The sequence below is a fragment of the Myxocyprinus asiaticus genome, chromosome 16 (genome assembly GCF_019703515.2).
Source record: "Myxocyprinus asiaticus isolate MX2 ecotype Aquarium Trade chromosome 16, UBuf_Myxa_2, whole genome shotgun sequence".
In the NCBI taxonomy this organism is placed as follows: Eukaryota; Metazoa; Chordata; class Actinopteri; order Cypriniformes; family Catostomidae; genus Myxocyprinus; species Myxocyprinus asiaticus.
Window position 1 is genome coordinate 24072545 of NC_059359.1, and position 288358 is coordinate 24360902.

The window sequence follows — 288358 nt, forward strand, 5'->3', positions numbered from 1 at the left end:
AGTGAAAAAGGAGTTACATTTTGATATGTTCTCACCCAAAACCAACTGAATCACTTTAGAAGACATTGATTAAACCACTGGGGTCATATGGATTATCTTTATGCTGACTATATTTGTTTTTTGAGCTTTTGGAGTTCTGGTCACCATTCACTTACACATGGACCTACAAAGCTGAGATATTCTTCTAAAAATGCTTGTTTTTGTTCAGCAGAAGAAAAAAAGTCACACATCTGGGATGGCATGAGGGTGAATAAATGATAAAAAATGTTCATTTTTGGGTGAACTATCCCTTTAATTCTCACAATCTACATTTTATGTTTCTGCACTGGGTTAGTAATTTTCCAATACTCTTGAGGCAAATCACAGTGACAGTGATTAGAGATGGTCTAGTAATAGATTTATAATAGCTTGGCTTTATAATTGCTGTCTGTGTGTTTCGTAAGTTAATTTCAGTTAGGCTGCAAAAAACACTATTTAGGCTGTGTTGCCCCTCCCTTGTGCCCAGTTTAAGCCCTGCTTGTTGCTAGAGTTTCTGATTAAGAAATGTTATACTGCATTCCTTACTGGATGTCTCAAATGCCGAGTGAGCAGTCTGGGTTTTCAGTAAGCTTTCATTACTTTTGACCATTGCTGTTAATCATTGTCCTCCCCAGCCCCCCCCCCCCAGCAACAGTTAAAGTTCTTCATGTCTGTGCTTGTAAAGTGGTTGAGCTGCTCCTTCAGCCATTTTTGTGCTCGCTCCTTAAGTTGTATTCTTAGGCTGAAGTGTGTAGGCCTGTGCTATTTTTAGCTTAATGCTTGAAATACTGGCTCGGATTGATATGGAAAAACATTTAGCTTTTTGAGAGATTTGGTTGTTTCTTACTGTGGTCAGCTCTGTTTAAGAACTTAATGGAGTTATTTATCATACATATACTCAATGCATACTCACTCAAATGTTATGGCATAGTATGCTTTAGTGTACATTTTATCAAATAAGAGAGTAAGAGAGAGCTTGGACGATTACAAAAAATAGCTCTGTAATTATATGATTTATTGCATTTGTGACACATTACATTCCAATAGAAAAATAATTTCATGAAATGCTTCTCATACAACCATTATTACAGATTTTGTGACTCAGCTCATTTGTCATGCAATTGGTTGGGCCTTGCAAGAACACAATATGTCGTATGTTCAGGTCAAATTGTCTATTAATCGTGTTATTTTTCAAAATGTGTAAACTATTTATTCCTAGAGCATCTTGTAAGCCTTACAAAGACTTCCACTTATTGTCCAATGACTTAGATACAGGATATAACAGTTTTTGTCTTTCATTTCTTTCTGTACACAGTAAATCAAGTGTTAAAAGGTATGTCATCCATAGAAGCATTTGTGTTCGTATGCATGCACTCAAATAGCACATGACTCTGAGAAAATTTGTCTTAATGAGACATATGTAGACCCTGTCCTTGTTACCTTGGCAACCCAGGGTTTAGCATAATCTTACCACATTTCCAGAGAAAGTATAGTGGGACTTTCCAGTCTGTAGAGTGTACAGCAGATCTCTCAAAAGGGCATTGGACTGGACACTTTCCAGAAGTAAAGTCCCTTTTAAGACAAGTTCAGTTCAATTGTTGGCCATATTGGCAATGCAGGCGGGGCAGCAGTTTCCAGTGATCCAAATACACCTACCGACCGAACGACCGTTTTAACAGAAAAAATGGAATTCAATTTATATTCCCAGTTATTCTTATATGAGTGGTCCTTTTCCTCCTCATAATGTGCCATAAGTTAGACCTTGAAACAGTTCTATAATTGTCTTCACAGGGTTCATGCTAGAAAATGAATAATTAAACATTAACAAATCATTAAAATAATATTTTGGGGTTTATACAAGTTAAACTCAATCAAAAAGCATTTGTGGCATAATGTTGGTTATTACAATTAATTTGGCCACAAAGTTGTAAAACTGGAAATAACTTTACACAGAAAAGGTAAGTAAGCAATTTAATCACACTAAAATCGTTACACACATATTGGTTACGTCATGTGGCTGCACTTTTGAAACAGTGGACATTTTTACGTTTATTGATTGGCCCCATTCACTTACATAGTAAGTGTCTCACTGTAACCTAGATATTTTTATTTTTTATTTTTTTTTGTTGAGAAAAATTATTTTCATATCATAATTCCACAAATGCTGTTGATGGAGCTTAACTTGCATTGAACCTGGAATATTCCTTTAATGCTAAATAATCCAAAACAGTTATTTAATTTAGTAATAACTTCAGGGTTCAGCGTTCAGGATAAACAAATAATACTGTGAAACCACTTCTCTGTTCTTCTGTTGAACTCTGGAAATTCTGGGGGAATTCCAAACTACTCCAATTTATGATCTCTGTTCCCTTAGTCCCTTCAGAGTAACTATAAAGGGGTGTCCCCTTAGCAGGGAATGTGGCATAAGAACGACCACTTTGAATTGACCTCTCTCTTTCTCCTTTTTCCTGTTTCGTCACCCTAACCTGAGGCTCACCATGGTTATTTTATTGAACAACACTGATGTAATATTCTTTATTAATGCCAATGGTAAACATCTGTCTCACAAATGTAAACAAACAAGAAAACAATTGGATCTCTTTACGTTATGCATGAACACTGTAACCCTAGAAAAATGTGTTTATATTTTGTGGACTATTTAGGATGGTTTGAGTTAAAACTGTTTAATGAGCTTGTTATGTGACATGTATATAAGTATCACAACTGTAAAAATCTGTGTTTAGTCTATCCTACAGTATATCATGTCCTCTTTTATATGCTTGTGTCCACCAAGGCCATAACCATGTCTTGAACATTGGGGGGGGGGGGACCAAACCATTTTGGGGGTGGGGGTCACGAATGTTAAGGTAAAAAATATAATCATCCTCTTTGGTCCTTTAAAATAGTAAAGGCTCTGGATGCAATAATTTTCTGAATAAAGGCTTTAAATGCGTTAAAGTCCCAATTTGTTTTGTTTTAACACAGTACAAGACTACCACTGTGTCTGCATTAGTAGCAATTTGCCTGTTTTTGTCATCATTTCTTTCTTTTTTGTGCTGTAACAAAGAAAAGACTAATATAATTTGAATTTCCTTTCTTTACTGATGTATCTGTAAAATGACATGACTGTTCCAGCTGGCTAGCAAAAAGAAAATACACAAAATGATTTACTATCCTCAAGTTGTCCCTCGTTGTGTTTTTTCCCCAGTAGAATCTTAGCACAATCTTTTCTTCAAGAAATGGAATGCTGCTCTTTTCCATACAAAAACAGTTCATATTGACCACTACTGTCAAGGTCCAAATGGGAATTTTTTTATTTATTAATATACCATAAAAGTAATCCATACAACACAAAGCTGTTGTGTGGCCCCAGAAACCATGGAATATAGTGCACGAGTCATATGGACTATTGTTATGATGTCTTTATACTGAACCTTTAATAGTGTTTTATAGTTTTTGTCCTCTTTGAATCTTGACAGCTCCTGCTCAATATAAACTGTTATTCTATGGAATAGAGCTGCTTAAAATATCTATTTTTATGTTCCAAGAAAAAGTAACAGCATATGGGTTTTAAACAGCATAAGGGTGAGTAAATGTGTGAGTAAAAGTACATTTTCCATTTTTAGGTGAACTACGCCTTTAACTGGTGGCTCATCCTCAAAATAAAATGGTTTCTTTTAAAAGTAGACTCTTAGGAGATGCTGTACAAAATTCAGAATTAATTAAAGACATAAATTATTTAGAAAATCTTAAATTTATTTTAAATTATTACCTATTAATATTTGCATTAATAATATATGACACTGTCCTTGCCACAACCTAAAAACTCAATGGAAGTCACAAGTTTTACCATGTTCTAGATCTAATCTGAGGGTGATAACGATCTACTTTGTGTTTAATAGATCATTTTCTTAGACAATGTCAAGTGACTTTTCTAAAAAGCTACTTCAAAAACCTGCCAGATAACCACATTAATTAAATTCCTTTACAGTATACACACATTCACTCTTTGTCTTAAGCCTGATATGCTGAAAACTGCTCCTTTAATGTTTCCACATTCAAAATTATGAATGACATATGAATCACACTGTACGTGACACATTTTTTATTCAAAATGGCGAATTTCACCAAATGGTGAATAGTTTGCACCATTGGAAATTACTGTCAGTCTGTACAACATTTCAATAATAAAATACTTTGGCAAATATTGCATGTTTAGTTATATACTGACATCTTACGTGACACTAAAACTCTTAACCTGAACTGCTGACACTGAAGCGTGCGTGCTATGAGGCACTGGATGCTGCCCTTCCGGCCATTCTGTCAGCCGGTGGTCCACCCCACCTCCTGCGAACCTGGGGGAGAGACGAGGGGAGGCGTGGGGAGAGGGAAAGGGTGAGCGGAGACACACAGAGGGAGGAGAGAGAGAGGAGAACTTGCTCGCAGGCTCCCAGACACGCTGTCGCCCAGTCCTCAACTGCTCCTCCGCCCACTGGCGGATGCCAGCTCGCTCCTCCCCTGGTGGACGGCAGCGAGTCCTCCGGCCCCTGGCGGACAGAACTGCTCCTCCCCTTCTCGGCAGATGGCCGCATTTCCTCCGGCTCTCAGCGGCTGACAGCGACACCTCCATCCCCAGGCAGACGGCCGCGGCTGCTCCCCTGGCAAATGGCAGTGGTGAGGACTCTGTGACAATGCATCCTTCCTCCCTCCCGGGTTTCGGCACCAATGTAACTGTTCAAGGCTGGGTAAGGAGGAGGCGGGAACCAGCTGAACAGTAAACATAAAGTTTTAATGTGAAACTTAACATAAAGTGCAGCGCGGCCATGTGCGTCTCTGTCCCTCTAACCGGTGCCCCCGGCCACCCCTTACCTCGCTGTCCTGCTGATCAGCGGATTCAGCGCCGGCCGTGCTCCATCACGGCCCGGCCACACCCTCCTCCTCGTCACACTCTGGTAAACCAGAAGAGGCAGGTGGGAGGGCGCGTGAGGTTGAATCGCCCCTTAGAACGAGGGTGATTCACGAGCGAAGTGTCTTGAGACTCATGCCCTCACAGTGAGGACAGTCTGTCTCCATGAGAGCTGTCTCTGCGTGGGCGCAGCCCAGACAGTAAACACAGCTCTCATGCTGATCTGACGGCGGGATGTGCCTCTCGCACAAGGAGCACCTACGGAACGACATCTTTAGAAAGACGCGAACACGTAAGTGACTCTTTTAGATATATAAATAAATATATATTTATATTTACATCACACAATATACATCCAATTGCTTTGTAAGGATACACAAACCCTGCCAAAGCGCTGCGGGAAATCAGGATGCTGAGGCCCGTTATCCAGCAAAGCATCAAGCGGCAAGGCGGTGTGATGTACGCCGGAGCACTGCTGGGGAGTGGAAATTCTACCTGCGAAGGTTCCGCCCGCTGACTCGTGTATATCAACAGGAAGGTAGAGGACTTCTAGACAAGAGATGATCACTGTCTTGAAGGAAGAAAATCTGAGAAAATGGTGTTTGTGCACCTGTTTTTATAGCGGAAAGTTTCGCACCAAAACAGGCTGGTTCAACACCATAGCCAATATTAGAATATTGGCATTATTGTAGAGAGGTTTCAACTAGGTTGTGTAAGAAGGCACTCCCCATATGTGTTAATAAACGCAATGTCGGGGGCCTGGGTAGCTCAGTGGTAAAATACGCTGGCTACCACCCCTGGAATTCGCTAGTTCGCTAGTTCGAATCCCAGGGCGTGCTGAGTGACACCAGCCAGGTCTCCTAAGCAACCAAATTGGCCCAGTTGCTAGGGTGGGTAGAGTCACGTGGGGTAACCTCCTCGTGGTCGCTATAATGTGGTTTGTTCTCGGTGGGGCGCATGGTGAATTGAGCGTGGTTGCCGCGGTGGATGGCGTGAAGCCTCCACACGTGCTATGTCTCCGTGGCAACGCGCTCAACAAGCCACATGATAAGATGCGCAGGTTGACTGTCTTAGACACAGAGGCAACTGGGATTCGTCCTCCACCACCTGGACTGAGGCGAATCACTACGCCACCACGAGGACTTAGAGCGCATTGGGAATTGGGCATTCCAAATTGGGAGAAAAAGGGGAAAAATCCCAAAAATAAATAAATAAATAAATGCAATGTCAAGTGTACTGAGTCATAAGGTAACTTTATTTTCTGCACAGAGTCACTGCTGTTTCTCTCAGTGTATATTGGTTATGGCCCTGGTGTCCACTTCCAAGTCCATATCTCAGCACATGCTCTGGTCTCCTGTTCCCCTTTGTACATGTCTAGACATGTTGGGACATGTCTCACTATCTCTGAAAAGTTTGAGGAAAGTTCTGCAGGGTGGTCAGTGTGCAGAGTGAACAGGTGTTATGTACTTTATATAGCATACACAAAAACTAATTATGGAATTGCGCAACATTACTTTTCTCCAGTGGTTTGGAAATGTGATTGGGAGACTGTGAGATGAAAACAGACCTGATGGAAGATGATTGTGAGTACTTTTCTGTCATACATGGATCATTATCGCAGAGAGTAATTAGTAGATAAACACTGGTGACTTTAAGATGAATTTGTGAATGTGTGCCTCCTTGTGGGGGACCTAACTGGTTACCAACATTTTCATGATTCATGTTGTGTTTTAGATGCTGGTCCCCAGTTTGAGATGCTGGTGTTCCCACCAGGCTTTTTAACTAGCTTAACCAGCAATACTTCTTTGGTCTGCCAGCTTCACCAGATAGACCATACTAGTCAACAGCTTCATCAGCTTTGGTGTACAGTATGGCTTTGGTGGTCCACCAGCTAGACCAGCACTTAATAGCACAAACCAGCTTGGACCAGCATAGAAATTCATAGTGGTCTATGCTGTTTTTATTATTATTATTATTATTATTATTATTTACAGCAGTTACGTCTAATCTGAGTTTTATGCAGAGATAAACAAGAAGAAGGGTAAAAAACAGAAACAGAAACTAAGACTGGGAGCCAAGACAGAAATCTACATAGCTCTTTTATCTCATCTCCAATGATTGGTAAAGGCAATACCTCGATAAACAGTAACATAGCAACCCTCCCATGAATTTCATGCTATTAAGAGGAATGGAGAATTCAAAGACTGTCCCTCTGCAAGACTTTGTTCAGTTTAGATATTGAGTCATTCAGACTAAAAACAGAACAATACAGGTATTTTCAGACTTTTTAATGTCTCTGACAGCCATTAAAATAACTATCTACATTTTTGCCTTAAAGTTCTTATATATTAATAATACATTTTGGTATATTTATGCTTAAAACTAGAATTTTAAACAAAAACAAAATTTTTTTTTTAAAAGTTTGACTTAAAAAAAGCAAAAAACAATTGAAGTGAATGGGGCCAATCCTTAAATGTTAAAATACTCACTGTTTCAAAAGTATAGCCACAAGACATAACAATATGTGTGTTAACATGATTTTAATTTGATACAATCGCTAACTAACCTTTTCTGTGTAAAGTTAAAGCCAATTTTACAACTTTGTTGCTATGACGAAGTAATGTAATCAAACCCTAAAACGTCTGTAAAAATGACAATTTAAACAACTTTACAGCTTAAATAATACAGGAGTTTTAACAGAAGAATTAATGTAAGTGCTTTTATATAATTATTAGCTTCACATTTCTGCCTTTAAACCCTCCAAAATTTGGCCCCATTCACCTTCATTATAAATGCCTCACTGTAACCTCGATTTTTGCTTTTTTAAAGAAAAGGACGGATGAATCTAAATTCATTTTAGTGGTAATCAACATTATGCCACAAATGCTGTCAATTGAGCTTAACTTGTATTGAACCTGGAATATTCCTTTAAAAATTAAGTCAGTTCCATTTGTGGGTGAATGATATATGCTATGAGAAGTCTGCTTTGGTTAGTGCTGGAGCATTTTGATAGTCTGCTAAATTTTCCTAAAGGGACCAGAGGAGCTCTTTCCTTTCATAGAGTATATGGTAGCTTACTATCTGTCTGTGGCTTGGCAAACACACCCAGTGCAGTGCAGGGATCTGCTCAGAGAGAGCAAACCTGGCCAGGCTTATATTAGAGATTGCATATTGCTGAAGGGCTTTTCATGTTCCCAGCATTTCTCTCCTTTTGTTGACAGCACATGTTTTGAACACAGGGTGTTTTCAGATCTTCTCAAGGTTGTGCACGTAGATAACATTTTTGCATGTGAGTGTGTGCGTGATGGGGAGAGTGACTTGTCTATTTGTAAGTAGTTTGTGAGTTACAAATACTTGGCATTCTAAATCTAGAAGAATGTGGGTATTTGTTTGTGTGTGTTTGTTTTAGATCAAAGAGTTAAATAGAATAGAATATAATTTTTTTGCCATATGGCCCGGTGGAAATTGTTGTAGGCACAGCTATACAACAAACATATGTAAAATGATTCAAAATACAATATACACTATACAATACAGTTCAATATTGCATGTAATACTGATGTTCTTATATAACTAGTAGGGGCTTGTTGTTTTGGTGCAGGGGAGATCATTTCAGGGCAGGCTCGTACAGTCCCATGCAAAGTGTCTACTCTCACATCACATGCAATGGTGGTGAGGCAGACATGGCCAAATTACTTTTTCATTCAAATTAATTAGTCCTCGAAAAAGAGTGAGATGTATAGCAGCTCTGCTCCCTCAAGAGAATTTCATGCTCTGTTGGTGTGTGTTTGTGTTTCTTATGAGTGTGCCGTAGTGTATGTACTGTATTTGAGGTAGTGCTTGTATTGTGGCTACATGTTTCTTCTAGTGTGCTTGGTTCCTTACTCAGAATTTTCCCTCCCTCCCACCCTCCCTCTCTGTGTGTGCGTAGTCTGGGCGCCCTGCCAAGTGGAGTGTGTTTTTTTGAATGAATACCTGATGAAGCTGCTGAGGCTTACTGGGGGAGGAGGAGCCATGTTCTCTAGAGCACTGTGTGTGTGTGTGTGTGTTATTGTGCGTGTGTAAAGAGAGAGAGAGAGAGAGAGAAAGCTGGCAGTCTGTTTGCCTTTCATAACATACGCTGTAGCTCTCACACGTAGGGCTAGTGAAACAGCGCAGACGAGGGGACTTCCTTTACCCTCGGCCCTACGAGCAATTGTTGAAGGAAGTGGAGAAGAGTAAAGGCAGGGGGAACACTGTTCATGGAAGAAAATATAAATCACAGGATTGCGTGTGTGACCCGATAGCAGAGCTAAACCTGGACAAAGGACAGCCTGCCAGTGAGATACTCATAGTGCAGAGAGAGAGAGAGAGAGAGAGAGAGAGAGAGAGAGAGAGAGAGAGAGAGACAGAGAGAGAGTTGTTAAAGGCTCCCCTATAAAGCAAGGTAAGATTCCTCACAAAGATATCCAAGCATTACACCCATAAGAGGAAATGTTTGCTCACATATACATACTGTACTATTCTCATCTAAGGGGTGAATTAAATAATATGTGCATGTATTTCAATAAGTATTCTATTATTGTAGCTATATAGCTAATAACAGTCATTATGCATTGCAGAAATTATGAACATTATGCTTTGCAAATAGTTGCATGCCGTGTGCAATTCTGTGCAGTTCAGTGTCACTCGGTATATTGTGTTTGCTCTTAGGGAGGGAGAGAGAGAGAGAGAGAGAGAGAGAGAGAGAGAGAGCAGGTTTTAGTGGTTGTAAAGGCAGCAACAGCTCTGTTTGGATTAATGTCTAGCTTAGGACACCCTACACTGCCTCTTAAAGGGACAGACACCCACAGAAAAGATTGTTAAGTGCAGAGGGGAGCTGCTTACGGGCACTGTATATACATAAGTAAAAATGAAATTAGCATGTTTTTTTAAGGAAAGAATTTAATATGAGCATTTAATTTCAGAGCGGTTATGTTGGTATCCATATGTAATAATCATCGCTTTCCTCTGGTTCAGTCATCTTTGAGATGACATCATTGAAAAAGGTGTAACAACACCCTGCTAGAATTATGTTCCTGAGTATTTTGCATTGATAAACAGTGCATATAAGTAGCTTTGTGTTGTCAAATTGTTTGTGTGACAGCTGAATTTGCAAAACAGGATTATTTACATTAAGAAGTCTTTGTCTAGCCAGACATCTTACATCAACATTTCTTTTCTTTGTGTATTGGGTTTGTATTTATTGGTATGAATATGTTGCGTATTGATGGCATTTGAACTGCAGTGGGCCTGCCAAGTACAAGGTCTACTGTTAAAAAACTAGAAGGATACTGCATGTTGTTTATCTTTCTGGCCCTTTGGCTAGTGTGTGTGTGTACATGTTTATGCTACATTGTGGGGACCAAATGTCCCCACAAGGATAGTAAAACCTGAGATCACCAACATTGTGGCGCCCAGCCAGCGGTCCCCATGAGGGAAATGGCTTAGTAAACATACTAAACAAAGTTTTTTTTTTTTAAATGTAAAAATGCAAAAAGGTTTCTGTGAGGGTTAGGTTTAGGGGATAGAAATTATCGTTAGATCTGTATAAAATCCATAAAATGCATGGAAGTCTATGGAGAGTCCCCACAATGATATAAGAACAAGTTTGAGTGTGTGTGTGTGTGTGTGTGTGTGTGTGTGTGTGTATGTGTGTGTGTGTGTGTGTGTGTGTGTGTGTGTGGGGGGGGGGGGGGGGGGTTAAGTGGTTTACGAGGACTTTTTTTTAGGTTACAAACTGGTAATTACAAGGTTATTATGCTATAAATGTGGTTTATGAGGACATTTCTAGTGTCCCCATAATTCAAATAGCTTAAATAACATACTAAACGATGTTTTATTGAAAATGTAAAAATGCAGAACGTTTTTTGTGAGGGTTAGGTTTCGGGGAAGGGTTAGGGGATAGAATCTATCGTTCGTACAGTATAAAATTCATTATATCAATGGAGAGTCCTCATAATGATAGCTGCACCAACATGTGTGTTTGTGTGTGTGTGTGTGTGTGTTTAGAGGTGGTGGTGGGGGTGTTCTTACAATAGAAAGTAGTTGACATGGACAATACAACATTATAGCACTAGATAGGCCATTAACAGAAAGAAAACAAAATTGAAGCATTGCTGTTGTATCTGTATTGCCTTGCAGGGTTAGTTCGAGTTAGCTCTTTTGAATTGCTTGTGTATTTCAGTAATGCTCCTGGAAATAGACAGGCAAATACGAAACCCATTAAGAGATGCACATGCACATACACACACAAATCATGGGGACTTTCCATTGGCTACTAGATGTTGACTGATATATCGGGTTTACCGATTAATTGTGCCGATAGTTGCTTTATGGAAATGGAAGCATAAGCGATAGTTCTTTCAGATAGACTCGTAGTAAGCATTGCGTAATTTATCAGATTTATATGGGTAGTCTGTTTGCACTGACACATCGTAAAGCAATGCCACAAATTCACATGGGCAGTCTGTTCACACAGACACATCGCAAAGCAATGCCATCATTTTACATTGGTAGTCTGTTCACACAGACATATTACAAAGCGATGCCATGAATTTACATGGGCAGTCTGTTGGCACAGACACATCACAAAACAATCCATCATTCACATGGAAAGCAATGCTTTCCTTCTCAATGGTAATCTGTTTGCACAGACATATAGTTTACGCTTTCATACATTGCCCTTGTCAAGAATAGTCTGTCCACACAAACACGTAGCTCATACTTTTGCCCCTTTAAGGGCAGTCAGTTTGCACCGTCACATCGCCCATGCATTGCTCCACTTTCGCAGGGGTAGTCAGTGTGCACTGTCATATCATTAGGCATTGCCCCTTTTTTGCAGTTGTCATCAATTGACAGTCTCATTATTCACTTCCTTTTTTAAAGTTATTGTATGTTTTTAGCTAATAATTTTCCAGGAATCATAATCATGGGGAATTTTACAAAAGATAGTCTACCCTTCTACAAGGCATGGCACAATTACATGCACATTTTTCAAGGGTATCATGTATGCTTACATTGTATGCATTTGTCAGATGCTTTTTTCTAAAGCGACTTACAGTGCATTCAAGGTATACACTGTATCAGTTTGTGTGTTCTCTGGGAATTGAACCTATGATCTTGGCATTGCTAGCCCCATGCTCTACTAATTGGGCTACAGGAACTCAAGTCAAAGCTCTGCTAAAATTTTTTACTTTGCCTTCTGAAGACCGTTGTTTGTTGTTCTGAGTTGAGTTCATTGGTTTTACTCTTCTTTTGGGGGCATACATTTTATAAAAGTTTCTAATTTCATTTTGGGGTAAGCTCCTCTCCCCTGCCATTATGGTCCTCCGGCATTAATTCTTATATTCTCAGAGTCTTTCTGGTAGAAATGTTAGGTTAAGCAACCCAATTCATTCAATATATATGCTACAAAAAGCTTAATTTGGTGAATATTTACATATAAACTAGAGCATTGTAACAGAGCCAAGACTCTGTCACCATCACTGTTTAAGGACTAATTTGCGATTATTAATGCAAAATGTTGTAAAAAGAACACATATGACAATTGACATGCAATCACTGATGATATACTATTGATGAATGATGATCTACTGTTGATTAATTACTGCTAGTACAATATTTATTAGCCCAAATGACAATGTTTACTTTGTAGTGATTCTATTGTAATTCAATGTAGTTGATTGTAAGAGTGGATGTTTTGTTTCCCTTGTGTGCTTGTGTGAGCTGGAGGCACAGACATTTCAAAATAAGAGTCCCTGGCGGATTGCGGGCTTGTTTATAATTAAAAGTCCTGTGTTATGCACTAGGCTAAATCTTTATTTTTTTTTCTGGTTATTATTATGATTTTGGTTGCACAACAAACACGCATCTGGGATTTTCTCATTTTTTACTCTTTCTGCCCCTATGTCTGTGCCTGTCACAGTAAGGAAAGACTAACTCTATGTGTCATCAGGCATGGACGAAATCCGCTCAAAGCTGCTCACAGCGCTAGAGAGCTACCAATTTGCAGTGTGTTTGTAAAGCAAGTGTGTATTTTTAGGGGTTCAATCCCGAAGAACTGAAACCCTATTGTATTTGTCAGGATTTTTATTATTAGGGGCCAAGCACTGAAGGTATGTAGGCACCTATTGTTTCTGTTAGTGTTCTTTTTAGGGGTCAAGCCCTGAAAGGGCGAAGACCCCTGTTGTGTTTGTTAGTGTTATTATTATTATTATTATTCTGCCATGGAAATCTATGGCAGCCCATAGAACCGTTCATGGGAAAGATATTACATTTTGCACACAGATAGAGGACAGTCTAATTTGGAGTGTCTAGCTCAAACCCTCTAGCGCCACCAACAGTTCAAAGTTTCACTCATGTTTATGCTAATAACTTTTGAACCGTAAGTCTTAGAGACAAAACTCTTTTTTCCTCTGATTCCTGTGCTCATGCCGAATCGAAAGCATACCTCACATGATTTCAGTTTCTGCCCGAATAGATTTTCATTTTGAATTTTCAGAAAAACCTACTTTTTCGAACTTGTCCTAGGCCATATGTCCGATTTGCACGAAAATTGGCATGCATCATCTGGAGACACTCAGATCAAATGTTATTAAAATAATTTTTAAAGACCAAACTGTTTTTAAGTGGCACTTCAACAAATTCAACGAAGAACACGCCAAATTCAATTTGAGGCTGTATCTCCACAACACTTTGACAGATTGTGACGAAACTTGGTATGTGTCATAGCCATCATGCCCTAAGGTGACCTGCAGCATTTCAGCGTAGTGCCCCTACGGGTCAGAAGATATAAAAAACTGCTAATTTTTGCTTATAACTTCTGAACGGTTTGTCCTAAAATCACAAAACTGGACTCTTTAGATTCTGTGGGGCATACTGTGTCGAATGATACCAATTTTGCCTATATCGGCCATTTTGAATTTTGATGTAAAATGCTGTATTTTACGAATGTATTGGCATATTGTTTCGAAACTTGGTATGTGTCATCAACACAATGCCCTGATGGTGCTCAACAAGTTCAGGACAATGCCGCCTTGTGGTCAAAAAAATATAACGAAATATATAAAAATGCTAATAACATTTGATCATTTTAGCCTATAGCTATGACACTGGTCTTGATAGATTCCTTGGGCCAGCCGAGTTCAACGATACCACATTTGTCATGGTCGGCCAAACTTCCTGTCGGCCATTATTCATTTAATTGAAAGCCTACTTTTTCTATCTCTTCGACAGTGATAATCAAATTTTCACCAAATTTTGCTCAGATCATCTTCAGACCATGCTAATCAAAAGTTTTTGTGAGATTACAGTCTAAACTGAATGTAACAACACCAAAAAACATGTACCACCAAATAATACCAAAAAACACTTCTTTCTTGTTGTCATTTTCACTCATTCCACTAAATTTACTCAAATTCAAAAAATTACTCTATAGCATCACCAATTCACTCTTACTCACAAACTTGCTTGTTGATTCCATCTGATAAATCGTTCAACTGAATGAATGGAATCACTCAGGGCTGTTTTAAAGAGCACCTATTATGGTTTTTAAACGTGCCTAATTTTGTTTTAAAGGTCTCATACAAAAGATTTACATGCATCCAAGGTCAAAAAACACTTTAATTTGTTCATAATTTAAATTGCAGCATTACCTTTTTTTCCAAGTGTCAACAACGACTCGTGTAATGATCCGTTCTAAAGGATTCATTCTAAACTCCTCCTTTCAGAGAGCCTACTCTGCTCTGATTGGTCAGATGTCCCAGTCTGTTGTGATTGGTCTACTGCTTAGTGTAGTGTTTGAGGGCAGGTCAAAGCTGTTCGCGAGCAGCCAATGAAGACCAGAGGCAGGTTTTTTGTTACCAAATTACGTAGGTTAGTACAGGAAGTAAGTCTGGAATTACTAACGACTCGTTTCAGGTGTTCAGAATCGGTTCTTTCTTTTGGGAGTCAAAATGGGGTATTTGTCATGCACTTTGATTTTTGAAACTTGCAGACTTTTTTACATTCACAAACAGCTATATAACACACTACATGAAAGGTAATATTTGAAAAACCATAATAGGTGCTCTTTAACCAAAAGCATTGTTAGCCCAGGTTGCTCGTAAAGACCATTGGTGCCTATGGAACCTATGATCAACTTTCACTAACGATGCTTTTGGGAAACACAGCCCAGAACAGTTAATCAACATCTCTCAGTCATCTCTGATTTCAAAATAACAAATGTATAACAAATTTAAAAGTTTTAATAAAAAGTATTTTAAGCTTTACTTTTTTGATGTACATTGTTTGTTGTTGGTAGATTTTCACTTTATGGAAAATATAAAAACTTTACATTTTCCACATTTTCTCTCAGGGGGGTACCCCTGAACCCACATAATGTATCTTTCTTTAGTCACAAGGCCTGCTATTCCCCTTAGGTATCTAAAAATACCTTCAAAACAAGCTTCAAAACAAGCAGTTGATTTTATCTTTTAATATTCATATCAAAGTGCACTCAGTTGGTGAACTTAATGAAATATTGTAATCTTTTGGTAGAATATTCCCCAAACCCCACTACTTTGGCTTTGTCTCTGGGGCCCCAATGTCATAATCCTTGCCTAATTGTGAAGAGACTGTTTTGACTTATGATTTTTTTTCTTTTACAAAGTACTATTGCTGCCAACTTGTACATTTATAATAACTATTTCATAAAATTGATTAAGCATTCCTTATGTCATTTCATAGCTACAGTCAGGGTTGAGGAGTAACGGAATACATGTAACGGGATTACGTATTTAAAATACAAAATATAAGTAACTGTATTCCACTACAGTTACAATTTAAATCATTGGTAATTAGAATACAGTTACATTCAAAACGTATTTTGGTTACTGAAGAGATTACTTTGCATTATATTGTCATTTGTTTCATTTAATATTTAGTCCTTTCAGATGGAAAACATTTATACATATAAATGATGCGATCCAAAGTGCATTCGAACAGCGGTGAAACACTTTCTTATGATGTGTTACATTCATACGAGCAGACAGAGAAGTAAGTTTGAAGTAAGTTTGGAGCAGAAGAAATAGAAATAAACCTTGTGTAAATTGTCAGCTTTACGCTAAGCTAAAATGCTATTTCTAGCCAATTTACATGCACATATTCCCAGGCACGATCATATTTTTTTCAAGAAAATTCACGTTGGATCATAATTTCTTTTTTTGTAGTAAGACCTTTCATATTAGGGCAAAAATCATATTCTTGATAATAATTTTTGTATTGTTTTCCTGTAAAAATATCTAAAAATCATTAAAACAAGATCAATTTGATTTATCTTGTTTTAGAAACAACACAGCATAAGATATTTAGGTTTATCAGAGAATGTATTTTTAACATGTGTTTTGTCTTACTGTACTGGCAGAGTTTTTATAGTCAAAACAAGTGAAAAAAATCTACCAGTGCAGACGAAGTAATCCAAAGTATTTAGAATACGTTACTGACTTTGAGTAATCTAACGGAATATGTTACAAATTGCATTTTACAGCATGTATTCTGTAATCTGTAGTGGAATACATTTCAAAAGTAACCCTCCCAACCCTGGCTACAGTATACTGACTACTGACACCATGTAAGATATTGTCCAGACCTTTGCTGGGAAGGAAATGTAGAGACCGGACCTCTTGGAACTTTAATTGAATACCCCTGGTTTATATCAATTAAAGTTAATATTTATTGCACCAATAGATTAAATATCGTGTGCATGCTAAAAGATCCATGTTTAAATAGAGCAGGGTCATAGAATAACAAACAATATTTTAGTAGTGTGTATAGGCAGTTATGTACATGGGCTGTAGTATTCGGAGGCACCTCTGCTGGTAATGCACATTCACGAGAACTATTTTGCACATTGCATTTTCATGCAGGACTCTTTGCGGAACACACTGCAAGAGTACATTTTTTTTTATTTTTTCGGGTTTGTCATTGGCTAAATGCTGTTCATGGTTGAATTGTTTTATGGAGAAATAATGGGTGTACAAAAGCAACATTACACACTCAACGGATTTCCCATTTATCATCAAAGGTGTTTCTTGTCTTCTCAAGTTTATTATTTGTTTTAGATCTGCATACGAAAAGGTTCATTAGTGTTTGACAAAGAAGCACTTGGTGCAGATGTAACCTGACACCAGTACTCGCTCGTAATGCAAAGCTTAATAAACAGACCCTATCTGATCATATCCAATTTTTTTGTCGCACCTGTTTTCACTTAAGACATATTTGACTGTGTTTACAGACTTTTAACAAAGTGTGTGTTCTCGCGCTGGTAAAAACAAAAGCAGAGATTTTTTATCTACTTATTATAAACCTCCCTGTAATAATTAACTTTAATTTATTGCTGCTTGTTATTTTTATTCATGCAGACCAATCTATCATAAATATCATATTAAAATAAATTAAAAATAAACAAATAATTCCACCTCCTACTAGGAAAAGTGCAATGGCACACCACATGGTGTTAGACTTCCAACTTGGAAATTCCTACAAATTATTGCACTCCACTTTTGCCTAGATGCAGAGGTCTGTCGTCACACAAACATTCTAAAACCAGAAAGATGCACAAACTTGGTACTACACCTTGACTTTTGTTAAAAATATCACTCTGTGAAGCCAAGGTTCTGCATTACATGATGATAACACTTGTTTAACAAACATTTGCAAAGACACGTGTTCTAATCATGCTACATTATGCTCTTTCTATAAGTACCTGTAACGCAAATGCGAGCATTGCAGCATCATTTATAATATGGTTGCTCTGACATATCTCTAATAACAGTCTAACACCTGCTAGGCTAACAGGTTTGTTCCAATTTTGTTTTCTTATAATGTTATGACCATCATGCAATGAAATGCCATTATGATCAAACATCAAATATATCAAGTAGAAATATCCCACATCCAAGTTTCATGTAACACAACATAATGACTAGACTTTCATTCTGATAATAGTAACATCATGGCAACCAAAAAAATACAAGTCCTGCATTCATCTCCAAAACATCACATTCTGTGACAATACCAATCTGTTATCATAACATACAGGGAACTTTGTACAACAGAACTCGTCTATTGTTAACCAGTTGTAAATTTTTGCCTTTCATGATTATTCGTATGCATTTTTAGGCCCTTAGCAGCTTGAACCCCGATAGTTGCTGCTAGCAGCTATATTTTATTATTGCTTTCAGTACACAAGCAATAATCTCATCTAATAAATGCGCAATTACAGTTGGAAAGATGCCAGCTTCGTTACTCCACACTGCTGTCAATCCCACAATCCCCCTGGCGAGCTTGACCCTCGACTCCCATAGGAATGAATTGAAAATACCCGCTCATCTCCGCTCCCCACACGCCAGTGGACACGTATGGTAAGAAAATGTTTGAACATTCAATAAATCGATTTTAAAAACTATCAGCCGATTAAATGGTTTTTGGCCTTTCCACCACCTTAGTTATCGGTATCTGCAAAATCCACTATCGGTCAACCTCTTATGACGACTACTGTTTTTATGACTGAGCTAATGATAATTTTATCCCCTACTCTAAACTTAGTCCTCACAGAAACCTTTTTGCATTTTCTAAATGCAAAATTCTGCTCATACTTATAGACATTTTCCTTCTTTACCAGCAAATACTCAGAACCAGCAAGCTTATGTATTTTTTCCAAACAATATTGCCCATCTACTGTACATTGTCAGTGCTTTCTATTTAGTTTTAGGACATAATATTGTTTCACACTATTATAAACACATTTTTGTCATGGATCCCTCTGAGAGCATAAAATGATACAGGTGAATGCAGTATTGTGTATATGTACAAACATACAGTAATGGTGCTTCTGTTATGATGTATGCATTAAACACTGTGTAACACTGTGATCTATGCACTATAATTCTATTGTTCTTCGATACGTGAGCACTCTGCACCAAATCACATGTATATACATGGTTATCAGTCCAAGGGATATGCTAATGGTGTACGTATGTGTATTGTGCTCTGTGTACAATAGACTGAAGCCTTTAATGGCTGTGTGTGGTGTAAGCTGTAACAGAAGAAAGTAGGACAGTGATTGGTGCAGATCTACTGTGGTGAAGGGATTTCTCCCTCTCTTTCTTACTCCCTCCCTCCCTTGCTCTCTCTTGCTCTCTCTCTCTTTCTTCTCCAGTGTAACACTCTAACTCAATAACCATGCTCGCTGCAGGCAGAGCTCAATTGTGGGTCAGGAGAGCCAGTGTTCTCTCTCTCTCTCTCTCTCTCTCTCTCTCTCTCTCTCTCTCACTCCTTTGTCTTTTTCCTTTCTCACTCCATGTATTCAAACACACATATCACCATTATGCATGGTTTTTTGTTGCATGATCATATTGATGCAGTTTTAGATTTTTTTTGCTCTCTTAACTGATAATTAGTGGTTTACACTGCATATACATAAAAGATATAAAGGAGGTCTTAGTGTTCAGAGACATTACCATATGTAGTAAAAAGTTCCCTCCATTTTGTCTGCTACACAAACCACATTTAGTATGCCACAAAATATGCTACTTCTAGGCACACATTATGGCTAGAGCATAGATAGAGAGTTAAAAGGCAAAAGTCAGTGCATAAAAAGGCTTTGGTCTTTAAGAGAGGAATATAATATGTGCTTTCAAATGTTAATTTTGTGTTTTTTATTTGTCTGATGAAGGTAAGCACCAATAACAGTCAGTGAGATGATTCCACATGAAGCTCATGGATCCATTGATGACAACAGGCCTGACAATGGACGAGACTAAGTTAAAAAAAGGTAGCAAAGTTGTAGGACAATAAATATATTAAGAACGGAATTCCACTTTGCACTTTGAAACATACTGATCAAGCTTTGCGGGTAAAATACGGGAAAAGCTCCAAGACCATGAAGTCTAACCAGGAGCGCAGTAATGAGTGCCTTCCGCCCAAGAAGCGGGAGATCTTAGCCCTGGAAGAGAAGCAGGTGCTCGTGTCAGCTGCTGCCAGTGAGAGCCAGAGTGGAAAGAATTTGGCTTGGTTAGCCAGCGTTGCTACCATGGCTAGCATGGCCCATATCCCCAACAATGCAGGTCTATCACAGAGTAACAGCACCGAGCCTGACAGCCCCCCACAATCAAATAAGGCTCTTACTGTGGTGACGGAATATCCTCCAGCGACAACATCTGGTGGCTTTTCATTCTCTTCCAATAGCTCAACATACAGAGGAGTCTTCTCTGGGCCTACCGTGCTAACAGCAAATTCTACTGTTCTCTCCACAAGCCTTCCTCAAACCATAGGCTCTGTCCAGTATACACAACTTCCTCCCAATCTCCAGCTCATAGGCCCCTATACAAGTTATATCTCTTCTCAGATCGTGCCATCCACAAACAGTCCAACACAGCCAAGGAAGACAGCACAAGAGGTCTTGGCCACCTATGCTGGCATCTCCCAAGCTTCCAGCATTGATTCACAGAATCAGCATGTGATTTCTTCTGTACCAAATGTATCCCACAGTCAATGCATCCAGGTAGAGAGGGCTCCTCTGGGTTTGACAGTTTGCTCAGCTACTGCTGCTCAGTTGCCCCTTCAAATCCATCCACACTCAGCTGTCCTTGCTCCTCATGGCCTGGCTCTGACCCCCTCACCAATGGTGCTACATTACACTGATGGCTTCATTGCAAGACAGCTGGACTCCCATACCAGAGAGTTGCAGAATGGTGCATTAGGAGAGGTTACAGTGGCCAAACACAGTACTACTATGGCGAAAGGTGTCTCCAGCCAAACAGAGGGTGACCAGAACCACAAGCCAATTCAGAGCCTTAGTCTCCAGACCCAAGCTCAGGTTCTGTTCCCTGCCGACTATGCCACTCATGACAGAGCAGGGTTGCAGACATCACTGATGTTGGTTTCCAGTAGCCACCTTGCAGCAAACAGTAACCCAGAGCTCCAAAACATCTTGGGTAAGGACCACTCATCTTTGAACCTTGCTGAGAGAGGAGGGATCTGCCTAGGAAAGCCAATGTCCAGAGTTTCCGCACGTACTTCCTCAGACAGCCAAGTGTCTCCAGCCTCCACACTTTCCCACACACTCCTGCAGGCTCCTCACAACACTCCCCAACAGGAGCTCTCCACCAGCCTTTACTCTGCCACACAGCTCCCAATTATTGGCTACATCACCAGTGCCCCTAGTGGGCCCCAGCAAGCAATGGCTGGTTACCAGAGCAACCTGCCACAGCACCTGGTGATTTCAGGCAGCCCCTCGCTGCTCATTCCAGTGAGTGCAACTAACATCAATCCATCTACTGCTGAGCCAGAGGCCACCTGCTGTTCTGTCATACCCAGTGCAGCCAATCCATCAGCAGCTCTGCCTCAAACCTTCATCAATACAATCCCACTTGCAGCTACAGCTTCAGTGTTACAGAATGGCAAAGAAATAACAGGATCTGATGGAGTTCATGCCCCCTGTGCCATGCAAAGTCCATCCCAAGTACAGCTGCCTGTTCTGTCAGCCAGTGTAGTGGGATCTCCTGTCCCTCTAACTCCTCCAAAATCCACAAGCCCTCACAGCTCACCATCATCACCATCAGCAAGCCTACCACCGTTCTTCATGAAGGGCTCCATTATCCAATTGGCAGATGGCGAGCTGAAGCGTGTGGAAGATCTGCGGACAGAGGACTTTGTGCAGAGTGCAGAGGTGAGCGGAGAGCTGAAGCTTGACTCCAGCACTGTAGAGCGCATAGAGTGCAGCCACTCACCCAATGCTGTCATTATTCAGTTCTCAGTCGGAGAGAACAAAGCACAGGTGAGACAGTTTCTTTTGAATTAAGCTTTTATAGTTACCTTGGCTGTGTCCAAAAGCTGAAAAATGCTGCCTTGGGAGGCTGTATTCAGAGAAAGGAAGGCATCAAAGCACATCAAAATAAAATACTTAAATATTCTTGCAATATCCTGTCTACTGAGGTGCCTTCACCTGGTCTGTTTTTGAAGGCAGAATAAATGTGTCCTTCACTGCCTATGATATTGCACAATCTTGTGTGTGTAGATCGGCAGTTGGTTGAAAAAACAAAAATGCCATCTGAAGGAGTGGTTGAAAGAAGTGAATTTGTATATAAATGTCCAATTTTACCACTTTTCTTTCAACTTATGATTTCTACAGAGCACTAAACATTATAGTTGCAAAATTTTTGTTTGGTTATCTCTAAAGCTCACTCAAATTTGTTTTATATCAGACATGACATTAAGGTGCCTTTGCTGCCTTTAAAGTCATTCACTGACTGGGTAGTGAGGCAGCAACACCGCTGCCTCAGCTTTTGGACGCAGCCTATGTTTCATTTTTTCAAACTCAACCCAAGCAGTAACCTTTAGTACCATTGAATTAATCTTTGAAACTGAAATATTATTCATGTTTTTTATTTTATTTTTATTTATTTTTATTTTAGGTATGTGTAGAGGTACTGGTGGAATACCCTTTCTTCGTGTTTGGTCAAGGTTGGTCATCTTGCTGTCCTGACCGCACCACCCAGTTGCTAGCGCTCTCCTGTGCCAAGCTCTCTGTGGGTGATGTTTGTATCTCTCTCACACTTAAAAGCCTGAAAAATAGCACTCAAAAGAAAGATTACTTTTCAGACTCTGTTTTGAAACACAACAACCCTCATTTGAAAGGAGTCAAAAGAAATGGGCCTACTGAGGAAAGACCAGCCCAAATGGAGGATTTCAAAAGGGGGCGTAAAATTACTACTGGAGAGGAGAACAGTGTTGCAGGAACACTGGTTGAGACTCTCAACCCTGGAAACATTTTGATCCTATCGGAGAATGGGAGCGTAAACCCTCAAAAAACATACATTTCTGGTGCTGAGAGAGCTGTTAGCCGCAAGAGAAGATGGTCTGCTCCAGAGAGAGGGGAAACGGGGAGGTCACAGGAGGACCCTCAGATTTTACCCAAATTTTCCTTCCTCCCATATCAGCTGAAGGTCAGCATTGAGGGCCACTCCAGTACAGGTTGCTGAGGGCCATTTGAACTCCATAGAGCAGTGATGGGGGAGTGCTCTTGCAAAAGTATACATGTCTAACCAAGAAATACATTAATTAGCCTTACTCAATTTATCCAGACTTTGAAAGATTAAATAAACTTGTGTTTTTTTGGTGTCCAAGAAAATGCTTTTGCTTTTATCACAGAGACTCTAAACAAAACATTCCCCATCACTGCCATGGACCCAGTCTCAAAGATGGAGAAGGAAGACGTTATTTACTCTTTGAGGCTTTGTTGCTTTCCTTTGACATTAATATCCAGGTTACTGTAATGTTGGATAATTTTACACAAGAATGTGTGTGATCATTTGAGTTGTTGTATCATATGTAATTAATGTTTAACTAACTTTCTTTTTTTAATCAGCTGGACATGACAATATATATTTGTATATAGTTTTGCAAGTATTTTCAGTTCAGTTTTTTTTTCTCAGCCTGTTATGCATTAAGTGTCTAATTTAGTCTCCTGTTATGCACTGAATTCATTCATAATCAGGGCCTTGATTAGGGCTTTTACAAGGATTGATGGAAAAAGGTTAACAATGAGATATGCATCAGTATGAGTGTGTGGTTGCACGATTATCATGACAGAATCCTCCTTCCACTTGTTACTGCCCCAGTAAGCCCTTTTTTATTCAATGTTGTCTGAGAGTGACAGGCTTTGAGTGACTTCTTTGAATCAGATCTAGGTCAAGTATTGCATCAAGATACAACATTGAATGTTGAATGATTTATCTTTATGTTTTAATTCAGTTGCCGATAGTCTTCTATATATGCAATACTGAGCTTTCACATACCTCATATGTGCATTTAACAAATATCCCAATCAAATGGCCTGATCGGATCTATGATATTAGCTTTGAGTGAGAAAGCATTAGAGAAATCTTATGGTCAAAACTGTCTATGTGTTGACAAGTCTCCATTCAAGTCTAAATAAAAATATAAGCACTTTAAAGAAAGGTTAAGGGAAGTCGAATGAATGGATGGAAACATTCCCACCTTTGTTTTGTTACCACAGCAGCAGACAGTGCTGTTAGTCATTTTGTGCATTACTAACCATTTTAGGTATAAGGCACTTTTCATTTTCTATTTTTCAATAATGATGTCTTCTTTAAACCATTTTAAGTATTTTGGGCCTGCCTTAGTCCAGCTGCAATAATTAACTCTCTCTAAAAGACACAATAATCAACGTACATCAGCAACTAAATATTGGTAGCATCCCTGATTCTTTTTAAAACAAGCCACCCTTCACTGGTTTGTCCTATTCAGATGTTTGTAGAATTTTATTTACAGATAATGAAGTTCATATAAAACTTCCCCACATATCAGAATTTAATTAGGTCTAGCTAAAATCAGTGGGTCAAAGGAGGATACTGGGCCAGTTGCTGGAGAGATATGGAAATAGAGACCTGTTGTGCCTCTGATGTGTCCTGAAACATGGAGTGTAACCCAAGTTTGCTCAAGTCTTTTTCTGCAATAGACCATTGTCAGAGTAGGCCATATTAAACTGACACAAATGAAAAATAGGCTATGAAGGATGTTGTTGATTTTTCTGCTATTGAAAATAATTTGATTAATATATCTTTCAAATAAATAAATAAACAAATAAACAAATAAATCCCTTTTGGCAAAAAGCTGGAAAAACTCCATTGTGAAAATTAAACGTTACTGTACTGTACCCTCAATCCCTTACAGCCTTATTTTCACTTGTATCAAATGAAATATGGCATCTATCTTCCCTGACTAATGTCTATCAGCTCACTGTGGGTCACTTTAAAAAAAAATAAAAAATATACAGGTGCATCTCAATAAATTAGAATGTCGTGGAAAAGTTAATTTATTTCAGTAATTCAACTCAAATTGTGAAACTCGTGTATTAAATATATTCAGTGCACACAGACTGACGTAGTTTAAGTCTTTGGTTCTTTTAATTGTGATGATTTTGGCTCACATTTAACAAAAACCCACCAATTCACTATCTCAAAAAATTAGAATACATCATAAAACCAATAAAAAAACATTTTTAGTGAATTGTTGGCCTTCTGGAAAGTATGTTCATTTACTGTATATGTACTCAATACTTGGTAGGGGCTCCTTTTGCTTTAATTACTGCCTCAATTCGGTGTGGCATGGAGGTGATCAGTTTGTGGCACTGCTGAGGTGGTATGGAAGCCCAGGTTTCTTTGACAGTGGCCTTCAGCTCATCTGCATTTTTTGGTCTCTTGTTTCTCATTTTCCTCTTGACAATACCCCATAGATTCTCTATGGGGTTCAGGTCTGGTGAGTTTGCTGGCCAGTCAAGCACACCAACACCATGGTCATTTAACCAACTTTTGGTGCTTTTGGCAGTGTGGGCAGGTGCCAAATCCTGCTGGAAAATGAAATCAGCATCTTTAAAAAGCTGGTCAGCAGAAGGAAGCATGAAGTGCTCCAAAATTTCTTGGTAAACGGGTGCAGTGACTTTGCTTTTCAAAAAACACAATGGACCAACACCAGCAGATGACATTGCACCCCAAATCATCACAGACTGTGGAAACTTAACACTGGACTTCAAGCAACTTGGGCTATGAGCTTCTCCACCCTTCCTCCAGACTCTAGGACCTTGGTTTCCAAATGAAATACAAAACTTGCTCTCATCTGAAAAGAGGACTTTGGACCACTGGGCAACAGTCCAGTTCTTCTTCTCCTTAGCCCAGGTAAGACGCCTCTGACGTTGTCTGTGGTTCAGGAGTGGCTTAACAAGAGGAATACGACAACTGTAGCCAAATTCCTTGACACGTCTGTGTGTGGTGGCTCTTGATGCCTTGACCCCAGCCTCAGTCCATTCCTTGTGAAGTTCACCCAAATTCTTGAATCGATTTTGCTTGACAATCATAAGGCTGCGGTTCTCTTGGTTGGTTGTGCATCTTTTTCTTCCACACTTTTTCCTTCCACTCAACTTTCTGTTAACATGCTTGGATACAGCACTCTGTGAACAGCCAGCTTCTTTGGCAATGAATGTTTGTGGCTTACCCTCCTTGTGAAGGGTGTCAATGATTGTCTTCTGGACAACTGTCAGATCAGCAGTCTTCCCCATGATTGTGTAGCCTAGTGAACCAAACTGAGAGACCATTTTGAAGGCTCAGGAAACCTTTGCAGGTGTTTTGAGTTGATTAGCTCATTGGCATGTCACCATATTCTAATTTTTTGAGATAGTGAATTGGTGGGTTTTTGTTCAATGTGAGCCAAAATCATCACAATTAAAAGAACCAAAGACTTAAACTACTTCAGTCTGTGTGCATTGAATTTATTTAATACACGAGTTTCACAATTTGAGTTGAATTACTGAAATAAATGAACTTTTCCACGACATTCTAATTTATTGAGATGCACCTGTATATATATATATATATATATATATATATATATATATATATATATATATTTACTTTTTCAATATTAAGCAGTATGCTGCTCATAGCCTGAAAATGGACTCTTCTACAAAGGCATTGTACTGAACTGCACAGTTAAGATTCTGTGAATAAAAAGAAGAACAAAAACAAATCTGAAAACTCAAAATGCTGAATGTTGAATAACTATCCTAAGATTTTAGTATTACTTTATCTCTTTTGTGTTCCTTTATTTTACCTGTGCTGGTCATCTTAAACAAATTCAAAGGAATGAATTTACTACATTGCTATTATAGATAAGGTAATATGACATACTTATTTTAAATCATGAATATTTATGTTCCATAAATAAAAGCCCTATGGGATTGTCTTCAGATATTTTTTGTGGGGAAAGTGTTACAAAATATCTTATAAACAACTTCACTGACTGTTTGCTTGTATGAAATATTCTTTGAATATAAGATTTTTGCTATTTGCACAAGTAGAAATATTAAAGTAGTTTAAATCCGAGTGTATGTATGGAGTCTTGTAGTAAACACTTCATATCGCCAGCTCTGTGGTTCACCTAAGCTTTATAGTACATTTTGATAGGTGTGGTCATGAGTTTGAATTTTCAGTTTGTTGACTTCAGAAAGGCATTGTTGTGTGTCTAGGGTTATATTCAGATGGAATCACAATAGACCTCATATTGTAGAATTAATGCTTGATTGCACATTCAGTCCTATTTGGACTGATTTATGCACTTTCTAAGAGTGGACAATGCAAGAGAAAATAAAACGGTTGGTTAGTGGTTGATTAGTAGCCATGCAGAGCTACAACATTGTAATGGTGATATTGGGAAGGCAGTAGGCTCAGTGCTATGACAATAGACTAGAAATCATAATGAAAGTGTCTGTTTTTGGATTGTTCTTTACATCATACGTATCATTTGTTCTCTCTCTTTTCTCTCTTTTCTCCTGTGTAGCTATGTACATTTAAACCTCAGTGTATTTGTGAACTGTGTGGAGAACTTCATTGAATATAGTCAGGTTTCAGCACTGGTGGTAATTTTCCTTCATCCAATGTGTGGTTTTCATTTTCAACCTGACAACAGAAATTTATTATCATTTCTATCAAATAAAAAAACATTTGTTAAAAGGATAGTGTACCCATAAATGAAAATGTTCACCCTCATGTTGTTCCAAAACTGTGTGACTTTCTCAGGCAGAATGTCTCCAAGGAAGATAATAAGTCTGGAACGACTTGAAATTGAGAAAATGATGAAAGAATTTTCATTTAGGTAAACTATCCACTTTAGAAGAAGGCTGTCAATCACTTGATTATATAGCATTATAAAGCATTATAGCATTAGTCAAACTGTATTCTCAGGTTGAGAAACTGGATGAATGACTGTTTCTGTTCCTGTATTACCTTTCACAAAAACATTCAAGTAACAAAAAAATAAAAAAATAAAAATAAATAAGCTAAATTTCATTTTGGCTGCAGTGTGAGTAGTAACTGGTTGACTATTGCTCCCTCTACAGACAATCACTAAACATGCACCCAATGTATAAGAAGGCTAACTTATAACTAACAGCATGATGACATGTTGTGAATGTAGCTCTTGTGCTTGCTATTGAAAATGTGTTAATATGGAGAAAACAACATTCCGTTGTATGTACAAGGCTGGGCGTCAACAATATATCATATATCCAAAGACAGTCAGAATTTACTGTATGCATCAATGCCTCAATGGTCCATAGACAGGAATCGCTCTAGCAATAGCACAAGGTCTCATTAAGGGTTGGGAGACCAAACTTGACGTCTAGACCCATGCAGAACACACACAATCACTGAACTCATTATTTTAAAATATTGCCGTAAAGGAAGTTCTGGGGTAGATCTTTTACCTCCTGTTAAACCTCAATCGCCAGAGTGACACTTACTTAAAAAAAAAAAAAAATAATAAATAAAAAATAGCACATAACTGATTTCTCATTTTCTTATATATTCAACGTAAATGACTATATTTGTGTGATTTGTTGTACCTGTGACATTTTTCTCATTCTTTGACAAGCTCTTTGTCTACAAACCAACACAAAGCAATTAAGACAGAAATCAACCTCAACTTTTCTAACTGTGGCGTGTTTATGTGAACAGAGCATCCAAGACTGTTCAGTGAAGTCAGTGATCATTTCTTTTGTGGTGCTTGCAATTTGTTTTTGTTTTGTTGTTTTTTTTTTGTTTTTTGTAGTGTTTTGATTTTTATGAAATGAAAAGGAATCAGACTTTTTGAAAATATGCCCTGTTTAATTACTTCCTGTATAGTACAAATCTATTGTATCTGTATAATCACTCTAATAAAATACTGTGCCAATTTTAGTTGCCTCTTTTATTTGATGAACTGGGTTTTCATTTGGGATGACACATGGCAATACTGGAATAACTTCATAAGTAATTGTTTTAACTTTAAAAGGCATAATGAACCCCAAACAGGGACTAAAACAAAATGTTTTCCATTTTGTTTAATTCCAAACAGAAACGTAATTTTTTAGTTCCACTTCTGACGTTCTACGACCTCCATTCCAAATGGTAACCAGCGAGAATGAAATAAAAGAATGGTTAATTACATTCTTTTTAAAATGACAGTACTCTGCGCTAAGGGTATGGGAAATACCAGTTGCAATGTTGTCAGATCATGTAAGAGAAACAAGCTCAAAATAAGGGATTTGCCTCTTTTTCCCATGTGGGGGAATTATTAGCATAGATATCATAAAAAGCATATGTAACACTTCTCAGTGGAAAGGAGGAGGCGAGAAGCAGATTTCCTGGTTCAGGTAAGTGTTTTTATTTTCTTCTCTGCAGCACATACACACTCTCAGGGCTTTTACGTTGTTCAATAACTCAGTCTAAAAAAAATCCACAAACTAGTTCACAAAATAAACTCTCAACTTTGTAATAATAACTCTTGGCTTCACAATCCGTGCCCAGGCTCTCTCTCTCGTCTACCTGCGGTGTGGCTCTATTTATGCCACTCTCCCCGTGCTCACTGAAATTAGAGACAGGTGTTAGACATAATTTTACTCAGGTGTAAGCGCCCTTACCGCTTTCTCTCTTTCCGGAGAGATGCTTGACCACACCCCCGCTGCCACATATCCCCACCGCCCGACTCAGGCCGGGGCAGCATCCGGCCTGCCTACCACTCCCCCCCATTCCTGGAAAGGAAGTTGGCGACAGCCATCTGCGCCCCCGGTCTGTGGACCACTTTGAACTTAAACGGCTGAAGAGCCAGGTACCAACGGGTGATCCGGGCATTGGTATCTTTCATGCGGTGGAGCCACTGGAGTGGGGCGTGATCGGAACAGAGGGTGAAGGCCCGCCCCAACAGGTAGTATCGGAGAGTGAGGACTGCCCACTTGAAGGCGAGACACTCCTTTTCCACGGTGCTGTACTTAGTTTCCCTCAACGAGAGCTTACGGCTAATGTACAGCACCGGGCGCTCCTCCCCCTCCAACACCTGCGAGAGTACGGCCCCCAGCCCTCTGTCTGAAGCATCTGTCTGTAAAACAAAAGGGAGAGAGAAGTCAGGTGAATGTAAAAGTGGCCCCCCACAAAATGCAGCTTTAACTTGTGTGAACGCCCGCTGACACTGCTCCATCCACTGGACCGGGTCTGGAGCTCCCTTTTTATTGAGATCAGTCAGTGGATTGGTGACGTCCGAATAATTAGGTACGAACTTTCTATAATAGCCAGCCAGCCCCAGGAACTGTCTCACCCCCTTTTTGGTCTTGGGTCTCGGGCAGGTCGCAATCGCCGCTGTCTTGTCAATTTGGGGACGCACCTGCCCGTGGCCCAAGTGGAACCCCAGATACCATACCTCCACCCGCCCAATCGCGCACTTCTTTGGGTTCGCTCTGAGTCCCGCTCGGCGCAGCGATCTCAGAACCGCCCTCAGATGATGCATGTGCCGCTGCCAATCATTGCTATAAATGATGATGTCATCTAAATAGGCAGCGGTGTAAGCTGAATGCGGTCTGAGGATTTGGTTCATGAGACGCTGAAATGTAGCCGGGGCTCCAAACAAACCGAACGGAAGTGTCACAAACTGGTGTAATCCAAACGGTGTGGAGAAGGCGGTTTTCTCATGGGAAATTGGTGTCAAGGGGATCTGCCAATAACCCTTCTTCAAATCCAGTGTCGAATAAAATCGAGCAGTGCCCAACCGATCGAGCAACTCATCAATGCGAGGCATTGGATATGCACCAAATTTAGACACCGCGTTGACTCTCCTATAATCCACACAGAATCGCACAGATCTGTCGCTCTTAGGCACTAGAACAACTGGGCTGGACCAATCGCTGTGGGATTCTTCTATTACCCCCATATCGAGCATTGCATCCAATTCTTCCCGAACGATTTTCTTCTTGTGTTCGGGTATTCGATAGGGGCGGCTACGTACCACGACCCCCGGCTCGGTCTCGATGTGGTGGTGGATGAGGTTTGTACGTCCCGGTAGAGGGGAGAAAACATCTGTAAACTCCTGTTGCAACCTAGCAACCTCCGCGAGTTGACTCGGTGAGAGGTGGTCTCCGCAAGTGACCGGGGTGAACTGTTTATGTTTTGAACTCACCTCCGGTCTGAGCTCCGCCTTCTCGGGAACTACCATAGCCAATGTCACGGGAACCGCCTGCCTCCACAATTTCAGGAGATTGAGGTGGTATATTTGACGTGCGCCCCCTCTATCAGTTCGTTTAACCTCATAATCGATATCTCCCACTCGTCATGTGACCTCAAAGGGTCCTTGCCACTTGACGAGTAATTTAGAGCTCGATGTGGGAAGCAATACAAGCACTTTATCTCCCGGTGCAAATTCCCTTAGCTGAGTTCCCCTGTCATACAGTCGGCGCTGTCGTTCTTGAGCTTGGAGCAAATTCTCCTGTGTTAGCTGTCCCAAAGTGTGGAGTTTTGCTCTAAGATCAAGAACGTATTTAATTTCATTTTTGCTGTTTGAAGGTCCCTCCTCCCAGGCCTCTCGCAATACATCAAGCACGCCGCGTGGGCGTCGCCCATACAGCAGCTCGAATGGGGAGAAGCCAGTGGAGGCTTGCGGGACCTCTCGTACTGCAAATAACAGGGGGTCGAGCCATTTATCCCAATTTCTAGCATCGTTGTGCACGAACTTATGAATCATGTTTTTGAGGGTTTTATTAAATCGTTCCACCAGGCCATCCGTTTGAGGATGGTATACGCTGGTGCGAATCGATTTAATATTTAACAACTCGTACAGTTCACGTAGTGTCCGTGACATAAACGTTGTGCCCTGATCGGTGAGGATTTCTTTCGGAATCCCTACCCGGGAGATTATTTTGAAGAGTGCCTCCGCAACACTGCGTGCTGAGATGTTGCGAAGAGGCACTGCTTCCGGATATCGCGTTGCATAGTCCACCAGGACCAATACAAAGCGATGTCCGCGTGCTGACCGTTCTAATGGCCTGACGAGGTCCATTCCAATTCTCTCAAAGGGGACCTCGATCAAAGGGAGAGGGCGCAATGGCGCTTTTGGGGTGGCCGGTGGGTTAACCAGTTGGTATTCGCGGCATGCCGCACACCACCTGTGGACATCGCTGCCAATGCCCGGCCAATAGAAACGGGCTATTAGACGGTTCAGTGTTTTCCTTTCTCTTAAGTGACCCACCATGGGATTACAATGAGCCGCCTGGAATACCATTTCCCGACGGCTCCTTGGAATCAAAATTTGGGTTGTATCCTCTTTAGTTTGAGTGTCCTGTGTCACTCTATACAACCGCTCATTTATAATCGCAAAATAGGGGTATGAAAGGGCGATGTCCGGCTGGACTCGTTGACCATCGATGACTCTCACTTGGTCGAAGGCGTGTTTGAGGGTTTCATCTCGCGACTTCTCCAAAGGGAAATTCCCCTCAGGGAATTCCCTGAGAAGGGGACGGGCTGCAGCCTCTCCCCCTCTCTTGTCATTATGACGTGGAGCTGTCGAGGATGGCCCCGGCTCCGCCTCCCCTGCCAGAGCATCGCACATTACACATCTCCCTAACTTAACAGGACCCATCCGCGCAAATTCCCTTTAATAAAACTCTAAAATCAGGCCAATCGGTCCCCAAAATCAGCGGATGGGTGAGGCGGGAACTAACCGCGGCCTCCACTCTATGCTTTTTCCCCCAGAATTTAATCGTCAGGGTCACCACCAGATACTTGTGAATATCCCCATGCACACATTTCACCCTCACCGTTTTAGTGGTGCCCAATGCCTCGGGTTGAACCAAGCATTGGTGGATAGTGGTTTGATTACACCCGGTGTCCACCAACGCTTGGTGAGTACCCCCCTTGACACTTACCGGTATCCGGTACGCTCCGGCCCGTTCGGGGGCAGCCTGCAGGAGGTCAGAGACCCGCACCACTGTTCCCAGCTCCATCAGAGGGCGCCGATCCCGGAAGTGGTCTGGGTCCCCGCACCTCCAGCAGGCTGGCCCAGGTGTTACGCCCGCACTTGCGTCGGCGGGCACCCCACCTGAGGGGGAGAGCGGCGGGGCATCGGGATAGGGGAAGGTGTCGGCTTCCACACCTGGGGAACTGGTCTCAGTGGCTGAAGTCCTCCTCGTCTGCGTGGGGCAGGAATGGGACCTGGAGAGAGAGCAGAACAAGAGGAGAGAGGGAAGGGAAATGAGACAGGGGGAAGAGAGAGAGAGTGGGAGGGCTCTTCCGCCCTTGGGATCACCGCCATGTGGTCCTCCGCAAGCCGGATGGCCTCCTCCAGCGACGTCGGGCAGTGGCACTGGACCCACTCCGCCGTCCCTTTTGGCAGTTGATGTATTAATTGCTCCAGTACCACCTGGTCAATGATCTCGTCGACGCCGCGGTCCCCCGCTAGCAACCATCTTCGGCAGGCGTCGCGGAGCCGTTGGGCGAAGGCAAACGGGCGGTCAGAGCTCTCCAGCTTCAGGCTCCGGAAGAGTTGACGACTTTCTTCCGGACTTCGACCAACCCATTGCAGGATGGCTTTCCTTAAGTCTCCGTAAGCCAGGAGGCTCGTCGCTGGTAGTTGTTGAGCCATGAGTTGGGCTTCCCCGGACAGTAGCGGTATGAGTCGGGCCACCCACTGGCCGAGCGGCCAGCCCCAGATCTCGGCGGTGCGCTCGAAGAGATCCAGGAACGCCTCTGGGTCGTCCACCGCCCCCATCTTTTGCAACGCAGGCGGGGGTAACGGCGTGTGGGTGTCCGGGGTCCCGGATTGCCTGTCGGTGCTCTGCTTGAGCGCACATGAGCTCCACAAACCGGCGGTCTTGATCTTACTGGAGCTCAAGCAGGGATTGCTGGTGGCTCCGATGCAAGCCAGCGAGGGCTTGGAGGATCTCAGTCAACTGGGAGGACTCTACGGGGCGACTTCCGTCCATCTTCAAACCTTTTCCCGGGTTTCGGCACCAGTGTAACACTTCTCAGTGGAAAGGAGGAGGCAAGAAGCAGATTTCCTGGTTCAGGTAAACGTTTTTATTTTCCTCTCTGCAGCACATACACACTCTCAGGGCTTTTACGTTGTTCAATAACTCCAACAATAACTTCAATAAAATCCACAAACTAGTTCACAATATAAACTCTCAACTTTGTAATAATAACTCTTGGCTTCACAATCCGTGCCCAGGCTCTCTCTCTCGTCTACCTGCGGTGTGGCTCTATTTATGCCGCTCTCCCCGTGCTCACTGAAATTAGAGACAGGTGTTAGACATAATTTAACTCAGGTGTAAGCGCCCTTACCACTTCCTCTCTCTCCGGAGAGATGCTTGACCACGCACCCGCTGCCACAGCATAGTATTCAGTAGCATTTATAAAATAAATTCTTCTCAGTTAATGTTTTCTTAAGATTAAATATATTCCCAAAAATATAAAATAGAAGGGAGCAAACACTCATTGCTCTTCACTCTTTAGCTCTAATAAGCCATGTAAAAACTGAACATTGTCACAAAGAAAGGCCTAAATAAAAAAATAACAAAAATATAGCCGCAAGCGGCAATCATCATCACCGGATATATTTAAACTTAAGAAAACATTAAGTGAGAAGAATTTTATATATATATATATATATATATATATATATATATATATATATATATATATATATATATACAAGCACATGTGAAGAAATAAACAATATAATCAGAATTGACAGAGATGATCCAGTGGATGCCAAATAATACAAATTGACAGAATAGATCCTCCCTAACCTAAATTTGCTGAAAATTGTGTACCAGAATTTTGAAGCTGTAAAACGCACATAAAGGAATCATAAAATGAATCCATATGACTCCATTGGTTGAATCCATATCTTTTGTAGCAAAATCATTCAAGAGTTTTGGCCCAAAATGTGATTTTTTTTTTATTTTTCCCCTTTTTCTCCCAATTTGGAATGCCCAATTCCCAATGTGCTCTAAGTCCTCGTGGTCACGTAGTGATTCGCCTCAGTCCAGGTGGCGGAGGATGAATCCCAGTTGCCTCCGCATCTGAGACCGTCAACCCACGCATCTTATCACGTGGTTTGCTGAGCGCGTTGCCACGGAGACATAGCGCGTGTGGAGGCTTCATGCCATCCACCGTGGCAACCACGCTCAACTCACCATGCCCCCCACCGAGAATGAACCACATTATAGCGACCACGAGGAGGTTACCCCATGTGACTCTACCCTCCCTAGCATCTGGGCCAATTTGGTTGCTTAGGAGACCTGACTGGAGTCACTCTGGGATTCGAACAAGCGAACTCCAGGGGTGGTAGCCAGCGTATTTTACCACTGAGCTACCCAGGCCCCCTCAAAATGTGATTTTTGTTTGTTTTATTTGTTTTGTCTGAGTCAAATGAACAAAACTGGAAGTCTCTACTATGTTCTGGTGCAGAGATATATGTTTTGTTACTTGGTTGCTAGGGTAAACCCATCTGGTTGCTAGGCAGTTACCAAGGTGATACTCAAAAGGCTCCTTGCTACCCTGAGTCAAATGAATGAAACCGGAAGTCGCTATGATGTTCTGGTGCAGAGATATGAGATTTGTTACTTGGTTGCTAGGGTAACCCCATCTGGTTGCTAGGCAGTTACCAAGGTTATGCTCAAAAAGGCACCATGCTACCCTGAGTCAAATGAACAAAGCCGGAAGTCTCAACGATGTTCTGGTGCAGAGATATGTGATTTGTAACTAGGTTGCTAGGGTAACCCCATTTGGTTGCTAGGAAGTTACTAAGATGATACTCAAAAGGCTTCTTGCTACCCTAAGTCCAATGAATGAAAACGGAAGTCTCTACATTGTTCTGGTAGAGATCTGTGATTTGTTACTTGGTTGCTAGGTTAACCCCATCTGGTTGCTATGCAGTTACCAATGTGATACTCAAAAGGCTCCTTGCTACCCTGAGTCAAATGAATGAAACCGAAAGTCTCTATGATGTTCTGGTGCAGAGATATGTGATTTGTTACTTGGTTGCTGAGGTAACCCCAGTTGGTTGCTAGGCAGTTACCAAGGTGATAATCAAAAGGCTCCTTGCTACCATGAGTCAAATTAACAAAACCAGATGGCTCTACGATGTGCTGGTGCAGAGATATGTGATTTATTACTTGGTTGCTAGGGTAACCCCTTCTGGTTGCTAGTCAGTCACCAAGGTGATACTCAAAAAGCTCCTTGTTACCCTGAGTCAAATGAATGAAAGCGTAATTCTCTCTGATGTTCTGGTGCAGAGATATGTGATTTTATACATGGTTGCTAGGGTAACCCCATCTGTTGCTAGGAAATTACCAGGGTAATGCACAAAAGGCTCCTTGCTATCCTGAGTCAAATGAACAAAACCGGAAGTCGCAACAATTTTCTGGTGCAGAGATATGTGATTTGTTGCTTGGTTGCTGAGGTAACCCCAGTTGGTTGCTAGGCAGTTACCAAGGTGATAATCAAAAGGCTCCTTGCTACCATGAGTCAAATTAACAAAACCAGATGGCTCTACGATGTGCTGGTGCAGAGATATGTGATTTATTACTTGGTTGCTAGGGTAACCCCTTCTGGTTGCTAGTCAGTCACCAAGGTGATACTCAAAAAGCTCCTTGTTACCCTGAGTCAAATGAATGAAAGCGTAATTCTCTCTGATGTTCTGGTGCAGAGATATGTGATTTTATACATGGTTGCTAGGGTAACCCCATCTGTTGCTAGGAAATTACCAGGGTAATGCACAAAAGGCTCCTTGCTATCCTGAGTCAAATGAACAAAACCGGAAGTCGCAACAATTTTCTGGTGCAGAGATATGTGATTTGTTGCTTGGTTGCTAGGAAGTTACTAAGATGATACTCAAAAGGCTTCTTGCTGCCCTGAGTCCAATGAACGAAAACAGAAGTCTCTACATTGTTCTGGTAGAGATATGTGATTTGTTACTTGTTTGTTAGGGTAACTCCATCTGGTTGCTATGCAGTTACCAAGGTGATACTCAAAAGGCTCCTTGCTACCCTGAGACAAATTAATGAAACCGGAAGTCGCAACGATGTTCTGTTGCAGAGATATGTGATTTGTTACTTGGTTGCTAGGGTAACCCCATATGGTTGCTAAGCAGTTACCAATGTGATACTCAATAGGCTCCTTGCTACCCTGAGTCAAATGAATGGAACCGAAAGTCTCTCCGATGTTCTGGTGCAGAGATATGTGATTTGTTACATGGTTGCTAGGGTAACCCCATCTGGTTGCTAGGCAGTTACCAGGGTAATATGCAAAAGGCTCCTTGCTATCATGAGTCAAATGAACGAAACCGGAAGACTCTACGTTGTTCTGGTGCAGAGATATGTGATTTGATATATGGTTGCTAGGGTAACCCTATCTGGTTGCTAGATAGTTACCAAGGTAATACTCAAAAGGCTCCTTGCTACCCTGAGTCAAATTAACAAAACTGGATGTCTCTATGATGTTCTGGTGCAGAGATATGTGATTTATTACCTGGTTGCTAGGGTAACCAATTCTGGTTGCTAGTCAGTCACCAAGGTGATACTCAAAAGGCTCCTTGCTACCCTGAGTCAAATGAATGAAACCGGAAGTCTCTCCGATGTTCTGGTGCAGAGATATGTGATTTGTTACATGGTTGCTAGGGTAACCCCATCTGTTGCTAGGCAGTTACCAGGGTAAAGCGCAAAAGGCTCCTTGCTATCCTGAGTCCAATGAACGAAAACGGAAGTCTCTACATTGTTCTGATAGAGATATGTGATTTGTTACTTGGTTGCTAGGGTAACCCCATCTGGTTGCTATGCAGTTATCAATGTGAAACTCAAAAGGCTCCTTGCTACCCTGAGACAAATGAACAAAACCGAAAGTCTCTCTGATGTTCTGGTGCAGAGATATGTGATTTGTTTCTTGGTTGCTGAAGTAACCCCATTTGGTTGCTAGGCAGTTACCAAGGTGATAATCAAAAGGCTCTTTGCTACCCTGAGTCAAATTAACAAAATCGGATGTCTCTAGGATGTTCTGGTGCAGAGATATGTGATTTATTACCTGGTTGCTAGGGTAACCAATTCTGGTTGCTAGTCAGTCACCAAGGTGATACTCAAAAGACTCCTTGCTACCCTGAGTCAAATGAATGAAACCGGAAGTCTCTCCAATGTTCTGGTGCAGAGATATGTGATTTGTTACATGGTTGTTAGGGTAACCCCATCTGGTTGCTAGGCAGTTGCCAGAGTAATACACAAAAGGTTCCTTGCTATCCTGAGTCAAACAAACGAAACCTGAAGACTCTACGTTGTTCTGGTGCAGAGATATGTGATTTGTTACATGGTTGCTAGGGTAACCCTATCTGGTTGCTAGATAGTTACCAAGGTAATACTCAAAAGGCTCCTTGCTACAGTGCATCCGGAAAGTATTCACAGCGCTTCACTTTTTCCACATTTTGTTATTTTACAGCCTTATTCCAAAATGGATTAAATTCATTATTTTCCTCAAAATTCTACCAACAATACCCTATAATGACAATGTGAAAGAAGTTTGTTTGAAATCTTTGCAAATTTATAAAAAATTAAAAAAATAAATAAATAAATAAAATCACATGTACATAAGTATTCACAGCCTTTGCACTCAAAATTGAGCTCAGGTGCATCCTGTTTCCACTGATCATCCTTGAGATGTTTCTACAATTGTTTCTGATTGGAGTTCACCTGTGGTAAATTCAGTTGATTTTACATGATTTGGAAAGGCACACACCTGTCTATATAAGGTCCCACAGTTAAAAGTGCATGTCAGAGCACAAACCAAGCCATGAAGTCCAAGGAATTGTCTGTAGACCTCCGAGACAGGATTGTATCGAGGCCCAGATCTGGGGAAGGGTACAGAAAAATGTCTGCAGCATTGAAGGTCCCAATGAGCACAGTGGCCTCCATCATCCGTAAATGGAAGAAGTTTGGAACCACCAGGACTCTTCATAGAGCTGGCCGCCCGGCCAAACTGAGTGATCGGGGGAGAAGGGCCTTAGTCAGGGAGGTGATCAAGAACCCGATGGTCACTCTGACAGAGCTCCAGCATTTCTCTGTGGAGAGAGGAGAAACTTCCAGAAGAACAACCATCTCTGCAGCACTCCACCAATCAGGCCTGTATGGTAGAGTGGCCAGACGGAAGCCACTCCTCAGTAAAAGGCACATGACAGCCTGCCTGGAGTTTGACAAAAGGCACCTGAAGGACTCTCAGACCATGAGAAACAAAATTCTCTGGTCTGATGAAACAAAGATTGAACTCATTGGCCTGAATGGCAAGCGTCATGCCTGGAGGAAACCAGGCACCGCTGATCACCTGGCCAATACCATCCCTACAGTGAAGCATGGTGGTGGCAGCATCATGCTATGGGGATGTTTTTCAGCGGCAGGAACTGGGAGACTAGTCAGGATAGAGGGAAAGATTTACATTTACATTTATGAAAGATGAATGCAGCAATGTACAGAGACATCCTTGATGAAAACCTGCTCCAGAGCACTCTGGACCTCAGACTGGGGCGAAGGTTCATCTTCCAACAGGACAATGACCCTAAGCACACAGCCAAGATAACAAAGAAGTGGCTAAGGGACAACTCTGTGAATGTCCTTGAGTGGCCCAGCCAGAGCCCAGACTTGAACCCGATTGAACATCTCTGGAGAGATTTGAAAATGGCTGTGCCCTGATGCTCCCCATCCAATCTGATGGAGCTTGAGAGGTCCTGCAAAGAAGAATGGGAGAAACTGCCCAAAAATAGTTGTGCCAAGCTTGTAGCATCATACTCAAAAAGACTTGAGGCTCTAATTGGTGCCAAAGGTGCTTCAACAAAGTATTGAGCAAAGGCTGTGAATACTTACACTATATTGCCAAAAGTATTCGCTCACCCATCCAAATAATTGAATTCAGGTGTTCTAATCACTTCCATGGCCACAGGTGTATAAAATGAAGCACCTAGGCATGCAGACTGCTTCTACAAACATTTGTGAAAGAATGGGCCACTCTCAGGAGCTCAGTGAATTCCAGCGTGGTACTGTGATAGGATGCCACCTGTGCAACAAGTCCAGTCGTGAAATTTCCTCGCTACTAAATATTCCACAGTCAACTGTCAGTGGTATTATAACAAAGTGGAAGCGATTGGGAATGACAGCAACTCAGCCACGAAGTTGTAGGCCACGTAAAATGACAGAGCGGGGTCAGCGGATGCTGAGGCGCATAGTGCGCAGAGGTCGCCAACTTTCTGCAGAGTCAATCGCTACAGACCTCCAAAGTTCATGTGGCCTTCAGATTAGCTCAAGAACAGTGCGTAAAGAGCTTCATGGAATGGGTTTCCATGGCCGAGCAGCTGCATCCAAGCCATACATCACCAAGTGCAGTGCAAAGTGTCGGATGCAGTGGTGTAAAGCACGCCGCCACTGGACTCTAGAGCAGTGGAGACGCGTTCTCTGGAGTGACGAATCACGCTTCTCCACCTGGCAATCTGATGGACGAGTCTGGGTTTGGCGGTTGCCAGGAGAACGGTACTTGTCTGACTGCATTGTGCCAACTGTGAAGTTTGGTGGAGGGGGGATTATGGTGTGGGGTTGTTTTTCAGGAGCTGGGCTTGGCCCCTTAGTTCCAGTGAAAGGAACTCTGAATGCTTCAGCATACCAAGAGATTTTGGACAATTCCATGCTCCCAACTTTGTGGGAACAGTTTGGGGATGGCCCCTTCATGTTCCAACATGACTGCACACCAGTGCACAAAGCAAGGTCCACAAAAACATGGATGAGCGAGTTTGGTGTGGAAGAACTTGACTGGCCTGCACAGAGTCCTGACCTCAACCCGATAGAGCACCTTTGGGATAAATTTGAGCGAAGACTGTGAGCCAGGCCTTCTCATCCAACATCAGTGTCTAACCTCACAAATGCGCTTCTGGAAGAATGGTCAAAAATTCCCATAAACACACTCCTAAACCTTGTGGAAAGCCTTCCCATAATAGTTGAAGCTGTTATAGCTGCAAAGGGTGGGCCGACGTCATATTAAACCCTATGGATTAAGAATGGGATGTCACTTAAGTTCATATGCGTCTAAAGGCAGGTGAGCGAATACTTTTGGCAATATAGTGTATGTACATGTGATTTTTTTTTTCGTTTTTTTTTTTTATAAATTTGCAAATATTTCAAACAAACTACTTTCATGTTGTCATCATGGGGTTTTGTTTGTAGAATTTTGAGGAAAATAATTAATTTAATCCATTTTGGAATAAGGCTGTAACATAACAAAATGTGGAAAAAGTGAAGCGCTGTGAATACTTTCCAGATGCACTGTACTCAGAGTCAAATGAACAAAGCAGGAAGTCTCTATGATGTTCTGGTGTAGAGATATGCGATTTGTTTCTTGGTTGCTGAGGTAACCCCTTCTGGTTGCTAGTCAGTCACCAGGGTGATACTCAAAAGGCTCCTTGCTACCCTGAGTCAAATGAACAAAACCAGAAGGCTCTACGACATTCTGATCCTGAGATCCCCATCTAAGCATTTTGAATGGAAGTCAATGGGGTTTTGTTGCTAGGGTGCTCTAAATGGTTGCTAGGGCATGGCTAAGTAGTTATCATGATAATACTTGAAGAATGATTGCTCATCCAATTTAAACAAGCCAATAGTCATTTCTCTAGGACATTCTGATCCAGAGATATCACTCTCAGCCATTTTGAAAGGAAGTCAATGGGCTTTGGTTGCTAGGGTGCACTAAATGGTTGCTAGGGTGTGGCTAAGTAGTTTCTATGATGATACCTGAAGTCTGATTGCTCACCCAAGTAAAACAAGCCAACTGTCATTTCTCTAGGACATTCTGATCCAAAGATATCACTCTCAGCCATTTTGAATGGAAGTCAATGGGTTTTGGTTGCTAGGGTGCTCTAAATGGTTGCTAGGGCATGGATAAGTAGTTTCCATGATGATACCTGAAGTCTGATTGCTCACCCAAGTAAAACAAGCCAACTGTCATTTCTCTAGGATATTCTGATCCAAAGATATCACACTCAGCCATTTTGAATGGAAGTCAATGGGGCTGGTTGCAAGGGTACTCTAAATGGTTGCTAGGGCGTGGCTAAGTAGTTTCTCAAGTGGATACAAGAAGACTGATTGCTCACCCAAGTGAAACAAGCCAACTATCATGTCTGTAGTCAATTCTGATCCAAAGATATCCCTCTCAGCCATTTTTAATGGAAGTCAATAGGGCTGGTTGCTAGGGTGCTCTAAATGGTTGCTAGGGCATGGCTAACCAGTGTCTAGAGAGATTCTTATTGGTGGATTACTAAACTGACTCAAAAGATCCAATCCCCAAGTGTCTACAAAATTCTGTTCTGAAAATATCCTTCTTAGCCATTTTGAATGGAAGTCTATGGGAGTGGTTGCTAGGGTGCCGTAAATGGTTGCTAGGGCATGGCTACGCCATTTCCAAGATGATACTTAAAGACTGATTGGAAGCCCGAGTGAAATGAGCCTGCCCCTATGTCTCTACGACATTCTGTTTGGGAGATATGATCCCACAAATTTCATTGTCTTGTCATAGTAGGAAAAAAACTATTGTTTTCATGGGCAAGAGCCTTGCCATAGTATGCCTATGGGCCATTTCTGGGCTGGTTTTAAGGCAGCATTTTACAGTTTTCAGACGCAGCCATATAGAAATGACACGAGACAAAAACGGGGATAATGGAAAAATAAACACATAATATAATTCCAGACATATGTAAACATACCCTAAAACAATGTGACAGTTAATCATGTCTGGCAACTTGACAAATATGTTTTCAATATTTTTAGGATATGTAAAAATTAAGGTGACATTTGATTATCTATAATCATTTTGGAAATCACAGATTTATTTGCAAACTAATAGTATAAAAGTCAGAAGACATTGTCAGTGTACCACGTTTCTTCAAATAAATGTATATGTATTCATACACTCATGAAAGCCTTCGACTTAAAAGGATTTCTTATCCTGTGGCTCCCTCTGGTGGAAAAAACATAGTATTACAGCTTTCATTGGTCAGTTAAAATGGCTGATTATTTAAAATTTGCTGTTTTCCATATTTACACAGTTTTGTGAAGTTTGGTATTTGTGCACACAAGATACAGGAATATTAGTCATAATGGGCCACACTAGTCAAATATATCGGATTGTATCTTCTAGACGATTTAATGGATCAAAAATATTTTGATAACTTTTTGCCTGCATGGTCTAGCGCTGACCTGGGCCAAGTTTGGTGAAGATCTGATTAACGCCCTAGGAGGAGTTTGGAAAAGTAGGGTTTTCAGTAAATTAGAATGGCAGAAACATTTTATAAAATGAAATAAAACTGAGATATACATTTTGTAGGACTTGACGCAAGGATTTAGAGTTAAAAAGCATTTTGATTTTAATGTGCTCGGATGCTGAGTAATTAGCAAAAACGTAAATGTTTTTGTTATAGCACCACCTTGTGGCCGATTCTCACAAAACTTGGTACACAGCCTCATTTTGACACTGTGTATGAATATCTCAAGTTTCGTAATGGCCAGCCATTCAGATTTGATGTTATTAGCTGCTGAAATTTGATTGGCTGCTGGCGGCCATGTTTGTTGATTTTTCCAAATAATATTTGAGTAATATGTTAGCCTTTGGGCCATAGAAGATGCATACCAATTTTCAACATGATTAATCATACAGCTGTCAAGTTATGAAAGTTTGTTCAGTTGTAGCGCCCCCTATAGGCGGAATTTGACATGACTTGGCGTGCAGCCTCAGAATGTTGTCTATGTGTAGCAAGTTTCGCTACATTTGGACTTTTAGTTTGGTAGATATAGGTCAATTTCGATTACATGGACAACGCCTGACCAGTTCGTTGGCTTATATCTTCGTAACGCTTTGACGAAATAAAATTATTTTGTCAGGAGGTTCCATAGATGATGCATACCAAATTTCATTCGAATCGGACATACGGCCTTGGAGGAGTTCGAAAAAGTTAATTTTCCCGAAAATTCAAAATGGCAGAATTTTGCTCCAAAAAGCTCACTTAGTCAGCATCAAAGTAATCCACACGACTCTCGCCGATCAAGTAATGTCTTCTGAAGAGAATCGATACGTTTGAGTGAAAAACTAATCGCTAATTAAAATTTTATTAACTTAAAAAAAATCACTTCCTGTAAACACTGAATGCCTCACCACAATGAATTTACCACAGAGGACCATACTTCATGCGAGAGTTACGTCAATTCAAACAGCAACAGAGAGCTGGTGGAAGCGCAGATTTAAAGTTAATAAAGTTTTAATTAGCGTTTAGTTTTCACACAAATGTATCAATTCACTTCAGAAGACATTATTTAATCCACTGGAGTCGTGTGGATTACTTTGATGCTGCCTAAATATGCTTTTTGGACCATCAAAAATTGGTGTCCATTCACTTGCATTGGATGAAGCTAAAAACCTGTGATACTTTCCTAAAAATCTTAAATCCTGTTCTGATGAAGAAGAAGGTCATATACTGTACATATTGGATGGCCTGAGGGTAAATTATCAGCACATTTTCATTTTTGGATGAACAATTCCTTTGAAATCACCATCAGGGTGATTAGTGTTCACTTTAATCAAATTTCTTCAGTTATGAGGTTGACTTAACTTCTGGAAGTTTGAAGTACCTGTTACCTACACCACTTTTTAAAGGTGTGCTCAGTAATTTCTTCTTCAATAAAAAAGTTTAGCTCCTAAAGACATGAATTGCAATTTTATAATATATGTAGGAAATCATGACCACTCAAATTAAAATGAAGATTCCAGTCATATCAGTAACCTTATAAAGCTGTTTTATTCTACATGGAGAGGGTCCGCACATGGGGGCTGCTATGTTAGCATCACATGACCAGCTGAATACTACTCGCTTAATCTCCGTAACCATCCTGTTATTTGACACTTTCACTCATTGATTAAAATAATCATGGCTGACTGTGGACACTACATTTCTATAAAGGCATCTGAAACTGAAAAACGATTAAATGATGCTGCATCCAAGCCACTAGGTATCAGTGTAAGTCCAAAATGACACAAAGACAAAAGTTATTGAGTGCACCTTTAAGTTGGACTACCTATTTGGTCTCTTGGTGGGACTGACACTTGCCCTTATGTAGAAATGAAGGTCTGCTTAATAAAGAATATGTTTAAATATGTTTTCAAGAATATTATGGACAGCTGTACTTACAAATGCAGGTTTATTGAACTTAATAATCATTGATGTTTTTGAGTTCACTGAACTTTTTGAATTGAGTTCATGGAACTTTCAATCCAACTTGAATTGTAAAGTTGGTACAACTAATTTGCCTGAAGTTGAGTTAAAAAAAAAAAAAAAAAATGCTTTGCAGCTGGTTCACTTACTTTTTTAAGTTAACTCAACTTTTTATTTTTTGTTTTTTGGTCTTTGTCTTTGGTTTCATGTAAAAATTATCGGAATAAAATTAACTGGTTATTAACCAGTTACAATCATTTATAAATAATATTTTCACTCTGAAACAAATGAAAGGGACTTAGTTCCTGTTTTCGGTATTATTCTGCAAAAAATGTCGTTTGTTTTTGGTTTTCGTTTTCGTTCCATGAACCATTTTTAGTCCTTGCCCAACATTACTCACCATCATGTTGTTCATTTTTTGGGGTGCACTAAAAATCTATACATTAATAGATAATATTTTACTTACCAAATAGAGTATTTAGATTAGATTTTAAAAGGTAGTGTTGTTGTTTACTGATAGTGAATTAGATTTTAACAAGTTATTAAATTAGATTTTAATAAGAACAGAAAGACACAAGGATATACTGTAGTTAGTAATTGTTGAGATAGATTGGGAGTGCCTGTTAGCTGCGATATTTGAACAAGGTGCACTTCTACCATTCATATATTGTAGGCTTATATACAGCATACAGCCCAAAGTTCATCTTGCTCAATTTAACCCATCTCATCCACAGGAATTTTCATGTCAAGCTATACACTGAGGCCTCAGGCACCACACTACTTTTGAGAATGTGTGTTCAATGATTATGTAACAGAGGGCTGGCTGGGGTTTTATGTAAGGCATCGTGTCTGTCAGAAGGTTAATGTCTCGGGAGAGTTCTTATCTACTGTATATGTGCTCACAGCACTTCTATCAGTGTGACATGGGCAGTAGTTTTATTGAGAGTTATTCCCCTTCAGTCAAATGCTGAGTAATCTAACAATGAGTCCTCTGTCAATCTTTTTGGATCCTTTCTCACACCAAGTACATGATTTCCCAAGTACGGGATTTAAAAATGTGTCATCAGAATGTTATTGTCTCAGGAGGGTTCCTATCAGGGTCAAGTACAACCTTGTCTGTGTGGTATTGAATAATTCAAGGCATATGCATCCATATGTGACCTTAAAATCATATTAAAGCAAATGGAAAATTATATTTAAGTATCCATAGTCTGTAAAGAAATATTGCACTGTCAGGAATGAGATATCAACTTGTGTCTCCTAACTTATCTGTCAAGTCTGTCTAACAATGTGAAGAGATTTTATTAGGTATAACCTTTACCATCAAGGCGTCAGACACTGTATAGTTATCTACACATATCAGTACAGTTATATGTACAGTGCCAGTACAGTTGTACTGTACGTGCAAAACGTGATTTTCAATATTACTTTCAACAGACGTCTGTACTGTACTGTAGGGTTTATATAGTGTTCTAGAGACATGTTTAAGACCGCTTGCTTCATACCAATATTGCATGAAGCTCATGTAGTGTTATGTCATGTTAAGGTTTGCTTGTTCAACCATCTACAAATAATTTGTTAATTATCACTTTAATTAAAAATATAGTACAGCTAAATCTGGTTGGATCCTGAGGAAAAAAAGGTGTGTGTGTGTATAGTGTTAGTTTGTATGAATTAGAGTGCATTTAAAAGATCCACACCATGGATTAAATGGAAAGATCCACCCCAGAATTAATTCCACAGAACAAACAGCCTGTGTAGATAAACAAAGCTTTACAAAGACCATCTTCAGAACAAGAAATAATGCCAGGTTTTAAAATGTGTGTATAAACTCTTTATTTTATACCAAAAACAAAACTTAAATGCGTGTCAGTATAGAAGAGGATACATTTATTTGTGTTAGTTGGCCCTTTTGTTATTGGAATTCTTGGAATTTACCTAATGTTTGTAAGGTAAAAATGCATATACACGCTTAGATAAATCCCTTTTAAAAATTCTTCTTGGTGTGCAGTGTTAACCATACTTGTGCAGAATGACCACATAATGCATCCTAATACAATCAGGACAACGTATAAATGTTTGCTAGAACTTACAGTTGAAGTCAGAAGTTTACATGCACCTTAGCCAAATACATTTAAACTCAGTTTTTCACAATTCCTGACATTTAATCATAGAAAACATTCCCTGTCTTAGGTCAGTTAGGATCACTACTTTATTTTAAGAATGTGAAATGTCAGAATAATAGTAGAGAGAATGATTTATTTCAGCTTTTATTTCTTTCATCACATTCCCAGTGAGTCAGAAGTTTACATACAGTTTGTTAGTATTTGGTAGCATTGCCTTTAAATTGTTTAACTTGGGTCAAACGTTTTGGGTAGCCTTCCACAAGTTTCTCACAATAAGTTGCTGGAATTTTGGCCCATTCCTCCAGACAGAACTGGTGTAACGGAGTCAGGTTAGTAGGCCTCCTTGCTCGCACATGCTTTTTCAGTTCTGCACACAAATTTTCTATCAGATTGAGGTCAGGGCTTTGTGATGGTCACTCCAATACCTTGACTTTGTTGTCCTTAAGCCATTTTGCCACAACTTTGGAGGTATGCTTGGGGTCATTGTCCATTTGGAAGACCCATTTGTGACAGAGCTTTAACTTCCTGGCTGATGTTTTGAGATATTGCTTCAATACATACACATCATTTTCCTTCCTCATGATGCCATCTATTTTGTGAATTGCACCAGTCCCTCCTGCAGCAAAGCACCCATACTTCACGGTTGGGATGGTGTTCTTCAGCTTGAAAGCCTCGCCCTTTTTCCTCCAAACATAACGATGGTTATTATGGCCAAACAGTTCCGTTGTTGTTTCATCAGACCAGAGGACATTTCTCCAAAAAGTAAGATCTTACACATTATGTAATTATGATATTTTGTAGCTCAGTATTACAGTATTAAATAGCATTAAAGCATCATATAATACATTTTGTGTACCCTGCAAATATTTGCCTCTTTGCATTGTATTCTAACACCATACACTCTCTATTAGGGCTTTGCTGGCATACTGTTTTTTTCCCTGCAGTTTTAAATATTTATTTACTTCTGTAAAGTTTGATTAGCCTTTGAATAAACAAGAAACATAAATAAAAATATATTGTCTATACTTCTGTAGTTTGGAGAATATTGCAGCACTGACAGTTCAGTTGTTATTTCTCAAGGTACTTACGGATAGCCTTACTGTAAAATCACATCATTCCCTTTTATTGCACCTTTTTACCATACAATGAAAGTGAATGGGGACTAAGGCTGTCAGTCCCTGACATTTTCCTTTGTGCTTCATGGAAGAACAACATGTGGGTGATTAAATGACAAAATTGTCATTTTTGTGTGAATTACTATCTCTTTATGCTGACTCCATAGAACCACAGAATATTTTATTATAACAATTTTTAATTACTTTCTAAGGAGTATGTGGCTAGTAGTGTACCAGTCCATGTGCGGTGTGAAGATACTATCCATCCTACATCTGGCAAATCTTTTCTTTATTGCCACAGTCCTTGGAGATGGTAGTCCCTCTGGGCATATTGTAGGGGAGAGTTTTTGCCTCTGCCAGGCCAAGTAGACTGGCACAGGTGGGTAAATAAACAAGCTGAACACGGTCCACCTCTGAGCGGCAAACTGGGCAACACTGTAAAAAAATAAATAAAAAATTGTTAACGAACATTACATACCTTTTTGTGTGAATGGCCCTCTTAAATTAATATTACGGTTCAATACAAGTTAAGCTCAATCAACAGAATTTGTGGCATAATGTTGATTACCACAAACATTTATTTTGACTTGTCCCTCCTTTTCTTTAAAAAAGCAAAAATTGCGGTTACAGTGAGGCATTTACAACGGAAGTGAATGTGGCAATCCGTAAAGGTAAAAATACTTACCGTTTCAAAAATATAGCCACAAGACGACAAGACGTAAACAATATGTGTGTTAACATGATTTTAGTGTGATAAAATCGCATAATGTGATAAAATCTTTTCTGTGTAAAGTTATAGACAATTTTACAACTTCGTTGCCATGATGATGTAATATCAACAAACCAAAAAATTACAATTTAAACAACTTTACAGCTCAAATAATACATGAGTTTTAACAGAAGAATTAATGTAAGTGCTTTTATATAATTATTAGCTTCACGTTTCTGCCTTTAAACCCTCCAAAAATTGGTCCCATTCACCTCCATCATAAATGCCTCATTGTAACCTCATTTTTTGCTTTTTTAAAGAAAAGGAGGGACAAGTCGAAATAATTTTTTGTGGTAATAAACATTATGCCACAAACGCTGCTGATTGAGCTTAACTTGTATTGGACCGGAATATTCCTTTAACGTACATATATCTTATCTTCTATCTTTCATCTTTTTTGTTCACTGAAGATAAATAGGCAATTAGGCAATATGCCAATTTCAACTGTACAGTCATGCACCATTGAACTGATAGAAGACTTTGATTATATCATAGCAATTCAAAAGGTCATAGGACTGTTGCGTATGGAGAATTTCTTCAGCCTGAACAGACACTAATGGATGACATTACATGTAGGGAAATATGTTAGGAGGGTAACTAAAGGTTACATAAACCTTTTCCTGTATGTTCTCTTAATTATTATCTTCACTGGTAATTTAGTACAGATGACAATTTCTAAGCATGACAAATCACACTTTCATTTCAAGGAGACACAATTTCTGTTTGTATCTGTTAAACTTTTTTTAATTGTTTATTATTACTACTGCTACATTGTCAATAATTCTAAACAGCACTGATCTTGTTGTAATGTTACAATAGTCACCTGAAGTTGGCTGGCACAGTTATAGCAGCAGAACATGTGGCCACAAGGACAGAAGGCAGCATTGATCTGTTCTTCACAGCAAAGAATGCAGGTCAGGGCCTCTTGTAGACTTTGGAGCTTCTCCTTCAGAATGTGAGTTTCTCTGCAGCTCATGCACGTCCTCTCCTCCCTCGCAACTTTCACATGCCTCAGCGGAGAGGACGAGGGACTGCAGCTGTCTCTTGGGGCCCCACATTTAGGTACAGTCATCCCTGCTTTGAAAAGGGCACGCCGGGCACGGTCATACACTTCTTTGGACGTCCGCTGGATATCGAACATGTAACGTTTACCAAGGTCAATGCTCTCGTTAAGGAAGAGGGAGGCCAGGTGACCCTTAAAGTCCCGACTGTATTGCATCTTCACTGTGCTCATAACAGTGTCACACCTGAAGAGTTAAAATTATAATTGTGTTAATAAAACTTAGGCTCATTCATGAACCAGGCATTTTCAAATGTTTACGTAAAAGTACTTACACTTTAAAAAGTTGATACTTGCAGTTGTTACCATAAAGGAATAGTTCACTGAAAAATGAACATTTTCTAATCATTTATTCATCCTCATATCATCCCAGATGTGTATGACTTTCGATCTTCTGAAGAACACTAACAAAGATTTTTAGAAGAACATTTCAGCTCTGTAGGTCCATACAATGCAAGTAAATGGTAGCCCAAACTTTGAAGGTCCAAAACGGACATAAATACAGCAAAAAAGAACTCAATCTGACTTCAGTGGTTAAATCCATGTCTTTAGAAGTGATATGATAGGTGTGGGTGAGAAACAGATCAATATTTAAGTCCTTTTTTACTACTTTTTTTGTTTTTGGCGATTTGTATTCTTTGTGCATATCGCCACCTACTGGGCAGGGAGGAGAATTTATTGTAAAAAAAAAAGAAAAAAAAAAGGACTTAAATATTGATCTGTTTCTCACCCTCATCTATAATATCGCTTCTGAAGATATAGATTTAACCACTGGACTCTTATGGATTACTTTTATGCTGCTTTTATGTGCTTTTTGGAGCTTCAAAGTTCTGGCCACCACTCACTTGCATTATATGGACTTACAAAGCTGAGATATTCTTCTAAAAATATATTTTTTTGTGTTCAGCAGAAGAAAGAAAGTCATAGACATCTGGGATGGCATGAGGGTGAGTAAATGATGAGACAATTTTCATTTTTGGGTGAACTATCCCTTTAACATGATTTCTGTTGGTGTTACCCAATGTGGTCAGGTTGATTCAGTCATATTAAATAATACTTTTTGGCCTGAATAAAACCAGGTAATTTAGATGTTACCACATTAAGCATTTTTATACATAAACAGTTATGCACAGGGGAACATTTTTCTGATTATTATTATTTTTCATTAAAACCTTTGTATTATTCATGGAATCTTCTGCTCAATAAGAACACAGCCTATATGAATACATACTAATGTAGTACTTTGGCATTATGAATATGCTGCACTACAAAGGAGATGTGCAGACCTTTACTTTTAATGGTTTTAAATTGAATGTTGGTCAAGGCCAGACACTGTACTATTTTTAACACCCTTTAACCCAGACAGAAAAACATGCTTACCAAAAAATTGTGCATCATGTGGTAAAATTTACATTCAATGATTTAATTAAAGGAATATTCCAGGTTCAATACAAGTTAAGCTCAATCAACAGCATTTGTAACATAATATTGATTACCACAGAAATTAATTTCGACTTGTCCCTCCTTTTCATTAAAAAAGCAAAAATCTAGTTTACAGTGAGGCACTTACAATGGAAGTGAATGGGGCCAATCATTAAACATTAAAATTCTCACTGTTTTAAAAGTATATCCACAAGACATAAAAAACATGCATGTTAACATGATTTTAGTGTGATAACATCACTTGCTAAACTTTTCTGCGTAAAGTTATATCCAAATTTACAACTTTGTTACTATGACGACATAACTCGGTGAACCCTAAAACGATTGTAAAAATAGTTTTAAATAATTTTGCAGCTCAAATAATACATTAGTTTTAACAGAATTAATGTAAGTGCTTTTGTAAAATTATAAGCTTCACATTTCTGCCTCTAAACCCTCCAAAAGTTGCCATCATTCACTTCCATTGTAACATCGATTTTTTGAAGAAAAGAAGGGACGAGTCAAAATAATTATTTTGTTGAAATCAACATTATGCCACAAATGCAGTCGATTGAGCTTAACTTGTATTGAACCCCAAATATTCCTTTAATATCAAAAATATGATTTAACATCACTGAATCAAGCTGAATTCATTAGGTTACACAAACAAAAATCATTTTAAGGGTTAGATCAGGTAGAAATAGGTCACCACTTTTTACAGTGCAATTAAGGCTTACAGAATTCATAACTACATTCATTTCCCTCTTATATTCTATCTGTCATATTTTGTGTTCCCTAAAGATAATTATGCAATTAGGCAATGTGTCAAAAACAATCATGCACCACTGGACTGATGTAAGACTTTGATGTTGTCAGAGGGTGAAATTCGAAAGGTCGTAGGACTGAAGATGATTTTTAGTTCAAAACTACAGTAACCTCTATAGCTGAATGTTAGCCAAAGCTTAAATTGTCTAAATCACTTTTGACATCTCTTTCCCTTTACAATTTAGAACTGTAGCAATATTCACCTGTAAAAGGCATGGATCTCTGTGATAGCACGATACAGTCCATTGGCAGCACTGGGGCTGATGAACTTAAAGAGGAGCACCACACTGTCCCCACTGTCCTTTGTGATGCTCACATATACATTCTTTCCAGATTGAGTGGCCATTTGAATGACTGGATATATGATTCTGAAATAAATCATGTAATAGTATTGAAACATGCATTTCATAATGAGCCTATGAGATATCTTATCATTGTTTTCATGTCTAAACCTTTCAAGAGGAGTGAAATCTGTTTTGCTGACAAAGAGGCCCTCTGGTCCGACCCCTAGGAGCAGCTCCTGTCCCTCAGAGTCACGGGCAGAGTGCCAATCTACACCATAGTTGTTGAGGGAGGAAACTAGCTGCAGGGCTTGATATTCCGCTGAAGATTGACTGACACCCTCCAACTCTTTATGCCTCCAACAAATACTAAAAAAACAAGACAGCTGTTCCAGGAAAGTTTCACAAAGCAAACACTCAAATAAAATAAAATGTATTGTATTGTCAGTAGGAATTTTTTGGTCAGAATTTCCATGTTTAAAACTATTTGTATAGTTTGCCATAGGCGTTATTTACGGGTGGTACATGTCCCTACCACTTTTTGCCTTTGCCAATTTTGTCCCCAACCCTTTTTGAAATAGCTATCATCAGGTAAGTGTCTAAAGCAGAAGAAACATCTCCAGTTCTTGAGCAGGAGTTTCCATTTCATTCGTGTGTGTTATAAGCTGCAATACAGCATTGGAGAGTTTGTTATTTCAAATTTTATGATGAGTGCTCACTGCAGCTGTTATCAGTGGCGTTGAGTGACAGCAGACGGCGATCTTCTCTCGTGCATCCAGACACGTGCTACTTGCACCACACCTCCATTCCAGTTATATCGCAAAGCAAATGGCAAATATATGTATGTATGTAGCTGATGATATATCATATATACAATAGATATATATACATATATATATATTAGGGAGAATTAAATCCCTGAACTCCTTGTACTGGATGCAAAGACTTTACCATAAGACCATTTAGTCATTCTAGCTAAAGATTTAGCTGATCCATTTATTTATCCACTGACTAACAAACCCCAGTACTGACAGTTTTATATGTATGGATCAAGTTATCAAATTAATTATGTAAAATATTTATTGGAGCACTTGAATTGATCATCAAGGACAAAACATTAAAAGATCATTTGACTTTATCTGCACCTAATTAATATTCATGTGTTTCATCACTTCATGATGGACACCCTGTCACGGTCCTGTCACTCTGTCAGTCTGGGTTTTTGTGCGACAGGAGCATGGCATCATCGTCCCATGTCTGTCTTTGTGTGAGCGCACATTTTCGGTTGATTTTCCTGCCGTGCGCTCTTCGGTCTGTCTTGGTGTCTTGTGCTGAGGTTCGGTCACTTCGGTCTAAGGTGTTGGGTGTGTGTGTGGCCGAACTCTTGCACAGGTGTCCTGTCTTATTTTGTCACCTGTTGCGTGCATCGCGAGGTGAACGCTCAGGCTTTGTTTAGCGTGAGAGTGCGTGGCATCGTTTTGTTTGGCATTGCTAAGCATTCTCTCGTATGTTCTGTCGGTTGGCGTGAGCGTATATTGCCTTTATTGTCTTGGTGATGTGCGCTCATGCCATTGGGGTGTTTTGTTGTCTGGTGAGTGCACGTGGCTTTGTTTTGTTTCTTTATCGCCGCGTGTCATACCTCCTTGTTTGCCCATTATTAGTTTATCCATTTCACCTGCCCTGTTTGTTAACCTGTTGATTTGTCTCCCTATTTTAGTCTCGTTGTGTGTGCTGTCCAGTGCCAATTCGTCTTGTATGTTCCAGTCGGTCTGTTGGTCGGTTCCAGTTTGTTCATGTTTATGTACATTGCCTGATTCCTGTTTCGGTCTGGTTGGTCCTGTTCCCCATTTCCTCTGCCCCAGCCTGGATTACCTTTTTCCCCTATGGGTAGTTTATGTTTGTGTTTATGTTTGTTTTTTCCCCTTGTGTGAGTTTATGTTGGATTTCTTCTTTATTTTGTGTATAAATAAATTCACTTTTTCAACTCTTCGCTTGGGTCCTGAACCTCTGTCATTCTCTGCATCGTGACACCCCCCCCCCCCCCCCCCCACAAAAAATTTGTCCCCACCATTTTTTAAAACAAAGCGCTGCCCATGTCATTTGTTGATCCTTTCTACCGCATTCAGAGAGAAAAATTGTAATCATGTTATTTTTGCTGAAAATTTACAAAAAACTCCCAGTGTTCTTACTTGTTAATAGTTTCATGGCTGGGTTCTTGACCTTGATAGATCTGGGAGTAGCAGTACTTGGCCATGTTATGGTTGTAATCTCCAAACTCTGCCTGAGCCAATAACGCACAGAGCTCTATAGCCTTCTCTGTGTCCAATCGCAAACTTCCTTTGAAAAGCTCCTTCTTCAAATGCAATAGAAACAAATGTCTGCAGAGAAACAGAAAATACAAGGAAAAGTTGTTAACAGACACGGGTCCATATTTAGCAACTAAATATTAAAGTCAATCCAATAAGAAACAAGAAGCATATTGTTGCCTCTTTTATACCATCCAAATATTTTCATTACTTAACACGCTGACCATGGTCTAATATTGTTAATTTCCTTGACAAAGAGTTAAAATAGCCTACATCCAGTGTATTTTTTCCCTAAATTGTTTCTTTATGACAAATGGATGATGTATACATATAGCATGTACACACAAAATGACCTGATAGAAAAAATTCAGAAAAATACACCAAAAGGAATTAACTTGGCTTCAACCCTAAACACTTGGGCATACTGAAACTAAACGGAAATGTGCTGAATCATCAGTTCAAGCTTAGTTCCCTATGACTTGGTGTTCTGGTATATGTGGGTTCCTGTAGCTCAGCTGGTATGGCATGGTGCTAGCAATGCTAAGATGATGGGTTCAATTCCCAGGAAACACACAAACTGATAAAATGTATACCCTGAATGCACTATACATCACTTTAGATAAAAGCATCTGCCAAATGCATAAATGTAAACATAATCGGTACTCCACTATTCTGGACAGAGGGCACCCATGAAAAGGCATTTTTAGGCCTGCTACTAATGCCCTCATGACCCTGGTGCTACTGAGAGGATTATTTTAGAAATTTCAATATATAATCATTACAATATTATATTGTAACAATAATATTATAATAGATCTGCTGTATAATAATAATAATAATAATAATAATGATTTAATGTAACTACAAAATTTACAATAGTTATAAAACTGTAATTACAACATTTTTAAAGAAAGGCAAAAGTAATTAAGATGTCAATCAATGACAATAACTATAGAGTACATATATACTGTACATATATTTACTTTATATAAACTGTATATATAAAGTATATACAAAAAAGTCTGCTTGAAGCCAGTTTTACTCAGTAACCTAAACCCAGTGAACTTCAGTAACATGAGTATACTTGTGACTTCTGGCACATATTTCTATACTTCTACATACAGTTAATCACTTGTACAAGTAATACAAGAAAGAAACAGTATGATAAATTAATACACTATAAAATAATGTTGATGACAAACTAATGTACAATGATCTGTGTTGCATTACTACAAAATAAAATAACCAATATGATAAAAGCCATTAAGTGTTTTAACATAAAGTCCACAGTCTCCACAATGATAATCCATCTGTTGGCACAATACAATTTGAATGTAAACTATAGAAAGAATAACAAAGGCTGTCCCAGAGGGATCTGGATTTTGCCGACCATTGTATAAGATTATGTAAGAGGCAGAATCATATTACAAAGCAGTTCAACTCAGAATATGGTATACTGGCATTTCCTAACCACCACCACCCTCCAAACCAACAGCACTCTTCAGGCATGACCAAACACTTCCATTAGTCCTCTAGTTTTGAACACACTGTACTTCCATTGTATGAGCATCTTACGAAGGTGCTACTCTTCTGTAACTTTAAACATTTACAGTGTACCAAGTGTGCAGATAATCCATATGGCATGTGAGCATTCAGAAACACACATGTCCCTAAAATTTCCCAGAGAAAGTATTTTACCTCAGTACACTACGATACAGAAAACACTCCACTTTGTGTGCCACTTTCAAGAACAAACATGTAGCACAGTTAACTCCTTGCTAGAGAGTCAGAAGAGTGACATTATATGCAAGATGCATGAAGAAGTTGGTCAAAGGTGAAAAAATAAAACAAATCAGCACTGCTGAGGCACTATGAATCACTCTGTCACTTGACTTTAAGCAGCTGCTTCCTGTTTGTGCCAATAAAAACAACTACTTAAAATACAGAACTATTATCCTTGTGCCTCATGTCCTCCAGAGTGAACAAATATTTGAAGCCTCAATGATTCTGCATACACATAACATATCATATTACAAGAAATGTGTCTAATGGGGGGAAAAAGTTTCCAATAGCATATTCACTGAAGTGGAGGTTTACCTTGTCTGCTCTTGCAGAATGAGATGAGGCTCAACAAAGAACTTCACTCGCAGCCTCAGTCTGCAGGGGGACACGCTGTCTACTTGTTGAGAGATCCTGTTTCTGAGATTCAGCCATAAAACCTCTCCCTTAGTACCAGTGAACTGGAGTCCAAAATAATCCACCTCTATGATCCCCATCTTCCAGCATACCTAATAATAATAATAATAATAATAAATACTTTTATTTGATATTTTTGGATGTATAATGTGTGCTCTGGTCTCATCCATGCTGGGACTTGTGCTCTGTCCAACCCTCCCCATTCGAAAGACAAGATGTGTTACATAAGAGTTCAAGTGGAAGTGTGGTATGAGAGAACAGAACCCCTTTTTCAGAGCAAATTTGGTGGTATATAAGTATTTATAAATAAAAAAAGAAAGTTAGGCTATATACAGTAGCTACGTTCTTTCACTGTTACACGTCTGCTTGCTCTTCTTGCAGCTATTTCCAATTCTCGTTCATCCTTTTTTAACAAGAGATGAACATTCATTCAGCCAAACTTTTGCTGACAAAAGTAATTTGGCAAGATAGTCATGGTGATCTGTGCTGTATTATGATGATGCTGTATAAATGCAGTAATAATAATAATAATAATAATAATAATAATTTAAAAAAAAAGTAAAAAAGTAAAAAAATAAAAATAATAATAAAATAAAAAAAGGCTAGGGCTATTTGCACTAAGTGCAAAAATCGGAAACCAAAAGTCTTATATTCTCATTGCTCACCTTATTGAGAATGTCCTCTCCGTTTGCTTTTAGGTCCACCTCAACTTCCACAACCACGGAGTCCGGACGAGTTATGTGGCACAGCATGATAAATGCAGGTTATTGTTTCACACGCTGTCCAGGAAAAAGGAGAGATGGACGTGTAGCTCACTGTAACTCCTCTGGCTAAAACACCATTAGAAAAACTAGTGAGTGGAGGTTTATGAAGCCCTAACTCAAAGATCCGCCTCTCCGAAAGAGATTCCGATTCGCCAACGAATTGTTCTTTCGAACCGGTTATTTTTAATGATTCAGTCGAACCGATTCGCAAAGCGTTTGTGAAGCACTCGACTTCACGAACTTTGTTATGAGTGATGTGAATGACATGGAATCATAAACAATCAAACATTTGACGCAATCTGTGTAAAATAGCGATCGTGAAATCTCGTGCGGTTTTTATAATAAAATAAAGTGTTTAATTTTGTAATAATTTTTAAAAAAGGTTATAATATTTTAGAAATATGAAATTCTTACCATTATTAGCGACTGTAAAATATATGATAGTTCAACCAAAAATACCTCGAATCTGGGCAAAGAATCGAGAAAATTGTTCTTAAAAATAAAATAAATGAAAAAATAAATGTAAAATATTGAAATATTGATAATTGAAAAATAGAAGTCAAATCTCGTGCGTGGACTTCTGGGGTACTGAGCATTGATCACCTAACGAATCGGCTAATTTGTTTTTGACCAGGTTCATCGAATGAACCTGGTCAAACGAATCGTCTGAACGAACCGATTCGCTATGAATCGAACTTCCCTGTACTCAGTTACAGTAAAACAACCCCCAGACAATCACTTTCACTCTCAGTTTAAGTGAAAATTATCTTTGTATGGAAAATTTGAAGAATATAGTCCACATTGATGAGAAATTATTAGAAAACATCAGCTTTGGGGGGAATTTTTTCCATTTCGAATGAATCATTATTTTTGAATCACCATGAGAAGAAACTTTGCTTGTTGTAATTACTGAGTTGTCTACCTTCATTTTTGTACATTATAGTGTTTTGGGACATCTTAGGATGTAAGGTCATGGAGAAAATCAGGCAAAAATGCAAGGTGATTATCAGGGGACATATGTAGCAATGTGTTAAAACTGTCCCAGTCTCATAAGAAACATGGTTGCCAATGCTCCTTCTAAAGTTTTGTTAGCTTTTATTCAGTCAGAAAGCTTAGATAAGTAAGCAAAACAAATGAATTCATTAAGCAAAACTTAATGAATTAGACAGACAGACAGACAGACAGACAGACAGACAGACAGACAGATAGATAGATAGATAGATAGATAGATAGATAGATAGATAGATAGATAGATAGATAGATAGATAGATAGATAGAATTATGCAGTGTAAATGATTTTGTAAAGTAGATTATGTCCGAAAATATGACTGTAAAATAACATTTTGGTTGGTTTGCATGTGCGTTCATGTCACAGGGTACCTCGTTAGAAATGATATATGCAAGCATTAAAACTATTTTAAAACAATCACAGTATAAAATGGGTCTGTATATTTAACTTAAGTTAGGCATAATGCCTTGTTTAGCACATTACAACTGTCCCGGGGTAGTGTTACAACTGTAGGCTTCCTGGTATGGGGACAGTTGAAACAAAAGCACTCCTTGTCTTCAAACACTAATTGTAGAAATTAGGAACAAATTATGCAGTTTTTGGAATGTATTTTGTTAATTGACAGATAAAGGTATCTCGCGTGAAAAAATGGCATGTTTATTCTGCTCTGTATTTGTGCAATAGCTACAGCAAAAAGTGTTACAACTTTCTAGTTTAACTAATACGTGAAGGAATAACATAAGCTAATAGTTTAACCGGTTTGATTGTGAGCTAATTAGAGAAAACATAACAGATAAATGTTTAATTGAACCATTTATATCTTCGGTTTAATAATATGATATGGGACATAATTTGAAACTTTTTCTTTGTCATATTTACATAGTTGGGACAATATGAATTATATAGCGATTGCATGAGATTGTAAAAGTACTTTCAGCCAATAGAATCGCTTCGTGATCCAACAGGGCGTTGCTAGGAATGGGCGTGTCATGTAGTCGGTGTTCCTTGTAGACAGATGCACTTGCATTGTCAGCCTACAACGGGATATCGGGACATTGTCTACTTATTAATGATGACTGAAGCCCCCGTTAAAGACTATAAGCACACTGAGATCTAGCTAAATGTTATCCGTCAAGCCTATGTTAGGGGAATAAAGCAGCTTAAAGACATGTTTGAGAATTTCAGAGAGAGACTGCAAACGGTGCAGCAGGATTTCACATCAGGGTATGTATTTCTTGTCTGGCTGCTTTCGTGCTCTCTAGCGTCTTAATAAGGTGTTTAGGTGCCAAAATAAAATGGCCTTTAGAGCCTGAGCGCGTCAAGTACTACACAATGTTGACACAACTTTTGCTCTAGCTTCCTCACGTGTCTACGATTTAGCGAGTAGCCTAGATGTGGATGCTAGCTAATTAGCCGGCTAATCATAATTTTTAAAACAACGTGTGTAATTTGTTTTGGCTTTAGTTGTTTACAAATTAAAAACTGTTGCGCATAAGTGGAAAGAAAATGTATTTAATTTTGTGCATTTTTAAGAGGAAGAAAACATGCTGTCAAGTTAGCCGAATGCTAACAAGTCTATGCTGAAATTGTACTAATAACTTCTAGCTGACTGTCATGTGATGGGCGAGACAGGACATTTCTGCCCTTCTGTTACACTATTTTTACAAGTAGAACTTTCTCCTTTTTAACATTAAGGGAATCATAAAAGGTGATACTGGACGCAGTTATTTTACCATAACAGTAACTAAAAAAACAAAAACATATAAGAGTAACTAAATCCATCAGATTCAGAATGAATTTTATTGCCAAGTGTTCTCACGTACACAAGGATTTTTTTTTTTTTTTTTTTTTTTTTTTGTGATAGGAGAAACAAGTGCACACAGAACATTACAGTGAGATACAGAATATAAAACAAGGTAAGCATATAAAGAGACACAAAAAAGGACATATAACATAGAATGCGTATGTACATGTGCAAGTGGTTATATATGTGCAAGGTAGGGGTATGGACAATTATTGAATTAAATATGAGTGAATTTACATACGTACATTACATATTTATACATTATTGCACTATGGGAGTCCTGAAGGCAGTTTAATTCTTCATATGGTAAATAGCCTGAGGGTAAAAACTGTTCTTGTGCCTGGATGTCATGGCGCGCAGTGCTCTGTAGTGCCGGCCAGAGGGCAACAGTTCAAAAAGGGATTGGGCAGGGTGTGTGAGGTTCAGAGTGATTCTACCTGCACGTTTCCTCACTCTGGAGATGTACAGGTCTTAGAGGGTGGGCAGGGGTGCACCAGTAATCCTCTCAGCAGTCCTGACTGTCCGTTGTAGTTTTCTTCTATCTGATTTGGTGGCTGAACCAAACCAGACAGTTATTGATGTACACAGGACAGACTCAGTGATGGCTGAGTAGAACTGAGTCAGCAGCTCCAGTGGGAGGATGAATATCCTCAGCTGGCGAATCCATGGATGTGTATCAAAACCTACTGTGAGCTACCTAACTAGACAGCATTGTAGGCGGTAGTGCATCATTCAAAATTCTGTCAATGTAGACAACCTACTATTGCTCACATTCAATGAGGAGCTAATTACATAGAGCTGAACATCTAAAGAGGCACCACCAGGGGACTAAACTCAATACAAATATTGTACGCTTATGTTACAAAGCATATTGCTTGGATTGTTGTGCTTAACTTATATTCAACCATTTCAGAATCAAGACCTTGAGTGACAAATCCAAGGAGGCTAAAGTAAAGAAGAAACAGAGGTAGTGGATGAAAGAGAGTTATTACTTATTGATTTCAAAAGCAGTATACAGGTGCATATCAATAAATTAGAATGTCGTGGAAAAGTTCATTTATTTCAGTAATTCAACTCAAATTGTGAAACTCATGTATTAAATAAATTCAGTGCACACAGACTGAAGTAGTTTAAGTCTCAAAAAATTAGAATATGGTGACATGCCAATCAGCTAATCAACTCAAAACACCTGCAAAGATTTCCTGAGCCTTCAAAATGGTCTCTCAGTTTGGTTCACTAGGCTACACAGTCATGGGGAAGACTGCTGATCTGACAGTTGTCCAGAAGACAATCATTGACACCCTTCACAAGGAGGGTAAGCCACAAACATTCATTGCCAAAGAAGCTGGCTGTTCACAGAGTGCTGTATCCAAGCATGTTAACAGAAAGTTGAGTGGAAGGAAAAAGTGTTGAAGAAAAAGATGCACAACCAACCGAGAGAACCGCAGCCTTATGAGGATTGTCAAGCAAAATCGATTCAAGAATTTGGGTGAACTTCACAAAGAATGGACTGAGGCTGGGGTCAAGGCATCAAGAGCCACCACACACAGACGTGTCAAGGAATTTGGCTACAGTTGTCGTATTCCTCTTGTTAAGCCACTCCTGAACCACAGACAACGTCAGAGGCGTCTTACCTGGGCTAAGGAGAAGAAGAACTGGACTGTTGCCCAGTGGTCCAAAGTCCTCTTTTCAGATGAGAGCAAGTTTTGTATTTCATTTGGAAACCAAGGTCCTAGAGTCTGGAGGAAGGGTGGAGAAGCTCATAGCCCAAGTTGCTTGAAGTCCAGTGTTGTTTCCACAGTCTGTGATGATTTGGGGTGCAATGTCATCTGCTGGTGTTGGTCCATTGTGTTTTTTGAAAAGCAAAGTCACTGCACCCGTTTACCAAGAAATTTTGGAGCACTTCATGCTTCCTTCTGCTGACCAGCTTTTTAAAGATGCTGATTTCATTTTCCAGCAGGATTTGGCACCTGCCCACACTGCCAAAAGCACCAAAAGTTGGTTAAATGACCATGGTGTTGGTGTGCTTGACTGGCCAGCAAACTCACCAGACCTGAACCCCATAGAGAATCTATGGGGTATTGTCAAGAGGAAAATGAGAAACAAGAGACCAAAAAATGCAGATGAGCTGAAGGCCACTGTCAAAGAAACCTGGGCTTCCATACCACCTCAGCAGTGCCACAAACTGATCACCTCCATGCCACACCGAATTGAGGCAGTAATTAAAGCAAAAGGAGCCCCTACCAAGTATTGAGTACATATACAGTAAATGAACATACTTTCCAGAAGGCCAACAATTCACTAAAAATGTTTTTTTTATTGGTCTTATGATGTATTCTAATTTTTTGAGATAGTGAATTGGTGGGTTTTTGTTAAATGTGAGCCAAAATCATCACAATTAAAAGAACCAAAGACTTAAACTACTTCAGTCTGTGTGCATTGAATTTATTTAATACACGAGTTTCACAATTTGAGTTGAATTACTGAAATAAATGAACTTTTCCACAACATTCTAATTTATTGAGATGCACCTGTAATATATCAGCGTTTTGTTAATGTGATGTGTTTCTCCTAGAAGAGATGAGCACCTTCCCCAATATTCTGCTGGAGTGGAGCTACTCAGTCGGTATGTTACTTTCCTTTGATAAACAGCAATATCTAACTTGTCACATCTGTGCATCCATAAGCATACATCTAACAAATTGCCCAAAAAATGTCAATGAGTGAATGGCATCCATTTTTCTAGTTTAATTTGGAAATGTTGGTGAAAGTGTTCATAACTGGATTTTGAGACATACCATATGTGCTATTCTTCTCAAGGTATGAAGACACTTGGGTGGCTCTTCACAAACGATCCAAAGAGTGTGCCAAGGCTGGGGAAGTAAGTTCACACTAAAGATCTAACTCAACATAGTGGAGCGGTTGTGTTGCTGTAGTTGTGGTAACTAGGCTTTATGGTTGTCTCTCTGTCAGACTTTGGATGGGGAGGTAGTGATGCTGTGTGCACATTGGGAGAAGAGACGAGGAGCAGTGCTGGAGCTACAGGAACAACTGCAGCAGATCCCTGCTTTCCTCTCAGACCTGGAGACTGTCACCTCACGTATAGGCAAGATATTCACAAACAGCCATCACACATCAGTATCTTAAAGGGGCTCTGTAACCCCTCTGTTTTTGGATATTTTTGCTCCCTGAATAAATGAATTATGACTGACTGCAGATGACGCATTTCTACAGTGGCATTTGGTAACCGAAATTTTTTTGTTTTTGCGTGATGCTATTTCCATGCAACCAGGTGTCAGTATAATTTCAAAAAGATAACCATATTAACTAGCACACTTTTTTTCTCTCATAGTTACATTTAATATTTATTATTCTATAAATTAAAAGGTTTAATTACTTTAAAAAGTATTTATATTACAGTGAAATCCTTAAAGCTGCAACTACAGAACTTTGGGCTCTCTAGCGACTGTGGTTAAACATAAAATTTCAACGTGCGGAGGGACATTTTACGTGAGTTGTGTTTTGGCACTGATCTTTGCACGGATGAATGTCATGGTTTGAGGTTACCTGCTTTGACTGTGATAACTCTGAGGTATTCAACTGCAGAGCCAGAGTCATGACGTGCTATTTTCATGTAGATATTATGTTATTCAATTAAACACTCAATAATGGATTTTTGTTAATTGTAACCAAAGAAATCTTACATAGTGCAGCTTTAAGGGATTTGCTGAGGTATATAAAAAAACATAGCCCTTTTTAATGTTTGTACATCTCATGGCCTAGCCTACATTGAGCTTTACTGTAACAGTAGAGATGTAAGATCACCTTGACTGACTTTGCAGAGCATCTGTCTGAGCATAATGTTTCACGCTCTGTGTGTTACTGTGATACATGGAGCTTTTGAAAGTGTCTCCTGTAGAGCTCCATCTGCTGATGTCAGTTTCTGTTGTTCATGCCATCCTGTTGCACCTATAGGCTCTCTTATTAAAAAAACTGTTTTGTGTAGACTGCCTGTACAAAAGCCAATTAGCTTAGAGTCTAGTGGTTGGTCTAATCCTTCATAAGCTCTTTTGACATTGGGAATCATCTCTAGTCGTTCATAAATTCTTTTTTGTAATGTTATGTTAAGATTTTTTATTTATTTATTTATATTTATCTAGGGCAAAATACATTTTCTGGGAAATATACATATAGTTATACAGGTGTGCCTTATATAGTACATTTGTCATCTGATAATCAAGATATGTGCTTCGAACAATTTATATGACCTGCTAAACCTTACATTACAGCAACAGATTCTCAGGTTATGAATTAATTTTTCAGTGTAGGTTTGTTTAACTGAAGAGTAGTTACTGCAGTTTTGTCTAAGGAATTGCAAGCAATTTGAAGTCAAGCTTACAAGCTTAAAAAAAGATTAAGCAATCAATACCGTACAGAACTATTCATTTGTCTTCTCTTTGTTTTTATGGTTTTGTGTTCCTCTGAAGTCTTAATTAAATTTGTGATAATCAGTGACATAAGGTGTCTCTTTACAGCTTTAATAGATTTTTGTGTCTGAATGCATTTAGGCCTCTGAAATCACCAGCTTGACATGAAATTGTTATGTCTTACACCAAAGAAAGTTCTGCTGTTTCCTAATGTATGCAGTGCAGTTATGTAAGTTTAAACAGAGATCAATAAAGCACATCACATTCCCTGTGATAGTATAATATAGAGCTTGGAATTAATTTTCTATTTAAGGCATTTTTTTAGTTTTGCCACTTGGTGGTGTAATGTAGCTATGTCAAGTTCTGCCTCTCCATTTCAGAATCAGAATCAGCTTTATTGCCAAGTATGCTACACATACAAGGAATTTGTCTTGGTGACAGAAGCTTCCAGTGCACAAACAATACAACAACAAGACAGAGATAATAATAATAATAATTAAAAAAAAAAAGAATACAAATAAAAAGTGAATAGAAAATATAAGTATATATAGAAATACACAATAAGACAAAAAAATAAAATAAAAAATAAATAAATATATATATATATATATATATATATATACATACACACACACACACACACACACACACACACGTATGTACAAATACAAATCTGTAATATACAGTTGCAAGGGAATGTATGGCAGAAGAGGTAGGGTATGTTGGATAAATATAAATAGACTAAGCTGTGTATTGCACATAATTATTGCTCAATGGGGCAGTTTTAACTGTTCATGAGATGGATAGCCTGAGGGAAAAAACTGTTCCTGTGCCTGACGGTTCTGGTGCTCTGTAGCGCTATCCAGAAGGCAACAGTTCAAAAAGGTAGTGGGCAGGGTGAGTGGGGTCCAAAGTGGTTTTTCCAGCCCTTTTCCTCACTCTGGAAGTGTATCGTTCTTGAGGGGAGGGGGCAACTAATAATCCTCTCAGCAGTCTGAACTGTCCTTTGTAGTCTTCTGATGTCCGATTTCGCAGCTGAACCAAACCATACAGTTATTGAAGTGCAGAGGACAGAACTATATCATCAGCGCCTGTGGCATGAACTTCCTCAGCTGGTGAAGGAAGTACAACCTCTGCTGGGCCTTTTTCACAATGGAGTCAATGTGGGTCTCCCACTTCAGGTCCTGTGAGATGGTAGTGCCCAGGAACCTGAATGACTCCACTGCTGCCACAGTGCTGTTTAGAAAGGTGAGCGGGGTCAATGTTGGGGTTTTCCTCCTAGAGTCCACTATCATCTCCACTGTTTTGAGCGTGTTTAGCTCCAGGTTGTTTTGACTGCACCAGTGATCCAGCCGTTCAGCCTCCTTTCTGTATACAGACTCATAGTCTTCTTGGATGAGGCCGATGACAGTAGTGTCATCTGCAAACTTCAGGAGCTTGACAGAGGGGTCATTGGCGGTGCAATCATTCATATACAGGGAGAAGAGTAGTGGGGAGAACACACTTCACTGGGGGGCACCAGTGCTGATCGTACATGTGCTGGAAATGAATTTCTCCTGTCACATTAGCTGCTGCCTGTCTGTCAAAAAGCTGGTTATCCACTGACAGATAGACGTGGGAACAGAGAGTTGGTGTAATTTAGTCTGGAGTATAGCTGGGATGATGGTGTTGAAAACCGAACTGAAGTCCACAAAAAGGATCCTTGCATATATCCCTGGTCTGTCCAGATGTTGCAGGATATGATGCAATCCCATGTTGACTACATCATCCACAGACCTGTTTGCTCGATTTAGCAAATTGAAGGGGATCTAGAAAGGGTCCAGTGATGTCCTTCAGGTGGGCTAAAACCAGTCTCTCAAATGACTTCATGACCACAGACGTCAGAGTGACAGGTCTGTAGTCCTTAAGTCCTGTGATTTGGGGTTTCTTTGGGACAGGAATGATGTTGCAGCGTTTGAAGCAGCATTGAACTTCACACTGCTCCAGTGATCTATTGAAGATCTGTGTGAAGATGGGGGCCAGCTGGTCAGCACAGGATTTTAGACAAGTGGGTGAAACACCATCTGGGCCCTGTGCTTTCCTTGTCTCTTGTTTCCAGAAGACATGGCACACCTCCTCTTCACAGATCTTAAGTGCAGGTTGAGTAGCAGGAGGGGGGATGCAGGAGGTGTTGATGTTTGTGTGAAGTGAAGGTCAGAGCGGGTGTGAAACTGGGCTTTTCAAATCTATAGTAAAACACATTCAAGTTGTCAGTCAGTTGTTGGTTACCTACGGTGTTGGGGGATGGTGTCTTGAAGTTAGTAAAGTCTTTCAGGCCTGTCCACGCTGATGCAGGGTCATTAGCTGAAACTGTACTTGCAACGACACCAAACAATTTGCCTACATGTCAACTTTCATTCACTTTTTAGCCATTTGTGCCCATTTTTATAGTTTTATGTTATTGCATGTGAAGCTGAAATGTATGGAAATGGCAAAATTGTACCATGTTCTATATCAGCACAGTGGATCTCATTAGTCAGCAGTGAATGGATCTAATTTTCTGTGATGGATATCTTCATAGGATACTTCCTCAACCATAGTAAACACTTAATAAATCTCTAAAGTTTTTTATGTGTTCTATGTATCTAAACAGCTCATCTGGAGGCTGATTTTGAGGAAATGGAGAGTCGTCTGATGTATCTGGACGATTTGTGTGCTCAATGTGAACATCAACGCTTCAAACACTTTCAGATACTTCAGCTGGAAAGCTACAAGAAGAAAAAAAGGTAAGAAGAAAAACTCTTTATTCACTTTTGAACAAAATTCCAGTCAGTTTGATGTGCCTGTTAACCTTTTTTTGTAAAATATTATGATCTCAGTTATTTATGTTTCAAGTTAGAAGAAGCTAGAACAAATACAAGCACACTTTATTCTTTTCAAATTAATGCAGCATGAGTGTTTTTTTTCTGGCTGTCATCTGTTGCTTCTTCTTTTATCCCATTGGCTGACTTATTCTGCCCTACAAATCCATAATGCAGTAACTGCACTAACACTTAGACTGAGAAAATTTAGAAAGTTTGAGAAAAGAAAACTGAAAAAAGTTTTTTGATTGTCCAGCCAAATGTGGATTATAAAATAGTCTTGCTCCGTTTTCTCTCTGAATTAGAGCATAGTTGAGTCAAACCTGTCTGTCACAGGACAAATCCTAGTCTAAAGGCGCGGTCACATTTTTCTTCGCATGGTGAAATTCTGCTGGCGAATTGCAGTCATCTCAATGGGAAACCACACAATTGTTACTTTCACGCGATGGACTTCCAGTGGTGAAGAATTTCCGGTTGCGTATTTCACGTGCAGTTCAAGTTTGGTGAACTTTGACAGGTGAATTTGCCGCGTTGACCAGAAGGAAGTTGCTTGGTTTGGCAGTCACCACTGTTTGGGCGGTGCTTCATACACAGCTACAGTGAATATTCACAATGGACAAGGATGTAATTTTAACTTAACTCTCCCAGAGTATAAAGTGCAGCATTAAAAAGAGGCTGCTTGGCAATTAGTTATTTGCTGGTTTTAAATGCGGCCAACGTTTGCCCACGCCTTCTTTGCCCGCGGAATTTCACCTTGCAAATGTGACCGCGCCTTTAGCTTAGGGGTGGGCGATATACATGATAAACCGGTAGAAATTTGACAACCGGTATACATTTTGTATTGTTGTCTCTATCACAGTTACGCAAAATCGGCACCGTGTGGCAAGAAATGTGCACAGAATTTGGAGCGGCTGCTGGTTCCTCAAATCCCTTTAAACGAGATGATGAGGACATCCAATCTCAATGACATATATCCACTGAAGCAAATTCAATAACATTCATCTTGCATTCTAAATATGCTTCTCATCATTCGTAGCTTTGTCTCACATGATTGTCGCGTGCTTCCCATTTGTGCTCCAGAGACAGGAGAGAGCAGAGCGTGATTACTCGCACTACTCAATCTGGTTTCTCTCGATATCGTAGCACATACAACATAACTTACGTGACCCATTTGAATTCTACTGAGTTTTTTTTTTTTTTTTAACCTTAAAGTGCTATGGAGGAAGTCAAACAACTCAAATAAAATAAACTATATCGTGATATATTGTTATCATGATATACAGTTTCTCATATCATAATATATACGTTTTTGGTCATATCGTGGGCCCCTAGTTAGGTCGTAACTCTGTTTTGACATAATGTGTAGTTACTGCATTTTGCCTATGAAGGGCAATATAGCCCACACTACTATATCCCAGAATCCCTTTGTGTGAGGGCCCTGTAGAAAAGATACAATGAGATTTAGATGCTAATATTTACAAGGGCATCAATGCATGGGCATCAATCCATCAAAGACCAGAATCATGACATTCCTTGAGCATTTGCTCTTTCAGAGGGAAGGGTGCTGAAGGCATTCATTGATTAGAACACACACTGTTTACTGCATTTCATGGAATTTGATCAGCTAATTATCACAATAACTGTAGAACATGAAGGATCCATCGATCAAGGGTTTCCCCATAGCTAATCACTACATTGTATCCTGCAATAAAAATAGTGTCTTGCTGCTAGACAATTATGTATATATTGCTGCCCTTTTAAATTAATGATTTAACAAAATAAGTGAAAAGAATATAGCGTATCATATTGACATGGACATAATTTTTTGCATTCAGGCAATGTTAAGCAGATAATAGAACAGCATTATTTAATAAAGGTGAAATAAGCAATACAACACCTGCATTATAGATGGCTCAGCTAGGTGAACAGTTTGTTTTGCAGATTTGCATAGAAGTGGTGAATGCCCCCACACAGAAAACACTGGAATGTACTGTACTGTATGAAACGCCTAAGCAACAAAAAGGCTAATGCAAAGCTTGTATGTGTTAAATAGTCATCTGTGACTCTTTGGATGCTTCTGTTTGAGCCTGCAGCTAAATGAGAAAGCTCTAGCCTCTTAATCTCAGGAGTCTGTGCCTGTTTTAAATGGGTCTGATTTAATGTGACATCTGCTGAATTCTTGTGCTATTTAGTTGGCTGTAAAAATGTAAAGCTGACATAACTGTCCTTTATTTGTTTTTAGGAAAGAACTTGAGTCTTTGAAAGGTAAGAATAATCAACTTTTTTAAGTCTCAAAGTGCTCCATTGCTAACACAGTCTCCCTCTGCACTTACCTATCATATTTAATCCAACATAAAAGGGATAGTTCAGCAAAAAATATAAATTCAGTCATCATTTACTCATGGTGTTCCAAACCCATATGACTTCCTTTCCTCTACAAACACAAAAAGAGATGTTTATTTTCATTATATGGTAAAAAGATGCAATGAAAGTGAATGGTAACTGTGTTACATCCAATGACGTATTGTTGTAAATTCACTGCCCATTAAACAACACCCATACCGTGTCAACCCCTTGAAAAGAGAAATAATGAAAAGCGAGGTAGATTACCATTTAGTTCTTGTGTATATATTTTATTTTATCATTTCTTTATTTACCTCATGAACCTCATTTATTGCTCAACAATGAGAAGAACTGTGTTGTAATTACCCAGCCGACACTAATTTACCTCAGGGAAGCCAAAACTGCTTTAGTGAGTGGAATCTGTTGTCTTTATTTGGCCTCATGATGGCATTAATTCCACACTGACCTCTAAGGGATGCTGCCTGCTCCATCTGTTCATGTCTGCTGTCAGTGAAAATAACGTTCACTTTCATTATCATGGCTCCTTAATGTATCAGTTAGAGATGTTTGTGTTACACTGACAAGCAAGAGATCAGTAGTCGGTCATTGCATGACATGACGGAATGTATCCTGTCTCTCTGTGCTGTCTTTTAAAGCCATTGTACTAAACAGAAATTGCCTTTAGGCGACTGCGCATCATTGTTCACATTTACATGCCCTTTATCTTGAGAAAATTCAGGTCATCTGAGGCTTGCAGTTATTATACTGTACCTGCAGTAAATGTTCTAAGATTTGATTATAATTGATGAAAAATTAAATGTTTGTTTTTGCAGCTGTGAGAAATCAGGACTTAATGTTTTAATTGTGATATGAGAAGGGGTTTTTATTTGTTTTGCATCGTGTAGTCGTCATTGCAGAAGTGGTTTAGACTGTTTATAACACTTCTCTTTGCATCTGGGTGGTGTTGCTTGAGCTTGCTTTTGTGTAGGCAGTGTGTTTCAAGACTTCACACCTCACTCTTGATTTGTATTTATTTATTTATAATTATTTGAGAGATTTTTAGTTTTAAATACATTTATTAGTTTATTTTTTAAATACATTATTATTTTATATTTTAAAATTATTTGTATTTATTGCAAATATTAATTTGTTTTGATATTTATTTATTTATCTGTATGTGGGAAAGGGAGCTGTGATGGGTTTTTGATCTGTTAAAGTGCTGTGTATTAAAATGCAGCTTTATTGTCCATAAAAGACTTTTAGATTTATCCTTGACTGGAGTTTTGGAGCGACTGTGATGTTTGTTCACATTGCAGTATTGTTAGGATTAACTAATGACTAGTCACACTAATATTCATGTAATATGAAGAATGAGATAATCTGATAATCAGTGAAGGCACGTATTTCACATGAAACTTGGAATCCAGCAGATCCACTACTTGTCCCATTCTTTTAACAGACCCTCACCCCCTATATCAGGCATGTGAATGGTACATTCCCTGTTTGCATCTCTTCACTCCAACTGCATCTGTAGCTCTGTGTCCCTGAGCAGGCAATGTCTCAGCATTGCTGTCCTTAGATGAGTTGCTTGTAGAAAAAAAAAGGCAGCAGAATATACAATGTTAGTTTAAGCCGTTCTTCATACTTTAACTGCAGTCTCTGGCTTATCAGCTCTGCTTTTCTGCCCATCTTCATTCTTCAAGGAGAAACACAAAATGTCCACGTCGGGAACTCTGGACAGCAACGTGAGAGATTCCTGTGGGTTTTTCCAGGCACTCTGTTTTTGTTTCAGTCTTCTCTTTTGATAGTTTTAAGGTTCATGTGCTGTGGCAATGTTGTATCGAAGTGTCGAACAGAAGTCTGGTGGTATTTCAGGGAATGAATTGGTGGTTTGCAGTCATCTTTGGGCTTGGCACATTTTAGGAATAGAATTTCAGCACAGGTTGCCTACTGTGGCTCTTGTATCTAAGACTTAAGCTGTTATACTGTTGGAAATGATGCAAAAATTAGCTTGATTTACAGTCACCATAATGTATCCCTATGCTTGAAAGAATTATACTTTTTGGGTGCATCAGATAACCTAATGTCACTATAATGGTGTTCGCACAGGACACGTTCTTTTGTTTAAAAAAGCTAGATGGAGCACAACAGAATGGAACAAAATGCATGTGTCGCGAAGCGTTTTTAAAAGTTGAACTGTTGCTGCTCATAATGCGAAATGCTGAAAAACCAAAGGTGCAATGATCAAAGACGTCAGTCTAGCGCATATTTACATAGAAAAACATTTTAAAACAATGCATGTCTTTACCAAAGACCTTGCTGTCACAACATACTTCTATCTCTAATGTATAGTGAGTTGACAGTTATTAATTTTAAGCAAAACAAAAGCGTTTTAAAGGATCAGGGTGATTATTCAATTCATGCTATGTGTGGAGTGCATCACTGCAGCATGGAATGGTCATAAAGAGCCATAGTGGTATATGGTTAACTTTATGCCCTCATCTTCTTATTTGCTTGACCTATGTGCTAGAGGTATTTAATTCTGCCCTATAATCTGGAGTGTTTAAATTGATGGGATAGTTGTAGACCTGCAACCTCTTGGTGGCTCAGGCATTACAACATCTCATAAAGTAGCCTAGTTATCTCAGAGATTCAGCTTTAATTTAAGAGAAATTACATCATCAGTGGTATGAGAAAAATGAGGAATATAAGTTCATAATTATAATTTTGTACATGTCTGTGGACAGTGTGTTGTGTGCATGGCTACAGTTTCAAAAAGGGACTTCAAACAAAATGGGAACATTTTGAGGTGGTTGTGTTGATTGGTCCAGAAGTGACTGCTGAAACTGCAGACTTGCTGTGCAAGTTGTGGCAGTGATGTTCACAAATGTCATCGGAACCCTTAAAGAGTTCGCCCAAAAATTAAAATGCTGTCATCATTTACTGAATGGTGACCACAAATGATATTTTTATGGTGTTTTTTTTTTTTTTTGAGCGTGACAGTCCCTGGTCCCGATCTGTGTTCATTATATGGAAAAGAACGGCATGAACATTATTTAAAACATTCTACTTTATGTACCAAGGAAGACAGAATGTCATACAGGTAGCAATGATATGAAGGTGGGTTAATGATGCCTGAATATAAGTATTGTTTTGTTTCTAAAAATAATCAGTCGTTTGGGTTCAGAAGAACTTTTATTTGTCGACTGGAGTTGTGTGGATTATTTTGATGCACCCTAAATATGCATTTTGGACTGTCAAAAAGTGGAGTACATTCACTTGCATTGTTTAGAGGAGGCGGCCTGAAATGAAATCCTAAAAGTCTTAAATTCTGTTTTGATGAAGAAAGAAATTGAGGGTGAGTAAATTATAAGCACATTTTCATTTTTGGGTGAACTATTCCTTTAAGAAGTTCATGCATATAAAGACTTTTATCACCACATACAATGAGTTTTTAATTGATATTTGTGAAGGCCCCCTATTTTACTGAAAATGACAAAGGTTGGGCATCCTTAACCATGCACCTGAACCATCTACTATGTGTTGAAGTGCCATTCAGTCAGGGGAGATAATGTTTCTGCATTCCTTTCCATCTCTTTTTTTTTTTTTCTTCTTGCTGTTGAGATGGATACTGGTGCTCTGTTCTGTGCTGTGACGCTGTGTGGAGGCCATTCAGTTCATTAGAATGAGTCATTAACCTGTCTGGCCCACAGGCACAACATGCATTACCATCCACTGCCTGATACTCCACTGATTAGCTTTAAAACGCCCGTCTTCACAGCAGGCTCTTATCAGTACACTAATATTTCTATTTCTGCTCAGATGATCAAAACTGAATGTTTATGTAAATTAACATCAGTTTAATGTGAACTGATTTTGAAATTGCTTGGTGTAGGTTTCTGCACTCCATTATATGGTTGACAGGTGTATGGATTCTTTGCATTTTTTATGTTGTGATTTAGCGGCAGGGGTTAAATTGTGGTTTTGTAGGTGTGGAAACTCTAAGATCAGATGGTGATCCTGGTACCCTAAATATTATGACCCCCCCACCAATCCACAAAGAAGGATGCAGCATAATTACCTATGTTGAAACACTTTTTTTTTTTTTTGGTAGAACCACAAACATATATTTGCTAGAAAACAAATTAATAGAATACAATAAAAAAAATAAACAGGAAATTATATATTAATGTGTAATATTGTTGTCTTCACATGTATAAACATATAGCAATGAATTGTCTCCTTTACCAGTGTACTAGAGGGAAAGAGATTGGACCCTTTTCCACATTTCACAGTGGGGTAAACTTCTATTGCAGTGAATGGGATACCACAGCAAATATTATTTTTGCGTTCTCATTTGCTCCAACAGCAAAAGAAAACAATCTACTACTGTATATTCCAGGGGTTTTTAAACTGGGGTCTTCCCTGGATGCCACAAGGTGGTGCTAGGGGAACCGTGGAAAATGTAGATAAAAAAAAAAAAAAAAAAAAGTTTGTAATTGTAAAAAAGCAAAAAAACTGTATTTACCGAATTTGACATTATTGCCATTTTCAGTTTCATCAAATATTTCTTCAAGTTTATACATTCATCATAACTCAATTATTGGTTAGAAAAAAGATACGCTGTAAATATAGGACAAAGTAGCCTAAATATTTTCCACATAATTAGGGAGGCTTTAGAACTTACATTTAGCATATTATGATAGAACATTACAATTTCATAATGAATTATTATGATCAACATGCTTGACTTTTTCTGATTATATTTTTCTTGCTTATGTGATTATAAGCAGATCATTTATAGAGATGCTTGTAGCTGGTGGTTTTAATTTGGTCAATAATTGGCAGATAAATCGGTGCATCCCTACAGATAATTACATAGTATAGTACATAGACAAAATTACATAGTGACCTATCTATATTTTAAGACGGGGTCCTTCGCAAGGTGATTGTCATATTTGGTGGTCCTTGGCATCAAAAAATTTGAAAACCCCTGGTATATTCCAAAAAAAGTAAAAATAGAGAGAGATGGATTATGGTAGTAAGAAGAGGAAATGGTTCTATATATGTTGCCCCTTAATGTTCTTAATGTGTTTTCCTCCCTTCTGATGATCATGTGTGGAGAATGTGACAAGTGTGATCAGAGAGCCTGAGGCTCAGGTCGTGCTGTCATCTATCATTAGCTGTCACAGACACGCAAAAGAAGATGTGTCAAAAAGCAATGTCTGTCCATCCAGATTTAGTTCTTCTATGCTGTGTCTGTGACACATGCAGATGGAAGCTTCACATCGAACACATGGATTCTGGCTGAAATGCAGCTGATAGTAAATGCCATTTATTTCTTAGGCAGGAATAGTCTCACACTTCATGACAATTAGTTTAATTATTTTAAACAGGTACAATAGAATGAACCTGCTCTTTCATGTCATACACCACTTAAAATGAGCAAAGCTGATTGAGATCATCCATCAAACAAGGTTGTCATCTAAAATTAAAACTTAATGTCTATGGAAGGCTATGTGTTGGCAAGAATTCATGTTTTGTGTTATGCAAGAACATACTAGATATTTGCTTTTTGAAATAATGAACATTTTGCCTTTCCTAATAGTAGGCCAAGTTTAATGGGTAGTTGACAAGACATTTCAAGGAGTTTCCTGTGGTGTGACGACATACTTCTACATGTAAAACTATTTTAAACAATATTCTTCACGTTTTTGTATGATTCTTATGCATGCAGTTTATACAGCCTCATATCTGAGAGACTGGATGGCATATGTGCACTTTTAAAAATGAATTTGTCATACCGCAGGTCTATGTACAGTAGGTGAAATGCAAAAGGGTGATCAAAATTGTTTACAAAATAAAGGAAATGGTGATCAGTCAAGGCACCTAAAATATACATACTTTTCCTTACCAATACAAATATTGTTTCCCGTACCAATATTATAGTGTTAAGTAGAGGGTTGAAATGTTTTTATTTTATTCTGAATGTAGGCAATATTGTTTCAATATGTTTTTTTTTTTTTTTAAGGGAAGTGAGTGCACTGTAAAAAGAAGTGATTATACCATTACTAAACTAATGTCATGAAAATGCATGCATACATACTCAGTTCATGAGCTTGCATCAACTACATTTACACGTCCCCCTTTTCCCAGGCTAATTTTGTGCAGAAATGGGCAACAGTGTTTTCTAAGCAGTTTTGTAGTGCGTATGCCTGCATTCAGTACAGCACTTTTATTTAACATTGCTTAACTACATGTCTATTTAACAAGACTTTGTGACAGAACTGTGGTTAAAAGCGCATCCTAATAACAGAGTACGACTCTCACTGCTCACTCAGTTTTTTCAATGGACTTCTTGTATTCACACTATACACAGGAGGATGACCGTAGACAAAGTCTGCTGTATATTGCAAAAGAGGAAGTTTGATATTCTTTGTTTTATTTTGAAAGTGCATGCCTGCATATAATCATTGAAGGTGATTGGTTGCGTGACCATGTCTTATAAAAGACCTATTTTGAAAGGGGAGATTTAGAGGAAATAAACGCAAGTTTTTGGTTTGACTTATCAAACTGTCAGTGGAAGTTGTATTATTTAGAATGTCAAAACAGAACTTCTTTGACAGGGTGTTTGTGCCACACCTATTTAAACATACATCGCACACACAAATGCACTGACATTCTGAAAGCACAGACAGACTTCCTGCTGTTCTAGAGAAGAGGATACACTTCCTGTGAGAGAGAAAGAATTTCATTGCACAGCTTATAACACTCAGAATGAGCATCCACACAAACACTCTTGTTCAGCCTAGCCATAAGGAGCATTACATTTTCTTTCAAAATTACTAGAAGAACAAGCTACTGCACATCACATTCTGTGGTAAGAAAAGAAGTTTGTGAAGATCTTGATGTTTGAAAACTGAAGCAGTTTAAAATCTTTTCAAATCTTGAAGTTGCTGTATTTACATGTAAAATTAAATACAGCATGCAGATAGTCTTAGGAAATGCACATGTACGATCAGGCAAATATTAGGGTTATATCCTGTCTCTCTTGTGTCAGAGAGAGACATGCAGAATGCAGAACAATGATTGTGGGAATAGTTTGGTCAGACTAAGTCATTATATTGTACAATGCCAAAGCGATACCACTAATTGGTCTTCATTTAAGAAGCTTTGTTTGGGAATTTAGAGAGTTTGTGTGGTGTGATTTGACAAATTAACTCCAAAGATTTTGTTAATCCTTTCCAGTTTTTGTGTCTCTCTCTCTCTCTCTCTCTCTCTCTCTCTCTCATGTCTCTCTGTAGCAGAGCTCGGTGCAGAACATGCCCAGAAAGTGTTGGAGATGGAGCATGCACAGCAGGTCAAGCTAAAGGAGAGGCAGAAATACTTTGAGGAAGCATTTCAGCAAGACATGGAGCAGTACCTCTCTACAGGATACCTCCAGATCACTGATAGGAGAGGTCAGTTTCTTATTTTACACAGACCGCTTCTTCAAGTACATTTAATGAAACTGACTCTTTTTTTATTATTATTTATTTATTTTTATATTTACTCCATTTCTGTCATATCTTTTGTAGTGTCGTATGTAAAATTTAGTCAATGCCATTAATAGTCATAAAACAGATTTAGGGGTCAAAATGTGCTGTTCTCTTTTGTGTAAGTAACAACATTTTAGTGACGTTCTGAAAATAACAAAGAATAATTTGAATCCAAGCCTGTATGGAATGCTGTGTCCTTCCCTTAATTAATATTTAAAAGTGTTAATACTGTGTTAAATGGGAGGTTAAAGAGTTAATGCAGGGATGTTGATGGTAAACTTGTCCTCTTCTCTTTCCTTAATGCTGCACTTTGTGTGAGGTATGCTTTCATTTTGTATCTCCCTTTCTTTGGGGCTTCCACTCTGTTTTAACCTGCTCTGTTTATGTGTCAATCAATTATTTGTACTATATTATAGGGCTGGGTATTGATACAGATTTCCCAATTCATTTCGATTCCAATTCCCAAGTTCTATTCGATTCAGATCATGATTTGATTCGATATCGATTCATATGGGTACATTTCTGTTACACTGTCCATTTTGCTTACATATAGAATAAATTCTCTCAGCTAATGCTCTTAATTATAAAGGAACCTTCTCTGCAACCCTTCTAGGTACAAATCGAAAATATAAATTTTACAAATTATATTTTAGCATTAGCTTTTCATCAAATGGTCACATTTTAGCTTTTGAATTTTTTTTAAATTCAGTCTATTCCATCAATTATGACTTAAAATTGCATATATTATGTTGCATATATATTTTTTTGATACATGTTTATTGTTTACTTAATTTGTATTAATTTGTACTATTTACAAGTATTTACATTGATATGTGCTTAATCAGTACTGCGCCTTTAAGACTAGCGGCATCAGCCAGTAAGCACATATAACGAGAGAAGGCATGCGTAATTTCTTTAGCGCATGCATGTGTTATTAGATTTAAATGTTTCTTTTTTTGTTGTTTTTAATCAACTGACTGTTAAGAACAGAAAGGGTTTAAAGGATTAGTTCACCCAAAAATGAAAATCCTCTCATGATTTACTTACCTTTTAGCCATCCCAGATGTGTATGACTTCCCTCCTTCAGCAGAACTGAAGTGAAGTTTTTTATAAGCACATTTCAGCTTTTTTTATCCATACAATACAAGATAATGGGTTCCATGAGACTGCTGGCTGCTTGATGGTTCAGAAGGCATATTTTGGCAGCATAAAATTAATCCACACGACTCCAGTCGGTCAGTGTCTTCTGAAGCAAATCAATAGGTTTGTGTAGAAAAATAAATCGATAATTACAACTTTATTAACTTAAAAAAAATTGCTTTCTGCCAGCAGTCGATGCATCAGTGACATAAGCACAATGGCGCGTTCACGAGAGAAGTCGGAAGCAAGGGCTTTGTGTACAACAGGAACGAACATCAAGCGAGAGTTAGGTCATTTCAAACAGCGAATCCAGCGGTGGGCGGAAGCAACGATTTAAAGTTAAAAACGTTTCAATTATTGATTTGTTTCTTACATTAATTTATCGACTGGAGTCATGTGGATTACTTTTATGGTGCCTAAATATGCCTTTTGGATTGTCAAACAGCCAACAGTCTTCTGGCAACCTTTATTTTGAATTGTATGGATAAAAAGAGCTGAAATGTGCGTATAAAAATCTTCTTTTCAGTTCTGCTGAAGAAGGAAATTCATACGCATCTGGGATGGCTTAAAAGTGAGTCAATCATGAGAGAATTTTCATTTTTGGATGAACTATTCCTTTTAAGAGAAACATTATTCAGTGACATATATGGATCCATGGATCTCGTCTTTGGACACACAGAACGAGTTAAACAAACTTTTACTCTCAACACGCAAGATAATGGGTTCCATGAGACTGCTGGCTGCTTGATGGTTCAGAAGGCATATTTTCAGAAGGCATATTTTGGCATATTTTGGCTCTGTGCTAATAACTTCTCAACAATACTACTCAATCACTGGTGAGTGAACTCTGAACATTTTCCAGCCAGTGGCTAATCATAGACATTTTTAGTCGCATAGCGTGATATTTGGTTGTACATCCAAGTGATTTACTTGCATAATAGAGGGTTGCCACATAGAGTGAAAAATCGATATGGGGATTTAAGAATTGGTATCAGGATCATTACAACACAGATCGTGATGCATCGGAAAATCTATATTTTTACCCTGCCCTTCTATATTATGAAATCTGCATGTTTTATATCTAGAATACTCTATATTCCTGTACTAGACCTACTGTTCTGTAGGTTTTAAAAGTGAATCAAGGTGTAGTAGTACTAGTATAACCTCCTATCAGTCAAATTGGTGTTGGTCATAAGAAAAGAGTGTTGTGAAAGGAGTAATTGCAATTTTTTGTTTTTTTTGTGGGGCAGATCCAATAGGCAGTTTGTCCTCAATGGAGGTGAATGTTGATCTGCTGGAACAAATGGATCTTACAGATGTGTCTGACCATGAGGCACTTGATGTCTTCCTCAGCTCGATTGGTGAAGAGAACCGTGCTCCATCTCCTGACACAGGTTGGATTTTTATATAATATATATATTTATTTGAGATAACAGCGATTATTGTGCACTTCAAATCACCATCATGCGCCATCAGCAGAGCCTCACGCCAAACTCCCGCAAAAATAAAAAGGAACAAATATAAACTTAGATAGTGAATGCAAAGCGCTCCGGTTTCACTATAATTTAATCTTGTAATGGCAAATGTTCCTTTGCTTCATGAGAAATAAGGGCTTGTGGGTTCAATCAAAGAGCATTAAAATGACGTGTGAATGTGAAGAAATATTTTAATTTTGCATAATATAATATATACACAATTTATATTTTATCTTTAAGGAAAAAAATATAATATAAAATATGAGTTCCAAAAACAATAAATGTAAAATTTACCAAAACTAATGTTGACCAAAAAGGGAGACATATTTTAAGTATTTACAAATATTTAAGTATTTGATACATTATTGTACATGTTATAAGATTTTAAAGACTTAAAAGGAAATCATATAGCTTTTTTGCTTACAATACATGTACAAAAGTCTACCGATTTTGTCTAGACCTACACTACCGTTCAAAAGTATAGGGTCACTTACTCATTTTTCACTTCTCACTATTTTATTTATTTTTTTTTTCACATTTTAGAATAATAGTAAAGTCATCAAAACTATGGAATAACATAAATGGAACTATGGGAATTATGTTGTGACTAAACAAAATCCACAATAAATCAAAACTGTGTTATATTTTAGCATCTTCAAAGTAGTCACCCTTTACCTAGAATTTTCAGAAATGTACTCTTGACATTTTCTCAACCAACTTCTTGAGGTATCACCCTGGGATGCTTTTTAAACAGTATTGAAGGAGTTCCCATCTATGTTGGGCACTTATTGGCTGCTTTTCTTTATTATTTGGTCCAAGTCATCAATTAAAAAAAAAAAAAAAAAAATTTAATAAAATTTAATTTTGTAATTAAATATATTAATATGTTGGCACAATTATATTTTTGTCTACAAAACTAATTTCAAACATTTAAGCATACACCTTCAGATCAAAAGATTTTTAAATGTGTAGAAGCTGAGCAGAATAGAATCTTACTGTGTCTTTCATAGCATGTAACAATTCAGGGTCATTACTGCACTTGCTGGGCTAATTAATATTCTGAAATAGATGGCGTGACACATTTTAACCTTGTTCTGTCTGTTCAACAGGTGGCCCAGCTCTGGAAACTGGCACATCCCCATCAGAGAACAGTCTGAAAGTGCCCACTCAGACAGAGCTACGGCACACTGCCTCCTCAATCTCCTCCTGCACTGATACTATCAGCGGTGTGACTGAGGGTCCGGATGATGAAGAGGATGCCAGCGAGGAAAGCTGCAGTGGAGAATCCCCATTGGTTCAGTCAGATGAGGAGGAGGTACATGCTGACACAGCCCTCATGGGTCTCCCGGAAACAGAAGAGCCGCTCAAGAGCTCTGACGACAGCGACACACAGGCCCCCTAGTGGCCATGGAGGGGAAGTGTGCTCAGTTCAAGCTGGTTTTCCAAGATGAAACGTGTTTTTACATCAGATAGTGATAGAGAGTGTTGGTGTAACAAGTGAGGCTGAAGAGCAACGAGAAACTGAACATTTCTTCATGGCTTAGTGTGGCACTGTTTGTCCTCAGCCTAGAGAGCAGCTCTTCAGACTAAAAGCACTGTGATTTTTGTTTCATTCTTTCCCATAAAAATCTATACAATTTATGATACAGTTCTTCGTATGATATGCAAAACCTGCTGCTTTAGAATTATATCGAAAATAATAAACATTTTACAGTGTTCCTGCTAATATCACTGATATACTGTACGTTGCATGAATTTGTAATGCGAAGCTCATTTTTTCATATTATATAATTGAGCCTACTTAAAGAATGCACTGAAATAAAATATACCTTGAAATAAGATGAACCTCATGGACAGTATCAGCGAAGGACTAATATTTAACATCATACTCTAGTGATCTAGAAAGATTTAATCTTGGTATATAAATAGCTGTCAACATTTGGACCATCTGTGATTTCAGAATTTACAGGCTCCATATACAGCAAGCTGTTGCTCTCTTACCTCAGGGAAAAAAATACCCAGTTAGTACTATGATAACAGTAATAGAAAGGTTCTTTTAACGTCTGACTGCATGATTTTTGATGACCAAGCGTGTTGTTTAAATGGACAAAAATCAAAGCGTATTCAAATAATTTGACAAAGAAAACCATGTTTACCTTATTTGAAAATTTTGCTTTTGATGCCAAGCCGTTAAGAACGCCGGTAAATGTATTTACATGCAAAGAAAAATTGTGGTAATGGGCAAAATTCTACAAGTGTTAATCAGTTTTTGCCTTAAAGGGTTAATTCACCCAAAAAAAGATACTTCTCTCATTATTTACTCACCCTCATGCCTTCTCAGATGTGTATGACTTTCAGTCTTCTGCTGAACACAAAAAAAGATTTTTAGAAGAATATCTCAGCTCTTTAGGTCCATACAATGCAAGTGAAAGGTAATCAGGCCTTTGAAGCACCAAAAAGCAGATAATGTCAGCATAAACACAATCCATATGACTCCAGTGGTTTAATCAATGTCTTCAGAAGTGATCCAGTTGGTTTTGGGTGAGGACAGACCAAAATATAACTCCTTTTTCACTCTACAGCATGACAGCAGTCTCCTTGGCAATCACGATTTCAAGCTCGATTACACTTCCTATAGTGGCATTTAGCGCTCTGCACATGTGTCAAGCACTAGGAAGTGTAATCGAGCTTGAAATCATGATCGTGCCTAGAGACTGCAATGGCAAGGTGTACCGTGAAAAAGGAATTCTATTTTGGTCTGTTCTCACACAAAACCAACTGATGGATTAAACCTCTGGAGTCGTATGGATTTGGATTATTTTATGCTGCCTTTATGTGCTTTTTGGAGTTCTGTTCACCATTCACTTGCATTGTATGAACCTACAGAGCTGAAATATTCTTCTAAAAATTTCTGTTTGTGTTCTGCATAAGAAAGAAAGTCATACACATCTGGAAGGCATGAGGGTGAGTAAATAATGAGAGAATTCTCAATTTTGAGTGAAATATCACTTTAACCGTTATGACCTTACCCCAATAAAGGAAAACCATTTAAGATGTTTAGCTAAGTGTCCACACACATCATCTTGTTAAACATAATTGCTGCAAGAAAAACATCAGGCCAATAAATTTTTGGTAGGATTGACAAGTGATATATTTATTCAAACAAAAAATATAAAAACCTGATAAGTAAAAAAAAAAAAAATTAACAAAAAACTACAAGTAACCTTAAGAGATCTCCACTGGATTGGAGGACTGCGTAACAGTTCATATAAATAAACAGTACAAGGAGCTGGAGGTTTACTTTAATAAAATAAGGGTGAAAGGGATAATAATAATAATAATTTAAGGCCATAAAAAGTATACAACCACATTTTTGGAAACACTTTTCATTTTTTAAACCTTAAATACAAGTCAGTCATTTGGAAAGGGGCAACTACCATTTTTGATTACAGGACTTTGATACAGTCAGTGCAATGGGTAGCTAGGCCTACTACAATAGTTTACTTTTGGGTAAAAGACTTTTGAATAAAAAATTAAAGCTAAAAAACTAGGGATCACCACTATGACATACGTCTTCAGTGATTTTAAGCAGCACTTATTTTTCGTATGTTTTTGTAGCAACCCTGTTAACATCTAATTTATATTAATGAAGAAACCAATGCAGATGTAAGGCTTTTTCTTCATCTTGGCTTTCTCATCCAAATTCCTATAGACTGGAACTCAAAGGCTCAATTCTTTAGATTTACTGGCATAGAAACATAATTGGGGCTAATGGACATATTAGTATTTTGCTATAATACTCTATGTAAACAAAAGAATATTTAAAGATTTGATTCTTAATAGCGAAAAGGTGGGAGAAATTTTAGGACACATGGTTAAACAGTTACAAACGTAAAACCAGTGGGGCAAACGTTTATGGGATAAAAGGGAAAGTGCATCTTTAAAATGGAAATAATAACTTTAAATATTGCCCTAAGCATCAAACGTCCAATAACTCTTTGAACTCCACAAAGGTTTTAGTAAAAGGCCTCAAAATGTGCTTTTAAAAATTGGGGACTTCCATGTATACTCATCCTCAAGGCCTTTAGATTATCAAGGAAATCTGTGAATCTGAATTCAAGGGTCTTCATATGTCATTTAAAACTGATCTGATTAATATTTGTAGCTGGACAAGTGGAATGCCAGTAACTGCATGTACTATACACATACTGTTTGACTTGAGAGGGCTATAATCGTTCTGTCTTGTTCCTGACATCATAATAAACGAACAGTTCACTCAAAAGTCAAAGTTCTGTCATTATTTACTCACCCTCATGTTGTTCCTAACCCGTATGACTATCTTTCCTGAAACACAAAAGGAAATGTTAGGCAGAATGTTAGCCTCAGTCACCTTTCACTTTCATTACATCTTTTTGTCAATACAATAAAAGTGAATAGTGAGGCTAACATTCTACCTAACATCTCCTTTTGTGTTTAAACGGAGGAAAGAAAGTCTTGCGGGAATGGAAAAACACGAGGATGAGTAAATGATGACAAAATGTTCATTTTTGGGTGAACTATTCCTTTAAGATTTAATAAAAATGAGCCCAAGAGACAAACAGGAAGTGTGATGGAGAAGTGTCACTACAGCACCAGTTAAACACAAATGATAGGAATAGTATAGGATATATTTATATCTATGTATACGCATATCTATACTCAATTTAATGCTAAAACAACCCGAAAATACTCATCTAAAACCAATCTCAGGACTAGTGCAAAAGATTCCGTGCTTGTCGGACAAGGCCCAACATTCTCACTTATGTCAGGTGCCCCAAACAGTTGTTTTTTGTGAAACGTGATGTAACATTTGACTTCCATACATTCAATATATTGTACTAACCAGCCAGTATCTACGCAAATCTGTAATACAAAAGTGCAATATAACAGCTTGTTGTATTGAGACTATACACTAGGTACAAAGATTATTTAAGAGTGTTTGTACACAAGTATTAGGAACACCTGATATAAAGGAGACACTATGGCCTTATATATGTGATGCTGGGTGAGGAGGAATGTTGCTGACGGTCTGGTTAGGTGCGGCTGCTGCTCTTTGAGGTGGAGCAGGAGAGGGGGACCTGGGCGGGGCTCTTGTTTCTGGGACTTCGTTTTGCTGGTGGTGTCTTGCTAGGGTTGGCAACTTTCTGCTTCTCTCTACCCTTCTCCAATGCTTTGCCAGACACACGATTTACCAGACTGTTGATTTGCTCCTGTGCAAAATATGGTTGAATAACTTGTAATTACACATTCAAGTTTTACCCCTAAGCTAAAGGCAAAGAGATGTCTGGAATAGTTAACTCTGTTCAAAATATTATAATGTCTACCATGCTACTAATTTCTGTAGTATGTATACTGTGTGCAGTATGCACATTTTTAGACATATTTACAAAACATTAGATCAAAAACACGAAATGCAAAAAAATGCAATTTTTATTTTTGATATTATAACAGACTACTTGCACTGAGCTTCATGATGTCTTTCCCCTTCAAAATAATGCGGCTCACTAAATTCTGTTTGTGTGTTTACAATGTGCCGTATTTTCCTAGTTCTCGAAACTCCACTTAATTAGTGTTTGGAAGAAAATGTTTAAGTCCAGACATTTTCAGAGACAACTGACAGCCCTTAAAATTTGAAATAATCTGCCTTCCCATGAATAAATCTCTGCATTTAGGCAAAGTCCCTTTCAAGGCAAGTCAATCCACTCAGCAGTCATCTTTGGAATGCTCCCGAGCAGCTATTTTCTACAAATTGCTTGAAAAAACAGCTTCTATCTACTTGAGTGAGGAAAGACTGAAATCTCCAAAACGCTTGGTCAAGATTATGATCATGGGCGGACTGGGAAGAGAAATCAGCCCTGGATTTTACATAGAAACTGGCCCAAAAGTTGTTGGCTTAGATCACGCAAAAAACGCTATTTCTCAGGCTGGTCCATCTAATATGCGTGTGTGTTCTCGAGTGTACTGTCAGGTGATGTCTGTATCTAAAAAGTGATTGGCTCTTTTACATATAAGATGGGATTTCCTTTCTACATCCACCATATTGGCTGTTCCAATTTCTCCCATTCATTTACAATATAAGTGCTCCATCTCAGGCTAAATAGTCTTTGATGTAGGTGTGCTGAACGTTGTTACCGGAAACGCTTGAGCCGCACTAAGTAGAACACGGAAGCAGTTGTGAAAGTAGCCCACTGGACAGCACATGCTGTGACAACAATGCAGCATTCTACAGTTTGAAACGTTTATAGTTGCATTATATTTGGTACTGTTTGACACACTACTTTAAAACTAAAAAAGTAGACAGTGTACAGTATATACTGTTCAGTTTATATTAAACAGTACTCTAGTATTCTATGACAAACATAGTAAAACACTTGCTGTAGTGTTAACAGGGAACTACCTCAGAGTAACGAAACATCATCTTGAGGCCACGAGGGGACCTGCGTTTCTGGATGTATCGAAGAGCACATTCCAGGCAGAAAACCACATTATCACTCTCGTGAACAACCTGTTGAAGACAAATAGAATAGCATTGAAGTGTTCTAATATGGCATGTTATATACTTATACCAGCCTGGGCAATTTCCAAAATTCAAGACAAACTATTCTGTATTGGAAACTTATAAACACATAAACACATATATATAACCGGTTAAGAGTATTGTCATAGATTTACCATGGAGAGGTAACACAGATGCTGACACACTTGGCAGCGCCTGTCGGCTGTGTCTTCTGTAAATCTTAAACGTTGCTGCTTCTTCTTGTCTGCATGAGACTCGCAGTTCGTTCCATAGCGTGCAGACAGACGGAGCCCAGCCTCGAAAAGACCCCTGCGCTGGCTAATCTCTGCATTCCTGTAAGGTTGTAACAGGAATTTTATCCAAGATTTATTGACTCTTTCTGACTTTTAGCCTCAACCAACATGTAATTCCCTTAAATATAGCCTAGTTTCAGCCTCAAACTGTATACCCACAGCTCATTCACTGACCATCTGATGCATATTGCACACACAAATGTCAATTGCTGGCTGAAATCAGTAGTTCCAATCTGACTGGCTGACTTTAGTCAAACTCCGGGAGTAAGGACAGGTTTTTTAATCAGTTCACCTTGAAACAAGATAGTGTTTAGAATGTACCTGGTTGATACAATAGCCGTTTTTACACACAATTATGACACTAGTACCTACACTATAATCAGTTCATCATTTGGAATCTACATAGTTTAATGTTGTGGTCATCAAAGCCTAACTTGACGAGACGGTCAGATAGTATTTGTGCACCTTTTTGTTTCTGGTCGACGTTTTCAAACTCACACTGCATTTTTTCTTCTCTATAAATACTCAGCAGAGCTGGCACAGCAGCATCTTTCCATCTATCCATGTTGATTTGAAAAACCTACAATAACAACTCAACAAAAGTTTTAGCGAAGCTTACAAACCGGCCTTTTAAAAATGGCCTGTATCGGCTGTCTGATGGCTGATGACACATTTTTGTTGACTTTGCAAGAAAAGTACTGCCCCTCTGAAGCAGGTACAAAAAAGGTACCTGGTTTGGTTCAGGTTTTAATTCCATGTGAAACTAGTTCATGTGGTGGAAAAACAATGTGAACCTGAAATAGTTCCAGGAACTAGGAAAGGTTTCTGCAGTGGAAAAACACCTAATGAGCACTTTTGAGGTAGAACTAATCACTGGATTTGCCAAAGCTTTCCAGGTTAGTGGCCTCAAAAGATATTGAGGTGTTCATTTGAGAAACTTAGTAACTAGATATCCAAAAACAGAATTGAACTGAATACATTTTTCAATGCCTATTTATTATTTTGTTTTCATCTATGTCAGATAACACTAACAGACTTAAAAAAAAAAAAAAAAAAAAAAACACACACATATTGGTTGGCCGTTTTACTTGTCAATCAGATGGTCTCTTCCTGTCTAAGTGGGCATTTCTTAGCCAAAATAAATGGCAAAGAGGACCAAAAAGCAGGAAAGAGGTTTTGCAGAGGTTTTTGGCTATTAAAGCTCAGGCAGTGAAACCAATGTGGCAGAACGGCCCACCCCTCCCTCTCGTCATCGTCGTCACACCTCTGAGGGCCCTCCTTTCGCCAGGCTCACAACGTGAGTGGGCAGGAGAGAGGAGAGGTCAACATAATAAGCTTCATTTGGGAAGCGGATGATGAGGCACACCTGAGGTGAATAGAGTCTCATCACCGCTGCCATTAAAATGTAGAGCACACCTCTCCTCTCTGAGCCAGCTTCTATCTAATTTTGTGCACACACTGGCATCCTTGCAGGTCCAGTAGCAGAGCAGGAAGAGTACCTGCTGAATTACATGCGTCGCCGGACCCCCGGCACGAATTAGATGTGAAGTCGGGGGATTGGAGCACACGTCACCGCTGACTGGCATGGATGCCAGGCCCCCTTTCTCCTCACACACTGCAACCCAAGGAAAGCATAGCCGCCACAGAAGCCGCCGCCCCTCGCACCCCGTAACCAATGAGGGAAGCACGTGCAACCACCAAACCCCACCCACACCCTGGACCATCACTTGAGCTCTTCCCGACCAACACAACGCCCCGTCTCACCACAAATATGCCAGATACCCCTTTCTTTTGGACACTAATCCCCTTGGACACTTTATTTTCCCCTTTTCTATTATTATGATTTCAAATAAACCGAGGCCTGACGCCACACCCACTGTGTCTGTTTCTTGCTCACCCCGCCACAAGGGTTGTGGAGATTGAGGGTGTTGTTGGTTGTGGCAGCTCAAACCGCCCCTCCGTCTCGTCATCGTCACCATGCCTCTGAGGGCTGACCTTCAGCCAGGCTCACAACGGGAGTGGGCAGGAGAGAGGAGAGGTGCAATTTTATAAGCCTCGTTTGGGCAGAGGATGATGAGGCGCACCTGATGGGAAATATGGCCTCATCATCACGTATTAAAACGTATGCCATTAAAACGTAGAGTGCGCCTTGTGTGCACTCACTGGCATCCTTGCAGGTCTAGGAGCAGAGCGGGATGTGTACCGGCCGAGTTAGGTATGTCGCTGGACCCCCGGCGCAAATTAGATAAGATGCTGGAGGAGGGCTGCATGTCACCACCGGACCCCGCCCACATCCTGAACCATCCCTTGGGCATTCCCCGACCTACACAACACCCCCGTCTCACCGTGAGACTCCAGATCCCCATTTCTTTTGTACATAAACCCCCTTTGACATCATATGAACCCTTTTCTTTTATTATGATTTAGAAAAAAAAGCCTTTCCGGCCTGACGCGACACCGACTGTGTCTGTCTCTTGCTCATCCCACCACACCTACCTGAGATCTTTAATGAGAGTGGAGATTGCTTTCAGAAGATGTTTGTTTTCCCGCTCAGATGTGGCAATGTGGTAGATCAGTTTCTCTGTGGAGAAGGGCTCCTCTATACGACGCCGTTTAAGATCCTGCAAAGCAAATACGATACACAAGTGCGAAAGCCATACTCCCTCCGAAAATAAGAAAAACCCCACTTACAAACAAGCCGAGCCAAAACCAAGCCAAGTTCCAGCTGACTTTGTCCGTCCGTGCATCGAGTCTCTCACCTTAGCTGCCTCGTAGCCCAGTTTCATCCACTGGGGGTTGGCGAAGTGCACTGTCTCTGAGACACTGTAGCCACAACACACCTTAGACACAAAGGTCCCTGGAAAACATACCATGAACTGACCACTCTGTTGCACTGTCCGATACACTTTCACTCCCTTTCGACGGAGCACCTCTGGAGAAATCTGTGTCATGAAAGAGAGAAAGAGTAAAATGCTGAGTAAGTTCAACTCAAAACACATTTACATAAGACAAAATTTTACATTTGTAAATACTATCACTGTCAGAGATGCGACAACAGATGCAAAGTGGATACAAGTAATTTCACAGAATTTAACCTCTTTGGTGCCGGATTATGCAAGATTCAAGACTCAGAATGATGGAGCAGGTCACACATACAAAATATATAAATGTGTGTTCCATGGAAGAAAGTCATACAGGTTTGGAACGACATGAGGGTTGGTCAGTGACAAAATGTAAACCTTTTGAGTGACCTATTCCTTTAATTCAGTGAATTTAATCAGAAACATTATACCTTAATGGTGCAGAAGTACAACAGATCCAATGGTCCTCTCTTACCATAATGTTCCTCTCAAGCATTTCCAGCCCTGGAGTTCCATTAGCCTGTAGCAGTGTGTGTACTATTTTGTCAAGTTTTGATTTCTCTTCAGCTGGAATACAGTACCTTAAGGAAAGGACACATTTGCAGAAATATGAGATGCAATACCATTTTGCTCTTTTGACTTTACCTTAGTTTGATGAATTTGTACCAGATATGATGTATATAATAGCAAATGTCTTCTATAAATATGAACACTTTACACTCTTACCAAATGCAATCAGCACCCGTGTGTAGGTAATCTATATACGGAAGGCTGTTCTGGTCCCGACACCAGCATGAGGTAGAAAAGACCATGCCTATGTTCAGCCAGGGGATGGTCACTCCTTTAAACAAACACAAAAAGATGGTCAGAATTGAACAAGCAGATAAAAATATATGCACAGTATTGAAAGATCTAGAAGCATGTACTGTATACATGAGTTTTAGTTTTTTCAGCATATCTTACCTGGCACAGCACCAAGATGACGTAAGATGGATCCTGAGTTATTGGAAAGGACAGTAAGATTCCATCCATGCCTTGAGAACAAGACCAAAACAATTAGAGAAATATAAACAGTATTTTTTATGCATAAAACAAGGTTGAATAAAACCAGGGCTAAACTTAACCACAGAATAGAGGTATATATCTTTTTGTTCATATCTTACTTTGAAAATGGCTCAGATTTGCCCACAGGAAATCCACTTCCATGAGTCTTTGTGTCAACCCTCCCACAATGCACAGCAACATGGCATTCCTTTTCCTCGACCAATCTCCAGTATTCCTTCTGTTGTAACATTTAAACAGGGAACATGACAGTGAAGCGGAAAGATAGTTGAAATGAAGACAAGTAAACATCTCTGATTCCTGCTCATCAAAGAAATCTTTATGAAGACAGCTTGTTATGGGAACACACAAAATGTACCTCAATTTCAGCAGTGTCTGGCTCTTTGCTGAAACACATGTTCATGGTATTCCTGGCTGCCCTGTAGAATGTTGTTAAAGAAAATGATTTCCCCTGTAAAAGACATGGAAAACAAGCAGTTAGATGAAAATAAGTGAAACATAACCCTTCTAAAAACTGTCAAAAACACTGAATGTCTGCACAAAAGATGATGAAACAACAGGCTGTATTGACAACGTTTGGTTTGGTTTGGATTGGCATGTTTGGTTGAGTGTTGTTTGTATTTTAACTTTTTTTTAGGTTGTTTGCTTATGTTTAATGTTTATTTATTTAGTTGTTTATTTAATTATGTAAGTTAGTAATGATGCCAAGGAAAAAAGAAGGCAAAAAACAAATTAATTGAAAATGATGGTCTTTAATATTGATGTGGGACATGGACATAAACTGAGCAACTATTAATAGTTTAAATAATTAACTCCTTGTCGGGATCTATTAAGCTATTCAAAACATAAAACAAATGCAATTCACACAAAACAATTACTGAAGAAAACTTCTACAATGATGAACATGCTTTCATTTTCTGAGCTCAGTTATATTTATATTTTATTCTGGGGCTTAAAGTAAGTAGTGTCCAAAAAAAAAAAAAAAGTGTGACTGTCCAAGACAGTAAAAAAAAACCAAAAAGGCTCATTAAAAGCTGAAATTCTTGAAAACAGAAACATTGGTATAAGTTGTTTGGAATAATCTTTTATTTTACTCTTAGCTGTCAGTAAAGGGTTAAACTTGTCATGTGACAAAACAACATGGCACCGACCACAGCAGAGTTTTACTTTGGGAGAACTGCCAACAAAACTACATCTGGTAAGAAACCTTATTAAGTTTTACATTGAAACCTGTTTGAGTCAAAAGATTAGTGTCTATAGTTTCATCCGATACGCCACTTGTAAAATCTGAGTATACAGTGTACTTTAGCGCATTTTTTCCTTAAGATCCTATATTTACTGTGGATTATCACATTCAGCATCAATGGGTTCATCCAAAAGCTGAAAAATGATGTTTTTTTAGAGGCTTTCTATGGAGTTAGGATGAACATAAGGTGCATTTTGAACTGTTCTGAGACCAGTGCAGACAGACAGCACACTGGAGGATAAGTCATTCACTAAATATGGAGCAAGGGAGCATCTTTTACCTGCATTCAATTCAAACTTCCATTCAAAAGTTTAGTTTCAGGCTGCAGATGAGGACAACTCAACATGTTTGGCAGACATGGGACAATGTAGAGTATATAGATTCAGAATTTATAATGTAACATTTAATTTTAACATGTTCGGCAGTTATTGGATGATGTTGGTCATTACTTTGAATCAGAATTATTTATGCTAATTTCTGAAATAATGTCTGTAACTTCTCAAAAACATGAATAACCAACACTCCTGGAAACATAATAAACAATTTAATTAAAAAAAATCAGACTTTCTACAGCTTGGTATTATTTCAAATTTCACAACTTAGTCCCGTTGACCACATATGTGGACAAACATTTTTAGGAAAACTACTTCCTCTAGAATGTTTTTTTTTTTTGCATGTTTATTAGGTGCTACTAGTTACAAATCAAAAAGGGAAATGGAAAATACACACAGCAGTCACACTCGGGTCTCTTAAACTAGATTTTTAAGACACTTCTCGTTTTTATCATCTCATTTTATCATATGCAGTATGTATTAACTAATTAATTTAGACATCCTGTAGTACGCCTTCTTAGGGCAAGTTATAAGAAAAAAAAACCAAAATAATTAGTCATCAAAAAATGTGAAAATATTACCCTGTATATGCACTTGTGTTGTTCACTGAGTACTCCCTCTTCCACTCCCCTCTTCTCTAGTCGTCTCTGCCGACTGCTCTTCTCTGTGGGGTCCAGCTCTCGCAGGTGCTCACGTGCTCCGCTCCTGTGTAACGCTCCATTCACCAACCCATTTTTGGGTTCGCAGCGTGGAAGCAGCAGAGCGGCATGCTGGGATATGTCTCCCTGGCCCTCTAGGGGCCCACTTCTTTTCTCCAGGGTCTCCTTTTCCGCCAGCACTTCCTTCTCCAACTGAGCCCTCTGGGCTGGTGATAAGGAGTCATATGAAAGCAGGTACTGACAGTACGCCTCCTGGAGCTTGGCCAGGCGATCTTGAGCAGAGCGTGGGATGCCCAACAGATCAGCAAGACGGCCCCATGTTTTTAAGTCCGTTACCTGCTGCATGCCCCCCATTTCATTTAGAAGCTGGAAGAATCGGGCCAAGTCTAACTCACACCCTCCTAAAAGGAAGCATAAAGACACAATGAGAAGGGAGAGACATGGCAAACATGCCTAAAACATGGAAAATTGTAGAGATCATGTTAAATAACATACATACTAAATACCAAAGTGCAGATGTAAAACTGATATATTTTGAGAGACCTATTCATTTGCTGAAAGGTTTTTATTTTAAAATGGGTCTGTACAAAGTTGTTGTGCTTAAATATGTTTTACAACATTTTTATTGAGTTTTTCCATTTATTAATTTTATTATGAGATGTTTTAACAGGATGAATCATTTAACAGGACTATTATTTAAGACATTACAGGGAAATGTTCTGTAAAGCTGCTTTGAAACAATGTGCACTGTTTCAAAGCAAACTGCTAACCAAATAAAAATGACTACTGCTCTTAGTTATATAATAATTTGAAGTAGACTGACAATGTTTTGTGTATGTGTACAGCACTACAAGTCCAAAGTAAATATCCCTTCGGGGACAAAAACTGTATATTTCAATCCAATTTCAATTCAAGCAGGTAAACAATGACTTTTTTTTATTAATTCAAAAGACATTTAAATGCTGTTTCTTCAATTTTGCTCCACTTTTGTTCCTAAACGTGTGTGCACATACTCCATTAGTCACAGGCATATGACCCATTCAAAGGGCTCATATTACTGCCAGCCTGGTCTTTGCAGGACACAACATGGTCACTGTTTGAGTGGCACATAGAAACTAGAGAAGAATTTGAGGTTGGCAAGAAGGAAGCAATGCTGTCTGGCATCGATTAGATGATTCACAGTCACTCAGAGAGTACTGGCTCTGTGACTGCTCAGATGCACTGTGTGATCTCGTCAAAGGGAGCTATCCTCCCTAACACTAGCTGGGTGATCGATCCAAATTGGACAGGTGAGCCACTGATTGACAAACAGATGTGTGCACTTAAAGGAGTTGTTCACCCAAAAATCATCCAAATCATTATTTACCAATAATCTTAACCTCCACTGAAGCTTGAGTTTAGCCCAAGGTCTCATCCAGAATTAAAGAATGGCGTTACACCAATGCCGTTTTGGCATCAATGATGTTGACATGCCATTTTTGAATCTGGAAGTGGACTAGACGCATTCTGCAGCAGAGATGAAGATTATCAGTGAATAATGACTGAAATTTCGGTCTGTTTTTCACACAAATCTATCGTATGGCTTCAGAAGACTTGGAAAGAACATTTTTTTTTTTGTCCTCTTGGAGCTTGACACATTTGGTCACTGTTAACTGTTGTTGTATGGCAAGAGCTATAAATATTCTTCCAATAATAATCTACTTTAATGTTCTAAAGAAAACAAATATCTACAAAGAGGTTTGAAATAACACAAAAGTAAATAATGACAGAATTTTCCTAACACATTAATCTGATATACCCCAACTGAGGACACTGTAGTCTGGACTTGACAATTTAATGTAATGTAATATGGGTCAATATGATTGTGAATAAAAATACAAGGCCCTCTTTAACATGCATGTCATGAAAATAATGTTATGCATCTGACTAATTGTTAAATATAGTGGTCGCACAAAGCATTTGGACACTAAATATTGCATAAGATAAAATATTTAGCAAAAAAAAAAAAAAGTTTGTTAGGTTTTAAACTATAAATAATGCACATACTTTTCAAAATTAAGATAAAAGGTTTTGTGACACTTTCTGTTGGTCAAATATTAGTGGAACGTGTCCATAGTTAATGAGATAAACTACACTTGTGGTTACTCTGCAACAGTGTCAGGAATTAACTTTTTACATTAAGGGGCAATATTTGCCCCCTAGGTTCGATTTTCAGGGGCATTTTTTACATTCATGAGAGTATATTTTGTTCTAACCAATTTAAACAAACTGTATCTCATCCTAATGTGAAATACTTTTATAATTTTAAACAATTTAATCGATTCATTAATAAACATTTATAAGACTGAGAATTTATTACCTCTTACCCTATGAATTAAATCAACATTAATTCATATGTTGATTAAGAACAATATCAGATGTCACAAATAAACAAGAGCATTTAATTGTCCCCACATTTTGAAATTTAAGGGCATTTTTGCCCTAACCCCTCTAAATTTCTGACCCTGCTCTACCCGTATGTGAACTTGAGAGGAACTCACTTACATCCACTAAAAATAACCTTGACACCAGTTGGTTAAAAGTCATTGCAAAAATGGCTCAAAAAGTGCAGCTAATTCTGAGAAAACGGCTAACACAATTTGCTTGCAGATGCCACTTGGTTTGACATTTTTTATATAATGCAATGAAAAACATAAACTTTTCAGTGTGGGTGTCCAAATGCTTTTTGGGGCCACTGTATGCCCACAAAACACTGTTTTGAATCTCATGCAATACCGTCCATACCTATGAGTGGAGGCTCCTCCATATTAATGCCTTGTGTCCTCAGGTGTTTTCTGATACAGGCCAGTTGCTGCACATTCGGGCCCCAGCGCCTGCCCAGCTTGTGCACATGCTGCACATACGAGACGAAGCGCATCTCCTCTTTAAGCTTACACTCGGGACGCCAGCCCGCTGGCGGAACAACACGGTACAACCCACATGGTTCTGCTTGCCCCCGCACAAACTCCATATAAGCCAGAGGGTCATGGAACTCTTGTGTGCTAGGATAGAAACCCGGAACCTCTGTTACCTCCGTTACCTCAGCGACCGTGCCGCGCTTGCCTCGCTCTTTGTCCGCAGCAACTTTAGGCTCAGCTGGTTTGAGGGGCTTGGTCACATCAGAAGGACTGACTAGTTTTCGAGCATTGTTTGTTTTGGGAGAAACAGATAATTTGGGGGAGTTGGCTGGTTTTAAAATGTCTTGTGTTGAGGTAGTGGGGCTGTTCTTGGATTGAACGGTTGCTTTACAGTGCATCTGTTTGGTGAACATAAGCTTCCCTGCAGAAGCACGTTTGGGTCTTTGTGATCCCGACACTTGCGACTTCACCTTTTTACCATGGCTACGGGGCGCTGGCGTCTCCTGAGCTGCTTTCCTACTGCGGGTCTCCAAGGGAACGACTTGCACTTTGACCCTTTTGACCTCAACCTCTGCTCTAACCTCAGCCATCTCCAATTGTCTTTTCGACTGTCTCAGTCCGTTTCGTCTGGGAGGGAATGTGTCTGTCCCACACAGTCGCCCAGCAGTTGCTGGTGATATTACATGTTTTTGCATCTTGGCATAGCTGGTCTGAGCTTTACCTGAGTTGGAGTGTTGAGGATGTGTGTGCGTGTGGTGCGAGCTGTGTTGGCGTGTGTGTGTGCTCAGGCTGAGCTTGGCCTCTTTGAGCAGTCTGGCTTTGGTGTAAGTCACGTGGCCCTTGGGGTACTTCACAGCTTTGGTCAGGGGAGTGCGGAGATCTCTCGTTTTCCTGCAATTGACAGCAGAGGCTCCCGATGTTCCATTTATTTTGGAGGGCTGGGGGACAACGAAAAGAACAGAATTAGTAATTCTGTCATTTTAAAATGAATTGTGTAATTGTTTTCATAAAAATACTTTTTCATATCCCAGCTTAATATGCAGAAAACACTAGAAGTTAGCCATTTGTAGGTTGATTTCACCAAAAAGTTCTATAAAAAATATTGCTCTGTATGTTTGAGCATCCCAGATAGCCCAACATCCCCACAGCAACATTGGCTCAACCAACAGCATGAGTTTGGGGCGGGACAATATGTTTAACCGGCCAATGGGCGGGAGGAGTGTTCAGAAAACTAGTTTGAAAACAATAATTATTTTGGGGATTTTGTTTGGTGATGCTAGTGGTGCAGAAATATACTTTATCTTTAATTTACTTTTACAAATATATGTTATATTAACAATATACATGTTATATTGTGAATTAACTTCCTCAATTTTAAACCAAAGCCAATCACAAATGACAATGATCTCTAATTGTTCACTCTAAAAGAGTGTACTCTCCACTAGGGGGCTCAGTGGAGCCCTCATTTCATTCTTTTGAGAGTGAACGCACGTGACCTGGGCCATGTACCATGATTGTTCCATCTGCGTGCGGTGGGGGATGGGAGAAGATTAATTTGTCCAAAACCAAAGTTCTTGACAGAAACCACCACAGATATATAAATGGTCCACCACATAAAGACACAGTTCATGTTTACAGAAATTGGACAGAATCTCAGATATGTGGTACTCCCACACTCCACTGGTTTTGACTCTGTGTGGACTGAGGGGGGGGAGTTGGTTGGGTGGAGGAGATATGACATCATGTGTTGCTATAGGCCTGCTGCAGGATGGTAGGGAAGGGAAAACCAAATGCTATGCTGCTTTGCAACAGGAAGCTTTGGCAGGAGGGGAGGAAATTTTGGTAAGCACAAAAAAAAGGTTTTGTAATAGTCTCTATGCTCTCACAAATCTGGACAGGCTGAATGAATAAGTAAATCACTGATTCCAGCTGGGTGTACAATGTACTGGGGGTTTCAGGATAATTAAAGAGATAGTTCACCCAAAAATGAAAAATCTGTCATCATTTACTAATGCTGTTCAAAACCTGTATGACTTTGCTGCCTTGCGTCTCCTTTTGTGTTTCACAGAGGAAAGATTCACATAATTTTGTGTCAATACAATAAAAGTAAATGGTGACTCTCTTTTATATTGGCTCAGCTAAGGAGAGGTTTTGATCTGTTCATCCGTTTAAGTAGCAGAGAACAAGAATATAATGTAGTAATAGGTAATAGGTAATGGTCTGTTTAATGTATGGCACAATGTATTTCTTGAAGGCAAAACATTTATTCTGGTTATGTAGAGAGTATCAGAATATATTTCTGGTGTATAAGACTAGAAACATATAACAAAGCCATAATACATTCTAAACGTTAGCACAATTATCAGAAATTGTATGTTATAAAATATGGTATTTTTAAATGGCTTAGTAGATCTAAAAATAAATAGAATTAGTTAACAATAATACCATCTTACAGAACAAACGTAACCACTGTTACATAATTTTTATGTCTAATATTTAAAAGAATAACAAAAATAAGTGGGCACCTTCCATCTTCCATACATTACCAAATTATTCCAAGTTTAAAACATTAAATAAAAAGTTAACAAATAAATAAATCAAATGTAATATAAAGCCAGCCATACCTGTTGTTTTTGTTCCTGTACAGATCTGCTGGGTCGTAAATTGTGTGTACCGGAAGTTCTAGCTGATACTACCGAGTTTTTCTCCTTCCCCTGGACTCCCTCTTTCCCTCTGGCCTTTAAACCGTTTTCCGGTTCATCAGCAGCTCGCACGTGCCCGTTAAACACTGGAGGAAGAGAGTACATAGCACAGAACTAATAGTAGGTACTCCTTTATCAAAAAGCACATGCTATTTTTTGTTTTGAGTATGTACAAGTATGCATACTTGAAGGGATAGAAAACCCAAAAATGAACATTTGCCATAATTTACTCAACCTCATGTTGTGCCAGACCTCAATACCCTAGGCATTCTTTTCCATATAATGAAAGCTAAGTAAATAAGGACTGGGGCTGCCTGGCTCCAAAAGAGACAAAAAGCACCATAAAACCATCGTAAAAGTAATCCTTATGACTTGTGTGCTTTTAACATAACATTGCATTATTTTTTTTATCAAAAGAAGTGCTTTTATTCAAAATCCTGTGGTTATAAAAAATACAAAGTGCTCCACAACAGAACATCACAGATGTAAAATATTGCTTTGTTGTTATTATTATTATTTAATTAAACATTACAATACAATAAACATTTAAGTAAACGCTACATTACTATACAGTAATAATATATTGTATTATTTTTGCCATTTCACACGTCCATTTAAATTAAACTTTGAAGAGGTGTTTTTAGTGTATGAGCGGCTGGCTACACACATTAATTTTGAAGGGCGCAGCCCATGCAGATTATATATTTATCCAATTAAATTGCAGCATTTTGTGGTTTAATAATCACACTAGGACTGTGCATTCAAATATTACGTTTCATTCCAAATATGTCTTGACATTCCATGTTTTATAGCTTATGCCATTTTAATGACTGGATTTAGTCATTCCGTCCATGTTTTTCGCATCGCAGAAATCATACGGCCTACATGTGGTAACGTGGTAATGCACTGTAAAATTCCAGGTTTTCCAGGACGTGTGGGAACCCTGGTGTAAGGAACAGGCTGAATTTTAAGTAATTATTCACTGAAAATCTTGCTTGACAGCCGTGGTCACTGTTTACTTTGATTGTATGGAAGAGAGCAGCCTGCACATTCTGCTATAAATAACTTTGTATTACACAAAGGGGGGAAAAAAGTCATATAGGTTTGGAAAGACAACAGGGGTTTTGAGTGAACTATTCCCTTAACTAATATTTTCAAAATTAAAGAAAATAACGAAATGGAACACATTATGAATGGTAAAAACTGCAAAGAGCTAATTCAATTAGCATCAAACAATTCTCAGAAATTACCACATTTATTTATTTATTTACATGTTTTTGTGTCTGTATTATAGGGTGTTCAGTTAAGGTGCATAGTGCCTCAGTTCTATGCACTGAAGTGATTTAACCAGATTGTTTCCCCACCTAGGTGAATTGAACCAGGTGATTTAGTGCTATAGTGGGAAAAAAAAAAAAAAAAAATCACCCTGGGCCTTGATGTTTGCTGCTGAATGATCCTGCTGTCCCTGACTGCTCTGCTTTCCACTTTCTGTGCAATTGACTTGTAAATTGCTCCTGTAAATGAAGACTGCCAAACAGCTAACAGAGTCTGTATAGAAGCCTTGTCTAACACACTAGAGTTTATGGGTTTTTTAAAACTCAAATATTGTAACAGCAGAGCTGCTTATAGCTCTCAAACCAGCATAAATAAATCACACATAAAACACTGCAACTCTGTAACACAAATTGCTGAATGCTAAAAACCACTAAAAGGACCTAAATCTAAAAGATTAAAGATTAAGCTCTTGTTTTGACTGTACGATCAATATAATATTGCATGAATATTTACGGAGACCACATAGAGCCACCCACATTGCAGCCGGACAAAAGAAGGTACAAAGTTTTTGAAGTTTTAAGCCTCCATGAATTAAACAGATGGTGCATTCAACAGAGAATCCAGTGTTTGCAGTAAAATACTAAACAAGTATTGAAGTTCTCTTTTGGTCACTCTTCTAAATAAAAGCTACACTATGTTGCTTCTAAAGGGACCAACTTATCATACAAACTGTTTGGAGCTCGGCCAACGGTGCACATAAAAGTGTCATATTTAGCTTGTGTGCTTGTACGATATATAAGGAGAAGTGGTTCTGGTTTCGTTATAAAGTATGGATGCTCAACATGACTCCCAATTTCAATAGGCTTAACACAGAGTTTCCTTTCAGCTTGCAATCCCATGTACAGACACGCCAGACCAGCTGGCCACGCAGGGTTCTCTGCAGACACCCAATTCAGAACAGCAGCACAACTTGAGAGGGGGCATTTTAAATGCTAAAAAACTGCTTCAAGAATATTTTCTTCAAGAATTGCTTATTTCTATAAAACACAAAAGGTGATTTTTTTTTTAAGAGTATTCTATCAACTCTTATAATGAAAGTGAATGAGGACTGGAGCCGTCAAGTTCCAAAATAATTTTTTTTTTTTAAAAACACCAGTATGTGAGTATTGTTAAAGTGGTTCATACAACTTGTGCACTATACATCAAGTGTTCTGAAGTCATACGATGTCTTTGTGTAAGGAACACTCGCAAATGTAAGTCATTCATTATATGTAAAAGAGTGGCCAGGATGTTCTTCTCTAAAAATTCATCTTTTGTGTTCCATGGATGAAAGAATGACGATGACAGAACTGTAAATTTTGGGTGAACTATTCTGCCCTACAAAGGCAAGACACAGTTATTATGCCAACACTCAAACTATGAAAAATGGCTTCAAAGTTTTCTGGTTGTCTAGCCAAATGTGGATTATAAAATAGCCACACTCTGTTTTCTCTAAATCTGATTATAGTTTAGCCAAACCCATACAAATTAGATAACCAATTAATCGGCCATTGATTTTAAACCTCGTGCAACCCCGTGAGCACATACGTGGATGTTGTATTTTAGCTTTGCTATATGCAATGCATAATTTTAATTCATTTAAACTGACTGATCTCAGTTCAGGAGACTCTGTGCTGTCAGTAAAGAATTAAACTTTTGACATATCGAGTCATGTGACAAAACAACATGGCGCTGATCACAGCTGAGACCAGTGCAGACAGACAGCACACTAGAGGTTAAGTCATTCACTAAATAGGGAGCATCCTATAGCTCTCTATACAGCTAAGTGCATTCACTAAAATCTGCAAAAAGCTGCAGATAATGTTTGGACCACTCAACATGTTTGGCAGACATGGGACAATGTTAATCAGTACATAGATTCAGAATTTATAATGTATAATTTTATTTGAACATGTTTGGCAGTTATTGGATGATGCTGGCCATTACTTTGAATCAGAATCAATTATGCTAATTTTGGATGTAATGTCTGTAATATCTCAAAAACATGAATAACCAACACTCCTGGAAACAAAATAAACTTGATAAAAAAAGACTTTCTATAGCTTGATATTATTTAAAATTTCACAACTTAGTCCCACTGTCCACAAATGTTGCCATCAATTTTTAGGAAAACTTTTTTGTTTTTGGCATATTTATTATGTGCTACTAGCTACAAATAAAAAAGGAAATGTAAAATGCACACATTTATCAATTTATAGAATGTTAAAATCTTTCCTTACTATGACAGGCACAGACACAGAGGCAGCTTATTGTTCAACCAAAATCCCAATACAAACCAGAAAAAATTACGTTTGAGGAATAAGGAATAAGGTTTATTATTATTCACAAGCCGACGGAGCACATTTCTATGTACTCACATTTTTCTTTGTATGCCCTTGCCTTCAATTTAGAACACTTGATTTATTTAAGCAAAATAACAAAATAAGCGTTGAAGTGAGGATAGAAACATGGATGATATTGTCAATGATGAAAGATTTAGATACAGCAAATACCCACAAGGTGATCAGTGGTTGTTTTTATTTCACTTCTAGAGGCTGCTGTTATACTGCAGAACCAAGCCATTTAAATGGTAGAAGCCTACAGAGGAACACGGAGGAAATAAAAAAAACTTGGCAACTATTGGCATACATTTTTGCCGATAACCAGTTAATCAGTTAAAATCATATATCGGTCTACATCTAGTACAAATTTGAGTCTATAAGAGACCCAATTTCAGTTCTAACTCAATTTTGACAAAATGCACAGTTACTGTGTTTTGCTTTTGCAAGGCAGTATTCCTTTAAACATTTGAGATTGAAAATCTAAATTAAAATATTCCAGATTTCCAGCTATATTTTCAGCACGCCCAGTGTATTCTAGGTGTCCAGTTGGACTTTGAAACCTCAGCGTGGTGAAGGGTATATGGTGGTAGTATATCCAGAGCCCCTCAGACATGCATGGAGGATGTGGAGCAGTATTAGATGACTGCAGTGTCAGATTACACTGCAGATTTTGCTGAGTGGGCAACAGGGTCCGGTTTCAAACTCAGAGACACAGAAAGAAATAGGTCAAGAACTCGGAAGACAGAGGATGGAGTGCTGTTTACCACAGTAACAAATCAAATCTGTGTCCTGTTTTTATCTGTTAGCTAAATTTAGGATGAGCGAAACAATTATCCATGCATTTTAATAAAGCATACCTCAAAGGGATAGTTCACCAAAAAAGACAATTCTGTCATCATTTACCCTCATGTTGTTCCTTCGTTACTCTCTGCTGGTTTTTCATGACAGAAAAAGCATGAAGCGCAGCCATATCAATTTTAAACGCTTTTTTAAAGCAATCAAACTATAGCTAAGACTTACACTATATTGCCAAAAGTATTCGCTCATCTGCCTTTAGACGCATATGAATTTAAGTGACATCCCATTCTTAATCCATAGGGTTTAATATGACGTCGGCCCACCCTTTGCAGCTATAACAGCTTCAACTCTTCTGGGAAGGCTTTCCACAAGGTTTAGGAGTGTGTTTATGGGAATTTTTGACCATTCTTCCAGAAGCGCATTTGTGAGGTCAGACACTGATGTTGGACGAGAAGGCCTGGCTCGCAGTCTTCGCTCTAATTCATCCCAAAGGTGCTCTATCGGGTTGAGGTCAGGACTCTGTGCAGGCCAGTCAAGTTCTTCCACACCAAACTCGCTCATCCATGTCTTTCCATGTCTTTTTCTTCACTGGTGCGCAGTCATGTTGGAACAGGAAGGGGCATCCCCAAACTGTTCCCACAAAGTTGGGAGCATGGAATTGTCCAAAATCTCTTGGTATGCTGAAGCATTCAGAGTTCCTTTCACTGGAACTAAGGGGCCAAGCCCAGCTCCTGAAAAACAACCCCACACCATAATCCCCCCTCCACCAAACTTCACAGTTGGCACAATGCAGTCAGACAAGTACCGTTCTCCTGGCAACCGCCAAACCCAGACTCGTCCATCAGATTGCCAGATGGAGAAGCGTGATTCGTCACTCCAGAGAACGCGTCTCCACTGCTCTAGAGTCCAGTGGCGGCGTGCTTTACACCACTGCATCCGACACTTTGCATTGCACTTGGTGATGTATGGCTTGGATGCAGCTGCTCGGCCATGGAAACCCATTCCATGAAGCTCTCTATGCACTGTTCTTGAGCTAATCTGAAGGCCACATGAACTTTGGAGGTCTGTAGTGATTGACTCTGCAGAAAGTTGGCGACCTCTGTGCACTATGCGCCTCAGCATCCGCTGACCCCGCTCTGTCATTTTACGTGGCCTACCACTTCGTGGCTGAGTTGCTGTCATTCCCAATCGCTTCCACTTTGTTATAATACCACTGACAGTTGACTGGAATATTTAGTAGCGAGGAAATTTCACGACTGGACTTGTTGCACAGGTGGTATCCTATCACAGTACCACGCTGGAATTCACTGAGCTCCTGAGAGCGGCCCATTCTTTCACAAATGTTTGTAGAAGCAGTCTGCATGCCTAGGTGCTTCATTTTATACACCTGTGGCCATGGAAGTGATTGGAACACCTGAATTCAATTATTTGGATGGGTGAGCGAATACTTTTGGCAATATAGCATATTATCGGACAAAAGTGCCCTACTGTAACTCCATCGGGACATGGCTTGTAAAATCGGGACTGTCCTGGATTTATCTGGACACCCTATTCATGTATGACTTTCTTCTGTGGAACACAAAAGTAGTTTAGCAGAATGTTTGAGCTGTTCTCTTATATACAAAGAAAATGGATGGGGACCAGGGGCCATCAAGCTCCAAAACAAATCAAAATACATAAGCACCATAGAAGCATCATTTGAGTAGTCCACATGAATTGTGTATTATATTTAAGTTTTCTGAAGCCATATAATAGTTTTGTGTGAAGAAGAAACTGAAATTTAAAATCATTATTCACAGAAAATTTCCTTAAATATCTTGCTTGACAGCTATGGTCACCATTAACTTTTGTTGTATCTTAAGAGCAGCTATTCAGCTATAAATATCTAATTTTGTGTTTCATGGAAGACAGTTGTACAGGTTTCGAAAGACATAGTTTGAGTAAATGATGTGATGTGCATAGTGATCTATTTCTTTAATACAGTTCTGATAATTATGTGTTCTTTAATGATACTCTTATTAGATGTTTCATAACATTTATAAGAAATACCCTGTATATTGCATATTGTGACACTATTTTAAATGATTATCTGTGTGCCGCAGATCTTAACTTTTGCCCTTATGTTGTGTCTTTGCTTTCAGGAATTCACACATGTGTGTAGACAGATGTGCATACCTTGTGTTATATGGATGGCATACAGCAAATGTAGGCAATCTGACAAAGTGCTGTGTATAGACACGGCTCATTAACTGTATGGTGTGGAGAGAGGCAGGACCATAACTCACCTCGTTGGGGTCCTTAAATGGGAACCAAATGTCCGCCCTGTGTGCTACTGGCAGTGCAAAAATACACTGAAATCTATACAGACTACACAGTTAAATGGATTGTAAATCGCTATTTTGAGTAAAAAGGATTACAAAAGACAAAGTAAAATAAAGTTTATGAGAGTAAGTGTGTATGTGGTTACACATAGACTTTAACTGTTAAATGGATGATGTCACTAAGTGACTGTTAAAGGGATAGTTCACCCAAAAGTGAACATTCTGACATCATTTACTTACCCTTGTGCTGTCCCAAACCCTTATGAATTTCTTTCTTCCATTGAAACACAAAAGGAAATGTTAGGAAGTATGCTAGCCTCATTCACCATTCACTTTCATTGCATCTTACTTCCGTACAATGAAAGTAAATGGTGACTGAGGCTGTAACATCTCCTTTTGTGTTACATGGAGGAAAGCAAGTCATATGGGTTTGGAACAGCACGAGGGGCAGGTAAATGATGACAGAATTATCATTTTTGAGTGAACTCTCTTTAATATCATGTGCGTGACTGTTTCAGAGGTGCAGGTACCATGACCGTTGGCAGTGCATTTGTTGAGTGCTTTGCTCTTGCGTGGAGTAGACTGTAAGGAAGTAGGGGAACTGCAAGCAATGTCTTCTTCGTCTTCCTCATCCTCTTCATAATCTACATCTTCATCATCTTTAGCACTACCAAAGTATGTCATGTTGCTGGGCAATGCAGCAGAGCCTGAGCCAACAAGAAAAGAGAAGGCAAAATGAGGGAGGATCATGCACAGAGAGAAAGAGTGAGAGAGAAATAGAGAGCAGAAGAGAGAATAGAGCAGGACAATATGGATTTTTTCTACTTGTCCTGTCAACATTTTAACTGGCCCAACCACAAAAAATAATCAACTTTATTTTTAGAGACATAATTGTATATATGCCAGAAAGAATATATTTCTTGCTAATATATTAGGCTAATATACAATATATTTTAAGTACTGGTAGACATTAAGTTCCTTTAAAAATAATGTTACAATAATAATGTTCACAATAATTTAGGTGTTTAACCAATAATAAGCATTAATTGCTGAAAAACTTTTTTTTTATGATTTTTCCAAAAAAGTTTTACTGATGCTCCCCAACTACCACAAATCTTTCGCACGATATCGACACATATATGGTGACATATTTAAATCAGCAGAATTCACAACAACAATGTTCACTGCATCATAGAAAAAAAAAAAAAAGTTAAGTTTGCTAACATAAAGACTAGAGATGCACCAATGTATAGGCAAAACATTGGTATAGCCGATAATTAGGCCTGATTATTTCCTGACAAAAGGGGGCAGAAAAATGCTCCTATTGTGTGTGAAAGAAAATGTGTAGAATTACTTTGAATTAGGTAACAATGACAGCTGAGTTGCAATTTTTAAGCTTTGCCCTGCTAGAATTTCACAAGTTGGAACTACCCAACACAATTAATTTTACCATTCACCTTACAGCTTAACAAAACATGGAATATGATTAGTTAGTTAAAGCTACTTTAGCTAAAAAGGGACAAGCTTCACCATTCAGAATTCAGTTAAAGTCAGTTAAGAATATTTAAAAAATTAAGAAATCTAACCAATTTAATGTGAGCCTAACAAGAGGCTATTAAGAATTCAGTTAATTTAAGAATGTTAATGTGGGTTACTAATGTGCTTTTTGTTTAAGCATTTTGTTTATATCTGAGAGACATTACTCTGCAACATGGAAGATATTTAGAAAAATAGAGAATAAAGTAGGGCCGCACAAATTAATCGCAATAAAATCGCGACATGAGCGTGTGCAAGCTGCAATGTTATTAAATTTTTACTCCAAATTCTGTTAAGTTTAATTCGCCATTCTAAATGGTTCACATCTTTTGTACACTGACAATATCTCGCCAATCATAATTAGTGTTGGGTATGTTTTCAGTGTTCTGGTTTTTCTCTTCCGATCCGATATCTGAAATCACAGTATCGGCCGATACCGATCCCAAGCCGATACCATTGTTTTTTTATTCAGTTTAGAATATCTATACCTCACTGAGTGATGCTAATTATATGTTTATATTATATTATTATTATTATTATTGACTTTTAGAATTTTGAATACAACAGTAATATATTTCAATCGTGCACCTTTACCTTTAAAACCCTCGTGCTTTTATTTTGACATTCTGAACTCTCCAGGAAGTCCTGTATGTGTCTGCTTGTAGGCATGTTCACAGGAGTTTAATTGGCTTCTTATTCAAATTCTGGTAAAAAAGCACCTCCAGTGCCGTTCTAAATGCATATTATAAGTGAACCGATCTATTGAGCATCTACATCCGAGATGTTGTTCGTGAGTAGGGCTCAAATATTGCGCACAGCGTGAAGGCTAAAAATAGCCGCGAGAGTGTTTGTAAACAGAGCAGTGCCATTCAATAACGCCCTGGTGCTGCACGTGCATATTATATATTTACTTATAAAACACAGCCTTTTGTGATTCACACAGCTATTGCACGTCTTCAAGTGGCTTTGAATAAAATGCACGAGTCATATGAACTGCTTTATTGGCGTTTTTATGGTTCTTTTATGTCATTTTTGGAGCTTGACAGGAACGAACATGACTAACACACAGTATCGGATTTGGATCGGGCTCGTCAGACCAATTCCTGATCCATCTAAAAACGTCAGTATCGGAGCCGATATCAATCCAGGTACCGGATCGGTGCATCCCTACTAATTACTTAATTGAAAAAATAATCACATTACTAATTATTTTACTTGTAAGTTACTTTCTAAAACACTAAATATTGTCCATTTTCTCCTTGTTCATTGTTGCACACCCTTCAGCTGTCACAGAAACGCAAACAGACGTACATATCAACATATCAGTTCACATTTGAATTGTATTACACATAAATAATTTTTTTTTTTTAAATATTTGTAACCCAAGTAATGTACTTAAAAATAATTACTTTCATTGAAAATTAGTAACTGTAATCTGATTACAAGAATTTAAAATGTAATTAAATGACTTTTTGTCCTTGAAAGTAATTAGATTACAGTAAATAATTACTTTGTAATCAAATTATACTCAACACTGATCTTAATGCAGTGCTCAAAAAAGATAACAGTAAGAAAACAGAATACAAATCGGGAAGGTGAATAAAGAAGAAAAACAAAAAGGCACAAAGCAATAACCGACTCTTATAATTCATACAAAGACACTTAAATAAATTTTTGAAAGTAAAATGTGTGAATAAGGAAAAACATTTGCTAAAATCGTAATTAAAATCGTAAAACCTATCTTTTTGTACATATTGCACAGCCCTAGAATAAAGTTATTAAAATGTATTTCAAAGCTGTTATTATCAACGATTTGAAACAATGTAGCATTGAAAAGTACAACCACCAAATCTGTATAGGCAAATGTTCTAAATTGTGTCACTGCATCCTAATAAAAACACCATGATGAGCGAACGTAAAATAGAGTGGCAACGCAGCACTGGCCCGATAGACAATTGGTCCCATCAACAGGCCCAAAACTCTCAAAAACTGTCCAACTGTATTGATGAGCCCTGCAGATACAGTAGTAATGGCCGGCAGATGAGACAGAAACAGACCTCTACATGCCTCAGTCTTCCCCATATCTCTCTTTGATAAAATCCTGATTGCCCTTAATCTGTCAAATGTGAGAAGTTTCTCACAGTCTTTCCCTGGGGCAAGAGGGCCCAATAGTGTAATTAGTAACTAATAGTAACTTCCTAAAATTCTACAGCAAGTATCCACTGCGTCAAGATACTGATGCTCAAATTGGTGCAAGTGAGCATTTGTATTCCTGTGCAAAGCTCCATATCCTGTTTAACAACACTGTCCCAGGCAGCACTGCGTGAGAGAGAGAGCAGTTAATTGTTGATATGGCAGAGTGGCCGAATCCAGCGCTTATCAAGCCTGCTACTGATCCTCACTGAAGGGTCCTGTGCACACAATGGAGTTCCTGTCCACAAGCTTTATTCCACAGTGCCTCAGTAGTCATTTATTTGCACCAGAGTCACTGGGTCCTTGGTGCTTGCATGTGTTGTAGCATGTGATTGTGTGCATGTGCGAGAGAGACTGCGTGTGTGTGTGAGCACATGGGGAGGGGGGTGGTATGGAATGAGGCCACCTAGTGAGAGAGGAATGGAGAGAGGAGAGGTTGTCCGGCTGCTTTTCAACCAATCCGCTTCCCCTAAACTATTTTGTTAATCTGAAAAGACCACAATAACCAATAGAGTGTTAAATTAATACTGCTACCTGGTCACATTCATTTGGAATCAATATAAATGATCTAAGTGAAACCTAATTAGAGGCTGATTATGGATGAAGAGCTATAATTTCCAGGTGAAAGGAAAGCTGGGCTGAAAGGTGAAAGAAAGGATCTCTGGGCCACCAATTTACTTGGAACGGCTCTTTAAGCCAGTCCTCTATCATCAATGGCTTTAATGAGTGCTCCTGGGGGCTTTGAGTTACTGGCTATCGTTCCCAGCTCAAGAGGTAACTGAATGATTCTTCGATGCGCTCTGATAATACCTAGGTCTTATGGGGGTTTAGAAGAGCCAATTCAAATACGAATATTAATGAACGTGCAGTGATTTTTTTGCATAATACTACACTACACAGTAATACTGATGATGATCTGATATGATGAAACGGTAACACTTTATAATGAGGTTGTACATGTTAACACTTGTGTTCTAATGAAGTAATAATGAACAATACTTTTACAGCATTTATTAATATGCTATTAAGAATGTTAATTTCTTCTGTAAGAATACATTAGAAACATTTTACAATAAGGTTGTATTTGTGAACATTAGTTAATGAAGTGGGTGTTATGAACTCACAATGAAAGACATATTTACAGTATTTATTAATCTTAGTTAATTTTAATTTCTAGATATACTAATACATTTTTAACATTAAAAGCTGTATTTGTTAACATTAATGCATTATGAACATAAAATAAACAATAGTATATTTAGAAATGAACATGAACCAAGATTAATAAATACTGTAAAAGTATTGTTCACTATTAGTTCATTATACCTACTGCATTAACTAATGTTCAAAAATACAACCATATTGTAAAGTGTAACTGTACATTTTTAAAAGATGTATATTTTAACATTAGTTAATGTGTTACGAACTAACATGAACTAACAGTGAACAATATTATATTTATAAACTAACATTAACCAAGATTAATAAAACATTATTGTTCCGTATAAGTCCACGATATACATACAACCTTATTGTATTGTTTTTCAACTCTAATTTTCACCAATTAACTTTCATTATGCACAATGTAGCAGAAAGGCTTCTGTGTTTCCATTCTCTGAATAAAGTATCTTAATATGTTTTGAAGGAGTAGCAACATTATGACACCTGACATCCTATAATTGAAATCTTTCCTTAAGAATTTGCTTGAGGGTCTATGAGTTTAAAAGCCAAATCTGTTTTTATGTCTGTCCCTTGTGGGCTGATGGTGAATGAGTGAGTGATTCAGAGTGTGAGAGAGAGAGAGGAGGGATTTCAGTCCTTTTACTTGGTTGACAGCCAAGACTTCCACTTTAATCAGGTGCAAGTGAGTGAGTATATTGACATGTTGAGTGTATAGAATACACCTGATTTGGATGCCATGATTTAACATACGCATTTATGAGAGACAACTGAGAGAGACATATTATGGATTGTGTCTTTCAAGGGATAGTTCACCCAAAAATGAAAATTCTCTCATCATTTACTCACTCTCATGCCTTCCCAGATGTGTTTGACTTTCTTTCTTCTGCTGAACACAAACAAAGATTTTTAGAAGAATTTCATTTTTGGGTGAACCATAAATATACCTGAATAGGGATGTGTAGAACGACATATTTTCTAAATCAACTAGTCGTTGGGTTGTCTAAATGACAAGTTGAGTAACTGGTCTTAAGGAAGCTCTGTATAATTATGCTGATTTCGGGTTCACCTTAACGTGCATTCTTGCGTTATCAAGACAGGAACAAACCTCAGTACACAAGGGGTCGATAGAGTTACCTTCAAAAGTATATGTCATTAAACTAGATGTTTTATTATTCAGGTAAGTTGCTAAAAATATATTAAATTTAACTTACTTGCTCAACAATATTCTCTTCAAACTGTTGCTACACATTAACAGTAGTTTGGCTTGAAAGATAAAACTCACATAGAAGCGGACAGTTAACACACTAATCGCACTACAGCCCTCCTTTTCGCAACATTGAGAATGCAACAAATACTTGCGTTGTGTTATGAATTGCGGTCTGACACTTTCTGAACTGCAACAATGCATAAAATAGAGCTTACGTAGCTAGAAGCATCTGCGTTTATGTACTTGTGTAGAGTATGTTTCTTTAAGACATGTTCAAATGGGATGATTTTAAAGCCACAACTTCTCAGAGAGGGTTTTACAGTGCAAACTATCTTACAGCTAAAGCACAGCATGCTAATTAAAGTACTAAAAAATATTAAAACCTCACTAATCGACAAGTTGATTTTTGGACATCTAGTCAGCCACCATGACCTATGCCTACACCTGACCTTAAACTAACAAAGCAGTATTTATATTATCAACAGATTCATGAACACTATAAAATAGGATTTTGAAGACAACATTGCCATCTGAGTTATGGCTGATGACATACATTAAATCAGTCATGACTTATGTAACACCAAGAGCTCTGGTTATATTTTAGAATCCATCAACTGATCCACAATGCAGCTCTCAGTACCAACCCAATATTAAAGAGAGATTCACATGATGATGGGGACGAATGAGACTGGGGAAAAATGTTCTCATTTACATTCTTTATGTCTGAAAATCCATTAGCCCATTCTGCCCTCAGCCAAGAGTCCATGGCAAATCTAATCAGTCTGTTTCCTGTCTTTACACAGCCATGTGTGTGCCAGAAAAAAGAGGGAGAGAATAAGAGAAAGTTAAAGGGATAGTCCACCCAAAAATTTAAATTTCCAGTGCGGTCCTTTATGAGTTTCTTTCATTGGAATACAAAAGGAGAAAAAATGTTAGGGACTGACAACCTCAGTCACTATTCACTTTCATTGCATCTTTTTTTCCATTCAATGAAAGTGAATGGTGACTGAGGCTGCATCCCAAACATTCTGCCTAAAATCTCCCTTTGTTTCTTTCTACGGAAGAAAGTCATACGGGTATGGAATGGCATGAGGGTGAATAAATGACAACAGAATTTATTTTTATTTTTTTTATTTTTATTTTTTCTCGAGTGAACTGTTCCTTTAACAATTTTGCAAAGGAGCTTGTGAAGTGCAAGGGTATGGGCAAGAGGGAATAAGAGAGAATATGAAGTTAACTCAATTTCTGTCCACTAAGTTTGTTCAGCTTTAGACTGCAAGTGAAAGATGAGAAGAAAAATATGATGAGGGACTGCAGCATAAGGTCGGCACATCACTTATAGCTGTCATCCATCTAGATTGTAGTAATATTATCAGTGGTGCTGATCTCTCTCTCTCTCTCCCAACTTATACTACACATACATATGAAACCCAATTAAGACTAAACTGGCTTGAAATGTGCCGTTTGCTCGACAGATGTTCAGATAAACACATCAGCGTGCTCTGTGGTACCTGGAATGTTTTAGATTTGCGGATCTTCCTGTCTTTCAGGAGAAAACAACAAGCAATCTGCATCCATATGGCAGACTCCTGTATGAATAGGAGTTTATATTGTAGAGCTGTTCAGCCTGTAGTCTAATTCCGGAAGAGAATTAGTATTTTCAACACTAATATTTGCAATACTGACTAGCTGACTGTAAACTATCCCTTACATATTACCTCCATTGATAATGTACTAACAATAATAAGGGTAACAATTGGCAATAAGTTGAAAATATACTGACTGACAAATAATCTTCAGAGGTAAGACATATCTTTAACACCAGTGTGATCAGAAGAGCCACAAAAACAAGATATGGTCAGCGAAGGCCTTGTGTTTGTGAGGGCAAATATACATTAGTGTGTCTGAAAAGGAAAGAGAGGCAGAGAAAAATTGACTTAAAGAAAGAGAGAATGATTGGGGTTTAGAATAAGCACAGATTTGGGGTTTCTAGGTAAAGACTGAGGTTTAAGCAGAGTGCCATGGGACAGACTTTAACTCTGATGTACACTGGGAAATCATCCAAGACACAAATACTGTAAATAACGGCAGCACACATGAGAGAGTCACACAAACGTTTGCCAATAATAACTGAGACTCCCAGATGAGAGTTGAATGTGTGCTGAATGTGAGTCAGTATACATTTTAAAAGTCGAGTGAGTGAGAAAGATTGAGAACACAAAGAAGACGAAGAGGGAGAGAGATTGAGTGGACTCACCTCTAAGACAGAGAAAGGTGAGGAAGTCTTCAGTTTTGGGTTTGCGTTTAGTGAGATGGTTGAGCAGGGCGGGAGGGCTCGGGGGCATGGCCTCCAGCACTTTCAGCGGGGTGGCATTGGGAGAACAGGGATGAGACTGAGCAAACTTCCTCTGAGCTTGCAGCCTTGGCCTGGTGAGAGAAAGTTAACAAGATTGAACAAATCATAAACTCTTAATACTGTTTAAAAGGCTGAATCCTGTGAATGGCCAACATTACTTCATGAAGCACACTGTGCTATTTATGAATGACAATAAAGTTTGACTGATGACCGATATGTACCAGGGGCTGAATTCACAAAACATTGTAAAGAAAATAATTATTCTTAACTACAATTTTGTTCGAAGATTTCTTTGCTTTTCTAAAAGGTGTACTTTAAAGGAATAGTTAACTTAAAAATGAAAATTCTGTCATCATTTACCCTTGTGTCTTTTTTAAAACACATATGACTTTTTTACGTCTAAGAAACACAATAGCAGTTATTTACAGTAGAATGTCCAAATGTGTCTTTTCCATACAATGAAAGTGAATGGTGACCACAAGCAAGTTTTTTAGTGAATACAGACCACGTTTACATGCACTTAAGAAAATTGTTTATTCCAGGGGTTTTGCATTAAGCTTCATTTCTGAAACGTCATGTAAACAAGAACGCTAATTTCCTTACCCTGCTTAAGGGATTAAGAGAAAGCGGTTTAACACACCTGGATTTCTCCCAGAGAACACGGCATAATGTGGCCATGTAAACACATAATCAGCGTTCTAACAGGTTTTTGAGAAGTGCACATGTGCGTGAACAGACCGGATAACAAACGTCATAGGATAAAGCCCAACAACAATTAAACATTTCTGAGAGTACAGTGGGAAAAGCACATACTGCCATGGTTCCGTCACTCTGTCAGTCTGGGTTTTTGTCGCCTGTTGCGTGCATCGCGTGGCATTTGCCTTGCGATGTAGTTTTGTTTAGTGTGAGAGTGCGTGGCATCGCTTTGTTTGGTGTTGCTACGCATTCTCTCGTCTTGTTTGCCTGTTGGCATGGGTGTATATTGCCTTATTGTCTTGGCGTTGTGCGCTCATGCAATTCGGGTGTTTTGTTGTCTTGTGATAGCATGTGACTTTGTTTTGTTTCTGTATCGCTGCATGTCTCTCTGTCTTACGTCATACCCCCCCTTGTTTTCCCATTATTAATTTATTAGTCACACCTGCCCTGTCTTGTTAACCTCTTAATTTCTCTTCCTATTTTAGTCTCCTCATGTTTGCTGTCCAGTGCCAGTTCGTCTTGTTTCCAGTCTTGTGATCTAATCGGTCCTGTATGTGTTTTTGGTCATTCCTTGTTGGTCCTGTTTCCCAACCTTGTTCCTGTTCGGTCCAGTTGGTCCTGTGCCTGTTTACCTTCTTCCCCAGCCCGGATTACTTCCTGTGTCGTTTTTCCCCGACAGGGCTGTTTATGTTTGATTTTCCTCCTTATGGGAGTTTTGGTTTGATTTTTGCCCTTTTTGTTTGTATTCATTTATTTTAACTCTGCATTTGGGTCCTGAGCCTCTACATTCCTGACACATACACTATAAACGATACCCATTTTTACACACCAATGTAAAATATCGACTGTCACTCACGTCTGCATTTATGCGCTCATACATTGGGGGATGCCTAAAGTTTTAAGAAGAGGTAAACCCCACTACTGAAGCGCAATTCCAATGCAGGTCATGATAGAAAGAAACAAACACTGAAACAACTCTGGAATATCTGGAAATAAAAGGAAGCAACGAGAAATAAAATAGCTTAGTCTTCCTCGGATCCCATGTTTGTTATTTACACAAGCGTCATGGGGAATTTATGTTGCTGTGGAGAAAGCTGCTTACTGACCGAGCCGCATGTAAACGGGAGTAAAGAGTACGGCGCTTATACAGAGCATGTAAACTGGAACGCTGCTTTCTCACAATATGCCGCTTTCGTGCAATAAGCCGCTTTCTGGTGTCCATGTAAACGTAGTCAATGACTTCAGCAATGATCATTAGCAGGTTCCTCACACAAAGATATTATGTGGTATCAAAAGATTTGGAAAATAACATACAAGTCATACTGGCTACTTTTATGATGGTTTTGAGGTACTTTGTTTTCCTTTTTGGAGCTTGACAGCCCCTGGTCCCCATCCATTTCCACTGTATGGAATAAAGAAGCTTGGACATTCTGCAAAACAATTTCTTTGTTGTTCCACAGAATAAGTTCACAGGAGTTTGGAACGACATGAGGGTGAGTAAATGATGGGTGACTATCTAGAGCTACAGTACTTACTGTTTTGTTTTTTGTTATCTTTCGTTTGATTGGTCATGTTTTCTTTATAGAGACCAAAAACCAGTTCACAAACCAGATATTCAAAAACCATAATAATAGTGATACAGTAAGGCACATAGACCATCAGTGAGAAAATCGATGTACTGTAATCTTATGGATGAACTGCGGGGGGAAGCAGTTTGGCCTGACAAATAAAAGCTCAGCAAAAAGTCTGACAGCGTGAGTAATTTTTCACTCTTTTCCCTGTTGAAAAGACCAGCATACTTGGTCACCAGCATAAGTTTTGGATGTTGGTCCCCAGCATGGGATGGAGGTCTCCACCAACTAGCTTAACCAGCAAGACTTCCTTGGTCGACCAGTTTCACCAGTCAAGTTTTGCTAGTAAACAGGCTATACTAGTCTGGTCCACCAGCTAGACCAACACTAAACCAACGTTACATTGTTAGTCTTTTCGGCAGGGTTCTATAGTAATTTATCAATAAATTTTATAGAGAGGGGTATAGAACTATTAATTATAACATCTCATTTAAAAGGATAGTGCAATCAAAAATAAATTCACCCTCAAACAAAGATTTTTAGAAGAATATCTCAGCTCTGTTGGTCCTTTCAATGCAAGTGAACGGTGATCAGGTTTTTCAATCTTCAAAAAAGAAGATAAAGTCATCATAAAAGTAATCCATAAGACTCCAGTGTTTAATCCATGTCTTCTGAAGTATAACTCCTTTTTCACTGTCCATCTTGCCATTGCAGTCATCAATCATGATTTCATGCTCGATTACACTTCCTACTGCTTGGCATGCGCAGAGCGCTAGATGCCACTATAGGAAGTGTAATTGAGCTTGAAATCATGATTGCCAAGGAGACTGCTGTCATGATGCAGAGTGAAAAAGGAGTTATATTTTGGTCTGTCCTCACCCAAAACCAACCGGATCGCTTCAGAAGACATTGATTAAACCACTGGAGTCGTATGGATTACTTTTATGCTGACATAATCTGCTTTTTGGAGCTTTAAATGCCTGATCACCATTCACCTGTATTGTATGGACCTACAGAGCTGAGATATTCTTCTAAAAACCTTTGTTTGTGTTCTGCAGAAGAAAGAAAGTCATACACATCTTAGATGGAATGAGGGTGAGTAAATGATGAGAGAATTTTCATTATTGGGTGAACTAACCCTTTTAGTGATGCCTTGACCCCGATGCCTTGACCTGTTGTCAAACCTGTTATTTTCTTGATTTTTAAAGTACATGCCATATACAACCAGCACATTTTCTAAGCACTCATTCAGGATGACAAATTAACACCATATACTGAGCTAGAAATCTTAAATATCTAAGAAAAAGTTAGTAGCCTCACCTCTTCCTGACAGGCCCCTCTATCGAGTACTCATGGCTGCAGTCTTTGCTCTGAGCTGCATGTTGCTTCCTCTCTGACTTACAGCTCCCAGCAAACAGCCCAGCTTTAGCTCCCAAACCATTCAAATGACCATTCACAAAGGAGCCTGTGAAAGGAGATGGGATTAAATTTAAGCAACAGGCATATACACATGTGTACAGAAGAAAGAAAAACATCCTCCTCCATTATTTTTCCTTTAACATGTATGAAATAAAGTTGTTTGGTCAATTTTTAAGAGTACACAAGCATAAAGATGGCTTCAAGGCTAAACACATATAGACATGGACTAAAATCCACAAAACTTTTTGTAAGCAAGAGCCACAAGCATTTTTGCCTTGACAGTGTCCTGCTATGCTGAAACCTTATTTTATATCAAATACAAATCATTTGTCTTTCATCTTCCATGTCCTATAAACTTGAGAATAAAAATATCAAATCTATCATCGGGACTCTATAAGAAACACCAACAAATTAAGTCTGTAAACACTGCAATCAATAACTGCACAGGATGATGTGTCATCAGTGGCAGACAAACATTTTCTAGAATTCTGGCTGGTGTCTTTTAATTACAGAGAATGCACAAGATTCTCTGTATTGAAGTCTTCAGAAAAGAGATGCTTTTCATTTTAAATCAAATTCAAACCAATCCTTAAGTGTGATCTACTGAATGCATATACAGTAGGTGAGCTCATGAGGTGTTCTGTCATGCCCTTCACATTCTAGATGATGTAGTGCATGATACAAAGGCAGGCAGGTCACTGAGTTCACCCCATTAGAGTGCAGTGATTTAAGCAGTGAAAGCGCTGCACAGCCCCAGCAAATGAAACCCATACAGAGAGGGCATTATTCAGGGCATAATTTCCTTTGCTCACTCATTTTCAGCGCAATCATGGCAGAACAATATTAATCCTAATGGATCATTGAGAGCCTGGGGAAATAAAGAAATGTCCCACAGTGCCATGTGGTTCCCTGAGTGTCACAGCTAGCTGCAACCCCATGAGCTCAGTGTCTGAGGTAAAAATAAGTCATCAAATACAGTGCCAATGCCAAGGCACTTTTAAAATAGCTCATGAGAAACTTACTCGACAGAATAACTACACTTTCAGAATTGAACAGTTAAAGGCATAGTTAACCCAAAAAATGAAAATTTGTCATTATTTACTCACCCTCATGCCATCCAAGATGTGTTTTTACATTCTTTCTTCTGCAGAACACTAATGAAGATTTTAAGAAGAATATTTCGGCTCTGTAGGTCCATACACTGCAAGTGAATGGTGGCCAGAACTTTGAATCTTCAAAAATCACATAAAATCTGCAAAAAGTAATCCATAAGACTCCAGTGGTTAAATCCATATCTTCAGAAGTGATATGATTGGTGTGGATGAGAAACAGATCAATATTTAAGTCCTATTTTACTATCAATCTCAACCATTAATCAGTAGATGGCAATATGCACAAAGAACGCGAACTGCCAAAAAACAAAAGAAGAAGAATGTAAAAGTGAAAGTTGAGATTTATGATACAAAGTGACTTAAATATTGATCTGTTTCTCACCCACACCAATCATATAGTTTCTAAAGGTTTGGAAGATTCTGAAGATGGAATTAACCACTGGAGTCTTAAGAATTACTTTTATGCTGACTTATGTGATTTTTGGAGCTTCAAAGTTCTGGACACCATTCACTTGCATTGTATGGACCGACAGGGCTGAGATATTCTTCTAAAAATCTTCGTTTGTGTTCTGCAGAAGCAAGAAAGTCATACACATCTGGGATGGCATGAGAGTGAGTAAATGATGAGACAATTTTCATTTTTGGGTGAACTATCCCTTTAACACGCTAAGGATATGGTTGCCCTAGCAATTGAGTTCGGTTAAATCAGAACTAGATCATCTCTGTTAGCATAAGTAAATTCAAAACATTCAATGCTGTTTTTTTCTCTCAAATAAGAAATTTACCCATCCTTATACCTATAAACAGGCTCTAATGGTGGGCATGGTTGCAGCTAAGAAGGTAATACTTTTAAACTGGAAGTCTCCACATTATAGTTGTTTTAAGAGATGATTGAAATAGATGGTCTTTATCATTCAAATAAAGCAACTGCATTTTAGCGAGCATAGCTCACAGAAACTATTTGAATCTATATGGGGACATCTCTTGGATTGTTAAGAAAAAGGATTAATAAAGTAGTGTTTTGTTAACTTTCCCCCCTTTTCCTCCACTGGGTAAATAATAAATATAAATCATTAAATCTAATTATTAAATAAAATATTTTAAATAAGGATTATCTCATCTTTTACAAGGAGAATAACTGGAGATATTTACTACTTGAACATCAAAGTGCACTAATGATCTCCATATAAGATATCTACTTAGCACCTCAAGTGGTATCTCAAGCAGTCCTTCTCGCATATTTTCAATATATTATAACAAAACTTAAAGGCCACGTACACACTACAAAGTTTCGGAAGTGATAACCACATTTAAATGCGGAAGTAAATCCCCAGTATTTTCATTCCATGTGTGTACGATACAGGACGGATTCCTGCAATTGAGATAATTGACAAGTGATAACAAAAGCAATGCTGCAGCATCTTATGCTTGTGAAACATGAATGCCACCAGTTTAATCCGTTTTGTGTTCGCTGTTTTGTGAATTGCTGCATTTTGTTAAACCGTGCGCACGCTCTGGACTGTATTGTAAAGATTACTCTGAGACCACAGGGCTGATGAGAGAAACTACAGATGAGAGAGCCAGTCTGGAATATATGATTGAATGAAGACACATACCTCTGTTTGTGTGATTTGCACCAGGAGAAGACAGACACATCTCACACACGCCATTAATCACTTCATTAACAACTAGTTGTTCAGTTCAGTTCCGTACACACTGCCTGGAATTTTTGAAAATGTGGTTGTCTACCAGTACTTGAATTTTTCAGGAGTTAATTCGGTAGTAAAATGCGGTTGTCACTCCCATATTTTATCAAACAATTTGCGTACAGAAAAGGTTTAATCACTAAAAGTTGTACTGACAACCGAATTTAGCTGCAGTGTGTACTTGGCCAAAGACTGCAGTCCAGTGCATGCTAAGGTATAATAATCAAAACATACCACATATCATCTAAAGGGTTTCAGAGTGCCAGCTGAAAGCAGCATCAAATCTTGAGAGCTATAGAAGTGAGTTCTTTGCTACAGCTGTTCTTAAGGTCAGCATTCTTCAATAGTCTAAAGTACTAAAGCCACTGCCCTGGAGACCCACAGGGAATTTCACTGGCACCATGAAAACATCAGGCTCATTCAACCACAACATACCGCAGTACTCTAAAACTAAAATCTGTGGATGATAAAGGTATAGAGCTGTTCAGTTTGCCATCATAAAACCCAGAAAACAATTAGCATTTTCAAGCCATGCGGGTTCCCTCAGGAATTTCTAATGGGTTTTTAAAATAGCGGTTTTGGATTTATGAGTAAAATAAAGTCTGTGGTTACCATTGCTTGAAGAGACTTTCACGTTTTGTCCTACAAAAGAAATTACACACAGTCATACACTGTAATAAATTTATGTCGTTTTCACAGCATTATTACTGTATAATGAACAAATGTTTACTGTAGAACTTGTATACACCATGTTGCTGTAGATCTGCAAAGCATCATGGTCAAATTTCTTTGCCGGGTGAATTCTAAAGTAAATATATTTTTCCTGTGAATCACAATACAGTAATTTTGAGCCTGATTTTTTTCAGCAGTAGAAACAATAATCTGTCTTTGCTGATGGTACACTTTGCATTATTTCCAACACAGACGTTTTCTAGTTTTTGTTATCACGCAGACAAAGGAGGACCCAACATGTTTATATCCTCCATAACATGAACAGTTACACAAATGATCGGAGTATAACGATATGCTGATGGCCACCTGCTTTTCTCCACGCTATTTTGTTGTAAGAGCTTACTGACAAGATTCCACACCTTCTTCAGCCTTTGACTTCAGCGAGGTGACTTTGCTCATTATTTTGCAATGCTACGTTAATTTAGCACAGTTTCCTCATATAAAGTTACCTGTGTGTTTAACTTTGAGTGCACTGGGAGAGAGAAGTAGAGAGAGGCACCCTCCTTAGTTAGTAAGCTGGTGTGCATATTATTACCAAAAGAAAATATTTGCACATGAAATTTTGATAGATTTTGTTATCTGGTGACATTTAGATGATAACGTCATCAGTTTGGAGTAGGAGTAACATTATTGGATAAAAGTTAAATTGGAATTGTGTGTGTGTGTTGGTGTGCTAGCTAGCTCTGTTTGGAGAAGCTTGTCACTCGTTTTTCTCTTGCTAGCTACCGTGAGGCATGGGTTACCAAGTACCGAAGCAGGCCGAGGCGAAACAAAACTCAACAAAACTCAACAATGGGTAAGATTTTTTTTTCTTTTCTTTTTTTTTTTCTCCCCTTTTCTTCCCAATTTGGCACGCCCAATTCCCAAATGTGCTCTAAGTCCTTATGGTGGGGTAGTGACTCGCCTCAATCCGGGTGGCGCAGGACGAATCTCAGTTGCCTCCGCATCTGAGACCATCAATCCGCGCATCTTATCACGTGGATTGTAGTGATGGGAAGATCGGATCATTTTACTGACTTGGATCTTTGAGTCTCATTCAGCAAAATGAACGATTCTTTATTCAAGTTATTTCGTTCATTTGAGCAGAATTAAATAAAATGTTACATTTTCAATAGCCAAATATTATAGTCCCAATAAGGAAAAAATTATAATGCAGCCAAGGACAAATTATGAGAAACAGAAAGATTAGTTAACCTCTGGAATCTTCTTGTCCGAGTTGCTCGTTCTTTTGTCACGTGACAGCCGTATACGCTCTGCAAGAATGAACGACTCGGACCAGATGACTCGAGAGGTAAACTAACCATTTCTGTTTCCTGTGTGAGCAATGCATAGCGTATACGGCTGTCATGTGACAAAAGAACGAGCGGTTTTCACATAACAAACAAACAGAGGTTGCGCAATGCGCACAAAATGAACGAATCACTCTCTGAGACTACTCGTTCTTCTGAGTCACATAAAAGATTCGTTCAAAATGAACGAATCGTTCATGAACGACCCATCATTGGTGGCTTGTTGAGCGCGTTACCGTGGAGACCTAGCGCATGTGGAGGCTTCATGTTATTCTCTGCAGCATCCATGCACAACTCACCACGCGCCTCACCGAGAGCAAGAAACACATTATAGCGACTACAAGGAGGTTAACCCAACGTGACTCTACCCACCCTAGCAACCGGGCCAATTGGTTGCTTAGGAAGCCTGTCTGAGTCACTCAGCACGCCCTGGATTCGAACTTGCGACTCCAGGTGTGGTAGTCAGTGTATTTTATTTGCTGAACTACCCAGGCCCCCGAAAGTGTAAGACTTTTAAACATCACAACATTTTTGATAGGACAGGGACTTGGTGGATGTATTAAACTCCCATGGAGCAGCAAATACCACTATATGGGTAAGAATCCAAACTATTACTGTTTTTCTCCTTGGCTAGGGTAATGTATGATGTCTTTTATATTTACAGATTTTTTGTCAGGATAAATCAGAGTAAAAATCAGAATAAAGTACAAATCAGACAAAGCAGAGTAAGTGCGCTTCCAAGGTCCAGGTGTGTAGAAGGACTGGCAAGATGGTCCAACGAAAGAATGAGTCCCTCAGTTCACATGTGGCAACGTTCATCAGGGACTTCATTGAGTATGACTGGCAGAATAACTGATACCAAGTGAGACTGTTAATTCATTTTTACCTTGAATAATTTCCAAAAAGACATTACTCTAGAGTTCAAGTTTATTTATAGACCTTATTCACTGTTACACAGAACACAGGGCGGTGGGACTTAATAGTGCCCTTTTGTGTGTGTGTGTGTGTGTGTGTGTGTACCACTGTACCATGCAACTGACCTTTTATGTAGTGTTGTCAGTAGTAGAAACATATTGTGGTATTTCTAATGGAAAGTAATGAGTCAACAAAAATGGTCATAGAGCCATCAGTCTTGCCTATAAATTTCTACATTAGAAACTAATCTAAAGACTCCAGCCCTGGAAGAAGTATCCAGTTCAGGAAGAAGAATACAGTTCAGGAAGCAGAATCCAGTTCAGGAAAAATAAAGTCAGTCTTAGTCATTTTATTGTTTAAAATTCTACAGTTTGTGGTTCATATTTCATTTGTATTTTTATACATTTCCACTTTTAACTGAATATTATAATTGCTTCCAGTGCTTGGATTTTACTTTTTTGTTTGTAAAAATTACTTGAAAATATCAGGTGTGGCAGAGTTGTCTACAAAGTGATGTTTTAGTGTGTTTTTTCACATTGAATCAATGTTACTAGGATACATGCGACGGTCAGCGAGTCTCAGAAAGCAAATGTAAAACAACAGATGACTTGCACACATCTTTATGATTAACAGCTCCTTCCCTTTGTTTTTTCTTTTTCTTTCTTTTATATTTGTCTCTAGAAGTACAGTCAAATTAACTAAAACTCCTCAAACAATAAATCAATCATTCTAAAACTCTCTAAATATGCATGAAAGATTAACAAAAGAATTCAGGCCATGCAGTTTACATAGTCAGGGTACCTTGAACAAAGAGGAAGGATTTGTATGTTCAGGAAAGTAGTGTTGTTGTTTACAAAATAAAAAATGTTTACAAAATGAAAAATTATATTTATGCCTAGGTATTTTCACATTTAAAATGTTGAAAGTTGAACGAATGTATCCAATAAATGTTATTTTTGTGACAAAAACAGTGTCTTCATTTTACAGTAAGTAATTATTTTACAGTTATTAATGTACAGAATTAAAATGAATGCAGTAATGCCTGTTACAGTAGTATAATATTTGCTGTGATAAATACAGCATCCTATTACTCTGATGACAATTACAGTACTGTGATTATTACTGTAATAACAATTACAGTATTTTATAGGTACTGTGATTCAATTTACAGTAAGCATACTGTGTAATGTACTACAGCAACTTACTAGCTAATTGCTGCCAGCCAGTTACTGTACATTTCAGTGTACCTCAAACATGTGTTTTGAAACCATTATGTGCTTTAAAATGTAAGTCAATAAAAAGATCCTACATGCAGACAATGGTTGTCCGATGAATTACACGCCATTTGTCAAGCATGTAAACAGTTTATGTGTATGAAGAATTACATTTACTTTAGCGTCAGCTTTATTAAGATTATGTATTTGTCCCATTATTAAATTCACAGTAGATAACAACAAGAAATAATTATCATTATGAATATCCTTCACTGTTCCAACACTGACCAGAAAAGATGAACACTCACCATTAGCTATTCCAGTGCCATTCTCCACTTTGCTCTTCTGCACTCTCTTAAACTCTTTGAGGGAGAGGTAGAGCACCCTGCGGACCACTCTCTCTTCCGACCACGGAATCCCATCGTTATCATCCTGCAGAAAGCAAATTACTGTTAATATGTGAGATCTAAAAATGAAATGGATTACCCAAAACCACATCACAAAAAAATTCCCAGCTGTAGAAAACCAGCTAAAACCAGCCTACAGTGGTTTACTGGTCTTGGCAATCCATCAAACTGGTTTCCATTGGTCAGGCTGGTGAAAACCCGCTTGACCAGGATGGAAGACCAGCTAAACCAGTGAAGTCCATCAAACCACCTTAGGCTGGTTTAAACTGGTCTTTACAGCAGGAATGTGCTCTCTAACAGAGAATGAATTAATTACTGTAAAATGTATTATTAAATGACAAACACTGAACGCGAACAAGAAAGAAAAACCTCCCGTATAGTGAAACCAAAGAAAAGCTCTACGGAAAGAGAACTAGGCTATAAATAGCACAGTTGGCTGCCGCTTCTCAATCCCTGAGCAATCAGCCAGAACGTGTCAGAAGCCTTTTATTACTGAATTCTCCAAAAGCAATCAAAACACACTCTTACTGTAAGCATAAAATTTTACAGATTACACAGATTACCTAATGCGCTGTAGTAACACATCTTCTGCAAGGTAGCTGAATGACGGGATCTCACTTTTACTCACATTTCTGTCAAAATGTCAAAAGTCTTTCATCCAATCTTTTACATAGTGCTACTGTTACAGTGTTAGTTCAACTAAAAATAAAAATTGGGTCATTATTTATTCGCCTCTTTCCAAACCCGCAGTACTTACAGTATTTTCTTCCATGGAACAAACACACACAAAAAAATAAATTTTAAAGAATCCTGATGCCTCTTTTTTCCCATAGAATGAAAGTGAATGTTGACTGAGGCAACAGTCTCTCTGTCTCTCCCTAACATTCTACCTGACAAACTCCTTTTGTGTTCCACAAATTAATGAAAGTCATACGGGTTTGAAACGGCACAAGAATTTTTATTTTTTGGGGAGCTATTCTTTTAGATCTCATTAAAGTGATGTCAGTAAATGAGGAAATATGCAGCCAAGCCCTTGTTGTTCTCTTACGTTTCCCCTAGTCTAGCCTTGCCACGAAATTACCCACCAAGGGGCCATCCACAAGGGAAACTATAGATTGGTGAACACACTTCCAAGAAAAAAGAAACCCAAACAAATAGTGTTTTAACACCATGAACTAATAGCATTCACCTATTTACACAGTTTCCTATATTGAAGTGAAACGAGTAAGGTGGTGGGTTAAGCCCTCTGAAAGCAGCTCTACAGCATGACTGGCCAGGGGCCAAAAAGAAAGGAATGCTGTATAGTGAGGAATCTTTGCTCAGACACCACCATTGGACAGTTTTAATATTTTACATATTTGATATATTGTGAGAACATTTCCCACCTACAGACTGTCACTACAAATCTATCTTCACACATACAAGTTTATCTTTAGATCCTGGGAGTTAGTCTTCATAAGCTTGAATGCCCCTTCCCCCCAGTGACAGTGATGCAAAATACTTGAGATGATTAGGATGATGTGAAGTGCTTGACCTCGGCTTAGGGCCTCCTCATGGCACACGAAGAAAGTGCCACTCTCTAGGGAACTTCTAGTCACCATGGAGACAGTCTTCCACAGGTCTATTGTGGCGGTCATGTGAAAGTCCCTGTCAGGGTGAACTCAAAACTCTATGACATATTACAAGCAACAGGCAATCTCTATTATTTATTAGATTATGCAAGCAGGGTCCCACAAAGAGACACTAAAAACCGGAAGTCACAATCAATATATTAAAAGACAGAAAAGGACATCCTTCTCCCGGCCTGTCTTTTTAACACTGTAAACCCTAATGCTCAGAACGATTAATTGTTTTGAGTAGGGAAAAATTAAATCAGTTAAATTTAAATTAAATTAGTTTACAAAAATTAACCTGGTTGAGTATTTAGAACTTTCTCTTTCTTTTGAGTTCACAGAACTGACACCTTTTAAGTAACCTGGATTGTTTTATTGTTTTGAGTTTAATTAACTTTTAAATTTTTAAATTTACAGTAACTTAAATTTAACTTAAACTGGGCAGGATATTTCTATTTCCCAACATGCTGAGAGTAAATGTTAAATGTTATATAATGTGTCTTTGCAAATGAATGTAAAGGGGGAGACTTGTTAGTGTTTAATATTTTGTTGTGTTATTTAAAAAAGTTTCTGTTATGTTAAAGTTTTGGGGGGTTAACATTACATTAAAAAGTGGAGCTTGAGCTTAAATTGAGGACAGGTACAATTTAAGATTATTTTACAGTTTATTTCTTTACCCACTGAGCAACTGCTATGCTAATCAAAGCATAGTGTTTCCAATTAGCATGCATCCAGCATGCTAGCATCCACTGTACTGGCTAGTTCTAGCTAATCCTAGCTAGTTAGGATTAGTTTTTGGGTGAACTTTGCTTTAAGTGAATTAGTATTCTAGGATAGACTGATCCTTTAACTAATGAAGAAAAGCCATCCAAGGCCGCAAAATAAGATATGTATCAATGGGCAACGCAACAATCACTAGTTTCGCCAATCATGCCTATTTATACTAAGTTAAGATACAACACAATATGCCCTGATGTACAGTATTGGTTATAAAACTTATCATTTAAGGGTCTAACTTCAGTTAATCTGATGCAACCAGATCAATGCATTAATCACAGATAACAAATGAACCCCAAATCCCCCAAATAATTTAACCACATTATTCATGTTGCTCATTTAACTGACTTAATCAATTCCTCTGTAATAACTCCTGAATACATTTCCTCTTTTAACCACATCATTTTTCTATTTGTGTCAGTGCATCTAGCTTAAGGCTCAGTAGCTCTTACAATTACACCAGAACCTCTCACCCGTCCAGGAGTTTAATCTGTTACCTGGTTTTTATGCCAGCAACCTGACAGCAGATGTCAATTATTGATAAAGGTGTATTGTGTCTGAAGTCATGAGGACAAGTGTGTTGCAGTAAGCACAAAGCAATTCTTTCAAGATCAGCAACATATAACAGTAGAATTAGAGAACTTTTGCTCAGTATTACAGGGATAGTTACCCAAAAAAGTTCACATTCAGAATCTATAATCCAAAGATCAAGAAAGGCACCAAAATAACAACAGAGAGCAAGCTACAAACAGCCGAGGATAAAGTCAAAGTCATAATGGCAGAATGATAGACTGGAGGCTGAGGCCTGTTGTACTGATTCAATTTTTAGTCTGTGGGTTTGATTTGCATACATATATCTTGTCAAATGGCCTTTATTAAATTTGAGGGCTTTAATAAGTAAACTGGTCCCTTATGGATTGCAATAGCTTAAATCCAAAAGCAACCCCCATTATAATAAGGGAATCCTTTGCAGAAAAGTCTTAAATGAAAAGCTTTAATTTTCACTACCTAAACTTTTTCGTAGACTGTGATTTAGACAAAGCTCGCCAGATTTCCAAAAATATTGCAATTGCGATTTGAACTGCAATATGACAAACAAAAACATTTTACACTCAAAAAAATATTTTAGCCTATTTTTAAAATGTACACATTTCAAATTTTAAAAAACTTTAATAAAACTTTAATTTTTGCTGTTGTTAAAGATTATGCAATTCAATTTTGCTAAATCCTAAAATTATTTATTGAGTGTAGTAGTGTGTAATATCAAATGTGATACCTTTTGACCAAAATTAGATTTAGATGTTTTGCCCATGCTCTGCTGCCAATAAAAAGACTTAAGAGTCCTCTTAAAATAAACCCAACTTTTCACTACAGCCAAAAATATAATGAAAATAAATAATAATTAAAAAAAAAAAAAAAAACACAGTTTTCTTTATATTCACATTGTGCCTGTCCACTGTGTACCTGATTTTATCCATTCTGTGATAGGGTCTCAGCTCATTGTTCATCATGATTATTTTTTTGGAACCCAGTCAACTTGAATATTATATTATTGTAATATAAGAATAATTATTATTAATATTATTATTATACAATTGTAATATATAGTGCTTTTATTTTATAATATAATCACGCTTTTATTTTGGCGGGAAATGCAAGAAACACCTTAAGAGTTTCTGGTTGTAACAGATTTTCCAACATCTATATAATGTGCTCCTCATTTTAATATCTTTTACTTTGTCCACAAATACCTGGTGCCATGGGGTAGTTTATTTGTATATTAACTTGTTGCGGCCAAACATATTTGGAATTATGCAAAAGTGGATTTAAAGTGAATCTGAAGCACTTTAAATATAATGTGCTCAGCGCATGTAAACAAACAGATCTGAACTTGGAGCACATCTGTTACTCTGAGCACAAGATGGAGTTGTGGAGCACGGAACTGCTCTGAAAACACTGTGTAATGCACTAACACAATACAAACAGGACAGAGCAGAGCAGCGCACATAAACTCTGAAGTGAGCAACGCGTACAGACTATTTATTTAATTAAATTGCAACTTTTTGCGGTTTAATAATCACACATATTCGATTTCGATTTTATTTCGATTAATACTTGCCAGAATGATTTGGGTCTACAAGCCCTGCTCCATACAGATCAAATTTAAACAGGGCAGCAGGAGCAGCAGGGCTGTGGCCAGCCTGCCAACACATCAAATCTGACCTTGCTACCCATCTGTCTCAAAGCAGTCACTGGCCACTCACATACAACACAAAACACATAGCTCACTACTACTAATGTTAACAGAAGCAAGCTGGCATGAAAGAAAAAATAGATCTATTATTTACAAAAGGCCAACAGAGTGACATTAAGCCTCCATTGGCTGGCCTATCAGCAAAGTACACACTGGCAACTGATTGTAAATGATGTGACAGGCTGTGCTCTCAAGGAAATACAACTCGCATAAGCTTCTTAAATAAGCCATTCAACATGCCTCAATGTCACATATACACTGCATCCACAAAGGTGACAAATTACCAGTTCCAGTGACAACTAGGTCTGAAACGATTAGTCGACGTTATCGACAACAAAAAAAATTGTTGACAAAAATGTTCATTGTCGAATAGTCGTTTAATCTCATTTAACGTAACATGAGATCACATTAAACTCTAATGATGATGCACGAGAGCAGCACTGCAGTTCGCGCCTGACTGAGGAGAGGAAGTATTACACAGCTCACAGTACAGATGCACTCTAAACTTTCCAAATAGCTTCAGGTGATGTAGATCGCAAAGTATGAGGGAATTATAATGCAAAAATACAAAATAAATAAATACACCCTGGCGTTACATCTTAAATGCAGTTATATTTAATGCGTTATAGCTTTATTAAAGTTCAAATAATACGGACGCAGATCATGTAAATAACTACAAACTCCAAAACTGGCATTTCTCTGTATGGCCAGTGCCTCTTCTATGAGTTGTGCGAATGTCCCGATCTAAGGGGGAGAGACTGAAACTGCACCCGGCTGATGCACACTCTGTCGTGGGGATGCTCGTCCCTCGAGCGCGCACGCTTAATGCAGCTAGTTTATAACATGATGGCTCACGACTTACTGAATCAAAATAAATGTCACTGTGCATTTCTTATCAAGAAGAAAATTGGCAATCCGCAGCTCTATTAATAAGAGAGAGTTTGTTTTTTTGAGAGATAAAGATGGATTGAAGTGAACAGAAAGGTGAGAGAGGGTAGTCTTTGCCCCAATATACACTGCAACAAAATACGTTTTTGATTTGTTTTGGCTCGTTTTCCAATATAAATATATAAAACTCCTTTAAAACAAAGTACATTTTCTTTAGCAGCTATACTGCAGAAGAAAAAATTGTTATCTGACAATGTTGAATATAATATTAAAAATACAAATATTTTAAAATATCTAAAAATCATTTAATAAAAAGATGCATTCACCTGTGAAGCAGCATATAAGATATTTATACTCACTTTTAGAGAATAGATCTTGAATATCAGTATATTTTGTCTTTACTGCACTCGCAGAAGTGTAACCAAGCGAAAAAATACACACATATACACATAAACAAATACACAAAATCCAACTATATTTAAGATATATTCTCTTAAAGCAAGTCTAAATATCTTATATGTTGCTTCTCAAGTAAATGTATTTTAAATAGAAAACAAGACAAAAAAACTTGATAACAATAGGATTTTTTTGCAGTGAATTTCTTTACTGAATTAAATTTAATAAAAAGTGTTTTTTCCCTTTAATTCAATGAATGTCATTTAGAGGTATTTTTAAAAGATTTTGTCCTCTTTATTGTTAGTCAGCACGTTTAATACTACCTTATAAGTCGGGGCACTTAAAAGGTGAATAATCGGTTAAGAGCTAATGATTAATCGTTGTAATCGTCGAACAGTCGAATAATCGTTAGATTAATCGATTTCCAAAATAATCGTTAGTTGCAGCCCTAGTGACAACCTGAAATCTCTCCATGTCTGAAAAGCTACACCTACTGAAAATTAATTCTTAGGGGCAGAACCACCCCTCCTCACAGGTGTTAGAGTCATTTGTACAGTGATTTTACAAACATGATCGACGTTGATGTTGCTACCGAATGTTACAGTATCCTGACATCGACCCCATTTTGCAGAGTTAATGACATGTGCCATCCCCCATCAGACAGTTTTACTTCAATTCAAATGTGTTATTTCTTTTCCTGCTACTGGTAGTGTGTTGCGCAAGCAGCCTTAGAGACATGGGTTCTGGTCCCTTGGAAACCAGGAAGAAATAGCTTTCATAGGTCATCTGAGGATGCAATTTCCCTTTAAGATTACATTTTTACTCCACTGACATTTAGGTTCAGGGTTGAAGTTTGGGTTAGGGTGTAGGGTTAATAAAATATGGATTCCAGTTGAAAATACAACTTGCTTTACAACTCAATTATAGCGTCACTCTGTGGACATTTAAACTGGAAACTATGGTGCGTTCAAGTCGTGTCGGAATGATGGTATTTATGAGTTGAATGCACATGAATGCCACCACAAAATTGTAATTACAAGTAGGAAAATTTGAGATTTTCTTCTAGCCCAGACTTTACGAGTTGGGGGTATGTCGATTTAAGAATCATGGTGAATGCAAATTGTTATTGGTAATAATTCAGTTTTACTTAAGGATTCTGACTGGGCAGTTTAGTTGGTATGCATTTTTTTGTACTGTTAATGAAGAATAACTATAAAACTTAAGATTTAACCAGAAAATAAGACTAATTTAGCTGGTTAATGCACGGCAAGCATTTTCAACAAACCTACATTTTCTATCATTATATGTGGCCACACAAGAATGATACAATGGTTAGATAAAGCATTAATTACACACCTAATGCGTGGCTTTGCTCTTCATTTTGTTGCACTGGTGCTAAAAAAGCTTCCTACTGAGAAAAAGAAAAAACATGAAATTGCAAAATGGGTTTGTTCTTTCCGACTAAAATCACTTAAACACACATCACATCTTATTTATGATTTCCAAACTCTTAAGTACAAACTTCCCAAGAGGACTTGAACGCATCACTAGAGCTCACACGTGCCCATATGTTCAACAACATTTCCAGCTTAGGCCAATGGGGGTAGTAGTTTGAATTTCGGTAAGCACAGATTGATTTCAGTTGAAGAACTTTGAATGCACTGTCGCCGAACAGTGAGATCAATCTAGATTTGACATTATGCTTTGTGCAGTCACTAAGAACACCCGTACCTATGGAAAAAATCACTGAGCTATGGAAACAAATCACAAAGCACAGCCTTGTGCCACTGGCAACAGCACTTTGATAAAGACAGCAAAGTTCAATACAGAGTTTAAATGTATTATTAATTATCGGAATAAACAATTCTTACACCAGGTAATATAGTACATTATCCTAACTGTAGGCTGTTTGTGAGAAATGTAGCAACTTTACATATTTACACAAATAACTTTTTCGGTGTTGAAATACTTTCTCCTATACCTGCGTTATGTGCAGAGACAACTGTAAGTAAGCCATTCGTAGGTTAATTTTCTCAAAAACTGTAAACACTGTCCCTGCGTCTGAAATTACATACTGTCAGAGTATGTACTGTTTTGACGAAAGACACACTTCTCGACCGGTAAAATCAACCTGGTCTCATAGTGAAAACGTGACTCTATATACATTTTTGCAAAACTTGTTATACATGTCTCCATGAACAATTCCCTGCAGTTTCCAGAAGAAATGAACACTAACGGCACTAAAACAACTGTGTTTTATTCACTTTCACTCAAATCATGACTTCAATGGCTGATTATGACTTTTAGACACTTATTTTTCTCTCTATTACTCAGACCCTGCTATGTTATGATATCGAGACACTTTTACTCTAACGCATCTTTTGAAAATGTATACATTTAACACTTGTATTACAGACGAAGTCAGAAGTTTACATATACCTTAGCCAAATGCATTTAAACTCAGTTTTTCACAATTCCTGACAAGAAAACATTCCCTGTCTTAGGTCAGTTAGGATCACTACTTCATGTTAAGAATGTGAAATGTCAGAATAATAGTAGAGATAATTGTTATATATTTCAGCTTTTATTTCTTTCATCACATTCCCAGTGGGTCAGAAGTTTACATACACTTTGTTAGTATTTGGTAGCATTGCCTTTAAATTGTTTAACTTGGGTCAAATGTTTTGGGTAGCCTTCCACAAGCTTCTCACAATAAGTTGCTGGAATTTTGGCCCATTCCTCCAGACAGAACTGGTGTAACTGAGTCAGGTTTGTAGGCCTCCTTGCTCGCACACGCTTTTTCAGTTTTGCCCACAAATTTTCTATCGGATTGAGGTCAGGGCTTTGTGATGCCTTCTCCAATACCTTGACTTTGTTGTCCTTAAGCCATTTTGCAACAACTTTGGAGGTATGCTTGGGGTCACTGTCCATTTGGAAGACCCATTTGCGACCCAGCTTGAACTTCCTGGCTGATGTCTTGAGATGTTGCTTCAATATACCCACATAATTTTCCTTCCTCATGATGCCATCTATTTTGTGAAGTGCACCAGTCCCTCCTGCAGCAAAGCACCCTCACAACATGATGCTGCCACCCCCATGCTTCACGGTTGGGATGGTGTTCTTCGGCTTGCAAGCCTCACCCTTTTTCCTCCGAATACAACTATGGTCATTATGGCCAAACAGTTAAATTTTTGTTTCATCAGACCAGCGGACATTTCTCCAAAAAGTAAGATCTTTGTCCCCATGTGTACTTGCAAACTGTAGTCTGTCTTTTTTATGGCGGTTTTGGAGCAGTGACTTCTTCCTTGCTGAGCAACCTTTCAGGTTATGTGGATATAGATACTTGTCTACCTGTTTCCTCCAGCTTCTTCACAAGGTCCTTTGTTGTTGTTCTGGGATTGATTTGCACTTTTCACACCAAACTACATTCATCTCTAGGAGACAGAATGCGTCTCCTTCCTGAGCGGTATGATGGCTGCGTGGACCCATGGTGTTTATGCTTGCGTACTATTGTTTATACAGATGAACGTGGTACCTTCAGGAGTTTAGAAATTGCTCCCAAAGATGAACCGGACTTGTGGAGGACCACAATTCTTTTTCTGAGGTCTTGGCTGATTTCTTTTGATTTTCCAATGATGTCAAGCAAAGAGGCACTGAGTTTGAAGGTAGGCCTTAAAATACATGCACAGGTACACCTCCAATTGACTGCAATTAGCATATCACAAGCTAATTGGCTAATTGTCTAAAGGCTTGACATAATTTTCTGGAATTTTCCAAGCTGTTTAAAGGCACAGTTAACTTAGTGTATGTAACTTTTGACCCACTGGAATTGTAATATAGTCAATTGAAAGTGAAACAATCTGTCTGTAAACAATTGTTGGAAACATTACTCGTGTCATGCACAAAGTAAATGTCCTAAATGACTTGCCATAACTATAGTTTGCTAATATGAAATCTGTGGAGTGGTTAAAAAATGAGTTTTAATGACTTCAACCTAAGTGTATGTAAACTTTTGACTTCAACTGTATTTGTTAGAGCTCACACAATCCCTAAGATATATAATGAAAAACATTTTTGATTTATTTTCCTGAGCTACATGCAAAACTACAGACTAACAGAACACTTAATCCTTCTTCTTCTTCTTCTTCTTCTTAAAAAGCTGCTGATCTTTACACTTGCATTGCAAATAAATTGTCTTCTTTGGCTTACAAATGTCTAAATCTAGTGTTCAACTCTGTGCAATGCAATCCTCAGGCTCTGTTTTTCAGTATCCCTGACTGTACAAACACAAAAGACTCAATCCTCAAGGGAGTCCCAACAAGCATGTTTGCAACACTACATCCTGTAGGTTTGCTTAGCAAGGACACTTTGTTTCCAGTGACAGCACCCTCTACACGTTCACCTAGCTGTAAAGACAGATTGCAGCAGACGGAGCCAAGAAAGCACAGACCTACCCAATGACAATCCCCTCTCTCGCCATGACAACAGTAGAATGCCAGTGGCAAACCTGGCCACTTGATCATATGTACCTCCCTCTCTCTCTTCATACATATCAATACGGTTAATAAAAACATGCCTTGTACTGGGTTCATTTAAAACAAACTTGGCCCTGGTGATACTTCAAAGCAGACTCAGTGATACAATGCCTTGGTCAGCAGTGGCATGAATTGCAACAAGACAACAGCTGCAAGTGGAGTCACCTTGCACTAGTTTTCACACCGGTTTCATTCATTTAGGAACATGAAATGGAGAGTGAAGTTATTACTTATATGCTAAGAAGAATGCTGTACAGAATTGTACCAACATTCTGTCAGACAGGCAGGCAGCGTCATACAAACAGAACCCCCTTTGAGGTTGCTACTGGTATGTGAAGTAGACTAAAATGCCATACTACAAACCAGAATACCCTTGAATCAGCAGTTCTTGCCTATCATCTGAATTGTGCAGCATCCTTTAAATACTTCAGTTAGGACTTATGACAGTTAACAGAATGATCGGTCAAGAAAAGAAAAATGAAATAGCCATTAAATCATGCCAAAGACATCTCCTGATAATAACAGTGCAGTAAACTGCACCCAGTTCAGCAAGCTCATTCTAAGACAGCATGTCTCCATGGAGTTTGGGATGACTGCATCAATTAGACCACAGCTGGACATGTCTGAGACAAAAACATAAAGCAGACATTACACACTGCCTGCAGTTTTTGCACCATCCTTTGTTTTATTTGAGAGCTGTTACAGCCACAAAATTTCATGCAATAGATAAATTCCAATAAAAGTGAGGTTGTACAGTAGTAGTCTGCGTAAGTGATATTGATCAGTTCTTGACTCATTAACTTATCACGGCTGAATATTATCCAATGATTTAACAGTGTTTTCAAGACATTAGAAATATTTATAAGCTTTACATGAAATCATTAACTTATTGCACCTTCTTTTGGCACAGTTTATTTATAAGTATGTCCACACTTTATAGAATCAAACATTTATAAGTTGTAAAAAACTATCTTGGTCATGTATCATAATTTTGTTAAGTATATAGGCTATATACACTCACTGAGCACTTTATTAGGAACACTATGAACCCTAATAAATTTGGCTGATGTGGTCCATTGGCTGTTGTGGCTCATCTGCCTCAAGATTCGACATGTCGTGCATTCTAAGATGTTATTCTGCTCACTAAAGTTGTACAAAGCGGTTACCATAGCCTTTCTGTCAGCTCGAACCAGTCTAGCCATTCTCCGTTGACCTCTCTCATCAACAAGGCCTTTCCGTCCATAGAACTGCCACTCACTAGATGTGTTTTTTTTGTGTTTGTTTTTGGCACCATTCTGAGTAAACTCTAGAAACTGTTGTGTGTGAAAATCACAGGAGATCAGCTGTTACAGAAATACTCAAACCAGCCCGTCTGGCACCAACAATCATGCCACAGTCGAAATCACCGAGATCACATTTTCCCCATTCTGATGGTTGATATAAACATTAACTGAAGCTCCTCACCCATATACACGATTGGCTGATTAGATAGTTGCATGAATAAGTAGGTGTACAGGAGTTCCTAATAAAGTGCTCAGTGAGTGTATACACACAGTCTATATATAATATTTTAAAGTGTCATGAGGTACTCAAAGTTGAGAAAAATTAACCTCTATATGAACAAATGAGACTGAATAAATGGCACACAACACCATCCATGGAAATTCTGTTGTTACTATGTTAAATTACCATTTAGAATATTTGACGACACTTTATTTTACACTGTCAGTTTTACATTATGCATGCTACTATAATTAATATAGTAGCACGCAGCTCTACAAAATAATTACACAGTATGCACATGTAGTTCATTAGTGTAACTCATTACTTACTGTATGTAAATACACTTGTAACATATAAAGTGTGACCTAGTATTTCCCTAGGCCCTATAATTTCAAACCAAATTAACAATCATCCATCACATGAAAGTAGACCAAAACCCCTAATCTGCACTGAGACATATAAAGAAAACAGACTGTATGAATAGAACTCACTGTCTATTAAAATCTTTACATGTATGCCATAAATTGCTATATGTAACTGATTGTTCAATCTTTACAAAGCAGACTATAATTTATTGGTTATAGTGAGAAGTAGGGCTAAACAATGAATCAAATGAATAATTGAGATTACAATTACAGCTTCCACAATTAACTAATTGTGAATAGTGTCAATTATAGCAGTCCATGTAGGTCTACTCATGTTGTGTCAGAATTTTCCATTTAATTTTCTATTTAATGTATGTTTTTGCAGTGGTTGATCATTTTTAACCAATCAGAGACATGTCCATTTCTCGCTTCGGTCTATGATTTATTCAACATTTTAATAACGGCTTTTGTTTTTTATGCTTCTGAGAGCGCCAATGTAAAGTTGCCTATTTAGATAAATAGTATTGATTTACTGATGTATAAAACAGCAATAAAGTCATTCAGGAAAACAGTTTTTAGCTTGTTTTAGATTTGTAGCCAACATAAAGAATACGGCATGCAGTTGATCCACCCAACTAAGTATTTTAATGTTAATTCTATTTTATTAATCAAAATTAATCACAATTACAATATCAAGGGAAATATTCTACAATTATGATTTTTGTCATAATCGTGCAGCCCTAGTGAGAAGTGTTGCAATACACAAATTGCTGGGACACTTCACTTGCAGTCTCATGGAGTTTGAAGTGCTTTGCTCAAAGGAGTAATAAAACGTTAGATTATGATCATAGTTGATGAAAATAGAGTAGATTATGACCAAACCCCTATTTGGGATTAAACCTGCAACTTCTGAGATAACAGCCAAGCTTCTAAACCGTTGGGCTACCCCCACATAACCTGTTATTCAAGACGTGCCAACAGTCAACTTTTTTTTCCCGACTGAACTAAAAACAATTTATACTCAACCCATTAACTGATTTTAACTTGCCAGTGATTGTAAATGTATCACTAACCAAAACTGGGTCAGTGTAGCATAGGCTTTAGCTCTCCATTACTGCATGAAGCGAACTGATGCCAAGGAGGAGTCTGACAGAGCTAAAAACTTATCAAATATCTCCGACTACTGAGGCCAACCAGAATGTGTGAGGCATACGAGCTTACAGTTTAGATAGCCATCTCTGGTTTGTGTTCACTGTAAATATACAGCAATATATAAAAATGTTTGCTCTGCTTTGTTACAGCCCTGTGATTAATGTTAAATTTTGTCTACTAGATGGTGTTGTCACATTTTCACTCTACAAGGTGGAGTCACGGAGCAGGTGTAACGAGTCACCTGAAATGAAAGCTGGCTCGAGCAGGTTTATATAAAGGCCCTTCTCCCCAAAGTTTTTTGGCCTCTCTTCACCAGCACCTCCTGGATCTGCTTTTGGTGAATTTATTATGTTATTTGTTTTTGTTTAATAAATAACATTTATATTTTGTTAAATTGTCTCCACGTGTGGCCTCCCCTTCATGTTACTCTACCTTGAGCCGGGTGGTTTGTAACAGTTTTCACATTAAATAGATTTGTTTTCACGTGTGGCCGTAGGGACAAAGATGATATCTTGTAGCCTTTCACAGTTCTATGATCCATTTAAATTACAATAATCCACAGATGCATGCAGTGACCTAAACTAATCCAGAACAACACTGCGTAATATTCTTAAAAAGATAGAATGAGATCAGTTCAGATAGCATTGTGGGAACTATAACACAGCACAACCACTGTGTAAATACAGGCCAGTTATCAATGGAAAGTGACATATCAACTCTGCTGCTGATTCATGCAGTCCTAATCTTAAGTCTCTTGATCCCTGTGTTGATTTAATAACCAACCACATCCTGTTTGGCAAGTGAGAAGAATGTAAAATAAGTCTCCATATGCAGCAAGTCAAAATGTGCTATTTAAATTCATAAGCTTGCGCTTTTCCAAAAAAAAAAACACGAGATTTTTAGCATAGACATAAAATCACCTTTATATCGGACCATGTTTGATTTCAGCATGAACTATTAAAAAGTGTGTTTGTGCTAGTAACTGGAAAGGAATGCTTAAAGGGATAGTTCACCCAAAAATGACAAATCTGTCCTTATTTTCTCACCATCATGTTGTTCCAAACCTGTATGACTGACTTTCTTCTTTAGAACACAAAATGAGATGTCTGGCAGAATGTTCGGTCTCACTCACCATTCACTTTCATTGTATGACAAAAATATGCAAAGTGAATGGTGAAAAACTGACATTCTGCCTAACATCATCTTTTGTGTTCCACGGAAGAAAGTTATATGGGTTTGGAACAACATGAGGGTTAATAAATGAAGACAGAATTTTTGTGTGAAGTGTCCCTTTAGGAACTAGGCTTGCTAGTGGTGTGCTTATAAAACAGACACTGACAGGCTCCTTCACTAGTCTAAAATCTGAGCAACAGCTGTATTTGATCCACACTGTAATGAATTACAGTGAATACCATCTAAAGCCAGAGCAGAGAGCTCCATACAATCATCTGTAAAGTCAAACTCATCATTCCCAGCCACATACAACCAAAAACAGAACTGAGGCTTACTTCTAGGTGCACACACTTTTTTCTTATCTGCTTTGAAATCTGTAAATGTAAAGTATGTCTACATTTTGTCAAAGTAATCAGGCAGTGTCGGCCTACTCTCATATGCCAAAAATTTATTATAATCTTACCCAGTCAAGGTTAAATTGTATACAAGTAAGTTGCAGTAGCAGGCCTTCACAGGTTAAGATAGTTCTCATTTATTATTAAAGGAATATTCCTAGTTCAATACGAGTTAAGCTCAATCGACAGCATTTGTGGCATAATGTTGATTACCACAAAAAATGATTTCGACTCATGCCTCAAACAATCAAGGTTACAGTGAGGCACTTACAATAGAAGTAAATGGGGCCAATTTTTTTGAGGGTTTAAAGACAGAAATGTGAAGCTTGTAATTTTATAAAAGCACTTAAATTAATTCTTCTGTTAAAACTTATTTGAGCTGTAAATTTGTTTAAATCATCGTTTAATGGTTCATGGTATTATGTTGTCATGGTAACATTACAACACAAGTTGTAAAATTGGATATAACTTTATGCAGAAAATGTTAGCAAGCGATTTTATCACACTAAAATCATGTAAACACGCATATTGTTTATGTCTCTTGTGGCTATAATTTTGAAACAGTGACTATTTTAACGTTTACTGACTGGCCACTGACTGGTTCACTTCCATTGTAAGTGAATCACTGTAACCCAGATTTGTGCTTTTTTAAAAGAAAAGGAGGGGCAAGTCAAAATAAGTTTTTGTGCTAATCAACATTTTGCCACAAATGCTGTCAATTAAACCCGGAATATTGCTTTAAGAACACAAATCAAGTAAAAAAATAAAAAATAAAAAGTTGCAATAAGCACAAATCTATTGCACAAGTTGATGTGGCTCTTTTTTTTTTTTTTTTTGCATGTCCAGTAAAAGGGCACTTTTTTAATTAAATAATAAAAAAAGAAGTGTTTACATTTTGGTTTGAATGTCACTGATCAGGATGTAATGAATCAAACATCAATTATGGGCCAAACAAGAGAAAAGTAGGCTAATCATCACAACAATCAAATCTCACTCTATTTCAGTTCTACTTGTAACATTCTTTATACATTATGTACCCAATAAAAACTGGGTTCTGCTTCACCTAATTCAGTCAATGGACTAGACTGGACTTGGACTAAAACAGAAACATCTGATAAGAAAGGATCAGAATGGAGGGAGCGTCGGGAGAGACACATCATATTGTGTTTGCAATAAATAGCTAAATACTGCCAGTCTGCTTACACTATCTATGCTAACCAGAGGTCAGAGATAGGCTGACCTTACTAAAGTACAAACATCAACACACGAATAGTTAAGATCGTGTGACATTGAAAGGCCGACACAGACGGAGAATTGTTTGACCGCAAACACACACGTCTACAAACTGACCACGCTGTAACCCACCCACTCGACATCCCGTCGTCTCAGAATAGACTCACGACTACAACAACTATATGACAAAACTGACAGTCGAAATCACATAGCAACATGTCACAGACATCGGAAATGCTCAATGTAACATGATACACTTCAAAAGCCGAATGCATTATGTGGGTCAACAGCAGTTGAGTACAGACTGTCCTTAACCCCAAATTCAAAGTCGACCATATAAACTGTTTTTAAACATTCCGACACCAAAACGGATGGCAACCTAACACATGGGACAATAAAGATGTGGTTAATACAAATTAAAACTGTTCTTTTGACGCAGCTTGCACTGAATATGATGGTCACGCGACGCATAATCAAGATGATTAAACGTCAAATTTCCACTTACAAATTTCTTTTGAATGATATTTCTCTTCGGCCTTTCCCTATTCATTTTGCTCTCCAGACTGAAATCATTAAAGGTCACACAGCCACATCAATTCTGATTTTAAAAATCTTTCCGTTGTTGTTGTAGCACGTGATAATTTAAATCCCTGGTAGCAATATGTCGAGGTAGGCAGCGAATGTTTTATCCCGGTCTTCTTTTCACAGCTCAGGACACGAAAAATGTAAAGAATCCAGATCCAAACATCCGTGACGATTAAAAAGGGGTCTATGCAAAAAACCACCACGGCAACATATCCACTGAAAGAGCTGGAGTAGCCAATCTTCCATTTGAACGTTACAACGGCGTATTGTCAGATCTCCCCGCACCACATTCTTGCAGTCAAAATAAAAGCCAGCTTGTGGCTTCTACTCTTGTAGGTTATTATGTATCGTTTAGTGTTACATTATGCGGGTGCACAAGAGGCAAACACACCAAACTGAAAAATCTGGAGTTGGGTTTTGGCTACCGATGTGCTCCCTCATATTGTGTGAACTCAATGGCACCGATGTTAATGCGACCTAGTGGCGTCTTTCATAAGAGGCTCCAATCCTATCACTCACCAGGAGCACGTTTAGCGGCACATTTGAAAAGACTGGTGCACATATACTATTAATATATATATGCTAGTTTTCTTCTCTGTTTAGTGCACTAAATTAAACCAATCTAAAAAAAAATAAAAAAAATAATGGAAAATAGTCTGTCATGTAGGAAAATTAAATGACAATTTATTTATTTTTGTTTATTTTTTATTTTTTTTACATGAAATGTTATTGGGATTGTCATAATGATTATGTAATTGACCCTATAATAAAAAATAAAAAACTTTACAGCAATGTTAGTAAATTATAATTATATACAGTATAAAAAATTTAATCAAATGTATTGTCTTGTGTTCAAGTTACCTTCATCTGGTCAAAATGCAATGAACAATCAGACTGAAATATTTGAAGGTTGTATATTAACGTACCGCAGAGATGAAACTTTATTGCAACTTATATATAAAAACGTACTTTATATACTAGTGTTATGAATAAATTACAACCAATAAAATCAAAATATGACCCTATAAACAACCTAAATCCCTTACAATTGACATGCAACACTTAAAGTGTTTAAGACAGGTGCACTTACATGTTTGAATAAACATGTTCAAAAATACAATAAATATAGCCAGTTTTGGAACGTCACACCCCACAATGCATTGTACTTTGCCAATATTGGTGAAACCAAGGAGCCTTTAAGGATTATAGCAAACCCCTCTCTGTGATAATCCAGGGATTATTTCTAAAAATAACCCCCCTGATCAGCAATCCCAGTATATGGGGGGTTGAGACTGATGTGGTATTTTCTCCATTACACTGTGAAGTAATGTGTGTGTAATTCATTTGAATGAGACAACCGGGAAAATTTATGTGGAAAAACAAATGTAATGATTTATGTTGCTATTTCTTTGAAATTCTGTTAGATGTGTCTCACAAAGTACTTATCCTCCACAATAGTGGGAATACGTTATACACTTTTCTTGATACGTTTATTTTGTTCTTGCAAAACATCTATGTGCCAAAATGGCATAGATTTTTAAGAAAAGTGTAATGATAATTATGCTTCAGATTTAATAAATCTTCACACCCCTGTTTCTTGTTTCTTTTGGAATTAGCTTTTTTGTGTGTGTGTGTGTGTGTGTGTGTGTAAAAGGGCTCTGAAAAGGTAATACAAATGGGATATTCCTGTGACTGTGCTGCCAAAAGAACTGCTAGTTTGTTCTTTGTCTTTCTACAAGGAAAGCACAAGAGAAATCATTCAGTCAGAGCCTGAAGGCAGATAGGCCTCTTTAATTGGAACAGGGTTAAAAATAACGTCAAGAGGTATCAGGTGCATATCACAGCACAAGTGCCCATTTCATTATAGCAGAGACTTTTGGTCACAGATGCAAATGCCAAGGAGAGGGGAAAAAAATTGAAAGAACTTGAATTGGTTTTGGGATATAAAATATTAAATCACTACGGCCTTACAGTACAAACACAAAGTCACTAAAGAACAAACTACCATTTATATATATATATATACACACACACACACACACACACACACACACACACACACACACACACACACTGGTGGCCAAAAGTTTGGAATAATGTACAGATTTTGCTCTTATGGAAAGAAATTGGTACTTTTATTCACCAAAGTGGCATTCAACTGATCACAATGTATAGTCAGGACATTAATAATGTGAAAAATTACTATTACAATTTGAAACAAATGTCAGAACTTCTTAAACTACTTCAAAGACTTCTCATCAAAAAATCCTCCACGTGCAGCAATGACAGCTTTGCAGATCCTTGGCATTCTAGCTGTCAGTTTGTCCAGATACTCAGGTGACATTTCACCCCACGCTTCCTGTAGCACTTGCCATAGATGTGGCTGTCTTGTTGGGCACTTCTCACATACAGTCTAGCTGATCCCACAAAAGCTCAATGGGGTTAAGATCCATAACACTCTTTTCCGATTATCTGTTGTCCAATGTCTGTTTCTTTGCCCACTCTAACATTTTCTTTTTGTTTTTCTGTTTCAAAAGTGGCTTTTTCTTTGCAATTCTTCCATAAGGCCTGCACCCCTGAGTCTTCTCTTTACTGTTGTACATGAAACTGGTGTTGAGCAGGTAGAATTCAATGAAGCTGTCAGCTGAGGACATGTGAGGTGTCTATTTCACTAACTAGAGACTCTGATGTACTTATCCTCTTGTTTAGTTGTACATCTGGCCTTCCACATCTCTTTCTGTCCTTGTTAGAGCCAGTTGTCCTTTGTCTTTAAAGACTGTAGTGTACACCTTTGTATGAAATCTTCAGTTTTTTGGCAATTTAAAGCCTTGTATAGCCTTCGTTCCTCAAAACAGTGATTGACTGATGAGTTTCTAGAGAAAGCTGTTTCTTTTTTTTGCCATTTTTGACCAAATATTGACCTTAAGACATGCCAGTCTATTGCATACTGTGGCAACTCTAAAACAAACACAAAGACAATGTTAAGCTTCATTTAATGAACCAAATAGCTTTCAACTGTTTTTGATCTAATGGCAAGTGATTTTCTAGTACCAAATTAGCAATTTAGCATGATTACTCAAGGATAAGGTGTTGGAGTGATGGCTGCTGGAAATGGGGTCTGTCTAGATTTGATCAAAAATTACTTTTTTCAAATAGTGAAGGTTCTGGTTTTTTACATCATTAATGTCCTGACTATTCTTTGTGATCAGTTGAATGCCACTTTGGTGAAATAAAGTACCAATTTCCTTCCAAAACAGCTAAATCTGTACATTATTCCAAACTTTTGGCCGCCAGTGTATATATATACAGTAGATAGATAGATAGATAGATAGACAGATAAAATATGCATTTTAAGATTTCACAATATTATACTACCATTCACTACCATTTAGTGTTGATATTGTGTTGATACATTAGTCATAAATTTATGATCATATACATTTTTATGCATAAACATAGATAGATGGCTGTGTGTTTTCTGTTTACGTCTTTTTGTCCATTAGAGTTTGAAAAGGAGGAACTGGTCAGTTGTGGTACCCTTTGTTTTGTTAGGTGACATGAGCATGTAAAGCAAGAGCTTGTCCTGTATTTTCTTCTGGTTAGTTCTGAAAAATAGAATTTTAAGTAGACTATGAATGCAGTAATTTACTAATAATGGGGCACACGACTTGCAAGGGAATCAATTCATCACTTTAAAACCTGCTTGTCCTTGGGACCAGAGTCAGATACAGAGGCTTATTGTGAGGCATGAGACATTGAAGGGAAGAGTCTAAGCAGAACCAAGGATGATTTTGGTGGCTTGCTAACCTAGGAAAACTCTCAAGGAAGTACATTCCATACAAAGACAGACAGGACATGATTAAAGTTGATAACGATGGGTCTGCTTTAGTAGACACCACGCATTTACTGCATCCTTATATTATGCATGGACCTTTACTCTTCCATAATTTTGTCAGCTGTAGCAGATTGACTTGTGGTGTTCAGCTGAATCGACTGAGAATCATCATATTAGAGTAGCCAATCCTGAACACTCAGTCAATGACATTATGCCACACTTAGACAATACATAATAGCTCAGAAATTCCTCTAGTTTCCTGTAGAGTGAAAGTTAAAATATATATGACGACAAAATAATTTGCTTACTTGCCATGGATTTGGTAAAAGCATAACATATAAAATTATTTGGTTGTTAATTTCTAATGCTGAACCTCTACACACAGACTTTAGAACAGATGGAGGCTGCAGGAAAGCTGGAGCACTACTGTAGCCAATAATAACTGTGCTGGAATTAATGCAATGGCCCTTAGTATACTGTCAAAAGCCTACAACACATAATTTATTTCCTTAAATGCAGTTGTTCTTAATATTTTGTACATTATTGTCATATCTTTACCAAAATAACCCATTCTGGTCTTGGTTCTTTAGAGAAAAATCATTGTTTATGATAGTATTAATAACAGTGCACTGTGAATCTACTACCAATACTTTGTGAATGAGGCAGTTTTTGATGTTACAAAATTTGTTAATTAACATTTTAAGTAATTAGTAATTTATCTTGTGCCTTAAAGGAAAATTCCAGGTTCAATAGAAGTTAAGCTGAATTGACAGCAATTGTGGCATAATATTGATTTCCACAGATTTTGACTCGACACTCCTTAAAAAAAAAAAATAAATAAATAAATCTAGGTACAGTGAGGTATTTATAATGGTTTGGAGCATTTAAAAGGCAGAAATGTGAATGTGAACTTTTTAAAAACACTTACATTAATTCTTTGGTTAAAACTTGTGTATTATTTGAGCTGTAATGTTGTTTATATCATTGTTTTTAGGTCAATTTTAGGGATGTGGCGTTAGGTCATCAAGGCAACAAAGATGTAAAATTAGATATACATGTTAGTAAGCAATTTTATCACACTAAAATCATGTTAACATGCATCTTATGGCTATACTTTTAAAACAGTGAGTATTTTAATGTTTATGAATTGGCCCCATTCACTTCCATTGTAAGTGCCTCACTGTAACCCACATTTTTATTTATTTATTTTTAAGAAAAGGAGGGATAAGTCTAAAATCATTTTTGTAGTAATCAACATTATGCCACAAATGCTATCAATGCTGTGCTTCATTTCAGCATTAAGATGGAAATGGAAAAGATAAAATCACAGTTGTCATTAAGAGCAAGAGTGTAATAGCTAAACAGTAGCCTTTAAACTTTTTCAATAAACACAGAGAAGATGAAAATACAATTATGAACAATTAACTAAAATATGCTGGTCAGGAAACCAGGAGATAGATAGACCTAGGCCTTCATGATCAAATAATATAGTAAATAAAGTAAATTATATGTAATATAATATTGTAGAAGTATACACGAAGCAGATGTCAAACAAACCGCTACATATGTACTTAATCATGTGAAAGTAATGAGAGACAAATTAATAATAATGTATCATTCATGGGCTTCTATCACCCCCTTCTGTTTGTTTGAGACACTACAAACTGTCATGGCCTCTTATGAAGTAGTAGACACGAGAAAACAATAACCGTCGATTTGGAAATAGTTTAAAAGCAGCACTTTGTCGTTAAACATTGCCTTTTTGTTTTTTGTTTTTGGGAGGCTTAACTTCCACATCAATGATTTGCCGAATTCTACCTTTGATCTTAATCGGTGAAATGGTACAAGATTAACCGCGTCTGGGAGACAAAATGCCATGTTGCACATGACATGAAAACTTGTTCAACGAAGATTCTTTGGAAGACTGTCATATAACAAGAGGTGAGAACGAATTATATTTTATATAGGACGTCTATATAGACGAATGCGTTATCGCCGCAAAACGATTCGTTTTTGTTTACCTAGATTTTTAACTTAATTTTCTCGAAGGTTATGGAGAAACCATGCATTTTGGCAACCACACTTGGAGGAAAAGGTGGCATCGACCAGCGTTTTGCACCTTGTATTGAGAAACACTTCACTGTAATCCCATATGAGAGATTTGTACATAAGAAAGAAGACTTCGCAGACAAAATCCAGGCACTATTTGTGTGGGGTGTAACAATTAAAGTTGACCAAAATCTGTTACAGTCCTTGCCTAACCTTAAAGTTGTAGTCAATGGCGGAGTAGGAGTAGACCATCTTGATATTCCTCTGATCAATAGCTTTGGAGTCAAAGTTTCCAACACTCCTCATGTGGTGGATAATGCCACAGCAGATATCGGGATGGGCTTGATGTTGGCATCTGCAAGGAAGATTGTTGAGGGTGAGCGTTACAGTTTTCTCTCTTTACCTACATTCTAGTATGATATTTCTGAATTTTGTCTGTCTCTCTCTCTCTCTCTCTCTCTCTCTCTATATATACACATACTTGCTACCGGTCAAAAGTTTTGAAACACTCATTCTTTATTAAAACTTTTTTTTCTTCACATTTTAGAATAATAGTAAAGTCATCAAAACTATGGAATAACATAAATGGAACTATGGGAATTATGTTGTGACTAAACAAAATCCAAAATAAATCAAAACTATGTTATATTTTAGCATCTTCAAAGTAGTCACCCTTTACCTAGAATTTGCAGACATGAACTCTTGACATTTTCTCAACCAACTTCTTGAGGTATCACCCTGGGATGTTTTTAAACAGTATTGAAGGAGATCCCATCTATGTTGGGCACTTATTGGCTGTTTTTCTTTATTATTTGGTCCAAGTCATTAATTTCAAAAACTTTTTTCTTTTTAAATAACATTTTTGTTTTGTAATTAAATAAATTAATATGGTGGCACAATTATATTTTTGTCTACAAAACTAATTTCAAACATTTAATCATATGCCTTCAGATCAAAAGATTTTTAAGATCATGAGAAACATTTCAGTCAAGTGTTTCAAACGTTTTGACCGGTAGTGTATATATATATATATATATATATATATATATTACACTCACTTAACACTTTATTAGGAACACCTGTACACATATTCATGCAATTATCTAATCAGCCAATCATGTGGCAGCAGTGCATAAAATTATGCAGATACCGGTCAGGAGCTTCAGTTAATGTTCACATCAACCATCAGAATGGAGAAAAAAATATGTGATCTCAGTTATTTCAACTGTGGCATGACTGTTGGTGCTAGACTCAAACCATCTGGCACCAACAATCATGCCATGGTCGAAATCACTGAGATAACATTTTCCCCCCAATTTGATGGTTGATGTGAACATTAACTGAAGCTCCTTACATGTATCTGCATGATTTTATGCATTGCACTACTGCCACACGATTGGCTGATTAGATAATCGTATGAACAAGTAGAAGTACAGGTGTTCCTAATAAAGTGGTTGTTGAGTGTGTTTACATAGTGTATATATACACCGATCAGCCATAATATTAAACCAGCTGCCTAATATTGTGTAGGTCCCCCTCGTGCCGCCAAAACAGCGCCAACCCGCATCTTAGAATAGCATTCTGAGATTATATTCTTCTCACCACAATCGTACAGAGCAGTTATCTGAGTTACTGTAGACTTTGTCAGTTCCAACCAGTCTGGCCATTCTCCGTTGACCTCTCTCATCAACAAGGCATTTCCATCCACAGAACTGCAGCTCACTGGATGTTTTTTGTTTTTGGCACCATTCTGAGTAAAATCTAGAGACTGTTGTGCGTGAAAATCCCAGGATATCAGCAGTTACAGAAATACTCAAACCATTATCCATGCGATTATCTAATCAGCCAATCGTGTGGCAGCAGTGCAGTGCACAAAATATGCAGAGATGGGTCAGGAGCTTCAGTTAATGTTCACATCAACCATCAGAATGGGGAAAAAAAGTCTACAGTAACTCAGATAACTGCTCTGTACAATTGTGGTGAGAAGAATATCATCTCGGAATGTTATTATGAGATGCAGGTTGGCGCTGTTTTGGCAGCACGAGGGGGATCAACACAATATTAGGCAGGTGGCTTTAATGTTGTGTGTGTGTGTGTGTGTGTGTGTGTGTGTATATATATATATATATATATATATATATATATATATATATATATATATATATATATAGCAAATTAGCCTATTGTGTTTTTTCTCTATTTCTCTCTCTCTCTGCAGGGCACAATTTTTCTAAGTTCCGTGAATCTGATGATTTACTAGAGGCCTCTTTAGGCACTGATGTTAGTGGGGCCACCCTAGGCATCATTGGCATGGGTAGAATTGGATACAAAGTAGCCAAAAGAGCGCAAGGGTTTGAGATGAAAATCCTCTACCACAATAGGTATCGAAGGTGAGTCTGCTAGACTTTGATTTAAATATTAATTTGGTTCCTAAACTGTTTCTTTCTGACTCGGTTAATAAGGAAACAAATTTTTTTCTGGTTTGGAAATAAAGTTGGTTAGTCATTGCTTCTTTAAAATATCTTATGAAGTCACTGGAACATAAACTGGAGCGTTACCTCCAGGTCAGTTGTCCACTACAATAGTTGCTTTCGATAAAAATTTGAAATAAATTACAAATAACTGTTTGGGGTTTGTGTTAGTGTAGTGGATCTAGTTTGGTAATTCAAAGGTTGAATGTAAAAATTCTAAGTGACCAATGCATGATCTAAAAGATTTATTGAAATTTAATTTGAACATTGTGTCCTTTAACAATGCTAAGTATTTAGTCTGTGATGAGGACAATATTTCAGAAAGTTTTTACATTATGTTGACTAAATGTAATCTTTTAATTCAATTTCTCAGTGTTTATATGTGTTCAGGGCCGAGAGTGAAGAGAAAGCAGTTGGGGCCACATATTGTGAAAGGATGGAGGATCTGCTACAGAGCTCAGACTTTGTCATGGTGGTGGTCAATCTGTCCCCTCAGACACACAAACTGATTGGTGCCAAAGAGCTTGCCATGATGAAACCCAGCAGCACCCTTATCAACATTAGCAGAGGTAACATTATATATTTTAACGGTGCACTCCAATTAACTGTTTAAAGAATATTCCAGGTTCAATACAAGTTAAGCTCCATCAATACCACAAAAAATAATTATGGCTCGTCCCTCCTTTTCAAAAAAAGAAAAAGAAAAAATCGAGACAGTGAGGCACAATGGAAGTGAAAGGGGCCCGTTTTTGGAGGGTTTAAATGCAGAAATGTGATGATTATAATTTTACAAAAAGCACTTGCAATAATACTTCTGTTAAACCTTGTGTATTATTTGAGCTGTAAAGTTGTTTAAATCATAATTGCTATGGTAGTTTTAGGGTTTACGGCATTACGTCGTCATGGCAACGGAGTTAACATGCAAAATCATGTTAACACATTATTATTGTTACGTCTCTTAGCTATACTTTTGAAACAGTATTTTAACATTTACAGATTGACCCATTTCACTACAATTATAAGTGCCTCACTGTAATTTTTGTTTTTACGAAAAGAAGGGACAAGTGAAGATTTATTTTTGTAATAATCAACATTATGCAACAATTGCTATTGATTGAACTTAACTTGTATTGAACCCAGAATATAACACATTTTATATATTTATTTCTCTCAAATCTCCACTAAGCCCTTAGCACCCCCTTGTGGACCCCATGTTGGAAACCCCTGACTAAGCTTCTTTAAAGTTTTTTTTAATTTATTTTTTATTTGCTTCCAGTTTGTCATGTCCATTAGTCTTTTGTAGTGTTAAGCTAGTTCATATTCTTTGACCTGTTCAATGACATAGCATACTTTTCTTCTCAAAGGCTTGGTAGTGGACCAAGATGCCTTAGTGGATGCTCTCCAGAAGAAACTGATACGAGCTGCAGCTTTAGATGTCACTTATCCTGAACCTCTGCCCAGGTTTGCTTTTCTTGGGACGCTTTCATCTAATTGCACTTGCTGAAGTCACTATATCTAGAATTACATATTATAAATTGCTTATAGTTCCTTGGAGAGTTTGTTTCTTGCATTAAATAAATCACTGTTGTAGTACTGATACAGTGTTTTCTACAGGGACCATCCCCTGCTGTCCTTCCCTAATGTTATAGTCCTGCCTCACCTAGGAACCAATACTGTGGAGACAACTCAGGTCATGGTGGAGAGGATGGTGACCAATGCCTTGGCCGCTCTATCCGGAGGCCAGCCTCCTGATGAGGTTAAGGCATAGAGCCAGATCACAGAGCCATCTGTCCTTCCTTTTATTTTAACCCAGCAAAACGTATGACTGAAAAGACTGATTAGACATAATAATAATAATTGTATTATAAAACTGAATCGGAATATGTTTTGAGAAATCTGTGAGTTTAGAATTTGTCTCTTGCTTAACTGTAAGTTAAATGGATGCATATATTGATTCTGTATAACAGCACAGTATAAAAATTGATATGCTTGCCTCATGATAATTTAAAAAATGTTCTCATCCTGATGCTAATTAGTCTACTCTAAAATAAACTTTAAGTGAGGTACAGAAGAACTACATTGTGTCTTTTCATACTTTATACTGCATTATGTTGGCCTGTTCAAATCTTTTTTTAAAAAATTTTTTTTACATTGATGAAATATATAATTTCAAATAGAGATTGAATATTTACAGATTTCATAACGTTTTCCCTCTTTGATAATGTTGTCTTAACTACTTTTATAGGCAACTGTTAAGCGCAATAACAGACCTGTATCTTGATTGAATTTTCATCTTTCGGCAGTCTGCTTCTACAGACAATAACGACGATTAGAAAGAGACATCCATCAAAAAAAAAAAAAAAAAAAAACAAATTAGGAAATTATGCCGCTGTTTCCGGTATTTCATCTGTCCTGCTTTTCCCCTTGTTCAGTGATGCGTAACGCTATTCGGTCATGCAGAGCTAAACAAAACTCGGATGGAAGTGGGTAGTAGCTTGCTGTTCATCGGAGAACATGAACCGTTCGCTTAGAAAGTCCCAGTCTCTGCGCTGCTATTCCATCCTCGAGGTGAAAAGCAAGGTACGTTTACATGCACTTTCCATATTTTTTGATTATTGTGCTTTGTGATTTACCATCATTTATCTGTATCTGTCAGTTCACGAGTGATTATAACCATGTAATGTCTTCGTTTATGGCGGTATGCATATCTTCTATGACACTTAATCAAGTCTGTTTTTAATTATTACTCATTAATTATTATTATTATTTTTTTTAATAGAAGTCTTAAGAAATCTTGGTAACACTTTACAACGAGGTTCCATTCTTTAAAGCATGAACTAACAACAATATTTTTTTTACAGCATTTATTAATCTTTGTTAATGTTAATAAAAGAAACAGTTGTTCATTGTTAGTTCATAGTGAATTAACTAATGTTAACATCAACTTTTAATTTTTAAATGTATTAGGCCCACCATTTGTTGAAATGAACAGAAAGTGTTACTGAAATCATACATCTCAGTTGGGATCTCGGCAGTTTGATTTCAATATTATAAAGAGTAGGGTAAAGCTTAAGGGAAATACCTTTTGTAAAAAAAGACCTACTCAACCAAATCCTACACAATGTCCAGAAATGGCTCACTTCCAAAATATGTCCATTGTTTCAGCTGAATAAAGAAAGTCCCAACAAGCATTCAAAGATTATGAGGCTTAGTGATACAAACCTTGGTGTAAAAATGAATTTTGACAGATCATGACCCGTAACGGTCCTATATAAATTGACCATTGTGAATAGGAAATTATACAGTATGTGTTCAATAGTGCAAATTATTTATATTATTCATACAATTTCTCTCATGCTTTCTCTACAGTACAGTGCAGAGTTCAGGAGGTTTTCCCTTGATCGTTGTGAGCCTGGGAAGTATACAGATTTCCACCGGCTCATTGTGCATTTACATCACTTATGGCGAATGGATGTCTTTATTGGCTATGCAGATGTCCATGGAGAGCTGTTGCCCATCAATAATGATGACAACTTTTGCAAAGCTGTGACCTCCACACAATCTTTACTGCGCATCTTCATTCAGCTTCAAGGTACAGAAAGGGTAGAGAAGGAAAAGCATATCTCTACACTGTTTTTAATATCTTCCTTTCTACACTCTTAGAAAAAACAGTAGCCTGCAGTTTAAGGTAAAACGGCCCTCACTGGGCTGGTACCATTTAACTCATTTTGGGTACATAATTGTACTGTGAGGACCTATTGTGTACCTTTTTAAAGATACATTTGTTTGTTTTGTTTCTCTGGGAACAAAAAATAAATAAAAATACATTCTTGTCTCCTTAAGGGTACAAAGATGTACCAAAAAAAGGGTACCACCCCAGTGATGGCCTTGTACTGACAGTAAATTTTTTTTCTGAGAGTGTACCCCCCATTTTGATGTATGTAACACTCATTTTTCTAAAAACACAACATGGATTTACCCTGTGTGCATACTGACCGCAAGATTTCTTTTCTGGGAGTAGGTAAATTGTGAATTTTATTTAAATTTGTGACTGATACATGTTTTAGGGTATTAAACAGGGCATTCAGTTTTGTTTTTGAGTTCCTTGCCCAGAAAAGGAAGGAATTTATCTAGTTTGGAATCTCGTACTGCAGTATAATTGCTCTCTACTCCCATGTGGTGGGTTTGTTTGCCAGCTAGATTATCTTGTTGCTTTCCGTCCCAGTTCATGTGATCTTTACCAAAGTTTTTATATGTTCCTCAGTAAATAGTGTTTTACATGAAGAAAAGAGAAAAATCTGAGTTTAAACATTCTAAACTTTCAGTTGCTCAAAGTAATCCAATACATATTACTAATTACTTCCCTAAACTGTAATCAGATTACTGACTACTGATTACTTAAAAGTAATCACATTACTAATTTTACGTTACTTTCTAAAACGCTATACAGAAATCTTTGTTTTATTAGCTCATCAAATTCAAAATGTCTATATTTCCTCCTTGTACATTGTTGCACTCAGTCATACACTCACCACCATGTGTTTCTCCCTTACAATAACTCAGAATATTTACATAATTCCTGTTTTAAATGTATTTGACATGAATAATAGTATTGTTATTATAGAAATGTGTAAGTCTAGTAATGTACTTAAAAATAATTAACTTAATTGAAAGTCAGTGACTAATCTAATTACAAGAATTTGAAATGTAATGTTACTTTATTTTTATTTTAAAGTAATTAGATTACAGTAATTAATTTGTAATCAGATTACATACAACAATTACAAATGTGTTTCGAAAATTATTTGTTGTAATAATTTGTTCAAAAAATTACATGTACTGATATTATCATAATCATCTGGGTCTGTGAATTCATAATTACGGATGCACTGAACTGAAAGGTGAAAAAAAAAATTCACTGGGTGAATTTTTTTTAGGTGTCTTAGTGCCTTCCTGAGCCTATATACTAAAAAAAAAAAAAATTCTTGGCCACATTTTTTTTCTCTGAAATAATTTTTTTCTCTCAAATTTCTTTTCTTTTTTTTCTAATTTTTTATCTCCTCAGAGGCAACTCATGAGAATGGTCAAATTTGGAATGTCATACTACTACCATACTATTACTCTTTTTGTCATAGACAAATGTGGCAAAAGTAGTAAGAGTAGTATGGCTAGTATGCCATTCCGAACTTTCTTGCTAGCTAACAATTAGCATGTGGTACCAACCTCGGCCACCATGTGCCACTATCAGTAAGCTTGAAATCTTATGCTTAAAAGGTGATAGAATGTCTGTGGTACTTTATCTATCGATTTATAGATTTATAGTTATAGTAGTTATAGTTTAATACAATAACAAGAATTTTGCAAATCTAAATCGATACTTTTTTTTATTTTTATAGAAAGTTCTAATACATGAAATTGCACAATTAAATGAATATACCACAGGTTATGTTTCATATAGCATTTGTTGTCAAGTGTGACAACAGGAGATATTTCTTTTCTCCCCAATCTGGAATGCCCAGTGGGCTCTACATCCTTGGTGGCGTAGTGACTCGCCTCAATCCGGTGGCGGAGGACGAATCTCTGAATCTCAGAGCGCATTACCGCGGAGACGTGGCACGTGTGGAGGCTCACGCTATTCTCCATGGCATCCACGCACAACTCACCACGTGCCCCACTGAGAGCAAGAATCACACAGTATAGTGACCACGAGGAGGATAACTCAGCATGCCCTGGATTTGAACTTGCGACTCCAGGTGTGGTAGTCAGCGTATTTACTTGCTGAGGTATCCAGACCCCCAACAGGAATTATTTCTAAATGTTTGATGACCTTCACCACTGAGACTATTGATGCTGAAATATTTTGCACTTTGTTAAATTGTCAGGTAACTCGACACAGCGCTGATGCTTCGCTCCATGAGTTCACTAATTTGGGCCTTTAAAAACAGCACTTTACTCTGAAAACAACGAGAGGCATCACAACAGTCAAAGACATCCATCTAGCGCATGTTTACATAGGCCAACTATTTAAAAAAGTGCAATATCAATAGCAGCACTGATTTTCCCAGCTGTGGCATAGGGCAAACGGCGGTGGCCCAACCGCAAGAGAGGAGGCGGGGCCCCTCAACATAATCAAATTCATTCACTTTTTCCTTCAATATCATGTACAAGTGCTATTGCCCCTGCCATTTGCTAATCTATCTTCTGTCAAAACTATTTTTTCGGCTTTCTGTATATATATGAATGAATTTGATGGACTTTTACACACGGAAAAACTTTAATTACAATGTTTTACAACAAGTTAGTTTGATTCAATGCATCTTGTGAAGGAGTGAAATAAAGCACCTTACCTAGCATTTTCTCCTTCACAATGTCCGTTATGTCCATCTAACGTGCATGCTTGCTTTCAATGCTGAGAACTGCAAGTCCGGAGAGTCTTTCCTGGCTCATTGTGCTTCTCAAGCAGGTTTTTATTTATTTTAGTTTAGGAAAAGACCTCTCAGCACTTGCCACCATGACAGGGATAGTTAGAAAAAGCTTCAGAGCAGTAGCCTTCCTGTCTTCCTGTGACACTTGGAAGAATAGATGCAGGAGCAGCAGCTTGGTCAGATCTTTAATTGACCCCGTTTCAATTGCTTTTATTTCTGACCGCAGGGCACTTCGAAACGAAAGCAATTGTGATGGAAAATCGGAGCAAATGTCATCGTTGTAGGTCATTGCAAGTGTTTCAGCAAATGCATGCAACACATGTTGCATGCAGGAGTTCACTTGGATGTAAAAAGTGGAATCATCTGGCTATTGTATCCAAACCTTTGAAACAATGTTTCAGCTGAGAAACAGCTGTATCAATACAAGTGTAAAAAAACACCTTGTTTGAAATTTTTCTCAGGGTCTGTGAGACGCTGATCCTCGCTGAGTTCGTCAAAGTAGTGCTTTATAAATCATGCGCAGTTTTAAATGAAATGGCAGCTGATACCCCAAGATGCAGCAAGGCCTTGTGCGGTGCATTTGGTGTTTTCAAACTGATCCCTTAGCAGTGATAAGGTGTTGCAAGTATTTTCCAGTAAGGTTGCTGCTTGAAGAAGGTCCACATCTTTGTTCTGCAATATATGCTAAACTACATTGACAGACTCCAAAATTTTCTCCTGAATCACGGTCAACATTGCGAACTCAAACGTTTGCAGTGATTTGACAAGCCCAGACGCCTCTGTACATTCTTCTGCTTTTTGAGAATTGAAAGCGATTTTTGTCAGTGCCTGTAAGATGTCAGCATAATGTCAGCATGTCACGAAAACATAGTGCGTGGAGAGCATCGTGCCTGGAAGCCCATCATGTGGGACAAAGTCAGTAAACAATAAAAAAAGCTTATATTTAACAATATTAAACATATGTGAAATGGGACTTTTATTTTGGTACTAATTATCGCCTATTCTGTGATGCCTACCTATGTTTGCCAATCACAATTAATCTCTTTTGTCGTCATTGTTCTTATCCAATCACAATCCTTGATCATCTAGAATCTCCACAATTGCTTTGACAGTGAACCTAGTAGTAGCCTATATTAACAGATTCTTTACGAAATGAGTAAAAGAAAATATCTCAGTGAGGCCCAAAAACGGATTAATCAACACCAAAAAGAGCAATTCAATGCTAAACTACTGAAAATCTCATCTATATTTCTCCCAACTTAACGGAAGGCAACTGTGAGCACCAGTACTGGGGAAGTTAGCGGTACCAGCATGGACAGTGCTATTGCTAACTTGAGTACAGGTTTGCTAACTAACCTGATGCCAGACAGAGACCCCGAAGCTGAAAGCAGGTCTCACCGTCCGGCAGATGACAGTAGCACTGAAAATATTACAGAGGAGGTAACAGATACACATTACCCAACAGACAGAGTGAACTTCCCAGTTGATTTAACTGATCCCAGTGTGAAGAGGACCATACTTAACATGGGACCATGTAAACCAGAGGGACCATATCCCAGGGACAAAAATGGCAGAAGCTTTTCGAAGGAGTTTTATTTCAAATGTTCTAAGAAGGTTCCTCAGAAATGGCTGTGTTATTAACCAAATATGGACCATGCCTATTGTGAAACATGCTGTTTTCAAACAGGAGGTGGCCGTCCCACCATCCATCCTAGAATGTAGTTATTAATGATTGGCAGGGCCTTTCAGGCAAAATAAAGAAACAAATCTTCACGTACTCATCTAGCAGCTTGCGTAACGTATGATACATGGAAAAACAATCTAACAGTTGATGTTCTACTTGACAGCGAATGCCAGAATCAGGTTAATTTTTGGACTCAGGTGCTCACAAGAATCACTGATGTCACTCTGACATTAGCCTCATGTAATCTAGCATTCAGAGGACGTGATGAAAAACTGGGTGACCCAGGCAACGGGAACTTTTTTTTAGTAATTGAGCTGTTAGCCCGGTATGATCCGGTATTGCGAGAATGACTGGATTAAAAAAAAAAAGTCACGTCAATTATTTAAGTCCAGCAATTCAGAATGAATTGATTGCGTTGTTGTCTCAGAAGGTACATGACCAAATTGTGTCTGAGATAAAGGAGGCTGAATTTTATTCAATCATAATGGACACTAATCAGGATGTCAGTAAAACTGATCTACTCAGTCAAGTTTTTAGATACGTTACTGTTTGCAAAGATGAAAATGATAATCCAGTTGGCACTGATGCTTGTGAGTTTTCTCGGATTCAAGAATATAACCAATCAAACTGCAGAGGGTCTCCAAACAAAAATCCTTGAGTTGATACAAAGGGACTGTCACTTAAAATCTGCATGGGCCAAGGATATGACGGGGCCAGTGCCATGAGTGGGATATATTCTAGGGTGCAGAAACATATCCAAAACCTGGAGCCCAATGCTGTATACATACATAGTGCAGCGCATAATTTGAATTTGGTGTTGAATGATGCTTGTCAACATATAACAGCCATCAAAGAGTTCTATGACATGGTTCAGAGACTTTGTTTTCTTCAGCCAAAGCATCAAAAGGTGGGAAATGTTGGAAAATCAGCTTTCAAAGCCAACACTGAAAAGACTTTGTCCCACGTGATGGGTGTCCAGGCGCGATGCTCTCCACGCACTACGTTTTCGTTATGCTGACATCTTACGGGCACTGACCAAAATCGCTTACATTCCAAAAAAGCAGAAGAACGTACAGAGGCGTCTGGGCTTGTCAAATCACTGCAAATGTTCGAGTTCGCAATGTTGACTGTGATTCAGGAGAAAGTTTTGGAGTCCGTCAATGTAGTTTCACATATATTGCAGAACAAAGATGTGGACCTTCTTCAAGCAGCAACCTTACTGGAAAATATTTGCAACACCTTATCACTGCTAAGGGATCAGTTTGAGGACATCAAAAGCACCACACAAGGCCTTGCTGCATCCTGTGGTATCAGCTGTCATTTCGCCCAAAAACACCCATGACTTATAAAGCACTACTTTGATGAACTCAGTGAGGATCAGCATCTCATAGACCCCGAGAAAAATTTCAAAGTAGGTGTTTTTTATGCTTGCATTGATACAGCCGTTTCTCAGCTGAAATGTTATTTCAAAGGTTTGGATACAATAGCCAGACGATTCCACTTTTTACGTCCGAGTGAACTCCTGCATGCAACTGATGAGGTGTTGCATGCATTTGCTGAAACACTTGCACTGACCTACAACGATGACATTTCCTCCGATTTTCCATCACAATTGCTTTCGTTTTGAAGTGCCCTGCGGTCAGAAATAAAAGCAATTGAAACGGGGTCAATTAAAGATCTGACCGAGCTGCTGCTCCTGAAGGATGCATCTATTCTTCCAAGTGTCACAGATGTGGCTACTGCTCTGAAGCTTTTTCTAACTATCCCTGTCATGGTGGCAAGTGCTGAGAGGTCTATTTCTAAACTAAAACAAATAAAAACCTGCTTGAGAAGCACAATGAGCCAGGACAGACTCTCCAGACTTGCAATTCTCAGCATTGAAAGCAAGTGTGCACATCAGATGGATATTACAGACATTGTGAAGGAGTTTGTGCAAAAAAATGCTAGGAGAAAAGGTAAGATGCTTTATTTCACTCCTTCACGAGATGCGTTGAATCTACTAACTTGTTGTAAATCATTGTAATTAACCAGTTTTATCTGTGTGTAAAAGTCCATCAAATTCATACATATATATATATACAGAAAGCCGAAAAAATAGTTTTGACAGAAGATAGATTTGCAAATTGCAGGGGCAATAGCACTTCTACGCGATATTGAAGGAAAGGGTGAATGAATTTGATTATGGTGAGTGGCCCCGCCTCCTCTCTTGCGGTTAAATAATTGATGTGACAATTTTTTTATCCAGTAACTCTTGTAATACCGGATTATACCGGGCTAACATCTCAATTACTGACAAAAAGTTCCCATTATTTGGGCCACCCAGTTTTTCATTATGTCCTCTGAATGCTAGATTACATGAGGCTAATGTCAGTGACATCAGTGATTCTTGTGAGTACCTGAGTCCAAAAATTAACCTGACTCTTGTATTTGCTGTCAAGTAGAACATCAACTGTTAGGTTGTTTTTCCATGTATCATACGTTACGCAAGCTGCTAGATGAGCACATGAAGATTCATGTTTCTTTATTTTGCTCCTGCCAATCATTAATTCCTACAGTCCAGGATGGATGGTGGGACGGACACCTCCTGTCTGCAAAAATGTTAAGTATGGTCCTCTTCACATTGGGATCAGTTAAATCAACTGGGAAGTTCGATCTATCTGTTGCATAACGTGTATCTGTTACCTCTTCTGTAATATTTTCAGTGCTGCTGTCATCTGCCAGATGGTGAGACATGCTTTCAGCTTTGGAGTCTCTGTCTGGCATCGGTTAGTTAGTAAATCTGTACCCAAGTTAGCAATAGCACTGTCCATGCTGGTACTGCTAACTTTCCCAGTACTGGTGCTCGCATCTGCCATTGATTTGGAAGAAATATAGATGAGACTTTCAGTAGTTTGCATTGAATTGCTCTCTTCGGTGTTGATTTATCCATTTTTGGGCCCCACTGAGGTATTTTCTTTTACTCATTTTGTAAAGAATCTGTTAATATAGGCTACTGCTATGTTCAACTACTATGTTCACTGTCGAAACAAATGTGGAGATTCTAGATGATCAAGGATTGTGATTGGATAAGAAAAACAACGACAAAAGAGATTAATTGTGATTGGCAAACACAGGAAGACTTCGCAGAATAGGCGATAATTAGTGCCAAAATAAAAGTTCCATTTTACATCTGTTTAATATTGTTAAATATAAGCTTTTTTATTGTTCATGGGTGGGCCCCCCACCATTTTTTCACATCAATCTACACTCCATACTCCATAATGACATAGCAAAAACCATATTTTTGATAACTTAGCAAATTTATTAAAAAGAAAAAACCGAGTCGTAGCGTGGTGCCATGTGAGGGGCGGATGTGTGAACGGTGAGCTCTGCGCACTTTGCTAGTTTTGAATTCTTTCTGTGTCATAAACCGGTGAGATTCGATGCACTCTGTTGCATAATTGTACTATGAAGACAATATGTCAAAGATTTCATAATCCTCGGGCTCTGGAGACATTAAAAGACTTTTACGTGCTCAAGTTGATACCCCTGACAGGGCTGCAGACCAGGGACTCAATTTGGATGGTGCGGCGTGAGAGATTCAATGTCAGCTGTCCAGCATGTCTGTAATGCTGGCGAAGGTCGTGGCGGACTTAGAGGATCTTGTTGTAATATGTCGATCGATTATGGCCATGGAGGCGAAATTCTCTGAGTTGGTTACAAGAATCGGGGATGTCGAGAAACGGATCAATTATCTGGAGTCATCGGAGGGGGAATTAGCGGCTAATCCACTTGCGACCAAGGCAGATTTGCAGTGCATTTGGGAAAAGATGGAAGACCTTGAGAATTGTAATTGGCAAAACAATCTCCGAATTGTTGGAATTCCTGAGAACGAAGAAGGTCGAGATATGGTGAAATTCCTAGACGAGCTCTTCCTGAATCTGCTTGACATAACAGGCCATAAGCTGGAAATCGAGTGAGCTCACAGAGTCCCGGCTCGGAGATCCGTGGAGGGAGACAGGCCCCGATCAATTCTGGCCAAATTTCTGAGATCATCCGATAAAGATCTTGTGTTACACGAGATGAGGAGTAAAGGAAGGCTTTCTTGGAAGAACCACAACATTTTCTTGTTCCCATACTTTGCAAATCGACAAGAGAGAAACGTGATCGATTCAAGGAATGCAAGAAACTCTTACATCAACGGAAGATTGCTCTTGCACTGATGTTCCCGGCAAAACTGAGAATAGATACTAAGGATGGCCGTAAAACATTTACATGCCCACAGCAAGCATTGTCCTTCATAAAGTCATTGGAGTGAGTAAGCCATCTGGTGATTTTCATGTTGCTCCCAAGTGAGCTTGACTCACTAAATATTCACTTAACCATCCGAGGAAACTGGGCACCTTCTTTGTTTCTTTTTGTGCTGGTTCAACCTAGAGGCTGGAGTTTGTTTTGTGGAATAACAATCCTTCGGGACTTTTGTTGTGGATGAATCTGCTCATTCTTTGTGCTTATGCCTCCCATTGGACGTAGCACGTTTTGTGGAATACTTTTTTGCAGGACATTGGAAGGATTAGGTCATCTGCTGCACTTACGAAACAGCCGGCTCACTGAACATTTGTTTGACTGCCCGAGAAAACTGAACATTTATTTACTTATTTATTTTTATTATTATTATTATTATTATTATTATTATTTTTGTGTGTGTGTGTGTGTTGGTTCCACTAGAGACTGGAGCTTGTTTTGGGGAGGAACACACCTTCGGGCAGTATGTGGATGAATCTAAACGTTCTTTGTGTTATTCTGCCTATTGGATGGAGTTTGTTTTATAGATTTTATTCTGTTATGTAATTCTGTCTTACAAAATTGTATAGAAGCACCGGACTTGAGCAATCCGACAGCAAAGTTGTCGCGGGGACTCTTGTAGGCGTACATGAACTGTTTGAGTTTAGAGGGATGGACACCGGTTGGTGCTGTCATGCGCGGGGTTAATGCGCACGTTTTTCTTTTTTCTCTTTGTTTGGTTCGGGGGTAAGTTCAGGGTTTGATTGTTGCACTAACGTTTGAATGTGGTCATTATAATCTATTTTTTTGAATATGTCAAAATATCAAATGTTAATATGAGTGGATTTTCTCTCTCCACGTGGAATGTGAATGAGTTGGGGCACCCAATAAAAAGGAACTTTATTTCTCTTCTTAAATGTAAGAAATATGATATAGTGTTTCTTCAAGAAACACATCTTTCCCTGGAGGAAGCTGAAAAAGTTGGGAAGATATGGGGTGGACATGTTTTCTTTTGTGCTGGCTCAAGTAAGAGCAGGGGAGTCATTACATTGATAAGTAAGCATCTACAATTCAAATGTCTCAAACAGATTAAAGATAAATTAGGAAGAGTCATTATTGTTTTAGCATAAATTCTAATATTGGCTAATATTTATGCACCTAACATGATGATCAGGGCTTTTTTATAGATCTTGAAGGGATGTTGCAAGCCGCTGGCACCCCTCATAATATAATATTGGGAGGAGACTTTAATCTTTTGATGGACTCAGTCCTTGATCATAGTGAAGCAAAAGTATGCAAGCCACTTAGAGCATCATTGACACTTCAAAGGATGTGTACAAATCTCGGTCTTACAGATATTTGGAGACTTTTGAACCCATCTGGTAGGAACTATAAATTTTTTTCATCAGTCCATAAGATTTATTCTAGAATAGATTTTTTATATCTAAGTCCCTCATTTCATCTGTTGTGGATTGCTCAATTGGAAACATCTTAGTCTCAGATCACGCCCTGGTGAGTTTAGAGGTGTTGCCACATACAGAGAAAAAGAAATCATATAGTTGGTGCTTTAATGTATCCCTTTTGCAAAATCCTGAATTTCAACAAAAATGTTAAAGGCTGAAATCAATGTGTATATGGAGACCAATTGGTCCTCAGTATCCTCTGTGGGCATGGCTTGGGAGGCACTTAAGGCGGTTCTTAGGGGTTGAATCATACAGTATGCCTCATTCACCAAAAAATCCAAAGCACAAGAACTTGTGGAGTTGGAAGGGAATATTAAAAGCGCCGAGGCAGAGCTGAAGTGCCAAATGTCGTCTGATGGCCTCAGAGAATTGACCCGATTGAAATGCAGATATAAAACTATTTTGTCACGGAAGATGGAGTTTTGGCTATTCAGGGAAAGATAGTCATACTTTGAGTCGGGGGACAAAGCAGGGAAGCTTTTGGCTAGATATATAAAGCAGAGAGATTCTTTTTCTACCATTCCCTCAGTGAAATCTGCTGGTGGTGAAATATTTACCTCAGCCAATGATATTAATAATGCTTTTAAAGAATTCTATCTTGATCTTTATAGTTCCACATCTTCATCTATCTGAAGATATTAGAAACTTTGTGGAACCATTAGAACTCCCTAAGCTGACGACTGAGCAAAACAATTTTCTTGATTCTGAGATAACCTTGGAGGAGCTTGACGAGGTAATTAAGGCCTTGCCTACAGGCAAGGCTCTGGGGCCAGATGGTTTTGCCGCTGAGGTTTTTAGATCTTATGCTACAGACTGGCTCCACTTTTGTTAGAAGTTTATACGGAATCATTAAAGAATGGAAAGCTTCCGCCAACCATGACAAAAGCCTGGATCTGTCTGATTCTTAAAAAGGACAAAGATCCAAGCGAGTGTAAGAGTTATCGTCCAGTTTCTCTGATCCAGCTAGACATAAAAATATTGTCAAAAATTCTGGCTAAACTTATGTAACTTAAAGTTATGACATCTCTTATACATACTGATCAGGTGGGGTTTATTCGGGCCGCAGCTCTTCTGATAACATTAGGCATTTCATCAATATCATGATTAGACTCCAGTCGCGGCCATCTCACTTGACACCAAAAAGGCATTTGATATGGTAGAAAGGGATTATCTTTTTAAGATTTTGGAAATATACGGGTTCGGGAATACTTTTATTGGATGGATTAAGTTACTTTATAGACACCCGGTAGCGGTGGTACAAACAAATTGATTATTTTCAGATTATTTTACTCTGGATAGGGGCACCCGGCAGGGTTGCCCTCTTTCCCCATTATTGTTCTGTCTTGCCCTGGAACCATTAGCAGCCGCGATAAGAAAAGATGATGATTTTCCAGGGGTGATGGTGGGAGGTGTTGCACATAAGCTTCTGCTTTACACAGATTATATTTTATTATTCGTCTCTGACCCTACTAGATCTGTGCCTTGCCTCCACAGAATTATTAATTCCTTTTCTAAGTTCTCAGGATACAGAGTTAATTGGTCTAAATCCGAAGCTTTGGCTCTGACAGTGTACTGCTCGATAACAGCTTTTCAGCCAGGCGCCTTCCAGTGGCCCAAACAGGGCATTAAGTATTTGGGTATTTTATTCCCAGCAAATTTGTGTGATTTAGATTTTCGAGCGATGTGGGCAGGTGGGCTTCATTACATTTATCGATGATTGGGAAGGTTAATGTTATTAAAATGAATTATATAACAAAATTCAACTACCTGCTACAGTCACTCCCTATAGATGTCCCCCTCTCTTATTTCAAGCAATTTAATAGCATAGCGAAGTCGTTCATTTGGGATGGGAAACGTCCCAGATTACATTTCAGTAAGCTGCATAGGCCGATTGATAATGGTGGGCTAGGCCTACCCAAGATTTTGTTTTATTATTATGAGTTTGGTTTCAGACATTTGGCTCATTGGTCACTTCCACCTGAGAGAGCCCCTCCCTGGTTTTGTATTGAACAGGAAGTTCTTGCCCCTATTTCGCCATTGCAAAGCCTTTCTATCAAACTAACCGGAGAAGTTAAATTACACCGTTATCTCGCAGTTACACTTGGTATGGACAAAAGTGTCCAAAGTGTTTAATTCTGACATTTATTTAAATGTTGCCTCGAGCTTATGGCTTAACCCCCAATTATGTATTAATAAGTCCTCTTTCTGCTGGCCAGAGTGGATTGTGAGGGAGGTTAATACACTTGATGACATATATGAGAGTGGAGTGTTGAGATCCTTTGAAAATCTGGTTCAACATGTTGGGATTCCCAGATCTCAGTTCTTTAGATATTTACAGCTGCGACACCTGCTCTGTACTATTTTTGGGAGTAGCATACACCCCCTAAAGCGGCAGATACTCTGGGAGTGGTGATTACTGCTTTTGAAAAAGGTCATGAGGCATCAGTGTATTACTCCCTGCTAATTCAGAGTCTGGGGGATGGAGCTTCAACTTCTCAAGAGATAATGGGAGAAAGATTTCAATTTAGTATTGGAGGAGGGAGAGTGGGCTAGAATTCTAAAAAACATCAAGTCTGCATCTAGAGATGCAAGGGTGTGCCTTATGCAATTCAAGATTTTACATCGATTTTATTGGACCCCCTGTTGATTGTATTGGCTTGGTCTTAAAGACACACCCACCTGCTGGCGATGCCGATCAGAGGATGGAGACATAACTCATGTCTTTTGGGGGTGTGTTAAGATCCAGGTGTTTTGGTTGAAGGTTCAGAGTCATGTGTGTGATGTATTGGGCACTCTGCTTTCATTTTGCCCCAGACCCCGTATTTTGGGAGATGGGGCAGTCATTGACGTTGAGAATAGACACAAAGAGCTGGGTCCTAACTAGCGTCATGATCGCCAGACAGATTCTTTTAAGGGGTTGGAGGTCGGCTGGAGCGCCCTCATTTCAGGAGTGGTGCTTGGAAATGGGGAGGATGGCAGCCTTTAAAGAAGGGTCTTTTAGAAGACTAGGAAATTGTAATTGTTAATGGAGAAATAGGGCGGATACCTGATGTTGCTGGGTGTGTAATCATTATTAATATTATTATTATTATTTTGATTTTTTTTATTTTTTAATATTTATGTGTGTGTATATACTCATATGTGACCACAGGGATGTTTGTCGAGGGTCAGGGCGGGGTTGGGGACTGGGAGGGGGAGGGGTGGTTGTGGGGTTTAAATGTTGATTCCATCTATATATGTTTTGTTTTGCTCTTGTATATATGTTTTGTAGGAATAATAAAAAAAAAATTATTACAGAAAAAAAGAAAAAACTGACATATTACATTGACATAAGTATTCAGACCCTTTGCTATGACATTTGAAATTTAGCTCAGGCATCCCATTTCTCTGGATCATCTTTGAGATGTTTCTACACTTTGATTGGAGGCCACTGGTGGCAAATTCAATTAATTGGACATGATTTTGTAAGGCACACACCTGTCTATATAAGGTCTCACAGCTGAAAATGCCTGAAAAGGAACTGCCTGCAGAGCTCAGAGACAGGATTGTGTCAAGGCACAGATCTAGGGAAGGCTACAAAACTTTTTTGGCTGCATTGAAGGTTCCCAAGAGCACAGTGGACTCTATAATTCTTAAACTGAAGAAGTTTGGAACAACCAGGAGTCTTCTTAGAGCTGGCCGCCCAGCCAAACTGAGCAATTGGTGGAGAAGGGCCTTGGTAAGAGAGGTGACCAAGAACCCGACTGTCACTCTGCTTGACCTCCAGAGATCATGTGTGGAGATGGGAGAAATTGCAGAAAGACAACTATCACTGCAACACTCCACAGATCTGGGCTTTATGGCAGAGTGGCCAAACAGAAGCCTCTCCTCAGTGCAAAACACATAAAAAGCACCTAAAGTACTCTCAGATTGTGATGAAATGAAGAGGAACTGTTTGGCCTCAATTCCAAGCGTCATGTCTGGAGGAAACCAGGGACCGCTCATCACCTGCACAATACTATCCCAGTGGTGAAGCATGGTGGTGGTAGCATCATGCTGTGGGGGTGTTTTTCATCGGCAGGGACTGGGGGACTGGTTGGGGCTAAAGGAAAGCTGAACGCAGCAAAATACAGAGATATCCTTAATGAAAACCTGGTCCAAAGCGCTCAGGACCTCAGACTGGGCCTAAGGTCCACCTTCCAACAGGACAATGACTCTAAGCACACAGCCAAGATAATGCAAGAGTGGCTGAGGGACAACTCTGTGAATGTCCTTGAGTGGTCCAGCCAGAGCCCAGACTTGAACCCAATCAAACATCTCTGGAGAGACTGAAAATGGCTGTCCACTGACCGATTTTTAATGAATTTGAAAGTTATCAAAAATCTGCTATTTGCTTTGTCATTATGGGGTATGGAGTGTAGATTGATGTGAAAAAAATAAATAATTTAAAGCATTTTAGCATAAGGTTGCAACATAACAAAATGTAAACCAAAAATGAAGGGGTCTGAATACTTTCTGAATGCACTGTATGTAACCTGTGGTATATTCATTTAAGTGTAAGATTACATAATATTATAACTATTAATCTATAAACTAATTTTTTTGGAGAAAATTTGGTTTTGCCCGAGAACAAAAAAATGGTAGGACAAAGGCTCAGGAAGGCTCTTAGACACCCAAAAAATAATAATAATTCACCTAGTGAATTTTTTTTTTTTCACCTTTGCGGTTTAGGGCTTCCGTACATAATTTCAGAAATGCAAAAATGCTTTGCTCAACTTGCTTCATGCACTGTTTTACAGAGGAAGCTGACCAAGGTAACATAAGTGGTGATGGCATTACAAAGCGAAAGAAATCTGTGGCAGCATCGCGTGGCGACATTAGCCACAGAAAGTCCCACTTTCAGATCAGCATGCCACAGAACTTTCGTCCAGTTTCTTCAATCATTGATGTGGACATCTTACCAGAATGCCACCGAAGAGTGCGTCTGTATCGCCAGGGCTCAGACAGACCTCTGGGGTTTTACATCCGTGATGGTACTACTGTTAGGGTTACTCCTTACGGTTTGGAAAAAGTTCCAGGCATCTTTATCTCACGCATAGTACCCGGTGGACTGGCAGAGAGCACTGGACTTCTGGCCATCAATGATCAGGTCTTGGAAGTCAATGGTATTGACGTTATGGGGAAGTCTCTGGACCAGGTGACTGATATGATGATTGCCAACAGCCTCAACCTTATCATCACAGTGAAACCTGCAAACCAGCATAACAACATAAGGCGCAAAAGCTACATTTCCACAAACTCAGGACACTGTTTTGATAGCATGGACTCTGTAAGCTACCCAGGGCTACCTTTGATAATGAAAGCTTGTGGCTTGACAGGTAACGGGTCGGTGAGTGAAGAAGAAGCAGATGTGGTTGTTGAGAGCCCCATCAAACACCTGTCCCGGCACTCCAGTGCTTCAGGGGCCTCTTATCCACATGTTTATCCATCTTACAGGCCCCAAGTTTCTGCCAGACGGCCCAACTCTCTCATTTCTGCAGCTTTTCATCACTCTCAGCCTTGCCTCAACTATACAGCTCACACTGACCACAGCCTCCCAGTTCACAGAAATCTGCCCTCCCAGCAGCATTTTGACTATAATCCGGCCATCAGACAAGGAAGCTGCAGTACACGTGACATTCTAAGCACATGGCACGTAGATCTGAGACATAATTTACTGTTGCCCCAGGGGGCAATGGAGGAAGATGGAATTGTTGTGATTTTATAAAGGATAACCCTGCTGAAACTACACCACCCTTAACTCTTCCCTGCACTTTATATTTTAAATGACCCTGAATTCTTGATGTTGGCAAGATCTTTTGTGCATCTTGGATTTTGCATCAAAACTTATTTACATACACTACTTGTATGCCAGGTCTTTACTAATATGTTTAAAAGGGATAGTTCACAGAAAAATTTAAATTCTCTCATCATTTACTCACCCTCATGCAATCTTAGATGTGTATGACTTTGTTTCTTCTGCAGAACAAAGATGAAGATTTTTAGAAGAATATCTCAGCTCTGTAGGTCCATACAATGCAAGTGAATGGTGACCAGACCTTTCAAGCTCCAAACACCACATAAAGGCAGCATAAAAGTAATCCATATGACTCCAGTGGTTAAATCTATGTCTTCAGAAGCGATATCATAGGTATGGGTGAGAAACAGGTCAATATTTAAGTCCTTTTTTTTTTTTTTTTACTAATCTCTACTTTCACATTCTGAAAGTGAACGTGGAGATTTATAGTAAAAAAGGATTGAAATATTGAGCTGTTTCTCACCCAAAGTGATTGCATCTCTTCATAAGACATATATTACTGCAATCGTATTTATTTTTTTATTTTTTGCTGATTTTGTGATTTTTGGAGCTTGAAAGGTCTGGTCACCATTCACTTGCATTGAAAGGACCTACAGAGCTGAGATATTCTTCTAAAAATCTTCATTTGAATTCAGCAGTAAAAAGAAAGTCATACACATCTGGGATGGCATAAGGGTAAGTAAATGATGAGAGAATTTTCATTTTTGGGTGAACTATCCCTTTAATACTACTGTAAACTATTAAGACTGTACTGATACTGTAATCATTTTAAATATACTGTATATTAGGTGAAATGCACTTTGTTATATCTTCGGTATCTATGTATAAAAAAAAGAAACCATATGAGAAACAACTTTGCTTGTCTGCTTCTTAAACATTATAGCTGAAAGAATAAACAGGAACATTTATAATCTGCATTTAATACACTGTTAAATACATTTTAATACAGGAGTGTGGAGTTGACGTGTCTGAGTTTCTTAATGTACAAAATTTTGCCCTGATTTTTCAACTACGGCTAATGCTTCACTTCTGACTGTTTTGAATAGACATCATTTCGAGTAACGCCATATTTGATTTTTGATGGGAATGAAAACTAGGCCGTGAGGGATAGGCTTACAATCTGTTCAGTGGCATGCATTGTATAAAGCAGTACAAATATCCAGATCAGATCTAATTTTCACAACTTGTTTTTTTCTGGAGTTTTTGTCTACTGACATATTTTTGGAAAGATGTTTTTTCAATGTTTTGCCAGCTGAACGATTAACACCAATTTATACAACAGCACAACCCATTGAAGAGACTAAGTCTATCCCTCACAGTCTCGTTTTCATTCCCGCTACTTTGAATAAGGTCCATGCTCTGCTCAAATGATATTAGGCAGTTAATTTACTGTAAATGTACTAAGTTATGTCAAGTTTTCTTTAGGGGTGCAGATGTGTGCTTTGCATAGCCAGTATGCTCTTAAACTGCACTTGATGCTTTTGGAGCCTTTTCAGGATGTTAATGGTTTTAAATAGTCACGTTTTAAATTGCCCTGAAAGTGAAGAATAGGCTTGCTGTGATGACATCTGCACTAATGCAAGAGCCCACCTAAACCCACTAGAAACCCATTGCACAATATAATAAAGTAGGCAAGCAGCACAGCAATTATCTTGTCAATTTATAAGTCAGTTTATCAGCATGTCAGTGCATCAATCAACCCTGCCACTGGCTGTAAAAGCATCCATGAAAGTGATGTGCCACAGGTGTGTCTCAACATCATCCACAGGTAAGGACCACAGCCATGGTCTTGTGATAAATGCCATAATCCAATAACCATTACATTGTTCAACTTTGCAAGATCAGCCCACCCTGCTCCCATTGGTGGATCTGCAGTATGCAATATGTAAATTAGAAAACGTCACTTCCTGTCTTCCTGTGCGCCATGTTTTTCAGTAGGAGTGGGATGATGTTTTACTGAGGGACAATCAAAAGTGGGCAAATCTTGTGCTTGGTTCAAATTTCAACAGACGATCACCAATGCGATAAGGAACGCGGATTGAGCGCAACTCGGATGCCTCATACTCTGAAGTAGTCGATTCCATACTGCGCGCCTTCCAGTGACGCCGGAAGAAAACGGACGCACGCAGACATCCATCCACTCAATCGGAAATTCTGTGCCAGAACACTGAAGGTAGCCACACGCTTATAATAAAACTCATAATCATTTGAGTAACAATGTAAGTTAAGAAGGATTGACATATATATTTCTCCCATAAATACTATTTTAAGTAATACCAAGACACGTTTGGTTTCAAATAATTTACCAAAAGAATATATCAGGCAGGTTTAAAACAGACGCTAGGTACTTGGTTACGCCGAAGTGTACATATATAACTATGTAATAGACATCAAGAATTTAGGCTAATCTGGATGAGGTGTTTCGCTTGCCTTGATCTGACCTAGATTATTGTCAGAAAACGTTTTGATGTGTGAAAGGATGCCGACAGCGATGTATTTTGGCATATCATTTCGTATATTTCTTGTTTTCTTTTACAGGACCAGCAAAATGTATCAGATTCCAGTGAAGAACCTGGCAAAACTCAGACGACCGAGGAAACGCGTCAAAAGTATTTTGTGTGACATTGGGATGCAGCAATGTCAAGACCTAATAGAGGTAGATAATAAATCCTTGTAACTTTGTTCAACTTGAATATCAAGAATATCATTATGCCTGCTAATTAATATTTCACTTTATTTTCAACAGACATACAAAGGCTTTGATGCTGGTGATGCAAGTTTTAACAACACAGAATGGGATGATTTCACTGATGGTCATGTTGGCAAATGGAAAAGAAAGGTTTGGAGCTGATACAAGTTTTCTTTCTTTCTTTTTCTTTCTGCAGGACTCAACAGTAAGGATTTTCTTTCTGCTGGCCAATAGTTACATTTTTGCTTGCCCCGCCAACATTTTCGCTGGCCCAACCAGAAAAAAAAAGAAAAATAATTTTATCTTTAGTAATGTATTTATATATATATATATATATATATATATATATATATACACTACTGGTCAAAAGTTTTAAAACACTTGACCGAAATGTTTCTCATGATCTTAAAAATCTTTTGATCTGAAGGTGTATGCTTAAATGTTTGAAATTAGTTTTGTAGACAAAAATATAATTGTGCCACTATATTAATTTAGTTGTAAATCAAAAATTTAATTAAAAAAAAAATAAAAAAAAGTTTTTGAAATTGACTTGGACCAAATAATAATGAAAAGCTGCCAATAAGTGCCCAACATAGATGGGAACTCCTTCAATACTGTTTAAAAAGCATCCCAGGGTGATACCTCAAGAAGTTGGTTGAGAAAATGTCAAGAGTACATGTCTGCAAATTCTAGGCAAAGGGTGACTACTTTGAAGATGCTAAAATATAACACAGTTTTGATTTATTTTGGATTTTGTTTAGTCACAACACAATTCCCATAGTTCCATTTATGATATTCCATAGTTTTAATGACTTCACTATTATTCTAAAATGTGAAAAAGAATTATAATAAAGAATGAGTAAGTGTTTCAAAACTTTTGACCGGTAGTGTGTTTTTATATATACACACACACACACACACACACAGCATATAAAATATATATATATATATAGTTCTATAATATTAATTATTATGATATCTTATATATTATGTCTATAGATGCTTTTTACAGAAATGCAGGTTTTGTTAATTAAAAAGACAGTTCTGGTTTTAGCATGTTTTCAACAAATCGATGTAAATAGTAAAAATTATGCAATTACACAATAAACATGTAACAAAAATAATATATGAGATATAATAATTTGTTGATTGACTACATGGATTTGTTCATTTTTACAAAAGCCAAAATGTGACAAAAATGATTAAAAACTAATAAAATATAATTAGTAAAATGTATATTTTTGTAATGTACCTTGTTAGAAGTTCTCCTTTATAATTAACAGCATTAGCTGGGAGAGAATTTCTTTCATATGTTACCAAAAGAGACATTATAACCCATATGAATCTAAATCTAATTGAGAGCTTTTGAATCGGAATCAGGAAATCTGTATCAATACCCAGCCCTATTTGCAAAAATAGCATTTTATACATGCGTAAGTTTTAGTTACAATGCCCCACACAATCACGGGCTTATTTGGTCGGTATAGCTAAAAAGGCAGTACAGTACAGTCATGTAAAACTTCAAAGCCAGAACGTTTACTGGCCAATCAGGTAGTGCTTTCCTCGTGAATATTAATCTTCTTCTGCCATCCTCATTGTTGAGCCCTTCATATGTATGTTCTGCAATACACTTGTTGCTAAATTGCTACACATTACATATTGATCATATTACTTTTGTCCTGCAGTATCCATACCGGAGCCAGACACTGTGTTGTAGTCTATGTTGGCACTCCAGCCGGTCAGTAGCCACATTCAGAAGTCATATTCATCGCTACCACAGGGAGAAGCTGGACCTGGCCAGTCTGTTAATGTGCCCCTACTGCCCATTTGTTAGCTCTCCAAAAGTCACAGAGCAACACATTAGGTTTTTCCACATCCTGTCTTCAAAAGCTAAGCCCACATTTTTTCAAAACATCACCAGCCACACTTTGGCCCATGCACCAAAAACTGTGTCAGTTACTGTCTCTGCCGATGCTGCCGATGACAGATATATCTGTGCAACCTGTGGGTATCATGACTCTTTAATATATGTAATGAAAAAACACGTCTTGGTAAACCACTATGCTGCATTGTTGGATCGTTACTTTGGATTTGGGTCAGATATTACACAGAAGGGTGATGGTGAGCAAAAACGTGATGGCACTGCTGCAAAATATCACTGCAAAGTGTGCAAACTGCCAGCAGAGACAATCGAGCATCTACTCTATCATATTTTGAGTTCAGAGAAGCACAAGGACCTGCACTGGCAGATAATGCCTTCTATCATTGAAAAAGACTGTGCAAACCAAATTGTTGGTCAACAGAATCTGCTAAGCCTTGCACCAAAAGCAATGCAGCAGGTCACGTTGCTTGCCAGACCAAACTATATGCAGCAGCAGACACAGCAAACAGATGGAAACGGTGTCAACAAGTCTAATGGTGCGGTACTTCTAGCTGGGCCGAGCAACGCTGCTTTGTTTTGCTCTCCTGGTTCAGGACAGATGTTTCTGTCCCCACAAACACAAGCTTTACTTTCAGGCACAGCTGTTACTACGCATCAGCAGTCCCCCACTGGGATCCCCCAAGTCATGCCTACCTCACCAGTAGTGAAGTCTATTAATATGGTGGTGCCAAACATGCCACAAAGTGCACCCAAAACAGTACCCATTACCATGACCGTGCCCAGGCTACCACAAGGTCAGCAACCACAGCAGGTTCTTTTTCCACCCGCTGTTCAGGTCAATCTCCCTGGCGAAATGGGTGTACGTCCACCCTTCCTTGTTACTCAAGGTCTTCAGCTGAATCAATCAGTTCCCAGAGCTCCTCTCTTAGCCTCACAGTCTGTGCGTCTCATTCCCACAGGCAACAAAGTAAACGGTGTTCCGACCTACACTCTAGCACCTGTTCAAGTCACTATGCCTGTCCAGGGCAGTCCTGCTCAAATGGTTTTGACACAAAACACTCCTCAGATCAACCAGCCTACAAATACAGCAGTAGTGCCTGCTGGTCTTATGCCTACAATTCAGAGGGCAATAAACAAAAATAGTATACCAAACGAGTTGGCTGTGCTTGCTCCATTTTTGAAGAAACACGATGATCGCACTGTCAAGTGTCTGAGGTGCAAGATTTTCCTGAGAGAGCAGGGGATTTTTCAGCATTTGTTGCATGGCTTGAAGTGTCTGTTCTGCCCTCTGATGTTCTACTCTTTCAAGCAAGTCATGGAGCACACAAATACAGAGCACAGTCTCAAAATCAAGGAAAACCGCAATTTCATAAAAGAACAGTTTAATCTCGACTGTGACAATAAGGGCAACCTGATGTTTACTACCTTTAATCTAAACACAGATGTGCCCAAGGATCTCCTTGAAAACAGAGAGCTCAACCTTGCACTGGTCACCAGCTCTCAAGATAAAATATACATAAAAATGTATCCAGATAAGGCAGAACACCCAACCACAATGAAGGCAACATCTACCAAATGTCCATTTTGTCCAGTCAAGTTTGAGACCTCTGAAGAATACGAGCAGCATCTTCACGCAAAACACCACATCGTTCCCACCATTCACGCAATATTGAAAACTCCTGCCTTCAAATGCTTATATTGTTTTGGGGTGTATTCTGAAAAATCCACACCAAAAACAATTTCCATCCATGTACAACGGTGTCGCTGTGCTCCCCAAGCAGTCAAGGATGCAGAGAGGCAACTGAATCCAGATATATTAGGACACACTGATGGTGATGTCAATAATTCTGCTCTGGTGGGAAATTCTTCAGAAGTTGCAAAGGAATTTGTCAAGCCAAAGAAAGTGGTAATTGCTGAGAAAAGCAGAAAAAAGGATTCGAGAGTTTTAAAGGCAGAAGTCCCTCAGACTCCAGTCCAGCTGGTCTTGGATCCAGCAGGGATGGAGTTGACATCTTTTGAGAGCAGAAAAGAATTCCTTTCAAGGTACTTTCACCTCAAGCCATACTTAACAAAAAATGAAACTGAAATGCTTGCTTCCCGTTTGTATATAAACAAAGGTGATGTAAAGGCTCACTTTAATTCCAAGATCACCAAGTGCTTGAAAGCAATTCAGAAGAAAAAGGTTCATGTGCGTCTTGGGTTCAGAATGAACGATGTTAACAAGTTGAAACATAATCTCTTCTTTCCAGAGGTGGAGCCTGTAAAAAAAATTGCATAAATGTGTTTACTAGATGAAATATGTTTGTACACAGCATGTTCAGACTAGGATGTTTATTTAAAATGACTTGATTTCCACATTTACGAGATGATTTCCTCTTGGCATTTGTCTGTTTGGAAAAAGGGGAAACTACAGAAATGCAGAAAGTAATTTGATCACCAACCTTGAACTCTACACTCTACATTTTTGTTGTATATAGTTCATGTGACAACGATGTTGAAATGTTTTTGTACACATCTATACTGTAAGAAAAAAACACTCAGTTCTGCATTTTATATTGAAGTGTTGAAGTCATATATGTTTCTTTGCTTGGGACATTTAATATAAATTTGGGTAAATCTGTAGTGAAATCTGCATCTTACGTTTTATATTAGGACTGTAAAGAAAGTGAAGGCTTGGTAAACTATCACTACTAACTTGCAAACTTGTCAGCATTGTAATAGCCGTATCACTGAGAGAGACACTTTATAGTGTTTGTATGTTCATTCTTTCATTCTTTACGCTGTAATCATTTCAGAGATGTGAAAAAGATAAGTGCCTCCGTGTCCTAGAAGGTTTGCAGTTGTATTTGACCCTCGAAATAAACGTTTTATTTGCGATTTAACACACATGATTTTTCCATTTTTATTAATTTATTGGTTAATACATTTGTCATAATGTGCTATTGAAATATCTGTCAGCCACGTCGATCGGTGTGATCTGGATTCATTTATTTCGCCCTTCGCGTTTAGACCAATGTAGTCGATGCTGAACACATGGATCACCTTCAGAATGTAACGTGAGTGGAAGGAAATGCTAGTTGGTTACCATGTTGGCTGTGAAGAGAATTATTTTCTGTAAAGACTGGACATTAAGTCCATATTCAGCTGCAGTAACAAGAGTGATCTGTAAAATGAAGGAACGGCCCGAGTTTCTGGTTGACCATCGATCGCCCTCGTCTGTTAAATTCATAGAAAGGAGCATTCATTGCTCTGCCTTTCTATCTGGTGGTAACAAACTTATGAAGATGATGTCCAAGAAGAAGTAAGTAGTCGTTTTGTTTAATTCACTTAACGTTCAATAAATATCACTCGTTCTGATCATGAACATGGCCGACATTCTGTTCCTTACAGGAAAAAACTGTGGTATGAAACTCCTCTACAGGTAAGCAGTTCACCATCAGTACTACACTATGCTGGTCTTACACACAAATCCAGTCATTTTGCCCTTTCAGTCCACATCTTTAGGTCAGACTGGCTTTTTGAAACCGTCAAAGAAGACAAATCAAGAAGATAGTGTTCGTGTGATAACCCTGAACAACATCATCTACAAAGCAGTGACAGACTTACTTTGTTCCTATGAGGTCAACTCCGAGATCCCTGCCTACAATGTACAGATTTCCAAAGTAGGATGTGGATTTAATTATACCACATTTACTCGATCCTTGATATATTCTCAAATGCTTTTCTCAATATTGACCAAAACTTCATATGCAGCTGATCTATATCTATTATATACATTTCCAGGGTTGGGAGGGTTACTTTTAAAAAGCTATAAAAATGTCATTTGTAACGTATTCCTTTAGATTACTCAAGGTCAGTAACGTATTCTAAATACTTTGGATTACTTCTTCAGCACTGGTAGATTTTTTCACTTGACTATTAAAAATCTGCCAGTACAGTAAGACAAAATACACGTTAAAAATACATTCTCTGAAAAAAAGCCAAAATATTTTATGCAGTGTTGCTTATAAAGCAAATCGATCATGTTTTAAGGATTTTTAGATATTTTTACAGAAAAACAGAACAATTCTAATCAAGAATGAGATTTTTGCCCTAATTTCCAATGTCTTCCTAGAGGATATATATATATAATGATTATGCCTGGTAACAGGTGCATGTAAAATGGCTAGAAATAGCATTTTAGCTTGGCATTAAGCTAAATGTTCACATGGCAATTTACACACGTTTTGTTTCTATTTCTGCTCCAAACTTACTTCTCTGTCTGCTCGTATGAATATAACACATAATAAGAAAGTGTTTCACCACTGTTCAAATGCTCTTTGGATCGCATCATTTATATGTATAAATGTTTTCCATCTGAAAGGACTAAATATTAAATGAAACAAATGACAATAACATGCAAAGTAATCTATTCAGTAATCAAAATACTTTTTGAATGTAACTGTATTCTAATTACCAATTATTTAAATTGTAACTGTAGTGGAATACAGTTACTTATATTTTGTTTTTTAAATACGTAATCCCGTTACATGTATTCCGTTACTCCCCAACCCTGTACATTTCCTTGTCTATATAAGGTTTCACTACCACCAGATTTCTCCTCTTGTCGAATATACTGGAAGACAAGTTTGTCGACTGAGGTAGACCGTCACATTCAGCAGGCTTTAGACAAATGTGCTCCTCGTATACGGTATGTCTTTTTCGTTGTCTCTTTTATCTTTGGTTTACTAAGTTGAAGGGAATTTAATCATTTGGTTTATCTATTTTTGTTTTAGCTACCTTCTCATCTCACACCAAATCCTTGGCAGCGTTCCTCCTGTTGTCTTCATCAGAGATAAACAGTATGCTGCTGTCATAGAGGTAACAGACCACATATTTACTCTTTTCCTTTAGTCTTTCATATTATAAGTGCTTCATAAATTTTTGGTGATTCTTTAAATGTAATTTCTCCATCAGGTTGAAAACCTTCTCAAGATTGCAGATTATGGTTCAGATGAAGATGGAAACCATTTATCCATCAGTGATGTTGGGTAAGAATAATTTAGTTTTAAAGGAATATTTCACCCAAAAATTAAAATGATCTCATCATTTACTCACTCTCATGCTATTCCAGATGTGTAGGACTTACTTTCTACTGCTGAACACAAATGAAGATTTGTAGAAGAATATTTCAGCTCTGTAGGTCCATACAATGCAAGTGAATGGTGACCAAAATTTTGAAGCTCCAAAAGCACAGGAAGGCAGCAGAAAAGTAATCCATACTCCTGTTGTTAAATCCATATCTTCAGAAACTATATAAGTGTGGGAGAGAAACAGATCAATATTTAAGTCCTTTTTTTTACTACCAATCTCCACTTTCACATTCTACTTTTGTTTTTGGCGATTCACATTCTTTGTGCATATCGCCACATACTGGGCAGGAAGGAGAATTTATAGTATTTAAGGACTTAAATATTGATCTATTTCTCACCCACACCTAACATATTGCATCTGAAGATATAGGGTGTTTCTCATTTCTAAAACGGTGCATCCACGTTTCCTTTCCTTGCTTCCTAGCTCCTTCCTCTTAGGAAATGAGGAAAGGATCCAAGGAAAGGAAACAAGGACGGAGGACTCAAAGACAGATTTGTAAAGATATGTTCTGTTCACTGGCATGTCACTTCAGAGCATGTTTTTGCACAGCTGCATTACGTTATTGAAACTTTATTTATTAATATATTCATAATAAATCCAAATAATTTAAGATGCACTGATGTGTCAGTTATGGTTTATTTAAACTGCAAAGATACATTAATTAAAATGATTGTGCCAGATGTGAAGGGAGAGGAGAATTAAAAGTGTGTCAGGTGCTTCGACCAAAAAGTCTTCTGCATAGGATGCTCCTCTGTTTCCTTGCCCAAGCGTCCTCGGTAGGCTTCCTCCATCCTCTGTCCTTGCCTCCTCGCAGTGCATTTAGAGAATTGATACATCCTTCATGATGGCCAACTTTGATTAGTTTGCGGGTCATGGGCTCGAGGATGGAGGAGCGAGGAAATAAGGATGCACAATTTAGGAAATGAGAAGCACCTGTAGATTTAACCACTGGAGTCTTATGGATTACTTTTATGCTGCCTTTATGGGCTTTTTGGAGCTTCAAAGTTCTTGTTAACATTCACTTGAATTGTGAGGACCTACAGAGCCGAGATATTCTTCTAAAAATCTTTGTTTGTGTTCAGCCGAACAAAGTCATACACATCTGGGATGGCAAGAGGGTGAGGAAATGAGAGAATTTTAATTTTTGGTGAACTATCCTTTTAAGAAAATGGAATTCAGTTCTTTTGTTTGAATGATTTTGTATACAATTTGATCTTCCAAAGGGTCAGAATGAATCCAATGGAATCTGGAGAAAAAAAGAAACCTGTGTTGTTTGGTGTTGATCACGATGCGCTGCATAAACAAATTGAAGCTTATAAACGAGAGAAGGCCTCGAGAGACTCTCTCACACAAAGTCCTGCAGGAGGACTAACTCAAGAGCAGCTGGACAAGCTAGCAGGCATCAGGAAGCAGAAACTCATAGAGAAAAAGAAACTTAAATCTAAACGGGTGAAGGATGATGACATCACTCCAAAGGATTACCTGCTGGCCAGGAGCCTTCAAAAAGAGGAAAAAGAGGAGCAGGACAGCAGTGAGGACAACCTGGTGGATAGACAGGTCTCACAACTGATGGCAGAGGACAACATCAGACACTGAAATTAACTATTTTTGTGACTTGCAATGTTATGCGGTTTAGCGTATTCTGTCAAATAAATGTCTTGGAAAAGAGTTTTCATTGGTGTTTCCATGTAGTGCAGAAGGCCAGAAAAGTAGACCTTGAATCAGGCCATTAATCTAATGTACCTATACATTTTGATCTGAATGATCTGAAGTTAAGACTTGAAATGATCACTAGGTTAATTGTCAGATATATGAGACATAATTACACTATGGTAAGTTGTATGGGTACACTGTTTTAGAGTGATATTTTACTGACAAAATCATAAACAAATGATTAAATTATCTCTTTAGAGTAAACACCATGCATTAAATAACACACTTTAATATTATGGATAGCCATACACTGTATGGGAGTCATATATATAAAAAAACTACAAAAGGTTGGAATGGTTAGAGTCACACAGTAACTCTTTTGGAAGCATTCATGATTATGGTTGCAGGCAATAATTATATAGGTAGAATTGAACTGGATCTAGTTGCTTTTTTCCAGGAACTGTTTTGGAGTGGCTAAGGCCAAAAATGCAACATAAAGCCACTAGCCATCCATTTTTGCAGTTAACAAAGCCATGACTATTTACTGCTCGTGTTTATTTCATAACATTTACAGTTGTGCTTATGGTCCCCATAATTCATGGACGGCTGCAAAAGCCTTGACTGGGGTAACTATAACTAAAAAGATAAAAGCTTCAGCGCATTTGGGCTAGATAGCATATCCCTCGTATATTCTCTATACTGTGGTGGTCTCCTCAGTTTGCACAGCCTCCTGAACCGCTTCCTGAACGTAGACTATGAACTGGGAGGCATCTTCACCCTGTGTGTACACTGTGACAGTTTTGATGCCTTCCATGTCATCTGAAGACACCACCAGATGATGCTCTTCTCCCAGGCCCACAGTTGCCTGCTGCAGTGCATCCTGGATCATCATGGCATGGTCGGTCTGCTGCTCCTCCTCCGCCACCTAGGATGATGGGACAGAGTATTGTTATCATTAAATTAATATTCATATATTTCAGACACTATTATGATTGTACACTGATCAGCCACAACATTAAAACCACTGACAGGTGAAGTGAATAATATTTATAATCTCATTCCAATGGCACCTGTCAAGGGGTGGGATATATTAGGCAGCAAGTGAACAGTCAGTTCTTGAATTGGGAGCAGGAAAAATGGGCAAGTGTAAGAATCTGAACGACTCTGACAAGGATCAAATTGTAATGGCTAGACGAATGGGTCAGAGCATCTCCAAAATGGCAGGTCTTGTGGGGTGTTCCCGGTATGCAGTGGTTAGTACCTACCAAAAGTGGTCCAAGGAAGGACAACCGGTGAACTGGCGAAAGGGTCATGGGTGCCCAAGGCTCATTGATGCGAGTGGGCAGCGAAGGTAAGCCCGTCTGGTCTGATCCCACAGAAGAGATATTGTAGCACAAATTGCTGAAAAACTTAATGCTGGCCATGATAGGAAGGTGTCAGAACACATAGTGCAACGCACCTTGCTGTGTATGGGGCATGGGCAGCCACAGACCAGTCAGAGTGCCCATGCTGACCGCTGTCCACCGCTGAAAGTGCCTGCAATGGGCATGTGAATATCAGAACTCGACATGGAGCAATGGAAGAAGGTGGCCTGGTCTGATGAATCACGTTTTCTTTTAAATCATGTGGACGGCCGGGTGCGCGTACGTCGTTTACCTGGGGAAGAGATGGCAGTAGGATGAAACATCGGAAGAAGGCAGGCCGGCAGAGGCAGTGTGATGCTCTGGGCAATGTTCTGCTGGGAAACCTTGGGTCCTGGCATTCAAGTGGATGTTCCTTTGGCACATACCACCTACCTAAAGATTGTTGCAGACCACGCTCACCCCTTCATGGCAACGGTATTCCCTGATGGCAGTGGCCACTTTCAGCAGGATAATGCGCCCTGCTACACTGCAAAAATTGTTCAGGAATTGTTTGAGGAACATGACAAAATTTCCCAGATCTCAATCCGATTGAGAATCAATGGGATGTGCTGGACCAACAAGTCCGATCCATGGCAGCTCCACCTCACAACTTACAGGATTTAAAGGATCTGCTGCTAAAGTCTTGGTGCCAGATACCACAGGACACCTTCAGAGGTCTTGTGAAGTCCATGCCTCGATGGATCATAGGAGTTTTGGCGGCATGAGGGGGACCTACACGATATTAGGCAGGAGGTTTTAATGTTGTGGCTGATCGGTGTATAATACCTATCTATCACATTATTCTGGGTTAAATCTGAAGTCTGTCAATTCTGCGCCACTAGTGTCAACTGAATTGCAAAAACAATGCCCCAAAACTTCTTGTTCCAAACCTATGCCATTAGTTGAGTAAACATTGCTAGGTGAAGCTGGTCGGGATGCTCAAACAAAAAGATCAATGTTTTGACAGTGCCACTGAGCCACAATTTTGGGGGGAAATTAACAAATTAACCTTAAAATTGCTTATAGTTGTTGCTGCATATTAAGCTGGGATAGGAGAAAATAATTTAACATCAAGAAAATTACAAATTTCAGCAAGTTAAGCTCAATCAACAGCATTCATGTCATAATGTTGATAACCACAAAAAACTATTTTGACTCGTTCATACTTTAAAAAAAAACAATGAAGCACTTACAATGGAAGTGAACAGAGCCAATTTTTGGAGGGTTTAAAGGCAGAAATGTAAAGCTTATAATTGCATAAAAGCAATAACATTAATTATTCTGTTAAAACTAATGGGTTATTTAAGCTGTAAAGTTGTTTAATCGTCATTTGTACAGTCATCAATAGGTTTTAGGGTTTATTGATTACTTTTGAAACGGTGAGTATTTAATGTTTACGGATTGGCCCCATTCACTTCCAATGTAAGTGCCTCATTAGAACCCAGATTTGTGCTTTTTTTTTTTAAGAAAAGGAGGGACAAGTTGACATTTTTTTGTGGTAATCAATATTATGCCACAAATGCAGAGCTTAACTTGTACTGAACCAAGAATATTCCTTTAAGGGTGTTTTCCTCCCCCTGCCCCCGCTGGTCTCTGTTCACCATATTGGTGAACCACCATATTGGTGAATTGGTTCTGAACCGTGGTCCGATTACGTCATCAACGTGAGTACAAGTAGCAGCTGTTTACTACTGTAACTAGGCAACAACTCAAGAAGACATCAGCTTCACTGTGTTATTGAAGTATTCATCTCTTTGGATTTACTACCAAAACTTTACATCCACAAAACGACAATTATGTTTGTCTGCCACGGATGCATTGAATATGCAGTGATGTGAAGAATATTAGCGTTTGTCTGCTGCGAGCCCGTGGATGCATTGCAAGAGTGAAGAATGTGAGCTGCTCCCCGGAGGTGATTTATTTGACCACAAGCTGGTATGAGAAACTCATTAAACCATAATAATTGTGATCGGGAGCCTGCAAAGACACAAATTATACGTCATCAATAAGGGTTCACTTCCGCGATTTGGTACGATTGCGTTCATATTAGCAGCGAACACATTAACCGTATCCCAGACCACCTTTTCAAGTGGACTCGGGTGCAGTTCGCGGGTGCGCACCCAAGTTTCAAAAACAGTGTTCACACCACCCAAACGAACCGAACTTTGATGCCATTCGAACTCGGGTGCGCACCAAAAGTGCTAGTGTGAAAGCACCCTAAAGTCCTTCATCACAGTGATATTTTGGGTACACTACCAAGAAAAGAAAATGGACAAATCTTAAACAACAATCAACATCAATATTGTGGAGAGTGAAGATGACATACTAAGATCTCAATAAATTACTTGTTGTGTTTGACAAAGTTTTGGGAAAATATTTGCATTACACCACTGCAGCTCTCCAGAAGAAGAGGCCTGTCAGTATACAAATGTAATGTCTTATAGAACTTGCCTGCTCCACAACAGTAACTGTGCCAGGAGCCATGGCAACCACAGAAGCCATAGTGGCATCATGACTCTCTGAGCCCAGTTCAATTATCTGCTGGAGGATGTTGACAGATGTTGGGTCTAGTCTATCTGCGGCTGTGGCAGACACAACACCTAAACACAAAAGACAAGAGTTCAGCTGAGTTAAATTTTACAGAAATGAAGCAATTGTTTCATTGGGGCATGTCCTGACCATTCTGTGTATTGAAGCGCAGGTCCTGCAAAGCTGATACTGCAGCCTCCGTTCCTTGTGGATCCTCAGTCTCAGTAATATGAAGGTACTCCATGGCTGGCTCTTCCACTGACTCCACTACCTGAATAAACACATCAATAAGCTCATAAGCATGTACAGTAGCATTAGTAACATGCATAATGTAACAGTTATACGCTGGTTTATCAATGAGAAAATATGTTATGAAGCTCAATGATATTATTTGGCTGCACTAATTCAAATGCCTCTCAAAACCATGAAATCGAAAATAGAGTATTGTGGCTTTTAATTTAATGTTTGTACTCCTAAACATTGATAAAACATCCTTTTTAGCAGATATACGCACATTTCTTTCTCTTCAGGGATGAATGATTCTTGCTGCACTATATACATTTGTATCCAATCAAATGCTCTCTAAAATAAGTATGTCCCTCCCCCTGCAACTGACCAGCAATTAGCAATTTATGGTTCACTGTTGTTATATAACTAAAGCCTATTTCCTGTTTTTATAAGTAAATAAGTCAACACAGGTCAGAAAACTGTGCTCCTATTTTAGCTAAATTTAACATGGGATGTATTTATAAACGAGACTCACCTCCCACTGATTCAAACCAAGACTGTCATTCTCCACCACTTTGAGACCATGTTTGCTCTTCAGGTGTCTGTTCATTTCCCATTTAGTGCCATAAACATAATTGCAAACAGGACATTTCACTCCACCTGATAAACACACACACACACACACACACTGAAGTTTATGGCAACAATATACACTGATGAGCCAAAACATTATGACCACCTGCCTAATATGCTGTTGGTCCTCCAAGTGCTGCCAAAACAGCACCAACCCACCGAGGCATGGACTCTACAATACCCCTGAAGGTGTCCTGTGGTATCTGGCACCAAGACTTTAGCAGCAGATCCTTCAAGTCCTATAAGTTGTGAGGTGGAGCCGCTGTGGATTGGACTTGTTGGTCCAGCACATCCTACAGATGCTCAATTGGATTGAGATCTGGGGAATTTGGAGGTCAGGGCAACACCTTGAACTCTTCATTAAGTTCCTCAAACCATTCCCGAACAATGTGTGCCATGTGGTAGGGCGCATTATCCAGCTGAAAGAGGCCACTGCCATCAGGGAATACCATTGCTATGAAGGGGTGTACCTGGTCTGCAATGATGTTTAGGTAGGTGGCACGTGTCAAACTGACGTCCACATGAATGGCCAGACCCAGGGTTTCCCAACAGAACATTGCCCAGAGCATCACACTCCCTCCACCGGCTTGTCTTCCCACAGTGCATCCTGGTGCCATCACGTTCCCAGGTAAACAGTTCACATGTACACAGCTGTCCACACGATGTAAAAGAAAACGGTACTCATCGGACCAGGCGACCTTCTTCCACCGCTACAAGGTCCAGTTCCAATGCATGTGTGCCCATTGTAGGTGCTTTCGACAGTGGACAGGGGTCAGCATGGGCACTCTGACCGATGCGGCTATGCAGCCCCATACGCAGCAGGGTGCGATGCACGGTGTGTTGTGACACATTCCTCCCGTAATCATCATTTAAATTATCTGTGACTTGTGCCACAGTAGACCTTCTGTCGGTTTGGACAAGACGGGATAGTCTTCGCTGCCCTCGCACATCGATGAGCCTTGGGCTCCCAACACCCTGTCGCCGGTTTGTGGTTTGTCCCTGCTCGGAACACTGTTGGTAGGTACTCACCACTACTGACCGGGAGCACCCTACAAGATGCTCTTTGCCATTTCAGAGATGCTCTGACCCAGTCGTCTGGCAATAACATTTTGGCATTCAACACACTGACTACATACTGATTGTTTGTTTACCATCTAATCTACCCAGACCATGACATTTGGCCTTGTTAGGGGATGATCAACATTATATGCTTCACCTGTGAGTGGTCATTATGTTTTGGCTCATCGGTGTGTATATCTGTCATTATATTTACCAAGCCTCTTCTGCTGAGACAATTAATGCTGACTTAATTTAAGTGACTGAATGGGAGGAAGGACTTACCTAGCTCTATCACAGTTTCTGAAGTGGCTGCCCCTGTTCCAGCATTACTGTACTGTGTGTTGGGATGCTTCTTGTTATAGTGTCTTTTCAGAGAGCCTGAAATGTTGCACGAGTAGTGGCAGTGTGCACAACGGAAAGGCTGTATAAAGAAAAACATTTTGGACTGTTGTTAGTTGTAGGGTATATGAAAAAATAAATTAAACCAATAATAGGTTTGTGATAAGGGTGAGTAGAAAGATGTCTTCAAGGAAAAAAAGTATTTTCTGTTTTTACTTTGAAAGAGGCATGCTGCTCCATGTGACGAAGAAGATGTGGTCTTTGTGCAGCAGTGAAGTCACATTCGGTGCATTTGAACTGTTTTCCTATAACATAAAAATGAAAAAGCAATTTTTCCATTAGGGATTTCTGATTAGCTGTGCATTGTTTATGATACTTATCAAAGAAATAATAAAAAATAACATTAATATTTAATGTCAAATGTTTAAAAATTGGCTTTTAAGCAACGTTAAAGTCAACTTAAAATCAAAATTGACCCTATTTACTTTCTTATTACATAGTCTCGGTCTCACTGAGCACAATTCATCTGTGCATGTTATTTCAAATAGATTTACACACACACACATATATATATATATATATATATATATATATATCTTTCATCAAAATGTAATAACTTGCTTACTCTGCAACAACCATTTTTGCTGACGTCACCAAGCCCTCCTACTTTAACCCCTCCCCTCCAACAATATTCATGATCCAATCAATTCCCACAATATACAATTAGGTCCCACCCTACATTTTTTTCTTGAGTATCCTGTTTCACTCTGGAAAAAAAAAAATAGATTGAGAAAGCAAAATGGGTGGCGAATGCCATTTCACGCTATTTTTAAAGGGATAGTTCTCCCAAAAATGAAAATTCTCAGATTTTTAGAAGAATATTTCAACTCTGTAGACAATGCAATCCAATGCAATTGAATGGTGTTCAGAACTTTGAATGTCCAAAAAGCATATAAAAGCAGCATAAAAGTAATACATAAGACTCCAGTGGTTAAATCCATATCTTCAGAAGCGATATGATATGTGTGAGAAGCAGATCAATATTTAAGTCCTTTTTTTTTTTTACTATAAATTATCCTCCCTGAAAGAATACGAATCGCCAAAAACAAAAGAAGAATGTGAAAGTGAAAGTGGAGATTTATAGTAAAAAATGACTTAAATATTGATCTGTTTCTCATCCACACTTATATCTCTTCTGATTTCATGGATTTAACCACTGGAGTCTGTGGATTATTTTTATGCTGCCTATATATGCTTTTTGGACCTTCAAAGTTCTGGCCACCATTCACTTGCATTGTATGGACCTACAGAGCTTAGATATTCTTCTAAAAATCTTCATTTGTGTTTAGCAGAAGACAGAAAGTCACACATCTGGGATGGCATGAGGGTGAGTAAATGATGAGAGAAATTTAATTTTTGGGAGAACTATCCCTTTAAAAATAGCGTGAAATGGCATTCGCCACCCATTTTGCTTTCTCAATCTATTTTTTTTAAATTTCCCTTTAAGTATGTACATGAACTCAAAAAACACTGCATGCACAGTAAGAGACTTACCATCAGCTGTGTGCATAAGTTTATGGCTCTTCAGAGTGCATTTAGACTTGAACTTTTTCCCACAGAGGTCACAAAGATGTGTTTTCTCAGTACTGTGTCTATTCATGTGAGCCTTGAGGTTGCTTTTACTTCTTGTTGCATAATCACACAGTAGGCATTTGTACGGTTTCACTCCTAGAAATATGAACAGACCAACATAATTACACTACTGTAGTTGCATTTAGTGGATAAGTTCTATGACACAGTAAAAAAAAAGAGATATAAAACCCACCTTCATGTGCCCATATGTGCTGCTGCATATCTGCCCCATTCCTTGTGAAGAAGCAGTCACAGTATGGGCATTTGGAAGCACGCTTTCCAATCACCCCCTTCACATGTACACGTATTCCCAACGTCTCTGAGATGTAGTTCAGTGACACATCTGTACAGCAAGAGAACATCCATTATTTCTATTCAGGGCTCTTCAGGGACATTACAGAGTGTTTCATTAGTTTTCTTACCTGGATGGTTACTTTTGATATGAGATCTAACTTTGTCCTCTGCAACAGACTCCTGACATACTGGGCATGTAAAACTTTTTTTGACCTAAAGAAGAGAGATATGAATGATCAAAAAGGCAATTCACACATTTCACACAAAAAAATATAGACTGCCAGCACTCACTATGTCCGAATGAGTTTTAAGATGCGACTGAAGCTTGTATTTATCAGGCGTGCAGTACTGGCATCCCTCAGAGGGACACTTGAGTAGAATGTCGGAATGTCTCTGTATGACGTGCCGCTTCAGGCAGTTTTTAGTGATGGAAGAGTAACTGCACTGAGAACAGTAATGAAGGTGTTCTTTCGTGTGTGTTCGCACATGCATATTGTAGTGCACCTGATACCAAAACAGCTTACCTGTGGAGAGAACATCATGGAGAGATTGTTAAAATAACAATGCATGCTTGTGGGGATGGAAATCATTATATAAAAAAACTTGTACTTGGAGATAGACATTCATACCGCAGTATTCACATTCAAGGTCTCCATAACATTTCCGAATCCTTTCAAAAACTTCCATGTTAAGCTGTCGCTTTTGCATCTGATCTATAATTTGCCTGAAAGCAGACTTTTCCTCCTGCTCTGAACTGAAGTCCTCATCACCAGTTTGCTGAACAATTGCCTCTGCCTCAATTTGAGGAACTGAAATGGATACTGTTTCCTTTGATATTAGATGCTCATTAGACTGGATTTTTGCTTTGTCAGTCAAAGAACTACTTTCTGAAGGCATGGGTCCAGTTTCTTGAGCAGGATTCTGATCCTCTGCCACACTGCACTCTATTTTAAGTGTATCATCTTGGAGTCTCTGCTTATTTATTACATCTTCACAGGCCATCTCTTGTGTTTGTGCTATTGCAGATGGTTCTGTCTCATTGGCTGGACAATCTTTATGAGGAATTCCCTCTTGTGAGTTCTGAACAAGTAGGTCTGAATCCACAACTAAACTACCAGAGCTTTGAATTTGAGGCTTCTCTTGTTTAATGCAACTCATTTCTGTGGTTAACAGCTCCTGGGCATTGAGCTGAGACAGCTCCTCTGTGATCTCAAGCTCATCCTGACTCAACATGTCCTTCTGAATATCATCGCCTGGCTTGAGCAGACAAAAGCTGGACTTGATGGAGTCTGCAAAAGATGAGGACTCGTCCGTTTCTGGGTGGAGCTCTCGGAGATGGGACCTCAGTTGCACTGAGCTGACGAATTTCTGCTGGCAAATGGCACATACATAGATGAAGGGGTGCTTTCGGATATGGGCCTGCAAGGCCTGAAATTTTGTTGAGCCGTGATCACATAACTCACAGCCGAAGGGTCTCTTGGTGCCATGGACCATCATGTGACGATCACGCTCAAGTTCATTTTTAAACTTGCGGTCGCATATTTGACAGTTGTACAGAAGCTGTCTTTTGCCCTCCCTGGTTTGGAGGCTGTACTCATCATAGGACTCCTTTACCTTCTTATCTTCCATGTCGTGGCTCTCACGGATGTGTTTAAGAAGGTTCTTCACATCAGAGTATTTCTTTTTGCAGAAATGGCAGTGCTGCTTAATTTTCTTGTGCACTCGCTCCACGTGGACTTTGAGGTGTCCTTTACTCAGGCAGTTAAATGAGCACAGCTCACAGCTGAATTTCTCTCCGGTGTGCTTGCGCATATGAACACTGAGATTAGCCTTTATAGCACTGGCATAGTCACACTGGGTGCACTTGAACGGTTTCTCATTGGTGTGGATTCGTAAGTGGGCCTGCAGTGAATGCTTGAATTTGAAGACTTTATTGCAGTATTCACAGGTGAAGATTTTCAGCTGAGTTTGTCCTAACCTGTGTCGAGAAACATTATATGTAATTATCAACGTACCAAAAATACCATCAGTCCAGTAAAATGCAATAAGAAGCACATTTTATACAACCAATTGCTTTTGTTGCCTTTAAAGGGATAGTTCAACCAAAAATGAAGATTTTAAAAACATATCTCAGTTTTGTAGGTCCATACAATACTGAATACAAAAGTGAATTGTGGCCAGAACTTTAAAGGTCCAAAGAGCATATAAAGGGAGTGTAAAAGTAATCCATATGACTCCATTGGTTAAATCCATATCTTCAGAAGCAATATGAGAATAATTTATAATTTATTCACCAAACCATTCACTTGCATCATATGGACCTAAAGAGCTGAGATATTTTTCTAAAAATCTTCATTGTGTTCAGCAGAAGAAAGAAAGTCTCCGAAATGAAATTTAAAGGTAAAAATGTTGAACCTGTTTGATTTGAGGGGCACTTCAAAAGCAGCTTGCTGAATGGCATATTCCTGGTAACCCCTTTTCAATGCTGCCTCCTGGGAACCTGCAGCTGCATCTGTCTGAGTGGGTGGCTCAGCTGGGGCCGCTTCAATAGGAACTATCTTCGAAGCACCTGCAAAAACAACATTTACAGTTAGTTAACATAAATATTTTATATCGTTACCTCATATCATGTAAATGTCTTACCAGGAATGGCCTCAAGACTGGTAAGGACCACACTAATGATAGGATTTTTGTTGCCACTTGCTGACTCTGGGTCCTTTGCACTGGAGACCTTCTCTGTGCGCATTGCTCGAGCTTTCTTTGGTGTCCGCTCGTTGTCTTCCTCTCCATCAGTCATTTTGTTTCCATCAGTATTATAACCTAGTCAGAGTTGGCATGTGAGTAATTAGTATCTAACATGAATAAAATCAGGTTTGTTAAATAATTGGTGAACTGATGTTTTTTCTTCAGTTCTAGGGTTCATAGTATTTCCAAAGACAAACAAAAACATGTGTCATCCATATACAATTACAGGCAGGAAAACATAAGCTATAACATTTATTCAAGTAAATGAGTACCATTGTTCTCTTCCTCATCAGCAGCCTCTTTCAGTCCTACAAAGCAAATATGTTTGGAAATTTGCCGCTTGTTGCTGAACTTGCGATTACATTTCTTGCACTCCAGAACACTGCCAACCTCACTTTGCTCTTCGGCAACAGTCCCTGATTGGATATTAGTGGACTCTTTCTCCTGCTGATTAGATGATTTGTTTAAGGTAACCTCTTCTGGCTGGACTTTCTTAGTGGAGCCTTTTGGTCGTCCACGTTTTCTTTTCACAACAACATCTGGAAGGTAACAAAAAACTGTTTTATCCTCAAATATTATTTAGTAACATCCTTGATCATTACCACAAAATAAACTTAAAGTTTGAATCAGCTTAAAATCACACTTGCCAGTAATTAATGAATGTCACCTACAGCCTTATTTTTAGTTCCCAATGCAGGTACAGAGCACCTGTACTTTCTGTGTTCCAAGCTGCTTACCTGAACTGTGTGGTTGCTCAGTTGTTAAAGGCTTGAGTGCTATAATAAAAGTGTCAGGATCGCCACCTTCACTGGTGTGAGTCTCAGTAACATGAGACAGAAGCATTGATTTATTGGGGGAGAACAAGTTGCATATTTTGCACATGAAGACTGAAGCACCCTCTGTAAATACAAAAATAGCAGGTTGTGTCCTCTCCATCCTTCAGTGTATTAAAAGACCTTAGATCTAGGAAAGGATACTTTTTAAGATGTTTAAGAAAGAAAACTGTTTAGAATACAATTTATTGCATTGAATTTGTTAAACTTGTTTCAGAAATATGTCCGGTCATCCAAGTGATTTTACAATGAAGCTATATTGCACCCCTCACGTAATCATAGATTTTGATTAGCTATTAATTTATTATCAAGTATGAAGACACATCATGTAGCTCTGTCCTTGAAAAAGTAGCCAACATGGCAAGTTTCTTTTCTTTTTTCTGCCAGATTAAGTCATATACTTTCAAGGACTCATTATTTTCATTCACAACAAGCTTTGAATCTCACTACTAGCTTTACTCTGATATTATGAAGTTTTAATTATAAGGGCTCAATGACAACTCTTTCCAATTAGATTTCTGCATTTACACTGATATTTAATGGATAGTTCTGCCAAAAATGAAAATGTTCTCATCATTTACTCACCCTCATGCCATCCCATATGTGTATGACTTTCTTTCTACTGCAGAACACAAAGATATTTGGAAGAATATTTCAGCTCTGTAGGTTCATACAATGCAAAATCACATAAAGGAAACAAAGTAATCTATATGACCCCAACTGTTAAATCCATGTCTTCAGAAGTGATATGATAGGTGTGGGTGAAAAACAGATAAATATTTAAGTCCTTTTTTACTAATCTCGCCTTTCATTTTTACATTCTGAAAGTGGAGATTTATAGTTAAAAAGGATCTAAATATTGATCTTTTTCTCACCCAAAGTGATTGCATTGCTTCATAAAATATTAAACCACTGGAGCCTTATGTGATTTTGGAGCTTGAAAGGTCTGGTCACTATTCACTTGCACTGTATGGACCTACAGAGCTGAGATATTCTTCTAAAAATCTTCGTTTGTGTTCAGCAAAAGAAAGTCAGTCATACCCATCTGGGATGGCATGAGGGTGAGTGATTGATGAGAGAATTTTCATTTTGGGGTGAACTATCCCTTTAAAAAGCATGCTGATTCCTATTTAGAGTATCATGCAATGCAGTGTTGATCTCCTTGCATTGAAATAAGACGTTTGTTTTGAATACCAGTTACTAAACTGACACAGTTTTCAAGAACAATAACGTGCCGTTTAACGTCTTTAATTATACTGTTATTGCTGTCTAAACCCCAGAGTTTACCAAAGGAAAACAAAGATATTATCTGCCATCTAACTGGGTTTTGTAAACTCAGAACCAGTTTCGTGTTTTTCTCGAAGGTACTGGAATTAGACATCATTTAACAAGCTTGCTAAAGGTTAAACTCAGAGAGCTGGAAAGTATAACACTGATTATAAACAAAGGACATAAATGTGCATTTCTGAATAAAGCAGCTTTAGTGCTAAAATTGCGTTTACTGATATAAGTTACTAGTTTTACCTAACTTAAGAGATTCCTTATCGAATCATCGGCACTAGCCGTTTCCTCTGAGCGCTGAAAACCGTTCAATCCTCTTTTTGCTTACCTGCATGCACCGGGTCCATTTTTTTCAAATTAACAATGGGTAAAAACGCACAGAAAATGGTTTTGATCTTTGTTTTTATCTCTAGAGTTCGATTTAAACGCATTCATTATACTTAAACTACTTCTGCAGAGGTTTCTGACGAATCTGCGATAACAAATATGGCGGATGGATCTCAGTCTTCAAGCGAACATGTCTGTGTACAAACGTGCGCCATCTGCTGCTTGGAGTTCATTTGAAATCATTGCGTAGAGGCAACTTGCCGTGTTATTCAAAACAGTAATATGACATTCAGGCATTTTCCAGCAGAGTGAAAATGGTTGTTAAACTGCAACGAAAACGCGAACCGAGTTATAAGCAAATACTGTGAACACGGCAACACTCTGGCATTGTGTATCAGTATAAAAACACACCAACCTCTAATTATGAACATCAATTAGGCTAATACTAATTCTACAACACCACCACCAATAATAATAATAATAATAATAATAATAATAACAATAATGATAAAAATACACATTACTCTAATTAGTATTAAAAGTATAATAAGTTTATTTGGGGAAAATATATAATTCATATTGAAGCAGATGAACAAGTGTATTTACTTTATCCACAACCATTCATTTCTTCCTACACCAGAGAGCTTCTCCAGGCAGTCACAGCAAACACCCTTCCCCCAGCCTTGTTTGCAAATTACAGCTGAGTGTAGGATGTTTACAACGACTACAATGGAATATAACCAAGTTTACTATAAAGACAAGTTTAGAGGTGACACATACCGGTCAACTCTCAAATCAGCATTTCATATATACTTTAATGTTATTAAGTAAGGCTATAATTAATTTGTTGCGATACATTTAGCACACAGTAATGACAGGCATGTCAGTGATGCATACTGATCCCAGATCGAGGAGGAAAGAACTGGACGATGGCAGCAAACATCCAACTGAAAGCTTCTTTTTTTTATACTTAACACAGCTTCCAGTCGGGGATGTTTACAGTCATAAACAACCAGTATGAAAAATAAAAAATATGTAACTGAAAATCATATTAATAAATAAAGTATAACAAACAAATTTGATTAAATTGAACGGTAAATTGAATCAATCTAAGAAACTGGGGAAAGTGTATGTGATGGGTTTGCTGCCCCCTACAGTCCATATGAGAAATGAAAATACAGCAAAAGCGGAGCTGAAAGTTAAAGGTCCTTCACGTCAATGACAAAGAGACCGCGATGAAGATGAAGACCTTGGTCTTATCACAGACATTTAATACAATGACATAAATATATACATTAATATAGGTTTTAAAAATACATTCACCATAAGTTACTATATAAAAACAACAACTGGAAGTGCAGTGTTTTCATATGAGCATCACCTTAAAAAAACACAGCCATATGCGACCCGAGTTTAAGCCAAACAAAACAAAAATACTAGCATGTGTGGACTGACATTGGTTCACTCTTGTTTCTTTGCTTCGGAATGAGAAAATCTGTAAATTTTGAGACAGGCTCGGCCCCTAAACACCACATTAAAAGAGTTGCCATGATGAGAAGAACTTGAACCAAGTAAGCTCACGCTACTACCAGCTACCAAGTTCGGTGAAGAGGAAGCAAGCAGTCAAGTCATAGCTGTACTGTATTTTACCCTCACCAAAACCTTTTAAAGCAATCCAGTCGTTTTGTTTGTGTCTAACGCAGCATAAATAGTAAGCAAAAGTCACCGTGCTTCTAAACGGAAAACACCACTGCTAACTAACGGTAGCTAGGCTCCAATTTACAGACAAAACTAGCATGGACTGTCCTTTCCGCCGCACCAGTACCTCGTAACAAATGGGTATCCTGTTCAATTTAGACAAACCACCAGCGTTCATGCGATAACGCGATTAAGCCACAGTTTTTACTGTGATTTCCTCCGGCTTTTGCAAAAAAATAAAAATAATTTAGTCTCCGCCATTCCGAGCCTGTTTCCTTCGTCTCTAGCCTGTCTTTAGTTTGACCTTTAGTTACCCGACACTAATATTGACGTAATTGTCATGGTAACAGGATCCCGCCTTCTACGTGCGGCCGTACGTCCATGAAAGTTGCTGATGATGGAGGGGGAAAAACCCCTGGATAACAAGAATCTCTTTTAAGTACTACATAAAATTTACCCCTGTAAGGCAGCTTAATCTACATATATGGAAAATGACAACGAATGTATATTTTGTGGTTTAAATGAGGAAGACCTGAAACGAGTTAATTTATTTTATAACTGTGATGTGTCCTCAAAATTCTGGTGTGACGTGAGCTCCTACTTATTTTATGTATGGAAAATTAACCATAGTTTATCTCTGCATATACAAACAAGAACAAGATGGTGGAGTGTGTTGTAAACTTTTTTATAAAATGGATTGTTCCGGTCTTCAGTGCTGATTGGTCAACAGCCGTGCTTTATTTATGATAACACACAGCTCTGACCTGGAACTTCTATTTATGGCTGTGTCTTGTTTCGAAGGCTGCGTCCTCCGGAGGTCACATTTGTCGGCCGCATACATCATCGAGGCTGTCTCGTTTCAGAAAAGCGAGTAGGACACTCCGAATGCAGCCTTCGAATGCATGAGGTGTATCCTTCGTGGCCACTCACAACCCACAATTCTTTGCTTCAACGGAAATGAACATCATTTGTTTAAAAAAAAAATACGGCAATTTGCCCGTAAATATGATGTTCAAATGCAAGTAATGTTAATTCCCAAGTTGAAGTACCTCAGTAGACGGGTGTAGATTATATAATATGTATAATTATAGTAATATAGAATTCATATATAGTATTATAGACTAAAAGTACACCTGTAAAATCTATTTTCTTTTCTCTCTACATCATTATAACTCTCCTAAAATGTACCTGTGGAGCGGGACATGGTCGTGTGTCTGTCACTGGGGAGAGAGGAAGTGGTAAGGGCCATCACCTGGTGATTAATGATGCGTAACACCTGTTTCTCATTACAGTGACGACAGAGATGGGCTTGAAAAGGCCACTGAGAACATAGTGAGACAGAGAGAGTCCCAGTCACACAGACCTGCTAGATTGTCAAGCTAAACACTGCAAAGCTGTTAACCTAAATTATTTACGAGTTTAGGTTGCCTCTTATGACTAAAGCTAGAGTAGATACCTTGTTGTGAAGCTGAAGAGTAAATGCACTGCTGTGAAGCTGAAAAGCCAAAGACTGTTTGTTAGACTGGGAAACCATTAAAGCTTAATTTACATGGACTGCCACCCCGCTTCCCGCTTCCTTATTGTTGATACTTCTACAGTACCTCATACATTCCCTTCCAAAGGGACTTTGTTCCTTTGTCACTCAAAGCGCTTGCGCTTGTTAAAGAGTGGTGTGCTGTCACAGCAACCATGTTACGTTCTGTTTCCGTTTGTCCTAGGAAGGCCGTCACGTTTAAATGAGGCAGGAAGGCACTCAGTATACTGCAGCCTTCAAAGCACACGTCCTAGCTAGCATGCAGCCTTCGAAAGAGACAAAGCTTAAATCAAACCGCAGCACCCAGAGCTGACAGTTATTCTTGATGCCCAGCAGCGTTGTTTACTCTTTACTGTCAGGGACTATTTCTTCTAGCGGAAGGATGGTATTTAATTATTTTAATACTAAAAAAAAAGTTTTAGTGAACATTTGTGTCCTTAATATTTTTATTATATGGTAACCGTTTTATAAAATCAATAAGGCACTCAAGGCTGTGCCATATTGTGAATATAGTCACGGCTGAAGGAGTTGCAGGCACTCCGCTTTGCTTCGTGCCTAACAATATTCACAATATAGCACAGCCTCTCATACCCTATTGCTTAAATATTCTGTCTTGTAAATATTATATCCACAAACAAAATATGCAAACTACCAACCAATTTTTGTTAGAAATGGAGCTTTTGGAAAAGTATTTCAAATTAATTGAATAAGATAGATGACACTTTACTACATTTTATTGAGAAATGTTTTGTATTGCAAAACCCCTAACCTTATACTCACTGAGCACTTCATTAGGAACACTATGGTCCTAATCAGGGTTGGGAGGGTTACTTTTGAAATGTATTCCACTACAGATTACAGAATACATGCTGTAAAATGTAATTTGTAATGTATTCCGTTAGATTACTCAAGGTCAGTAACGTATTCTAAATACTTTGGATTAATTCTTCAGCACTGGTAGATTTTTTCACTTGTTTTGACTATAAAAACTCTGCCAGTACAGTAAGACAAAATACACATGTTAAAAATACATTCTCTGAAAAACCTAAATATCTTATGCTGTGTTGTTTCTAAAACAAGGTAAATCAAATTGATCTTGTTTTAAGGATTTTTAGATATTTTTACAGGAAAACAATACAAAAATTATCATCAAGAATAAGATTTTTGCCCTAATATCAAAGGTCTTACTAGAAAAAAAGAAATTATGATCCAACGTGAATTGTCTTGATAAAAAAATATGATCGTACCTGGTAACGTGCATGTTACATGGCTAGAAATATCATTTTAGCTTAGCATAAAGCTGACAATTTACACAAGGTTTATTTCTATTTCTTCTGCTCCAAACTTACTTCAAACTTACTTCTCTGTCTGCTCGTATGAATGTAACACATCATAAGAAAGTGTTTCACTGCTGTTCAAATGCACTTTGGATCGCATCATTTATAAGGACTAAATATTAAATTAAACAAATGACAATAAAATGCAAAGTAATCTCTTCAGTAATCAAAATACTTTTTGAATGTAACTGTATTCTAATTACCAATGATTTAAATTGTAACTGTAGTGGAATACAGTTACTTATATTTTGTATTTTAAATACGTAATCCCGTTACATGTATTCCGTTACTCCTCAACCCTGGTCCTAATGAAGTGCCCGATGTGGTCTTCTGCTGTTGTAGCCCATCCGCCTCAAGTTTATCTGAGTTACCGTAGCCTTTCTGTCAGCTCGAACCAGTCTGGCCATTCTCTGTTGACTTCTCTCATCAACAAGGCATTTCCATCTGCAGAACTGCTGCTCACTGGATGCTTTTTGTTTTTTGCACCATTCTGAGAAAACTCTAGAGACTGTTTTGCTTTTTTTTATATTTTATAGTGTATATTGTTATTATAGTTTTTATTTTATTTTATTCATTACCTGGCACCTTATTTTAATTCTATTTTTATTGTTATTTGTTACAGGTTTATTATTTGTCTTGTCATTATCTGTTTTGTGTATTAATTATTTGGCAATATTGTATGTAAACACAATCATGCTAATAAAGTACTTTAAATTGAAATTGAATTGACTGTTGTGCGTGAAAATCCCAGGAGATCAGCAGTTACAGAAATACTCAAACCAGCCCATCTGGCACCAACAATCATGCCACAGTCCAAATCACAGCGATCACATTTTTTTTGATATGAACATTAACTGAAGCTCCTGACCCATATTTGCATGATTTTATACATTGCACTGCTGCCACATGATTGGCTGATTAGATAATCACATGAATAAGTAGGTGTACAGGTGTTCTGATAAAGTGCTTAGTGAGTGTATATTCATGGAGGAAAGTTTTTTTCTTCGTTGTTTTCATCTTTGTTTTGCATTCATGGTGTAAGCCAATATAATTTTGCTATTACTATACTGATCCTTATTTGAAATTTTATGAACATGTGAATGTTCACACTACTGTCATTTCTTGAAACTTCATTAAACTTCATAAAAAAAATTTAAAAAAAGGCTCTATCCTCATTGTGATAAAAAAATAATATGTTTTAGCGCAATGAAACATCATGGAATTATATGGCATTTATATTCAAACTTGACAATACATAAAACAATTCTGACAAATAACTGTTCAAATGAAGATTAAAACCACAAAATGTGATAACAGTGACCTTTATTGTAAGTTCACACTTATACAGTAGCTTTTATGCTGCAGTTAATTCAGGGTTTTGTTTTTTAAATTATAGAAAAATGCAAAATAAATAATAAAACGAAAAAAAAAAAAAACGTTTCTGGAAAAATAACAGTATAATTATGTTTTGCTGTAATACAGCTTTACATAATGACAAATACAGTCTCCATGTATTTTAACAGATTTAAAGAATTGAAATTATACAGTTTCATTGTTTTGATATGGTATGTTAACAGCCTTTGAAATACATTAACTCAAGCATTTTTATTTTATCACGTGTGTGTTCTGGAATTAACTTATAGCACTGAAAATAGGAGTTATTGCTAATTAACACCCATGCTATAAATAAGCTTTTTAGGAATAAAAAATAAGATCTGCGATCACAGTTGCATGGATGTGTGATTCACTCAGTTCATACTGTTTTAGCAAATCTTTACTTGATTCTCACTGAATATAAATGTATCTGTTTGTGGCTCTCAGGCAGGCAGTTCCATAGCACCTTCTCCCTCTCATCTCCTCTGTTGGCCCGAATCTCCATGAGAGTACAGGCAAATTTGCTCCAGTCTTCTGTATGGGGCACGGCCAACTGCTAAAATAGAAATTTCACACAACCAGCTTCAGAGAATCAGTATCAATGACTGTTAATATTTACACATTATCCTTGGCTGGCATTGTCTGATCTGTCTGTATTTGGCAAAGAGTGCAATGTAAGTAATTGATGGCTGAGAAAGTCATGTGGGTTTAGAAAAACACGAGGGTGAATAAATGACAGAATTTTCATTTATGGGTGAACTATACCTTTAATGTTTTCCTTATATAATACTGAGGATAGAATTAAAGACATCGGTTCCTTCTGACCTCTGTGTAGTTGTCGAGGTACCACAGGTCAGTGTGGCCCATGCCATCCACTGTAGCAAAGACGCACTGGAGACCACATGACATCATTATATACATAGTCTGCATTGTCTTCAAAGGAACAGAAGAGCTTGTTATGCTGTGAAAGTGTAGAGAAAGATTTATATTGATATAATGGTAAACGATTGAAAAACATGTCAAGATAGGAGTGCTGTATAAATTAATGTAGGTTTACCACATGTATTATTGCCTCTTTGATCACATAAGGGGAATTACTGTATAAAATGTTGTCTAAAACACTAAGTGAGATTAATTCAGGCTGATTCATTGGGAAAATGTAATCTCTGTATACCTGTGGCATACATTCACATGCTTGCAACAGCAACACACAGATTCAAAGCACCTCTTACTTTGGTTGACCACAGCTTGACTGTCCAGTCAAATGAGGAAGTGGTAAAGAGATGGGAGAAGTCAAGTGGGCCTACATCGTTATGGCAGCTGATCCAGTCACAGGACCCTGATGCCCATAAAACACTTCGCCAATACCAGCCTTACTGTATGGGACAAATTAGTGGAATATTACGGGTTCAATACAAGTTAAGCTCAATTGAGCTGTTGATTACAAAAAAAAATAAATAAAAGAATAATTTCAGACGTGTTACAGTGAGGCACTTTCAATAGAAGTGAAATGGGGCCAATTTTTGGAGGGTTTAAAAAGGCAGACGTGATGCTTAGAATAAAAAAAAAAAAGCACTTACATTCATTCTTCTGTTAAATATTGTATATTATTTGAGCTGTAAAATTGTTTAAATTGTTATTTTTACAGTCATTTTAGGGTTTTTTGACATTACATTGTCGTGACAATGACAGTGACTTTACACAGAAAAGTTAATGATTTTATCACACTAAAATCATGTTAACACACATTGTTAGCGTCTTGTGGCTATACTTCTGAAACAGTAAGTATTTTAATGTTTAAGGACTGGCCCCATTCACTTCCATTGTAAGTGTCTCACTGGAACCCAGATTTTTGCTTTTTAAAAGAAAAGGAGGGGCAAGTCATATGGAGCATGAAGTGGAGCAATGGAAAAAGGTAATGTGGTCTGATGAGTCCAGCTTTACCTTTTTCCAAAGCAATGGGTGTGTCAGGGTAAAAAGGGAAGCGCAAGAAGCGATGCACCCGTCATGCATAGTGCCCACTGTACAAGACTCTGGAGACAGTGTTATGATCTGGGGTTGCTTCAGTTGGTCGGGTCTAGGCTCAGCAACGTTATGCGGCAATAAAATGAAGTCATCTGACTACCTGAATGTACTGAATGACCAGGTTATCCCATCAATGGATTTCTTCTTCCCTGATGGCACGGGCATATTCCAGGACGACAATGCCAAGATTCATCAGGCTCAAATTGTGAGAGTGGTTCAGGGAGCATGAGGAACCATTTTCACACATGAATTGGCCACCACAGAGTTCTGACCTTAACCCCATTGAAAGTCTTTGGGATGTGCTGGAGAAGATTTTATGGAGTGGTTCGACTCTCCCGTCATCAATACAAGATCTCGGCCAAAAATTAATGCAACTCTGGACAGAAATAAATGTTGCAATGGCATAAGGTTGTCGAAAAAATGCCATGACAAATGCAGGTCATAATCAAAGTTAAAGGTGGTCCAACGAAATATTAGAGTATAAGGGGAGGTAATGATATACTGAAAAAATGTTAAGGGATAGTTCACCCAAAAATGAAAATTCTCTCATCATTTACTCACCTTCATGCCATTCCAGATGTGTATGACTTTCTTCTGCTGAACACAAATATTTTTAGCAGAATATCTCTGTTCTGGTCCTCACAATGCAAGTGAATGGTGGCCAGAACTCCAAAAGCACATAAAGGCAGCATAAAATTAATCCATATGACTCCAGTGGTTAAATCTGTTTCTTCAGAAGTGATATTATAGGTGTGGGTGAGAAACAGATTAATATTTATGTCCTTTTTTACTATAATTCTCCACTTTTCTTTTTCGCCTGCACTGAAAGTAGAGATTTATAGAAAAAAGGATTGAAATATTCATCTGTTTCTCACCCAAAGTGATTGCATCGGTTCAGAAGATTTACACTGATCAGCCACAAGATTAAAACCTAATATTGTGTAGGTCCCCCTCGTGCTGCCAAAACAGCGCCAACCCACATCTCAAAATAGCATTCTGACATGCTATTCTTCTCACCACAACTATACAGAGCGGTTATCTGAGTTACCGTAAACTTTGTCAGTTCGAACCAGTCTGGCCATTCTCTGTTGACCTCTCTCATCAACAAGGCATTTCTGTCCAAAGTACTGCCGCTCACTGGATGTTTTTTGTTTTTGACACCATTGAGTAAATTCTAGAGAATGTTGTGCGTGAAAATCCCAGAAGAACAGTTACAGAAATACTCAAACCACTTTATCAGAACACCTGTACACCTACTTATTCATGTGATTATCTAATCAGCCAATCATGTGGCAGCAGTGCAGTGCATAAAATCATGCAGATACGGGTCAGGAGCTTCAGTTAATTTTTACATTAACCATCAGTATGGGGAAAAAAATTATCTCAGTGATTTGGACCATGGCATGATTGTTGGTGCCAGACAACTCCAGAGAGCGGCAGATCCGTGGACGGAAATACCTTGTTGATGAGAGAGGTCAGAGAATGGCCAGAATGGTTCGAACTGACAAAATCTACGGTAACTCAGATAACCGCTCTGTACAACTTGGTGAGAAGAATATCATTTTAGAATGCTATTCTGAGATGCAGGTTGGCGCTGTTTTGGCGGCACGAGGGGGACCTACACAATTTTAGGCAGGTGGTTTTAATGTTGTGGCTGATCGGTGTATATTAAACCACTGGAGTCATATGGATTACTTTTATGCTGACTTGGGGATTTTTGGAGCTTGAAAGATCTGGCCACCATTAACTGCATTGTAAGGACCTACAGAGCTGAGATATTCTTCTAAAAGTCTTTGTGTTCAACAGAAGAAAATCATACACATCTGGGATGGCATGAGGGTGAGTAAATGAGAATTTTCATTTTTGGACAAACTATTCCTTTAACCTAAAACATTTACTTCATGTGGTAACATCTAAATTAACTAAATAATATTGACATTATTTAATGTCCCTTAATCAAACTAAATACACTAGGTTACACCAACATAACAAATTTTAAGGGTTAGAGCCAATAGAAATAGCTCTTATTACAGCATAAGGATATTTATCTTATCAAAAATAAGTGTTATGCCACTTAATGAAATGTAAAAACTGTCTATAATTCTCATCAGATGCCTTTTCATCCAAATCAATTGACAATACAAATTATTTGTTAAAAAAAAAAAAAAAACCACGCATGAGGATTTATTTTCTCATGGATCATAAGGATCTAACCCTGGAAGTTATTTTGTTGATGTAACCTAAGTGGCTACTTAGTAATAATAACTTAGTATAAATAATTTTGACTTTAATAAAACCATTTAATTTAGGTTTTAAATCAATTAGCACATTTTGTAGGTTATTAGTCTGATATCAGACAAAACATTTTTTATAGTACAGTTTCATCTTATTTAAGATGCAAATGCTGTTTTTAACTCCGATTTCTAACCATTAAACCACCATCACAACATTTTATACATATAACTTGGTGTGTCTCAGAAGCCACATGGTCATCATTGGTGTTCTTACAGTGTGTGCAGTAGCAGACAGGTGTTCTTTGCATGGGGATTCTCCTGCGACTTTGATTGTCCCACAGTGCTATCGGTCCTGAGTAGGTGCCTCCAATCACCAGGTTAGGATGAAACTGAGCAAAGACCACTGACATCCCAGAGGACTATAATAAGGGAAAGCCATAAAAAAATAAATTAAAAAAAGTTAGCAGTGCTGCGTTTTATAATTGCGTTTTCTTTTGCTATGGTGGATGTTTTGGTATAGAAGACGTCAGCTTGCTCTACATCAGGGACCTCAAGGTCAACTTGCACAAAAGGAAGAATACAAACAATAAGTTGGACAATGAGTGAATTTATCAGCAATGTCCACTCAGTGCAGACACAAATGACATTATATTAGGGACACAGACAACATCCAAAGTTGTGCTCTATTGTTTGAGCATTTTAATTATAGAAACATTACTCACTCATGCGCACACACACACTTGTTATACAATAAAGCATGTTATTGAATTATAAACCAACTGAAAAGAACAATATTCAAACATTTAAGCCATTTAATTGGGAGCAATTGGAACTCAAACCTGACAGTGGAATAAGTCCACTGGGGTCATCTTCTTAAACTTCATATTTGTAACGAGGCAGGCAAGGATGGAGGATCTAAATGTAGCTTTTAATGTAAACAAAGGATGAACAAGGAAACTCAGAATAAAATGAAAACAAAACACAGGGAACCAAGTACAGAACATGACGATACATGTGAAGACTGACAAACTAATCAGGGGAAACAAGGGCTTAAATACAAAGGGAAAACAATCAGGGAACGAGGAACAGTCAGGGAGAACCAATCATGAAAAACTACAAAAATAAATAAATAAGTCCATGGGGTGTGGGGGGAAACAGGTAGTTCAGGGGGGCACAAGGGGAGCAGTGGAACAAGGCAAAGTCAGGGAGGCTTGAGACCAAGGCGGAGCTGGAGGGATGGAGAGCCAGGGCGACGCTGCAGGCTCGGAGAACCAAGCTGGAGCCAGAGGTTCAGAGGGCTGAGGTGGAGCTGGGGGCTCGGAAGACCGAGGCAGAGCCGGTGGGATTGAGGACCAAGGAGACCAGAGCAGATCAGGCGGACGGCCAGGAGACCAAGGAAACAACCTCAAGGTGGGGACTGGGTCAGGAGTCCTGGGAGGCGGCCGCAGGGCCGAGACAGGGTCAGGAGGCCTGGATGGCGCTGTAAGAGGAGTCCCTGGTAAGGCGGACGGAGCCGCTGGAGGAGGAGTTTCTGGGGAGCAGGCGGAGCCAGGAGAGGCTCGACGAAGGCAGGCGAAGCCGTGGAAGGCGAAGCTGAGGGAGGCTCAAGACAAAGAGTCCTGGATGACTGGGAAACGACCTCCGTGGTCGTGTACACGGGCAGAGACTCGGGAATGACCTCCGTGGAACAGACGCCTTTCTTCTCTTCCTCCGGATGGCTGAAGTTGGCAACACTGGCTCTGGGACGGATGAGGCTTCCAGCTCGTTTCCTGTGGCAGGCGTGGACGCTGGTTCGTTGGCCGTGGCAGGTGTGGGCCCGTTGGCTGTGGGCCATTTGAGAGGTAGGGTCTTCATGGCCCTATACACCGACATCAGTGGCAGCTCATTCAACTTGGAGACAGGGGCCTTGGAAGGCTTCGAGACAGGGGCCACGGGAAGCTTGGAGCAAGGAGTTGCGGAAGGCTTGGCTGTGACATGGCATGGAGCAGACTCAGGTGTGGCCATGACATGGAGCAGATTCAGACTTGGGTGTGACATAGCATGGAGCAGGCTCAGGCATGGGTGCTGGCTCGTTGGCCGTGGCAGGTGTGGGTGCTAGCTTGGACAAGGGAGTTGTGGAAGGCTTGGACAAGGGAGCCGAAGATACAGGTTTTGGCCTGGGGTTCCTACCATAATCCACTGTGTAAAGGGAACCACAAAGTTCCAGAGCCTTCTCCACATATTCATGGAGTGTCCAGTGAGGATCAGCCGGAGGCATTAGTTCCTTCAGTGCACTATGAAGACCGGACGAAAACCACCAGAGAGCGGTCTGGATAGTGCACTAAATTCGCAAGCTCTAAAAACTCATGGACATGATCTTCAACTGGACGGTACCCTTGCTTAAGGAGCAGAATCCTGACAACCGCTAGATCCATTTTTGGTCAGTCTTTCTGTAACGAGGCAGGTGAGGATGGAGGATCTAAATGCAGCTTTTAATGTAAACAAAAGATGAACAAGGTAACAGAATAAACTGAAAACAAAACACAGGGAACCAGGTACAGAACATGACAATACATGTGAAGACTAACAAACTAACCAGGGGAAACAAGGGCTTAAATATACAAGGGAAAACAAGGAACACATGGGGAAACAATCAGGGAATGAGGAACACCTGGGGGAACAATCAGGGAGAACCAATCATGAAATAAAACTACAAAGGACTACAAAACTAACAAGGGAAACAGGAACGGGGAACAAAACAAGAATTTCAACATAAAAGTCTAGACAAAGACAAGGAATACATGACATTATTCTAGACCAGCACAACTCCATCTGGCCCATGAGGTGCATCCTCATTAGTGTTGTATGAAGCCACTAACAGTTCAGGATACTGTAAAAATTATGTGACAGGGACAACTCTGAAAACACCTAAAATGGTCTTACTGATTAGTTCACCCAAAAATTAAAATTCTCTCATCATTTACTCACCCTTCTAGCACCCCATATGCATATAACTTTCTTCTGCAGAACACAAACGAAGATTTTTTTGAAGAATATCTCAGCTCTGTAGGTCCATAATGCGTAGGCAAGTGAATGGTGGCCAGAACTTTGAAGCTTCAAAAGCATAAAGACATAAAGACAGCATAAAAGTCATCCATAAGACTCCAGTGGTTTAATCTATATCTTAAGAAGCATTATAAGTGTAGGTGAAAAAAAGATCAATATTTCAGTCCTTTTTTACTATAAATGTCCACTTTCACTTTCACATTCTTCTTCTGTTTTTGGCTATTTGTATTCTTCGTGCATATCACCACCTACTGGGCAGGTTGGAGAATTTATAGTAAAAAAGGGCTTAAATATTGATCGGTTTCTCACTCTCACCTAACATATTGCTTAAGAAGATATGAATTAAACCACTGGAGTCTTATGGATTACTTTTATGCTGCCATTATGTGTTTTTATTTTACCATTAAAATTCTGAACCATTCACTTGCATTGGATGGACCTGCAGAGATGATATATTCTTCTAAAAATTTTCGTTTGTGTTCAGCAGAAGAAAGAAATTCATACACATATCGTATGGCATGAGGGTGAGTAAATGATGAGAAAATTTCATTTTTGGGTGAAATATACCTTTAATAGTGACTTCATGTATGGATGTATAAAGCTGGCATGGACTTCATAATGATCCATGTTATTCCAGCATAATGAGAATGTTCCAAAGAGTATCTTTGGATGAAAGAGTCCATAATGCTTTGTCACAAATGTGCTTATTTGATATAGTGATCTAGAAACAAAGGAGAATCTTAAATAGTTCTTAAATATATTATTTTAATGCCATTACATTTCTTTAAAATGTGTAAAAATCCAAAAAGTTTATTTTCAGGTTTAAATTAGATTTTGTAACACAGCTTCACAGCAGAAGGGAAGGAGAACACAGGGAAGTAGGTTTTTCCAGGCTCAGGTAGGACTTTTCAATGCTTTTCAACTTCACAAACTCATCAGCTTCACAGGCACGTAGTAACTTAAACACATCAGCTTCACAAACATAGATCAAATGTAACAGCTTCAGGAGCACTGCGGCCTTCCAGACTCTCTCTCTCTCTCTCTCTCTCTCTCTCTCCTCTGCTGGTGGCATCGCTGCTTATGTGCCGCTCTCCCCATGTTCACTGGAATTAGAAACAGGTGTTAAACATAATCTAGCTAAGGTGCAAGCGCCCTTACTGCTTTCTCTCTCTCCGGACGGACGCTTGACCACGCCCCCGCTGCCACAGATTTTGAATCCCAGATTTACACTGTGAACTCTTTTAATTACATTGTATGCACTAGGCATGCTTACAGTAGAACACCAGTTTTTGTTATTAATGTTATTAATAATGTACCTGCGGTGACCAATCCAGGGAAGTGACAACTCGATGTTTGGACCAATGCTCATCATAGAAATGTCGATTAAAACACAAGTTTAAGCCACTGTAGTCAAAGAAAATGTCTGTATCCTCAGCCAACACACGCTCCACTACACGGATACTTTGATCTAAGAAAAACAGGAAATCCTCTGAGTGAATAATCTGCTCTTTCTCCTCATTGGTCAGTTCTCTAGGATGAACAAAGATACACATATTCATAAAATGATGTATGCTGTTACATTGTAACACTTCTTTTAATGTGTGTTACTATCTTAATGTGATTATTCTTACCTTCTTCAGTCTCCTGAGAGTTTTCCTCTAGCTGCTGTGGCACAGGCTCAGATCTGATCATCAATAGCTCCTCTTCCTCCTCCTTTGCGAAAACTACAGTAGTTAATTTTAGGAACACTTTGGTGAGTGTAACGTTGGGTTCGTGGAGAGGAAGGGAGGAGACGCTGGAGTCATGGATCTTTTAATAGTAGTTGCTGGAGTGGAACAAATACAGGGAATAATCAAGGAAACTCGCTGGAGTGGAACAAACGCTGGCGTGGAACAAAATATAAAGCTAAACATCACATAACCAATTAAATAACACTTTAACAACACAACGTAACAATACAAGAACTGACAAAGGAATGGACAAAACTAGAGGATATTTATACAAAAGGAAATGGAGGACAGGTGAGGAAGATAAGGAACAGATGGTAATGATGAGGGCAGTGAATTATGGGAAGTGTAGTCCGGGGGAAACTAAGGAGGGATGACACAAAACCAATTCATAATAAGAGTCCATAGAACAAAACGGTGAATAACTGTGACATCCTCCCCCCCACCCTTAAAGGGCGACTCCTGATGCCCCAAAGACGGATGAGGAGGGTAGGGTGATGCAGAAGGTGAGGAAGGATCCAAGGAAGAAGGTCAGGAGGCCTGGGGATGCCTTCAGGTCTGGGAATGGATCCGGGGACATGGGAGGTGGCCGCAGGACAGGAACTGGGTTAGGAGGCCTGGGAGGTGGCCACAGAGCCGGGACTGGGTTAGGAGGCCCGGGAAGTGGCCACAGAGTAGGGACAGGAACAGGAGGCCTAGGATGCGGCCACAGAGTAGGGACTAGAGGTCTCAATGGTGGAGCCAGAGATGGGTCTGGAGATGGAGCCACAGGAAGATGGAGGATTTGGGTCTCAAGAGGAGGAACCGGAGGAGGAGCTGGCAGAGCCACAGGAGGATCAGGGATTTGAGACATAGGTGGTGGAGACCCAGGAATTGAGGGTGGAGCTATAGGAGACACAGAGGGCAGAGCCAAGGAAGGGTCATTGGAGGCAGGTTGAGCCGAGAGAGGCTCGAAGGCAGGCGGAGCCTGGAGAGGCTCGACAAAGGCAGGCGGAGCCTGGAGAGGTTTGACGAAGGCAGGCACAGCCGTGGAAGACTCAGGGGTGGAGCCGTGGAAGACTCAGGGGGCGGAGCCATGGAAGGCGGAGCCGTGAGAGGCTCGAAGCCGTGGAAGGCAGAGCCACGAGAGGCCTGCGGGGCGAAGCCGTGAAAGGCGGAGCCATGAGAGGATTGGGGGGTGAAGCCGTGGAAGGTGGAGCTGTGAGAGGCTCGAGGGGCAAAGCCGTGAAAGGCAGAGCCGTGAGAGGCTCGAGGGGCAAAGCCGTGGAAGGCGGAGCCATGAGAGGCTCGAGGGGCGAAGCCATGGAAGGTGGAGCCGTGAGGGGCTCAAGGGGCGAAGCCATGGAAGGTGGAGCCGTGAGACGATCGGGGGGCGAAGCCGTGGAAGGCGGAGCCATGAGAGGCTCGAGGGGCAAAGCCGTGAAAGGCAGAGCCGTGAGAGGCTCGAGGGGCAAAGCCGTGGAAGGCGGAGCCCTGAGAGGCTTGAGGGGCGAAGCCGTGGAAGGCGGAGCCATGAGAGGATCGGGGGGCGAAGCCGTGGAAGGCGAAGCCGTGAGAGGCTCGAGGGGCAAAGCTGTGAAAGGCGGAGCCGTGAGAGGCTCGAGGGGCAAAGCTGTGAAAGGCGGAGCCGTGAGAGGCTCGAGGGGCAAAGCCGTGGAAGGCGGAGCCATGAGAGGCTCGAGGGGCGAAGCCATGGAAGGTGGAGCCGTGAGGGGCTCAAGGGGCGAAGCCATGGAAGGCGGAGCCGTGAGAGGCTCGAGGGGCGAAGCCATGGAAGGCGGAGCCGTGAGGGGCTCGAGAGGCGAAGCCATGGAGGGCGGAGTCATGGGAGATGGAGCCAGGGAAGGCGGAGCCGTGGAAGGCTCGAGGGGCGGAGCCAAGGAAGGCGGAGCCATGAAAGGCTCGAGGGGCAGAGCCATGGTAGGCAGAGTCATGGGAGGATCGAGGGATGAGGCCGTAGAGGGCTCGGGGCTAAGAGCCGTGGAAGGCTCGGAGCTAAGAGCCATGGATGACTGGGAAGTGACTTCTGTGGTAGAGAGTGCAGGCAGAGACTGGGGATCGATCTCTGCGGTCGAGAGCACGGGTAGAGTCTGGGGATTGACCTCCATGGTCGTGAGCATGGGCAGAGACTAGGGAACGACCTCCGTGGTCATCAGCACAGGCAGAGACTGGAAAATGACCTCCGTGGTCGTGAATATGGGCAGAGACTGGAGAGAAGGTGTCCTTTTCCTTCTCCTCCTCTTCCGGCCAGCAGGGAGTGTGGTTACAGGGACGGTCGAGGTTAAAAGCATTGGCACTGGGACGGTCAAGGCTACAGGCATTGGCTCTGGCTCATTAAGCGTGGCAGGCATGGGCACTGGCTCATTAACTGTGGCAGGCATGGGCACTGGCTCATTAACCGTGGCAGGCATGGGCACTGGTTGTGGCCCAGGGTTCCTGCCATAATTCACAGTGTAAGGGGGAAAAGTAAGGAGTGGAGTTACCTTGGTGACAGGGGCCGTGGAAGGCTTGGTGACAGGGGCTGTGGAAGGCTTGGTGACAAGGGCTGTGGAAGGCTTGGAGACAGGGGCCGTGGAAGGCGTGGAGACAGGGGCCGTTGAAGGTGTGGAGCAAGGGTTTGTCTTGGGGGATGACAAGACCGAGAGATGATGTATGGCTAGGGTAGTTTGAACATATTCAACAAAGGAAAGATTCCCAACCTCCGGGAGGGCTGTGATTCTGTGAAAGTTCAATCCCATTCCATAAATGGTTTTGAGGTAGGTGTCTGGTAAAGAGGTTAGGGAAACGAGTTGACAGAACTTAAGTGTGTATTCCAGGAGAGGAAGGTCTTGACTAAATAGCTCCAGAAGTGGACCTGATAGCCCCATCTCCATAATCTGGATGAATGTGTTTGGTCCTATTGGTTTGGTCAGTTCTTCTGTAATGTTGGGTTCGTGGAAGAGAGGAGATGCAGAAGTAACTTTTTTATCTTTTAATAGTAGTCGCTGGAGTGGAACAAATATAGGGAATAATCAAGGAAACTCGCTGGAGTGGAACAAATGCTGGAGTGAAACAAATGCTGGAGTGGAACAAAATATAAAGCTAAACATCACATAACTAACTAAATAACACTTTAACAACACAATGTAACAATACAAGAACTGACAAAGGAATGGTCAAAACTAGAGGATATTTATACAAAACTGCTATACAAAAGAGTCCATAGAACAAAACAGTGAATAACTGTGACAGTGAGTGGTGGTGAGCATAATGGCATTGCTACTGTACAATTATCCTGAATCCTAAGCAACTGGGGCAAATTTGCTTAGGGTTCAGGATAATTGTTCAGTTAATATGCAAGTATTATTAGTGACATGTAGACCTTTGTGTGAACTATATTTAAAAAAAAGCATGTCTTGTAGGCAAAGTTCATCATATTAAATGTAATATATTTTGGTCCTTTTAAATGCATGAGAAATCAATCAATCTTTCTTATATTTGTTCTCTAGCACTTTACCTTTAGAGTGATTAGTTGCAACAGGGGTTTGTGTCTCTTTTGAGTATGTCACCAGTTATTTTGGCATGAAGTCAATCTGAATTTTTTTTTGATGCTCCAAGACTTTGCATCCTGCATCTAAGAAAGTAAGAGAGCATTTGAGTGATAAAAAAAAAAAAAAAAAAAAAAAAAATATATATATATATATATATATATATATATACATATATATATATATATATATGTATATATATTGTCTTAAAAGAATATTCTGGTTTCAAAACAAGTTAAGCTCAATCAGAAGCATTTGTATCATAATGTTGATTAACACAAAAATGTATTTTGACTCATCCCTCCTTTTCTTTAAAAAGAAAAGGCAAAACTCTGCGTAGACTTTGTTGCCATGACAAACACTAATCCCCTAAAACGACCGCAAAAACTATGATTTTAAACAACTTTATAGTTCAAATAATACAAGTTTTAACATAACATGAAATTATAAGCTTCTCATTTCCAACTAAATAACTCCTCACAAAATTGGCCCTATTCCCTTCCATTTTAAGTGCCTCACTGTAACCCAAATGTTTTATTTTTTTAAAGAAAAGGACTAACGAGCCCAAATTATTTTTGTAGTAATTAACATTATGCCACAGATACTGTAGATTGAGCTTAACTTGTACTGAACCTGGAATATTACTTTAAACAAAAAAGGATTTCATCAATGCATCAGTTACTACTAGGGTTTTAGACTTTAATCTGTTTCTCTGTTGAGATACACAATGTTCACTGTATCATGTGAAGGAAATTTGAGGGAGACAGCGTCATCTTGGAAGAAAAGGTGAAAAACTCACCCATGAACAGAATCTGCAAGAAGCGGATAGGCAGAGGGGTCAGTGTCCCATTGCAACGTCCTAGAGATGTCACAAGAACAAATCATATAATGGTTATATTGCATGATTAGACACGGCAGTTCATAACCCTCTTTCATGCATGATTTCATGAAATAACACACTGTCACTTAAATGAAATAACATACAGACTTTGGCACCAACTAGTTAAACAGTTACATTTACTGGTGGATGAAACATCAATGAATACCAAGACCTAACAATAATAATAACATAACATTTCTCATTACTGATATCATAATCAAAAGATGAAGTGAAAAGGGAAAAACATTATACTTAGACTTAATGGGAATGCCACATGGCATAAAAATAATATTTACTCAAAATTTAGATGAATCAAATCAACAGCAGAATATTTTTTAAAAATATTGCGTTGATCATCGACAAAATTATTTAAAACAAATTTAATTTAACGGAAAAAAACATTTAACTCCTAAAGACATGAATTTTGCAATATATGTAGGAAATCATGACCACTCGTATTAAAATTAAGACTCCAGTCATATCAGTAACCTTAAAAGCTGTTTTATTCTACATGGAGAGGGTCCGCATATGGAGGCTGTCATGTTAGAATCACATGACCTCCCAAATACTACTCAATTAAATCTCAGTTACCATCCTGTTATTGGATACTTTCACTCATTGATTAAAGTAATCATGGCTGACTGTGAATACTACATTTCTACAATGGCATCTGAAACTGAAAACTATTGATTTTAAATGATGCTGCATCCAAGCCGCTAGGTGTCAGTGTAAGTCCAAGATGATACAAAGACAAAACATACTGAGTGCACCTTTATAAAAACAAAAATCGAGGTTACAGAGAGGTACTTACAATTGAAGTGAATGGGGCCAATTTTTTGAGGGTTTAAGGGCAGAAATGTGAAGCTTATAATTTTAAAAAAGCACTTACATTAATTCTTCTGTTAACTCATGTATTAAGTTGTTTAAACCGTCACTTTAGGGTTTGTTGACATTACATAATCATGGTAATGAAGTTGTAAAATTGCCTATAATTTTACACAGAAAAGGTTAGTCGTATCACACTAAAATCATGTTAACACCCATATTATTTAGTCTTGTGGCTATACTTTTTATGCATTGTTCCCATTCACCTCTATGTAAGTGCTTCACTGGAACCCCAATTTTTATTTTATTTTTTAAATGTCGATTGAGCTTAACTTGCATTGAACCCAGATGTGATGAGGAGGAGGCCGTGGCGGGCCGTGAGGCTGCACGGCCGGCGCTGAATCAGCTGATTAGCGGGAGAGTGAGATAAAGGGGAGCCAGAGACGTCAGTTCGTGAGAGAGAGAGACGCACATGGCCGCGCTGCATGTGTGTTCGTCTTATGTTTTATGTAGTTTTAAGTTAATTTATACCATTAAACTTTAAGTTGACTGTTCAGCCGGTTCCTGCCTCCTCCTTGCCCATCCTTATACTGTTAAAGTGGTGCTGAAACCCAGGAGGGAGGAGGGATGCTCTGTCATGAAGTCCTCGCCGCTGCCATCCGCCAGGGGAGCAGCCTCCTCCTTGCCCTGGCCATCTGCCTGGGGACGGAGGGGTCGCTGCCAGCCGCCGAGAGCCGTAGGAACCGCTGCCATCCGCTGAAGAAGGGGAGGAGTGGTTCCGTCCACCAGGGTCCGGAGAACTTGCTGCCGTCTTCTGGGGGAGGAGCTAGCTGGCGTCTGTCAGAGGGCAGAGGAGCAGTTGAGGCAACAGCACGTCCGAGAGCTGGTGAGCAAGTTCTTCTCTCTCTCTCTCTCTCTCTCTCTCTCTCTGTGTCTCCAGTCGCCCTTTCCCTCTCCACACGCCTCCCCTCGTATCTCCCCCAGGTTCACAGGAGGCGGGGTGGACCACCAGCTGACAGAACAGCTGGAAGGGCAGGGTCTCCACTCCAGAGATGGAGTTAGTCAGACCGGTGGCGCCCCGACCTGAATTGGGCAGGGGAGGATTGTGACGAGGAGGAGGGCATGGCCGGGCCGTGAGGCTGCATGTCCGGCATTAAATCAGCTGATCAGCGGGAAAGCGAGATAAAGGGGAGCCGGAGACACCAGTTCAAGAGAGAGAGAGACGCACGCGGCCGCGCTGCATATGTGTTTGTCTTATGTTTTATGTCGTTTTAAGTTAATACCATTAAATTTTATGTTGACTGTTCAGCCGGTTCCCGCCTCCTCCTTGTCCGTCCTTATACTGTTACACCGGAATATACTTTTAACATTAATTATCACCTTTTAAATCTGGTTAATCACCTTAACAGGTTAGTTGAAGTACAGTCACAATGTAAATGACAGGAGTTTAATAACAAACTAGTATACTGATGTAACTTCTTTATATTCACACAATAAAAAAATGTGTAACTTTTGAGGACGAAACAATGGAATGAAAATAGGAATGATTTGTAGTGATGACCTAACTCAGCAATACTGTAAATAAAACAAAAAATCTGATCACATTTAGATCTAGAAAAGCCTTGAGAGAAGACAAAAAAATGTAGGACTCAAATACAGGTCAACAGCTATTTGCTTGGAACGATATGTACTCTTTTATGTATTGAGTGCCGAAATATCCCGTTTAAGCTCCAAATCAACCACAGGGGAAAGCAGGGCATCATCAAATAAAGTATCAAGCTCCATTAAATCAGATCACTTCTTGGTTATCATTGCCAATGCACAAATTTTGCTCTAAGGGCTGCTGAGTGAGATGTGAAAAAAAAAAATGTCTCTTTTGCATTATAAAGACTCCTGATGATTCTTTTGATTATTCATGCGGGATGCATGCACATTCACAAAGATGACATTCAAATATGTGCATGCACACAAACTGGTGTTTGTTTCATTTCATTATATACCTAATGGTGGTTCTGGTGAAATTCCAATGCTCTGCAAGAGGGCCTCTATCTCTTCTCTCTTTCTGTCTAGGTCTGAGTCTTCTGACACATTCTCGGCTCTCTGTAGGATCTCAGACTGCATATGTTGAGAAGTAAATATTTGCAGAAGATAAAATGGCAATGATATACAACAATAACAGCACTTACCTTTCTTTTTTCTCTCTTCCTCCTTTCTTTTATTTTCCTCTCAAATCTGGGCTAAGTGCTGTTTTTTGCACTCAAGCTCAGCTTTCAGGTCACTTATATCACTCATCTTCTATGTCGTTTAATCTATATATAGTATGAACAGTTGTAGCTTGGTTTAATTTTAGTACTGGTGCATGAATGTTGTCATGCTTCAACATACATTAACTATGTCACACAACTCAGCTTTTCATGTACAGGGCCATCCCAACAGTTTTATATCATACATAGGTCTGTTATGTGTTTCATAGTTACACTGATGTTTTTCATAAATGCATTTAAAAAACAGTCTCAATTTTATAGCCTATACAGTCTGTTTTGGATGTAAATAGTGAATTACCTGAAGAAGACACGACAACACAAAATGATATATACTATGGTTGGTAACTGCAGGTCTACCATTTAGCTTCATTTCAATTAATGAAATTGTACATCTAGCTTCATTCAGATGTGTACTGAGAATATATGCCTGTCTAGGCACAGAAACAAACTATGATACTGTGAATTGAATGAACACAGTATAACATAAAACGCAGAAACGTTGAGAAACAGATTTATTTCAAAGCACACAATTACACAGAAATACATGATCAAATGGAAAAATGAACATGAACTAAAAATAAATGACATAACTATTATTTTTCCTCTGGTACTTGAATACTGTTCTGATAGCGTTTTATTTCTTCGTAAATGCTCTTATTCTGATCACTTGTAAACTGATAAGGTCAAATAGAGGACACTTAACAGCCAAATAATTAAAATAAAATAAAAATCATTATCAAGTGTTGTCGTTACATTCCAATGGATGAATTCATTAACGCATTCTGCAACAAAGTCGGTTGTAGTCTATATGATATAACGCAACGATTTTACTATAGGCTACCGTTTATCTTTGATTATCTCGACCCAACCAGGACTGTGTCTATTGTATTCTCTTGCGTAATTGCAGAAATAATAGTCTATAAATGTACACATCAGAATCTAAATGAAAACACAAAGCATCCTCAGTTCACTTGCCCAGTCTCATCAGCACCCGTAGCCTGAAGTGTTCAATTACGATAGGTCATCCTTGCCTCCCAGCAACAGCGGGAAGCCTACTTATCAAATGTGATTATGGGTGTGCCTCAAAACTTAGTAAGCAGCCAAACTAGACTGCATTCGAACGACTATGAGGCACAAAATAATGTCTAGGTAGGCAGCTCACCAAGTTGAGACCGAAGACTTTTATTACCAAATAATTACATGAAATAGGCCAAGGGGAATAGCTTTTATTCGTTGTGTTTTACTTTAAAGTCCTATTACTCAAGGAGCAGCCAAATATGCAATCATTATAAACTAAATATTAGATTTCTTATATTATCTTAAACCAACACTGGTGCTGTTTAGACAAAGATTTATTGTTTATCTTGTACCATTTTGGTGATGTAGGAATTAAATCAATGGGCTTCATTTTAAGAACGCTAGCACTAAGTACACTGCTATGCATTAAGTCATACTCAAAAGTCAATGGGCATGTGCATTAAGTTTTTGTGCATGTGTGTGTGTGTGTGTGCAAGCATGCGCTAAGTCTAGGCGCAAATGGGTTTGGCGAAATCGTGCAGGCAAAGCGCTAATGGGCTGGGTCAAGAGCAATTTAATTCTGAGGTTCTTCTCCGGTTATTATATAGTCCATTCTCAGTGCTATATGTCAGACATTCTAGTGCACGCTCCATTTATAGGTATGGCAATTATGGTTCTTATCAGGATGCTCTGTTAAATAATAGAAAATGTAAGTATTATTAGTCATATTGATCAAGTGACATGCAAAAATCATGGCTAGTATTAACAGTGACTCGGCCTTCCAGGTTAGGCTGTGGATTTTTGCACACACTTTACTTCTACAGGTCGATTTTGTTATAAAAATGTAATTCATTATTTGAAACACCAAAAATATTTCTTAATTTTAATTACATTTCAAACTAAACGAAAATATAATTAAAATAACGAAGTGGTCAAAACATTTTAATATAATCACCTCCCTAAATCCAAAAATGCTTCTTCCACCGGTCTCTTTTGCAGTGACTTAAAAATCACTCTACAACAACAGGTGGGAAAATATTAATACAAATTAGATCATAAATACAATTGTAAATATAAACAACAATAATAACTGAAAAATAAACCATGACCTCTAGAAATGTTAACACAAATCTCACATTTTTGTTTCATAAAACAGCTACAACAGTGATTGTCAGGGACATTCTCTGATGTTCCCCTTTATTGTGAGAGACTGGACATGAACTTTATTACCACCTGCTGGTGAAATTTCCAAACTGCAAATGCAGGGACTGAGTTTGGACCTTGCGCTGAGATAAGACATGTTTCTCAAACGTCTTAGCGCAATGACATATTTCTCTGGAAAATACACTGCCTGGCCAAAAAAAAAAAAAGTCGCTTACTTTAATATTTAGTTGGACCGCCTTTAGCTTTGATTACGGCACTCATTTGTCATGGCAACTTATGCAACCTCACAACATTTATTTCTGTCCAGAGTTGCATTAATTTTTGGCCGAGTTCTTGTGTTGATGACGGGAGAGTCGAACCACTCCATAAAGTCTTCTCCAGCCCATCCCAAAGACTTTCAATGGTTTTAAAGTCAGGACTCTGTGGTGGCCAATTTATGTGTGAAAATGGTTCCTCTTGCTCCCTGAACCACTCTTTCACAATTTGAACCTGATAAATCTTGGCATTGACGTCCTGGAATATGCCCGTGCCATCAAGGAAGAAGAAATGCATTGATGGGATAACCTGGTCATTCAGTACATTCAGGTAGTCAGTTGACTTCATTTCATTGCCATATAACGTTGCTGAGCCTAGACCCGACCAACTGAAGCAACCCCAGATCATAACACTGTCTCCAGAGTCTTGTACAGTGGGCACTATGCATGACGGATGTATCGCTTCATGCACTTCCCTTCTTACCCTGACACACCCATTGCTTTGGAATAGGGTAAATCTGGACTCATCAGACCTCATGACCTTTTCCATTGCTCCACAGTCCAATCTTTTTGCTCCCTAGCAAATTTAAGTCATTTTTTTCCGATTGGCCTCATTAACAAGTGGCTTTCTTGTGGCCACACAGCCGTTTAGTCCCAATCCTGTTAGTTCTCATCGCATTGTGTGTGGAAATGCTCTTACTTTCACTATTAAACATAGCCTTGAGCTCTACTGTTGATTTTTCACGATGTGACTTAAAGCGTTTTAATGATCATGGATCACAGTCATTCCAGATTCTTACCACTATCCTTCCAGATTTTAATGAGTTGGACAGTTCTTAACCCAATTCCAGTGATTTCAGTAAGCTCCTTATTTGTTTTATTTGCTTGATGCAGGTCAATAGTTTGCCCCTTCTGAAACACAGTAACATCTTTTCCACGACCACGGGTTATGTCTTCTGACATGGTTGTTTAAGAAATAAGAAGCTACACACTGTATCAGTTAGGGCTGAAAGAATTGTTGCCAGCTGAAACATATTAATCACTGCAATAATGATCAAATCATAGGCTCTTAAGTATCTGCTTATTTAAATCCAAACAGAAACTTTTTTTGCACTTCATTAACATACAGTACACCCACAGTTTGTGCGCATACACCCACAGATAGCGCAAACACACTCACCCACGCCCACTCGCGCTCTCGCAAGAAAATTGGATAAGTCGTAGAGCACGGTAACTGCATGGTCACTGCGTGCTCACGAAAACAGAGCCCTACATGTTTACACAGAAAAAAGTGAGTATATCCTTTTGATTTTAAATGACATTTAATCAAACGTTCATTTTAAAATAAGGCACATTTTCAAATCAAATCATATTCTTCACTTTAAAATACAAAACATGAAAAAGCAAAAACACAAAATACAATTTACATTTGCTATAACAACAATCATGAAATCAAGTGACATTTGTCACTCATGAAGAAAATGAATTTTATTTCACATAAAATAATAATTCCATCATAGACTTTATTAAAAAAAAAAAAAACATTGTACACTGAAAAAAAAAAAAAAAAACTATAGGAAAAAGGATTCATGTCATTGTAAAGCAAATAATTCACAACAAAATGAGCTTCTCATACCATCTAAAAACATTCTATCAAATGTGTGCCTGGTTTCACCCACTCTGGCACTTGTCTTGGTGGTGATGGTCAGTAGTCAGTGAGAGTGTATAGAAGAGATGGCTGAAGGTGAGGTGAAGTCAGTAACTCTGGCCCTGGTAGCTAATTTTGTCCTCAGTTCCCTGATTTCCTCCATCAACTCCCTTTCCTTACAGTCAAGCTCCCCTCGGCCACGATCTAAAGAAACTATAAAGACAAGGTCATGACACAGCTAATAAGGAAGCTTGTTCCTGCACAACAACTCAGTATGAGAAACTCACCATTTCAGATAACAAGAAACTATTATGAAAGCTTATTTTTACAGGTGCATCTCAATAAATTAGAATGTCGTGGAAAAGTTCATTTATTTCAGTAATTCAACTCAAATTGTGAAACTCGTGTATTAAATAATTCAGTGCACACAGACTGAAGTAGTTTAAGTCTTTGGTTCTTTTAATTGTGATGATTTTGGCTCACATTTAACAAAAACCCACCAATTCACTATCTCAAAAAATTAGAATACATCATAAGACCAATAAAAAAAACATTTGTAGTGAATTGTTGGCCTTCTGGAAAGTATGTTCATTTACTGTATATGTACTCAATACATGGTAGGGGCTCCTTTTGCTTTAATTACGCCTCAATTCGGCGTGGCATGGAGGTGATCAGTTTGTGGCACTGCTGAGGTGGTATGGAAGCCCAGGTTTCTTTGACAGTAGCCTTCAGCTCATCTGCATTTTTTGGTCTCTTGTTTCTCATTTTCCTCTTGACAATACCCCATAGATTCTCTATGGGGTTCAGGTTTGGTGAGTTTGCTGGCCAGTCAAGCACACAAACACCATGGTCATTTAACCAACTTTTGGTGCTTTTGGCAGTGTGGGCAGGTGCCAAATCCTGCTGGAAAATGAAATCAGCATCTTTAAAAAGCTGGTCAGCAGAAGGAAGCATGAAGTGCTCCAAAATTTCTTGGTAAACGGGTGCAGTGACTTTGGTTTTCAAAAAACACAATGGACCAACACCAGCAGATGACATTGCACCCCAAATCATCACAGACTGTGGAAACTTAACACTGGACTTCAAGCAACTTGGGCTATGAGCTTCTCCACCCTTCCTCCAGACTCTAGGACCTTGGTTTCCAAATGAAATTCAAAACTTGCTCTCATCTGAAAAGAGGACTTTGGACCACTGGGCAACAGTCCAGTTCTTCTTCTCCTTAGCCCAGGTAAGACGCCTCTGACGTTGTCTGTGGTTCAGGAGTGGCTTAACAAGAGGAATACGACAACTGTAGCCAAATTTCTTGACATGTCTGTGTGTGGTGGCTCTTGATGCCTTGACCCCAGCCTCAGTCCATTCCTTGTGAAGTTCACCCAAATTCTTGAATCGATTTTGCTTGACAATCCTCATAAGGCTGCGGTTCTCTCGGTTGGTTGTGCATCTTTTTCTTCCACACTTTTTCCTTCCACTCAACTTTCTGTTAACATGCTTGGATACAGCACTCTGTGAACAGCCAGCTTCTTTGGCAATGAATGTTTGTGGCTTACCCTCCTTGTGAAGGGTGTCAATGATTGTCTTCTGGACAACTGTCAGATCAGCAGTCTTCCCCATGATTGTGTAGCCTAGTGAACCAAACTGAGAGACCATTTTGAAGGCTCAGGAAATCTTTGCAGGTGTTTTGAGTTGATTAGCTGATTGGCATGTCACCATATTCTAATTTTTTGAGATAGTGAATTGGTGGGTTTTTGTTAAATGTGAGCCAAAATCATCACAATTAAAAGAACCAAAGACTTAAACGACTTCAGTCTGTGTGCACTGAATTTATTTAATACACGAGTTTCACAATTTGAGTTGAATTACTGAAATAAATGAACTTTTCCACGACATTCTAATTTATTGAGATGCACCTGTATAATTTCAGAAAGTAATGATCAATCCCATGAAATCCCTTGATGAGCACAGTTTACATACTTCCAATTGAAAAAGGAAGTTGTGGTGGGACATACAGATGGTCTTGTTACCCAGCTAATACAGTACAATAGATAACAGACAAAGACTAAAAGCCACAGAACTCTAATTTTGATTCCATGGGGTCTTTAAGATAATACTCACAGTAAGATGAATTATCTGAGGGGGACTGATTGTTCAAGGATATGTTGGTGGTCTTAATCTGGGGCTTGTGCAGCAGCCCTCTAGACGAGCAGGAAGATCGGAGCCTCTTTTCCTTCTGATGATCTACACACACACACACACACACACACACACACACACACACACACACACACACACAAAAACAACTCCTAATGACACAGTACTCCTGGAGGGCTGGAAACCACTCAAAATGCATGATGATTACCAAATGTTGTTAGCATGTGTAAAGTTTAACAGACTCATTTAAAATGATTCCTTCCCCACAAATTTCAAAGTACTTCTGTATTGCTATGGCACTATAAAAATATAACCGTAAGAAAAACAATTTGTTAAAATAAAATATCTTTGTGTATGATTGTTTTGCTTAACTCACTTAGTGAATCCTCCAGACTCTTTTGCAGCTTGCCTTGATGTTGCTTAGTCTCTTCTGTTTCCTGAGAGATAAGTGACCTCCACTGGGCGTTTACAGCTGCCTGTCTTTCCTCCTCCAGTTCAGTTTGTTTAGCTACCACATCATCCCACTGAGATCATACCGACATAACGTCATTGTTTTCCTTCACATATTTTATTCCAAGTGAATGATTTGTCTTATGAAACTTGTCTGCTTGTTACCTCAAAAACAATGAAGGGGCGATCACATTAGGCTTTGAGCATGCAATTTTTTTTTTTCTTTTTTTTTCGGACAACCCAACGGACCAGGATATGATGTCATGGGTGAGCTTCTGGTTTTAGTAAATAACACTTCACAAATAACTATAAATATCATATTATGTTAAAATATACTGTCTACTCACTTTCCAGCAACAATAAAAACTCACTGCTTTGAAATGTGTATCCTTTGAATTGAGCCAAGAGATCAGTGTGTGACGTTTCGATCTTCTATTGGTCACGCGTCCTCTCGTCATGCAGATTCGCAGTTCAGAGTTCACCAAACTTGAACGTTGGTGTGCAGCGACGCGCAAAATTTCTTCACACGAGCTTGCGTTTCCAATCTCTCGCATTCAGATGTGTTTGAATGGAAGTGAATGGAGCGCAAGGTGTAGTGTGATCGCCCCTTAAAATGTGTGCAGGTTACAATTTCTCACCTGTTTTCCCTCCACTTCAACCATTAGCTGGACTATTTCTTCTTCCTTAGCACGTGTTTGCTTACTAAGGTTTACCAGTTGATCTCTTTGCTTTTCCTGCCTCTCCTTTGTTTTCTCCAATCGCTTGATCACCTCGGCCTGCCAATCAGCATCCACTTCCATCTGCCCCACCTCTGCCAGAGACTCTTCCAGTATCTAAAAGAGGTTTAAATCTTGTAATTGGTCTCATCAATTACCAACTGCAACATGCAAGTTTGTTATTAATGAGAAAGAAAATAAATTCAAAAAGGAAATGGGAGATGGGTGGAGTGAGTTGTCCGGCAAGATAATTAGGGTGCTTTCACACTTCATTTGGTGTTAATTTGACATCAAAGTAGGGTTTGTTTGGATGACGTGAAAGCTGCTTTCCGAACTTGGGTGCACATCCGTGAACCGCACCAGAGTCTGCTTGAAAAGGTGGTCTGGGGAACGGTTTGCTGCTAAAATGAACAATCTTCCTAAATTGCAGAAGTAAACCACTACTGATGACATATAATTTGCGTCTTTGCAGGCTCCCGATCGTAATTATTGTGGTATAATGCATTTCTCATGCCTGCTTGTGTCCAAATAAATTGCCTTCAAACAGCAGCTCACATTCTTTACATTTCTTGCAATGCATTCGCAGGCTCGCAGCAGACAAACGCTAATATTCTTCACATCATAGCATATTCAATTCATCCATGGCAGACAAACACAAGTGTCATTCTGCGCATAGCAAGTTTTGGTGGTAAAACCAAAGAGATGAATACTTTAACACAGTGAAGCTGACGTCTTCTTGAGTTGTTACCTAGATCCAGTGGTAAACTGCTGCTGCTTGTACTTACAATGATGATGCAATCGGACTGCGGTTCGGACCCAAATAATATGATGTGAACAGAGACCAGTGGGGGCAGGAGGAGGGGGGAGCAAACTAATTCTAGTTCGGACCAAGCAATCGAACCAAGTGTGAAAACTAAATAACAACTCAAGAAGACATCAGATTCACAGTGTTATTAAAGTATTCATCTCTTTGGATTACCACCAAAACTTTACATGCACAGGACAACCCTTCTGTTTGTCTGCCACAGATGCACTGAATGTGCAATATTGTGAAGAATGTTAGCCCGCAGATAAGTTGTGAAGTGATGTGAAGAATGTCAGCTGCACTCTGAAGAGGATTTATTTGGACACAAACAGGTATGAGAAATGCATTATACCATAATAATTGCAATCAGGAGCCTGCAAAGATGCAGAATATACGTTATTACAAGCAGTTCACTTCCGCGATTTGGAACGACTGCGTTCATATCAGCAGCGAACTGTAACCAGAGTTCACATTAACCATACCCCAGACCACCTTTTCAAGTGGACTCAGTTCGGAAGTTCAGAAAACAGGGTTCACATCATCCAAATCAACCAAACTTTGGTGTCATTCGAACCCGGGTGTGCACCAAGTGCTAGGGTGAAAGCAGCCCAAATATACTTAATATGAAATCAAAGAATGAACAGGCGTGACATCATTTAGAACAAAATCTGGCCAAAAAGACTGTTTTTGCATTTGTTTTGGCAGTTCATAACAGCTCTCCTGGGCGAACTTTTAGGAAAATCTAACGACTGCTAAATACCTTCTTACTGCCATTGGTCCATGTCATTGGTCCACGTCATTGGTATGTGTGACCTGAAGCTCCACCTACCTTGATGCCGACAGCTTATTCTGTTTATCAGTCAAAATCGGTCGACAAGTACACACTGGTGTGAGTTATTAGCGAGCTGGTGCAAATTTACCTACATCTGTACAATCGTTCATGTAGAGAAATTTTCCAAGACCATGTCATACAACTTTTTTGTTTTGTTTAATTAGTCTACAAAAGGAATCAAATCTACTCAAATTGCCCATTCACTCATGTGCCAACTGCAGTGAAAGCCATTCACACATCTGCCCAAAGTAAGCCTATCATCATTCTTTTGTCTTTTTTCTGCACATTAACACTTTTATACACTGATCTTTGCAGCAGTATCAGTGTCATAAATTACAATAACCAAATGTATCCGGCGCATAATATGGCCGCATATAGCATGTTAGCGTATTAGCGCTATGAATTAAAAATGTAAACAAGACAAATTAAACATTTTCTACTGCATATATATTACTTTAATTCATCATAGAGTGGTTAAAACAGCTTATTTTACTGATCTCGTGTAATTCTACTCATAGAATGTGGCATAAACACATTTATAACACATTTTAATGTCACATTAGTTAAGGTTTTACTGAGTGTCTTCATATTTAAATGCTCCTCTAAATGCCACCCACAGTGGTGTGGAGGGTGACTGAATGCTTGCAAACAGTAAACCGTTGCTCGGCTGTTTAGAACTTCTTTTTACCTCATTCTGATATCAGGTTAAGTGGGACTCACACTTTAGGGCAGAACAGTGTCATTTCTTACACCAGATTAATACTGGATGGCCAACAAAAAACTTATTAAACCTGCTTTGTTGGCAACATATGTAAGACTAGCACAATTTGTCTTCCACTATGAGAGTTCATCTTTGTTTTAGAGCTATGTTTAACTTTTTTGGTAAACCTGATTTCAAAGAACCAAAAGAACTGATAACCGATTAAGTGTAAATATTGGTTAGAAATATTGGTCAAACCAATTATCTTACTATTAGTAGTAAGTAGGAAATACCCTCTTGTTTTTCTGGCTGAGATCGGCATCTGTTTCAATGAGGTTGTGGAGGGTAGAATCTTCCATCTCAGCCCTGCGTCTCCGTGTTTCCACCTCCGCTTTCACCTCCTGACTCACTTGCTCCTGCTCCTTGGCCAGTTGCTAAAAGGCCAAAAACGAAACGATCAGATGGATGCATGCATCTCGGCTAAGCAGAAACTTGTCAAGAAAAACGAAGTAGTTTAGAAAGTTTCTGTCTGGGCCAACCTGTTCAAAAAGGTGTCGCTGTGCATCCAGCTCCATCTGTCTTACTTCTATATCACGAACAGCTGTCGCCGTCTCCTGATCTCGCAGCGCCATCTAAGTACAATAAAAAACACAAAACTATTTACTCTTGCCTGCCTTCCTAAATAATACTTAAAACCTCTCTAAGTACATTTACCAGACTGACAAATGACATATGAAATAAAACATTATACTGTATAATGGAATTTAGTTCCAGTCCTAATTTGATTGGAAAAGCAGCAACCCAAGAGTGATGATATCCACTATAACAGCACTGGAGTGCTTCACTGTTTGTATCTCTCTGCTTGTCTGTGTTTGTGAATACACAAAAGTTGATACGGCCTCTTTTGAACCATTTTTGTTGGCAGAGAAAAAAAAACAAAAACAAAAAAACTACAAACTGGCCAAATTTTGTCTGAAACACAAGTTCCTCAATATTAACTTCATGTTTATAGAACTGGTGAATAAAAGAAAAATGTAATTCGCAATCACACTGTTGCACTAAATATCAGCATGGCTGTGATTTACCAGGGGCACTCTGCTTGCAGCCGAATCAGTGTAATATTGTGTGATATTACTTAACTGATTTACACAACAGTGAAAGATTAAATGGGAACATGAGTACAAAACCTTTCTCTGAATCTCATCATCAAGTCTCTGGAGCTGGATTCTACGCTGATCCTGTTGGTGCTTTAGAAAACGTCTTCTGGCAGAGTCAATCAGACTGAGTTCCTTCACCTTTAGCTCACGCTTCATAGCTGCCAATCTAAGCACAGTACATTAAGTCCGGTGAATTGCAAGTATGTCAAAGTGCAAAATTGAAATCCTGTATATGAAAGGACACCGACCTAGCTCTCTGTTGTGCAAGTTTATTCTCCTCTTCCTGTAGGATCCTTCTACGTTGCTCCTCTCCTTGCACAAGCAGCTCCTGCTGTTTGTACCAGGCCTCAAACTCAGCCTGCTGTCTGACTGCCTCAGCATGCAGCTCCTGAACCTCCTGTCTGTATGGACAAACAAACACGCAGACATTTATTTTTTAAAGGTGCACAAGGTATTTTTCGAGTTTTGGAATAGCACTTTTGTATGAAATTAAGAGGACAAAGATGTTTAAAATGATGTACACTCACATATCATCTATATGTCATATCACTGACCAAGAAAAAGCGGTTTTATTTTACATTAAGGGTATGTATGGTGTTTCACATGGTGGCCGCTATGTTGAGATCACATGACAAGCTGAACTCTACTCAGTATTACTTTATCTCGGCATGTCCCCATTATTGGACAATTTTGGTTGTGGAATAAATAAGAGATGAGCAGGTATGCTATATTTCTGCAATGGCATCAGTAACCAGTAACTTGCTTTTGAGTGATGCTACATTTACACATTTGGCAGATGTACCATGCTTTACAAGTTAAGCTACAAGAATCTTAGGTGTCAGTATAAATGTTTAACAACAGTGTCAAATCATTGTTTAGGAAGTCAAATAGTAGCCTGAAAAAAATAAAAATAAAATTAGAACAAGTTTTATTTGTGTTACAGCTGAATGAATGTTTGCACCTCTCTCTTAGATATTCCACTTCCTGATGACGGATCCTCTCACGTTCTTGGGACTGGTACTCCACTATGAAGGTGGGGTATTTGTTAAATATGGGGTACTGTCCCTGTGTAAGAGGTTCAAAGTCACTCAGCATGGAGCTGGGGTGGATGTCAGCAGGGGTGTTTTCCATCAGCCGATAGGCTTCTTTCAGCATGGCGCCAATGTCCAAGCTGTTCCGATGATGGAAAAAGTACTGGATAGGGGAACATTTTGGTAACACTTTATTTTAAATAGTCTATGTGACACATATTATATATTATTTAATATGTACTTACAAACAACTCTACATAAAAATTACAACATAAGTACATGTAGTTCATTAGTATTTCTCAGTTATTACGTATTTAAACTGTAACATTAACACTAAAATAAAGTGTTCAATAAATAAAATAAAAACATGAGATGGGAGCACTCATATTTGGATGAACATGTCTTTTAAGACAAACTGTCTGTACATAAAGGTTAAACATACTGTGGAAAAAAATATGTTTCAAATGACTTGTGAAGGCAAAATGTCATAAAAAGGTGTAAAGTTCTACCTCAAAGTCCTTCTTGTCAGTACAAAGCAGCAGTGGTGCTCTGCAGCAGGTAACATAGGCCACCACAGCCATAAGAAGGAACGAGGGATGATTCGAGAAAACGTTGTCAAATAGTTTCAGCCACTCTTCTCTGATCAGCACCTCAGAGAACAGAGTTTCAAAAAGGGGCCATGCATACAGCTGGGGGGAGAAAAAAAAAAAAGATAAATTGTTCAAAATTAAAGGCAAGTAGTGATAGACCAATATATCTGCCAGGCCGATAAATCAGCTGATATTTGGTAATTTTGTGATTATTGGCATCAGCTGATAACAGTGTTTGCTTGGCTGATTAACAGAAGTGTTACAGACCCCTTGTGTCAGTTCCAAAATCGATGAATAAATGTAAATGGATGGTAAACAATTTATTTTTTAAAGTTTAAGCGAATATGAGTAAATATTGTAGAAAATAAGTGTTTCACTTTAGAAATTCGTCGACTGATCACTGCCATGGTGGCGAAATTCACTGATATGCTTACAAGAGTGAGGGATGTCGAGAAACAGATCGATTATCTGGAGTCATCGGAGAGGGAATTATCTGCTAATCCGCTGGCAACCAAGGTGGAATTTGAGCGTGTCTGGGAGAAGTGAAAGCGTTTGATATTTTGGATATGTACGGGTTTGTGAATACTTTTATTGGTTGGATTAAGTTACTTTATAGACACCCGGTCGCGATGGTACAAACAAATGGATTAATTTCAGATTATTTTATTCTGGATAAGGGCACTCGGCAGGGTTGCCCTCTTTCCCCATTATTGTTCTGTCTTGCCCTGGAACCATTAGCATCCTCGATAAGAAAGGAGGATGATTTTCCAGGGGTGGTGGCGGGAGGTTTGGCGCATAAGCTTTTGCTTTATGCAGATAATATTTTATTATTTGTCTCCGACCCTACTAGATCTATTCCTTGCCTCTACAGAATTATTAATTCCTTTTCTAAATTCCCAGGATTTAATTGGTCTAAATCTGAAGCTTTGGTTCTGACAGCGTACTGCCCGGTAACGGCTTTTCAGCCAGGCACCTTCCAGTGGCCCAAACAGGGCGTTAAGTATTCGGGTATTTTATTCCCAGCAAATGTGTGATTTAGTTAATTTTGACCCTTTAATAAAAAGGTTTTCAAGCGATGTGGGCAGGTGGGCTTCATTACCGTCCCAGATTACCTTTCAGTAAGTCACATAGGCTGATTAACAAAGGTGGGCTAGGCCTACACAAGATTTTGTTTTATTTTTATGCATTCGGTCTCAGACATTTGGCTCATTGGTCACTTCCACCTGAGAGATCCCCTCCCTGGTTTTGTATTGAACAGGAAGATCTTGCCCATTTCACCATTGCAAAGCCTTTCTATCAAACTAATCGGAGAAGTTAAGTTACACCCCATTATCTCGTATTTGCACATGGTATGGGCAAAAGTGTCCAGAGTGTTTAATTCTGACATTTATTTCAATGTTGCTTCGAGCATATGGCTGAACCCAAAATTATGTATTAATAAGTCCCCTTTCTGCTAGACAGAATGGACTGTGAGGGAGGTTAATATGCTCAGTGACCTTTATGAGAGTGGAGTGTTGAGATCCTTTGAAAATTTGGTTCAACATTTTGGGATTCCCAGGTCTCAATTCTTTAGGTATTTACAGCTGCGTAGCATACACCCCCCTAAAGCGGCAGATACTCTGGAAGTGGTGATTACTGCTTTTGGAAAAGGCTACGAGGCATCAGTGTATTACTCCCTGCTAATTCAGAGTCTGGGGGACAGAGCTTTAACTTCTCTCAAGAGATTATGGGACAAAGATTTAAACTTGGTATTGGAAGATGAAGTGTGGGCTAGGATTCTAAAAAACGTCAAGTCTGCATCTAGAGATGCAAGGGAGCACTTTATGCAATTCAAGATTTTACATCGATTCTATTGGACCCCCTCCAGATTGTATAGGCTTGGTCTTAAAGACACACCCACCTGCTGGCGATGCTGGTCAGAAGATGGGGACACAGTTCATGTATTTTGTTGGTGTGTTAAGATCCAGGAATTCTGGATGAGGGTTCAGAGTTTTATGTGTGACGTATTGGGCACTCAATTGTTATTTTGCCCCAGACTCTGTGATGGGGTGGTCATTAGTATAGGGGATAAATACATAAGAAATTAGGTCCTAGACAGTATCATGATCGGTAGACAGATCATTCTGAGGGCATGGAAGTCGGCTCGTGCGCCCTCATTTCGGGAGTGGTGCACGGAGATGGGCAAGGTGATCTGACATTTGAGATGTCAGATAGAAGGCTAGGCAACCTGGGGGTGTTTAATATGACCTGGGGGTGTTTAATATGAAGTGGGGCAGCTATCTGACCTTTTTGGAAGGCTCTCGTGGAGGGGCAGTGGAGAGGGATTTATAGTTTAAATGTGTGCGATTATTATTATTTATTTTACACACACACACACACACACACACACACACACACACACACACACACATACACAGTTGTGCTCAATAGTTTGCATACCCTGGCTGAAATTGTGATTTTGAAAATATGACTGATCATGCAAAAAAAAAAGTCTTTTATTTAAGGATAGTGATCATATCACTTATTTAGAAGTGGAAAATTCGGGTATCTCTTGATACCAAGCCAAGGTCAGGTAGACCAAGAAAGATTTCAGCCACAACTGCCAGAAGAATTGTTCGGGATACAAAGAAAAACCCACAGGTAACCTCAGGAGAAATACAGGCTGCTCTGGAAAAAGATGGTGTGGTTGTTTTAAGGAGCACAATACTTGTCGACCCCTCTCCAAACATAGTGCTTATTGTTGTGACCATAAAGCTCTATTTTGGTCACGTCACTCCAAATTACAGTGTGCCAGAAGCTGTGAGGCATGTCAAGGTGTTGTCGGGCATATTGTAACCGGGCTTTTTTGTGGCATTGGCTTCTTTCTGGCAACTCAACCATGCAGCTCATTTTTGTTCAAATATCGTCGTATTGTGCTCCTTGAAACAACCATGCCGTCTTTTTCCAGAGCAGCCTGTATTTCTCCTGAGGTTACCTGTGGGCTTTTCTTTGTATCCTGAACAATTCTTCTGGCAGTTGTGGCTGAAATCTTTCTTGGTCTACCTGACCTTGGCTTGGTATCAAGAGATCCCCAAATTTTCCACTTCTTAAAAAGTGACTGAACAGTACTAACTGGCATTTTCAAGGCTTTGCCATCTTTATAAAGTTCCATTACCTTGTTACGCAGGTCTTTTGACAGTTCTTTTCTGCTCCCCATGGCTCAGTATTGACTATTTACACACAGACACTAATTGCAATTTAAAAAGCCACAGGTGTGGGAAATTAACCTTTAATTGCCATTTAAACCTGTGTGTGTCACCTTGTGTGTCTGTAACATGGCCAAACATTCAAGTGTATGTAAACTTTTGATCAGGGCAATTTGGGTGATATCTGTTATCATTATGATTTAAAAAGGAGCCAAACAACTATGTGATAATAAATGGCTTCATATGATCACTATCCTTAAATAAAAGATAAGGATAAAACTATCCTTAACTATCACAATTTCTGCCAGGGTATGCAAACTTTTGAGAGCAACTGATATATATATATATATATATATATATATATATGTTTTTTGTGTAATTTGGCTTTGACCACAGGGATGTTTGTTGGGAGTCAGGGTGGGGTTGGGGATTGGGAGGGGGAAGGGGAATAATAGGGGTTTAAAGTTGATTCTGTGCATATATGTTTTGCTTTTCTGTTTCATGTGTTAGAATCAATAAAAAGTGTTAATCGGAAAAAAGAAACTGGTATTGGCATCGGACACTAAAAAACCTATATTGTTCGACCACTAAGACACATATGTAAACTGTAAACAAATAAAAAATGATTAATAATTTATTTATATTTAATCTTGTTGCACTCTAATATCTGTCTTGGCTAGGACTTTTCTGATGTAATTGAAACTTTGTAATGCAGCATTTTTCATGTTAATGTCTCCTTAAGATGAATCGCTTATGTTGTATCCTTCCTCATTTTGTAAGTCACTCTACATAAAAGTGTCTGCTAAATGATTAAATGTAAATGTCAAGTAAGCGATATTAATTGTTCTACAACTTCATCAGATTTAACCATCGATTTAGACACACACACTCTTTCTAAAACCCCACACACCAAAGATACCATTGAGATCATCACTAAGCAGAAGAGTAGCAGTGCGTCTTCTCAGGGTTGTCAAAAACAACCGTGGCAAAAAAGAGCCCTCAGCTACTACATTTCAGAATGTGCAAACTGACTGGCAAGCAAAAAGTGCATTAAAAGTCTTCTGATTGGCTATCAAAGAACTTGACAGTGGCCCCATATTTGTTTTATATTTACACAGTGAATAGGAACATTTTCTGCAAACCATTCCATAAAAAAAAAGTCACCTACAGCACCTTTAAGACAAAAGTACTCAGACACTTTCTGGTTGTCAAACTTTGTGGAGCAAAATGTCCATATAGTTAAAAATGCAAAAATAGCTCAGAAAAGAGAAGTTAGAGCTAAGAAAAGCTCTAACATCATTTGATTGCAGATGCCATGTGCTTTGATATTTTGCATCTACAGTAATACAATTATATTCAGATATTTGAACTATGACTTAAATGTCTGAAAGTACCCAAATTCATTAATAAACAATTGAGCAAGATCTTTTACCTGTGAGGTAACACCACAGGCAACAAAATGCTGAAGCAGCTCTCTATCATGATGGGCCAGCACATTCTCAGCCAGGTTCAGCACATTAAGTGGAGGGTTCGGAAAGTACTCAAACCAGTGCTGGCACCAGTTCACTGTAAAAGAACAGTCCAAAACTTTTAAAGTCACTTGCTTAAGGATCGAATCCATTGAGCTACTGCTAAAGAGTCACTCAATTCTGCACTAGTTTATCTTCACCTACCAATGACTGTGGCCACTACTTCAAAGCAGATCAGTGGATTGTTCTGGAACAGTTTGACAAATGGAAAGGCCAGTAGAGGGAGATAATCTGTCTCACCAAAGATGGCTGCCCAGTGAGCAAGGGCAGAAAGCACTCTGAAATTATAAATGACATACATAGATATCAATTCAATTTATTATTTATCCCTTGGGAAATTTCATTTGCACAAGTGTCACATTAAACTATCCAAACGCACAAGTCAACATAACACAAAAAGTAAAAAGAGATCAATATTTAGGTCAAGAGCAATATGGATTCATCAGGATATACACAATAAAATTCACAATTTCTACCCAATAAAATGTATTAAAATAGTTAAGTCACAAACTTTTAACCAACTGACTGCTACTGGAATGAATGAGTTTCTAAATCTTTTAGTTCTATATCTACGCCCTGATTGCATAAGAACAAATTCTTTGTCAAAATTCTTCGTAAATTAAAATTCTGCACACTTATCTACTGGCAAAATAAGACTGTATTATAGTAAGCAAGTCTATATGTTTGGAAAACTATAACTATATACAGGGTTCCCATACTTTCTGACCAATTAATTTCCATAATGTTAAATCAGACAAAAACAGCAGAATATATAGGAACCCAAATGCATGTTTATTAACACAAAAGAAAACACAGGTAAACACCAACTGAAGAACTGTAATCAAAACAATAAAGAAGAGAAAATCACAATAGGATCAGGAAGTTGATCTGGGTAGCTCAAGAGGAGACTAGACAATGATGAGTGTTTGGTGTGAGTATATATAGAGTCCATGATGAGATTGTTAACAACTGTCAGGAGTGGATGAATAGAATTCTGGAGAGTTGGAGTGGGGAAATGGGGGAGAGAAGCAAGACGAGGATGTGACAGTCACGGAAGGTCTCATTCATGTAAGACTGGAACACTGAGGGGGCATTGACCAGTCCATACGGCATAACCCGATTCTCGTAGTGCCCACTGGAGGTGATGAATGCAGTCTTCCACTCGTCCCCCTTACAGATGCGAATTAAGTTGTAGGCACTACTAAGATCGAGTTCTGAGAAGATGTTGGCCTCTCTCAGTAGTTCCAGGGCCGCAGGTACCAGGGATACCGGAATTTCACGGTGATGTTATTGAGGGCACAGTAGTCGATTCAGGGATGGAGACACCCATCCTTCTTGGCCACAAAGAGGAAGCTCGAGGCGGCTGGTGAAGTGGATGGACGGATGTAAACTTGTTTCAGGGCTTCTTCCACATACTCCTCCATGGCCTGTTGTTCAGGGTGAGAGAGAGTCTGTCTCGTTTGGACGGCTGCATGCTAGGCAGGACGTGTCCTTTGAAGGCTGCAGTATACCGAGCGTCCTCCTTTAAACAAGCCTCGTTTTAACGAGACGGCCTTCGTAGGACAAACGGAAATGGAATGTAACATGGTTGCTATGACAGCACGCCACTCTTTAACAAGCGCGAGCGCTTTGAGTGAGAAGTGAACAAAGTCCCTTTAGAAGGGAATGTATGAGGTAAATTTTAGGAGAGTTATAATGATGTAAAGAGAAAAGAAAATAGATTTTACAGGTATACTTTTAGTCAAATACTTTATTTTAATTATATATTAATATAATTATACATATTATATACTCTGCACCCATCTACTGAGGTACTTCAACTTGGGAATTAACGTTCCTTGCGTTCGAACATCATATTTACGGTCAAATTGGCGTAATCTGTTTTTTTTTTGACATTTCCGTTTGTGGGTTGCGAGTGCCCACGAAGGATACACCTCATGCATCCTCCGAATTCCCGTGAAAAAAGGCCGCATTTGAAGGCTGCATTTGATGCGTCATACTCGCGTTTCTGAAACGATCTGATGACGTATGCGGCCGACAAATGCGACCTCCGGAGGACGCAGCCTTCCAAACGAGACACAGCCAGAGGATAGATCTTATCCCGGGGAAGAGGTGCACCCGGAAGGAGATCAATGACACAATCCTAAGAACGAGATGGAGGAAGTTGGAAGGCCTTTTGCATGCTGAACACCTTGGTGAAGTCCTGGTAGGTTGGAGGGATGGAGGTGTCAGGAAGGACGTGAGGGCTCTCAACAGTAGTGGTTAGGCAGTGGAAGGGTACAGGAGGGTGCTGGCAGATAGGAAGAGGCAGGCATTGTGAGAAGCAGCGTTCGCCCCAGGCAGACATGTCCTGGGTTGACAAGGAGATAACAGGATCGTGATGGAGGGGCCATGGGAGACCAAGAACGACATGCAATGGAGTCAGGGAGAACAAGAAGAGGTAAAGATTCAGTGTGGAGGGCACCAACCTGGATAGTGATGGGCTCTGTCTGGAGGGTTATAAATCCTGGCTTTCCTACCACTGAGCGGATGGGAAGGGGTTTGGTGACTGGGAAGGACTGGATGTTGAGTTGGCTAATGAGGGAAGACGAGATGAAGTTGCCTGCAGAGCCAGAGTCAATAAGGGCATGTATAGTAAGGAAAGAAGATGAGGTGGAGATAATAATGGTTAGTTGGAATGGTCTGAAGTGTGTAGGTTCATTGGTGATGTAGATTACCAGAAGCTTAGGTGATCGGACGGGACAACTACGTATCAGGTGATCCGCCGCTCCACAACAGAGGCAAAGTTTGTTATTAAGTATCCTTCTCCGCTCGTGTCAGATGGGTGGAATTCACTTGCATGAGTTCCTCATCCGTTGGTTTGGATATGGTGATGGGCAGTGGAATGGTTACAGGTTCAGCAGAATACCTCTGGAGGTGTCGATCCAAGCGAATGAGTGCTGAAAGAGATATTCCAATCCCAGTGAGTCGTCGACACCAGCGAGGTGTAATTGGTGCCTACTATTCAGCCTCTGGCGATAATGCATTAACGCAGGCTCATTCCAATGGCTAGCAGTGGCAAGAGTGCGGAAACGAAGAACATAACCCGAGATGTACAGACTGCCCTGCTAAAGCCGTCTGAGCTGTTCACTGGCATGAGAACCCCCAGCGGATGGTTCAAAGCCTACTTTGAAGTGGGTAGTGAAGGCATGGACCGATTGGGTGACGGAACCTCCCCGTTTCCAGATGGACTCCTCCCACTGGTGGGCCTTTCCAGTGAGAAGAGAGATGATGAAAGTGATTTGAGCGTTCAGTGGGGAATTGCTAAGGCTGCATTTCGAATGCCAATGAGCACTGGAGCAGAAAGCCGCTGCACTCTTCCACGACACCCACGTAGCTTGTCGGCATTGCTAGAGGACTGGATGGTGCTGGAGCAGGAAGAGGAAGGAGCAACTGAGCGGGATTGGGTGGTGGAGTGGCCGAAGATGTGGGATTTGGATCATGATTGGACTGGGTAGAAACGTCAAGCTGGGCTTCTGTCCAGGAGATGCCGAATCTCACGGAGCGTCAACCCGTGTTGCTGGAGCTGCTGATCGTGGACCGCCAGCCAATCTAAGGGAGACGCCGATCCTGCAGGATTCATGATGTTGGTCAAGTCTTCTGTCAAATCAGACAAAGACAGCAGAATATATAGGAACCCAAATGCAGGTTTATTAACACAAAAGAAAACACGGGTAAATATACAGTCTATGATGAGATCATTAACAACTGTCAGGTGTGGATGATTACAATTCTGTAGAGTTGGAGCGGGAAACGAGGGGGCGGAGCCCGACACATACCTGGTCCATTACCTTTTTAGCTGATTCATGATTACTGTGTACAAATTTATAAAATAATTTTATAGAGATTGCTGGGGCAGATTTTATACATGTTAGTGTATAAATGCCTCCAGCATAAATTTCAATGAACAGACTGATGTTTCAATGCTGATTTGCAAGCAAGTTTTACTCTAAGCAAGCACTTAAAAATAGCAATATTTAGTCGATTAAATATTTTAGAGCAGAGAAAAACTAGAAAGATATTTCCATGACTTTTTCCAAGATTTCACTAGTAATTTACATTTATTTTCCAGGTCTGGAAATCACAATATTAAACTTCACTGATATTTTTCCCTGAATATGCCAGCATAATTTTATACAAAACAAAAGATACAAAGAGGGATACACAGGGCTTGATGTTCATATTCTGTATATATCTAACCAATATCTTTTCTTCGATACATTAAAATTGACAAAATGAATCATGTTTTGTCTACCTCTGTAGGCCTCTCTGCAGTTTGTGGCTTTTGATGGGGTACCGTTCCTGAAGGCACATGTATGCAGAGTGCAAGCCTTTGTCAGTCAGACTGCTGAAAGCTGCATGGTTCTCAGGCAGATGCAATAGAGATCGCCAAATAAACATCCTGCATAATTTAAACGCAAAAACAAACCACAGACACGCACCACATTTCATAAAGCTGGTCACATTAAAACAACCAAACATTGTGTCAACAAAACATTTATTTTAAATGTAACCTGTATTTGGCTGGGAATTCCCCAAATGCTCTCAGTAATGCTTGTAGTCTTTTCCTGTTCAGGCCATTGGGCAAATCAATCTATGTAACAAGGAAAATAGACAATTTTAATCTAGTCAGAAGTTAGTGTTTTTTAACTTAATAGGTGTTTTATGCTTTTCCATTTTTTTTTCCACGGGGGCAATACAAAAAAACTCTGCTTCAGCCCAATGAAAAAAAAACCTCTTTGTTATCCAGTGTAGAAGCAGTGGGCCGTGGGAGAACTTTGGTTTGGATTCTGCGTCCTGATGTTTTGACCGGATGCTGACCTGTTCCCGTTTGCACCTTCACTTTCAAACAGAACCCCTCATTGCTGTTGCCTTTTGTGACCTTTTTCAACAAAGGCTGAGGAGGCTACATACACAAACACACTTATAGTTATTTTGAGAAGTAAAAAGCAGATATTCTATAGTAACAGCAATTAATTGCATGCCAAAAGACTAATCACGGCAGTATATGCAAAAAGAAAATTTACCTGACTGATTTCTGGTGTAAGACTTCGTACTTCATAGATTTTAAGCGCACCACTGTCCATTACAGCAACAATATGATGGCCCTTAGGACTAATGCTTGCCGAGGTGATGGCATCCTCATGAGACCCTATTTCAAAGATCTGCTTGCATGTCTGAATATTAATGAAGCGCATGATGCCTTCTTGGCTCAAAACACCCAGAGTCTGAGGAAAAAGCATTTATGAAGTATGAGTTATTTTCATAATAACCTTATGAACTACTAATAAACAGTTACTTATTAGTACCTGGTTGGATCCACCATCAAAACTATCTGGGAGGAAATCCAGGTATCTTACTGTCCTGACTTTTGGAGGCATTTGGATAACTCTCAACAGCTGTTGGCTCTCCAGGCACCACAGGTGGACTAAATTGGAGCGTCCAGCTGCAGCAAGTGTTTTTCCATCTCTACAAAAAAAAAAAAAAAAAAAAAAGATTACATCCAGCACACAAGTGACCCATAATTTTTGGCCTAAGAGAAAAAGTCAATAGCAACAATCTTACTGAGTAACAGCAAATGTCCTGTAGTGTATTCTGGGCCCATCTTGTGAAACAGGCAGCTGATACTTGCAAAAAAGAGTGTCGCTCTCCCAAGCAAAAATTGAGTCATCACTAAAGCAACTGAGAATAGTGTTACTGTGTGGGAGAAAAAACACCTAAAACAAACAGCAGAACAAACACAGGATTGAGGCCTTTATCCACACCTTTTGATCAATTAATTTCCATGATTTATGTGCAATTGTTTTTTTCATGCCAGTGTATTATATCCAGTGCTGGATAGTAATGGATTACATGTAATCTGGATTACATAATCATATTACAAAAAGCAAGTACTGGATTAAATTACATTTTAAAATATTCGTAATCAGACTACAGTTACTTGTTTTTTGTTTTTTTCTCCCAATTTGGAACGGCCAATTCCCAATGTGCTTTTAGGTCCTCGTGGTCACATAGTGATTCGCCTCAGTCCGGGTGCCGGAGGACGAATCCCAGTTGCCTCCGCGTCTGAGATCATCAACCCGTGCATCTTATCACATGGCTTGTTGAGCACATTGCCATGGAGACATAGCGCATGTGGAGGCTTCACGCTCAACTCACCACGTGCCCTACTGAGAACGAACCACATTATAGCGATCACGAGGAGGTTACCCCATGTGACTCTACCCTCCCTAGCAACTGGGCCAGTTTGGTTGCTTAGGAGACCTGGCTGGAGTCACTCAGCACGCCCTGGGATTCGAACTAGCGAACTCCAGGTGTGGTAGCCAGCGTCTTTACCACTGCGCTACCCAGGCCCCCTGTCAGACTACAATTACTTCAATAACGGCAGTAAATTGTTAATAATTTATTGATAATTTTCAAATCAATATCATCGTATTCTTAACCCGAAGTGCAATAGTCTCACAGATGAACATTGAGCATGTGCTCCTTTTTTCATTACAACAGTAAGATATGCACCTCAGCTAAGGAATAGGTGATGGACTATTAATAAGTAGTAAGAGTTAAAAGTGTGTCAGTGTTTTGAACTTTTAGCTTTTTAGCCAAATACATTTAAACTCAGTTTTTCACAATTCCTGACATTTAATCGTAGAAAACATTCCCTGTCTTAGGTCAGTTAGGATCACTACTTTAAGAATGTGAAATGTCAGAATAATAGTAGAGAGAATTATTTATTTCAGCTTTTATTTCTTTCATCACATTCCCAGTGGGTCAGAAGTTTACATACACTTTGTTAGTATTTGGTAGCATTGCCTTTAAATTGTTTAACTTGGGTCAAACGTTTTGGGTAGCCTTCCACAAGCTTCTCACAATAAGTTGCTTGAATTTTGGCCCATTCCTCCAGACAGAACTGGTGTAACTGTGTCAGGTTTGAAGGCTTCCTTGCTTGCACATGCTTTTTCAGTTCTGCACACAAATTTTCTATCGGATTGAGGCCAAGGCTTTGTGATGGCCACTCCTTGACTTTGTTGTCCTTAAGCCATTTTGCTACAACTTTGGAGGTATGCTTGGGGGTCATTGTCCATTTGGAAGACCCATTTGCAACCAAGCTTTAACTTCCTGGCTGATGTCTTGAGATGTTACTTCAATAAATCCATATAATTTTCCTTCCTCATGATGCCATCTATTTTGTGAAGTGCACCAGTCCCTGCTGCAGCAAAGCACCCCCACAACATGATGCTGTCACCCCCATGCTTCACGGTTGGTGTTCTTCGGCTTGCAAGTCTCACCCTTTTTCCTCCAAATATAGCGATGGTCATTATGACCATACAGTTACATTTTTGTTTCATCAGACCAGAGGACATTTCTCCAAAAAGTAAGATCTTTGTCCTCATGTGCACTTGCAAACTGTAGCCTGTCTTTTTTATGGTGGTTTTGGAGCAGTGGCTTCTTCCTTGCTGAGCAACCTTTCAGGTTAAGTCGATATAGGACTCGTTTTATTGTGGATATAGATACTTGTCTACCTGTTTCCTCCAGCATCTTCACATGGTCCTTTGCTGTTCTTCTAGGATCGATTTGCACTTTCACACCAAACTACGTTCATCTCTGGGAGACAGAATGTGTGTCTTTCCTGAGCGAAATGATGGCTGCGTGGTCCCATGGTGTTTACACTTGCATACTATTTGTACAGATGAACATGGTACCTTCAGGCATTTGGAAATTGCTCCTAAAGATGAATCAGACATGTGGAGGTCCAAAAAAATTTTTTTCTGTGGTCTTGGCTGATTTCTTTTGATTTTTCCATGATGTCAAGCAAAGAGGCACTGAGTTTGAAGGTAGGCCTTAAAATCCTATCAGAAGCTAATTGGCTAATTGTCTATTGACATAATTTTCTGGAACTTTCCAATCTACTTAAAGGCATAGTTAACTTAGTGAATGTAATCTTCTGACCTACTGGAATTGTGATATAGTCAATTAAAAGTAAAACAATCTGTCTGTAAACAATTGTTGGAAAAATTACTTGTGTTATGCACAAAGTAAATGTCCTAAACGACTTGCCAAAACTATAGTTTGCTAATATTAAATCTGTGGAGTGGTTAAAAAATGAGTTTTAATGACTTCAACCTAAGTGTATGTAAACTTTTGACTTCAACTGTATTTATTAGAGCTCACACAATCCCTAAGATATATAAGGAGAAACATTTTTGATTTATCTTCCTGAGCTACATGCAAAACTACAGACTAATGACTTCAACCTAAGTGTATGTAAACTTCTGACTTCAACTGTAGATGAAAACTTTGACCTAGGCAACGTTGTTGCTGTTGATTTTATGGTCATTAATTTTAGTTCATTTATGATCATTTTATGGTCATTAATGTTTGTAATGCTGCTATTGTTTTATGCACTTAAAATGAACTTGACATCTCAGGTTTTGAATTATAAACTTTGGCCATGCACTGTCATTACTGTTAGATTAATGTTTATTTCACTCATGTATTGTTTAATGCAATTTTAAAATGTCATAAGGAGCTCTTTTTGTGAGGCACTTAGTAATAAAGAATGTAATAAAATATCTTCCTCTTTGTACTTTAAGGTTAAAATGTATATCCTACTCAAATGTATATAAAATAAAATAGAATTAGGTTGAAAGTAATCGGATTAGATTACTCAAAAAATGTAATCTATGAAATCACATTTTTTTGTCATGTAATTTGCAATCAGCCCAGCACTGAATATATCTCATATAACCTGCTGCAAAACAGCACATGCTAATGAAACAAACTAATGAGTGATCGCCTTTCATGTCAGTCAGATGGCTCCTGACTAAAGGCCCAGACATACTTCCGGAGAAGTTCTTCTTCATTCTTCGTTCAGGGGTAAAAAGAAGTTCTAAACGGCCAAACAATGGTATACCGTTTCTGAACATTCAGACACTCGATTTTGACTGACTGAACAATGTAAACAGAATTAGCTGTCAGCCTCAAGATAGGTGGAACTCCAGGTCACACCTGTCGATGACGCAGACCAATGGCAGTAAGAAGGTGTTTAGCAGCCTGTAAGATTTTTTCCCTAAAAGTTTGCTCAGGCGAGCTGTTACGAACCACTGAAACAAATGCAAAAACAGCTTCTTTTTGGCCAGTTTTAGTTCTAAATGACATCACATATGAAGTATATCGGGGCCTTAAGTTGTGGTTCTTGGTCAGTTTAGGCAGCAATACTGCCCAGACCTTTTGCTGCAGACAAGGTTTGGCTATGCGAGACAAAGCTTTCCGTGACTGTGGAAACACTGATATTTGATTAGAGACCAACTTGCTACCCTTGATGTGGTATGTCTAACCTTTTGTATGCCAACTGATTGCCGAATATTGAGCTTCCTCTTTCTCTGGAAGGTGTCAATGTCCCAGAGCTGAGCTGTGTCTGATGAAGTGCTGATGGCATAACAGCCTGAGCTGTGGACAGACAGGGAAGAAACAGCACCCTCATGACCCCGCATCCAACTCACCAACTGTCTGGTGTCTGTGATAATAAGAGTGAACAATAGATGGGGCATTAATCTTGATGGGACATCTCTCTTTATGAGAACACTATAATTAAATCTCACCCTTACCCTTGTCGAAGCATTTAATGGAATAATCAGCAAGAGCAACCAGGAACTCAGTCGTTCTTCTCAAGTTGAAGGCTAAGGCAGTACATGCTTGTCCTGTTTTCTGGACCAACTTAAATCTTGGGAATGGTAGTGTGAGAGTAATAAGAAAATACAGTTGACATTTAATGAAAAAACAACAACAAAACACGTATGTAAAGTTAAAAAAAACAGACATTTATACCTGTTCCTGCTAATGTCAAACACATAGATATGGCCATGATGGTCACCAGCAATAAACGACTCCCCTGTAGTGTCAAAAGCCACATGCAGCAATCGAACCGTCTTGGTTTGACGAGCAGACGCGCTTCGAATCAGAGTGACTAAAGCGCTGTAACAGAACGGGCATTTAGAGCACAGACCAAAAAAAAACCAATCAAGACAATATTTCAAACAGTCACAGCGATGAAAATGTAACTAAGTTTAACTACGGTTGCTAGCTACTGCCAGCTGATGGTCAATATTGCCTGGTGTGACTTACACTTTTCTCAATGTTTAAAATAGTTTGCTCCAACCTGATTATGTCAAACTTACCCAAATTTTGATGTTACTAATTTTCGGTGCCATATTTTCCCTTCTTCTCTAGATCCAATATCTGTAACTTGCATGTTGAGAATCGAGGTACACACCGCGGACTTACAAGCAAACACCCGTCCGCCTACACATGCATCGCAGCGGGAGATTCAATCATGGCGAAAGAACATCCATTAATTAACTGATTAAGCAATGATGGTCTGTCATACCAGTTATTAGACCTTCATCTCATGTCAAGACAACTTCATTAATAGCAAAAGAAATAGTTCATGGCAATAAAGAATCAGTCAGAATCTACTGAAAGCCGCAAGTTTCAGTTAGAGGAAGTGACGCTTGTCAACACTTCTTGGAATTATGGGTATTGGAGTCATTGAAGGAAATGTCACGTGGCCTGGCTTGCTAAAGTAAAATAGGAAATGGACATGATTTTTGAGTGTTCAAATTGACATCAGTTTGCAGGGGCGTCATGCACCTAGTTTTGAATGGGCATGACGCTTCTGTCTATTTGAGCTGTTGATTAAATGAGCAAAAATAAATGCATACCCCTTTTATTTTGATTGTTTAACGTGAAGACACTTAAAAAACATATATATATATATATATATATATATATATATATATATATATATATATATATATATATATATATATATATTGGTCATAGCTTTAAAATACTAGAGGCCTATACAAACAATGCATAATCATCTATAATCATATATATATAAAACATAACATATATTGTTATACTGTAAATTGTTCAGTTCAAGTTTCATAGTGTAACAATTTTAAATATAGAAATATATAAATTATGTTTAAAAAAAACTAATACAATTTTACAAATACATTCACATTTACTTACATTACTCCTAAATGGCTCTGTACCTCTAGTACTGCAAGTAACAAGGACTAATTAATAGATAATTATTAAGTGGCATAATAAGATCAAGTGTAAAGACTAAATCAACAGGTATTATCCACATTAGGCCTCAGCCATCATCAGTCAACACTGTGTCAAAGTACATTCCAAATACATAATATAAAAATACAGAACATTCAGAAAATCCACAGGGAATACCCTGAGAAGTAAATACAGAATAACTATTAAAACATCAGGATAGTCTGTCATAAATCAATAGATTTTACGGTTACAAATATCACTGAAAACAAGACTGGAAACAACATTTATATAAGGTCAAGGAAAGCTTAATTGTAACTGCATAACTAATTGCAATGTTTGTTGTTTAATGGAATATAGTTTCTGACATTTCTGCTGAACACTAACATTGATGTACCCATTACAACATGAGTCTCAAAGCACTGTGAAACTGTTATGTTCAGTAGGAAGCTGGGCAGTATTAATACCATGGCCACATCAAGTCACACATGTTCAGAATAATCCATGAAGGATAATGTTTCAATAAGTCAATGTTTGGCAGAACATGTTAAGCACCAGAACATGGGGTCGTACATGATCCTTCATGCATGACCCCTTCTGCGTAGAATCATGTGTCTGGCCCGGCAAGGAGAGTTGACAAACTGCAACTTAACCATCCATATTTGGTGCAATCTCTGAATATTCGTCAACTTCTGAGCTATTGCTGACAACCATGCTGTTGTGGTCCCCTATGATGATATACTCTAGATGGGAGCTGTTCACGTTAATGCTGTTGCCACTCAGCGTGTCCTGTGCTGGGATTATGGGGTCATGGCTCTGACTATCTTCCATTTCATCTACTGTTTAAAAAAATCATGATCATGAATTTTTATGTATGAATACAATATTATGTATTGATTATGTATGATTGATCATACATAACAGAATACAAAAAATAAGATCAAGATCATGTCATTAAGAATTTATATATAACAGTTTATTTATAATTTATTTCTATTTACATAAAATATACATTTTACTATAGTAATAAGTATTATACAATGTAAGTACTTATTCTTTGTTATTCTTATAAATTAGTATATTAGTATAAGTACACTGTTAAGTGTGAAGTCTTTTTGTTTTGAGGAGCAAGACAAGCAGAGAATTTGACCTAATTTCAAAACCTCTTACCATTGATTTTTTCATTCTGAGAAAGCCAACAATGCTGGTCACAGGTAATGCATTGGTTGTTATTGTTCCCAATAATGCAGTTGGTGAGGGAAGACTTTTGTATGTTTATAATACAAGGTGGATGTGGCCCTTGTTCTTCTTTAAAACAAGAAGACAAAAACAAAAGACAATAGTAAGAGCACCACTACAACACATCAAAGCATGTGAAACAGAGAAACAAAGCAATTATGTAGTCACTACTACTTTGGGAAGTAAGAAAGTGTGCGTTTTTCATTATAATAACTTTTATATTAAAGGTGTGTGAGGTAATCATGGAAGCAAGCATAAAAAAACAATAGAAAGTAAGGTGATCTATTAGCCATTGTCCAGAAGCAGTAAAATGATTTTACTACCTCAACAAATAGGCTAACCCTGAGACTTCCTAAATGATTAATGTGCCACTAAAACAACAGAACAAAGAAAACAAGCAAATTGGTGTTCTCAGGAGCGGGGTTATGATTTCAGAGGCCCCAAGCAACTGTCCAGATGGGGGTCCTTTCGGCACACAACCAGGGAAATTACATAAAAGTGATTTCATATCATCATTTTAAAATCATTTCTAACAGCCATTGTAGCCAAGTACATTCAAAATGTTTATTGTAATAAAAATCTAGATAAAGAAAATGAATGCATGTTTTTCATAGTTTTTCCACTAAATGAACACAAGAATGGTATTTAATTCATAATATAATAAATATAATTAATACACAAATACAGCAATAAGAAAGGCGATATTTATCTACATATATTTTTACAAAAACATTTTTGTAAATGAACATTGTGTGCAAAAAACAAGTGTACAACTTCACTCACTAAAATTTTGGAATCCAGATGAATATTATTTATTATTGTTCAGTCAAGCTTATTATAATATGATACTGAATTATTATTATTTACAAGGGCTTGTTTTATACAGTAGTAATATATTTCTGTAGTATTGATTTCACCTTCACCTGGAGCTTTTATTTGTATATTTTGAACAATAATAATGTACTGTAGTGTTAGTATGTATTTCACAGTTTACAATGTTCCTCATTACAAATCTTGTGAAATGCTGCCACCTCCTACATTTCTGTGATACTGCGTTGCATTTTTAGATTTTTATAATAACTTTAAGCGGGTTCAAATGTTTGGAATAGCTCAAATGGGTAAACCTTTGCCTTCACAATGCATGTGAACCGCTCCAAGACGGCTGAAAACAGCATCACCGAATGTGAACACAAAACAATGCGATTTGCTCAGCTTTCCGACCGGGGCCCCCAGACGTCCGGGCCCCACACAACATGATTTCTGTGATGATAAACACCGCTACCATGATCTACACTATACACTATTCATATAACACTTTATTAGGAACATCTTTACACCTACTTATTCATGTGATTATCTAATCAGCCAATCGTGTGGCAGGAGTGCAACAATGATTTAGTTAATTTAGTTTTTATTTCTATTTTATATTTTATTTGTCATAACAATTTAGTTTGTTTTTCATTATTTTTCATAATTTGTCTATTAGTTTTAGTTTAGTTTTCGTTTTCTCAGTGTTTTGTTATTTCAATTTAGTTTATATAGTTTTTATTTTAGTTTTAGTATTTTTTTATGGCTGCCAAAGCTGAGCGTTTACTGGTGTAATTTAAAAAATTGAATATAATTTCAATTATCAGGGCAGTCTTGTGTTACCTCTATCTAGTGGTATTTTTATATTTATATATTTGATAATATAGGCTGAATACGGGTAAAGTGACAAAGGACATTTAAGCTTGATCCAGCTTCAATAGGGGCCAAAACTTTGAAGCTCCAAAAAGCACATAAAGGCAGCATAAATGTAATGCATAAGACTCCGGTGGTTAAATCCATGTCCTCAGAAGTGATATGATAAGTGTGGGTGAGAAACAGGTCAATATTTAAGTCCTTTGGTACTGTAAATCTTGACATCAGCTGCTTGATATGCCATCTAGCACTCTGCAGTCTCTAAAAGTGTAATCGAGCTTGAAATAATGATCTGACCTGTAGACTGCAATTGCAAAATGTAGTGTTTTGGTGGCACGAAGGGGAACTACACAATATTAGGCAGGTGGTTTTAAAGAGCACCTATTATGGTTTTTAAATGTGCTTAATTTTGTTTTAAAGGTCTCATACAATAGATTTACATGCATCCAAGGTCAAAAAACACTTTAATTTGCTCATAATTTAAATTGCAGCATTACCTTTTTTTTCCCAGTGTCAAAAATGACTCGTTCCATGATCCGTTCTAAAGGATTCATTCTAAACTCCTCCTTTCAGAGAGCTTACTCTGCTCTGATTGGTCTGATGTCCCAGTCTGTTGTGATTGGTCTACCGCTTAGTATAGTGTTTGAGGGTGGGTCAAAGCTGTTCGCGAGCAACCAGTGAAGACCAGAGGCGGGTTTTTTGTTACCAAATTACATAGGTTAGTACAGGAAGTAAGTCTGGAATTACTAACGACTCGTTTCAGGTGTTCAGAATCGGTTCTTTCTTTTGGGATTCAATAACTCCATTTGTCCTGCACTTTGATTTTTGAAACTTTGCAGACTTTTTTACATTCACAAACAGCTATATAACATACTAAATGAAAAATAATATTTGAAAAACCATAATAGGTGCTCTTTAATGTTGTGGCTGATCGGTGTGTGTGTATATATATATATATATAAGATTTACACATTTCACAAAACTTTTGTTAAACATTACACAATTGAATTTAATGGAATTTTGTTATGAAATTGTAATGCATAAATCTTAATAATAGGCTAAAATATTTAAGTGTGTGTATGCAGCTCAAGTCAAATATTATGGAAAAATTGTATGTTGCTACAGTAAAACAGAAGCAAATATTTGTAGTCTTTTAGTATTCGGGTATCAGTCACAAACAGTCAAGCAAAACAAGCAAGAATGTCTACCTGACAATGGGATGTCCTCTGAATGGTGATGGTCCTCATGACTACTGTCTACTGAATGGCAAATGCATGAAAGAAAGAAAATGAAAAGGAATAATAAAAATTAATATACACTTTACACAGAAATACAGGTCTATTTGATGGGAGTGTTGATTTTGACAAGTTGTTTAACCTGGACATCCTGTAACACTCTCATACAACTCCGGGTCACAAAATCCAAGGCAACTAAAAAACAAACTGCATGCATTGCGACCTTTTTTGATGACAATCTGTATCAGCTTGGAGGCTTTCTGCATGTCAGTGGCCTGCGATGTGACAACCTGAGCCTCATACGCCGTGATCGTGCGTGACCGGCACAAACAGCTGGACATCCTTTGAACTAAATACCCTGTCATACACTTACTTAGAGAGCTTAAATAGCGCTGTAATCGTTTTTCTGTTGGGAAAGATAATAAAACAGAAATAATGTCATTAGTATGCAATGGATATACATTTTATAAGCATATATATAGTGTTTATTACATTGGTTTTATGACTGAATACGACAAATGCAAAAATTACAAGCGATAATAACGACTTTGTTGCAGTTCCTGGTTCTCACATTCTTTACTATTTTGTAAAAACAGAAAACATTAATGTGGCAAAACGAAATGTGGGCTGTGAGTTCAAAACTTACCAGACGATATAACAAACGTGCCGTCCATCTATCAGTAGTCACAAACAATACCAAACAACTCAACGTAAAGCGCTAATCTGATGTAATGTTAAAACGAAACACCACTACCATTCATATCCGTACCTGCCAGTGCGCATGCGCTTTAAAAATGTAATTTCCCTAGGTGAATTCCCCTTTGTGCATTGTCATTTTGGTTCACCGCAATTCTTAATGTCAAGTGAACAACAAAACGAGTTATTTGTGCTTAAAACTAAGAAAATACAAGAAAATGAATACAATTCAGTGGCACGCATATAGGCTACCAGCGTGAATGTCTTTATCACCCAAATGAAAGGAAAAAGAGTGTCAAACGATTAATCTAGTAGTGTTACTAAAATAATCAAGCGTACATTGTACGCAAATTAATCTAACTGCATCAGCCGCAAAGTTTACTTTTGCACGTTTGCAACGCAACGCTGATCAACATCAAGTCGTCTAAAAGCGTCAGTTGCTTCATACTTGATCTCTATTGGTGGTTGCCGTTATAATAGGGAGGTTTCGTTGCACTTGATCTGATGAGCATCGTATTAGACAGTGCTTCAGGCCGGTGCAATGGGAGCATAGAGTGAAATTATGATTGTATGATAACAACAGTCCAGCTTCGTCTGGATGCAGTTTCGGATCATTGCAGAAATGAAGATCTGGAGCACGGAGCACGTATTCAGGTAGAGAAGCAACGTGAAGCATGAATGCAGCGCTCGTGAGCACAGATTACAGCATCATCTGAAGCCTGTTTCGCTCCCTTTTTAGTAGCGTTGAGATCAGGAAACAGCATAGGTAGTTTTCTTTTTTCATATTATTATTTTCTTTTTTTTTCTTTTGTAAGCAGCGATTTGCGCTAATAATACTGCACAAATCTGACCATTTATTTGTATAAATTATATTATATTCATTTGGGCCTATGAAAGCCGGTATATGGTCTTTAACACATGCATGCCCTATACGGCACGACTCCTTGTAACTCATCATGCATGTCATTATTACAAAGGACGAATAATTATGTTTTTACGGAAATGTTACTAGACATCTTGAGGGAGGTGAAAATGAAATGTTTTTCTAATAGTCAATATTATGTAATAATATTATAATATTAAGGATATAATAATAATCAAAATATACAATATCAATTGTATAATATGAAGACTAATGTGTATTTCATTACACCCCCAAAACAGAATTGTGTAAAAACAGTATATTTCCTAGTTTCCCTTTTCTTTTATAATGCTGTCATCAGTTTCACTCCAAAAATTAAATATGAGGCAATTAATGATGTCGAACAAACCTCTATTTTAAGGTCCCACAGTCTCTTGTTATGGACATGATGCTCATTGTTGATAATAGGATGGACATGCAGCAGTGCAATAGTCCTCAATAACTTCACTGGCAAAACTTCTCGCTGCTCCTATTTATACTAAATGTCCCTTGAATGTGGTATGCTGGTGAGGTTAGAGCTCACACTTCCTCATAAGCCACTGCAAGCTATTAATATGACTTTTTGCCCATGTGGTCTATGTATTCACACAGCTACCCTTGGGAGACAGTGATCAAAGCAGCTATGAGGAAGTATCCCAATCCAATGAACCCCAGTGTTGTTGGAGTGGATGTTCTTGATAGGAACTTGGACAAAAATGGACGTCTTCACAGTCATCGGCTCCTGAGCACGGAGTGGGGCCTTCCAGGGGTTGTCAGAGCGGTTAGGCATTATGCTTCCCCACACGCTTGTCCCTATATCGCTCAAATTAGTCTGTGGGGACAGGTATACAGAGATAAGATGCTAATCATGAGGGACATATGAAAGCTATTGGAAGCTCCCTTTATTATGAGACAATAGCATTTTTGGTCTTACTTTTGAATAACGTTATATAACTGAAACACTAAATCATGACATGTTAATAGAACACTATTTGGTCATGAAGATTGTTTAACACAATTAATGATCACTACACAATTTTAGCATCATGAAAGTGTTTTATTCATGAGGATTTTAAATCTTTTTTTTTCTTCATAGATTTTAGGGACAAATCGAACCATCACATATGTAAAAGAACATTCCATTGTGGACCCAGAAGAAAAGAAAATGGAGCTTTGCTCAACAAATGTGAGTGTTTGTGTACCTTTAAACTACCCGTTATAGGAAACAAATCTAATCAGATTATTCATTGGAGCCTCGGAATATCGTGATGATTATGTTTTAGTTAGCATTACATTACATTTATTAATTTAGAATTTATTTAACAGACTTTTTATTCAAAGTGACTGATTACTAGTGTTGGGTATTATCCAATTACAAAGTAATTAGTTACTGTAATCTTATTACTTTTTAAGTAAAAAATGTAGTGTAATGTATTACATTTTAAATTCTTGTAATCAGATTACAGTTACTGACTTTCAATTAAAGGAATATTTCAGGTTCAATACATGTTAAGCTCAATCGACAGCATTTGTGGCATAATATTGATTACCACCAAAAATAATTTTGACTTGTCCCTCCTTTTATAAAAAAAAAAAAAAAAAGCAAAAATCAAAGTTACAGTGAGGCACTTACAATAGAAGTGAATGGGGCCAATTTTTGGAGGGTTTAAAGGCAGAAATGTGAAGCTTATAATTTTATAAAATTACATTATTTTATACATTACATTAATTCTTCTGTTCAAGGGCGTAGATTTGGCTTGAACATTGGGGGGGTTTGCAGCGTGAAGTATTTGCATGTTTCCATTGATCATGGTTTAAATAATGGGGGGGGGGGTGTTTGGGGTTGTAGTTGCTTGTTTTGATTATTGGGGGGTTACCTCACTCCCATCCCCCCCGAATCTACGCCCCTGCTACTGTTAAAATTCATGTTTTATTTGAGCTGAAAAGTTGTTTAAATCATCATTTTTACAGTCATTTTTGGGTTATAGGTTTTGTTGACATAACATTGTCATGTCAAAGAAATTTTAAAATTGGCTATAACGGACCCTTTGTCACGGTTCCGGCATGTGTGCCGACTTTAACTGTTGTTTGTTTTTCTCTCCCTCATGTCTCACAGGTGGAGCCGGCATGCGTGATCGATCTCGTGGAAACGCTGATCATGGTGATGAGTTACATGCCTGCTGCCACCTGCTTTCCTCTAATTGCTCTCCCTTCTTATTCCTTTTGTTCCCCTCTTTCTTCGGCAGTTTATTGTTCTCTGTTTCTGTTCACATATGCGCTGTTTACAATGAAGTCTAACTCTTCTCTCTTGTGTAGTTGGAACGAGCTCGAGTATCTGTTGGCTGCCTGTCTATTGAGGTGCGGTTACCTGTCTGCTTGCATTCACTCTCACCAGTTGGTGCCCAGGACTGTGGAGGAGGATTCCTCGATTTCTGCCCATGTCTCAGGAGATTCGTCTGGGCTTCGCTTACACCTCACCAGCTTCTATGAACCTTCTTCACGAGCTTGTATGTCTGTGGTTGCCTGTCTATTGAGGTGTGGTTACCTGTCTGCTTGCATTCACTCTCACCAGTTGGTGCCCAGGACTGTGGAGGAGGATTCCTCGATTTCTGCCCACGTCTCAGAAGATTCGTATGGGCTTTGCTTGCACATCACCAGCTTCTACGAACCTTCTTCACAAGCTCGTATGTCTGTGGTTGCCAGTCGATTGAGGTGTGGTAACCTGTCTGCTTGCATTCACTCTCACCAGTTAGTGCTCAGGACTGTGGAGGAGGATTCCTCGATTTCTGCCCGCCTCTCGGGAGATTTGTCTGGGTTTTGCTTGCACATCACCAGCTTCTACGGACTCTCATCTGAGTGCTCCAGACTTCCACAATGCAGACTTCCACGAGGCACACATTCCCCATATGAACACACTCTTCACTAGCCCTTGGCGGCTCGTTGGTTCTCCAACTTCTTCAGCCGGCGCAGGGTGTGCCTTGACTTGACTTTTGAGAACTTGTGAATAAATACTGTTGAACTCTCTCTTTCTGCTTTTGGGTCCTTTATCCTCCCCACTCCCTAACCGTGACAGAATAAACTGGCCAGCATGGACCCAACGAAGGAGACGACTCTACGCTCCACCCTCTCTTAACAAGGAACTTTGCTCGGACAAAAACAAGACCAGATACACTATATTGCCAAAAGTATTCGCTCACCCATCCAAATAATTGAATTCAGGTGTTCCAATCACTTCCATGGCCACAGGTGTATAAAATGAAGCACCTAGGCATGCAGACTGCTTCTACAAACATTTGTGAAAGAATGGGCCACTCTCAGGAGCTCAGTGAATTCCAGCGTGGTACTGTGATAGGATGCCACCTGTGCAACAAGTCCAGTCGTGAAATTTCCTCGCTACTAAATATTCCACAGTCAACTGTCAGTGGTATTATAACAAAGTGGAAGCGATTGGGAATGACAGCAACTCAGCCATGAAGTGGTAGGCCACGTAAAATGACAGAGCGGAGTCAGCGGATGCTGAGGCGCATAGTGTGCCAACTTTCTGCAGAGTCAATCGCTACAGACCTCCAAAGTTCATGTGGCCTTCAGATTAGCTCAAGAACAGTGCGTAGAGAGCTTCATGGAATGGGTTTCCATGGCTGAGCAGCTGCATCCAAGCCATACATCACCAAGTGCAATGCAAAGCGTCGGATGCAGTGGTGTAAAGCACGCCGCCACTGGACTCTAGAGCAGTGGAGACGCGTTCTCTGGAGTGACGAATCACGCTTCTCCATCTGGCAATCTGATGGACGAGTCTGGGTTTGGCGGTTGCCAGGAGAACAGAACTTGTCTGACTGCATTGTGCCAACTGTGAAGTTTGGTGGAGGGGGGATTATGGTGTGGGGTTGTTTTTCAGGAGCTGGGCTTGGCCCCTTAGTTCCAGTGAAAGGAACTCTGAATGCTTCAGCATACCAAGAGATTTTGGACAATTCCATGCTCCCAACTTTGTGGGAACAGTTTGGGGATGCCCCTTCCTGTTCCAACATGACTGCGCACCAGTGCACAAAGCAAGGTCCATAAAGACATGGATGGGCGAGTTTGGTATGGAAGAACTTGACTGGCCTGCACAGAGTCCTGACCTCAACCCGATAGAGCACCTTTGGGATGAATTAGAGCGAAGACTGCGAGCCAGGCCTTCTCGTCCAACATCAGTGTCTGACCTCACAAATGCGCTTCTGGAAGAATAGTCAAAAATTCCCATAAACACACTCCTAAACCTTGTGGAAAGCCTTCCCAGAAGAGTTGAAGCTGTTATAGCTGCAAAGGGTGGGTCGACGTCATATTAAACCCTATGGATTAAGAATGGGATGTCAGTTAAGTTCATATGCGTCTAAAGGCAGATGAGCGAATACTTTTGGCCATCCGGGTGGATCACCGTTTGACTCAACGCAATGAGCATTGTCGCCGCCGCTCTTCCCCCTCATGGACAGTTAAACCTCACTCACAGTCCATGCCTGCAACCAAAGTTTCTGACTCTCCTCCTGACTTTCAACCCATGCAGGTGGGTAGACTTCCCACGCCCCGCAAGGAAAGGCAGCGACGACTTCAAAAGGGTTTGTGTTTCATCTGCGGCCGTTCTGGTCACCTTGTTGCCTTTTGTCTGTTAAAAAACAACGCTCTTCTGAGTATTGATGCTGACTAACACAAATCCCAAAACCCCAATCTTCTACTTGACACCTCCTTGAAAGCTGCCACCCTCCCCATCTCCGCACACCACTCCGGAAATGAGGGCACTCCATCCAACTTCCATCCCCTTAAAATAACCTGCCTACCAATCATAACACTGGTCAGAACCCAATTTTTTATGTATTTATCCCCCATATTGATGACCGCCCCATCGCCCAAAATACAGAGTCTGGGGCAAAATGAAATTTGAGTGCCCAATACGTCACATATAAAACTCTGAATCTTCAACCATAATTCTTGGATCCTAACACTCCACCAAAAAACATGGGTTGTGTCTCCATCTTCTGATTGGCATTGCCAGCAGATGGGTGTGTCTTTAAGACTAAGCCTATACAATCTAGAGGGGGCCCAATAGAATTGATGTAAACTCTTGAATTGCATAAGGCGCACCCTTGCATCTCTATATGCAGATTTGACATTTTTTAGAATCCTAGCCCACACTCCCTCCTCCAATACCAAGTTTAAATCTTTCTCCTATAATCTCTTGATAGAAGTTAAAGCTCTGTCCCCCAGACTTTGAATTAGCAGGGAGTAATACACTGATGCCTCATGACCTTTTCCAAAAACAGTAATCACCTCTCCCAGAGTATCTGCTGCTTTAGGGGGGGGGGTGTGCTACTCTCAAAAACATTACAGAGCAGGTGGCGCAGCTGTAAATACCTATAGAACTGAGATCTGGGAATTTTTCAAAGGATCTCAACATTCCACTCTCATATAGATCACCGAGTGTAGTAACCCCCCTCACAATCCACTCTGACCAGCAGAAAGGGGACTTGTTCAAATGAATGTTCAGTGAGCCGGCCCATTCAACTGATACATGAGTCCAACAAATGACCCAATCACTCCAATGTCCTACAAGAAATACTCCACAAAACAAACTCCAACCAATAGGATACATAAACACAAAGAACATGCACTTGAGCACCACAAAATTACTTACTCAGTCCATTGACTTTATGAAGGACATGGCTTGCTGGGGACATGTAAATACTTTACGGCCATCCTTAGTATCTATTCTCAATTTGGCCAGAAACAAAAGTACAAAAACAACCTTCCGTTGATGTAAGAGTTTCTTGCATTCCTTGAATCTATCACATTTCTCTCTTGTCGAATTTGCAAAGTCTGGGAACAAGAAAATACTGTGGTTCTTCCAAGAAAGCCTTCCTTTACTCCTCGCCTCACGTAACACGAGATCTTTATTGGATGATCTCAGAAATTTGGCCAGAATTGATTGGGACCTGTCTCCCTCAGCGGATCGGTGAGCCGGGACCCTGTGAGCTCGCTCGATTTCCATCTTATGTCCTGTTATGTCAATCAGAATCGGAAAGAGCCCGTCCAGGAATTCCACCATATTCTGACCCACTGCTCCCTCAGGAATTCCAACAATTCGGATGTTATTCCCCCGGTTACGATTCTCCAAATCCTCCAACTTCTCCCAGACGTGCTCCAAATCTGCCTTGGTCGCTAGCGGATTAGCAGCTAATTTCCTCTCTAATGACTCCAGATAATCGATCCGTTTCTCGACATCCCCCACTCCTGTAACCATCTCAGTGAATTTCGTCTCCATGGCCATGATCGATCGACGTATTGCAGCAAGATCCTCCAAGTCAGCAACGACCTTCGTCAGCATTGCCGATACGTTCAGCAATTCTCGCCGAATTTCTTTCACCTCTCCAGCCAAATCGACTCCCTGGCTCGAGGCCTCCGGAGAGCTGTCAGCTTAAGCACGTAAGTGTCTTTTAATGTCTCCAGAGCCCAAGGATTTTGAATGTTTGACATATTGTCTTCCTAGAACAGTTATGGATCAGGGTGTATCGAATCTCAACAGTTTATATCATTAAAAGTATCAAAACTAGCAAAGGCTCTTACTGTTGTTTGTTTTTCTCTCCTTCGTGCCTCACAGGTGGAGCTGGCACACGTGATCAGCGTTTCCATAGGAACATTGATCAATCTCGTGGAGACGCTGATCGCGGTGATGAGTTACATGCCCGCTGCCACCTGCTTTCCTCTTATTGCACTCCCTTCTTATTCCTCGTGTTTCCTCTCTTTCTTTGCCAGTTTATTGTTCTCTGTTACTGTTCACATGTGCGCTGTTTACGGTGCAGTCTAACTCTTCTCTTTTGTGTAGTTGGAATGAGCTCGAGTATCTGTTGGTTGCCTGTTTATTGAGGTGCGGTTACCTGTCTGCTTGCATTCACTTTCACCAGTTGGTGCCCAGGACTGTGGAGGAGGATTCCTTGATTTCTACCCGCGTCTCGGGAGATTAGTTCTGGCTTCGAATGCACCTCACCAGCTTCTACGAACATTCTTCACAAGCTTGTGTGTCTGTGGTTGCCGGTCGACTGAGGTGCGGTTGCCTTTCTGCTTGCATTCACTCTCACTAGTTGGTGCCCAGGACTGTGGAGGAGGATTACACATCTCGGGAGAATCATCTGGGCTTCATTTGCACCTAATCAGCTTCTACGGACACTCATCTGAGTGCTCCAGACTTCCACAACGCACACATTCCCCATACGAACACACTCTTCACTAGTCCTTGGCGGCTCGCTGGTTCTCCTACTTCTTCAGCCAGCACATGGCGCACCTTGACTTGACTTTTGAGAACTTGTGAATAAATATTGTTGAACTCTCTCTCTCTCTTCTTTTGGGTCCTTTATCCTCCCCTCTCCACAACCATGACACCCTTTTCACAGATGTGTTATGACGTGTTTCCGCCTTCTTTAACAACATAAATGTAGCTAACTTTTTTATATTTCCAATTTTACAAATATTTGGTGTAAATTTTATAAAATTGTACTTTGTATAATATTACCCTGGAATAAGTTTTAAAAAATCAGTCACCACAGCTGCAATGAGGCTTCTAACACAGCTGCTGTGGGAGTGACAAAAGATTTGGTCTATTTCTCTCTTCTTACTGCTGTTATCTAGCACTGTATATTTTTATCTTCTTTTGCAAAGCTGTGAAAGCGTAATTGTTGATTTTTTCTTTTGCTGTTGGAGCAAACTGGTAAGCAAAAATTGTATTTGCTGTGGTCCCCCATTCACCGCCATTCAAGTTTAGCCAAATATGACGACTTCCGCTTATGCGAACGTGGACATGTGAAATGGGTCCACTTTACACAGAAAAGGTTAGGAAGTGTTTTTATCACACTAAATTCATGTTAAAATGCATATTGTTTATGTCTTGTGGAGGCTATACTTTTGAAATAGTGAGTGTTTTAACAACTTTACAGCTCAAATAATACATGAGTTTTAACAGAAGCTTGAAGTGCTTTTGTAAAATTATAAGCTTCACATTTCTGCCATTAAACCCTCCAAAAATAGGCCCTATTAATTTCCATTGTAAGTCACGTGTCATTGTGAAGTAGAAATGTGAGCTGCTGAGTGTATGACTTGTGTGTAACTGAACAGGAAATAATATATACATTAATAAAAACATTTTGAGTGGAAAAGTGTATTAGAAAGTAACATAAAAGTAAATTAATAAGTAATTTGATTACTTTTCAATTAAGTAATCAGTAAAGTAATCTGATTACAATTTTAGAGAAAATAATTAGTCATTTGTAGTGGATTACAATTTTTATGTATCTTACCCTACACTGCTGATTACACAAGCGATTGCTCACAAGTAGTGTAGAAATGTAAGTGCAGAACAGAAAAGGAACACGTTTAAAAAAAAAAAAAAAAAGTAAACCAAATTAACTTAAAATGTGTATCAGTGTTCAGTTTAGGTTGCACTCAAGAAATGCATTTCTCCTTTCAGATAACACTAAAAAATTTAATATCTGTTGATGAAAGACTTGTCTACAGGCCTCATCCAGAAAATCCAGATGTGTAAGTGAATCAACACATAAACATATTTCACTTCATTGTTTTTTTTGTCATCTGTGGATACTTGAATGTATATGTACAAACAATACAAATAGTAAGCAATACAATAATAAGTGATACAAATAGCAAATTGAAAACTGATAACAACATTGGAAAGGAGGCAACAAGTTCTGGCTGGACAGTCAGTAACAGTAATCGGCAGTTGTTTCTAGCAATGCTACTGAACCGTGTTTCCTATCATTTTAGCCTATTTATAATGCTGTGACAAAGCTTTGAGCTCTGATTTCCTCTTTTAACTATAATGTCTTGACCAGAGGTGAAGATAACTTCTGCTTTACTCCTACAGCACTGTATTGACCCAAGAAGCGATTATCACAGTGAAGGGGGTCAGCCTTAGCAGCTACCTTGAGGGACTGATGGCTCTAACCATGTCAGCCAATGCAAAAAAGGTAGATTCAGAATGCCTGCATTGTACTCTGTAAAATAATGACAAAATATTAAGCTGTTGGAATATCCCTTTCAACATCATGCTGTTATCATGTGCTGATTAAAAAGCCTTGATGGATTTTTTTTATGTACTCCATGCATAAATGGGAACTTCAGCAGTAGTTCCTAGTTTTCTGGTGACACAATCAGAGAAGTGCCATGAAGTAGTTTCATTTGTAGTTTTATTAGTAGTTTCATGTCTTTTAGCAATTATGAAAAACATTTAACAGTGTGTAGCATTACTCTACATGTATAGTGGGCTTTCAAATTGTGATCACCGAAGCTGAAAATAATAAGATTTGAGTTGTAATGTGAATAATCTCTCATTATTTGTCATAGGGATGGGATGCAATTGAGTGGATCATCCAAAACTCTGAAAGGGAGAATGTCCCTCTATGTGAGCTGTGTTGAACAGTGGTAACGTTTCATCTAGCATCTGTTTTTGGTTGGTATAAACCAGATGTTGCCTCATTATTGTCTGATTCATCTTCTGTTTTATCTTTCACATCCACATGAATAGGTTAAATGGATTATTATATAAGTTCTAAGGCAGATGAAGCACAAATGTTTGTAATATACATACTGTATGTTACATATATTATATACATACATTTACGTAAATATATATATATATATATATATATATATAATTAACAAACATTCATGAAATTCATTATACACCTTGCTTGTATTCCAGTGTGTTACCACATTAAAATGTTCTATGGTTGTTTGACTTGTGCTTTTAGAGCCCATGAATGAGGACCACATGATGAGGAGTGACATAAACAGACCAGCTCTGGAACCACAACTGGCCTACCTCAGCTCTCTTTGTGTTGATGTTTATACAAAGTGTGTCAAGGTAGTCAAATGTGCTCATTTATGCACTGATGTAAAAAAGAATTAAAAACCTCATCATTTTGCACTGTTACAGAAGAATCTGTTTAGAGTTTTGAATGTCGCAATGCACTGCACTGACTACCTCTTTAGTCTTCTTTTAATGTGATAACAGGGGTACCAGTATCAATTGGAGCTTGATTTGTAATTGAGCACCTTAAAGTTCAGAATAATATCTAAGTTAACTTTTTGGTGTTCTTAATCTTTGTTTTGTGATTGGGAGGGTGTTTAAATTTATTTGTCAAAAACATCTTGACTTTGATTCTATCTGTCCAAATGGTTTGTTTCTGAAAGTTAAGGTTTGCATGAGACTGAAAGTGTAATTAGCCTAAAAATCTTGCTAAAACTTGCAGGATAGGTACTATAACTTATCAAAAGTCTGTTTGTAGTATATATGTTTTAAGAAAGTCCTTCTTTCTTTTGTTGTCAACCCATTTGTAAGGCATTTAGTAGAATGAGCAATTGCTCATTAATGATTCATGTTTTTTAAAAAAAGGAAAAAAAAGTATATTTTATTCTTTTATGGATAGGTAAGCAAAGTATGCTTTCTATATTATTGTGGAAAATATTACATGTTTGTTAAATTATTAATTCTGAATGGTTTATTGTATTTGAAAGTTCTCATTGTGTTAAATTCAGTATAAGGACTTTAAATCTTTGACAGTTTAAAAGAATTATAAACTACGTTGAATGATTTTGAAGGCCATAGAGCCCCCTATTGGTGAGAGAAAAAGTAAAAGGATTTTAAGAGAGTGACTTAAATTATGCATTTGAGAAAAATAAAACCTCTCTTGTGCAGGCTGGAAGCACCTTGAGTGATTTATGTTTGGTTTCATAACAAATGATAATGAGGACAAGATATGTAGTCTCTATACATTTTCTTTGTAATAAGCTGTAATGAACTATTGTTAAATTTACTGAGTTTGAACTTAAAGCAAACCAAATTAAGTTGCTAGTCATACAGCTTCAGGCTATAAGTGCTATAATGCTGTTGTACTCCTCCACTGGAAAAAACTTGTCAGCATCTTTTCTCCAATGTTGTAACATAACCAAGCAGATGTAAACTGCTGTGTAGCAGTCAGTTTCAAGATTAGTTTAAAATATGGACACAGATTTTGGAATTTAAACAGCAATATGTATTCGGCTTTGATATTGTTAAGAGACAGAAATATGTTTTAAATGAATTTGCTGACTGTAATGTCAGACTAAAGCCTGTTATTTATAGCAAATAAGAGTTGTTCTACAGACAGATTTCCCATTTAATTGTCACGTTTTAATGCATATCTGCTTTACTTGGGTAAGGGGGCAGCTAACATTTGACAATAAAGAATGTAATATGTACCCAAATCAAAAACAAAAAACTAAAAGTTGTGTTTTTTTTCTCTGTCAAACCCTTTTTTTCTCCACTGGTTGAGCCATCCATCTCTTCCTGTGGACAAAATTGACTATATTTCTTCTAAATAAATAAAATAAAATTTTTGAGAGACATTTTGGAAAACAGTGATTTCATTCTTTTAAGCAAGTGTCACCTTGATGCGTATTCATTATCTGAATAGCTTTGTACACAAAGAGCTACACATTGTGTTAATACACACGAAGAAGCGCTAAAATATAACAGTGGATACAGATTTAAAGGTACACTCAGTGTTTTTTTTTAATGTATGTCATCTTGGACTTACACCTAGGGGCCTGAATGCAGCAACATTTAAAAGCGACAGTCAGCTATGAGTAATTAAATCCACAAGTGAAAGTGTTCAATAAAAGGGCAATAACTGAGATTAAAATGACAGTTCATCCAAAAATGAAAATTCTCTCATCATTTACTCACCCTCATACCATCCCAGATCCCAAATCGGAATCCGCCCCCAAACTCCACCAATATTTAAGTCCTTTTTTACTATAAATTTACACTTTCACTTTACTTCCACATTCTTCTTCTTTTGTTTTTGGCGATTCACATTATTCATGCATATCACCACCTACTGGGCAGGGTGGAGAATTTATAGTAAAAAAGGACTTAAATATTGATCTGTTTCTCACCCACACCTATCATCTCGGTTCTGAAGATATGGTCTTAACCACTGGAGTCATATTAATTACTTTTATGCTGCCTTTATGTGCTTTTTGGAACTTCAAAGTTCTGGCCAACATTCACCTACGTTGTATGGACCTACAGAGTTGAAATATTCTTCTGAAAATCTTTGTTTGTGTTCTGCAGAAGAAAGAAAGTCATACACATCTGGGATGGCATTTGGGTGAGTAAATGATGAGAGATATTTTTGGCTGAAGTACCCCTTTAAGCAAGTAGGATTTGGCTTGTCATGTGATCATAACATGGCAGCCCTCATGAAGGGACCCTCTCCTCTTAGAATAAAACAGCTTTTATAAGTTTACTGATATGACTAGATTCTTCATCTCATGTGAGTGTTCATGATTTTATACATATATTTCAAAATTGATATTTATTTCTTTAGGAGTAACCCTATTTTAAAAAAATACTGTGTGCAACTTTAAAAATAGAAGGATCCCAGGTAGCATGTAGTAATCGGCCCAAGCTCGGCAGCCTAATGGCGCCTGCGGTGTATTATCTGGGCTGAGTGATACCTGCAGCCGGTTGCCTCACATGAGTTTTAGTTATGGCGTTAAAGCACTGGACCAATTCCGACGCAACACAACTGGGCCAGATCAGGCCACTTGCTCTGGGCCACTTCTGGAAATCTTTCGGCTTGGATTGACATTTATAAGGCTGCATTATACTGTATATCTATCATAAAATGAACATCATACACCTGTAATGTCGGAACATTTTTAAACCACACATTTAATGTTGTGAATTCATGAAAATGTTAAATATGCCTATTATAGCTTAGCGAGTACTGACGCTGACTACCACCCCTGGAGTCGCAAGTTCGAATCCAGGGTGTGCTGAGTGACTCCAGCCAGGTCTCCTAAGCAACCAAATTGGCCCGGTTGCTAGGGAGGGTAGAGTCACATGGGGTATCCTCCTCGTGGTCGCGATTAGTGGTTCTTGCTCTCAATGGGGCGCTTGGTAATTTGTGCGTGGATTGCGGAGTAGCATGAGCCTCCACGTGCTGTGAATCTCTGCAGTGTCATGCACAGCGAGCCCCGTGATAAGATGCATGGATTGACGGTCTCAGAAGCGGAGGCAACTGAGACTTGTCCTCTGCCACCTGGATTGAGGTGAGTAACTGCGCCACCACGAGGACCTACTAAGAAGTGAGAATTGGGCATTCCAAATTGGGAGAAAAAGGGGATAAAATAATAAAATAAATAAAATAAAAAGGCACACTCACTTTTAAAGGCTACCATCTCAATACAAACAATGAGTTGCAACTCTTGGTAGTGGTCAGGGCTTCAATTAGAGCAGAGTCAATTAGGACAGGAATTACAAGAACTAAACATTAAACCATTTTAAAACCACATTTATAAATCTAGTCTCCACCTGTCTTGTTCTTGTTTAAACTTCAACAAATTTAAATAACACAAACTACATTTATGAATATATCATTGAAAACCCACAAGATGGCAGTAAGAGACTTGCAAGCAGTGATAGTTGTCTTTTTGGTTTATTCATCAACAGGACCAGTGACATTTAGCTCTTCATGAGCATTAGCCTTGAATATTTTAAACATCCAAAGTGACATAGTATGCAGAGAAGTTACCAGTTACAAAAATGAAACCTCTTGTTATCAAAAACTCAAAACATGCAAGAGTTGTTGAACATTCAGTTGTGAGAATTTGAAAAACAAAATCTCAAATCATTTTATTCATCAATTCCAACATATATTTTAATGAAAATATGATACTTGTTTTATTCAGATAGCACTGTCTGCAAGTGAATGACAAACATGCAAGCCTTTGGTTTTGACCACTCAAAATGGTAAGGCACCTTTGATGAGTCTTTATGCTTTAGAACTATATAATCATTAATTTATTGTGTTTAGACACACGTTTAAACACAAACCACTGAAAATATAAAATGTATAAAAGTGAAAAAGGAAAACAAAAATGCTCTTAGAAAAGTATTGCACACAAGTGTTAAGGCCATTTCTGGTAAACAAACGTCATGCACTTCTCTTGCTACAAGCACCAATATGCCATTTTAAATTCAAACAATAGTCCAACAGATGTTTTTGTTGCCAAAAATCAAACCTATATTACATTCACATAAGAGACCAGGGGATCCTGGCAGCATAAAAGCTTTTTATGAAAGTAGGATCGCTTTAAACAATCCTTTTCTAGTCATTATTCAAACTTTCTTTGAGTAAACAAGATTCATGCTAAATAAATAAAAATAGATCCCTTATAAATAAACTGAGCCTTTTTTTTTTTACATCTCCCCCAACATAGTTTTATAGTTTCACATTGTGTATATTTCTCTTGAACATTTAGTTTCCATACATTCTGTACGTACTTTCTCAGATATAAGTGTTTTAACATTATGACACCTGCTTCTAATACAACATCTATTCCCTCACTCAAGTCATCCAGGAATCTTTTGCACTATTGACACTATATACATGGCAGCAATGCAGCGCCTCCTAGAACTTGAAAAGGTTGATGAAACCCTGTGGAGACACTGGCTTGCAGCAACTCTCTGGGTTATTGGCTGTGCAAGGGTGGTCTGTATCCTAAAGTGAAAAAAAGAAAAACTGTTATTATTGCCATAATAATAATTATAAATATGTAAAGCTTAACTTAAGTTTAAAATCTATAAAGCTCAAATTTAGGGACTCAAATTCAGAACACTTCCTGTGCTTTGATTTGGTCTCACCTTCCAGAAGAGGATGTGGCAATGTATGCAGAACTGTAGTGTGTCACTGTACTGCTCTTTGTGAGGGTAGCACCGGCAAAGCTTGAAGTACATCTTTTTCCATTCCAAATGCCCTTTTTCTGTCGCTATGAGACGCTTGCGAATCTGTGAAAGTTGATTAATCCAAATTTTGTGTTAAGACATGGAATAATGCCATTTATGAGCATATTTGAGATAAATACATTGTCAGTGACATTCCAATGACTGCTTATTGTTCTAATTATAGCAAGAGTGGAATTAGTCATGAGATAAAAACAGCAGAACCTGACATATGAAAAAGCCACAAACTTGTACCTGTCTGTCTGTGAAGTGATACTGGCAGAGTTTTTTCCACAGCAGGCGATCTTCTGTCAGAACACATAGGCCAGGGCATACTTGGCCCAGGCTGACCAGATCTCGTCCATCTGAGAGATGGTGCATTATATTCAGCTGTAAGCTAGCCGGCAGGTCAAGGAATGTCATACCCGTGTTTGTGGGCTGGGAAAATGCAAAGAGAAGAATATCTCTGGTCAAATTCATGATCTGAACTCAAGGTAACAGCTTGCTTATTTAAGCAATACTTTTGTGTTTACATTATTTACTCGCCCTCATGTTGTTCCAAACCTGTATGACATCCTGCAAAATTTCTCTTTTAGCATTCCAATGAAGGAAAAAAAAAAAAAAGTCATAGGGGTTTGAAGCTACATGAGGATGAACAAATGATGACCATTTACATTTTGGGGTGAACTTTCCCTTTAAGAAGGGGTATAGTGTGCATGAGTATTGAGTTAGTCAATGACTACGTTTACATGGACACCAGAAAGCAGCTTTTTGTGAGAAAGTGGTTTATTGCGAGAAAGTGGCGTTCCCGTTTACATGCTATGTAAAAGCGGCGTACTCTTTACTCCCATAGACATGTGGCTCGGTCAGTAAGCAGCTTTCTCCACAGCAATGTAAATAACAAACATGGCACCCACCGAAGAATTAGCGTTTTCATTCTCGGTTGCTTCGCTTTATTTACCGATATTCAAGAGTTGTTGCTGTGCTTGTTTCCTTAACTTTCTATAGCGACCTGCAGCGGAATTGCACTGCAATAGTAGGGCTTTCCTCTTACGTAAAACTCTGGGATTCCCCTAATGTACTGTAATGTAATGTAATGTAGTGTAGGGGTGTAATGGTATGAAATGTTCATGGTATGATAACCTTCACAAAAAATACAGCGGTAATTAAGGTATCACAGTATTAAGGTGCCTTGCTAAAATTATAATTAGTTTAATATTTATGATATACTGTATTTTCCGGAAATAAAGACGCACCTGAATATAAGTTGCACCTGGTCAAAATCGCATTGAGAAAAAACCCCACAAAAACCCCCCCCAAAAAAACACAGAGATATGTCGCATCTCTGTACAAGTCACACTGACAGAGATAGTTTACGGCAGGCACTAGGACCCGGGGTAGGGTTGCACCAGCTGTGCGTAAGGTCTCACTTAAGTTGAGACATAAAGTTCACACTAAGGGCTTATAACTACTAGTTAGTTTGTAACCAAGTCAGTGCTTAATTTGGTTGCGCCACCTGTTCTTAAGGTAAGACTTAACTAATAATGCGTAATCAAATAATATGACATTTACCTGTATTTATCCAATATGCAGCCTTGAAATTTGTACACAGAATTGTTAAACAGCTGTGAATTTCAGTTTAATCTTGTTACAGTTGATGTTCAAACCTTGTTTGTTCACATAAACTTAAGCTATAATAAATTGTATCCCCTTTGAAATACGATATGTAATAAAACAAGATTTCATGAATGGTTTATTTAGCCTATGTAAATAACAATATTCAATAACTGTATCTAAAATGAATAAGGGACATAAATAAATACTAATACAACAGGCTGGAAATAGAGACATTTATTCATTTTAATATCTATTTCATATATGTTGAAACTTGACACCGTGCAGCGTACACAGGAAAGTGCACCGTTAATTCGATTTCATGCTGAAGTAGTACGTTTTTTTTACATAATGTTTTATCCCGTAAATGTAAATGAGTATAAATGCCAACATCATCATATATGTCAAAAGGACTGAAGCCTGTCAACCAAAAAATGATATCACTGATGTCATTAAATGAGTCTGCTTTTTTTTATCCATCCATTACTCCTGGTCGGAGGCTTCTGTAAATATTTAGTTTATATGTAGGGTTATGTTCTACCTAAGGTTAATGGTGCAACGCTCATACTTAGTAGTGCATAAATTGTGATTTAGTGCCCATTTACACCACAACTAGGCTAAGTTGTAACTTACATATAGCTGGTGCTACCAGCCCTGGGTCCAGACTTCTCTTCATCTGCTCAAAAGTCAGACGTGCTCCTTTATGAAGATTAAATTACCTCAGGAAATACAGATCTCTATGCTTTGTAACTCTATGCTGTATACAAATAAACAGCTTTTAGTCTGTGAGTAAAACAGTATGCCTTTTATATTCTATTCATTCATTAATGTTAGAGGCTGTCTATATGTGAATATTTCTGATATTTCTATGCTGTGCATTAATTATCCGGTTCACTGACAGAATGTTTTTACTATGAGTGTAATGAAACGTAGAATTTGTTAGAAAAATAATGTTATGATGGACAGAATATTTAAACTGGTTGCATAAAGTACTTTGTAAAGGCAAAATATTCTGAATTGGCCACTTTAAAACGCTTCTACCATCTGTATGACTGATGTTTTTATCTGTTTGAGTGCGAGCATATATGCTTTGGTGCGTTTGAACGGCTGCGTAGTTGATGGTTAAGTGAAACATGGGGATGCCGCAAGTTAGAGATTTATTTGTTCAAGTTTATATGATGCTGTGTAAATGTAGCTGATTCTCTCAATTGAAATTATATTTACATGGAAACTTCCATTCCTTTACTTGGATTTAAAAAAAAAAAAATAATAATAAATCAAGTAACACAGTGAATGCAATACTGTGAAATATAAATGTCAATGGTTTGATAACCGTCTCTTTTTAAAACCGTGGTATACCGTGAAACGATGACACATTACATCCCTAGACCAGCGCATATACACGAACTCTAGGGACCATCGATATTTTAAATTAGGGTGTATAAATGTGTATAGTTTATGGTGTATGTGCTTTTCCCACTGTATTCTCAGAAATGTTGAATTCTTTCCGCTTTGATTACTTGTGGTTGGGCTCCATCCTTTGACATTAGTTATCGGTTATGTTCACGCACAAGCACACGCTTTAAAATCCTGTAAGAAAGACGCTTATGCATTTACATGACCACATAATCCGTGTTCTCGGGGAGAGACCTAGGTGTGTTAAACCGCTTTCTCTTAATCCCTTAAGTAGCGTAAGGAAATCGGCATTCTCGTTTACATGATGTTTCCAAATGCCGTTCTGCAAAAACCCTGAAATAAATGGGTTTAAGTTAATGTAAACATGGTCACTGACTCTTTTCTGCATCTGGGGCTGTTACACTCACCCTGTTGATCTGAATGTTGTCAAGCTGTTGTTGCCACTGCATTATGTTCTCCATGCGATAAACCCAGATGTTGATGTTGCCTACCAGGACTGACTTGCCCATATCCTGAACTAGACTGCACAATGATGCATATAGTGTCTGCAGCAGTTCTTTGATTGGTCGGACATTCTGCTGATTCTCTAGTACTGAGAAAGCAATGAGACAGTGCAGCGCGTTCACAGTTTATAAAAGGAATCAAGGACACACAACAACATTTGTGTTGATGGGATCTGGTGTTTGTCACAGGACACTTATGTTCTTGCCAAATGATTTAATAATCCACAGAATAACTTTCTGTTATGTAAAGACAACAGACTACAACATTAAAATCAAAGTTATGTCAAAAACTTTACTGAAGAATAAGGAAGAGTGAAAGGCATATTAACAATGTGGAATTAAATGTTAAGGGATTATTAAAAGCCCAATCATACCAGTGAGCAATGACGTTCAAGTGTGCTATTTAGTTTCCCATAACAGCCTGGACTTTTGTTTAGTTTTGGGTTACTTTTGGTTTACAATATGCCTGAGGATTCTGTTTGCTCTCAGAGGCTTGTTGCTCTTTCCACTGCAGGCAATAATTACATTTCCATTCAGCTACTGTTTAAGGTCACCAAACTAATTTTGTAATGAGCGAACGCAGGCAAAAAAAAAAATAAACACCTATTCTGTTGTGACAGATATTTGCCTGTCGTCTTATTAACCAAATCAGAATTTCAATAAAAGTTATAATGCATGTAAAAATATAATGTTGATGTTTTATATTGGTGCATAGTTTTGTAAATGTATGATATGAGACTGTGTTAGTGAATATGTGAGATAAGGAAAAAATGAGATAGCAGAGAGAGAAAGTTAAGAGAGCTTACCTTTTTGTACTACTCTTTCCAGAATGTTCATGTAATTTTTTTGTGCCACACCGCTGAGAGAAGGCAGTTGGGACTTGGCAATCAGCTCCAGCAGCTGAAATGTTAGACATAAATTTAAGAGGTCAGGCTCTGTGTTCCAGTATTACTTACAGACCGTTATATTCCATGCTTTCCAGCCTTGGCAAAGACAAAGACTCAGAAATGGGATGCTCTATACCCTCACACATGCACTCTGGCTTTTGTCTGTTTTAGCATTTTTGTTGATCCAACAGTTCAGACATAATTAGGTATCCATTACGTCATATCTGAACTGAATACAACAGAATGCACTACTTTTAATGAACAATACCATACAGGGATAATTCACCCAAAAGTTAATATTCTGTCATCATATTCTGACAGGTATGTAAGAGCATCACAATTCACATCATGGAGCAACACTGACCCGCACTCGACCCAGAAACATGTGAGCATTAGGAATAAGGTATATTCCTATCATTGGAGCTATTAAATCTTGAAGTACCATCTGTTTTCAGCACGGGGCAGTAAGTGAAACTCCAGCTGTCTAGGCAATGTGCGTACAGACAACACATACAGACACGAAAGTACAGACAACAAACCTCCACGCTTTTACCATAGGAAAGAGCATAAAGGTCAACTGGCTTGTTCTGCCAGTAAAGGCCAAAGTATACACTACGCAGTCTGTGCGGACTGTCCGCATGCGGCCCAGACTTTCTCGATCCAAAATGCAGAAAAACGAATTATACTTGGGCCTTAAGTCACCATTTACTTATATCATACAAATAAATGGGGAGTCGTAAACTGACACCTTCCTGTCTCAAAATTGTCAGTGTCTTCTCCTATAAAACAGCAATTTTATCATAGTAAACTCCACACACAGTTCATTCCAAAATGACTGTTTAGTGTAAAACATGTTGAAGAAGAGCGGACAGGCGAAGCACCTCCTCCATAGACATCCATTAAAAAATTAAAAAATAATTAAAACGATTGTCATCTGTCACAATAATGTAATGCATTTTCATTATTTGAAATATATTTACAATATATATTATATTTAGAATTATTAAAATATAATGAATCATTATATATTGAATTATTGTTATGTGGAGGAATTTCTTGGCAAATATATGTTATTAATTGCAATTCATTGGATACATTATTGGCATGTCATGTAATTTGATGAAAAAAAGTTATGGCCTAAAGTAAATCTATGCAGATATCGATACTGACTTTTCATACTGATATGAAATGGTTGTAGCTGTCTTAATTGAGTGGTACTTTAAGGGCCTGTTTTTGAACATGCCTGCTTAATTTGATATCTGTAACTGAGCTCTAACGCAACTCCAGCACAAGGCCAGACAACCAAGAGACAAACTTGAAGATAAACCTGATACTACTGTGTCTCAACAGTGCTTGTGCCAAACCTGGAAATTTCTAGAAAAATTAAAGCATAAAACAAATGAAAATAGATACAATGCAGTGAAATCAAAGTGAATTTAGTTCTGTACAAGTAAATAAATATAGTTCACTTGACCTTGAGTTTACCTGTCATCTAAAGTCATTGCAGGGGTTAATGAGCCAATTCTTTAGCACCTTAAGCTCGTCATAGTTGACTCTAAACCACAGTGGTGTCAAGTGATGAGATCAGAATTCAGGGTCACAATGCAGACAGATAAAGAGAAAGGGGGGGTTAATAGGCACCCAAGTCATTTGACTTTCCGTTCTGGTTTTGTAAGCTGCAGTCCTCCTTTCTCAGCTCAGCTGTCTGTTAGGACACTGCATGACAGTGACCTTAACATCACACCAACTTATGTTTATCTGCTCTCAGCCAATGACCTTTGCTGTCATCACTAGAACAAGTAAATCAAGAAGCACAACAACTAACTTAATGAACTTAAACCTAACAGCCTATTCTGCCCTAAGAGATGGAACTTTCTAAGTTCAAGAGATATTAAAGGGATAGTTCAATCAAAAAATGTAAAGTCTGTCATCATTAACATGTTGTTAAAATCAGTTTTTTTTCCATTGGACACAAAAGGACATGTTAGGCAGAATGTTAGTCTCAGTCAGCACTCATTTTGAATTGTATGAAAAAAAGATGCGATGAAAGTGAATGGTGACTGAGGCTAGTATTCTGCCTAACATCTCCTTTGTGTCCCATGGAAGTCATAATGGTTTGGAACAAAATGAGGGTGACTAAATTATGATATAAATTTTATTTTCTGGAGAACTATCCCTTTAACTGCTTCAGACTGTTTACTCTCTTGGTTTTCCATTACAAGAAACATGGTTAAAACAAAAATCAAACAAACAGGCATACAAGCATGGTGCCCGTGAATCTGCCCCAAAAGTGCCCTAGAGGCCCTCTTGTCTGGTGTGCGATGATAAGGATGAAGACATTGCTGCACACCCCGAGCCCAGGAGTTAATCCTTATTTCTTTAGAAACAGAACATGGCTTTTGTCACTGTTTGCCCTGCCTTCCATGCTATTAGTAGACGGGGGTAAAACTCACCCTTACAACATAGTTGAATCGCCTGGTGTCCTTGATGGCACTACAGAAGTCCAAGCGATTAAATGCTTCTCCCAGTGTACAATATCCATGACGCTGTGTGAAGTGATCAAAAAAGTGTTAGTTGACCACTTGTCTGACATTTTATTCACATACAATAGAAGCCTCTTTAGATCATTTACTGGCCTTACCTCTTTGGTACTCCCTTTGTGGACATAAATCCATTTATCTCTGTGAAAGTCTGCAATAATTAAACAAAAAGTGTTTTACAACATACTGTAACCTATCAACAGTGTGTTCATATTTTGAATTTGGCAAAGACAGCCACATGCTTACAAGGAATCTTGGTGTTGTTGTTCAGTAAGTCCTTCTTTCGCTTCTTTACAGCCACATCGTAATTAATGCTGAGGATCAAATTCTCCTTGTCATGTTCTTCCTTGCAGTAGCTGAAAGTAGAGTTGAACTCATTAAATATGTGATTGCTACAGACTATTTCTTTATTGTTTACGTTTATCACAATCTTATCACCGTGCTTATACAGAAATAGTGGCACAGATCAAACAATATACATGTTTAGTATTCTAATAAGCTGTATTTTTCACACATTTCTGGCCTGAATCTACTGTGACACTTCTGGAAACGCTGAGCATATGACCTATATCCCACTATCGTTATATTAATAGAAATTTGGTTAACAGATGAGGAGTAAACACAAAGACATACGACAACTATTTACTGAAGTGTTGTAATATGAGATCCGCATCCACATCATCCCTCTTAGTTGCGTATGTATTGTCACAGAACGTTCCTCTAACGTTAGTGTATGGTTCCCATTTGTTTTTTTTTATGGGAACCAACTCATAACTTTCTAGGAATGTTCTTAGGTTTAAAAAAAATAAAAAAAATTATCTAATGGTTATTTTTAGGTTTTATTAGGCAGAATCCTATTTTCCCATGTTTAAATTATTATTATTATTATTATTATTATTATTATTATTATTATTATTATTATTATTTAAAATGATTATGAGCTTGAGCTTTATGAGCTTTATGAGCTTTATTGCCAAGTATGCTTACACATGCAAGGAATTTGTCTTGGTGACAGGAGCTTCCAGTGTACAACAATACAAAAACTGCAGCATGACATAGATAATAATAAAAAATAATTATACACATACGTACAGACACACACATACATACATACACAATTATCACTATTATCAATCATTTCACTATCCTTTATGGTCACATTTTCATTCTTTTTCGTAAACGTTGCAGAGAGGTGTTTGATAGGAACGGAGTAATATCGCGTTTTCTGAGCTTCACCATTTGTTTGATGATGCTGTTAGTGTTCGACAGAGAAACATACAATTTTAAAGACTTGAAACAGACATGTTGATATATAAAACACTGACCTCTTCCGTTCTGAAAGATTGTTATTAGTCTCGTTCTCATTCTTCGTCGTTTTTTTCCAACCATCCTCGGTTTTTACCCAGCTTTGACCAGGTGACCGCCAGTCCTGTCCAAGAAATGGCATTTTCAAGATACGAAAACCAGTGGCAAGTAAGAAAACTAAATAAAATTCAAAGTTCTTAAAGAGATTAAGTGTTTTTCTTGGGTGATGACTGCTATATTACATCCTTTTGTGAAAGCGTCTCTGAAGATAAAAGTGCGCAGCTGTATTTATATTGTGACAAGGAGAATCCGGAAGTGCTCGTGGCTCCGCCCCTTTTGGACAGAATCCTCCAACACGTGGCTTTGTTTATCATCTTCCTTAATATTGCAAAACCTCTCCAGAAACATAATCACACTTAGGGTTCAGTAAACTGCTGGATCATCTGTCCTCGTGCACTTATGAAATATCATGCACCATAAACGTAATTTAATATTTGGTGGTGAGCTAAAATTTTACTATTTTCCTTGATGTTGTCTTTTGATATTGAAAACAAACAAGAAAGTGACTCCTCAAAAATCCCCAGTCATGAGCTAAAAATAAATAAAGACTCTTCTTTTGATATTCCCTGATGAGTAAAGTGGCAACATTGACCACAGTATCCAGTACAGTGGGACTGTTTTGGTCAACAGGTTAGAAGAATAAGTTTATGTGCATAAATTACCTTTGTACTTTCATTCTAATCAGAATTTATACAAACTATTCTAACTGTACAGGAATAGGTCAAACAAAGGCTGGTTATCTATTATGAAAAAAAAAAAAAGCTGTTTTAAGTGTTTTACTAATGAACCATGATCAAAGTCCTGTTTACCTTCTATGAAGACAACACCATCAACCATCACCATCAGCTTTTATAATTTAACCTCCCTAAATTTATCTCCTTAATAGGATTTTTTTCTATGTTGATTGTTTCCTTATCATCTGAAAATGGTTGTGTGGAGACCTTCTTTGTTATACTGCTGTATGTTTTTGTTAGTAGGTGTATATTCAAGATGTCTTACGCTTGCTTGATGTTAAAACTAACACTATATTGTAATTACCATGAGAACCCATGGTTTCATTTAACACTGAGGCACGAGACATGAAGGACACCTAAATAAATGTCAATAACACAATAAAAGTGTGCAATCTGATGTGATATCAGTATTTGCCATCTTTTGTCACAACAAATCACAGTTAATGTAAATATTCACAGATAAGAGTTGTTTTGAATCGTAAGAGTATTTTTGGAATGTTTTGCCAGACACAGTATTTAGAAAGAACTGAGGGTAAGAGTATTTACAGAGGGTGAGAGCCAACATTTTCCCCACACAGTCAGTCAAAACAGAAAATTAATTCCATTCGATTGCTATAAGGTCAGTTGACATTCACCACACAGCCAGACATGTGATAAAGGTTACAGGAAACATTCATCAAATGTCCCCTCATCTTATCACAGCCATTAGAGGGCTGATGTATCCTGACTTTAGCTAGGTGTTAACTTCTGCCTACTACTGTGTTTAGAGTAGAAAACTGCAGAACATGTGTCTCTGCTGCTCCTTAACAGTCTGGTAGATTGTCCTCAATGGTGCAACAGGTCATAGTAGTGTGACTGTTTTCACATTCATACTGAGAACCATGTTGCTTCATAGCCCTGACAAAACCCAATGCTTCATACTTTTCAAGATGGATTCTTCTTCTGAGGGTGAGATTTAACTTTGGAGTTAGTGTTCCACTAATCGGCTTATTGAGTGGCATAATCAATATAGATATTGTGTTTAGCAGTTTCCTTTTTCAGATACTCATATGTTATGTTTATACATATATATATATATATATATATATATATTTTTTAAAGATACTTATTTTTTCATTAAAATAAATATGTTAAAAATTCTATTTAATTTGGATTGTATTTATTTTGATTTACTGTCTGTTTTTCGGGTTTTGTTTTATTCCACAAAATAAATGAACGAATTGTCATGATATATTCAATCAACCTTCATGTTCCTTTCCGTTGAGAATCTTCCAACATGTTTCATAATCAGATCTGATCTTTTTAGTGAGAACACAATATTTCTACACTAGAACTTAAGGAACATTAACAAGCTGAACATTTAGGCAGATATCCAGCGTAAATTATGCTACTGACTCACTAAATAGTCTACTGTAAACTTTAAAAAAAAAAAAAAAAAGGTAGATGTTTGAAATGTTTTGGTAATATTATGGCTCAGAATCCATGTCAGTAGCTTCTCATTCCAAAAGGGTTAGCTGGTCACATCAGGAAAATATTTGCTTCAATTGCAAGGCACATACATTCAACAACGTGACATTTGTCACACTCCTAAAATAACTTTTCCCAAGCCATGTTCACTGTTTGCCTCTCAAGTCCTATGAGGGGATTTCCTGGATATAAAGATGGCTAAATCATATTTCCAGTTTAAAGAGAAAAAATATTGAAAAATGGTGTCTGTTAAAAGGATTAAAATGACTAAACAAAATTAAATGGAATGTAAAACTAAATGTGATCAAGTTGATGGAACTGTCTCGAACTGTTTTTGTTTTGTGTTCATGTCAGTGGGCACACACACATCAGACACACTCACTTAAACACCTGTTGCTGTTACTCTTACACTAATTTCATCATTCCCTCAGGTTCACTCTGTGAAATGTTTCAATTTACTTGCTGGACCAACACATCTGCAACCTGGGCCAGCCACATGATTATGGGGGTGCAATGTTTTCCCTTGTTTGTTTCCCAAAATAACATGAGATCACCTATAGCCCGCAAGATCAGAACCCCATCATCTCACATCTGATAGGACAACATACAGCTTAAAATGTTCAGATTTTAAAGCTCACATTTTGGAAATGGTGTAATCAATGCAATCCCCAAAAAGCATGTAGTACTACACTGAAAAAAATGATTAGTTGGCTCATCAACCACCATGTAAGAAAATAAATAGCTTCTACTCAGAAATGTCAATTTTTAGCTTTACATAATTTGCATTAATGTGTACAACACAAAATATTAATTATAAGGTGAACTTAGAGTGATACATAAAGTAAAAGAATAATTGTGAGTTTCTTGAACTTCTTTGGCATAATAATCCATAAAATTACGATTTTATGTACTACTAACTCAAACGATCAAGTTCAGAACTGAGGTTGTGGGGAATACTCATAAGCCCCTGCGCTTGAATAATTTAAGCTTGCTTGTTTGGTCAAAAGGAGCTTATTGGAACATTTAATTAGTTGTTAATAAGAATTCATAGAGATTTTAGCTCTTTTTAGTGTGACTGATGTTGTTTTATTGTAATTAGTTGTTTGTGTAAAGTCACCATTAGGGTGATTAGTGTTCCCTTTGGTGAAGTTGGATCTAGTTCAATTCATGTAATTTTACCTTGAAAATGTGTGTAGCTGAAGTGCAGCTTTAAGTTAATTTATTAATTTGTAAAGTTAATTTGAAAAGATGTGCTAGTTGTAAAGTCTTCTTCATGTGACAAACCCCTTTCTAAGTAAATAAAGTTAAATTAACTGATACATTTGTGTATATCTAACAAAGGTTTTCTAGTAATGCTGACATAAAATTACCATAAATTGAATTTACTTAAAAAGTGTGATGAAAGTAAATCCAACACATAATTTTTTTCAGTTGGGTAATCGTACAACAGACATTGTTTATCAAATTTGTTATCGGCCTTTAAGGTTAATGTCAATTAATTTACTTTTACAGTACACAGAACTTGGCAGTTTGCAAGATATATTGTCTGCTATGATGGATCTGCTTTATATAAGCACTTGAAAAACTTGACATTGCATGCAGACTTCAAACAAATATTACATGAACAAGTTAAGGTCAGTTTAAGTGTGCTGTATAAGAAGTATAATAGGTATTTTGACAAATCATGACAAAGGCTATACACAGTAACTATGGCAACGCTTAACAGGAAAATGTCTTTAAAGTTACTTGTTTTTTTGATGTGGATTTTGTAGGTACTGCAATTTTAACACTCAATTTTCTCTCAATAGGAGCAAACCCATATCTCACTGGACACATTATAGCCTAAGAGACCCGATTTCGGTCATAACTCAGTTTTCTACTAAATGTGTTGTTACTGCGTTCTGCCTTTGCACAGCAGCATTATGAATTCATACTTTTGATGCATTTTACACATTCAGAAGAGATAGCAGCAGACTCTTTTTGGCCTTAGACCTTCTTTGTGATTCATTGTTTCATTTCTGGGCATGCTGACACTTGTCGTATACAGTGTAGCTGAGAGTCACAGAAAGATATGCAAGGCTCAGACAGGGCAATAACACACAGACACACATTTCTCTTACACATCTGCTCCCTCAGGTAGTCACATGTCCCGAGGTATGTCACATGATGAAACGTTTTATTTGTTTAACAGTCTATTTGATTATCAAATACATTTACTTAAAATTCAAGCAAAATTACATATAAAGGGTCAAATTAACAGTGCAAACTATTTGTTCTACAAAATAATGCAAAGTTGATGCAAATTACCATTGTGGTAAGACATAAAGCATTTATTTTTATGACACATTTAATGGTAAACATTTTTGTCATTTTTCATGCATTGTTCCACTAAATTATTTTTTAACAGATAACCATTATACATTAACCCTTGAATAAATAATCAGTTTACAAAATTGAGGAATGTGTTAAAATAAATGTACACATGTAAACTTAAAGTGTGCAACACTTCATTTGAAATATCTATATATCTAATAACATCACACACATTTTAAATGCAACATGTACAAACATGTAGAGGCTTAGCAACTTATATAAAGCTTTCTTTGCCTTGCTGTCTTAATAGGCTCTGATTTAATTTCACACTAGATACTTAAGATCAGTGGTTCTCAGCCTTTTTGGCTCCAAGGTCCCCGTTTATCAAAGACCATTTTCGAAAATCTAAGGATTGTCAATGGATGAAAATACTTATCATAATTCATTTTGTGATACCGGATGTTTCAGGAACTGTCAGTTTATATATTGTGGGCCTGAATCATTGGTTTTAACTTATTACAAATTTAAATGAAGTTATCAAATATTAATATAACTTATTATGTATAATTTGAAGTCATCTTGAGGACCCCTTGTTAAGAACCACTGCTTTAAATCTTCTGAATGTCTCAGTGTGATTTGTCATCTACTGTAAATGAAGAATTTTAGTGAAGACAGACATTCATATTTTAAGCCTGTAAGTTACTGAGCTACACTGAGCACACTGAGACAAATACATTAATGTAGGCAGAGACTTCTCAGAGAGATAGACCAGGGGAACTGCGCCATGGTCAAATAACTTGAATGGCAAAGTCACCTTTAACACCCATGAGTCTGTCTTTGGATCATAGCACTCAAAGCTGTCTGAGTCCTCCACACTCTCATTACTATTAATAAAATGGCCTCCCGTGACATAGATCTTGTTATTTATGACAGTAGCAGAATGATGCATCTTCCTTTCCTTCATACTTGCACATTTTTCGAACCTGTTGTTTTTAACATCATAGGCTACCATTCTTCTTGCATAGCCTGATAAAATAATAAAAAAAATGTTAAAGACCAATGTTTAGGTAAATAATTTTTGCTTTTTTTTTTTTACAATATTAAGATCTCAGTGTTTGACAAACCCTAAACACCCTCATTACCTCCAACAATGTAGATTTTACCATCAATCACTGCAGCTGGTGCACAGACATTCTTCACTGTGCTGTTCTCCATTTTACACCACAGATTCCTTCCTAGACCTTTCATGAACATACACATCTTTAACACCACCACTTCGAATTCAAACAAATTCATTTAAATGAGTACTTTATTGAATTACACATCCTTAGAAACCCTGAAATATCAAACCTGGATCATTCGAACTGGTTTCTGCATGGTGTCTTCCCCTCCAAACACATATATTCTCTGGTCATGTGCAGCAACATCTGGGTGCAAAACTGCAGTGGGCATTGGGGCCATGGCCTCCCATTGGTTGAACATGGTGTCATATCACTCTACTTCACTGGAGAGCTGTCCATCTGCTGTCAATCCACCCAGTACAAATATAAAATGCAAGTAGTAGGAGCTCTGATGGGCGTATCGAGGCTTCAGCATGGGTTCTCCCATTCTCCACTGGTTTGTTTTAAGAGAAAGTGTGTACACAGTGTTACTGGACATGCACTCCCCTCCTGCTTTCATAGTTAAGACCCCAAGCACATAAAGCATGCTGTGCATGCACACATAAGATGGTCGGTAGAGCCGCAAAGGAATCTTTGCCAGCCACTGCCAGCACCATGTCTGCTCATCATAGAGCAATGCCTCACGAGACGTCCGCTCACCATTCTTACGTCCTCCAAGTACTACTAGTGCCTCCTTACAGGTCTGACGTCGTGGTGCTGTCCAGAGAGGTTTCAATTCACCAGGGTAATGAGTGCCAACAGAAAACAGAAGATGGCGAACAGATTCAACTATTTCTGTGCACAAAGAGGAGGACTGGACAAGGGGGTCACTGGCAATGAACTGGAAAAGATACGAAGGATGAATGTGTCTCAGTCTGATTTGACAGAACAAGTCATGAATGGTGCAATGTCTGGAGAACAGATTGTGGTGGATCCAAGCTAGAAGAGTCTCAAATACTTGCTCCTCCCCAATACACAGCCTGTCGTCCTTCAAGTAGCTCACCAATTCAGGTAGCGAGAGTTCACAGAAATCCTCAGAGACCGCTACATCTGAGAAGCTCTTCACCACCACTTCTCTTGCTTTTTCCTGCAAGCTAGAACAAAGCAGGATTTCAGAGAGGCGGCTCATGCTCAAGCAGTTGTTTGGACTGAGGTGGGCCTGGAGGAAATTTGAGCATGCCTCAAAAAGCCTTCCATACTGAAGCATGGAGGCAGCTTGCATCAAAGGGAGAACCAGCTCCATGGTGATGCTGATGGACCCTGTGTAAACATATCCACAATACTCATGAGGATGTCTTAAGGAACATCTTGTAGGTGTATCTTGGTCTTCTGGCTCTTCAGGAAACTGCTGCAAAACATAGCATATAAGTAGGGGCTGCTGGATGCCAGAATATTGCGGTGACATGGGATCTCCTTGCCCTCAGAGCAAAGGACAACATCAGTGAGAATTTGCTCCTTCCTCAAGCTGTTCAGGTGCAGAGGGAGGGTGGAGATCAACTCTTTGTCTTTATACTGCAGTATGTCTGATATTAGACAATCTATGCTGTGAAAAATAGATGAAAGATTTATATTGATGATTTATGCATTTACGACATTGGTCACCAAAACGGCATGAGATAGTTTTTCTTGTTAGGGCATGTTATGGCAACTGGTAACTGTTTTTTTTTTTTTTAATCTAGTGGTTTTGAGGCCACATCCACACTCATCTGTTTTCATTTGAAAAAAACATGTTTAGTTTCCTAATGTCATAGTTTAAAAAAAAATACGGCAATGGAGAGCGTTTTCCAAATGGTCAGTTTCAGTGGAGGAGAATGCCATTCTTGTGTGGATGAGAGACATAAACAGACCTGTTTAGCCCGAGACTGACCATTTGTATTAAAATTAATGGAAGAAATTGGAACACCCAATATGGCAGGTGTAGAAAGGGAAGTCCCGCCTTACAGGTAAAAGAGCCAATCATCTTTTAGATACAATGCGCATGCTTATTATCTGGACCAGCCTGAAAAATGTCATTTTTTAGCGTGATCTGAGCTAAAGAAGCACAATTTATGATACTGTTGTTGTCAGATTTCACTTCTGATTTAAAATATGTTCTTTGATCGTAATTTCAAATTGACCAACCTTTTGGAGATTTTGGTCTTTCCTCATTCTAGTAGAGCTAGAAGCTGTACTTTTATGCTGCTTCCATCCATAAAAAATAGCTGCCCGTGAGCATTCCCAAGATGGTGTCCGAGTGGACTGACTTGCCTTGAATCTGACTTAGGTGTTAACGTCAGTCTATGCATTTTCAGTCTAAAACATATTAGTTTGGACGTGGCTTAAAAAATTAAGTAATAGCTAACCCAAAAATGAAAAATGAATGACTCTTACTTTTAGTCTTTCGAAACCTGTAAGACAGTCTGTTCATTATACAAAGCTATTGGATGGTCTCAGAAGACATGGAATACTGTTGTTTGGATTCCTTTATAATGCTTTTATGTTCTTTTTGTAACTTGACCTTCCCCGGTTCCTATCCACTTTCATTGTATGGAAGCGAGCAGCTGATACTTTCAGCTAAACTTCTTTTGTATTCCACGGAAGGAAGAAAGTAATTTGTGCTTGGAACAGGTTTGGAGAGTAAATTATAATAGAATGTTCATTTTGGGGTAGACTATCCCTTTAAATGATATTATATTTGTATGTGTTCACAGTCATGTCTGTTCAAAGAACAGCTATCACATTTCTCAGGGATGGATGTTGCATTGTGTTCTTGATTGAGGTTAACTTTATCAAAAGGGTTATGCCATCAATCAGTCAGCTGTTTGCTTTTATTAAGGCATTTTGTCCTTGGCAGATTCTGCAATGAATGATTGGCTACATTTTTCATCACATGATTCTATTTATCGATTCACTTATATACAAAGACAAATATATCCAATTAACAAAGACACATATGCACAAATACGTGTATTTGACAAACAGCATCATTATGTTGAAAGCAGTACATACTTTTCTGACCGACACAATATTTTTGTTTTGAACATGATTGTGAAGCGGCAACACAGAAAGACATTAAAGAATTTGAAGATATCACAAGGCAAAGGTTTGAAGGTATCACAAGGCAAAGGTTTGAAGATATCACAAGGCAAAGGTACCCATGAAATGATCCCTCGTTGGTACATTTTTTAGCCAGGCAAAATATATATTACTGATTTACCACACTGTCATATTTTTCCAAGAGAGAATGGTTCAGTTTGCCTGCAGACTGGCATTTCATGACAAATACACCCAAATGCCATGCAGTTATCCACAATCTATGAAGGTGTCTACAGTCTAACCATCTGCTTGAAGACCTGATGTGTCACCCATATCTTGCCTTACCTTGTCTCAGCTGATTTGAAGCACATTCTGTATTGTCCTGCAATTAGCTGTGTATCATCAAAATTGAAGCAGAGGCCAAACTCTACAGTACAACATCCCTGTTTTCTGAAACAGTTCACTTCTGAAAGTTCTACAGTGAGTTTGGCAGGTGGATGTTTATAGTGACTAGGTTGAACGTGGTATGTTATTTGTTGTTCTGAAATCCTTCGAGAGGCCTCTGTTCACATTCCAGTCTCCCTAAAAATAGAAAACGCTCTTCTCTGTCAGGACTGGAGCTTCTCCCACTAACACCTTCTCGTAGTGCACCCTCACCCCCTCTTTTTTCCATAACAAAAGCTTCTTCGCTGTCTGCATATCGCTTCTGAGTTGCCCCATACTCTACCACGTGTGTATGTTTACTGAGGCTGTAAACATTGCTGGTGCCCAAAAGCTATTCTAGGACTTTGCTGTGTACTTGGAAAGACCCTCCCATTCCTAAGTTAAGCCCTGCAGAAGCCAGCATTGTGTTACTACAGCAGTCGTCATTAAACACTTGGCTGATGAAGGCTCAGGGATAGGAGAAAAAACCAGCTGAAAGCTTTGAAGTTGAGCACATACAGAGGTATAAATTAGACAGTGGTGAGTGATGGAGGTATTGTTTTATCACAGCTGTGCTCATGGTCTTGCTAATTTAGTATCCTGCACTAGGTTGTGTTGAAGATGCGCAGAGTTGTATTATATCATTTAGACAATAAGCAGAGGCTATTCAACAATTGCTGTAATGTTCAGTGATGTGGAAAAAAATCTTATAAAAAAGTAATTAAATCACAATTTATAACTCTAAAAAGATTAATGATAGTTTTTAATCTATCTTGTCTTGATGCTCAGGTTCTTAGATGATTGTAGCTATGCTGTCAGATTCTGTAAATACTACTGATTATAACTGAAGATTTTATGAATGACTTTCTAAAGGGCTTTAGAAAAGTAGAATTAGACCAATAGCTCCATCTAGTGCTATTTCCTTGTACTGGAGAAATTTGTTTACTAAGATGCATTATGCAATAGTTACACCTGTGTTGTCATCTGTTTCACATAAGCAACAATGTTCCACAATTACTAAATAAATATTGCTTCTCATGTAACTCAAGAAAACATGTTGTTAACACAAGCCACAAACTATCAGTTTTTGCACGCATTCTAACTCCAACACAAATCTTCTATTTTTATGTAGTATCGCAGGACATACATATCAATAATTAATAAAAAAAAAATAAAAAAAATAATAAAAAACGTTATATGAACCCTTTTTTTATTTAAAACAATTTTTTTGATTATTTTCAAGATTATTTTCAAAACCTGGTGCCCTAAAGCACTGTATATCCCCTTTAATTTACACAGAAATTAGAAAAATTACATTGTTTGCTGTTGTGTCTGAATGATACAGATGTTCAGAAGAGAGAGAAGAGAAACTGATCTGAAGTGTTATTAAATAGTGGCCAGAACTTTGAAGGTCTAAAAAGCATATAAAGGCAGCATAAAAGTAATCGATATGACTCCAGTGGTTACATCCATATCTTCTGAAGTGATATGATAGGTGTGGGTGAGAAACAGATCAATATTCAAGTCCTTTTTTACTATATATCTCCACTTTCACATTCTTTTTTAGATTTTGGCAATTCACATTCTTTGTACATATCGCCAACTACTGGGCATGGAGGAGAATTTGTAGTAAACAAGGACTTAAATATTGATCTGTTTCTCTCCCACACTTATCACTTCTAGTCATATGGATTACATTTAAGCTGCCTTTATATGATTTTTGGAGCATCAAAAATGGTTTTGGCCACCATTCACTTGCATTGTGTTGGACCTACAGAGCTGATATATTCAAATGAGTACACATATCTTAAGGGGGAATCACAACATTGTTAGGATTAGCTCTGTATTAGCGCATCCATGTGTATTACTGTGAGTGCATTGTGCATTTGGTAATATCTCATGATAAGCTTCCAAAAATCCTGTGCCTTAGGAAGAGTGTTTTCACTGATTAACACCGCTTATTATTGCACATTTAAATGAAGAGTAAGTAACCTTAACACAAAGATGTGGATGGTTGTGACCTCTAAACACTCTCAAAAAAATCTTCTGTTGCCTGTCTTCCTCAAATTATTACTATTATTTTTTTATTTTATTTTATTTTTTTTATGTTTTGAAAGAATATTTTTAAAGTCTTAAATGATAACGATGTTGTGACAAGTCTCAGGTCAGTCTCAAGGAAAATAATTTAGCAGGAACCAGCTCACACTCTTTAGCGTTGTTTATTACAGGTCGTTAAACACCAACACAAAACACTCTGTCGCTCAATGATAAACACAAAATTAATTTTAATATAGACAGTGTCGTCTCGGAACTCTGGCTCCTCTCTCACCCACTGCGGCTCTGGCTGCTTCTTTATCTCCCACCAGCTCACACTGTAACACAAAACAGGTGTCAGAGTTCATTTTCACCAGGTGTCAATCCACTCTCATCTCCCGTACTTGCTCTCCATTCACATACCAGCTCGACCACACCTCCACCACCACATACCCCCATCGCCCAACTCAGGCCGGGGAGCCATCCGGCCTGTCACTTACTCCCCCACCATTTCTGGAGAGGAAATCTGCCACAGCCATCTGCGCCCCCAGCCTGTGGATCACCTCAAACTTAAAAGGCTGAAGAGCCAGATACCAACGGGTGATCCACGTGTTGGCATCTTTCATGTGATGGAGCCACTGGAGTGGGGCGTGGTCCAAACAGAGGTTGAAGGCCTATCCCAGGAGGTAGTACCAAAGGGTTAGGACAGCCCACTTGATGGCCAGATACTCATTCTCGATGGTGCTGTACTTTGCCTCCCTCACCGAGAGTTTCCTGCTGATGTACAGCACCGGGCACTCCTCCCCCTCAACCACCTCGGACAACACGGCCCCCAACCCCCTGTCTGATGCGTCGGTCTGTAAAACAAAAGGAAAAGAGAAATCAGGAGAGTGTAACAGCAGCCCACCACAAAGTGCAGCTTTCACTTGCATGAACGCCTACTGACATGGCCCCGTCCACTGGACCGGATCTGGTGCCCCCTTTTTATTCAGATCAGTCAACGGGCTGGTGACGGTCGAATAGTTAGGCACAAACCTATGGTAATATCCAGCCAGCCCCAGGAACTGTCTCACCTCCTTTCTGGTCTTAGGTCTCAGGTAGGCTACAACTGCTGCGGTCTTATCAACTTGGGGCCGCACCTGTTCATGACCCAAGTGGAAGCCCAGATTCCATACTTCCACCCACCCAATTGTGCACTCCTTTGGGTTTGTCGTGAATCCTGCTCGTCTCAACGACCTCAGGACAGCCCTCAGATGCTGAAGGTGCCGCTGCCAGTCATTACTGTAAATAATGCTATCCTCCAGATAGGCAGCAGTGTAGGCAGCGTGTGGTCTGAGGATTCTGTCCATGAGCCACTGAAACATTGCCGGGGCCCCGAACAAACTGAAAGGTTGACAAATTGGTGTAATCCGAACGGTGTGTAAATGCCATGTTTTCACGGGACATGGGAGTTAAGGTGATCTGCCAATATCCCTTAATTAAATCCAGTGCCAAATAAAAACAACTGATCGAGCAGTTCATCAATCCGAGGCATCGAGTACATAAAATTTAGACACCACATTGACCTTTCTATAATCCACACAGAAACTGACCGAGCTGTCACTCTTCGGAACCAACACCACCGGGCTGGCTCAGTCACTGTGGGATTCTTCTATTACTCCCATATCTAGCATTGCCTTTAATTTAATCAATAGGGGCGACTGCGTACCATTACCCCTGGGGCCGTTCCGATATGATACTCTATGAGGTTCATATGACAGGGAAGAGGCTAGAACATGTCAGAGTATTCTCCTTGCAACCTGGCCACCTCCATGACTTATGACGGTGATAGGTGGGTGATTCGATCGGTGGCTTTTAAGTTCACCTCCGGTCCAAGCTCCTCTCCGGAACCACCATCACCAAAGTCACAGGGACCGCCTCTCTCCAAGGTTTTAGGAGATTTTGGTGGTAAATCTGACGTGCTCCGCCTCTATCCATTTATTTAACCTCTTAATTGATTTCCCCGACTCACCATGTGACCTCAAAGGGCCCTTGCCACTTGGCAAGTAATTTAGAGCTCGATGTGGGGAATAATACAAGGATTTTATCTCCCGGTCCAAATTCCCATAGCCGAGTACTCCAATTATACAGCTGGCTTTGACGTTCTTGAGCCTAGAGCAAATTCTCCTGTGACAATTGCCCCAGTGTGTGGAGTTTTGCTCTCAGGTCAAGAATGTATTGAATATCATTTCTGCTGTTTGAAAGTCCCTCCTCCCAATTCTCCCATAGGACATCATGCATGCAGCGCAGTCAATGCCCATACAATAATTCAAAAGGGGAGAGCCCCGTGAAGGCTTGCGGGGCCTCTCGAACTGCAAATAATAGGGGCTCGAGCCACTTGTCCCAATTTTGTGGGTCTTCGTGCACGAACTTACAAATAATTTTCTTTAGTGTCTGAATAAATCGTTCAACCAAGCCGTCCATTTGGGGATGGTAAACACTGGTCCGAATCGATTTAATCACCAGTAATTCATACAGTTTGTGTAGTGTACAT

At 38.6% G+C, this 288358-nt stretch overlaps 13 protein-coding genes and 1 pseudogene across 27 annotated transcripts; 7 read left to right on the plus strand and 7 right to left on the minus strand.

The window, feature by feature from the left end:
• Positions 1-6383: 6383 nt before the first annotated feature.
• atxn1b (ataxin 1b) lies at positions 6384-24819 on the plus strand. 2 transcript variants are annotated; one of them, XM_051721376.1, is made up of 3 exons: positions 6384-6507; positions 19659-21761; positions 22399-24819. In XM_051721376.1, the coding sequence occupies exons 2-3, from the start codon at positions 19866-19868 to the stop codon at positions 22963-22965; spliced, it is 2463 nt and encodes an 820-aa protein (XP_051577336.1). In that variant the 5' UTR covers positions 6384-6507; positions 19659-19865; the 3' UTR covers positions 22966-24819. The 2 variants fall into 2 exon arrangements, with proteins under 2 accessions (XP_051577336.1, XP_051577335.1); XM_051721375.1 differs by lacking the exon at positions 6384-6507 and adding an exon at positions 8992-9350.
• A 22083-nt stretch (positions 24820-46902) lies between these two features.
• On the minus strand, positions 46903-58053 carry LOC127454058 (E3 ubiquitin-protein ligase MYLIP-B-like). 2 transcript variants are annotated; one of them, XM_051721001.1, is made up of 7 exons: positions 57842-58050; positions 57078-57268; positions 54864-55052; positions 52846-53043; positions 52597-52761; positions 49910-50333; positions 46903-48752 (listed from the first exon to the last, which is right to left on the minus strand). In XM_051721001.1, exons 1-7 carry the CDS (start codon positions 57926-57928, stop codon positions 48585-48587), a joined length of 1422 nt encoding a protein of 473 aa, XP_051576961.1. In that variant the 5' UTR covers positions 57929-58050; the 3' UTR covers positions 46903-48584. The 2 variants fall into 2 exon arrangements, with proteins under 2 accessions (XP_051576961.1, XP_051576960.1); XM_051721000.1 differs by having other exon boundaries at positions 52597-53043; positions 57842-58053.
• Positions 58054-59935: 1882 nt separating this feature from the next.
• Positions 59936-82366, plus strand: dtnbp1a (dystrobrevin binding protein 1a). Of its 4 annotated transcripts, none has more exons than XM_051721008.1 (10): positions 59936-60173; positions 61667-61720; positions 63329-63379; positions 63574-63634; positions 63727-63859; positions 67813-67945; positions 70263-70285; positions 77668-77823; positions 80292-80435; positions 81626-82366. In XM_051721008.1, the coding sequence occupies exons 1-10, from the start codon at positions 60118-60120 to the stop codon at positions 81916-81918; spliced, it is 1104 nt and encodes a 367-aa protein (XP_051576968.1). In that variant the 5' UTR covers positions 59936-60117; the 3' UTR covers positions 81919-82366. The 4 variants fall into 4 exon arrangements, with proteins under 4 accessions (XP_051576968.1, XP_051576971.1, XP_051576970.1 ...); XM_051721011.1 differs by having other exon boundaries at positions 80301-80435; XM_051721010.1 differs by having other exon boundaries at positions 77671-77823.
• Positions 82115-142770, minus strand: LOC127454049 (protein Jumonji-like). The gene is made up of 18 exons (XM_051720984.1): positions 142224-142770; positions 125336-125459; positions 117961-118105; positions 114275-114444; positions 106430-106606; positions 99047-99210; positions 96310-97360; positions 93448-93926; positions 91647-91739; positions 91390-91508; positions 91190-91260; positions 90953-91067; positions 90702-90807; positions 90125-90307; positions 89862-89986; positions 87228-87405; positions 86953-87060; positions 82115-85765 (listed from the first exon to the last, which is right to left on the minus strand). The coding sequence occupies exons 1-18, from the start codon at positions 142266-142268 to the stop codon at positions 85589-85591; spliced, it is 3630 nt and encodes a 1209-aa protein (XP_051576944.1). The 5' UTR covers positions 142269-142770; the 3' UTR covers positions 82115-85588.
• Positions 142771-147797: 5027 nt separating this feature from the next.
• Positions 147798-152732, plus strand: zgc:136493 (uncharacterized protein LOC692276 homolog). Its single transcript, XM_051721015.1, has 6 exons — positions 147798-148079; positions 148188-148563; positions 150406-150577; positions 151049-151227; positions 152023-152119; positions 152273-152732. The coding sequence occupies exons 2-6, from the start codon at positions 148191-148193 to the stop codon at positions 152424-152426; spliced, it is 975 nt and encodes a 324-aa protein (XP_051576975.1). The 5' UTR covers positions 147798-148079; positions 148188-148190; the 3' UTR covers positions 152427-152732.
• A 149-nt stretch (positions 152733-152881) lies between these two features.
• pard6ga (par-6 family cell polarity regulator gamma a) lies at positions 152882-170465 on the plus strand. Its single transcript, XM_051721006.1, has 3 exons — positions 152882-153238; positions 154028-154250; positions 169272-170465. Exons 1-3 carry the CDS (start codon positions 153173-153175, stop codon positions 170237-170239), a joined length of 1257 nt encoding a protein of 418 aa, XP_051576966.1. The 5' UTR covers positions 152882-153172; the 3' UTR covers positions 170240-170465.
• A 66-nt stretch (positions 170466-170531) lies between these two features.
• LOC127454053 (activity-dependent neuroprotector homeobox protein 2-like) lies at positions 170532-177786 on the plus strand. Its single transcript, XM_051720988.1, has 4 exons — positions 170532-172502; positions 172868-172985; positions 173076-173168; positions 174704-177786. The coding sequence occupies exons 2-4, from the start codon at positions 172878-172880 to the stop codon at positions 177176-177178; spliced, it is 2676 nt and encodes an 891-aa protein (XP_051576948.1). The 5' UTR covers positions 170532-172502; positions 172868-172877; the 3' UTR covers positions 177179-177786.
• A 66-nt stretch (positions 177787-177852) lies between these two features.
• rbfa (ribosome binding factor A) lies at positions 177853-181702 on the plus strand. Its single transcript, XM_051721013.1, has 7 exons — positions 177853-178201; positions 178291-178321; positions 178392-178562; positions 179478-179590; positions 179676-179760; positions 179857-179930; positions 181257-181702. Exons 1-7 carry the CDS (start codon positions 177987-177989, stop codon positions 181627-181629), a joined length of 1062 nt encoding a protein of 353 aa, XP_051576973.1. The 5' UTR covers positions 177853-177986; the 3' UTR covers positions 181630-181702.
• A 253-nt stretch (positions 181703-181955) lies between these two features.
• Positions 181956-196986, minus strand: LOC127454048 (zinc finger protein ZFAT-like). Of its 2 annotated transcripts, none has more exons than XM_051720982.1 (16): positions 194991-196986; positions 193286-193447; positions 192821-193087; positions 192447-192623; positions 192219-192372; positions 190433-191781; positions 190095-190327; positions 189932-190016; positions 189703-189852; positions 189432-189605; positions 188094-188182; positions 187821-187959; positions 186382-186506; positions 185769-185889; positions 185541-185689; positions 181956-182611 (listed from the first exon to the last, which is right to left on the minus strand). In XM_051720982.1, the coding sequence occupies exons 1-16, from the start codon at positions 195091-195093 to the stop codon at positions 182381-182383; spliced, it is 3708 nt and encodes a 1235-aa protein (XP_051576942.1). In that variant the 5' UTR covers positions 195094-196986; the 3' UTR covers positions 181956-182380. The 2 variants fall into 2 exon arrangements, with proteins under 2 accessions (XP_051576942.1, XP_051576943.1); XM_051720983.1 differs by having other exon boundaries at positions 194906-196986.
• Positions 196987-221216: 24230 nt separating this feature from the next.
• Positions 221217-245220, minus strand: tbc1d31 (TBC1 domain family, member 31). 2 transcript variants are annotated; one of them, XM_051720985.1, is made up of 22 exons: positions 244900-245220; positions 244550-244696; positions 244330-244445; positions 244060-244238; positions 240290-240441; positions 240034-240193; positions 239752-239952; positions 239460-239630; positions 239239-239318; positions 238980-239126; positions 234830-234963; positions 234589-234722; positions 229891-230070; positions 229312-229544; positions 228599-228751; positions 228381-228516; positions 227733-227825; positions 227487-227627; positions 224779-224973; positions 224067-224214; positions 223655-223777; positions 221217-221755 (listed from the first exon to the last, which is right to left on the minus strand). In XM_051720985.1, exons 1-22 carry the CDS (start codon positions 244971-244973, stop codon positions 221607-221609), a joined length of 3246 nt encoding a protein of 1081 aa, XP_051576945.1. In that variant the 5' UTR covers positions 244974-245220; the 3' UTR covers positions 221217-221606. The 2 variants fall into 2 exon arrangements, with proteins under 2 accessions (XP_051576945.1, XP_051576946.1); XM_051720986.1 differs by lacking the exons at positions 221217-221755; positions 223655-223777; positions 224067-224214 and having other exon boundaries at positions 224834-224973; positions 227464-227627.
• A 314-nt stretch (positions 245221-245534) lies between these two features.
• On the minus strand, positions 245535-252053 carry LOC127454072 (uncharacterized). 5 transcript variants are annotated; one of them, XM_051721023.1, is made up of 5 exons: positions 251916-252053; positions 250091-250354; positions 249922-249972; positions 246965-247102; positions 245535-246633 (listed from the first exon to the last, which is right to left on the minus strand). In XM_051721023.1, exons 2-5 carry the CDS (start codon positions 250311-250313, stop codon positions 246443-246445), a joined length of 603 nt encoding a protein of 200 aa, XP_051576983.1. In that variant the 5' UTR covers positions 250314-250354; positions 251916-252053; the 3' UTR covers positions 245535-246442. The 5 variants fall into 5 exon arrangements, with proteins under 5 accessions (XP_051576983.1, XP_051576985.1, XP_051576984.1 ...); XM_051721025.1 differs by lacking the exon at positions 251916-252053 and adding an exon at positions 250595-250729 and having other exon boundaries at positions 249922-249969; positions 250172-250354; XM_051721024.1 differs by lacking the exon at positions 251916-252053 and adding an exon at positions 250595-250729 and having other exon boundaries at positions 250172-250354.
• Positions 251159-262963, plus strand: LOC127454074 (PRELI domain containing protein 3A-like). 4 transcript variants are annotated; one of them, XM_051721027.1, is made up of 8 exons: positions 251159-251298; positions 252158-252326; positions 252642-252731; positions 253662-253706; positions 260034-260104; positions 260448-260550; positions 260927-261032; positions 261334-262963. In XM_051721027.1, the coding sequence occupies exons 1-7, from the start codon at positions 251243-251245 to the stop codon at positions 260996-260998; spliced, it is 606 nt and encodes a 201-aa protein (XP_051576987.1). In that variant the 5' UTR covers positions 251159-251242; the 3' UTR covers positions 260999-261032; positions 261334-262963. The 4 variants fall into 4 exon arrangements, with proteins under 4 accessions (XP_051576987.1, XP_051576988.1, XP_051576989.1 ...); XM_051721028.1 differs by having other exon boundaries at positions 260927-261004; XM_051721030.1 differs by having other exon boundaries at positions 251276-251410.
• A 2095-nt stretch (positions 262964-265058) lies between these two features.
• LOC127454065 (F-box only protein 32-like) lies at positions 265059-274922 on the minus strand. Its single transcript, XM_051721012.1, has 9 exons — positions 274640-274922; positions 273561-273670; positions 273416-273465; positions 273228-273320; positions 270694-270787; positions 269792-269976; positions 266610-266792; positions 266277-266420; positions 265059-266133 (listed from the first exon to the last, which is right to left on the minus strand). Exons 1-9 carry the CDS (start codon positions 274759-274761, stop codon positions 266044-266046), a joined length of 1071 nt encoding a protein of 356 aa, XP_051576972.1. The 5' UTR covers positions 274762-274922; the 3' UTR covers positions 265059-266043.
• Positions 274923-279017: 4095 nt separating this feature from the next.
• Positions 279018-283919, minus strand: LOC127454078 (kelch-like protein 38; annotated as a pseudogene).
• Positions 283920-288358: the final 4439 nt, after the last annotated feature.

Bases quoted from the DNA above. Each gene is read 5' to 3' on its own strand.
- atxn1b (XM_051721376.1), top strand. From the start codon at position 19,866: ATGAAGTCTAACCAGGAGCGCAGTAATGAGTGCCTTCCGCCCAAGAAG. The intron at 21,762-22,398 runs GTGAGACAGTTT...TTTTTATTTTAG, and splicing joins TCGGAGAGAACAAAGCACAG to GTATGTGTAGAGGTACTGGT.
- LOC127454058 (XM_051721000.1), bottom strand. From the start codon at position 57,928: ATGCTGTGCCACATAACTCGTCCGGACTCCGTGGTTGTGGAAGTTGAG. The intron at 55,053-57,077 runs GTAAACCTCCAC...GTTTCTCTGCAG, and splicing joins ATTCTGCAAGAGCAGACAAG to ACATTTGTTTCTATTGCATT. The intron at 53,044-54,863 runs GTAAGAACACTG...TTGTTTTTTTAG, and splicing joins AGCCATGAAACTATTAACAA to TATTTGTTGGAGGCATAAAG.
- dtnbp1a (XM_051721008.1), top strand. From the start codon at position 60,118: ATGTTTGAGAATTTCAGAGAGAGACTGCAAACGGTGCAGCAGGATTTC. The intron at 63,380-63,573 runs GTATGTTACTTT...ATTCTTCTCAAG, and splicing joins GGAGTGGAGCTACTCAGTCG to GTATGAAGACACTTGGGTGG. The intron at 63,860-67,812 runs GCAAGATATTCA...GTATCTAAACAG, and splicing joins GACTGTCACCTCACGTATAG to CTCATCTGGAGGCTGATTTT.
- LOC127454049 (XM_051720984.1), bottom strand. From the start codon at position 142,268: ATGAATAGGGAAAGGCCGAAGAGAAATATCATTCAAAAGAAATTT. The intron at 114,445-117,960 runs GTGAGGCTACTA...TTCTCTCACCAG, and splicing joins GAGGGGCCTGTCAGGAAGAG to GCCAAGGCTGCAAGCTCAGA. The intron at 91,509-91,646 runs GTACATTTTGTG...ATGTTACAACAG, and splicing joins CAGACACTGCTGAAATTGAG to AAGGAATACTGGAGATTGGT.
- zgc:136493 (XM_051721015.1), top strand. From the start codon at position 148,191: ATGGAGAAACCATGCATTTTGGCAACCACACTTGGAGGAAAAGGTGGC. The intron at 150,578-151,048 runs GTGAGTCTGCTA...ATATGTGTTCAG, and splicing joins TACCACAATAGGTATCGAAG to GGCCGAGAGTGAAGAGAAAG. The intron at 151,228-152,022 runs GTAACATTATAT...TTCTTCTCAAAG, and splicing joins CCTTATCAACATTAGCAGAG to GCTTGGTAGTGGACCAAGAT.
- pard6ga (XM_051721006.1), top strand. From the start codon at position 153,173: ATGAACCGTTCGCTTAGAAAGTCCCAGTCTCTGCGCTGCTATTCCATC. The intron at 153,239-154,027 runs GTACGTTTACAT...CTTTCTCTACAG, and splicing joins TCCTCGAGGTGAAAAGCAAG to TACAGTGCAGAGTTCAGGAG. The intron at 154,251-169,271 runs GTACAGAAAGGG...ACTGTTTTACAG, and splicing joins CATCTTCATTCAGCTTCAAG to AGGAAGCTGACCAAGGTAAC.
- LOC127454053 (XM_051720988.1), top strand. From the start codon at position 172,878: ATGTATCAGATTCCAGTGAAGAACCTGGCAAAACTCAGACGACCGAGG. The intron at 172,986-173,075 runs GTAGATAATAAA...TATTTTCAACAG, and splicing joins AATGTCAAGACCTAATAGAG to ACATACAAAGGCTTTGATGC. The intron at 173,169-174,703 runs GTTTGGAGCTGA...TTTGTCCTGCAG, and splicing joins TTGGCAAATGGAAAAGAAAG to TATCCATACCGGAGCCAGAC.
- rbfa (XM_051721013.1), top strand. From the start codon at position 177,987: ATGTTGGCTGTGAAGAGAATTATTTTCTGTAAAGACTGGACATTAAGT. The intron at 179,591-179,675 runs GTATGTCTTTTT...TTTTTGTTTTAG, and splicing joins AAATGTGCTCCTCGTATACG to CTACCTTCTCATCTCACACC. The intron at 179,761-179,856 runs GTAACAGACCAC...TTTCTCCATCAG, and splicing joins AGTATGCTGCTGTCATAGAG to GTTGAAAACCTTCTCAAGAT.
- LOC127454048 (XM_051720982.1), bottom strand. From the start codon at position 195,093: ATGCGTTTAAATCGAACTCTAGAGATAAAAACAAAGATCAAAACCATT. The intron at 189,853-189,931 runs GTAAGAAAACTA...CTTGCTGTACAG, and splicing joins TATCAAAAGTAACCATCCAG to ATGTGTCACTGAACTACATC. The intron at 188,183-189,431 runs GTAAGTCTCTTA...TTTATGTTATAG, and splicing joins ACTTATGCACACAGCTGATG to GAAAACAGTTCAAATGCACC.
- tbc1d31 (XM_051720985.1), bottom strand. From the start codon at position 244,973: ATGCAAGTTACAGATATTGGATCTAGAGAAGAAGGGAAAATATGGCAC. The intron at 234,723-234,829 runs GTAGGTGAAGAT...GTTCTTTTACAG, and splicing joins AGTAGTGGCCACAGTCATTG to TGAACTGGTGCCAGCACTGG. The intron at 223,778-224,066 runs GTGAGTTAAGCA...GTGTGTGTGTAG, and splicing joins GAGTCTGGAGGATTCACTAA to ATCATCAGAAGGAAAAGAGG.
- LOC127454072 (XM_051721020.1), bottom strand. From the start codon at position 250,622: ATGGACGGCACGTTTGTTATATCGTCTG. The intron at 249,973-250,090 runs GTTAAACAACTT...TTTGCCATTCAG, and splicing joins GAGTGTTACAGGATGTCCAG to TAGACAGTAGTCATGAGGAC. The intron at 246,634-246,964 runs GTAAGAGGTTTT...TTTTTTAAACAG, and splicing joins TCAGAATGAAAAAATCAATG to TAGATGAAATGGAAGATAGT.
- LOC127454074 (XM_051721027.1), top strand. From the start codon at position 251,243: ATGCAGTTTCGGATCATTGCAGAAATGAAGATCTGGAGCACGGAGCAC. The intron at 251,299-252,157 runs GTAGAGAAGCAA...GTATTCACACAG, and splicing joins AGCACGGAGCACGTATTCAG to CTACCCTTGGGAGACAGTGA. The intron at 260,105-260,447 runs GTAAGTGAATCA...TTACTCCTACAG, and splicing joins CATCCAGAAAATCCAGATGT to CACTGTATTGACCCAAGAAG.
- LOC127454065 (XM_051721012.1), bottom strand. From the start codon at position 274,761: ATGCCATTTCTTGGACAGGACTGGCGGTCACCTGGTCAAAGCTGGGTA. The intron at 273,321-273,415 runs GTAAGGCCAGTA...CACTTCACACAG, and splicing joins ACAAAGGGAGTACCAAAGAG to CGTCATGGATATTGTACACT. The intron at 266,421-266,609 runs GTACAAGTTTGT...CAACTTTCACAG, and splicing joins ATCACTTCACAGACAGACAG to ATTCGCAAGCGTCTCATAGC.